General features: G+C 36.7%; 14 protein-coding genes, 1 long non-coding RNA gene and 1 pseudogene across 21 annotated transcripts; 10 read left to right on the top strand and 6 right to left on the bottom strand.

Moving 5' to 3' along the window:
- Positions 1 to 2,471: 2,471 nt before the first annotated feature.
- On the top strand, positions 2,472 to 4,870 carry ccnb1ip1 (cyclin B1 interacting protein 1). Of its 2 annotated transcripts, XM_079423195.1 has the most exons (5): positions 2,476 to 2,548; positions 2,779 to 3,082; positions 3,164 to 3,310; positions 3,924 to 4,080; positions 4,263 to 4,628. In XM_079423195.1, the coding sequence occupies exons 2-5, from the start codon at positions 2,786 to 2,788 to the stop codon at positions 4,415 to 4,417; spliced, it is 756 nt and encodes a 251-aa protein (XP_079279321.1). In that variant the 5' UTR covers positions 2,476 to 2,548; positions 2,779 to 2,785; the 3' UTR covers positions 4,418 to 4,628. The 2 variants fall into 2 exon arrangements, with proteins under 2 accessions (XP_079279320.1, XP_079279321.1); XM_079423194.1 differs by having other exon boundaries at positions 2,472 to 3,082; positions 4,263 to 4,870.
- On the bottom strand, positions 4,672 to 9,983 carry ttc5 (tetratricopeptide repeat domain 5). The gene is made up of 10 exons (XM_079423185.1): positions 9,861 to 9,983; positions 9,155 to 9,287; positions 8,757 to 8,968; positions 8,086 to 8,239; positions 7,429 to 7,520; positions 7,255 to 7,311; positions 6,861 to 7,007; positions 5,923 to 6,137; positions 5,637 to 5,781; positions 4,672 to 5,032 (listed from the first exon to the last, which is right to left on the bottom strand). Exons 1-10 carry the CDS (start codon positions 9,933 to 9,935, stop codon positions 4,913 to 4,915), a joined length of 1,350 nt encoding a protein of 449 aa, XP_079279311.1. The 5' UTR covers positions 9,936 to 9,983; the 3' UTR covers positions 4,672 to 4,912.
- A 405-nt stretch (positions 9,984 to 10,388) lies between these two features.
- man2b2 (mannosidase, alpha, class 2B, member 2) lies at positions 10,389 to 28,148 on the top strand. The gene is made up of 19 exons (XM_079404122.1): positions 10,389 to 10,613; positions 10,694 to 10,840; positions 15,635 to 15,740; positions 15,911 to 16,083; positions 16,172 to 16,287; positions 16,824 to 17,001; positions 17,106 to 17,304; positions 18,046 to 18,236; positions 18,495 to 18,684; positions 19,459 to 19,595; positions 19,707 to 19,984; positions 20,067 to 20,258; positions 25,367 to 25,610; positions 25,707 to 25,817; positions 25,940 to 26,132; positions 27,104 to 27,250; positions 27,406 to 27,518; positions 27,621 to 27,741; positions 27,894 to 28,148. The coding sequence occupies exons 1-19, from the start codon at positions 10,482 to 10,484 to the stop codon at positions 27,983 to 27,985; spliced, it is 3,060 nt and encodes a 1,019-aa protein (XP_079260248.1). The 5' UTR covers positions 10,389 to 10,481; the 3' UTR covers positions 27,986 to 28,148.
- A 76-nt stretch (positions 28,149 to 28,224) lies between these two features.
- Positions 28,225 to 34,989, bottom strand: LOC306862464 (uncharacterized protein). Of its 2 annotated transcripts, XM_079405274.1 has the most exons (7): positions 34,695 to 34,925; positions 34,439 to 34,599; positions 34,246 to 34,353; positions 33,876 to 33,929; positions 31,219 to 31,371; positions 29,186 to 29,308; positions 28,225 to 29,080 (listed from the first exon to the last, which is right to left on the bottom strand). In XM_079405274.1, exons 1-7 carry the CDS (start codon positions 34,699 to 34,701, stop codon positions 29,042 to 29,044), a joined length of 645 nt encoding a protein of 214 aa, XP_079261400.1. In that variant the 5' UTR covers positions 34,702 to 34,925; the 3' UTR covers positions 28,225 to 29,041. The 2 variants fall into 2 exon arrangements, with proteins under 2 accessions (XP_079261400.1, XP_079261399.1); XM_079405273.1 differs by having other exon boundaries at positions 28,430 to 29,308; positions 34,695 to 34,989.
- Positions 32,417 to 38,223, top strand: LOC306862642. The gene is made up of 3 exons (XR_013783591.1): positions 32,417 to 32,491; positions 32,592 to 32,650; positions 36,302 to 38,223. It is a non-coding gene; the product is annotated as an uncharacterized lncRNA (long non-coding RNA).
- LOC306862349 (lysosome-associated membrane glycoprotein 1-like) lies at positions 36,448 to 44,755 on the bottom strand. 2 transcript variants are annotated; one of them, XR_013783556.1, is made up of 7 exons: positions 44,391 to 44,755; positions 40,725 to 41,242; positions 40,453 to 40,572; positions 39,753 to 39,822; positions 38,705 to 38,875; positions 37,051 to 37,291; positions 36,448 to 37,013 (listed from the first exon to the last, which is right to left on the bottom strand). XR_013783556.1 is itself a non-coding variant. In XM_079405113.1 (6 exons), the coding sequence occupies exons 1-6, from the start codon at positions 44,434 to 44,436 to the stop codon at positions 37,152 to 37,154; spliced, it is 1,065 nt and encodes a 354-aa protein (XP_079261239.1). In that variant the 5' UTR covers positions 44,437 to 44,755; the 3' UTR covers positions 36,448 to 37,151. The 2 variants fall into 2 exon arrangements, 1 of the variants encoding a protein (XP_079261239.1); XM_079405113.1 differs by having other exon boundaries at positions 36,448 to 37,291.
- A 474-nt stretch (positions 44,756 to 45,229) lies between these two features.
- Positions 45,230 to 69,788, bottom strand: LOC306869762 (uncharacterized protein; the record flags this gene model as incomplete). Its single annotated transcript, XM_079416666.1, has 20 exons — positions 45,230 to 46,094; positions 46,598 to 46,722; positions 47,128 to 47,222; positions 47,406 to 47,612; positions 47,772 to 47,926; positions 48,052 to 48,179; positions 48,282 to 48,412; positions 49,926 to 50,127; positions 50,683 to 50,848; positions 51,601 to 51,848; positions 51,927 to 52,055; positions 53,742 to 53,875; positions 56,497 to 56,840; positions 62,416 to 62,544; positions 62,632 to 62,771; positions 66,970 to 67,841; positions 68,698 to 68,901; positions 69,041 to 69,164; positions 69,435 to 69,599; positions 69,682 to 69,788. The coding sequence occupies 20 exons, from the start codon at positions 69,786 to 69,788 to the stop codon at positions 45,853 to 45,855; spliced, it is 4,047 nt and encodes a 1,348-aa protein (XP_079272792.1). The 3' UTR covers positions 45,230 to 45,852.
- A 6,560-nt stretch (positions 69,789 to 76,348) lies between these two features.
- Positions 76,349 to 82,553, top strand: LOC306871827 (RPA-related protein RADX-like). The gene is made up of 15 exons (XM_079420009.1): positions 76,349 to 76,947; positions 77,841 to 77,992; positions 78,318 to 78,489; positions 78,889 to 78,997; positions 79,064 to 79,155; positions 79,233 to 79,358; positions 79,435 to 79,542; positions 80,074 to 80,247; positions 80,462 to 80,583; positions 80,704 to 80,777; positions 81,057 to 81,119; positions 81,197 to 81,246; positions 81,408 to 81,704; positions 81,807 to 81,959; positions 82,272 to 82,553. Exons 1-15 carry the CDS (start codon positions 76,365 to 76,367, stop codon positions 82,391 to 82,393), a joined length of 2,397 nt encoding a protein of 798 aa, XP_079276135.1. The 5' UTR covers positions 76,349 to 76,364; the 3' UTR covers positions 82,394 to 82,553.
- On the bottom strand, positions 82,435 to 86,264 carry amdhd1 (amidohydrolase domain containing 1). Its single transcript, XM_079420017.1, has 9 exons — positions 86,090 to 86,264; positions 84,869 to 84,975; positions 84,709 to 84,773; positions 84,263 to 84,540; positions 83,894 to 84,119; positions 83,671 to 83,795; positions 83,497 to 83,590; positions 83,243 to 83,403; positions 82,435 to 82,753 (listed from the first exon to the last, which is right to left on the bottom strand). The coding sequence occupies exons 1-9, from the start codon at positions 86,227 to 86,229 to the stop codon at positions 82,648 to 82,650; spliced, it is 1,302 nt and encodes a 433-aa protein (XP_079276143.1). The 5' UTR covers positions 86,230 to 86,264; the 3' UTR covers positions 82,435 to 82,647.
- A 782-nt stretch (positions 86,265 to 87,046) lies between these two features.
- On the bottom strand, positions 87,047 to 88,587 carry LOC306872126 (small nuclear ribonucleoprotein F). The gene is made up of 4 exons (XM_079420536.1): positions 88,447 to 88,587; positions 87,653 to 87,778; positions 87,401 to 87,465; positions 87,047 to 87,313 (listed from the first exon to the last, which is right to left on the bottom strand). Exons 1-4 carry the CDS (start codon positions 88,447 to 88,449, stop codon positions 87,247 to 87,249), a joined length of 261 nt encoding a protein of 86 aa, XP_079276662.1. The 5' UTR covers positions 88,450 to 88,587; the 3' UTR covers positions 87,047 to 87,246.
- A 2,185-nt stretch (positions 88,588 to 90,772) lies between these two features.
- Positions 90,773 to 104,820, top strand: LOC306869549 (netrin-4-like; annotated as a pseudogene). The gene is made up of 10 exons (XR_013785774.1): positions 90,773 to 90,983; positions 91,549 to 92,030; positions 92,802 to 93,071; positions 96,895 to 97,021; positions 97,834 to 98,019; positions 100,315 to 100,504; positions 101,356 to 101,435; positions 101,615 to 101,683; positions 101,779 to 101,952; positions 104,567 to 104,820. The product of XR_013785774.1 is annotated as a netrin-4-like (transcript).
- A 1,860-nt stretch (positions 104,821 to 106,680) lies between these two features.
- On the top strand, positions 106,681 to 193,989 carry LOC306844279 (dedicator of cytokinesis protein 11-like). Of its 2 annotated transcripts, XM_079376281.1 has the most exons (54): positions 106,681 to 106,887; positions 111,713 to 111,829; positions 112,039 to 112,128; positions 112,280 to 112,362; positions 112,448 to 112,508; positions 121,581 to 121,676; positions 122,574 to 122,708; positions 123,087 to 123,252; positions 125,090 to 125,169; positions 126,221 to 126,304; positions 126,400 to 126,540; positions 128,274 to 128,510; positions 130,438 to 130,560; positions 130,874 to 130,956; positions 131,167 to 131,289; positions 131,631 to 131,707; positions 133,247 to 133,431; positions 134,024 to 134,089; positions 134,202 to 134,294; positions 135,011 to 135,134; positions 135,311 to 135,432; positions 135,562 to 135,645; positions 135,760 to 135,849; positions 140,871 to 140,992; positions 141,148 to 141,217; positions 142,922 to 143,047; positions 144,239 to 144,310; positions 145,015 to 145,161; positions 146,611 to 146,694; positions 152,938 to 153,049; positions 155,726 to 155,764; positions 156,743 to 156,924; positions 161,684 to 161,797; positions 162,419 to 162,479; positions 162,570 to 162,658; positions 163,457 to 163,571; positions 167,297 to 167,363; positions 168,128 to 168,175; positions 168,400 to 168,542; positions 169,788 to 169,903; positions 170,044 to 170,181; positions 170,274 to 170,456; positions 174,407 to 174,520; positions 175,763 to 175,978; positions 177,862 to 177,919; positions 178,925 to 179,031; positions 179,242 to 179,364; positions 181,211 to 181,324; positions 181,973 to 182,119; positions 182,409 to 182,619; positions 185,997 to 186,187; positions 187,233 to 187,330; positions 188,056 to 188,194; positions 192,086 to 193,989. In XM_079376281.1, exons 1-54 carry the CDS (start codon positions 106,786 to 106,788, stop codon positions 192,173 to 192,175), a joined length of 6,198 nt encoding a protein of 2,065 aa, XP_079232407.1. In that variant the 5' UTR covers positions 106,681 to 106,785; the 3' UTR covers positions 192,176 to 193,989. The 2 variants fall into 2 exon arrangements, with proteins under 2 accessions (XP_079232407.1, XP_079232408.1); XM_079376282.1 differs by lacking the exon at positions 155,726 to 155,764.
- A 1,343-nt stretch (positions 193,990 to 195,332) lies between these two features.
- LOC306874889 (uncharacterized protein) lies at positions 195,333 to 204,369 on the top strand. The gene is made up of 10 exons (XM_079425203.1): positions 195,333 to 195,597; positions 195,877 to 196,007; positions 198,190 to 198,382; positions 199,439 to 199,538; positions 199,640 to 199,812; positions 200,068 to 200,201; positions 200,395 to 200,536; positions 201,796 to 201,895; positions 202,945 to 203,035; positions 203,155 to 204,369. Exons 1-10 carry the CDS (start codon positions 195,519 to 195,521, stop codon positions 203,278 to 203,280), a joined length of 1,269 nt encoding a protein of 422 aa, XP_079281329.1. The 5' UTR covers positions 195,333 to 195,518; the 3' UTR covers positions 203,281 to 204,369.
- A 5,581-nt stretch (positions 204,370 to 209,950) lies between these two features.
- LOC306871840 (kin of IRRE-like protein 1) lies at positions 209,951 to 247,878 on the top strand. Its single transcript, XM_079420028.1, has 15 exons — positions 209,951 to 210,204; positions 231,555 to 231,704; positions 235,875 to 236,024; positions 236,197 to 236,354; positions 236,501 to 236,651; positions 239,465 to 239,570; positions 239,814 to 239,962; positions 240,151 to 240,278; positions 240,632 to 240,758; positions 241,819 to 241,919; positions 243,415 to 243,631; positions 244,204 to 244,311; positions 245,106 to 245,233; positions 246,103 to 246,180; positions 247,132 to 247,878. The coding sequence occupies exons 1-15, from the start codon at positions 210,156 to 210,158 to the stop codon at positions 247,747 to 247,749; spliced, it is 2,418 nt and encodes an 805-aa protein (XP_079276154.1). The 5' UTR covers positions 209,951 to 210,155; the 3' UTR covers positions 247,750 to 247,878.
- A 4,396-nt stretch (positions 247,879 to 252,274) lies between these two features.
- On the top strand, positions 252,275 to 270,573 carry LOC306875802 (NADH dehydrogenase [ubiquinone] iron-sulfur protein 2, mitochondrial-like). The gene is made up of 14 exons (XM_079426548.1): positions 252,275 to 252,633; positions 253,290 to 253,393; positions 253,476 to 253,666; positions 254,538 to 254,658; positions 254,858 to 254,970; positions 255,143 to 255,217; positions 255,317 to 255,394; positions 264,109 to 264,194; positions 264,513 to 264,632; positions 266,226 to 266,355; positions 266,704 to 266,799; positions 267,339 to 267,422; positions 268,058 to 268,115; positions 270,325 to 270,573. Exons 1-14 carry the CDS (start codon positions 252,533 to 252,535, stop codon positions 270,360 to 270,362), a joined length of 1,395 nt encoding a protein of 464 aa, XP_079282674.1. The 5' UTR covers positions 252,275 to 252,532; the 3' UTR covers positions 270,363 to 270,573.
- Positions 270,574 to 270,833: 260 nt separating this feature from the next.
- Positions 270,834 to 276,249, top strand: fcer1g (Fc epsilon receptor IgFc epsilon receptor Ig). 2 transcript variants are annotated; one of them, XR_013784771.1, is made up of 6 exons: positions 270,887 to 271,043; positions 272,926 to 273,023; positions 273,429 to 273,461; positions 274,451 to 274,480; positions 274,811 to 275,332; positions 275,428 to 276,249. XR_013784771.1 is itself a non-coding variant. In XM_079426558.1 (5 exons), exons 1-5 carry the CDS (start codon positions 270,974 to 270,976, stop codon positions 274,871 to 274,873), a joined length of 294 nt encoding a protein of 97 aa, XP_079282684.1. In that variant the 5' UTR covers positions 270,834 to 270,973; the 3' UTR covers positions 274,874 to 276,249. The 2 variants fall into 2 exon arrangements, 1 of the variants encoding a protein (XP_079282684.1); XM_079426558.1 differs by having other exon boundaries at positions 270,834 to 271,043; positions 274,811 to 276,249.
- Positions 276,250 to 288,358: the final 12,109 nt, after the last annotated feature.

Here is a 288,358-nt window from a genome sequence, read left to right as displayed (position 1 = left end):
GTATCTAATGTACAAATCCAAAAGGCCTCACGTTGTAAAAGTAATTTATTAATATCACCATCGCGCCGTGGACACTTGACTACCTCTATTCCTATGTACTGAAGAGTGGAAACTGAGTGTCTCGAATTTGCAAAATGCTGAGCTACTGGACTTTTTGATATTCTATCTACAAATGTTTATTTGAACTTTCAAAGTAAAATTTGGTAATATAATGGTAATATGACTTTTGAAAATTCAGCTTTGCCATCACATTAAGAAAATTACATTATAAGTTTTAATAATTTCACAGTAGGCTATTGCTGTTCCTACAGCACTTTTCAAATAAATGCATTCTTAGTGACCCTTAGAGACTTATTTTAAAAACATTATTTTGAACAGTGTGTAACATATAGGCAATCAAGAGAACATGATTTATTTGAAGAGGAATGGAGACACCTGCTTACACTTTTTTCCCGCCTGCTCCTTTCTTTCTCGGAATATATGGGTCATTCTTCATTTGTGGTGGCAAGTGGTGTCCCTCTACTTTAGAACAGTTTAAATTAACTTTAAATACCAATAAATCATAAAATGTTTGCATGTTTGTATTCTGTAAGGTAAACACAATTTGTGCACTGTTAGTAGTTACATTTTTTATTTTAAAATACATATTTGAGTTTCAGAGATTGCATTTGTAAAAAAATATGGATGTTCCTGCCATACCTTAGAGAGGTATCATCGAATGTAATTGCAACAATATAACATTTTTAACACAAATAAAGTGGTTATATTGTGAATGAGGTTTTATTTAACGTATAATTTTATTAAATTGTTTAAAAAAATACATATTTTGTCATATTAAAGAAAAAAGTTGTGTCCTCCAAATTCATGTCTGTTGTGTTACAACAATGGATGTCGCTGCTTTAAGAAAAGGGAGAATTCTATTTGGACTACTTCCTGTGTGTAAAGGTCGCTGCAGGTGCTGGTTGATCTGAGGGGTGCATGGGGAGTACATTCTTTCTTATTTATTTTCTTAAAGTTAGCTAAATTTCGAGGAGTGTCTCGCTGCAGCCCACAAGATCCAGGGGGTGTGGTTGGATCCAGATCCAACTCCTCCCACATTACATATACCTAAACCTACCCATCTCCACCCCCTGATCCCTAAACCCAGCCCTAAACCTACCCATCTCCACCCCCTGATCCCTAAACCCACCCCTAAACCTACCCATCTCCACCCCCTGATCCCTAAACCCACCCCATCTCCACCCCTAAACCTACCCATCTCCAACCCCTGATCCCTAAACCCACCCCATCTCCACCCCTAAACCTACCCATCTCCACCCCCTGATCCCTAAACCCACCTCATCTCCATCCCTAAACCTACCAATCTCCACCCCCTGATACCTAAACCCACCCCATCTCCATCCCTAAACCTACCAATCTCCACCCCCTGATCCCTAAACCCACCCCATCTCCATCCCTAAACCTACCTATCTTCACCCCCTGATCCCTAAACCCACCCCATCCCTATAAACCTACCAATCTTAACCCCCTGATCCCTAAACCCACCCCATCTCCATCCCTAAACTTATCAATCTTCACCCCTAGATGTGGATCCAACCACGCCCCCTGGATCTTGTGGACTGCAGCTAGCCCTACTTGTAAATTTCTGACAATTTCATGTGTTGCACTTTATTAGTGTCTGCTCTGTTATGTTGATAACTTGCAGACCTGACATATTTTAATCAAAATTTTGATAAATACAAACTTGAAAATGATCTTGAAATCATCATGATGGCAGCCTCCATTTTAGAAAAGTCTGGCTTTAGGCTGATTTGTTTGTGGTCTTTTCTGGTAACACCACAGAGCCTATATTAACTTGTAATATAAAGTCTGTGGTGTTATAATTACGTATGTGGTGTTACTTCAAAATGACATAGACATAAGTGGCTGTGTCACCACTCACCAGTGTTTCATTGAAATTATTTAAAAATCAAAATGTTCTTAAGCTTTCATTTGAATGGATATAGCATATTAAACTAATTTTAAATGCATAGCAATATATGAGGAGAAACAAACAAACAAGCATTTTTACAAATTCTGCCTCTCATTTGCCACCCCGATTGAAGAACGACCCTTATGTAATTTTATTGGTACTTTGCATCAATCTTTGCATCTTTGGATATGTGTCTTCCATAATATTTGTTTATTTACATTTATCAGTGCCATTGTATAGGCATATATATATTCTGTTCAATAAATAAAATAAAAAAACACAGGCAGGCAACCTAACATTATGAAATGTATTTCCTATTTCCTTAGACCAAACCACCACATATTTTTGGTAAGTGCAACTTAGCCTACTTGACCAGTGAACGTCTATTTTTTCTTATTCGTCTTCCTCAGAGAACGTAAACATTATTTATGACTGTTTCACAGAATGTTTGTCTCGAGGAGGAAAAGTGTTATTGAAAGCGCGTCATGGCGCAGCAGCCAATCAGATGAGGCCAGTCAAACCCCGCGCGGCGCTCTACCTGTAACTGACTGACTGTAAATAACGTGCAAATTCTCGGTAAACTATCCTGGGTTTCTAAAGCTACATATTTGTGAAGAGCGATATATATATTTATTTTATAGCGCACTAGTTTGATTTAGGATTCGAATAGAACTAAGAAAGCTTGGGGATATTTTTCCCGCGCTGCTAACAAAGCGCACACATAGCCTAATCTTTTATCGTTGTTTATCAGACTCAGCTTAACCAGTAAAACAATATATATTTAAATTTCTGTTTCCTTCCATAAGAACCGCCATGTCTGCGTCTAAATTCACCTTGCTGTGTAATTCGCATAAATGCCGGGCAAAGCTGAGTGGGTTCGCGTGGGTCACGGCCTGCTCTCATGTCTTCTGTGATCAACACGGTTCAGAGGAGTTCAGCCGCACTCCTGCCATCTGCCCCGCCTGCTCCTCCATGCTCTCGGGCAAACTGGACGCCTTTAGAACCGAGCTGGCACCGTCAGAGCAATACAAGGCTATGGTTTTGGTCGGACTACAGCCTGAAACGGTTTTGGAAATCAGTCATAAAGCGCTGGACTTTTGGACCTACCAGGTTTGATGTCTGCAGAAACTGAGAGAGGTTGGGATTAATGCACCCTCACTCATTTTTTTTTTTTGTGTGTGGTTGTGTCAGGTTAATCAGGAGAGGATGCTGATGGACTACAATCTGTCCAGGGCTGGAGGACAAGTGCTTCAGATGGAGAAGTGTATGATCCAGCAGAACCAGAGCAAAGAGCTGGAGTTAAATGCATTAAGAGGAGACATTGCTTCACTGAAAAAGGTCCCAAATATGACCATGCCATCAAACCAATGCCCACTCTCACTATTTATATACAGCAACAGTCAAAATAACTTAAAAAATAAATAAGTAAAAATGCTCTCAAAACTTTGAAATGACAAGAAAAAAATGTTGACCAAAATTTTCTTTCAAAAAAACACCACTCATTAATTTCAACAAGTGGATGCATTAAATTGATCAAGTGACCGTAGAGGCTTTTATACTGTTATAAAAATGTATTTTATACTTTTTATCTCTCTATTCATAAAAAACAATGTATAATGGTTTAAAAATGAAGCAGCACAACTGTTTTAAACATTGATAATAATAAATGGTACCATTTGTTATTACATTAAAAACTTTGCCATCAAGGGAATAAATGTTTTTATATATATTTTAAAAAGAATGTTGATAATTTCATTGCATCAATAAAAAATGTTTTGTGGTTACACATGTTGGAGTGCCTTTAGCTCACAATGTACAAGTTTAAGATCACAAGTAACATTTAATCAAATGTGTCTAAGTACTTTATATATAAAAGCATGAGAAGGATGCTTTTTTTTGTATTTCTTTAACAACAGTCAATGTCCCCACTTTCAACTTTTACATTCTCCAGGTGCTGGAGGAATATAAGCGAAAGTACAATGAGGTTTTGGAGCGGCTGAATGAACGAAATAGGCAATATCAGAAGCTGCAGGGACTTCTGGACTCACTACGGATGCACACGCTGGGAACGGGAGAGAAAGATCACATTTCCCACCCTTTCACTACAGGTCAGGGGGGGTGGTCAATGGGTAGAAACAAGTATAACGGTTCCTTATTTAAACAAATTATTGTAATTTTCTATTTTACCCTGCATAAGTAAAATCAGGTCAAGATTTCTTAAACCCACTGAGATGTGATCAAGTGTTATAAAGCACAGAATATGAAAAATCTTTGCAATTATTGTCATCAGGTTTGGTCAAACAGCGCTCACCGCAAAGCAGTCCTTCATTCCTGGTACCAGATGGTGACAGGTTCTTCTCTCTGGGACCAGAAAACGCTAAAACTTTCTTCCAGTTCAGCACACCCACACGAGACAGAGCCCAATCTTTTATCAAGAAAAACTAAGTTTCATAGATGCTTGTTTCTTTCACTTAGGAATCCTGATATCAGTTCTAACTGCCAAATATGGTTGATTCTGTTTATGTTCGTTCAAGTTGGTAAAAGCTGTTACACCGTTTAAAGAAGGTGTTATGCTGTAAACACTCACAACACGTTTCCACTAATGTAAATGACCTTATTGTGGAAAATAACTTATAATTAAAATGTGAAAAACTCTACGCTAATTATCTTTATTACCTGTAGGAACTGTCAAACTGATCAGAGTAAGACTGGGATTTATTTATTTATTTATTTATTCACAACCCAAATATGAAACAGACTGCAGCACAATCTTAACAATGATACCCATCAACAAACAAGAGGAAAATTCAAAAAGGGAAATAATTTGAAAAAATATGTACAAAGTTTTCCTGTCCTCTCAAACAGGAACAAAACAAAATATACAAAAACACTACCCTCATTGATCTCAATGTTCTCACTGTACGTCCTCTCTTTGGGTTTTCATTCACTTTGTGGTTTGTAAGTAACAAAGGCTGCACTTTGGCTTTTCATCACCTGTCTTTTCCCATTGACTATAAGGAGCAAGGGAGAGTCCACACGTATACTTCGGAAGTCATATGACTGTATAGGGAGAAGAAAAGAAGAAACATAAAAACACCTGTTGTAATGCAAACATTAAGAACTTTACATTTACAATTGGGTTATTATACTGTGGCCACAGATAACAGCTGCAAACTTATACATATTTGCTTGATTGTGTACACTACTGTTCAAAAGTTTGGGGTCAGTAAGTAAATATATTTTTAAACAACTTCATTTTATTCAGCAAGTATGCATTAAATTGATCGAAATACCGTTCTTTTGAATTTTCTATTCACCAAAGAATCCTGAAAAAATAAAATAAAAAGTACCATGTTGTGACAAATAAGAAATGTGATTTCTGAAAGATTGTGAGACACTGAAGACATTAAAAAAAATTCAGCTTAGCATCACAGGAATAAATTACATTTTAAAACATAATAAAAAGAAAACAGTTTATTTTAAATTGTAATATTATTTCATAATATTACTGTTTTTTTGATCAAATAAATGCAGCCATGGTGAGCATAAGGGGATTTCCTTGGAAAACATTTTTAAAATCTTAATGATGACCCCAAAATTTGGAATGGTAGTGTAAGCGGAGGTATAAAACTTTAAAGTATAATGAAAAGTCTTGTTTACAAACCTTATCTTTATGTGTTACGCTGTGCCGTTTAACCTGTGGTTCAGGAATGACTACAGCATCCCCTATTAAAACACCCCAGCTGTCTGCTGTATTATACACCATGACTACACAACAGGTCTCATCACTGTCCACCATGCCAAATGTGCTGCAAGACAAAAACAAGAAAACCATTTAAAAAAAACAATACAATCAGCAACCAGTTAGCTATATCCAGTAACCTTCTAGTTTTGTTAGTACGGGAAATACTTGAAGAGGTTGTTAATGTGGCAGAAGCATTTAAACTCACAAAGCCATACGGCCCTCTGAGGCCAAGCTGAAGACCACTTTTCCTAGCGCTGCCACCCCACCGTTATGGCCGTGAGTGAGAGAGGATAAGCTGCGGGGTTCAAGGCTCCCCACGCGGCCGGAGGGAGACCGGAACTGAGCGGAGGAGCACGGGCCCAAAGCGGAGGTACTGAGTGAGGAGAGCATGTTACGAAGACGCCGCGCTTTTACTTTTCCCTGAAACACAGAGAGAGTGGAGTTAATGTGATTTCTTATGGACCTCCAGAATATTGTTTTGACTGTACTTTTGTCCTCATTTGTAAGGCGCTTTGGATAAAAGTGTCTGCTAAATGACTAAAAGTAAATGTACTCTACTGCCATCTCCTGGAAATAATCCAAAATAACAACCAAACAACCTTTTCAATGAGCTTTTACACAATCAACCGAACTATATAAAGCTCTGTGCTGCTAAACATGCTACAACACTTCACATTCGGGGCGTTTTGTATCAAATGTGTTTAGCCAATGCTTTTTTTTCTCAATATAATAATTATATACACTGTAACAGTTGGACAGGTGCAAGCTTTGTTTCCAAATGCCAAATAAAATCAAGATGTATTGTCAACTTAACACACCTTTGTAAAACCAGATAGTCAGTGCTCAGTGAAAGAGTCCAAATATGTAAATAATATGATTTACACACTAAATTCAACAGACACTCCAGTACAATACGCAGATTTTGAAATGCTCATGATAGACAACCTTATCCATACCTGACAGTGATTGGCTGCCACCTTCCATTTTCACTCAATGTTTGAATAAAGTTGAGCATGTCTGAACGTTTTAACATTCTCAGATGCTCTCGACACTTCTGCGGTCAATAGCTCAGCTCCCATAGAAATGACCTGAAAATGCCTGTTCTGCGCCAGTGTAAACAATGTTGATGTTTATTTCTCTCACCTTATTCTCTATTAACATTGTAACCTGGTCTAGGTAATTCAGCAGCTGTTTTTCTCTCTCCCGAGCATCTTCCCAGCCAGGATCCAGAGCTGCAGCACGGCTGTATCCATCCAGAGCTGAACTGTGCATCTCCTCATACTGGAACAACTGGTGACAGAAAGGAGATTCTTAGGTGCTTCACACAGTGGAAGTGTAACAGCAGGCCGTTTACCAGTTTAGAAATATATATATATATATATATATATATATATATATATATATATATATATATATATATATACACACACACATAAAACAAAGTGGATAAGATACTGGTTTTACTTTGACATATTTGCTGGTGCACACCCCACCAGTTTGAAAAAGTGTATGAGAAAGCAACTGAAAGAATTGTTACCGTAGCTCTGTTAAAGTGGAGGTCAGGATTCATTGAGGATGCTTTGTCGATTTTCTCCTGTAAATATGCACCGATAAAATTATAAGGTAAAAATATGACAACCAGCTTTGGCTAATTAATATTAAACATTAATGTTTCGATGATACATGAGTGAGACAAAGAGGAAATACTCACAGCCTGTGCATAGGCACTGAGGGCTTGTTGAGAAAGCTGTGGGTTTTGCCCACTGGTAAAAAACATGGAGATATACGCGTTTCCTAAAATATCTGTTGGGCCAAAGCAAAACAGTATTAAATTGTTTATTTAATTTTTTTCAATATACCAACATTATAAACTATCTCCATTTAGAAATGCTGTTAGGAAACATGCTGCGTTCTGATTGACAGCATGGATATCTATTGGGAGTTCACTTGACAAAAACATTTATTTGGATTGAATTTCACTTAAAAGCATAGTTCACCTGAAAAGGAAAATTCAGTTATCCTTTACTCACCCTCATGTCGTTCTTTCTAAGATAATACATTTTGAAGAATGCTATAAACAGTTTCAAATTCCCGTTGGCTTCCGTTGTATGGGGGGGGAAATAACGAGAAGCAAAACCGCTTGGTTACCAACAATCTTCAAAATATCTTCTTTTATGTTCCATGGAACAAAGCAAGTCAAATAGATTTGGAAAGACATGATGATGGCAATTCATTTTTATTTTTTGAAGAACTATTCCTTTTAAATAGCGGAATAAACTCCATTTTGGTCCAAATACATTTTACAGGGTATTCCTCTAGGAGCAGACCTAATGTGTTCTTTTCTGCAGTAGCCGTGTAATATACTCACACCACGAAGTCCCATCAGTGACATCGAGTTGCACGGCCTGCCTAGCCAGCTCCACACTCTCCAGAATGCGTTTGCTCTGCTCCTGTGCGTCTTCTTCCGGTGGCAGCTGTCGCAGCACCATAGACAGGCTTCTCAGAGACACTTTATTTTTACTCTGAATGAAGATAAGACACCAAGAGTTCATCTCTGAGCTTCATGAGCAGTACCATATCAAAAGAGACAGACATCCTAAAAGATATTGGGTCTCATTCACTATTGCTTCCATGGATTAATGCTTATATGCTATGTGTATTATGCGTTTGCCCAACTTCTGCCTAAATCATAATTTCATCACTCCTCAGCAAACATAATGCTCTTTAAAATCAAGCTCTCACATGAGCACTTGCAACAAGAGCCTGTGCCTTCCTTAAAACCAGTTCAAACACAATAAACATCTTTTGTACAGACAGAGAAAAAATTATACACAGAAACCTAGCAGCTTGAGCTATATTGTATATGATAAAATATATTTAAGATAAAATAAAATTTCATCTTAACATGGTTATAGGTGAAGATTATGATATAGGATAAGAATTATAGAAATACAGCATAAGAATTATGATATAGATTATACCTCATGTATGCACATTTAATGAATGAGACCCATTGTTCTTGGCCATAATAAAACGTACCTGCTGTTGTGCACCTGTGAAGCAGGTCTTGGCCGCTGTCAGGTCTCCTTTTTTCCAGTACTGCTCTCCCAGTGTGTTCCAGCCCTCAACCAAACCTGGTTCCAGTTTAACAGCTCGGGACAGACACTCCTCTGCAGTCTGACTGAACCCCGGAGCGACGTTCAGACACCGACCCCGTAGAAGCAGGAACTGGGCGCTGTGTTTGTACAAGTCTGTTGAAATTATATAGGAAGTATATAATAATAATACCAATAATTGGTGGCATTTTTAATGGTGCGGAGACAATAATTCTGGTGTATTTTCTATCAACATATTTTTTAATTAATTGCCAGAATATATTTAATTAAACATTAAAATTTCTTTGCCATAAAATTAATGGAACACAAAGAAATCCCCACCTTCTTTTTCTTCCAGTCTCTTAAGTGTCTTTGCCATCTCTTGAGCAACATCATCCTGTTTCCTACCAGCATCTTCAACACTGTGCGTCTCAAAGTAACGGTCCCTAAAGGAATAAAGATCATCTACCAGCTCCTGTGAGAGAAACATGCTATTATTAAACAACTGCACATTTAAAGTTCCTCAAAAAGGAACTTTAATGTGAGAAAGCCAAAAATAAATTCTATGATCATTTGAAACACAGAAGGAGATCTTAGACAGAATGACAGCCAGCACTCACTTGCATTGCATTCTTTTGTAATAAAATGAAAGTGACAGTAAAGTAACTGCAGTGAAGAAAAATTACTGTAGTAGTTGTGAGAATAAGGTTGTGTCATCTTCATCAGCTAGATAGTTTAAAGAAGAACTCAAATCAATTTATTATAGTTGTACAGTACAATAATAAGTGTCTCTTGCATTGAGAGGTAAACAAGCATTACACGACATAATGGGAAGCAGATTAGGATAAAACGATCAGGCTACACTGCATGGAGTTTAATCAAAGATATTTAGATGCTACTTGTCCTAAAACCTGCCTTTTCTCCTTTGTTACAATGCTGTGACAGGCGCTGTGTACATTATACACCATCGACATCAGCTGGGTGCTGTAATACCTATTTATTTCTACCTCACCAAAAGAAAGAAGGAAATGAAAGAGTGAGTTCAAACCTTTAACACGTGCAAGTCATCTTTGTCTGTTGTTTTCTGCTCCCCATCATTATCAACCTCGGCCATCTTTAACATGTGAAGCAGGACCAGAGCAAGCCTGATAAACACAGACGAGTGTGTTTGGGCGTCACCTACTGGTCAGGAGACGTTTTTATATTTATTTTTCTTTGACCAAATGTTTACTTTATAGTTTGTGACACAAAAATCTAGAAGGAAATTATTTTGGACATTGGCAGATCTATTATCCATTTAGTAGTATTATTCACACCCTAAAATATTTTTACACGTACTTCAGGCAATCACAGCAAAGCACCTCTTTGGAAAACGTCAATAAGAAAGTGATTTTTAAGATTTTTATTTTATTTTATATGCAACCATCTAAAAGCAACAAATAAATAAACATAAAATAGTCAAACGAGTAAAAATAAATATACAAAATTGCATTACAATAGATACTTTATGCGGAAATCAATCTTTATACGCTGATCAAAGTTTTTCAAAGAAGCTGCAAACACAGCGAATGAAATGGGAAGTAAAAGTGCGCATGCGCATGCGGTCACACGCAGTCACGAGACTCTCCTGAAACACCAGTGATGATGTTTCGATGATCTTGTAGTGGCAATGGTAGTGTTTTTATCTTTCTTTCTCGGTTTACTGCTCATGACAGTCTCTGAAAACGATGCAGCCGAGAGGATTCAAGCTTTCGTCGTGCCTCACAGTCATATGGATGTTGGCTGGGTGTACACCGTCCAGGTAAAACGCAGACATTAATGGCTTGTATGTTTTCTAAGTGGAGCTATCTTCATCAGTTTTGTCAAACTCCTCTGTTGTAGGAGAGCATGCATGCATACGCCAGCAATATGTACAGCAGTGTAGTTGAAGAGCTGTCACGAGTCAAAAGCCGTAAATTCATCGCAGTTGAACAGGAGTTTTTCCGACTCTGGTGGGTGAATGTGGCAACAGATTGGCACAAGAAACAGGTAAGGACTTACAGATAACTTATTAGCTGTTTTAGTAGTTTTAAGTATAACATAATGAAGGTAAATCATTTAAATTATTGTTTAAGACAGATTTTCAAACTGGAGCATGGAAAAAAAAAACGTGTAGAAATGTTCAAAACGTTTAATTAAGTTCAAGTTTATTTGTATAGCGCTTTTTACGATACAAATCGTTGCAAAGCAGCTCTACAGGAAATTAAGTTTCCACTATATATGTATATATTGCAGAACCTTAATATATTTAACTTATGGCAAAATTAGGTATTTCTGTATGTTGTCTGAGCTTTTGCATCCTCTGAGGTCCTCTGAGGGGTTGGCATTATCTTTTCTCAGGTGTTCGGTCATCTCAGATCATTTAAGGGTTGGATCCAGACTGAAGCTTCTATGTCCTAGTTACCACGGGATGTTAATCCTCTGGCAGAAACAGAGAAACAAATAGAGACATAAAAAGCGTAGCTGCTGTTCCATCTAAGCAAAAATGATTTGTTCAACCCAAGCTAAAGAATAATAATAATGTTCATTTGATCAGATATAACTGCAGTACAAGATTATAAGATGCATTATGTGAATGCTTGTCTAAAGAGATGTGTCTTTAATCTAGATTTAAACAGAGAAAGTGTATCTGAACACCGAACATTATCAGGAAGGCTATTCCAGAGTTTGGTAGCCAAATGTGAAAAAGCTCTACCTCCTTTAGTGGACTTTGCCATCCTAGGTACTACCAAATGTCCAGAGTTTTGCGACCTTAGGGAGCGGGCTGGATTGTAGTTTGGTAGAAGACAAGTTGGGTACGCAGGAGCTAAACCATTTAGGGCCTTATAGGCAAGTAATAATATTTTGTAAATGATATGGAACTTAATAGGTAGCCAGTGCAGAGACTGTAAAATTGGGGTAATATGATCATATTTTCTTGACCTGGTAAGAACTCTAGCCGCTGCATTTTGGACTATCTGTAGCTTGTTTATTGAAGATGCAGGACAACCACCTAGCAGTGCATTACAATAGTCCAGTCTAGAGGTCATGAATGCATGAACTAGCTTTTCTGCATCAGAAACAGGTTGCATGTTTCGAAGCTTGGCAATGTTTCTAAGATGGAAGAATGCTGTTTTTGTAACATGGGAAATATGATTTTCAAAGGACAAGATGCTGTCTAATATAACACCCAGATTTTTGGCTTTAGAGGACGTAACGGGGAAGTCATGGCCTAATGGTTAAAGAGTCTGACTTGTAATCCAAAGGTTGTGGGTTCGAGTCTCGGGCCGGCAGGGATTGTAGGTGGGGAGAGTGAATGTACAGTGCTCTCTCCACCCTCAATACCACGACTGAGGTGCCCTTGAGCAAGGCACCGAACCCCCAACTGCTCCCCGGGCGCCGCAGCATAAATGGGTGCCCACTGCTCCGGGTGTGTGTTCACGGTGTGTGTGTGTTCACTGCTGTGTGTGTGTTCACTGCTGTGTGTGTGCACGTTGGATGGGTTAAATGCAGAGCACAAATTCCGAGTATGGGTCACCATACTTGAAAGTATGTCACTTCACTTCACTTCACTTCAACAGTATTCTAGTTGCTTCACTTCAACTTCACTTCTAGTTGCAAATTGTAATCCAAGAGATTCTGTGTACTGTTTTTTTGGTCCAATAAGTAATATCTCTGTCTTATCTGAATTTAATAGGAGGAAATTATTGGTCATCCAATCTTTTACATTTTTTACACAATCTATTAGCTTAGTTTAGAAGTTTGATCTGGTCTTGTTGAGATATATAGTTGAGTATCATCAGCATAACAATGAAAACTAATCCTGTATTTTCTAATAATATTACCAAGGGGCAACATGTATATTGAAAATAGCAGAGGGCCTGGGACAGATCCTTGTGGTACTCCATACTTTACTGGTGATAATTGAGATGACTCCCCATTTAAATGAACAAAGTGGTAGCGATCAGACAGGTAGGATCTAAACCATCTTAAAGCCTGCCCTTGAATACCAGTATAGTTTTGTAATCGATCTATGAGTATGTCATGGTCTATAGTGTCAAACACAGCACTAAGATCAAGTAATACTAGCAATGAGATGCAGCCTTGGTCTGAAGCAAGAAGCAAGTCATTTGTAATTTTAGCAAGTGCAGTTTCTGTACTATGGTGAGGCCTGAAACCTGACTCAAATTCTTCATAGAGATCATTTTTTTGCAAGAAGGAGCACAATTGAGCAGACACAACTTTTTCTAAAATTTTAGACATAAACGGAAGATTTGAAATGGGTCTGTAATTTGCCAGTTCATTAGAATCTAGTTGTGGTTTCTTAATAAGAGGCTTAATAACCACCAGCTTGAATGGTTTTGGGACGTGACCTAAAGATAACAATGAGTTAATAATATTGAGAAGCGGTTCTTCTGCTACAGGTAACAACTCTTTCAGTAGTTTAGTGGGTATAGGATCTAATAAACATGTTGTTGGTTTAGATGCACTGATAAGTTACGTTTATTTAGCTCTTCCTGTCCAATAGTTGTAAAGCACTGCAGTTTAAATAAATAGATTAAAATAAAAAAATGATTCAAGTAAATAAAAATAAATCAATAATTAAATCTAACAGTACAAAACTGTAGTAAGTAGAAAAAATATTAATGTAACATATAATAGAAAATAATTTCCAAATGATATTTTACATATTTATGATTGTGCTGTCAAACGATTAATCGTGATTATTGCATCCAAAATAAAAGTTTTTGTTTGCATACTATATGTATGTATACTGTTTATGTATTATGTATATATAAATACACACACATACAGCATATATTTTGAAAATATTTACATGTATATGCATTTATATATTTATATTATTATACTTTATGATATATTATATTATATATTCAATATAGACATAATAAATACAAACACATGCATGTATATACAGTGGTGTGAAAAAGTGTTGGCCCCCTTCCTGATTTTTAATTTTTTTGCATGTTTGTCACACTTTAATGTTTCAGATCATCAAACAAATTTAAATATTAATCAAAGATAACACAAGTAAACACAACATGCAGTCCGAACAAAATCCAAACCCACATGGCCCTGTGTGAAAAAGTGTTTGCCCCCCCCCCAACCTGATTACTGCCACACCTGTTCGCAATCAAGAAATCACTTAAATAGGACCTGCCTGACAAAGTAAAGTAGACCTAAAGATCCTCAAAAGCTACACATCATGTTGAGATCCAAAGAAGTTCAGGAACAAATTAGAAAGAAAGTAATTTAGATCTATCAGTCTGGAAAAGGTTATAAAGCCATTTCTAAAGCTTCGGGACTTCAGCGAACCACAGTGAGAGCCATTATCCACAAAATTACCCCAAGAACGCAGCGACGACACAAAAGACCCCACAACAACATTTAAAGAACTGCAGGCCTCACTTGCCTCAGTTAAGGTCAGTGTTCATGACTCCACCATAAGAAAGAGACTGGCCAAAAATGGCCTGCATGGCTGAGTTCCAAGACGAAAACCGTTGCTGAGCAAAAAGAACATAAAGGATTGTCTCAGTTTTGCCAGAAAACATCTCGATGATTCCCAAGACTTTTGGGAAAATACTCTGTGGACTGACGAGACAAAAGTTGAACTTTTTGGAAGGTGTGTGTCCCATTACATCTGGCGTAAAAGTAACACAGCATTTCAGAAAAAGAACATCATACCAACAGTAAAATATGGTGGTGGTAGTGTGATGGTCTGGGGCTGTTTTGCTGCTTCAGGACCTGGAAGACTTGCTGTGATAAATGGAACCATGAATTCAGCTGTCTACCAAAAAATCCTGAAGGACAATGTCCGGCCATCTGTTGGTGACCTCAAGCTGAAGCTAACTTGGGTTCTGCAGCAGGACAATGATCCAAAACACACCAGCAAATCCACCTCTGAATGGCTGAAGAAAAACAAAATAAAGACTTTGGAGTGGCCTAGTCAAAGTCCTGACCTGAATCCTATTGAGATGCTGTGGCATGACCTTAAAAAGGCGGTTCATGCTCAAAAACCCTCCAATGTGGCTGAATTACAACAATTCTGCCAAGATAAGTGGGCCAAAATTCCTCCACAGCGCTGTAAGAGACTCATTGCAAGTTATCGCAAACGCTTGATTGCAGTTGTTGCTGCTAAGGGTGGCCCAACCAGTTATTAGGTTTAGGGGGCAAGCACTTTTTCACACAGGGCCATGTGGGTTTGGATTTTGTTTTCCCTTCATAATAAAAAACTTCATTCAAAAACTGCATGTTGTGTTTACTTGTGTTATCTTTGATTTAATATTTAAATTATTTTGATCTGAAACATTAAAGTGTGACAAACATGTAAAAAAAAAAAAAAAAAAAAAAATCAGGAAGGGGGCCAACACTTTTTCACACCACTGTATATCTAAGAAAAATATGCTATCTTTATATATTAAATATATTTATATATAAAAAGTAATATAAATATATAAATGCATATACATGTAAATAGTTTCAAAATATATACACGTGTGTTTATATATACATAATAAATATACATAGTACACACACATATATTATGTAACCCAACACTTATTTTGGATGCGATTATTCGCTATTAATCATTCGACAGCACTAAATGATATAGATACACTTTCACAGTATAAATTGGGTGTTTTTATGCATGAAAATATATAGCTGATTTTTCAATTTTGGGATGGGGTTCTTGCAAGTGTGATCAAGTTTGAGGGCTGTGGCATCTGAAAGATCAAAAACAAATAAATAAACAGGTTTAAGGTGACTTGTTTTATATGTCAGGTGAGACAGCTGCTAAACGAGGGTCGTCTGGAGTTCATAATCGGGGGTCAGGTGATGCATGATGAAGCAGTGACAGATGTAGATGATGCCATTCTTCAACTCACAGGTGCATGAGCATGAAACACTCTTTACAAATATCATAGTGCTGATACCATTTTTATGTAACATGTTATTTACACATTACTTTAAATAATGCTATGTTAAATGGTGTTAAAAATGTTGCATGTAGTTATAGATTTTCTCATCTGCCTCTCTTTCTCTTCTTCTGGCTTGTAGAGGGACACGGCTTCTTGTATGAGACTTTTGGTGTTCGGCCACGTTTCGGATGGCATGTTGATCCGTTTGGTGCGTCAGCCACCACCCCGGTCCTCTTTGCACTTGCGGGGTTTGACGCTCACCTCATCTCTCGCATCGACTATGACCTTAAAGATGACATGCAGGAAAACAAGGTTGTGCTATTGCGTAATTGGTTTGGTAAAACATTTATAATACAGCTGTGCATATGAAGTTTTTAATAATATTATATAGTATTTGTAGAAATTGCAGTTTGTGTGGAGAGGTTCACCATCCTTAAAGGAAAAACAAGAGATATTCACACACACTATGGACCAGTTCAGTTACTGCACACCATCGTATCTCCCCTTCTCTAACAGGTGACACCCAGTAAATGTATTTTTATTATTATTATTTTGTAACACTTCAATTGTGATTTTTGTTTAACATGAAGATCTAGAAAGTTCTATTAATTTATACACTATTATTCAACATTTTGGGGTCAGTTAGATTACTATTATTCTTAACAAGAATGCATTAATTGATCAAAAGTGACTGTAAAGACACTTATAATGTTCCCCAAGATTATATTTCAAAAAAGAAATATGCTTTTTTTTTAAACTTTCTATTCATCAAAGAATCCTGAAAAAAAGGAATGAATTACTATTTTAAATATATTAAAGCAAAAAAAAAGTTTTTAAGTTGTAATATTATGAGATATTACTGTAATTTTGAGTGAATAGCCTTGGTAAGCATAAGACTTCTTTCAAAATATTAAATATTCTTACCATCCCTTTGTTATAAACAACCTTTTATTAAAAAAAACTTTAAACTTTTCTGTGTAAAAACAAAAAGCATTAGAACAAAAACATTTTTTTTTTGAGCATGCTGTTATATTGATGGTAATTGTGCCTAGGTCTGGGTTTTACTGGAATGGTGTTGCTCTGTTTCCGGACCCTCCTAAAGATGGCATATACCCCAACATGAGTCTGCCAGTGACCAAAGAAACCGTAGAGCTTTACGCACAGACCATGGTGGACAACATCAAACAGAGGGCCCAGTGGTTCACAACCAGTCATGTTCTCTGGCCTTGGGTCAGTTCAGCACCATCATGCCACAGGCTAACACATACAGTACAGTATTTATTTTATATATTCACTAACTCATCCAGTTTTACAAGGGTATGTTGTATTTACAGGGTTGTGACAAGCAGTTCTTCAATGCTTCAGTGCAGTTTATGAACATGGATGTTTTAATAAACTACATTAACGCACACAGTGACAAGTATGGAGTCGCAGTTCAGTATGCCACGCTAAAGGACTATTTCCAGACAGTGCACCAAACAAATCTGTCCTGGGATGTGAGAGGAAACCAAGACTTCCTACCTTACTCAACAGGTTTACAATTTGGATATTATAGCTACTTCTGTAATTGTGATGAACCCTTTCACAGACTGTGATGATGTGCTTCCACCATTTACTGAACATTTTTAACACTACACTTTGTGTTTTATTACCATGCATTAAATTGCAAAAGAATAGTTATAGGCATAATTCACCCAAAAATGAAAATTCGTTCCAAACCTGTAAGACCTTCGGAACACAAATTATTATAATTTTGATGCATTCTGAGAGCTCTCTGACACTCCATAGACAGCAATGTAATTAACATGATCAACGTCCCTGATGTCAAATGGACTATTTTAATGATGTCCTTGCTACATTTATGGACCTTGATCGTGATAATTACATTGCTGTCTATGGGAGGGTCAGAGAGCTCTCAGAATGCATCAGAAATATCTTAAATTGTGTTCCGAAAATGAACGAAGGTCTTATGGGTTTGTAACGACATGAGGGTGAGTAATTAATGACAGAATTTTCATTTTTGGGTGAACTATCCATTTAACGCTGCTGTGTGAGTGTTTCTAATATAATGGTGACAGCAAAGATATAAAGACAGTGACAGCAAATTTGACATTTTTCTCTCTTCTGGCCAATGTAAGAATTTTTTTCCCCCTCTTTTTAGAAATGCTATTGTGGATTCTGTGAACCCTGGAAATGTCAAATGGGTCTATTAGTGATTCTCTGCATTTCTGAAAAACAAATGGTCCTGAAAGGTCTTTTATCCTCATTTTCTAGAACCGTTTCAGGCATGGACGGGGTTCTATGGGTCCAGAAATGTTCTGAAAGGAGTAGCTAGACGAGCAAGTTCCCTCCTGTATGCAGCAGAGTCTCTCTTCACTAGATGCCGTATCAGCTACCCAGAAGGTCCAGTTCAGAGAGAATGGGCTCTAGACAAACTCAAGGCCCTTCGATGGGCTGTCTCAGAGGTGCCTGGTTTTAAATATCTATTTATGCCACTACCATTTCCTTTTGAGCAACTTTGAGCAGCATGGCATTTGCAATTTAAATTTATTTAGTTGCAATGATGAAAATGTAAATTCATCAATGTCTATCTGGTACTAAATCTTTTTCTCATGAACGTTCTTTCATGATTCAGGCCCATAGGCCCAAATCAAACATGACCCATAAATAATTTATGTATGACTAGAAATTGACTGGTCATTATCTCATCTGATTTGCACCAGGTTCAGCACCATGATGGCATCACAGGGACAGAATCACCCAAAGTGGCTGATATGTACATGGAGCATCTCATGCAAGGCATGATGGGAGCTGAGGAGCTCTTGGCAGCCATATTCTTGCTTCCACAAACCCTTGAAATTTCCAATGACATCCATCACACACCCCAAACCAGATCCACTACAGTGAAGACCGGTACATTTCTTTATTTATATTCTCTGAATCTTTCTTCTCAGCATGTGGATCTATATTCTCTGTTCAGTTCTGATCTTTTCTTGTTAATTGACCAGTGAAATGCATTAGACTTCAATTTGATTTAAAATAAATGTAATTAATTTATTAATTAATGTAATTATAATTTATATTGAAATAAAAATACATTTTAAAATATACCTGGATTAAATATACCAGCAGCCAACAAGATATGAGTAAAGGCCTGTTCACACCAAGAACGATAACTATAATGATTACTATTATAATAACTATATTAGCATCCACACCAACGCACAATAACATTCTGTTCATTGTAAGCACATGCTGAGGTATCTGCCACTTGCTCAATGCTTGTGCTCTTTAAAGCAGAATGAATTCTGATTGGCTGTAAAAGTGATTCCATTGATATTTTTCCTTTGTCATTGTTATTACAGTTATATTAAAACTTAATAACTAAATAACTTAACTTAGTTAATATAACTAAGTTAAGTTTAAATGTAATATTTTTTTTGGTAGACAAAGTTAGCTTGTGGTTTTTAGACTCTTCTCTTGGTTCTTGATTTTTATTTTTAGATATCTTATTAAACTCAATTGATAATGTAGACATAATATATAGATAATATTGATAGTTTAAGTACATTTTAATTATATTTTCAGTCTAATTGCCAGCATTAGTAGTTATCAATCTTAAAATGTGAAGTAAAGTTTGGTTGAATAAAGGCTAATTGTCTAATAAAGGTTTTGTTGTTGTTTCAGACTCCGGAAATGTTCTGGAACAGCATATCATCGTGTACAACCCACTTGCCTGGAACATTTCAACATATATTAATATTTCTGTGGCATATGCAATGGCAGTTGTGCTTGACGATGATGGAAAGGCAGTACCTGCTCAGGTTGCAAAACATATTTTTTCTGTTGATCTCATTCATTGCTTCTGTCATGACATGTAGTCATCATAGTCATCAGATGTTTCTGTTAATAACAGACTCAATAATTAACTGCAGATCCAGCAATCGATGGAGTCTTCCACTGTCTACGATCTGTTCTTCGTTGCTGAGCTGGGTGGACTGCAGTACAGAAAGTACATTGTGCAGTTCCCACAATCCCACTGTGACACTAGATCTGCCTGTGGGGCGACTCATGTGGCCAGAGTAGTGAAATTTAAAAAGAAGAATGTGAGTCAGTGGAAGAGAACAGGTAGGAAGTTGCTACCAGTGCTGAATGAGTGCTACAAACTGATGTTTGACCAAGAGACAAACCTTCTGCACAGCATCACAGACCGGCAAGTTCTCCTTCAATATGCATCAGATTGCCACAGTTATGTCCAATAGAACATATCAGTTGATCTAGTCTATCCATTACAGGTGTGAAAAGATGAGAATTAGAGTACAGCAGGATTTCTGGGTGTATGAGGCCAATGGGGACATCCACTCTGGGCCAATCTCAGACAACTACATTTTTACTGCCAATGGCACAGCTATTCCTGCATACAAATCTGTGGCCATGGAGATTGTGCCAGGGAAGGTAGTCTCAGAGATACGCCAGTATTTCTACAGGTAAAAGAAAAGGTGTTTCTTGATATCCTGAATCTATTATGTCTGTCTGCTTCTAGGGTTGTTGTTCTCTGTAAAATGCAAGGCAGCAATTTAAAATACAACCTTCATTTAAAGTAGGGATGACAAAAATGTTCTAGTCCAAGGGTTCCCAAACACGTCCCCGGAGCCTCCCCAACACTGCACATTTTGCATGTCTCCTTTGTCTGACACACCCATTTCAGGTCTTGGAGTTGCTACTAATGAGCTGATGAGTTGAATCAGGTGTGATTGATAAAGGAGACATGCAAAATGTGCAGTGTTGGGGAGGCTCCAGGAACGAGTTTGAGAACCCCGGTTCTAGTCAATTTGATAAGCCCATAATTCATTTTATGTTAGGGCTGATAACCGAGAAATGGACAATATTTATAAATGTTTTATATATATATATATATATATATATATATATATATATATATATATATATATATATATATATATATATATATATATATAAAACATATAATATACAGTGGGTACGGAAAGTATTCAGTATTCAGAAGTATTCAGATGTTATATTGCAGCCATTTGCTAAAATCATTTGTTCATTTTTTTTTCCCTCATTAATGTACACACAGCACCCCATATTGACAGAAAAACAAAGAATTGTTGACATTTTTGCAGATTTATTAAAAAAGAAAAACTGAAATATCACATGGTCCTAAGTATTCAGACCCTTTGCTGTGACACTCATATATTTAACTCAGGTGCTGTCCATTTCTTCTGATCATCCTTGAGATGGCTCTACACCTTCATTTGAGTCCAGCTGTGTTTGATTATACTGACTGGACTTGATTAGGAAAGCCACACACCTGTCTATATAAGACCTTACAGCTCACAGTGCATGTCAGAGCAAATGAGAATCATGAGGTCAAAGGAACTGCCTGAAGAGCTCAGAGACAGAATTGTGGCAAGGCACAGATCTGGCCAAGGGTACAAAAAATATTCTGCTGCACTTAAGGTTCCTAAGAGCACAGTGGCCTCCATAATCCTTAAATGGATGACGTTTGGGACGACCAGAACCCTTCTTAGAGCTGGCCGTCCGGCCAGACTGAGCTGTCGGGGGAGAAGAGCCTTGGTGAGAGAGGTAAAGAAGAACCCAAAGATCACTGTGGCTGACCTCCAGAGATGCAGTCGGGAGATGGGAGAAAGTTGTAGAAAGTCAACCATCACTGCAGCCCTCCACCAGTCAGGGCTTTATGGCAGAGTGGCCCGACGGAAGCCTCTCCTCAGTGCAAGACACAAAAAAACACCTGAAGGACCACAAGATGGTGAGAAATCAGATTCTCTGGTCTGATGAGACAAGATAGAACTTTTTGGCCTTAATTCTAAGAGGTATGTGTGGAGAAAACCAGGCACTGCTCATCACCTGTCCAATACAGTCCCAACAGTGAAGCATGGTGGTGGCAGCATCATGCTGTGGGGGTGTTTTTCAGCTGCAGGGACAGGACGACTGGTTGCAATCGAGGGAAAGATGAATGCGGCCAAGTACAGGGATATCCTGGACGAAAACCTTCTCCAGAGTGCTCAGGACCTCAGACTGGGCCGAAGATTTACCTTCCAACAAGACAATGACCCTAAACACACAGCTAAAATAACGAAGGAGTGGCTTCACAACAACTCTGTGACTGTTCTTGAATGGCCCAGCCAGAGCCCTGACTTAAACCCAATTGAGCATCTCTGGAGAGACCTAAAAATGGCTGTCCACCAACGTTTACCATCCAACCTGACAGAACTGGAGAGGATCTGCAAGGAGGAATGGCAGAGGATCCCCAAATCCAGGTGTGAAAAACTTGTTACATCTTTCCCAAAAAGACTCATGGCTGTATTAGATCAAAAGGGTGCTTCTACTAAATACTGAGCAAAGGGTCTGAATACTTAGGACCATGTGATTATTTCAGTTTTTCTTTTTTAATAAATTTGCAAAAATGTCAACAATTCTGTGTTTTTCTGTCAATATGGGGTGCTGTGTGTACATTAATGAGGAAAAAAAAAAAGAACTTAAATGATTTTAGCAAATGGCTGCTATATATATATATATATATATATATAGCATGCACGCATACATACATACACGCATACATGCATACATACACACACACACACATGTTGGGACTCTTCATAGGCGTAATGGTTTTTATACTGAACAAACTGCGTGTGCTATTGCCCTACACCAACCCTACACCTAAACTTAGCCCTCACAGGAGACTTTGTGCATTTTTAGATTTAAAAAAAAAACACCATTTAGTATTTTTTTTTTTTTTTTAAGCCTTTTGAATTACGGGGACATAGGCAGTGTCCTCATAAACCACCTTCATATTGTAATACCTCTGTCATACCCATGTCATTATACAAATTTGTGTCCTCATAAACCACATAAACATGCACACACACACACACATACATATATATATATATATATATATATATATATATATATATATATATATATATATATATATATACATACATACATACAGTAGGGGTGGGACAAAAAAATCTATGCATTGTGATTCTCTCCAACGATTCTGGATCGATTCTGAGCTTAGTTTTTAACCAGATGTGCGATGATGCCAAGTTTGCTTTAGAAACACCGGTATTCTGCTTGCTTCCAATTCCTCACACACATACACCACTCGAACCTTCTGAGTTACAACGGGCTTCATTACACAGGATGCACTGTGAGAGACACGCACTTTGTTTGATGATACACTTGAAGTGTGCGGTCGCGCCCGTCGGTATTTTCCTTAGAAATGCTCTACGAAGTCATCATTTATGTGGTTTGTAATGCAGTGGAGTTATATATTTAAAATGAGAACCTCATCTGTGCGTGAATGCAGCTTAATAGATCTCCCACTGTCTATGATGTCATAATTCTTGAATGGAAAATGTTCAGATAATCTTAAATACTGAAAGCACTCTTTGTTTGTTATATGTTTCTATGCTCCTCTTTATTATTTGCTACTTGCTTGTATGTTTTGAAGTTATATTAGTTTAAAATTCTTAACATACACTGTTTTAATAAAAAAATTTTTTTAATTATTTTAAAAAGTACTTAATTACTTATGTAAGGATATGTATGTATAAAGGGGGAATAAAGTAAAGCAAGAATCGTTCTGGAATTCGTGCTGACAGAAAAAGATTCCCACCCCTAATATACAGTGCCCTCCATAAGTATTGGAACAGTAAAGACAAAATTGCTCTGTTGGCTGTGGAGTCAAGACATTTACAAATATGACTAAAAGATGAATATGAGACAAAACTACAGAATGTCACATTTTATTATTGGGCGATTCAACACATAGATGTTTTACCAGCTAAGAAGTTCAGCACTTTTCGAGTTTCATCCCTCGATCTGATGTGAGCATAAGTATTGGGACAGTTGCCTCACAGGTCTTTCTAAGTGATCAGCTGTGTCCTGTTGCATTAATTCTTCAGATATTAAAAGCAGGGAATGTGTCGTATCAGTTATATCCATTACTTCTTGCATTCGATGATGACACACACAAACCAGGATGAAGATGAGAGAGCTAACTTTGAGAGAAAAGCAAGCAATTTGGATGCTAAAAGATAAGTCAATTAGAGCGCTAGCAAAAACAAAGGGCATGGAGCAAACTCAAACGACCAGCGACACCAGCAACCAACAACGACCTGATCGGCTGAGAAAGCAACAGTAGTTGATGACAGACAAATCATAAAAGCTGTGAAAATGAATCCTAAAAGACGTGTCTATAAAATCACCAACAACTTCCAGAAAGCTGGGGTGATGCTCTGACAATCTACTGTCCTCAGGAGGCTTTGACACAGAATTACAGATGCTACACAGCAAGATGCAAACCTCTGACCAGCACCAAAAATAGAAAGGCAAGATTAGAGTTTACAAAAAAGCACAAAGGTGAGCCAGAAGAGTTTTGGAACGGTGTTTATGGACCGATGAGACAAAGATGAACCTTTATCTAAGTGATGGGAAAGCAAAAATGTGGAGAAAAAAGGGAACTGCTAATGATCCCAAGCATACATCCTCATCTGTAAAGTGCTACTGGGAGTAAAGGCAGAAACTCCCTAAAACAAGCAACAAGTGGAATTGGCTGCATTAAAGGCTGGGAAAAGTATTTCAAAGGATGAGACAAAGAGTCTAGTGATGTCTATGGGTCACAGACTCACTGCTGTGATTGTGCTCAAGGGATCTACATCTAAATAATAGCTTTTAATCTTTTATATCTGCCTTATGTTCAACTGTCCCAATACTTATGCTCACATCAATGAGTGGGATGAACTCTAAAAGTGCTGAACTTCTTAGCTGGCAAAACATCTATGTGTTGAAACGGCTAATAATAAAATGTGACATTCTGTAGTTTTGTCTCATATTCATGTTAATCATATTATATTTTGTCTTTACAGTTCCAATCCTTATGGAGGGCACTGCATATATATATATATATATATATATATATATATATATAAAATAAAATAAAATAAATTACAGCGAGTTATTTGAAGTGTTAAAACCCCGCCCCTAACACTATAATAACTGTTGAGAGGTCAAGTTCTTAGTTTGTCTTTTTGAATGTCTGTGATGTTGGATATACAGATTCTAGGCAGGGACGGTTCTAGGGTGAAGGGATACCCGGGTCTTAGCCCAGAGACATCAATATGTGGCAGAATACATACAATTTAAAAACATGGGAGCGTTCACAATTCGCATCTAGAAATGCGAGCTGTACCGCTTTCTCTTCTTTCAAAGCACACCGGAGCTCGTGCTCTCATGGTGTTTGCCTTTGCTAAGCAACTATGAGCCACGCTCGCCTTGACGATGAGAAGGTTTCAACTCACTGCAGCGCTGACGTGCAATGCTCACATCTCAAGCAGTTAACAACCGATGGATAATAGCAAGTTCTTGCCATACAATTTGTTTCTGTCAATAATCTGTTAATCTCTGATGTACACCACAATATAAAAGAAAAATATCTGGCTCTATGTCTGATTTAATGCAACTTTAAACACCACACACATTTTCTCCACAAATCTAGCAATAGTTCTCAGTCCTAAAAGTGTGAGTGTTCTTTCTGCAGAGAGGAAGAAGATAAGAATCACTTTTACTCCGTGGTCACCAGAGTGCCGGTAGGGTTTGAGGGTCGACTGGCATGTTTCAGACTGGAGCAGAGCTATAACGTGGGCCCCCTAGAGATGAACAGAGAGACCGTGTTCAGAACCCGCACGAGTCTGAAGAATAACAGAACACTGTTTACTGATAACAACGGCTATCAGATGATGAAAAGGACATATAAGACCTTTGTGAACAACACAATCGCCCGTGTAAGGTTGCTTTACACCTAAAATTCATAAATCATACCAGTTTGTCAGATATTAAGAGATATGCTTATTATACGTCTGTTGTGTTTACATGCACAGAATTACTACCCAATGGTACGAGCGGCCTATATAGAAGATGATTCCAGCAGAGTTGTGTTCCTCAGTGAAAGAGCTCATGGAGTGGCCAGTCTAAGTCAAGGTCAACTAGAAGTGAGGGCTTTCATTTGCCTTTCACACATACTTGGCACTGTTGTGACAATCTCTAAGGCCTTATTTAGCTGTTTTCTATTTTACAAATGATTTGTATACTGTGCATTGTGTGTGTGCATTAGGTGATGCTTCATAGACGGCTTTGGAACAACCAGGAGTGGAATCTGGGTTATAACCTGACTCTTAATGACTCGTCTGTGGTGCGGCCCGTTCTCTGGATGCTGCTGGGCTCCCCTTCTGCATTGTCATCTATCTACCAACAGGAGGCACTAGAGCTGCAACACAGACCTGTGGTTATGCCCATTGACCAACCCCGTGAGTTTGCAGACACAGGCATTGCTCAACTACTTGTCATTTCAGTTTCAGTTCCTCCAAAAAGTTTATTACATTCAGTGTTAACCATCTAATGAGTAACAATAGGCAACCAAATAATAGGCAACATACTGTAGCGTACCCTTCATTTATCTTTAATTTTTAACAGGTGCAGTTTAAATTTATGTAAAAAAAAGTTGTCAGTTAAAAAATTGAAATTCGCTCCATTGGCCCAGTACCAAGGTTTTTACAGTAAACTAAACTACAGTCATAAAATATGTATATTGCTTGAAATATAATAAGTTAGAAAAAAACGTAATTTTTCTGCTAGGTTCTAAGGCAACATGTCTCATTTTTAATTTTATTTTGACAATTTAATATGATGTACTAAAATTACTAAAACTGAAATAAAAACTTTATAGTTATATTAAAAAATACTAATAAAATGACAAAAACAACAAAATTACTAAAACTTCTAACTGAAATGAAAATGAAAACAGAAAATATAAAAATTATCAAACTATTTCAGAATATTGAAAGAAATACTGAAATAACACTGCCCAGTACATCTTTCCTTAAAATGTGGAAGCCCTTTTTAAACATGCATATGCACTCTTGCATCATCATCCAGATGACAGATTTATAGTATTTTGTTAGTACTTAGTGCACCTACTAATTTATCTCTGTTTGTACATTTAAACGCTTTACCTTCTTGTATTATTTATTTTATTACATTTTCATTATTACCTCCCTTTTGTGTGAAATTTTATTTTTCTTTATTTTTTTTTCATCTTGTATGTATCATAAAGAATTATAAGAAAATCATTAACAAAAGTTGCCAATTGAGCAAAATTTGAAGTAACAGTGCTTTACCTAAAGTGTGCTGAACAACAATAACATTTCCATATTTGTGTGTTTTGTACATTTTGGCAAGCAAACAGAGACAAAGAAAAGTAAACTTTTCCCTTACACAGAAAAGCCGTGGAATCAGAGAGAGAAATTTAGTGGGCCGTTTGTACAGCCGGTTGTGCTGCCCCAGAATCTCCACATGCAGACCCTCAGCATCCCTGGCTGGAGCTACAGTCCTGATCACACCCAGCATCTCCACAGTCTCAACTCAGGTAGGCCACAATATACTGTACACAAAAAAACTTGCAAAACAATCATGTTTCATAACCGTTATGTGAATCGGGATTTGATGGAGAGACTCAGGGTGAAGTATAAATTCTGCTTATAACCAGAAGCTATATTCAAAATGTACATATTATTTTTTAAGGTGGAGAGAGAAAGTCTGAGATAGACTTTGACCGTATTCTTTTGAGAATCACACACCTGTATGAAGAGGGAGAAGACCCAGTCCTATCACAACCCACCGTTATTAACCTGAAGGTACATTTAAGCTGTTCATTTTTTTTTGGGTTGGTAGAACAATTGGTAGATTTATTAAGCATCACCACTTAGCGGTAAATTCATACATTAATTCATTTACAGGAAGTTATGAGAGGCATAGGTGAAGTAACCAAAGTTCAGGAGCGTTCCCTCACTGGAACGTGGAATATATCAGACCTCCAGAGGTGGAGCTGGAAAACCAATGAAAGTGTACGGAAAGAAGGTGAGATTTCACCCTTGATTGGTAACTACAATGTTTGATCTGACAAGTAATTAAATCCTATTGAATAGATGTAATAAGAAATGTCATCGAATGTCATGAAATGTTAAATCTCAAGAAATGTCACAAATGTTTTTTTTTTTCTCTGCTTACAGAACAAACTGATTTTTTCAGCAGCACAAACCAGGACTTCAATGTGACCATTTATCCGAAGGAAATCAGAACCTTTTTCATTTACTTTAAATAGACAGATTTGCATTATCCGATTTTTATCTTCTGTGAAGATTCTTTATTCCGATTATTTCTAAATTGTCTGTAATGATTTTAAGATGTGTACAAGCTGAATCACCTTTTGAAAATTTGCTTTATTTTTTCTTATGATATTATTAAAGATCGTGTTAAGCATCACACATTTTGTGAAGTGTTTAGACTCATTTGTGTTCTTTGCTTATTTAGAAAGTGCATATACAATTTGGACATCAGGTCAGTGGCTGAATGTGAACTTTATTTGTTGAAGTTCAATGCAAAAATATATTGCCACTGATACATTAATAGCATTGCTGTTATGTTTTCACATTGGCTTAAAGTAATATTCCACATCAAAATGAGAATTCTGTCGTAATGCGCACACCTGTATGAGGTTCAGTGTCATACAGTTTTGAAACATGTTGTTCCAAGCTATTTTTTTTTTGGTCTACATCGTACAATAGAAGTCAATGGGCTCCAAGTTAGTTGGGTTCCCAACATTCTTCATAATATCTTTTTAGTTCCACAGATGAAAGAATCAAGGTTTGGAATGACATGACGGCAAGTAAATGAAGCCTGACTTTTCATTTTTGGGTGGAATACCCCTTCAAAGAAGCTAAATAATATGCTGAAAAAATTGTCTTTATTTTATTTTTATTGCTTTATTACATTTGTTTACTCAATTTTAATAACTTTTAATTTGAGCATTGACAATGTCCATACACAATGGATTCAGTATATGAATTAGAACATACAGTATGTGCTCTGTAAAAGGCTATTTTTAAGTTTTATATGTTGTATTGTAAACTGATTTAGATATTAATTCATACTGGAAATTATACACATTTATGTTCATTCAGAAATAGGTCTGCACATTGTTAAAAGACCATTAAAAAACTTTTAAAAGACTAGATGTTTTAATGCTCTCAAAATATTTGTATAGAGAAATATTAGTGATATGTTTGACTATTGTATAATGTACTAGTATCTAATAATGTGTTGTAAGATTGAGTTTTATTAGTATTATTAGTCTTTTTAGATGCACACCCTCTCACTTTCATTGCGTATCTGTGGGTGGCGTCATAACGATGACTGGCTGAAAAAGACAGAAACGGTTTACAGTCGAGAACGGTGCATAATACTGTACATCATTCATACCGCTCACCAGCATCGACAGATATATGAAATGAGCATTGCTTACCACATGAGATCTGGGAGTGCAGCAAGGAATCACCTTGCAGCAGTATGCAGCTATTGTGACAGAGAGGACAATCTGAGTCACCTCCGTGAACTGATCTATTGCATACAGTAGATGAAGTTCATTCTGTAGGTAAAGAGGATAAACAATATATAAATATCCACTGATCAGCCACAACATTAAAACCACCTGTCTAATATCATATAATCCCTTGTGATTGACTTTGTCTTTGTGTTTCTCAAACCATTCCTAAACAAATTTTGCAGTGTGTCAGGATGCGTTATCCTGCTAAAAGAGGACAGGGGTCATCGTGGGTACTCTGACCGGAACTAAACTGCAACCAGCTTTTAGTTTAGCAGCATTTTTAGCTACAATAGCTCTCCTGTGATATTGGACCAGACAGGCTAGCTTTCTACAAAGGGGTCTTGGGCATTCATGATCCTGACATCAGTTTACCGGTTGTCCTTCCTGGCACCACTTTTGGTAGGTAACAACTACATACCAGGAAACACCCCACACCAGTTGCCGTTTTGGAGATGCTCTGACCCATTTGTCTAACAATCACTATTTGGCCCTTGTCTAAGTCACATCTTTTCATTTGCCCATTATTCCTGATTCCAATGCATGAAATTCAAGAACTGACTGTTCACTTGCTGCTGTGTATATACAGTATACATACACACACACACAAACAAATACAGTGCCCTCCACTAATATTGCCACTCTTGGTAAATATGAGCACAGGAGGCTGTGAAAATAAATCTGCATTGTTTATCCTTTTGATCTTTCATTAAAAAAATTCACAAAATTCTAACATATCGAGGAAAAACAATTGAAAGTGGGGTGAAAATCACATTGTGAAATAAATGTTTTCTCATTTTGTGCTAAGTGACCCATTTTTGTGTTGATTTTGATGTTTGTTTTGGATTATTGTCCTGATAGAAGATCCAAACATTATAAGATTTCTAACAGAGGCAGTCAGGTTTAGATTTTTTATCTGTTGGTATTTGATAGAATCCATGATGCCATGCATCTGAACAAGACGTCCAGGACCTCTGGCAGAAAAACAGGCCCACAACATTAAAGATCCAGCAGTATATTTAACCGTGAGTATGGGGTACTTTTTATCCCTGTTTGTACTAAACCCATCTGGTGGGTTTGCTGGCAAAAAGCTCTTTTTTAGTTTCATTTGACCATAGAAGCCATTGTCATTTGAAGTTCCAGTCGTGTCTGACAACTGAATATGCTGATGAGCCAGGAGAATTTTTCTTGAAAACCCTCCTGAGCAGTAGGGGGTGTTTAATTTTTTATTATTTTTTTTTAATGGGCTTTCTGACCCAAGATCTCTGCAATTCTCCATCTGTGATCCTTGGAGAGTCTTTGGCCACTCAAACTCTCCTCCTCACCGTGCATTAGGACGATATAGGCGCACATCCTCTTCCAGGCCGATTTGTAACATCTTTAGTTGATTGGAACCTCTTAATTATTACCCTGATGGTGGAAATGGGGATTTTCAATGCTTTAGCTCTTTTCTTACGGCCACTTTCTATTTTGTGAAGTTCAACAATCTTGTTCTGCACATCAGAACTTTATTCTTTGGTTTTACTCCTTGTGATGGATTATTATGGGGATTTGGCCTTTGTGTTCCTCATATTTATAATCATGTGGAACAGCAATATTCCTGTTCCTCCTAGTCAGATTGGTGTGCTAAAACATGTAAATATGAATGACAATATACTTCAGAAATATTTTACTCATAATAATTTCTAGGGGTGCCAATAATTGTGGCCAACATTCGTTGGAAAAACAACATTTCATCATGACATATTCTCCCCACTTTCAATTGCTAGAATTTTTGTGAATTTTTTTAATGAAAGATGCAAATTTATTTTCACAGCCACCTTTGCTTATATTTACTAAGGGTGCCAATATTAGTTGAGGGCACTGTATATACATACAGCAGAGCGATTTGCATGTGAACAGCGTACAGTGATACTAATAACATCAAAGTTGTCTATTTAAAATGGTTTGCTTACCTCTAATTGTATACATGTGTCATGTGTTGTCTCACTGCCATTATAGTAATGCCAGCAGCTAATGATGTTTGAATATGGATCAACAAATGTTCCCAGAAGACAGAAGGAATATGCCATACATGTGACCACCTGCATTCCCAAACAAGCCTTGAGCTGTTGAGAAATAAAACGACAAACACACACTCAGGAATGCTTATTTCTAAGTGCCTCTTCAGTGAAATTCACTGGATACATTCTGCATATAGTGCATAACTAGCATAAATGGTTCATATTTCTAATAATTTTTGCTGTGATCAGCACTCTTAGAAAAAAAGGTTCTTTTGGGTTCTATATAGAACTCTAGGGTTCTATACTCAACTCCAAAGAACCCTTTATGCCAAAAAGGTTCTATATAAGACAAAAGAACCCTTTTTGGCACAAAAGGGTTCTTTGGGCTAAACTATGCTTTAGGTATTTTTAAACATTAGGCTATTTAAAATTATTATACTACATTATATTTGTGCTTTTACTTAAATTTTACTTTGACACACCTTTATTCCAAAGAAAACTAAAACTTAAAATAAACTTAAAAATGTACATCTGCACTGAATCAACTTATTATTATACCAACAAACCTCTTGTCAACCCTATTGAGAAAGGGCATCTCAAGAACCACAATCCAGTGGTTTGAGTCTTACCTCTCTGATAGGTCCTTCAAAGTATCTTGGAGAGGTGAGGTATCCAAGTCGCAACATCTAGCTACTGGGGTGCCACAGGGCTCAGTTCTTGGACCACTTCTCTTTTCTGTCTACATGGCATCACTAGGTTCTGTCATTCTCAAACATGGCTTTTCATATCACTGCTATGCTGATGACACTCAACTCTACCTCTCATTCCATCCTGATGATCTGACGATAGCTGCTCGTTTTGATGGCTTCTTATGTCCTCATTTGTAAATCGCTTTGATTGAAAGTTCTAGTTATCATGTCATGTAAGATGCCGTGCAGCTCTTTTATTGACAAGCAACATGCTCATATGAGCTTCAGTGTTTCATTTAGATTCTAAAAGGCTTTTCTTCTAACTCATCCCTCCAAACAGATGCATAAAATGATCTTTGACATAAACGGCAAACAACTTGAACATGTATCTATGCGCTGATCAGTTTTGTCCCGTCTGCACAGCGGCGCATTTCAGTCGCGCGCCTCTCGCGAGAGTGACCACTTAAAAGCGCGCGAGCGCCGCTGTTTAAACTTCAACGGTGCGCTCAGCGCTCAGGAGAACGATGGTTGCATTGGTAAATGAGAAAATTAATTAATTTGAGCTTATTTTAATTACTTTTACCTAAACCCTTGTCATTTTTAGTTAGACTAACGCTACACGTTTATTTCAAGAAGCTAGAAGAAGAAAGGTGGTTTATCGCGTTGTCCAGGCCTGCGCAATTCTCCACCGGGAGGTTTGTCATTTTTAACATGAATCCCTAAAGTATCTTGATTAAAAACTGTTGTGAATTGATTAATAATGCTGGCGAGAGTTCATGATATAGTCTAACGTTTTTTATTTTGCCCTGTAGATTGTATTGGACCTATAACGTTACATAACGGCCACGGTTCATGGATCCATGTGCTTATTTCTGTGTGTGTGTTTGTGTCCGCTTGTCAGCATTGGCTAATTACTGCGCGCCTGACGAGGTAATCAGAGCGGTCACAGGTGTAGCTCGTCTGCACTGCCTTTATCTGGCTAGCGTTCTGGGTGTTTGTTGTCAGATCGTTGTTGTTCATGTCCTGTCGTGCTCGCTGCCTGATCTTCCAGCTCCCCGAGTCAGTTGTGCCTGCTTGCCGTTTCTCGATTCTCGAAAGTTGCAGCATACAAAAAAAAAAAGTCAGACTACTTGGTTTATAGGAGAATGTGGAGTAAATACTTGTCATTTATTTATGGTAAAGGGTAATGACCTGGTGGTGAGATGCAAAATAAGAGTGTCATTAATATACCGGTACTATTTGATGACAAACTTTTCACGTTCTAATTTTACTTGTGTATTTATTTAAAAAAAATAAATCTTGCAAGTTAACTCTATTTGTGCAAGTTAACATTCCATTCAGTTGTTTTTTGTGGTTTCTTAGCAATCAACATATTTGTGACTGACATGAGTGAGTAAGGTGGAGGGGGTTGAAAAAACATTTCTAAAACGGAGTGCTATTTAGACAGGTAAAAATTATTTTAAAAAGTATGAATAAATAAACATGGATTTATGTTAATCTCTGTAACTGTTGCACTATGAATTGCTGTGTTATATATTGCTTGTCACAGTAAATGCTAATAAAAATGTCTTAAATGATCACACAAAACCTTGATGTGTTATGCTTATGGATATTTCAGTTTTTTTTCTAGTGATAAATTAGTTATGAGCTGTTTAAGCCTTAAAATTGAATTAAAACAAAACTAAAATTAAATCCAAAGAATGATCCCATAATGGGAACCCCTAAAGGGTTCTACCTTTTTTCTGGTTACGAAGAACCTTAAATGGTTCTTTTGATTGAACCCTTAAAAAGGGATCTATATAGAACCTTTTAGAGGTTCCAAATATGTAGCGCCTGATAGAACCTTTTCTTCTAAGAGTGAGGGATGGAACGATTACCGATTTTCCCCATGGTTAGTAGTTTGGGCTCTTAAAAACTTACTGTTGGCAAGTGAAGTTTCTGTGCTGCTATGGCCACACTGCCAGAGATAATGCCCTATTTAAAGGAAGCATAGTAGTAAATCATATTGAAGGATATTTTTGTAGACCTCTACACCAATACCAAATCAAAAAGCTGGAATGCTGTAACATTTATACTATCAGAAATTATACCTATAAATATAAAATTAATAAATACTACATTACATATTATTATTGCATACAAATTACATTAAATATTTAAATTTTATATATATATAACATGCATGCATGTTAACCAGCTAACAAAATCACCCTTGTTTAAGATCAAGCAATATGAAAATATTTACATATACAGTTCAAACATATTACAGTAAAAACATATATAAACTTACAACACATGAAAACGCCAGCATGAAGCTATTTAAAATCAGTTCAGATAGTCCTATATAAAACGGTATTCTGCAAACAACGAAGAAGACAGTCAGCGCGATCTCTGTCACCTGCGGATGAGACAAAAAAAAGATCCCTCAGTAGATGTGTTTGAGACTACATTGCATTCTCATTCGATATCAACTTCACGTGTACCCCTAAAATCTTTGGTTCTGCCTCGAGGTACTTGTATTTTTGACGGGGGTTCCTCTGGAAAGTAACTTCCAGTAAGGTCCCCGCCTCGGCCGAGCCGCTCGCGCTCTGGGCTCCAGGAACAGACGAACCATCGCCAGAAACCTCGGGCTCCTCGGGTTCGCCTGTGCATATAAAACATCGTCAGAAGTTTTGCATCAGTTCTGGCTCGGTTGGTACAAATACCAATCTATAAAAGACACATTATAAGATATCTTACTGGTCATTTTCTTCTGCTGGTCTTCAGTGTACGCCTTCAAAACAATCGCTATTGTATTGCGGCCAAAATCCCTAAAAAATGCTCCGTTGTGGGGTTATCGGAATGTGCCCGCCCCTCTCCCATCTGGAGCATGAACAATTCCTGCAGTCTTTCGACATTACAGCTGGAAAGGCTGAACTTGAAACCACAGACGCCTTTGACAGTGCGTTTATCCTCAATACTTCTTCTTCTAAGAAAATAGAAGGTTTTTGAAAGAGAGAGACAACTTTACGGTCTGTATATAAAAAAAAAAGTCGTGACGTATTGTCAAGTATGGTGACCCATACTCGAAATTGGTGCTCTGCCTTTAACCCATCCAAGTGCACACACACAGCAGTGAGTAGTGAACAAATGCACACACACACACACACACCGTGAACACACACCCGGAGCAGTGGGCAGCCAGTGCTGCAGCGCCCGGGGAGCAGTTGGGGGTTCAGTGCCTTGCTCAAGGGCACCTCAGTCGTGGTATTGAGGGTGGAGAGAGCGCTGTACATTCACTCCCCCCACCTACAATCCCTGCCGGCCGGGGACTCGAACCCGCAACCTTTCGATTACGAGTCCGACTCTCTAACCATTAGGGTAGTCTAAATGAGATGAGACAAAGAAGGCGTAGTTCCTCTCTTTATTTTTTCACTACGTCCACTACTGTGTTTTTCCTGACCTACGCTGGTTTCAAATTTCCCAAAGTAACCACTCCTCTATTGCATGTAAATTTGATGCTCTCAATAGTATATCATTCAAAAATCAAAAACATATTTTAGGGTGATTTTTATCTATGTTGCTTTTTGTCTGTTTTTTATTTATTTAATTCAATTTAATTCATTATTATTAATTTATTTATTTTTTGTGAGTAACCATACTAAAATAAGAAAACCTTGCTAACTTTTATTCTACACTAAGTTTAATCAATAAGTAAATGTGCAATCAAATGGTATTGGATTAAAAAAAATCTAAATATCATGACATATGACAACTCCACTTAATTTTTAACATATAAGCAGGCCTGGTGATTTGTAACTTGCAAAATAAGGTTAATAGTGGCTGCATTTGAGACATCAATGTACAGATGACCTTTACTGTCACACAATGTGGCTTCTAGCAACAAGCTAAAGGGGTCCTATTATGCTTTTTAACTTTTTGAATTTTAGTCTGGTGTGTAGTGTATATATTTGGGCATAAAAAAGATCTACAAAGTTACAAATCTCAAAGTCTACTCCAAATGGAGATGTTTTGTTTTCAAAAAATCCCTTTTCAAGAACTACAACAAATGGCTCATTTGGACTACAGCCTTGTTTTCCGGGTGTTGTGACATCACAAAGCAGCCCATTAGAATATCATTAAAATAAATCCCGTCTACGGAAATTCAAATTTCGTGCAATTCTTCATAACAACAAATAATATGATTATAAATGGCTTAAAAGTTAGTTTATGTACTAATAAATTTCACTTATATTTATTGATAGGTGAAATCAATCATTTATCTTCTAAAATCCTGTTCTTCTGCTTTTGCATTGTTTCCATTTAACACACTGACAAAAATAGTGCTTGTGTTTTTCTCTTATCAGGAGCGCTCGTTCCAGGTCAACACCACAGAACTCATGTGAACTCGGTCATGCGAACAAAAAAACTTCCACTGACACACAAGGTAATCCACATGAATTTATTTAATGCAAGTGAACTGCTTTTCACATAACACACAACATACACTGTCCAAGGTGAGAAAGACAAACTATTTTTTTTTATTTGTAACCAAAATTACACATTACTACCAATAATCAGCGTATAAATGCAGCTTCAGATCATAAAACAGTATAGTAAAGCTCTTCAGGTTTAAAAAGAAAAAACAGAACAATGCACAACAGACGCAAGTGCTTTTAAAATCCTTTCTATTATTAACTACACAATGTAAGCAACTAAATTCCCTTTTATAGGTTTTAAGGCCTCTTAGGAAAGAATGAGGCACTGTACACATTTATCAGATTAACAATGGCTTATCAGCCTATATCACAGAAAATGCATTGTGACAGACAGTGAAGAGCACTTATAGAGAAGAGCACTTACTCTTAAGATGGATCAACAATAGATTGTTTGTAATGTCAGTATTAGGTTAGGCTCTTTAAAAAAGGTAATTAGTATACAAATGCAGGCTAAATAAGGCATGTACTAAGCCAATTGTTTATCTGGTTGTATAATGATCTTATAGTGATGGCAACTTCAACTTCTGTTAGGATGTGGCATACTGTCCCTGCATAGTAAACATTGTAAACAATGTTATAACTATACAATATAACATTGTATAGTTATAACACTGTACATATATAAGTAACTTACATTCACTTAAGAAATACATAACAGCATTAAGATTCCTATAAACTGGAATTTCTGGTATTCTCATAAATCACGAGTTGTAGGCCTCTATAGTGACTGGTACCCATTAGTCCTCCGTTTCCTGCTGATGAGGTAAGCAATGACTACAATGATGATGAGTATGATGAGGATTATGCCCACGGCGATGGGAACGCGGTAGTCAGGTTGATCAGCCTTGCATAGTTCAGCTGTTGTACAAACACAAACAGAGCACAATGAACTTGTAATCCATTGTAAGAAATTAAAATGAAGTCAATACTGTAGTTGTATACGCTACACGACTTTTCAAATCTGAACAGATTTTAAAACACTAGGCATCATAGGCTTACTGACTTTGTAAATGCTTAAATGTGCATCATTGCTTGGAGATGAAGCATGACAAATGAAAACAATATCCCTGTGTCTGAATATGCTCACTTCCATACAATATACTAGGTGAAAAACAGTATGTGAGCCGAGTAGTATTTTTAAATTCACAGTATTCATAAAACAGTATGCAAAAAGTACATTGATGAACCAGTACTTCTGGTGAGATTCTGAGAAGTGCATCTGATGGACACTTTACTGGCGAATTAGGCCACAGATGTGGATTTGTGAATGGCAGTGTAGCGATGCAAATGACAATGTAATAGGACACATGACAGCAACAACATGGCGGATGCAGTTTGTCTAAACGGTCGCGAAGCAAGTTTTAAAACAAATGCAGTATCTACTATACAGTGTATGTGTTCTAAAATAAGCTCAAAATACAGTATCAAACATGTTTGATATCCTCTGAATTGGATGGAATAGTAGCATTTGCCATCATACACCGCATGTATTTCTGTGCAGTCTGTCCATATCCTTCATAATGGCTGTGACTTTCGGCAGCTAGCATTGACTCGTCAAGATTGCAAAATGGGGCATAAGCTGTGCAGTGTATTCCAACCTTAAATTGCAATATTTGAATAGATACACAACAGATATAGACAATACACAGGTGGTCAGTAACAACTGCTCATTTTCAGATGTGTTGAAGATAATATTTTCATTTACACGAATTTTAGAACTAACAAATCGTGTCAAATATTAAAAAAAAAAAACTAATAAGAGTTTAATTAAAAAGTAGCAGACTTTCATTAAAAAAAAACATGCTGGGAATAAGATCTGCATTAGTTAATAGGTGGCCTTTGGACTTAATAACAGGCAGACAACTCCTTGGTACCATTTGTTTAGAGTCATCTGGCTGGTCTAACCAGCTCTTCAGCATTGCCATGGAACTTTTGCTACGATCTTTGTAAACAAGTATCTAGGGCATAAGATATACAGCATAAAAATAGTGCTGTCAAACGATTAATCGTGATTAAATAAAAAATAAAAGTATTTGTTTACATAATATATGAGTGTGTACTGTGTATATTTATTATGTATATATAAATACAAACACATGCATGTATGTATTTGAGTCAAATGCTATGTTTGACAGCACTACATTAAAATGCAAGGAGTCGAGTTCAATAGCAACATAACTTGTAAGCTTATAACATAAAGTAGAAGTTACTGTTATCCAATACAAGGATGGAGTGCTTTAAGATAATGAAGTGTCATCACTCTATACTTACGTGGTCCGAATACATTGTTTTTGATATCGAAGGCCTGAAACCTGTATTCGGTCAGATCCAGACTCACACCACCCCCCATGTTCACCTTCTCAGCCTTGCAGGAGTAAGAGTGACCCAGATCCACAGAAAACAGCTCAAGAGACGTGTTCTTCCCTGTGTAATTTCTTAACACTTTGTTGACAAAAGTAAAAATGATTTGATCAGTGTTGGCATGGATGTGCACAAAATGATAAAAACATTAACCAAGTCTCTCATTGTTCCTAATTCCACAAACTTAATTGTGATAATAATAGTCATAAAACTGCTCCCCGGGCGCTGCAGCATGGCTGCCCACTGCTCCGGGTGTGTGTTCACGGTGTGTGTGTGTGTGTGTGTGCATTTGTTCACTACTCACTGCTGTGTGTGTGCACTTGGATGGGTTAAACGCAGAGCACCAATTTCGAGTATGGGTCACCATACTTGACAATACGTCACGACTTTACTTTACTTTTTTACTTTTTTCATAATTATAGTCAAAACGCATCTATTAGCACTCATTTCATTCACACAGACATAAAAATTCAATATGAATGAGTTCTTATGCACAGTCTTAAAGTTATTGTTTTAAAATTCAAAATGAAATGCATGTACACGCATGAACTTTTTTTTTTTTTGTACAGTGATGTTTTTTTTACTGTAACCAAAAATAACACTAATACTTCCTTATTCTTTCTTGGCAGAATGTCACATTTATTGTTGCTAAACTGGTTGACCTGCATGGCCTAGTGTTTGTTTTACTGAGGCTTAGCTATTATTTATTTTAAAAAGTTTCTGAAGTAAGAAATCGGTCTTCAGTAGATTTTTGAATAAATAAGTAAAAGAATATATATATAACGTATTACAGTTAAAATAGACCAATACTAAAATGTAACCTCTTTATTTAGATACACTCTTTATTTAACTATACAGATAAAAGTCAAAAATCAGGAATAAACTGCAGAAAACTGAAAATGTGTGTTGTTGTGGGAGATTTACTAGGACAATTGCAATAGTCAAATATGATATTTACCTCCTCTTTGGAAAGCATAGGTCAAGTTGTATTCAACATACTCGACAAAGACCTTTTTCGTTGCCTCATTCTAGTCAGAAAAAAAAGATTATTTTAATGGTAACCCAAAATAAATGCAACAGAATAAAAACCATAATGTATCACAAATCCATCAAACTATATTGAAAACAAATAAATATTTGAAAGCCTGAACATGAATCAGTTAGTCAAGGTGCACAACAAAATAATGAACAAACCTGATCCTTAATGAGTAGCAAACATTATCTACGTAACTGCAGCATGCTGATATGATGTGTATCACAATCAGTCTGCTGAGAACACCTGGTGTCTCCCTGTGAGCCTGTCGGTTAATTTGTTGCTGGGAGGCGGCTCAGGTTTATACCAGACAGAAAATAAATCATGTAGTCTTTTATACTTCCTCTTAAAGTGCCTCAGAGTTCTGTTTTTCAGACCACACAAACTCAGGTTGTATTGAAAGATACATGCCTTTTACCAATAAAGACCACTAGCCTGATACAGACTAACTGCAATGCTAAAAGAAACTTCTAAATTTAAAAAAGTTTGATATGGAGTATTAAATCTTTTGTTGCCACTAACCACATTTGAAACACATCATTGATAAACATTTTGATTAAATTTCATCATACATGAGAAGATTGTTTAGAATAGACTATTTTTGAAAATCCATAAACAGACTTACTTTGTTAAATTTGAACGAAATTCCACCTTCGTTGAAACTGAGAATGATAGTAGCTACATTTGCCAAGCATTCTCCACTGACCTTAGTTTTGCTTGGCTGAACAATGAATGTGCCATTAACCTAGAGAGACAGAAATGCTTCAGAACAACAGATAATATCTATATGGAACATGGAAAAATAACAAGGTGACAATGTGAAACATATAAGTGATTTAGATATAAGCTGAATCACATTTGAATATAGATCAGTCACACCAACACAAAACATTGTACCTGGCTGGTGTTCACACGGATCCCGATTGCCATCTCAAGCATGATACATGTGCCTTTTTCATCACTAACATTATATTTCCCCCCCGTCATGTTGGTGGATGGTGTTGGCACTGGTATTGATGTAGTAGTGGGTGCAGAAGTTGTTGTGTTGGGGCTGTGAGTAGTCGTGTTTGGACTGTGAGTTGTTGTGTTCGGGCTGTGAGTAGTCGTGTTTGGACTGTGAGTTGTTGTGTTCGGGCTGTGAGTAGTCGTGTTGGGGCTGTGAGTTGTTGTGTTCGGGCTGTGAGTAGTCGTGTTCGGGCTGTGAGTAGTCGTGTTTGGACTGTGAGTAGTTGTGTTGGGGCTGTGAGTAGTCGTGTTCGGGCTGTGAGTAGTTGTGTTGGGGCTGTGAGTAGTCGTGTTCGGGCTGTGAGTAGTTGTGTTCGGGCTGTGAGTAGTCGTGTTCGGGCTGGGGGTTGGTTTGTTCAGATTGATGGTTGTTGGGGTTGCACCGTGGGCCACATAAGCTGAGGTGAGAGCTGAGGAGAAAGATGCAGACAGAGAATGTAAGAAGAAATTTGTTTCCAAATGGGAGCTAAATCTGACAAAACCTTCAGTGAAATCCTCAATTAGAAAATGATTCTGCTTTTAATAATAATACTAAAAAAGCTCAACAAAAATTACCTTTATAAAAAAATAAATTACTAGGTAAACGTATTTGTGAAGAAAAAAGAAAAATAGACTATGCACAGAGCGTCTATCTGTTCTGCACATTGAGTGCTATTTCACTTCCTCCCTAGCGCGCTGTCACAAGTGTACACGTCAAAATTTCCCAACAGGGAAATGTGATAATTCACTTAAGCCGATTTCACGTGATATCTGATCGTTAGATGAGCCGCATAAAAGAAATATAAGTGCTGACAATGTGACTGACACTCTCATTGGTTTAGGGAAAGTTTTGCAGGTTCACCAGACAAATAGTACGCTTGTGCACACTTGTGAACTGCACTTGTCCATTTTAAATATTAAGAGGAGCAAGAGAAAATATATACAATAAAAAATAAGTTATATACAATAGTACTGAAAGATTACTAAATTGCACTGAACTGTGAGGAACCTGAAAGATTAGCTACTTAAGTATGGTACTATGTCTCTATGGTACGATCCCTGCGTCCCAGTGTTCATACTGTCCATCCTAAACAGTATGTGAGATTACAATAAGTGTGTCCCAAAGCCTAGTATGTTGAAAAGAGTATGCCAAAAGTCCCCGGATGGTCTACTATTTCAGGACGATTTTTGAAGTGTGGATCCGTGCACACTCTAATGGCTAAAATTGCCCACAATCCATTGCGCTTTGGGAATGATTCGGTCCAGAATTACAAACACGTATAAAACGCGTTAGAAAAACTACAAACATGGTGGATGCGAGCAATCATGGTTAGGTAGAGAGCTAGGTTTGTAAAAAGGGGTTTGAGTTACTAATAATCAACATTTAACCTGGTAAAAAATATGTATTTATTGTTATCCGTGTTATATTTAATCTGCAGCAGCAATGTGAACTTTTATAAAGATCCATTTGGTAGTTAACTTTTAAATGCATCATTATGCAGAAAATATGAGCAGAGTTCTCCGCATGAAAGACCCGCGACTGGCAGATCATCCAGCTACTTATTTTCTCTCTAATACGGTAGGAAGCATAGGCGTAATTTACGGGTGGGACGGGTGGGACATGTCCCCACCACTTTTTACCAGGCTCGATATTGTCCCCACCACTTTTAAAAAGTAACTGAAAAATAGATTGCGTAAGGTATATATTAAAGGAAAAGCACCATCTACAAATCGACACTCTTCATAATCTAATTCATTCATTTAACACATTTTTCCGCCGATCAGAAGCTTTTCAACGTCCTCAAAGATGAATATTAAGTCTCGTTGTGAAACTATCGCGAGATACGCGATATGCGTCATGGGATATGTAGTTTCCTTTCCCTATAATTAGTCTGCAGATCCTGTACCTTTCTTTTTACGATGTTCGTATTGTTTGGATACTGTTTCAAGGTTTAAATATTTTATTTGAGAGTTTTGAGAAGATTCTATGTTATGACTGGGATTTTCACAATTAAAACAAAAAGTATACAAGTCTTTAGTTCATAGTCCTTTAATTCAGTTTTGTATTAAATCACAGCGCGCTCCAGTGGCCGCCAGAAAACATGATTAGCGACAGTATGTCTATATTCACGTAAGTTAAATATAATATGTTTTCGTGTTAAGCAAAGTAACTTACTGTGCGTGGCTGCTTCACTAAAAAGCTTCTTATATCACTTCCACACTTTCTTTTGGACATTTTGTTGATGTTTTAACATTTATGCTATAGGTAGCAACATTTACCGTTAACTAGCCTTTACATGTGGGGTGGGGGAGGAAAAAATAGAGCTTTTATAAAAACGTCATAAAAAAAGATTCGTTAAAACAATTTCATTTATATAATTATTTAATTAATAAAGGTAGTTTAACCATTTTAAACACAAATTAACTCTCATTCATGTTTTACACAATGTTTTGCGTAGTTCAGGATTGGTTAAATTATTTGATTGGATGAGGAAACATTTTGTGGGCTTGTCTTGACTCTTGACATAATGTTGATTAGAAAATATGCAAGTAATTCAAAGTAGAATGAATCGTAATACACACACACACACACACACACACACACACACACAATTGTGCAATTAATGAATATGCTGCAGCTGAGCTGACCATGAAATGGTAAGTTCACCATATTTATCTTGCGTATTTTGATTGATATTAGCTACCCTGGATGTGTTGTGATAAGCGAAACGTAACATTCACGTGAATGTTACGTTTTGCTTATTCGGACGTTTATAGACATATTTGTGAATGTGATGCATGTGTACAACAAAGTGAAAATTAAGTGCATTTCCAACTCTGAACTCAGTCCCCAAGTAAATTCGGTTATTAAATAAACAAATAGCTAAACGAGTTGTGCGGTGTCCCCACCACTTTTCAAAGCAAAATTACGCCGCTGGTAGGAAGTTAAATTAAATGTGTAGTATGTCCCAAAGCTACCCGGATATCCGGAGCTGTACGATAGACCAAAGATTACCTGTTAGATTTACCCAAAACAAATTATATTTTATGCGTCAAACGCCCGAAACGCTCAATTCGCGCCGCAGGATGTTTAATCGCGTCTTTGCATTGACTTAACATGTAAATCACTCGCGCTTAACGCTTCATTCGCGTCTGTGGACGCTAAAGTGTTGTTTTACCAGCGTTTTGTTATAACGACCTTCTATTCAAGTCGAGCATAGAATCGAAACTACGGTATTTCCCGAAAAGTAGCTAGCCCTATGCAGGCAAATTATAAATCTCTAATTTTATTTAAAAATCGTTTTCATGAGTAAAACCTGAGGTCACATTTTAAATAGGAATCAGAGGTTACAATTATATGTTGGAATAGGCTACAACCACTTCCTTATTGCTGAAATCAGTCAGTTTTATATTGCTTTGCACCTTTTTTTGCTTTAATAGGCTAATCTTACAAGTTTTTAAGAGTTCAATGCATTTTCAGATGGTGTCAAAGTAGGCTTCGTAACTACCACAGCATTTCATTAATGATGTACAAAGCATGTTTCAGATCGAGTATTGGTATAAAATAATCTACTTTACCTGTTGCAGCAATGAAAATTGCTATCAGTAATAATCCGTATTTCATTTTCGCCCTTATTCCGATGTACCTGACACAAAAACTGGCTGGATGTGAGCTGTAAAGCGGCGCAAGTATCTGGCGTTGAAAGCCTGTCACACACTGCACTTATTCTCCTGAAACGAAACCACTGTTGAAGTGAAGTAAACTTTTCCACACTCGCTTTGAGTGTGTGTCCAATCACAACTCTAGGGAGGCATTCAGCGTCCCAGAAATTCAATACAGTGACCGAGTTAGATTTGCAGAAAGCGAAAATGATCAGATGTTAGGATTTTGTTACTGTTATATCTATATTTCTGGCTGGAACAATACTATTATCGTGGTAATCATCTTTGAAACAGATGGCTATGAACTGATAATCTTGTTTACAAGATTTCATACTTAGATTAGTTGTTTCACTACTATTCCCCCACTCATTAAAACTTTTACATATCATGCACTTCAGAAAAATATGATTAATAAACATTTCCATGAAATAAAACTAATAAAAGTGGTTTTATTTCACATGGAACGGCCACTTAAACTATGCTGCCATGTTAAGATCAAATTTTACTGGATATTTTTGTTCTGCAGAATAAATACATCATGGCTGACTGCAAATTGTGCATCTTCTACAATGTTAAAAGATTGCATTATATGTTTAGGTGTCATATAAGTCTATGACAACAGCCCTATCAGCCAATGCAACCTTAACAAAACCTGGGTCATGTGCTGATTTCACACCTTCTCTTCATCATACTTTCCTATAAATAAAAACAGAAAGCCCTAAAATAAATAAATACAAAAGAAAACAGCAACAAATGGCATCAGTTCATTTTTATTTGACTTGATAATGCAAATACAAGTTGTTAAAAACTCCTTACAAATGAATCTAAGCAGGTTGTTATTTTACTTATATATCATGTGGCAAATGCAGGAAGTGAAAATTTGACTCACCATGCATGACGGTTACAGAAGGAGAGCCTGTTTAAGCATGTCTCAATACACACCCAAATGTCAAAGTTTTCACACAATTAGATCTTTTTCTCTTAATATAGGCATACAAATATACAAATATCTGAATTCTAGGAAAATACATTGAAATCATGTAACATGACAACACATGCTTGCTGAGATTTGTTTTATCATAACCTCTGGATCTCATGACTTCCAGGGTAAGGCGGGGAAGTTCTGGTAAAGTCATGGTATGTGGAAAAACAAGCACTGGAAATGCTGATCGTAATGCGTTGCATTTCTCATCTTAGACTTGAAGAGAGAAGTCACATACTTTTGCATTGTTGCAGTGTACAATGAAAAATTCTCTCTTGAATCCTTCAAGACAAAGTGAATATAAGAGATCTTAAAGCCCTTTATTTGAATTCAGCCCGAGTTTCTGTATTATAGAGTACACATTCAGTGCTCTTCCTATCAGTTCTTGTTTGTTTCTTAATCTTCCTCATCTTCACTACTGCTGGATTCCCCAAACAGGTCTTTTCCACCAGCAGTGCTGGATTTTGTGTGCGCATCTTGTTTGCTGACCGTCATGGAGATTAGAGTAGAGATGTCACTAAAGCCCAAAAGCAGTGTGCTGTTGTCGGGTCCATGCAGAGAAATGGTCTGGATCTTGGAGTCAGGTGTGAAGACAGACAACATCGTACCATTGTCCAGGTCCCACATGCTCACTGCTTCTGTTCAACAAATAATTCAAAGGATTGAACAATGCATCCTGTATAAATAAGGCATGCTCGCAAATGTTGGCAATTTTTATCTCATTTTAGTATCTCGAACACAAAAAATTATTAATCTACTGTGAAGATGCAAAAACTCTAAAGTTCATTGCACACTGAGTCCAAAATTTTTGCACGTTAAAACGACCTCACGTTGTGTCAATCACATTTACACACTGCCTCCGAAACTTTAGTCCGTCACAAAAAAATTTGGATCAAGTTCGATTTTCTGTGTTTTCGCATCCATAGCAAGCATTTTGATAGGAAAGGATGACGAATATGAAAAAAACTGAAAAAACACATACGAAAATTTCAGACTCAATGTACAAGGACCTTAAAACATCACCACCGCATCCCATTCTAAACTTTATAGATTACCAAAATCTGAATTTTATTTTTGACCTAGATTAAACTCATATCATTTAGAACAAGTCGATACAAGTATGAGCAAAGGTCTGATGTACCTGATAATAAAATAGCCTTGGATTGTCCTTCAGTGATAAAGAGCAAGCTGGACCAGTTAAGATTTAAACTTCCATAGCCAGAGATGGTTTTATGTTTCCTTCGGAATGGCTCCCATACTTTTAATCTGAGTTTTAGGGGAAAAAAAGTTTTTCAAAGAATGTTTTAAGATAAATGCAACAATAACCCATGTTCTTAAGAGCTACATGTATATAAAAATTTAAATATAAATACATAGTACGCTACTGGTCAAAAGTTTGGAATTGTTAAGATTTGACACTTTGTCATTTTAAAACATATTAAAATAGAAAACAGTTCTTTTAAATTGAAATAATATTTCACAATATTACAGTTTTACTGTATTTGTGATTTGAGCCTTAGTAAACATGACACTTTTTAAAAACATAAAAAAACAATAACTATTATATTATTTTTATGAATTATTCCAAACTTTTGACCAGTAGTGTATATTAAAAAAAGCTGTGATATATACGTGAACAGGTTTTGAACATTGCAACTGGGTGGCACATACTTGTTGAATCCTGCAATGCCGAAAACCACTCTGCAGGCATCATTGCTTATAGCAATGCAACAGATTCCAGGTTCATTTTTCAATCGCTTCCGCACCTTTAATAAGAAACATTCATCTTACTGAATACATAGAGAAGATTAATGACATCTTAAAGCAAATACTTATTAAATGTAAAGATTTAACTGTTGGGCCTGAAGTGAGCATTTGCCCACTTCGTTTTGATTAAAAATAACATGATTGAAAAAAAATGTTAGCCGTTTTTAAACAGATTTGCATACTCTTCCCTGCTGTGTGTCCCAAACGGTGAGATATGGAGCATGTTGGGCCTCACTGTAGTTGGAGACCACCAAGTACCCTCCAGTATGAGTGATCGCGGCAGTACGGAGGCTCAAATGGGACCAGCGGTCCTCCAGGGTGTGCAGATGCTCCTCAGAAACCACACTGAAGACGTTGAGATGATGGGCAAAATATGAGCATATGACCACCTAAGTGATACACAGAGAAAAGTGAGAGAGATCAAGAGATTCAAAGATGGAATCGATACACTTAAGTTCAGTTCACAACCATGTAGATCACATATGGTTTATTATTTCATAATTCAGGAAAGAATAGTGGTTCAGTTTATTGGTCAACTTTCTTTCTACCCGCTCATCACCGCTGAGAAGATACTGGTCTATAGAGTTGAACTTCTCTTTTTCGAGGCGCTGCTGTTCATCTTTTTCTCTCTTCACCTCACGGTCGTGTCGCCTCCTTTTTGCCGTCTGGGTTTCGGTGCGCCTGTCCCATGGCATTACTAGGCCTGGTGTAACAAGTTTAGACTTGGGATTGTTTTTTTTTATGTTGAATATGGTATGAAAATCTACGTGGGACTGAGACGTTGCATAAATGCAATGGTAAAGTCAAGTATCGTGTACATTTTAATACCTGTCTTTTCTTTTGAGGACATAATCTGGGAATCTCTGTCTATGCTGGAGAGAAGGGTTTCTTTGTAGGATGTCTTGATACGTCCTTTAATGTAGCCAGAGTCCAGATCCCACAATATTAAATGATCCCTACAACATGCCATATCCATGCAACCTCATGAATATTACTCAAACTAGACTAAGCAATATAGTAATTTTCTGTTTCTGCTGAATGAGGAAGTGAGCTCTTACCGTGTTTCTGAAAGGCCCAGCAGTATTTCACCATCTAAGAGCCGATAGTCTTGTCGAGGACAGGGTATGATGAACAGTCCAGTCTGTCTCTTAATGTAGCTCTTTTTAAGAAGGTCATACACCAGCAATGTCTACAGAAAAAAGTGCAACAGGAAACAGTTTGCAGGGCAGTAAAATTTAATCTATAACTCCAGGACACACTTTTTTTTGCAGGTCGTAAGTTTATTTAACTAAAAATATAAAAAATTGGTTGTTAAATGGAATTAAGTGTAATTATTAGATGATTCAAAACTTTTTTAGGTTTTTGTAATAAAAGTACTAAAACTGAAATAAAAATAAAGCCAAATTGAAATATTAAAAAAATAAGAACAATAAAAACAAAAACGTATAAATCTAAAAATAAAAGCTACTCCAAAATATCAACAAATACTATATTATATAAAAATTACTAAAATAACACTGCTTTCCTATTTTTTTTTTTTTTTTTTCCCCTTTATGTATTTATTTATTTACATTTTACTGATTTGATTGATTTACTGAAAAATTACGATGATCATTAATAGCTAATGAATGAATGTTAACTGTATTTGAACAACACAATGGTCCTTCATCCTTGTGAAGAGGCGTCTCACGAGTCATCAAAAAAGTGACCGGAAGCCTTGTGTTTTAATTAATTGGAGACATTGCTGAAGATGGACTGATGTAAGTGTGAGCATGGTTGATAAGCTTAAACAAATATAGTCAAATGTCAAACAACTACAATCAGCTTCAGTTTCAGGTGACAGATCTCAGACCAGCATAAATATGGGTCTCATATAAATTCTTCAGTCTGTGCGGAGCGTAGAAGCAGTGTTGGGGAAAGTTACTTTTAAAAGTAATGCATTACAATATTGCGTTACTCCCTAAAAATATAACTAATTACATTATTTAGTTACTTTTTATGGAAAGTAATGTGTTACGTTACTTTTGAGCTACTTTTGCGTTACTTTTTAAATATGAGCAGAGCTTGATTGTTTGTGATTAATGTAAGAAGTTCTATTTACAGCAAATGTAAAAGCACTTTCACACCAAAAAGTATAATGAATAAACCTTGAAGGAAAAGTAAATTCACGTCTGTACATTAGAACGCAGGAGAAGAAGGTTCAACACTTGCACAATTGTTAGTTTATCTTAAGTCATTTTTGCTTATTAGTATGGTTGAACTGGATCAAAGGTCAACAGCAAAGACATTAGTTAATAAAATGGGATTAGATACATTTGTGTTATTTAACATTTAATTATTGCAGGTTTGAGTCATATTCTGAGTTTGCATTTTACGGTTTTAATTCATTTTGATGAATACTGAATCTGTTTTTTTGCGAGTGAGATGAATTAATACATGTTGACATTTAGTCTAGAACTACAGTAACATCATGTTCACACAGCGCACGCAATGCCTCTGTACTTCTGATTTCTCCCAACATGGGAACAGGAGACTTGTCAGTCAATAAATGGGAAAACAAAGTAACTGTTTTTTGAAAAAGTAAATTTTTCTTGTAAATTAAAAAGTAATGTGTTACTTTACTAGTTACTTGAAAAAAAGTAATCTGATTACATTACTCGCGTTACTTGTAATGCGTTACACCCAACACTGCATAGAAGTACCTGGTAGACAAATGTAGGTGTCTCGGTGAAGTTGGCGGTACCGCGGTCAGACAGAATATAGAGTTTCAGGTCTCGTACAAGAGCGATGTCTGAACTGGAGAACAGGCCATGCTCCACCTGCACGGGACGACCCTTGGATCGCGTCCGCGCCATATTCCAGATCCTCACAGTCCCGGGACGGGTGCTTTGACACACTACATACCTGATTTAAAGGGAATTTTTACAACTTTCCACCAAACAATAGCTGTCTTTTTGTACATATAACAGTGACAGACATATTTTATGAAATTCATGGCTTTTGGGTATAAAATTAATTTTGCATCTATTTGATTTTATTTAAATAATCATTTTCATTTATTGAAATAGTTTAGAATAAGCATAAATCTGTTAATTGTGTGAAAATTTTTATTTTATTTTATTCATTCAGTAAAAAATATGAACATGGTTTAAAAAATTGCTAGCTGTGGAACAAGGACTATTAATTTAGTTAAAATGTATAAGATTAGAACAAATTTATCGATTAATAAACCTGAACACAATAGTACTGCTACAGAAATCTCACTGCCTTGGTAAAACTTTACTAGGTGGTGTCTGTAGAACAACAGCAGTAACTGAGGCGGTTGATTATAGTTACATTATGCACAGAACATGGCTATAAACATTCTGGTCCTCAAAAATATCTGATTTATTGTGTTTACAGTAATAAACTGCACATAGAGTGGCCATATGAATACCAGTTGGTCAGTGGACTTTGTACCTTGGATATCTCTGCATGGTTACAATCTCCGCTGTGCCGTCGCTGTGTACTTTGTGCACGTTATATGTGAGTGTTTGGTCATTTATTCTGGATCCCAGGTTCCACATGCGTAAGAATCGCTCCCCGGGACAGAACCCTACGCAGTACAGCAGATCAGAGCACACACCTGCAACATGGTGAAGAAGAACCATGTTGACACATACATACAAATACAGCTGTTGAGAAAATAAAATAGAAAAAAAATATATATACCATATATAAACCAAAAATATATATATAGACTTTATATTACATTATGACATTATTTACATGATAATGAATTTTCCTCATGGATGTTTACTTTCAAGTTTGTTTGTCTCTGAACTTTCTCAGAGATCAATGAAAAGCTTTTACTGCATGCCTGGATCAGGTTATTATAGACAACTAAAACTAAAACCATAAAAAATAAATAAAAATAAAAAATAGCAGTCAAACAACATTTCTTTTAATTTAACTAAGTACTAAAGTAAAATAAAAATAAATGAAAACAATATAGATGAATAAAAATGCACTAGAAAAAAACAATTCTAAATTTATAACGACACTATGGTAGTATATCAACAATATTAAAATAACACTGGTCTGGAAACAATTATTTTAGCTATTATTTTTTAATGTTTGTTGGATTCTTGGAAGAGACTCTTTACGTTGAGATGATATTATTTACAGCTCATGTAATTAACCATGAATCATTACGTTGTTTTCTAGTGTCCTAATGAGAGAAGAACATTTCAAAAGTCCCTGGGGTGTCCTGCTTTAAATAACACTTCTTCTTGCAGGCCATTGACTGGACATAATAATGTTTGTTTGTTTTGACAAAAGAGTCATAATGGTGTTCAGTGCTGGAGACAATAATACTTAACAAGTTTATTGACAAACCATGAGCCAGCAGGCCAGGAAACCGTGCCATGTGTTTATGATCTTCAGTCTCAAGGTTCCAGATAATAATCTCTGTGGTGGCGCTGTGAGGGGTGGGACAAAAGGCCACAATGTGGGACCCACTCCCTGCAATGGTGACCTGGGAAATGTAGTCCTGACTGCAACCCAAGATAGAGCGCAGGTACTGGAAAGATGCTGTGCTGAAGAGTTCAATGTGAATGATTTCACTCTGTCTTTTATAAGGGTATCTGTAAAAACCAAAGACACAGACATAATGGACAAAAAAAACTCAGGGTTGCATCGCGATAATTACTCTTTAACATTACCTGCAGAAGAGCAGTAAATACTGAGAGCTGATCTCTACAGCCTGTATAGATGCTGCAGGGTGCTGAGCTTTCAATGTGACCGACACAACTCCACCTTTAGCATTGAATATTGCGGCTTCTCCTCCATCCCTGAAAATAAGAATTAAAGCAAGAAAGAAACATGAAATTGCATCAAAGTCAGGCTTCACATGTAGGTTTGTTAAAATATTTGTTACAACTCGTAAAGTAGTTTTTGAAAAGCCATTTTCCAAACTCTTTTATTTTTTTAAAGATGCTCATCAAACTGATCAAAAATTACAGTAAAGACATTTATAATGTTAAAAGATTTTATTTAATACAAATGGTGTTCTTTAAAAATTTTGATTCATCAAATTATTATAAAAAATGATTAGTTTCCTCAAAATAAAAACTGGAGTAATGATGCTGAAATTAAGCTTTGCCATCACAAGAATAAATTACATTTTACAATACATCAAAACAGAAAACCATAAATTTAAATTGTAAACAATATTTACTATTTTTACTGTAATTTTCCATCAAATAACTGCAATATTGGTGCGCGAAAGAAAATTCTTAAAAAAAAATTAGAACTTTTGAACAGCAGTGTACTGTATATATTTTCATGATTTTTATGCATGTGACATGAGTAACAGTGCTGTGCTTCAATTACTCACAGGTTGCATGTTTGTTGTCAAGCCAAAAATAGTTTTTAACTGTCCCATCCTTTAATAACATCCTCTTAATCAAAGCCTCTGTGACTTTATGGCATATTCACTAAATAATTTGTGCTGAAATGTGCCACAAAAACAAGTTCAGATTGAAATGATCAGGGACATTGTTAGAAATACATTTCAGCCGCTCTTTCCTAACACTGGGATCCTTAGGAGGACATGCAAAGCAGCAGGAGCTACATGCAAATGTAAACAGCACAAACACACACTTTCCCATATCTTTCTCTTATCATACTTCTTCTGATGTTTAATAATAGCATATCTTGTGGGTAATGTTTTTGAACGCTCAACAGAAGTTGTTCATGTGTAAATGTGGGCATTCTGTTTAAATGTATTCCTCATCTATCTGTGGTCAGAAAGCTGCTGAAGTATAAAAAAAAACATTTGCTTCGTTTCAATAATAGGTCGTTTTGAATTGGGGAGGAAGTTTGGGGTTCTGACAGTATGTTTCCACAGTACGATGAACTCTTTTATCACAAAGTATTTGATTCCTCATGATATGACTCCTGCCATTTTGGGTTTTTTGACAGAGACTAGAGAGGACACAGGAAATCATTAGGGAGAGAGATAAAATAAAAGAAACTGGGCCATATTCTGACTGTTATTCCTCATATGAATGCCTCATGTATCCATAGCTCTGATAACTACTGTTATTTTAATAACAAACTCAGACTGTTTCATATGACTAGTCAACCCAGTTGCGTGTATGTGCATGCATGTGATGCTTCCAGCTTAATCACATAAAGAGCAATGGTTCATTACACCTTTCGATCATCTATCCTGATTAATCCATGCTTTTTCCTTTTTTATTGCTACAGCGTTACACGAAACCATCGACAAAACTAACCAGTAGCGCAAACACTCACACGTACACATTAGTGTTGGGTGAGAAGCAGACTCTTAAATAATACATTGTGTGACCAGACAATATAACTCAGTCCGAGAACATCGGCATTGTTTTCACACATGGGTGGAAACTGGATATGGGCTCTATTATTATGTGAGAATGCATTTATTATTTAAGAACAAAATACTGTGATTAATTAATCTAGATGTGCATGCGTTTATGTGTGTTGTAATGTACCTGTAGGCAAAGAGAACATAGTCTTTAACAGAGTGACGAGAGACTAAGATGGACTGATCTTTGTGGATGGGCTCAAACTCGAGGGTGAGGTTTACACAACGCAAAAGTGAACAGGACCCCACAAGATCAAACACCTAAGAGCAAAATAAAAGAAAAACAGAGGAAGTTAGAACCGAAACTGATAACTGGTCATATTCTTTTATAATGTCAATGGCTGTTAATTGGTTGAGTTACCATACAAAGTAAAAACTGTAAATGGTTGAACATAACATTATATGTAATTTTACAGAAAAATACTGTTGAACAGATGTTTATAGCAAGTTAAAAACTAAATTACTTTTTAAATTATTGTGAAAAACAGTAAAAGGATGTGACATCATGCCTCTAAATCATGTATATAAATAGTTTCTTCTAATTTTTGTTATTAGTAATGTACCTTAGAGTATTTATATTAAATTTTATGTTATTTAGTCAAAGTTTATTGCATAGTTTATGTATATTAGTTGTGTATTTAGTAGTGCTGTCAAATGATTAATTGCGATTAATCGCATCCAAAATAAAAGTTTTTATTTACATAATATATGTGTGTACTGTGTATATTTATTATGTATATATAAATACACACACATACAGTATATATTTTAAAAAATATTTACATGTATATACATTTATATTCTTATTTTTATATATTACATATAAATATATTTAATATATAAACATTTTTTTTAAAATATATACATGCATGTGTTTGTATTTATATATAATAAATATACACAGTATACACACATATATTGTGTAAAGAAAAACAGTTTTTTTTGGATGGGATTAATCGCGATTAATCGTTTGACAGCACTAGTACTATTTAGTTACGTACTCTGATTCGTCATGTGGCTTTCTATTATACCACTTGTATTATTTAGGAGGTTATCGGTAAATTTTAAGACAAAAAGCTGATTTTGGTAGTTCAAGTAGATAATATATCTACAGTGCCCCCCAAAAGTACTGGAACAGTGAAGACAAAATTGCTCTGTTGGCTGTGGAGTCAAGACATTTTCAAATATGATTAAAAGATGAATATGAGACAAAACTACAGAATGTCACATTTTATTATTGGGTGATTCAACATATAGATGTTTTACCAGCTAAGAAGTTCAGCACTTTTAGAGTTTCATCTCTCGATCTGATGTGAGCATAAGTATTGGAACAGTTGCCTCACAGGTCTTTCTAAGTGATCAGCTGTGTCCTGATGCATTAATTCTTCAGATATTAAAAGCAGGGAATGTGTCGTATCAGTTATATCCATTACTTCTGTATTCTGAATCTTGCATTCGATGATGACACACACAAACCAGGATGAAGACGGGGGAGGTGATTTTGAGAGAAAAGCAAGTGCTAAAAGATACTAAAAGAAAAGAGGAAGTCAGTTAGAGCTCTAGCAAAAACAAAGGGCAAGGAGAAATCAAGAGTTTTTGGGTTTCCAAAATCAAGAGTTTGGAAACCACCAGCGACACCAGCAACCAACAACGACCTGATCGGCTGAGAAAGCAACAGTAGCTGATGACAGACAAATCATAAAAGCTGTGAAAATGAATCCTAAAAGACGTGTCTGTAAAATCACCAACAACTTCCAGAAAGCTGGGGTGATGCTCTGACAATCTACTGTCCTCAGGAGACTTTGACACAGAATTACAGATGCTACACAGCAAGATGCAAACCTCTGACCAGCACCAAAAATAGAAAGGCAAGATTAGAGTTTGCAAAAAAGCACAAAGGTGAGCCAGAAGAGTTTTGGAACGGTGGTTATGGACCGATGAGACAAATATGAACCTTTATCTAAGTGATGGGAAAGCAAAAATGTGGAGAAAAAAAGGGAACTGCTATGATCCCAAGCATACATCCTCATCTGTAAAGCATGGTGGAGGTGGTGTCGTGGCATGGGCATGCATGGCTGCCTCTGGAACAGGCCCTCTCAACTTTACTGATGACTTAATGTATGATGACAGTAGCAGAATGAATTTGGAAGGGTACAAAACCATCTTGCCTACCAATATTCAAGAAAATGCCACCAGATTCATTGGGAAGGGCTTCATATTGCATCAGGACAATGACCCAAAACACCCTGTCAGTTCAGTCAAGGAATTTATAAGGGCAAAGAAATGGAAAGTCTTAGATTGCCCAAGTCAATCTCCAGATTTAAATCAGATTGAACATGAATTTCACCAGCTGGAGAGGAGAGTAAAGGCAGAAACTCCCCAAAACAAGCAACAATTGGAATTGGCCGCATTAAAGGCTGGGAAAAGCATTTCAAAGGATGAGACCAAGAGTCTGGTGATGTCTATGGGTCACAGACTCACTGCTATGATTGTGTGCAAGGGATCTCCATCTAAATAATAGCTTTTAATCTTTTATATCTGCCTTATGTTCAACTGTCCCAATACTTATGCTCACATCAATGAGTGGGATGCTGATAAAAGTGCTGTTCTTTTTATTTGGTAAAACATCTATGTGTTGAAACGGCTAATAATAAAATGTAACATTCTGTAGTTTTGTCTCATATTCATCTTTTAATCATATTTGCAAATGTCTTGACTCCACAGCCAACAGAGCAATTTTGTCTTTACTGTTCCAATACTAATGGAGGGCACTGTATATATACACAATTTATTCAAAAATATAAATTTTTACTGTAAATTTAACAGGATTTTTTTTACAGTGTACAGTACATATAAGAACAATGGTCTGCCTGAGGTTTCACCTTAACCAGGTGACTTCCGTCATAAAAAACCACCAGCAGACGTCCATCGCAGGCAGTTGTGACCACAGGAACATCCAGAGAATCCTTCTCCATGTACAGCACCTTCCCAGAATCCACCTCTCTCACCTGGAGGCAGTGGCCCATCTGTAGCACAAGCACACTGTCATCCAGACAGAGGGTGAGCAAGTCAGCAGCCCAGTCTACTGTAGATCCACGAGCCCTCGGTAAGGACCTCACGGGTCTTGTTTGCTCATCCAGACGCCACAGATTTAGCATTCCATCACAAGAGCAGGAAATGATGCAATGCCGACCATGAGCCAGAGCTGTCACAGCACTCATATGACCTAGTTAAATAGTCAGGATGTTAAGGACAGATCATTCGGCCACTATGTGATAAAGAATCTTATTTTAGAGTTTTATGCTTTGGTCATAAACCACTGCAGGTTATAGAGCTGTTCACTTGTGAGGTCAGTCTGTAGGCCAAAACGAAAGGCTAATTCACCATAGGTTCCCTTTGGAGTTTTCTATGGCTTTTTTAGAAAGACTGCTTTCATTTTTTTGTAAAATAAGGTGTGGTTAAAAAAACACTTAGACTTCTTGTTCTGCAGCATACAGTAAATTCCACACAATCAATCATCAAACGTGACTTTTGAAACCACTGCTTTAAAAATGCTAACAAGACAGCTATGTGCATAATGACAGATCATTCGCCAAACCACATGAACTCACTTCCTTATTCTTCTTGCAGAAAGTTGGCAGTAATGTTGGCACTATGAAAAAAATCCATATTAGTAATCCATGCATTTTGAGAATTAGTTAAAATAAGTTAAAATTAGAATTAGTTAAGTTAGTTAAATAAGTAAAATAAGTTACCATTATTTATATATTATCATAGTAATTATTGGTTATATATAGCTTTTATTTTCATATTGTTAGTTTTTATTTTAATTTTAGTTTGTTTTAGTAATTTTGTTATGTGTTGCTTTCATTTCTATTTAGCTTTATTTTATTTTTATTTAAGTTTTAGATGTAATACTTTTAGTACTTAAACATATTTTATTCGATTAGTTGCCAAGGCTACATTTTAATTTTTTTACGTTTAAAATTATCTTCTAAAATATATATTACATTTTATTTCAGCTGTATTTCAAGTCTTGAATTGAACTATTTTAATAGTTTTGCTAACAATAACAACACTGATGTAGAGTTTATTTTGTTATCTAAAAGCTGAACTATTACCCACTTCTTGTGAAAAGTACCAGGATGTGAGTTTATGTGATTGTCAACTTATGTATGTAACAACCTGTAACCCTCGTTCCCTGTAGGAGGTAACGGAGACGTCACGTCGGATGACCGACGAAATTGGGATGTCGCCAGAGAGACCAATCCACTTTGAGTGTAACTAAACGAGCCAATGGACATTGGTATGCGATCATTGCATCCAGCTGCCACTAATCACAGCGTGAGCATAAGAGGCAGCAGGTGCACCGCATTAATTCATGCTTTCGCTGAGGAGCCTAGCCGGTGACCTGGCAGCTCAGCGGTGGTACAGCGACTGTGGCGACGGGACGTGACGTCTCCGTTCCCTCATTCAGGGAACGAGGGTTACATACGTAACCGAGACGTTCCCATTCAGTCGGTCACTCCGAGTCACGTCGGATGACCGATGAAATTGGGATCCCTACTAAAGCGCCACAGGAGCTGCCCCTTCCAGTGCCCTGTGTAGGCCTCCTGATCCTTCCTATAAGGCAGACGATAGGACCGGGCTCTACACAGGGAAGGTCAACTACTGTTGTTCCTTGAGAAACCCAACAGTAGGGCTTGGATAACACTGGGAAGTGTGCCCTTCCGCTTGGAAGAGGCACACTGCAGAGTCACCTCCTCCCAGAGGGGGTTAAGTGACATTTAGACATGTGAAGTAACCCCTGTAGGGCCCTATAGCACATGGAAGTCTCTGAGATGGCTTAGGCTGCATCATTAGAGATGGCAGAACGTGGTCTGCCAGGGGAAACACGGCTCTAATAAGCATACCGTGGAATTCACATATGGGATCCCGACAGGGTCTCTCATATGGGCACTAGCCTCACCCCAGATTTTAAGAATTCATTGGCTAAAGGCCTGGCACCGGATGTTCTGCCACGTCTGGACACCGGAGTGCTGGAGGACTCTACAGGGTTTGCCTGGTTAAGCAACTCTTTGGAGAGTTAGTCGTAAGGATGCCGCAAGCCGACTCTGAGCTGGGCCTCTCAGTGCCATTACCCGTTTGAGGTGAGAACTCAGGAGGAAACCGGTTCGACACATTGGCTATAAAACCTAGCGAACGTGTTGGGAGTCGCCCAACCCGCAGCTCTACAGATGTCTGCTAGCAAGGCACCACGAGCCAGCACCCAGGACGATGCGACACCCCTAGTGGAGTGAGCACGCAACCTGAGTGGGCAGGGCACACCTTGTGCTTCATAGTGTTGCACTGGAGTCAGCCGGCCCAAACTCAAGGCACGATTCGTCGACCGAAAATGCCTGCAGGTCCCCCACCCTCTTGATCGAGGCCAACGCAGTCAGGAGTAGGGCTTTTATAGAGAGAAATGTCAACTCGACTGACTGCAAGGGCTCAAAGGGGGCAGTTTGTAGGGCTCTTAGCACCAATGCCAAATCCCAAGAGGGTAGGGAGGGAGGCCTAGGAGGATTTAATCTCCTGGCCCCCCCTAAGAAACCTGACAGCCAGATCGTGCTTCCCCACCGACCTCCCCTCTACGGGGTCGTGGTGAGCGGAAATAGCAGCAACATAAACCTTAAGGGTGGAGGGGGACAGCCTACGCTCCAACCCTTGCTGCAAAAAGGAAAGCACGGCTCTGATTGAACATCTCCGGGGGTCCTCATGGTGAGAGGAACACCATTCGACGAACAGGTTCCACTTCAGAGCATAGGCCCGTCTTGTGGACAGTGCACGTGTTGAAGCGATAGTGAGTGCTACCTCCTGGGGTATGTCACCTAGAACCTCCGCGTCCCATCCAGGAACCACACGTGGAAGTTCCACAGATCCGGACACGGGTGCCAGAGGGTGCCCCGTCTCTGAAAAAGCAGATCCTTCCTCAGAGGAATTGGCCAGGGAGGGACTGTCGCGAGGAGCATGAGTTCCTGGGAACGAGGTCCTGTTGGGCCAATATGGAGCCACTAATAAGACCTGCTCCTCGTCCTCCCTGATCTTGCACAGTGTCTGTGCTAGTAGGCTCACTGGGGGGAACGCATATTTGCGCAGGCCCTGGGGCCAGCTGTGTGCGAGTGCATCCGTGCTGAGCGTTACCTCGGTTAGGGAGTAGAACCACTGGCAGTGGGTGGTTTCCGGAGATGCAAACAGGTCTACCTGAGCAACTCCGAACCGACTCCAAATCAGCTGGACCACCTGGGGATGGAGTCTCCACTCCCCTGGAAGTGCTGCTCGAGACAGCTCGTCGGCTGCCCGATTGAACACTCCTGGGATGTGGATGGCACGAAGGGACCTCAGATGCTTCTGACTCCAGAGGAAGAGGTGGCGGGCGAGTTGCGACGTCTTGCCGGTTTATATACGCAACGGTCGCAGTGTTGTCCATACGGACCAGAACGTCCTTGCCCTAAATGCGCCCTCTGAGGCGGCTCAAGGCAAGGCGTACTGCCAGCAGCTCGAGGTAATTGATATGCCAACGCAGTTGGGGACCTGTCCATACCCCTGACAATGCGTGCCCGCTGTATGTGGCTCCTCAGCCGGTGGCTGATGCATCTGTGAATACCACAGCATGCCTGGATACCTGCTCCAGGGGCACTCCTGCCCGAAGGAACGAGGGATCTGACCACGGGCTGAAGGTTTTGCGACAGGCTGGTGTAATCTGAACCCGGTGAGTACCACATTTCCACGTGAAGAATATGGGACCTCTTGCACTTGCGCTTGCCACCAGGTTTGGCGGGGGCCTGGACGGGCTGAGCGTCCTACCTGCGACCGGCTCCACGACGCTGCCTGGTGGAAGGCTGCTGCGGCTGCGCGGGAGCGGGGACGGCCACAGCGACAGGATCTGAGGGGCTGCAGCCGGGGTGGAAGCAGCAGTTTCCTCCGGCGCATGATGTGTTTGATCGCTTCAGTCTGCTTCTGTGCTGCCGAGAACTGCTGGGCAAAGCTCTCGACAGCGTCGCCGAAGAGGCCGGCCTGTGACACGGGAGCATTCAGGAACTGTACCTTCTCCTTCATGTCAGCGAGATACAGCCAGAGATGGCGCTCCTGGACCACTAGTGTGGACATCGCACAACCCAGAGACTGACAGACCGCTCCACCGAGGGGATGCCCGCATACGCCAAAGCGGCCCCACCATCGAGGGTGGTGAGGGCGGAGGAGCCACAAGATTTATTTTGGGCAGTGAAAGGTGCCTTTCACGATCTTGTAAGCTCCTCATGCACTTCCGGAAAGAATGGCACCAGAGGGGGCGCTGAGAACCAGCGAACCCCCACCAAGAAACCATTAATCCAGCCTTGAAGGATCGGAACGCGGTGAAGGATTCCACACGAGCCCGACATTCTTAGCGGCCCAGGAAAGCATAGCCGTCATCTCTGGGTCTGGCTCGGACAATGCTACCACACCCGAAAGGGGGCAACGCAGCCGAGTTGTCATCCCCGGAGAGAGAGGGTTCGCCCTCCGATGCAGCAATCGACATCTGGTAGTCAGAGGGGGCACCAAAGGAAACGCGTGGTGCACCCCGTCCAGCAGAGGGCCCAGCACGCTCCTTCGGCAGCTCCACCGGCTGCGGAGTGCTTGAGGGGTGAGGGGGCTCCACTTGGGGAAGCCCTCACCGTGATCCTCAAATCACCTCTGGCTCCACCGGACGCAGCGTCACCCCGGCTGCCAGGACGAACGCTGGATCGCGGCAGAGGCAGAGGGACTCTGCCATGTTTGACATAACGGAGTCTATTACGCAACTCCGAGATGGTCATGTCCCCACAAGAAGAACATGAACCATCCACGAAAGCTTCCTCAGCGTGCTGAATGCCCAGACACGTGAGGCAGCAATCGTGACCATCCTGAGGCGCCAGGAAACGACCACACCCAGAAACGCACGGGTGATAAGATATCTTTAAAAAGACGCGATCACCCATGTTGCTCTTTTAGAGAAATTCGCTCTTTAAGTGCTGAAGCACACAGCACACTTCTAGTGTGACTGTCCTCACGGAAATCGTTTTTCCTTCCCGTGGGATTGCGACCACCGCTGCTGCGCTGTAACGCCAACACTCGCTCGCTCTTTCTCTCTCACTCGCAGGATAGGAGAGCAGCAGTGATGCACCGCCTCTCAGCTCCGAAGAGAAAGGATGAATTAATGCAGTGCACCTGCTGCCTCTTATGCTCACGCTGTGATCAGTGGCAGCTGGATGCAATGATCGCATGCCAATGTCCATTGGCTCGTTTAGTTACACTCGAAGTGGATTGGTCTCTCTGTCGAGATCCCAATTTCGTCGGTCATCCGATGTGACTCGGAGTGACCGACTGAATGGGAACTATAATTCACTGGACAACCGCTGTAGTATGTATCTGGTAACTTATCAACTTACATTTTTAAAGCATACAGTAAATAAAAAATTCACTCACGAGTTATGACTGTGTGTATTTTATGTCTTCACGTAATGTTGACCACAGACTTTAATTTACTATTTACTCATAAATCTGAAACCATCTTTCCAAAACTCCCTAGGAAATTCCAAAGAAACCTAAGGCTTCAAGGTTACAATCTGACCAGTACTACTGAGAATAAGGTGTCATGTATGACTTAACATGGCACTTAAAATACATTATTTACTAATCTAAAAATCAGAACTTGGACACACATTAAGCCAAAACCACTAACTGAATGGTGATGTCGGGAAACTGAGCCCTCTAGTAGATGTCCAGAAATTCAATACATGTACCTGACAGGAGTGTGTGTACGAGTCCACCTGGAGGAAGCAGGCAGGTGTAGGAGGGCACGAGAACTGGTAGAGAAGAGCTCTTGCACTGTCCCAACAGATCATGCAGAAAAGAGTATCGTCTTGGGTCACCTGAAGCAACACATACAAAGAGATATGACTTCATGTTTGACATTTTTATATGTATGTGTGTGTTGGTGCTCATGTTTGTGTGTGTACCTGAAGTAACAGGTTTATCTTGGGAAAGGATCCGCTCCAAACGGCCCAACAGTTGAGAGGCCAGTTGGCATGGATCATTTAATAGCACAGAATGAGAAAGACACAAAACCTGACCCAACACCTTCACATCCAGAAGCTCTCTATAACACACACACACACACAATCAAAGCACATACACACAGGATACTCGGTCTCAGCATTTTTTGACACTTCATAAAAATACATTCGGACACTTTTTGAACTAATGTTAAAGAGATAGTTCACCCAAAAATGAAAATTATGTCATCCTTTACTCACCCTCATGTCATAGTAAAAAATATTTTGAAGAAGCTGGTAACCAAACTAGTTATCATTGATTTCCATTGTGTGTGTGTGTGTGTGTGTGTGTATATACACATTTCTCAAATAATCTTCTTTAATGCTTCTCATTAGAAATAAAGTCATATACGTTTGAAACGACATGAGGGTGAGTAAATAATGACATAATTTTCATTTTTAGGTGAACTATCCCTATAATCCCCCTAATATAAAAAAAACTATTTTAAAATTTATTTTATGATAGAAATAAAAATATTTATTTTATACAATTGTGTGTGTGTGTGTGTCTGTCTATATACATATATACATATATACACACACACATTTCTCAAAGAATCTTATTTTATGCTTTTCATATATATATATATATATATATATACACACACACACACACATACATATATACATATATATTTATACATATACATATATATTTATACATATACATATACATATATATATATAGTAGTCAACATTTGAAGTGGATCAAAACCTTTCATCAAAGTTGTCCTAAAACCTAAAAGCATTTCTTGTCACTTTCATTAACTTTTTTTTTATCCACTTCAAATGTTGACTACTGTGTGTATATATATATATACAGTTGGGCAAAAAAGTATTTAGTCAGCCACCAATTGTGCAAGTTCTCCCACTTAAAAATATGAGAGAGGCCTGTAATTTTCATCATAGGTACACTTCAACTATGAGAGAGAATGGGGGGAAAGAATCCCGGAAAATCACATTGTCTGATTTTTAAAGAATTTATTTGCAAATTATGGTGGAAAATAAGTATTTGGTCAATAACAAAAGTTAATCTCAATACTTTGTTATATAGCCTTTGTTGGCAATGACAGAGGTCAAACGTTTCCTGTAAGTCTTTTCAAGGTTTTCACACACTATTGCTGGTATTTTGGCCCATTCCTCCATGCAGATCTCCTCTAGAGCAGTGATGTTTTGGGGCTGTCGCTGGGCAACACGGACTTTCAACTCCCTCCAATGATTTTCTATGGGGTTGAGATCTGGAGACTGGCTAGGCCACTCCAGGACCTTGAAATTCTTCTTACGATGCCACTCCTTCTTTGCCTGGGTGGTGTGTTTGGGATCATTGTCATGCTGAAAGACCCAGCCACGTTTCATCTTCAATGCCCTTGCTGATGGAAGGAGGTGTTCACTCAAAATCTCACGATACATGGCCCCATTCATTCTTTCCTTTACACGGATCAGTCGTCCTGGTCCCTTTGCAGAAAAACAGCCCCAAAGCATGATGCTTCCACCCCCATGCTTCACAGTAGGTATGGTGTTCTTTGGATGCAACTCAGCATTCTTTCTCCTCCAAACACGACGAGTTGAGTTTTTACCAAAAAGTTCTATTTTGGTTTCATCTGACCATATGACATTCTCCCAATCCTCTTCTGGATCATCCAAATGCTCTCTAGCAAACTTCAGACGGGCCCGGACATGTACTGGCTTAAGCAGGGGAACACGTCTGGCACTGCAGGATTTGAGTCCCTGGCGGCGTAGTGTGTTACTGATGGTAGCCTTTGTTACTTTGGTCCCAGCTCTCTGCAGGTCATTCACTAGGTCCCCCCGTGTGGTTCTGGGATTTTTGCTCACCGTTCTTGTGATAATTTTGACCCCACAGGGTGAGATCTTGCGTGGAGCCCCAGATCAAGGGAGATTATCAGTGGTCTTGTATATCTTCTATTTTCTAATAATTGCTCCCACAGTTGATTTCTTCACACCAATCTGCTTGCCTATTGCAGATTCAGTCTTCCCAGCCTGGTGCAGGTCTACAATTTTGTTTCTGGTGTCCTTCGACAGCTCTTTGGTCTTGGCTATAGTGGAGTTTGGAGTGTGACTGTTTGAGGTTGTGGACAGGTGTCTTTTATACTTATAACGAGTTCAAACAGGTGCCATTAATACAGGTAACGAGTGGAGGACAGAGGAGCCTCTTAAACAAGAAGTTACAGGTCTGTGAGAGCCAGAAATCTTGCTTGTTTGTAGGTGACCAAATACTTATTGTACCGAGGAATTTACCAATTAATTCATTAAAAATCCTACAATGTGATTTTCTGGATTCTTTCCCCCCATTCTGTCTCTCATAGTTGAAGTGTACCTATGATGAAAATTACAGGCCTCTCTCATCTTTTCAAGTGGGAGAACTTGCACAATTGGTGGCTGACTAAATACTTTTTTGCCCAACTGTATGTATATATATATATATATATATATATATATATATATATATATATATATATATATATATATACAGTATCTCACAGAAGTGCGTACACCCCTCACATTTTTGTAAGTATTTTATAATATCTTTTCATATGACAACACTGAAGAAATGATAGTTTGCTACAATGTGAAGTAGTGAGTGTAAAGCTTGTATAACAGTGTAAATTTGCTTTTCCCTCAAAATAACTCAACACACAGCCATTAATGTCTAAACCGCTGGCCACAAAAGTGAGTACACCCCTAAGTGAAAATGTTCAAATTGGGCCCAAAGTGTCAATATTTTGTGTGGCCACCATTATTTTCCAGCACTGCCTTAACCCTCTTGGGCATGGAGTTCACCAGAGCTTCACAGGTTGCCACTGGAGACCTCTTCCACTCCTCCATGATGACATCACGGAGCTGGTGGATGTTAGAGACCTTGCGCTCCTCCACCTTCCGTTTGAGGATGCCCCACAGATGCTCAATAGGGTTTAGGTCTGGAGACATGCTTGGCCAGTCCATCACCTTTACCCTCAGCTTCTTTAGCAAGGCAGTGGTTGTTTTGGAGGTGTGTTTGGGGTCGTTATCATGTTGGAATACTGCCTTGCGGCCCAGTCTCTGCTTCAGTATGTCACAGAACATGTTGGCATTCATGGTTCCCTCAATGAACTGTAGCTCCCCAGTGCCGGCGGCACTCATGCAGCCCCAGACCGTGACACTCCCACCACCATGCTTGACTGTAGGCAGGACACACTTGTCTTATCCTCACCTGGTTGCCACCACACACACTTGACACCATCTGAAACAAATAAGTTTATCTTGGTCTCATCAGACCACAGGACATGGTTCCAGTAATCCATGTCCTTAGTCTGCTTGTCTTCAGCAAACTGTTTGCAGGCTTTCTTGCGCATTATCTTTAGAAGAGGCTTCCTTCTGGGACGACAGCCATGCAGACCAATTTGATGCAGTGTGCGGCGTATGGTCTGATCACTGACAGGCTGACCCCCCACCCCTTCAACCTCTGCAGCAATGCTGGCAGCAGTCATACGTCTATTTCCCAAAAACAACCTCTGGATATGACTCTGAGCATGTGCACTCAACTTCTTTGGTCGACCATGGCGAGCCCTGTTCTGAGTGGAACCTGTCCTGTTAAACCGCTGTATGGTCTTGGCCACCGTGCTGCAGCTCAGTTTCAGGGTCTTGGCAATCTTCTTATAGCCTACGCCATCTTTATGTAGAGCAACAATTCTTTTTTTCAAATCCTCAGAGAGTTCTTTGCCATGAGGTGCCATGTTGAACTTCCAGTGAGTGAGAGCGATAACACCAAATTTAACACACCTGCTACCCATTCACACCTGAGATCTTGTATAACGAGTCACATGACACCGGGGAGAGAAAATGGCTAATTGGGCCCAATTTGGACATTTTCATTTAAGGGTGTACTCACTTTTGTGGCCAGCAGTTTAGACATTAATGGCTGTGTGTTGAGTTATTTTGAGGGGACAGCAAATTTACACTGTTATACAAGCTGTACACTCACTACTTTACATTGTAGCAAAGTGTCATTTCTTCAGTGTTGTCACATGAAAAGATATAATAAAATATTTACAAAAATGTGAGGGGTGTACTCGCTTCTGTGAGATACTGTGTATATGAAATTAAACAGTTTAAAATTTATATTATATATGTATGAATATATATATATATATATATATATATATATATATATATATATATATAAACCCATAATATCAAACAGCTATTCCTGCAAAACAAACTTGTTTGCTAAACTCATATTCATACTTCTCTGGTATGATGGCAGCTTTAAGGTCCTCCTCGACATGATAGATGGACAGACCCCACAGTTTGTGCAGCAGGAACTCATAGTTAAACAGACACTGCGTGAGTAAAGGAATAATCTGCTCGGAGTGGATGTAATGATAGGGCAAACAGTGGAGCTTGCGCAAATTAAATTCATAGCACCTCCTTCCCTTCTCCTTCCTGATCCAGGCTAGCGGCTGAAAAACTTGACTATTAGGGACATTCCCATTAAAGTAATCTGCAAAATCTGCATGTGCAGCTTTTATTGAGTCTTCTGTTGGTGCGTATCGCTGCAGGACGACATGGGCGAACTCTGTATGAGTCCAGTGCAGAACCCATGTGCCATCACTTTGCACTTCTGTGACGTAACCCTTCAGACCATGCAGCAGTCGTGCCACAAATGCATAAGGCACCGGAGAGTATTCAGAAACGGGAATCGTCTGATGATGCAAAACCACCATCTCACGTATGACATGATCATCACGCCCCAAAAGCACCAAAAGCTCCTCCTCAGTCACACCAGAACAGGACAGTGATATGAGCAAAGCTGTGCGTCGCACCAGACATGGCCCATGCTCTCGCTCCAAACTAACAAGGACGCTCACTAGGAGTTTATTCGTATCCGAAGGGATGTTGAGACTCTCTTTTGGTGTAAAGGAACTCCATTTCTTGGTCTCAGCATAGGCTAAATTGAGGTAGAGAGGGGATGGACAGGACAGACAGGACTGGAATAAAAGGCTCCACTGGATTTCAGTCAGCTGGCGAAAATCTGATGCTAGTCTTGACACCAGTCCTGATGTGATGTCCTCACAGTTAAGGGTCGGTAGGGACAGGACAGTGACCTTTACTTGGGACTGAAAAAAAAAGAAAGAGGCAAGAAACTGACTGCCCATTGCTCTGATCGTTATTTTCACTATATTTTAAATATTTTTAATTTAAAAATCAAATAAAATAACACATAAAATAAGTCAAAGTCAAGTTTATTTATAAAGAACTTTTAAAAACAAGTGTTTACCAAAGTGCTGTACAAACATACTTAATTTAAAACAATAGACACATAAAAACACAAGACCAAAACAAACTTAAAATCCTGCTCTCATACGGTGTTAAATGCCAAAGAGTGCAGCTGCGTTTTAAAATGTAAAAACATTTAAATTTAATGAAATAAAATCAAATATAAAATAAAATATATTCTATAAAATATTTAACATTTAAAGTGCACCAGACTGGCCCTTATTCAGAACTATACTACCTATCAAAAGTTTGGACCCATTAAATTCATACGAAGTGACAGCAAAGACATTAATTATGTTACCAAAGTTTTATGTTAGTGTATATAGACAAAACACTGCTTCAAATAAATGCTGTTCCTTTTCACTTTCTATTCATCAAAGAATCATAAAAAAACATGTATCACAGCTTTCACAAAAATATTATGCAGCAAAACTGTTTTTAACATTGAACAACAAATGTTTCTGAGCACCAAATCAGCCAATCAGAATGATTTCTGAAGGATCATGTGTCACTGAAGACTAAATGCAAAAGTTCAGCTTTGCCATCTCAGGAATAAATTAATTAAATTGTTACATTTTAAAATATAATGAAAGAGAAAATTATTTTAAACTGAAAATATTTAGCAATTTTAAGAGACTTCAAAAAATTCTAACGGCCCCAAACTTTGACAAATTCCTCTATGACACATCTGCCTACCTGTAGACTATGAGCACATTTAGACTGTGTGCCAGCAGACAGGACAGTGAAGACGTTTGGCAGTAAAGCATTACTAAGCCAGGAAAGGTCAGCCTCATGTTCCTCACTCAGATTATCCAGACCATCCAGCACCAGGGTCAAGGGCCCGTCTTCTGTCGCCAGGCCCAACAATGAGCACAGCTCACTAGACAACTCTGACAGTGACTGTGAGGGAAAAACATGGACTGTATTTCATAGTGCAACACTATCTGTGAGACAGTCAAGCAATCTCACAATATCGTGTATCCAATACGGTGTAAAAGACCTTATGAATATTTGATTGATCTTTAAAGCGTTTATGTACCTCAGATATCTCTGTTTTGAGGTTATAGATGTTGGCTAACTGCAGACACAGGGTCTGGAGGAGCAGACGTACATTTCTGCTATCGGATGTCAGACCTACAAAGCAGATCAGCACTTTGGCATCCCTGAGAATTAAACACAAAATTACAGAGAAAGCACCAAATCAGCATATTAGAATGATTTCTGATCATGTGACACTGAAGACTGAAGTAATGATGCTGAAAATCCAGCTTTGTCATCACAGGAATAAATTACAATTTAAAAAATCTGTTATTTTAAATTGTAATAATATCTTTTAAAAACTGTAAAAATATTACCATATTTTGTATTTTTGATCAAAGACTTCTTAAAACTACTTTAAAATGTTTAAATTCATGTTTCTTTTGTTAGCCTACCCAGGTATCCAGCTAGGTATGAGTTGTGCCAGTTTAGCAAGTGTCGTGCTCTTTCCAGACCCCAGTTCCCCCAGTAACAGCACAGCATTCTGGGAAGACGCCGATGCTTCAAGTGCACGCTTCATTTCCATCAGAAAGTCCTGCCTGAATGCATAGCCCTGTGCTCTAACAAGGAAAAAGAAAGAACATTTATGTCCAATTCAAACTAGTCAAACAAAACTGAACCATGTTAGAATCTGTGACTCACAGTGTTTTCCCAAATCTGACATGACGGCGAATCTCTTCTTCAACTCGGAGTCTGGAAACCTCCTTCCTCTGCATGTCGAAGGAGCCTTTAGCCTGACGGACCTGCATAAGTCTGAAGCAACACTTTGAGAAGAACTTGACAGACAGTGATAAAGTGAGATGAAGAACAGAAGGATGAATGTGTCATCTTACTTGTTGAGGGATGCGGTGACAGTGCGCTGGAAGTGTGAGCAGAGCCGTTCCACATAAAACTGATGAGATCTGTTGTGTTTGGCACTCAGACCCTTCCTTCCCCAGCTGACATTTGTCTCATGGATATTAGTGTGTCTCAGCTTGAAAAGAATTCAAATGCAAGATTTAATGAATCATTTTAACAATGCTTTATAAACTCAGAGTGATTATGCAGTACAGTTTTTCAAATATATCTCTGAGAGGATAATGTAATTTATTCCTGTGAAGCAAAGCTGAATTTTCATTCTAAGATGCTGATTTGGTGCTCAAGAAACATTTATTATTATCTATGTTAAAAACAGGTTTCTGCTTTATTTGAAATAGAAATCTTTCTAATATTATAAATGCATTTACTGTCATTTTAATCAATTTAATTCATCTTTGATTAACAGACGTATTAATTTATTAAAAAAAATCTTATTGAACAGTACCGTGGATAGCTAGAGATATCTAGATAGAGAGATACTGACCTTGAGGTGAATGTTGCGTATAAAGCACTGCTGAGCTTGATGCAAGGTTTGATTGATTTCAGATCTTTCTTTGTGCAGGTCTATAAACTGTGGTGCATATTCATTTTTCAGATTGTACAGAAGGTCAGTGATGATCCTCTTATAACAGTGACTGTACTCCTCTGGCGGCTGCTTTCCTCCAAGACCCTGTTCCAATTCCCAGTCCAACACTGAAACATACACAACATTTGGCTTTGTGATTCAACTAGGCTTCTTTACATCCAAGTAAGTCAAGTGCACATATATTCTACATCTGTCATTGACACAAAACTTCCTTATGACTGCAAAACCTGTTTTAAGCAGATGATAGGTGGCTTCTTCTCCAATGGCCTCAGGTCCAGATCGCCACAGCACGTTCCACAGCTTCACACAGGAAGAGCGCCACGCCTTCCTTCCCAGCTTCCTGCGATGCCCATCCCGACTGAGGTAGTCAGGGTGATGTGTGCTAATATTAATTAAACAAAAAAGCATCTGAATTAAATTAAATGAGCTCTAGGGAGATATTCAGAGAGGACCACCGTTTCTTTAAATCAGCCAATTGGACACAGTTGTCAAACCAATGCAAAAAGGTCCAAATCCTGGTTGACTATCACTTTCTTTCTTTGAGTTTTCCCGACTGAGCCTGGTTTCTCCCAATGATTTCTTCTCCATTTCTGTCACCGATGGAGTTTTGCTTCCTTTCCATTGTCGACTTATTTAACACTGTAAACCTGCTTTGACAAAATCTGTATTGAATGAAGCTCTATATAAATAAAGGTGACTTGACTTTATGGATGAAAAAATACATTTTCCTAAATATCTTCTCTAATGTTTTACAGAAGAAAGTAGGTCATACAGAAACGGCATGAGAGTGATTAAATGATGACAGGATTTTAATATCTGGGGGAACTATTCCTTTAAGAAGCCAGAGGAATGTGTTCCAGCTACAAGAACTAGCTGGAAAACTATGCTGGCTTAAGACCTCTAATTCTAACAACTCTAAAACATAACAACTGCAACCATTCAAGTTGTATTGAGTCCATGGAAATCACTACAACAACTCTGCCGTTGGAACCAAACAAAGAGAGTTGAATATGAAAAGCTCAGTAACAATAGCAGCAATTACTATTATTTTCAACTCGTCTAACAAGTAGTTCATAGATATTGATATATGCTCAGTAACTTGTGCTGTTCATATTCAATTCATGTAAATGATGAAAACATATGTGTTTTACTATTTTGCTTACAAGTAATAGACACAGTACTTATATCCCTCGCAACCTCGTTTTCCTTCGTGTCAAAAATTAAATATGGCACTTCCCAGACTAAGGCCTATTCTGAGAGGGAAACATACAGTTGTCAGAGTAAAAATGTTGCTTATTACGTGATATGCAGATTTACGTCACTAAAGTATGTACTTACCTGACCGGAAGTAAGCGGTACCCAGCAGGAATTGAGTTTTTATCCAGCTTATACCATGTCTGCAAGAGAGTCAAATCCTGGTCGTAGTCCATCCAGCTCCTGGCCAGCTTTATCTCGTCTCCATCTAACGTGGAACTGCTGGAGATGGAGTTCTCGCTCAAGACGGCAGAACTTTGCGAAGGCTCCTTCTCCTCTGACAAACGGGGTTCCTTCTCCAGGGTAAAACTCCCACTGTCACCGGTGTCAATACTGAGCTGTGACTCGTCTGCCATGTCTGACTGCCTCCTAGACAGCTTCTTCTTGCTTCTCTCCACAAATTTTAAAATAGCTTCAAAATCTGCTTGGGGAATCGTATTCGGCAGTGACCGTATCTCATGCTTCTGTCCAGTGAACACCTACAAGAAAGGGAAAAAGTCTATGGCTTAAATACTGATAAAAATGCAACATTTTTCCCCCATGAGAGTCTCTTGGAATGTAAATGAACAGTGTACAATTAAACCTACAATAAAAGTTGGCCCCTCAGTCTCCTGACAACGTCTAAGTGTCTCCATGTGCATCTCTGTCAAATCATGACTGTCCGAAACAGGACCTCCGACTCCTGAACGCAGGTCTATCATCCTGAAATCATATCCTCTCTGCTTACAGTGTAGATACAGCCGCGGATACACACTCTCCATCAGTGCACTGCGCTCTGGGACGGTATCTACACACACAACATATGTCATGTATAGCTAACTTTGAATTTTATTTCAATTATAATTTTTAAGAGGTCAGTAAGATTTTTTTAAAAGAAATTAAAGTGTTACTAAACTAGGGAAAATGTAATTAATCATAAATGACAGAAATGAATTATCTGTAGATGATGTAACACTAAAGATTGAAAATTCAGGTTTGTCATCGCAGGAATAAATTACATTTTAAAATATATTCAAAATGCAAACAGTTATTTTATATAGAAATAATATTTTACAATATTAGAAACAATGAAATCTTGGTCGAGCATAAGAGCCTTCAAAAACATTTAAAAATATTAAACTTTTGAACTATGTGTGTGTGTGTGTGTGTGTGTGTGTTTCAGTAACCTAGCAATCTAGTATATGTGTTGAGAGAATCTAAATCCACCATACCTTTATATCCACCACAAAGATAGATCATGAATCTCCTGTGTTTAAAATGTAATGATGAAATCTTGTCATCATGTAGGGTGTTTGGAGAAGAATGACGTTGCAGTCTTGGATCTCTTGCATCTGATCTTTGTTTGTAGTCAACATCCGCAGCTCTAAATGGTCCCTCAGACAGAGAGCCCTGGCCCTCTGGGGCCTCGTCCGTACATGAAGATGCATTTTGAACATTTACTGTTCTCTCTTTCTTTTCTTTTTCCTTGTTGTGTTCTTTTTCTTCCCTCTCTTTCTCGTCTAGTGGCACACGGCTCTGCAGAAGATCAGGAGGACCGTTTGATGAAACCTGGTCCTTTAACACCAAAGAAGAGTTCATTAATGTATGTTAGACCACATCATGGCTGTGTAAATTATATAATTATAATAAATGCTTAAAACATTAACATGTCATACTAACCTTGAACACAATAGTTTTTGTTTGCTGAAACACAGCAGCTTCTTTCTCCTCAAGAGACGAATTCTGAGTGGTTCCCTTCACGTGACGCTGATGCAAATGGTACTGGAACAGAGAAAAAGTAATTACTTAACTATTTTAATTTGCTGCTTCCTTTGTTGGAATTTCTCAAATTTAGATGATCCTTTCAGAAAATACTTAATTAGCTTTTTGACCATTGTGGTATTTTTTATATTTGATTTTATAAATATATATATTAAGTATTTTAATACTTAATATTTATATTTTATCTGTCTTTATTCATTTTTTTTCTTTATACATTTTGTTTCTTGGTTTTTCAAAAATATTTGTACATTTTTCTCCTTATTCTTCATACATGTATTTTATTTTCTATTATATTTATTTCAATATTTGTTATATTTACTCATTAAGTCTTAAGATTAAGATTTTAATTTTTCTTAATATTTATTTTATCAGTCTTTATTTCATTACATTTTACAAATGCAATAATTAAAGTGCTATAAACATGATTTAAGCCTGATAATCCAAAGCATTTTAAATAAAGAATAATCATAAATCATTACTTATTCCTTCATTTACTTTTTTTTATTATTTCCTAATTCAAAAATATTTTTATAGTTCATTCATACATAAATTTTCATCCCCTTTTTCTATAAAATTAATTTTAATATTAGTTTTATTTATATATTAATAATTGTTGAATTTCATTATTATTTCATTTCCATTATTCATTTTTTGTATTTTATCAGTCTTTATTTCATTACTTTATCTGATATATATATATGCATTTTAAGACAATATTATGAGAATAAATAGAGAACAGTCATTACTTATCTATCAGAACCCAAAATCAGGCTAAAATAGATTCTGAAACATGAATTAATTTTCCAAACTTACTTTAAGGTGAGCAGTGATTTCCAGCTCTGTTTCCACACTTACTCTGGATAATGGAACACTCTGGTGGCCTAAAATGTTTTTCTGTCACATAATTCAGGAAATCATACAATGCATACATCTTACAACATACAAATATGGGATCTGTTTTCTGAATTGAATGAAATTTGTAATCTCTCATGTCATTGCGCACCTTCTTCCTGAAGGTTCTGTCCAGGGGCCCGTGATCCCTCAGGCCCTGAGAGAAGAAGAACAGCTCCTGCAGTCTTTGGGCTGTGGTTTGGCCCCTGGTATGGTGATCCTGAACAAGTCATGCATCTTAAATGAGGGAGCAACAAAGTGTGGTACACAAACAGCTCAAATGATTGGCTTCCCCAAGTAACTAGCAACACTAAATTAACAGATTATGTTACAGCTGATGCAAAGTCTTCCACTGCTAAAGTGGAGGCTTGTTAATTAAAAAAAGGACAAACATTAATCAATGAAAATACTTACCGGTAGGCCTATTGCTGACTTTGAGGGAATCCCATTGGAAATGGGAGGGAGATTGACAACTTCATTCTCCTGTTCAGTTGTAACACGTTCTTATTGAATTTGAATATATCATATATATATCTTGAATATTCAATGCTTTTTAATCAAAAGTTTAGCTATCATACACATAAATAATCAATTTTAAATTTACACGGAGGAAACGTCTTCTGGACTGACTTTAAAAGGATAAAATATATTAAATTGAAAATACAATCTTACCGATTTCTGCTTGTTTCTTTTCGGTACAACTCCATTTTTGTAATATTTCCACATGGCATAAGAGTCCGGACAGCAGGCTTCAAACACTGGAAAAAAGAACTGCTAATCTGTATCTATATTGTGGTCTTTAATGTGTTTTCTTTAAAGTCCACTTATAAGGGATACCAATCCTGAATCCAAGCTCGTCTGAGGAGTTGTGAGTTGATTGAGCTGCATTATTCATTGACGCTAGATGGTGTCCTGTGTGTGTTATCATCACACACTGCCATGGGAACCACATGCTCAAATTTGCTCTACTAAATTAATTACAGTAGCTCAAACTGCTGTCTTTCTTTCTTTCAGATTTTATTTTATTTACATTGACTTTCTGTCATTTTATCTGCATGTATTTTATTGTCCATATATTCTTAATTGTAATGATTTTTATATGATTTTCATATTTCTTAATATTATTTCACTGTTTTCGTTTATATATATTTCGTTATATTTCTAAAATAGACTATTTGTAGTTTTCTCTTTTATCTTTAAAAATATATTATTTATTTCAATGTGTTTTATTTATTTAGTCTTTCTTTAATTGTAATTCATTTTTAGTTGATTTTCTTTATAGATTTTTATTAAAAAAATAGAAAATAAAAATGTGTAGTTTTCTCCTTTATCTTCGTACATAAATTTTATTTTCCTGTTATAGGCTATTTATGTCAATATTTATTTCTTTATTATTTATATTTTAACTTATTTCTATTTTCTAAACATTTATTTCAATCAAAAAATTATTTGATTTATTTCATTTTTTTCTTTATATATTTAATTTTCTTTCTTCAAATATTTTAAAATTTGTCTTTCTATTTGTTCTGTTTATTCTTTCATTTTTGATTATTGCGTCTTTTTCTATTTTATTTTTGTCTATTTCTTATTTCATTTCATTCTTGATTTCAGTAATTGTTTTGAACATTATAGCCTGGTGTCACAGGTAGGGGTTAGATTAAGCCAGGGTTAGAGTTTAGATAAATTAGAATGTTTAAGTGGGCTATTTTTTAAAAACGTGCCTTAGGAAAAAACTAAACAAAAAAAAAAAAAAACACATTACTGTGCATCTTGATACAAATGCATTTTTTGCATTGCGCACTGGCATATTTTCAGACATGTCAGGTCAAGTTGCTTTTAGTTAGGACTGCTCAACCATGCATTTTAGTCGCATATATTTTATTTTTTATCTTATTATTATTCGAAATGTTATTTTCGTGGTCTTGCACTAAATCTCCCATAATGCTTTGCGGCATTGTTATTGTGTCGCGCAAACATGGCCGCGCTGTCAGGCAGGTCCTCTGAGTGCTGCACGCTCAAAAACACCCTAAACAGGTTAATATCCAACACATCTTCCTCCCCAAGAGCGCGAACCCGCTCGGAGCCGCTGTACCTGATCTCTCTGGAGCGCTACGGCAGAGACGCGGACTTCGCGCTCCGTTTCCCGGACAGCATTTCCATGTCAGAGAGTCTGTTTGACGCCACTATCACGGATGGAGACTGTAAGATCCGCGTGTCTCTGGATCCCGCTGTGAACAGACTAATCAGCGTCAATGCGCTCCACTGCGGCTCCGTCGTACGGCATGTGGAGCTCAGCCGCGGGGAAGACAGCGCGTCTTTTCATGTGTGCAGTCTGGAGGTGGACCGACTCTCCGGCGGCGATGCCGCTCTGAGGGCGCTCTCCTCCGTTAATGTGAGGGCCATTCCGTGGATGGGAGCAGAGCCGAGCGCAGGTCCTCTCAGAGCCCGCAGAAGCTCCTATCTGCCGCTGTGGAATAATCACGACTTCTGTGGAGAGATGTGGCGCGACACGGCTGCCTCTGAACCCGACGCGGAGGAATCTGACGAGGAGATAGATGGTGTGGAAGATGCCCAGGAGGCATTTGAGGGAATCACTCAATTATAAACATATAAACTGGGATCCATAGTTTTCAACTTTCCTCTAAAATACTTAACATTATTGTATCATTAACTGGATTTCAACAACCTTTAACATCAATACTTCTCACACATGAAAAAAATTGAGCAAATTATTAAAAAACTGAATATGTGACCCTGGACCACAAAACCAGTCATAAGGGCCTTTTTTTATTTATACATCATATGAACGTTGAATAAATAAGCTTTCCAGTGATGTTTGGTTTGTTAGGATTGGACAATATTTGGCTGAGATACAACTATTTGAAAATCTGATGGTGCAAAAAAAATCTAAATATTGAGAAAATTGCATTTAAAGGTGTCTTTAGCAATGCATATTACTAATCGAAAATTACGTTTTGATATGTTTATGGTAGGAAATTTACAAAATATCTTCATGGAATGTGATCTTCACTTAATATCCTAATGATTTTTGGCATAAAAGAAAAATCGATAATTTTGACTCATACAATGCATTATTGGCTATTGCTAAAAATATACACGTGCTAATTATGACTGGTTTTGTGGTCCAGGGTCACATATTTTAATATTTTAAACAAGTTTCAAACATTTTCTAAAAAAAACTTAAATAGAAGAAGTGTGGAAAACTTTAGACAGTAAAAATTGGCATAACAAAATGTTTATTGTGCAGGGGCTTTTAACCTTGAAATATATGGGTCAAATTCACCTTCAAATATAAGGGGATAATTCACTCCAAATAAATCAATAAAATAATAAATTCTGTGATGATTTACTCACCCTCAACCTACATGACTCTTTTTTTTCTGTGGAACACAAATTAAATTCATGCACATGCCTTTGTTTCTCATGACAGATATTGGGTCCACGGTTTCACTCGCAGAAGTACGCAGACATTTCTTGAGTGGATCTCGGCGGTACCGGGGCTCTCTGTGTGTGCGGATCCTTCACAAATCCAGACTGATTTATTATGGGAAAGCAGATCAGAAATGTGAATGTCCTTATAAGGTCAGAGGTCAAATACAAGACATCCTTTTCCATGAAAAATATCTGTTAACAGTAGGAACTTGGTCATATGTAATAAAATATTGTTTTAACATTTGTAGTTGCTTTGGTAAGAAACAATCTAATAAGCAGCAGAGATGCAGTATATCAAGATTCTGTGATTTTATTGTGTTGGTCGATATTTGATATTTATTGATTGCTGTTGTGGGCACTTTTCATCTCAACTATTCAACTTTTGAAATGGTCTAAAATACTTAATTTTAAGTTAAGCGTCACATTATTGTTTTGACATTGAATTTAACTTGTTCCATCAATCTGTTTTGCTCAGGCAGAGCTGCAGGTCGGTGACGGCTCATCCAGTGCTTGTGTTGTGCTGTGGAACACAGTCTGTCTGGAATGGTACCGAATCCTTCATCCGGGTCAAGTTGTAAGATTGTGTCGCTACAGAGTTAAGGAGAGTTACAGCAGCCGCACGGGGCAGGAATCAGAGCCACACATTGGTAGAGAGAACATTAAACTCATCTAACGTATGAAGTTATGACATACACACTACCGTTCAAAAGTTTTGTGTCAGCCAGATTATGTTTTTGAATTTTTAAGTCTTTTATGCTCACTGAGGTGGCATTTATTTGATAAAAAATAAAGTAAAATAGTAATATTGTGAAATATTTTTACAGTTTAAAATAACTTATTTTTATTTTTTTTATATATATATAATTTCAAATGTAATTTTATTATTCATTTTTCATTAATGTTTTAAAAATGTCTTTTGAACCCAAACTTTTGAACGGTAATGTATGTTGCATTATATGAATAAGATACAAATATTAGTTCTTATTTATAACATGGATGTTATTCATACATATTTAGTTTCTTTGTACCTTCTGTTCATCCTTCAGAGATCAGTCTTAATTCCAGGAACCCCGCTGCTCAAATAACTATCATCCCCAAGAACCAGATTTCTCCAGACTGGATTTTACCAGACCTGCCTCATTCATTCATCTGTGGGTATGTGTACAAAATCACAGTCCCAGTATCCTTTAAAGAAATGTACTAAGTGATTGTGGTTTACAGGCAGGAGCTTCCAAGTTCTCCACAAGGCCACATCTGTGATATCATTGGTGTTGTGATTTTTTTGGGTCGACCAGAACGTGTCAGGAGGAAAGGTGGGAAGTTCGGTACACACAGAAAGATGCTCAATATGCATCTTTACCCAAAAGACTGAAAACCTTTCCCCTTACAGATGGGCAAAGGTCAGAAATCGAGGAGTATCGTTGGCTTCAACTGGCAAACAGAACATCAGACAAGCCGATCATGATCAAGCTTTTCTCCACGTCACAGCCCAACATTCAAAGCCGTATCTATCCAAGTAAGTAGTTTTCTTCACTGTCGCTGTATCATTATTAGAGACAAATTATCAGTGTTGATTACTTTTTTCTATTCAGTGGCACTACTTGTCTGCACCAGACTAAAGCTGATCAGAAGTGCAGTTGACAGAGCTACAACTTTTGATTATCTTACCAACACATCGCTGACCCAGGTTTACTGCACAGGTAAATAACGCACTTAAACAATTTTATAAATCAGACATATATACACTACTGTTTAAAATGTTTGGGATCTGTAAGATTGTTTTTGTTATTCTCTTTTTGTTATTATTATTTATTCAGCAAGGATTAAATTGTTTAAAAGTGACAGTAAAGACATTTACAGAAGATTTCTATTGTAAATAAATGCAGTTTTGAACTTTCTGTTTGTTTTCCACAAAAATATTAAGCAGTTCAAGCAGTTTTCGGCATTGATGATGATAAGAAGTGTTTCTTAGGGACCAAATCAGCATAGTAAAATGATTTCTGAAGGATCATGTGACACTGAAGACTGGAGTAATGATGTTTTAAAATATTATAAAATAGAAAACAAGTATTTTAAGTTGTAATAGTATTTTACTATATTACTGATTTTAATGTACTTTTGATCAAACAAATTCAGCCTGAGCTTAAGAGACTTCTTTTAAAAACATTTTTAAAAATCTGTATTAAAGATTTAAAATAATCCAATGCTATTATTTTCAAACATAAAAACAGGCACAGGGTCTCACCCCATGATGCCATACAGAGGGATACGGCCCATTCGGCAGTTTCTCCACTGGCTGAAGCAGGTGGATGAGAGCAGTCTGCTGGAAAGAGCTGTGATTGGAGGATATTTCAGCTACCCACCACTTCCTGTTTCATTACATAACTTCATGGAAAACAGACAAGGTGAGATGCAGAATGTTTCTAGATTTTGCCAGTGTTTATGTAAATATGTATATGTTTTTGAATGGACTAAGCATGGAATAATGCCAGATAATGGCAGCCTGTACTATTTACTGTGATGAAATTAATTCAGTAGTCAAATGTGTTGCGGTACCATTTCAGGTTTTGATACTTTCACTTAGTGCTCTTCCTGTGACTAATTTTAGTGTGTTTGCAGGGGATGCTGGTCTCATCAGTGGAGGAGAGATGAAATTAGAATGTGAGAAGTTAAATTATAGAGAGAAACGGCAGTTTGCTGTTCAGTGTGTCATCACTGCAGCCTGCTACCATTATAGAGAGGTATATAGACAGCAACAAATAACCCACACTATTATACAACCAACAACAATAATTAATGACCCCAAACTGAACGGTAGTGTAACTCTTTTTGCTAAATCTCTATTTTCTTTCCTTTTATAGGACAGTGGGCGAACACAGTATTCAGATCTACCATCAGCTCCACTCAGTCCTAGAGTACGACGGCAAAGAGAGGGGTGTGTGTGTGTGTGTTATAAGTATGGATAAATTTGTCCAAAAATCATCCTAAAATGTCTTGTAACCTGCAACATAAGCAAAAGTGAAAATGGGATTCGATAACTACTGTGGAACTTGACAGCAGCTGTTTTCCTTCACTGTCACTGCATGGAACTGAGCAGCTAAAGCCCTCCTTTTCATTTTCTGAGAAGAAAGATCATAGGAGATCTTTATTTTATTACATTTTCATTTTTGGGTGAACTGACCTTCAAGTTAATTTATAACTGTTTCTACCACAGGTTGGAACCTCTCAGGACACCTGTGAAGCGGAAACTTTTCAGCAGTACTAGTCCTAGAAAGAGGTAAGAATGTTTGGTTTCTGTCTGATAAAGAAGAACTGCTGATATTGAGTGGAGAATAATAATACTCTCTTCTTCAGGGTGGCACCACCTCTGCAACCACTTGCAACGGAGGATGATGCGGAGAGAGGTAAGAGCCATAAAAATGACTGGATGCATCCTGCCCTTCATTTCACATTTAACCAGAAAGCTAATCAGGATTAACAATGAATATTGACAGGAATCCTTTTCCAAAAGCAAATTTTGCTATGAATGTCCAGAGAAAGATGGTTGTGTCCCTGTGCCCTGCAGATTTTTCCCTGTTTGATGGCGCTATGGAGTTTCTAGTCGGAGAACAGGAAGATGACAGTAATGATGAAGACGAAGAGTTCTCGACGCCGCCCACTAGTCCCATGACCTTCCGCCTGGGGCTAACACGTGTTGCCATTGAAACTTTGCCACGGGTTTTCTGTTATGAGCGGCGACACATCCAGGCTGTTGCAGTGGGGCTGCAGGTTAACAACTTTCACAAGCTCCTCCCACAGAGAGAGCTGGAGTCTTTTAGCCCCGCCTCCAGCTACACTGGCTACTTCACTCTGACAATGAGAGGTGCACATTTAAAACACACACGAACATGTTTTTGCATGAAGAGTGTTAGTCACAGTGTGTTTGTATTGTGATTAAATGTTTTTTTTTATTTCTCTACTATAGCTCTTTCAGATGGAGTGATGCTTGATGTTCTTTTTCTACCTGCTGCCCCGGGAAACTTGCACTGGATGCCCCTCCCCCTTTCGCACAATAACTCCTGGGAGTCTATCCTATCACACGGAGGCTTTTCACCACACGCCCCGCCCCCAAGCCCTGGTAAATATGAAGCAAATGGACTTTATTCAGAACGAATTTCAGTGCATTCACATAAATTGTTATATTTTAGTTTATTCGATAATGCTTTCAGCAACTAAAAAAAATCTCAGGAGTTTTATTCATACTCCATTCTGCTAAAAAATGCCAGTGTTTTTTGTTTTGTTTTGTTTTTTAAATTAAGCCTATGGTAAAGCTACTTATATGTGAGAATTATTTTTATTTCAATTAAATAAAAATAACAACTACCACTAAAACTTAACTTTATTTCCTGTGCTAAACATTTAAACCTGGTTTCTCTTTCTTCTCCAACAGCTGACTTGATCGCCACTGCAAACCAGTTGACTAATCAAAGACTGCTGTGTGTGTTAGATGCATGTGCATTAGGAGGGGAGAAGATGGAGCTGGTACTAAACCGTGCATTTGCTTTAAGATGACAGAAACATTTTGGAGAAGGAAGGGATGCACTGATACAAAACAAGTTTGTATGAGTTTATACAGCTTTACAGAATAGCCTTTCATTTTTGTGAATATTTATACTAATTATTTATTTATGCATAATTTATCAATAAAATGTGTTTTTTATTTTATCATTGAGTATGGCTCCATGTGGTTTACTAACCATTGTAATACAATTTTACCACACAATTTTGTGTTGATTCATCGAGGGATTGGTCATGGTCCAGGATCCTCAAAGGTTCAAGACTTTGTCATTTTCATAAACAATCTCGCCTTTGATTATCACATATCTGATGAGCTCCTGATGGCCTCCAAACTGGTAGACCAGATGTTCCCAGCTGCAACAGAGGGGAAGAGAACTCAAATTATAACAACCTCCCTATCAAGTCCCATCGAGCACCAGTTATAATCCAAACCTACATCTGAATCTCAATAACTGATTTTATATGGTATATGATTTTAAATAGTGTTATTTTATCATGTTAATATTTTTAATTAGATTTAATTTGTATATTTTCATTTTTCACTAATTTTAGTTTTGGTTTTAGTAATTTTGTTGTGTTTTGTCATTGTTCTTCATCTTTTTAACATAGTAGTACTTAAAGTTGAACTAAACAAAATGGAGAAATGTTGACTTAAAAATAAAAAGCTAAAAAAAAATATATATATTTTATTTTATTTCAGTTAATGTTTTATGTTTAACATTTTATGTAATGTTTTAGTTTTAATTAACTGTAATAACCCTGTTTATATATATATATATATATATATATATATATATATGAGGGCAATTGTCCTCAGATCTCTAGGTATTGTGTGGATCTAACCGTGGTGCATTGATGATCGCAAGGTCCCCCTGTTTCCCGATTTCCAGTGACCCATGTGTATGTGAACGGTTGAGAGCGTAGGCGGCATTTATAGTACTTGCAGCCAAAGCTTCAGGCATAGACATCTTCATCAGTACACAGGCCAAGTGCATCACCATAGGCTAATAAACAGACAACATAGAATGAAATGAAGTGGTCACGTTAAATTTCTACTGATAACTTTTGTTCAAAAAAGTTTTGAGTCTTATGGTCACCATTGAGCAGCAGTAGGCATTGGGGTTGAAGTCGCTGCCAAGGGCCACAATGACTCCAGCATCAAGCATATCTCTCGCACGTGGTGGAGACAGCCTTCAACAGACACAAGGAGAATCAAAACCCTGATTTATTTAAATTATTTTATGGAAAACATAAACTTTATAGTTATTTACCTTAATATATAGGCAGTGGTGGGCAGGAGGACCGCTGATGTTTTAGCTTTTGCCATTGCAGCAATTCCATCATCTGTCACTTCTTCTAAATGGCTGATGGCTAAAGCGCCAAGTTCTGCCCCAAGCTGTTAGAAAGGTCGACAAAGACAATGATGTGAGAAACAAGACAATTTCAACGTTCAAGCATGTGTGTGCAAGAAAGTATGTGAGTATGCATGCTTACATGTGCCGAGTTCATGGGATGGAGTTCATCGCCGTGAAAGTTGATGTTGAGGCCCATATCTTTGCCAGCCTCGAGTATGCAACGTGTTGAGTTCAGATCAAACACACCTTTCTCACAAAATACATCAATGTTGTTCACCTGCAGTTCACCTGAAGCAATTTGCGTTTTTATCTTGGGCAACTGCACTGCCACAATGTCCTGAGTGGCTTCCTCCATAGTTTTACCTCTGAGAAAATGGATGTTAAACAAATTAAGAGTTGTTTACTGTTTAAACATTTGGGGTTGGTCTCTTATGCTCACCAAGGCTGCATTTATTTAATCAAAAATACACCAAAAAAATGAATAGTGTTTGTTATAAAGACTATGTACTTGGGTACTGCATGGGCTCCGCAGTATGTTGCTGATATCCCGATTGGCAGTGAGTTTCTGGCTGAATTAATCACCCTCAGCATCTTGAGTTCAGTGTCCAGCTCAAGCCCATATCCGGACTTACACTCCACCAGCGTGGTTCCAGCTCTCATCATGCGCTCCAGACGGCTCTTTAACCCATCTAATAGTTGTCGTTCAGTTGCTGAGCGAGTATGTGTCACTGTGAAGTGGATTCCGCCTCCTGCTTCATGCACTTCCATATATGAGGCACCGGCCAGCTGTACACACACAACAGGGCACAATGATAATGCTTCATTACTTGTATTAAGATGCTCTGATGTTAAGATACTTGTTCAGATAACTTCTCTGACACAAAATTGTAAAGATATATTCATATAATATAAAATGCAAGAGTAGAAACAGATGGAATAAAATGAGAGCAAAACCTTCATGGCAAACTCATGTACTCTGTCTCCGGCCCATACTGGATGTGTGTGTGCATCAACCAGACCTGAAACATTATGTTAAGATTCTTTCAACCTATTTTTTAAAGGAATTGTCAACAGAAACGGTGGTAGATGTGGTGGTAACGGTGGTAACACTTACCAGGGATGACACACATGCCAGATGCATCCAGAACATTGTCAAACTTTGCTCCTTTGAACTGAGACTCAATGATGTCTGCTGGTCCAACAGCTTTAATTAGTCCGTCACTACACACACACACACACACATACATATTGTCTTTCCAAGTTTTATGGGGACATTCCATAGGTGTAATGGTTTATATACTATACAAACAATTTTCTTTCGCCTACACCTAAACATACACTTTCTGCATTTTTAGATTTTCAAATAACTTAATTCTGTATGATTTATAAGCTTTCCTCATAGGGACGTAAAAAAATGTCCCCACAAGGTCAACATTTACTGGTATTACTATCCTTGTTGTGGGGACATTTGATCCCCACAATGTGATAACTACCAGGTACACACACACGGCTAAAAGAGGATAGCCCATATACTTAATTTTTTATTTTATAAAGTTATTTATAATTACTGGAGACTAGCCAAAATAACCCAAAAGAAAACTTTTCTCCCAAAGGAGATTTTTCTCATTTCTGTGTACAATTTTGTCCCAATATATAATCAATTAATTAAAAGCAGACCGTTTATTTTAACAAATTTATGTAATACATCTAATCTCTCTTGAAAGCGAGCCATGAAAAATATTTTGTTTCAAAGCAGTCTTCAATGCTTAACTATTATTTTTTTAAAATATTCTACCCCAAAAATAAATTTACTATGAAAATAGCTCATTAAAATTGTTTACAAAGATACAATAAATTTGACATAGCCTATTAGATAACAGACCATGAACGAATTCATCACAAATGTGACCCTGGAGCACAAAACCAGTCTTAAGTCGCTAGGTTATAGCAATAGCCAACAATACATTCTATGGGTCAAAATTATAGATTTTTCTTTTATTTCAAAAATCATTAGGATATTAAGTAAAGATCATGTTCCATGAAGATATTTAGTAAATTTCTTTCCGTAAATATATCAAAACTTCATTTTTGATTAGTAATATGCATTGCTAAGAACTTCATTTGGACAACGTTAAAGGTGATTTTTTGCACCCTCAGATTCCAGATTTTCAAATAGTTGTATCTCAGCCAAATATTGTCCTATCCTAACAAACCATACATCAACGGAAAGCTTATTTATTCAGCTTTCAGATGATGTATAAATCTCAATTTCGAAAAATTGACACTTAAGACTGGTTTTGTGGTCCAGGGTCACAATTAATAAATGAAGACTTACTGTCCAATCAGCACACTGCCTTTCTCAACGACAGCCAGCGTCTGCATCCCATCTCTGGTGAGATACTTTTCACCATTTCTACAAACTAACACCACTTGTGTTGCATTCTTGACTAAAAGTCTGAAACTGTTTGCAGACATTGTCAGGTGAACTTTGGTGCAAGTGATTCAGAGCAGAGCTCAGGGATAAAAGAGTGGGTAAATATTTAGCGAAGCCAAAATTAGGTAACTGGACGAAGGTCAGAAGGGAAAAGGGTAACTGAATCACCAATGATTGAGGGAGGAGCTCATCTTCAGCTGATTTAGGTGTATGAGGTAAACAAAAGGTAAAATGTATTTCTACTGAATATGAAGGACAGGGACAAGCCTGTGTATTTTGTTTCATCATTAAATCTGTGAAAATGCCACTTTATCACAAAAATCTGCCGAAAATGTAACATTTGTTTTCAAACAACGATAAAGCAGGTTTGTACACGTCCTTAAACCTTCATAACTCATAAAAAAAAAGTGTTTTTCCTTTTCTTGCCTGTATAATTTTCCATAACAAATCTGTCTAAAGCCTGATGTATTAGTTTACTTAAATTGGCTGGAGTGACTACTGGGGAAAATAACATGATTTTAGATTAATACCAAATTATATAGGCTATTTAAATAAACTATTACTACATATACAGTATGACTTAATTAAAACTGCAATTGCCTTCAAATTGATTTAGAAAATATCGAATACATTAATAATACAACAGTGAACTTTATCATTCATGAACCACTTTACGAATGTGTCCTGTTACTCAGTTTCAACTAAAAAGACACAAGATGGGATTCTGTCCATCTGCAATTAACGGACAGTTGCCATTACCAGAGACTGTGCATTGTATTGTATTTCAGAATTAGTGCTGAAACTAAAAATACACAAAAAGTATTTTTCGTTGGAATATCATGCATGAACGGTTGCATTGAGTCAATTCTGATTTAATTTTCACTTCAAATATTACAGTCAAAAGAAATGACAACAAAAATATACAAACAGCACAATTTATTTGTCATTGTGCCACCAATAACTTTTACAGTGTAAAAAATAACTAACAATTTTACAAAGAAAAGAGACAGCTTCACATAAAACTGAGACAAACTGTAAAACAACCAATCCGATACTCTTCATTCTCTCATCTCGCCATCTTCTTCCTCTTCTTCTACTCCTCTTATGTATAAAACATTATTACACCTGCAGGAAACAAAATCATTACCATTTAATACTAATTATGCATTATGCATTACAGATTCATAAATTGAGTTCAGTTCAAAACCTGACCTGATGAGCACCTCACCAAGATGACCCGCTAAAGCTCCGTCCACATACTCTTCTGTGTTTGCCAGCTAGATATAGCAGAGAAACAAAGCTCAATTAACCTGTATAAACTCAGATGTGAGCACTGCTCTAAATAACACTGGATATTGTGCATGTTGTGACTTGCTAGTTTGCTATGGATATTGTATGTAGCAGATCAAAACACCAGCATCAGTGATTGATGGATTTATAAACATGAATTATAATCAGACATACTTGCATGTTCATGTAGCCGTCCACGGACACCAGGTAGCCCTTGTACTCCATACCCCACTTCAGCTTCACCATCACAGGCTTTCCAGTGAGACCGTTCAGAAAGGGCTTGGGGTTCAGCGGCAAACTCTGCAGAAGAGTTCAGAGTTAGAATTTTAGATCATAATTTGGAACCAATCCTAAAGTATTGCAATGGGAATTCTTTCATAGAATTCCAACATAAAACAACAATTTTTAAGAAAAATGTAAAGAAATTTGATATCATAGTCCCAAATAAGACTGGATAAGGTACGTTAACTTAACATGCTTCTGTGGAATATCCCAAGGAACTAAGTTAATATAAAAAAAAATGTAAAGGAAAAAGACAGTACTGCAAAAAAATGCAGGCTTCTGAAGATTTGACTAACGCTACAATATCATTTTGTTCACAAGCGAATACATAAATCTCATTGGAAACTTTAGTTAACAGTCTTATAGTATTCTTGTTGGATTCCACTGAATTAGTTACGAAATGAACAGAGAAATACAAAGACCTTTAAGATTGTCACAAGGAAAGCAAGCTACACAGCGAGCATTTATACACTATCTAGGGAGGCAGCTGACTAGGTTGCAACATAGCAAGTGGAAACACTGATCATACGAGCTCAGTGTTACTAACAAAACATTACTGAAAACAACGTCCGCTCTTCGTTCCAGATGCTAGCATACAGCCGCATTCTCAGCTCATTCATGAATAAAAACCACCTCGCTTTTACAAAACCGCAAATATTAAGCCAGAAGGATTATGTAGAACTTACCATGACTGTACAGCTAAAGTAGTAGTATTAAGGAAGAAAAAATAGTTTATTTAAATAGCATAGGCTGTTGTAGCACACTCGCACGCCTTGCCGCCGAATGAGGGAAGGACTACGAGCGCACTTCGACCGCTCGCCGGGAGAGAAGAGCGCGTCTGAGCACAGCGCCACACGCAGCACTGGCGGGTAATAGCACCATATGAGCACAATGGGTCTGGAATGAAATAGAATGCCTTTTACTATTTTGTATAATTAATTATATGCATTTCTCAATACCTACACGCAAGTAAATAAAATGCATGCAATTAGGTCTTGCACAGTTGATTCGTCTTCTATCTAAAGACTTTTCCAGGAGGTGTTTGCATTTTATTACCATTTATTCAAAAGAGGCCATATTTGAAATGTTTACATGGCTGACAGATATACCAAGAGATTATTTTCCAGGTCTATTGCTTGAAAGGAGATAGAAAGATATAGACAGAATCTATTAGTTTATTGTATCATGTGTACAGCACAAATTAAACTACACTCTTAAAAATAAAGGTGCTTAAAAAGTTCTTTACAGCAAAGAACCATTTTTTGTTTCAGTCAAAGGTTCTTTAAAGAACCATCTATTTCTTACCTTTTTAAAATCTGCCACAAATAATTATTCAGATGTTAAAGGAACCATTTAGACAAGAAGGTTCTTATGGCATCGTGAAGCACCTTTCTTTTTAAGAGTATAAATTAGTTTTTAAATAAAAATGAGTTATATGAATTGTTCCAGAGATGTGTTGGGTGCTTTGTGAATGAATAAAATCTTAGCAAAACTGCCTGAAAGCCCACACTAGAGGATTAGAACGGAAATCTTTTGCAGATCCGCATTCCAGACAAGTATTTTTTCAATATTTCAGAAAGTGACTGGTCTTTCATCCTTTACCTTCCTGTTGACCAATCTTAAAACGCCTTTCCAAATCAATATACACTCTTCTCTTTTCCTGTCAGCTGATCTCACATGATTTAAATCTGGAAATATGCTTTGATTTCAGTTACAGTAGGAATCATATTTTGGAACCAGTCCTAATGAGCGCCAATAAACAGATTTTGATAAACTGAGAAAAGAACAGTGTGAATGAAACAGTGTCATCAGAATATTAAATGAAACAGTATTTTTCTACAATTACAGAATGCAGAATTACATAGTTTCTTTATTAAATAGCTTTTGCTAATTAAAATACATAGGAATGACCATTTAAATTATAACCTCAAATGACAGCTTGCATATAAAACATGATATTAAATCTTAAATATGAAGAGTTCAGAGGCAAAAGCCTCAAGTGCCGTTTGAAATGTTCTTCTAAACTGAGTTTTATCAGGCTCCTGTGTGTAGATTCAGTAATTTCACTACATTGCCATTAAAGTGGAATAACTGAACATATGTAGGAGCCTGAGAAAAATACAAATTTTAGAAGAAAATTTCAGACAGCACTTCTGTGTCATTTTTCGTGGTAAAAAACTTTCGTGTCATTTTCAAGGTATTTTTAACCTATACTCTTAAAAATAAAGGTTCTTTATTGGCATTGATGGTGAAACCTTTCCATTCTAAGAAATGTTCTATATTTGGTTTAAAAATGGTCTTTAAATTATATTGCACTCTTCAGACTGTTCTTTACATTAAGACAAATATATTTTATAAGAACTGTTCACTGAAAGGTTATTTGCGGAACCAAACAATTATTAGTCTAAACAAAACTCCCCTTTTGGAACATTTATTTTTCTAAAGTATTACGCATAAATTAATTATATGGGGCATTAAGACCATGTAATATTAAATAGCTGAATATAAAATAAGTGAAAACAATGATGAAAGATAACTTAATTTAGTAACTTAAAAAAGTCTACAGTTAGCCTAATTAATAATTTAACTCAGTAGAAAGTGTCCATTTAGAAAGAGAGAGAGTGCATCCTGCCAGATCTGACATTGAATGACTCAGTTGACTCATGCCAGGAATGCTCCACTAAATCGAGAAAAATGCTGGGAGAAGGGGCGTGGCCAGTGTTCTTGAAAGCTCCTGTCACTCAGAGGGGCTCCAGATTCCAGCTCAGGTGTTACAGAGCAGCACGCGCAGCCCCACGAGCCGCGCGCTCAGAGCAAAACACACGCACAACTCACTTTTACACGAGCAGCGCGGCCGGGGACAGAAGTGACTCTGACAGACGCTTATTTGAGGTTACACACCAATGGTGTTGTCGCGCGAGAGATGTGTCCTATTTCATCTGAACAGTTTCTGTTTGTTATGGGAGCAGATCACCTCCGCTCAGCGTTTGCGCACCTGGCTAACCCACGCCAATGAAGTCGTGCTCCTACATGCAATCCGAAAGGCTCTGGAGCGGAATCAGGTTCCCGTGCGTATTGTGGATTAAAACCCCTCGCGGGGTTTGATACGTGTATTTTTTTTTTCTTTTTTTCTTCCCTGGATTGATGACTGATATGGAGCTGTCAGGGGGATGTGTGTTGTTCGCAGCGCTCCTGATGAGCGTTCCTCACCCTGTGCGTTCAGGTCAGTGTTTCACGCATGTAAACTACTACCCAGCAGGTGCGATCAAACAAGTTGTCTGGTTGTCAACCGAATAGAGACTCATGGTGTCTGACGAACTGATTGATTGGAGAGAAAGAGATGGGCATGATTTGAGTATGCAAAACAAAACCAAACTTTGCATATGCATACACACCCAACATCCAGATGTTGCTGAATCCAACCAATTTGCAGATTGATTCTGCATTTGTAGAATATTAAAGCACGTTAAAAGTGTGTTTAATTTTTCTTTGTAGCGTACTGTAATTGTATTTATAAAAATTTTTATACAGTGACTTTAAAACACTAATTTATTAAATATAAATGTGGGCAAAAAATGTAAAGGTCATTGTCAGGCACAGTCTTTGGTTTCGCAACACATATAGCCAAACATATCTAAAATATATCAATATCTAAAAGTTTTTAAAACAGAATTTTTTGTAACAACTGTGTCTTCTAGTCTGTCTGTTGGCATGTGCATTATTTTACATTCTGTCAATTTGTTTGTGTATGTGTTGTATTTTAATTTTTTTTTATTTATTTATACCAGGATGTGAGAATAGGGTGTGTAATCCACGCATGGGGAACCTGGCAGTCGGGCGTCCCGTACAGGCAATTTCCCAGTGTGGCTCGTCCTCTCCAGAACGCTACTGTAGGCCTGTCTACAAAATGAATAGATGTGTGTTGCATTGTGAGTTGTGTGACGCTTCAGTACTGCACCGAGCTCACCCACCTGCGTCCATGACAGACTCACCCTTCAAACACCCACCGACCTGGTGGCAGTCCGCTCAGGGTGTTTCCATCGAAACTCTACAGCTGGATTTGGAGGTGGAATTTTACTTCACCCACCTCATTATCATATTTCGGTCACCACGCCCTGCTTCCATGGCGATAGAGCGCTCGCAGGACTTTGGGCATACATGGAGTGCTCTGATGCTGTATGCACACAACTGCAGTGAAGTGTTCAACCTGGAGGATGGACAGGGCTGCACTCAGAAATACTCCACAGCAGAGCCTTGCAGCAATGGAGAGGTGAGAGTATGCTTGCAGTATCTCACATTTCAGAGGAGATGCATTTGTTAGATGCATTTTTGCGTGAATAATGAGGTTCTTCTTAAAGGATTGGTTCACCCAAAAATGAACATTTGCTGAATTTACTCTCAGGCCATCCAAGATGTAGACGAGTTTGTTTCCTCATGAGAACAGATTTTGAGAAATTTAGCATTACATCACTTGCTCACTAATGGATCCTCTGCAGTGAATGGGTGCCGTCAGAATGAGAGTCCAAACAGCTGATAAAAACACATTTCTCTCCCGTCTCAGATGAGACGACTTTTTTAGTGGAGAGAGCAGTTGAACAACCGGATGTTTCTTTTTTTCTTAAAAATGTTAACTGATTGACTGTAATTGTGTGGATTACGTTTTGATACTTGGTGGTTTTGTTCAGCTGTTTGGACTCTCATTCTGATGGCACCCATTCACTGCAGAGGAGCCTTTGTTGAGCAAGTGCTGTAATGCTAAATTTATCCTAATCTGTTCAGGTGAAGAAATATACTCGTCTACATGTTGGATGGCCTGAGGGTGAGTAATTTTTATTTTGGTGCAAATTAAAAAAACATTTCAATGAGATTAAAACATGAAAGTAATTTTTGACTATTCAAATACATTTTTATTAACTTGATGCTTCAATTCCCAGTACTAATAAATAGTACTTTGGAAATGTTTTAATGAAAACATTAAGCTCTTTACAAAGTAAATTAGTGTTTTTTTGTTTTTTTAAAATATGTATTTGTGCATGAGTAGGTCATTTATCGTGCTCTGTCACCCTGGGACAAACTGGATCCGTACAGGATTGATGCCCGAGCCCACCTTGGCATCACTAACATACGGATACGTCTGCTTCAGCCACAGTCCTGCTTCTGTCAACAAAAACTTCCTGATGCCAACGTGCTCACTGCCCACTATGCCATCTATGACCTCATTTTAAAGGGAGGCTGTTTGTGCCATGGACATGCAGACCAGTGTGTGGCTGCTGGTGATCATCAGATTACACACCCTCCTGTTAAACACATGGTAAGTGTATAGTTGTAATACAGAGTCATACTTACAGAGCATGGTATGAAACAGTCCTAAGATTTAGTATAAACTCTTGACATCATCTACATGGTGTTTCAAACCTGTATGACTTTCTTTTTTCCTAAACATAAAATAAAAAAAAATAATAATTTCCATACAGCAAAAGTCATTGGGATCCAGTGTTGTTTTGGACTAGTGTTAGTTTAGTATTTATATACTATTTTAGTATTTGTTAATATTTCGTATTAACTTTATTATTATATTTTAAGTTTTCATTTTAACTTTAGTTAATTTTAATAATTTTGTTCATATTATTTTTGTTTAGTGCTTTTTATTTATAATTAGCTTAATTTAGTTTAATAATTTTAGAACTGGTTACACTAGTGCGTTTTAGTTTTAAAACACACAAGTTTTGCAACGGTTACTCCTGTCCTTTACACTACTCTGGCATTGTTGACCCGCAAACGCAGTGAAAACGCTATTTTAAAGCAAAAATGTACTAGTGTAAACAGGGCCTTAGTTTCAACTTATTTTAAAGCTGTAGTCAATAACTTTTTTTTTTGGTAAAAAATTATCCGAAATCAATATTTGAGCAAGTACATAGCCAGCCAGTGTTCAAACCTATCGCCTTACTTTAGCCGATTCACAATGGTTATCTTATAATAATGTTTTCTAATTCCAGTGGTACGGGTAGGTTTTCATGGGAAATTCGAGCATGGCACTGCGTCATTACGTCACATCTGTACATAAAGAAGTTGTCCCGGCTAGTAGGCTATCACATGTGAGGATCCTGCAGGTAGCAGATCGTTTATAGCCTTTTCTCACAGCAGCTAGAATAATTAAATGTATAATTTTGATGGCGGATTGTAATCCAGAAAGGATTATGTGTTTATGAAATGCATGTGAATGAAATTAAATTATATTCCAGTTTTAAATGTGCTTCTGATTACAGATAGCCTGGGATTACACAAGATTATTTTAAAGAAGACCAGTTCACAGGGAGCATAGTTTGCTTTTTGGGTTAAAATAATTTATTAATATGAAATTCGAATGGTATGACAACTAGAGATTAGACTATACAGAAATCGAAATCTACACGCTAATACACACTATACTCATTGTCATGCAATGTTGATGTTGTTAACATCAATACTTTGAAAATAAAGTATAACAATAATAATAATTTGCACGGTTTGATGTGATTATGAGCTAACCGATCATTAGATTTAATTATGGTAATGCTTTTTTTCCGCAGTTGGTCAGGACAAGCATGGCAGACTTGCTACTTGTTCAGATGACAATATACAGGGAAAAAATTCTTATGTGGGTCATATATTCCAAGATGTAGGCTAGAGTCTGTGATTGCGAAGTACAGTAAAGATCCACACCGGTGCGGTGACTGACCACTACACATTCACCTCAAAACATTAGATTCATCCGTGCTGGAGCTGTGCCAGAGTACAACCCACACAATGAAGATAATTCCGCAAGCAACTGCAATTCCAGGTTTTCAAACAGATGGCGACAAAGAGGCAAAACTTATGGACTACAGCTTTAAGTTAGTTGCCAAGACAACATTCTCATTCTACTTCTCATTAAGGTTTAAATTTTTGTCTATTATTATTTTTATTTTATTTCTGTTTTCTACAAATTATCCAAAATAATTTTTAATAGTTTGAGTTTTAATGAAACATTACCAACACAGTTTTGGTCCCCATTGACTTTCATTATATGGGCAAAAACTGTTTCTGCTCTACTGAAGAAAGAAAATCATACAGGTTGGCACGAGGGTGAATAGCCGATGACAGAATTTTCAGAGATTTCATGCCTGTAAAGGAGAACAATGGCAATGTAAAACAAAAACAGGAAACAACTTTGCATTATTTGCAATTATCAACATTCCCAGAAAACATGTTTCCCGCATGATTATATAAACAGTTCCCCCTTTCCATTTACTGTCTTTCACTCTTTCTTTCTCTTTCTCCTCTCACTCTCACGGTCTTTGTTTCAGATTATATAAGCCGTGTGTTTGCTGTTCATTTGGCTCTATCTCTGCGGAGAGATAAAACTGATAGCAACTGAAGGATAAAAAGACAAAGTCAGGTAGAAAAACAACGGAGGGAGGAATACTGATAAGCAGAGAGTTGAAACGAGGGGCTGCATTGCTCGCCCCTTTTGCTAATTGAGTTGTTGTTTGCATGCTGTGATCAGACAATAACAGCAATTAGTCTCACTCTCTCAAATACACACATATCAGCTCATTGCTCTCTTATCATAGGTTAAACCGTTTGATCTAGAAGCCCAGACAAAACACACACCCCGTGCCAAACGACAAGCATGCACACAGACATGCATGCTACCCACCCAAACATGCTGACAAACACTGGCATGCTTTGTCCATCCACACTCATAGGAGGAACACGTGCTCACACGCAACCCTTGTGTGCCCCTGTAGGAATGTTTTGGTTAGCAAGGAGAGTATGTGCGTCTGAGTGCGTTTCCTCTCATATTATGATGATAAAGATGTGAAAGTGTTTCAATTGGCAAGTGAATGGAGCGCTGCCTGTTTGCCCCCCTCCCTCTGAAGCGCTACTTTGTCCTTCTCTTTCTCTCCTGAAGTACTTAAAAAATTCTTCTTTCGCTTGTTTGTTTTCATTCCATATTGGAGAGTTACCAATAATAATTATCTGTGCTTCTTGTTGGATGGCTGAGTCTGGGATATTAGCATTAGGTAATCATGGACATTGAGGGTGAGGAGGATGTTTTTATACAGGACTGTTGAGCGAGAGTCTGAGCACATAACTCAGAGATGTAGGAGAGAGAATGATTGACTGTAGCAAATGAAAAGAATTAGGGCTCTTTTCAAATCTCTAATCAGTGATAGAGTGATAGTAAGATGGATGGCCTTAGCAAGAATGACTAGAGCTCATAGAAATCCACTATAATTACACTACCGTTCCAAAGTGTGGGGAAAATTTTTGAAACTGAAGGTAATTGTGATGTTTTATCTTACTGCATCTTGCAATTGAATTCTCAGAATTTTTCTCAAAGTCACTTCTGTATAGAGGTCTGTTATGTTCATCAAGGATTAATTTATTTAATCAAAAATACAGTAATATTGTGAAATATACTCTTTGAAACGACTCTTTTCTATTTGAATATAAAGTGTAATTTATTCCTGTGATGGCAAAGCTGATTTTTCAGCATCATTACCCCAGTCTTCAGTGTCAGATGATCCTTCAGAAATCATTCTTATTTAGTGCTCAAGAAACTTTTTTTTAAATGTTGAAAACCGCACTGCTTAATATTTTTTGTGGAAACCGTGAGACTTTAAGTAATAGAAAGTTCAAAAGAACAGCATTTATTAGAAACAGATCTTTTTAAAAACAATATAGAAGTCCTTACTGTCATTTTTAATCGGTTTAACCCAAAATTATTAATAAAAACGGCTGACCCTGGACCTTTGAATGATAAAGTTAATGGTAACCCAATGAATCTAATAATCAATTGAAGCAATGTGAGATCCATTGAGGGAAAAAAAAAAAAAAAAAAAAAACTAGCCAAGTGTAGGTTCTTGTAAGAAGAAAAAAAAGGTATTGGGAGTTGGCCTATCCTATTTGTTTTATAGTTTAGCAAAGTATGCGGTATGATAATATTTGGCACTAGGATGAACACAGTTGATGCTGGAGCATGTTGAAGATTGGCTTAGTAAATCTCGGATTGAAGATTTTTAACAAGCCTTAGAACTGAGGTCTGCTAAGGTGAAGGTGTAACAATGTGTCATTGTATTGTCAATTGTGTTTTCTGGCCTCTGCCACAGGTGCACGGTAAGTGTGTGTGTCGGCATCACACGGCTGGGGATCATTGTGAACGGTGTGATCGCCTCTACAAGGACCGACCATGGCAACCAGCTAACGGTTTAACTGGAGAAGCTCATCAGTGTGTTAGTAAGTTTCAGTTCATATGTAAAACCAAGTTCTGACGTGGATATAACAACACTGAAGGTGCAATGTGTGACTGTTTGATGCTGTGAAATTGGTACTGGAAAAGTTAAAAGAGCTGACCAGTCTCTGTGATATTCTGGTCCTTACACTACGGTTTAAAAGTCTGGCTCTGCAAGATTTTTCAATGATTTTGAAAGAAATATTTTATGCTTGCCAGGGCTGCAATTATTTGATCAAAAATACAGTAAAACAGTAATAATGTGAAATGTTATTGCAATTAAAAAAAAAACATTTCTCTTTTTAATATTTTTTAACATGTAGTTCATTCCTGTGATGTCAGCTGAATTTTCAGCAGCCATTAATCCAGTCTTCATTGTTATATGCTGATAATGTTGATTTGCTACTCAAGCAGCCTTTCTTTTTTTTATCAATGCTGAAAATAATTGTGCTGCTTAATATTTTTGTGTAAACGGTGCCAATTTTTTTCAGGTTTATTTGATGAATAGAGAGTTCATATGGCTCTGGTCCCTTCTTCAGTGTAATTCTATGGCAGGGTTGCCAGATCTGTTAAAGAGAGTTCTGTGACAAATCATAACTTGACCAAAACCAGCCCATTACGTACATTTAAAATGTGGATTTTAGAGTCCAATAGCTATTGGAAGCATTCGGAATTTGACCAGCAGTTGGAATTTTGTTGGTTGGCAGTTGAAAGTTGCCCAGTTTTGCAGGATAACCACAGACCTGGCAACCAATTTGATGATCTGTAAGTTGATTATTGTTTGTAATAACCCAATATTTGTATAATCGTTGTGTAGAGTGTAAGTGTAACGGCCACGCAGAGAGCTGCCACTTTGACAGAACCGCATGGCTTCGCTCGGGTCAGCGGAGTGGAGGTGTGTGTGACTGCCTTCACAACACCAGTGGCCGTCACTGCCAACACTGCCAGAGCGGCTTCTACAGAGACCCAGAGAGACCCTCGACTGCCCCAGATTCCTGCAGATGTAAGACATAGTCATGCATCGCTCTCAACTGTTGTGTAAACAAGCATTCAAATGCCTGAACAACATGGGCTCATTTTTGCAATATTCATTTAAACTACAACAAAACAGCTGTCAAAGTGTGGAAAAATTGGATGAAAAAGTTGATTTCAGTAATACCATTCAAAAAGTGAAACTTGTATATTAATTAATTCATTACACACAGACTGATATATTTCAAAAGTTTATTTCCTTTAATTTTGATGATTATAACTGACAACAAATGAAAGTCCCAAATTCAGCATCTCAGAAAATTAGAATATCAATTAAAACCAATGCAAAAAAAAAAATTTTTAGAAATGTTGGCCAACTGAAAAGTATGAACATGAAAAGTATGAGCATGTACAGCACTCAATATTTAGTTGGGGCTGCTTTGGCCTGGATTACTGCAGCAATGCGGCGTGGCATGGAGTCGATCAGTCTGTGGCACTGCTCAGGTGTTATGAGAGCCCATGTTGCTCTGATAGTGGCCTTCAGCTCTTCTGAATTGTTGGGTCTGGCGTATTGCATCTTCCTCTTCGCAATACCCCATAGATTTTCTATGGGGTTAAGGTCAGGCGAGTTTGCTGGCCAATCAAGAACAGGGATACCATGGTCCTTAAACCAGGTACTGGTAGCTTTGGCAGTGTGTGCAGGTGCCAAGTCCTGTTGGAAAATGAAATCTGCATCTCCATAAAGTTGGTCAGCAGCAGGACGCATGAAGTGCTCTAAAACTTCCTGGTAGACGGCTGCGTTGACCTTGGACCTCAGAAAACACAATGGACCAACACCAGCAGATGACATGGCACCCCAAACCATCAATGACTGTGGAAACTTTACACTGGACCTCAAGCAACGTGGATTATGTGCCTTTCCTCTCTTCCTCCAGACTCTGGAACCTTGATTTCCAAAGGAAATGCAAAATTTACTTTCATCAGAGAACATAACTTTGGACCACTCAGCAGCAGTCCAGTCAAGACGCTTCTGACGCTGTCTCTTGTTCAAGAGTGGCTTGACACAAGGAATGCGACAGCTGAAACCCATGTCTTGCATACGTCTGTGCGTGGTGGTTCTTGAAGCACTGACTCCAGCTGCAGTCCACTCTTTGTGAATCTCCCCCACATTTTTGAATGGGTTTTGTTTCACAATCCTCTCCAGGGTGCGGTTATCCCTATTGCTTGTACACTTTTTTTCTACCACATCTTGTCCTTCCCTTCGCCTCTCTATTAACGTGCTTGGACACAGAGCTCTGTGAACAGCCAGCCTCTTTAGCAATGACCTTTTGTGTCTTGCCCTCCTTGTGCAAGGTGTCAATGGTCGTCTTTTGGACAACTGTCAAGTCAGCAGTCTTCCCCATGATTGTGTAGCCTACAGAACTAGACTGAGAGACCATTTAAAGGCTTTTGCAGGTGTTTTGAGTTAATTAGCTGATTAGAGTGTGGCACCAGGTGTCTTCAATATTGAACATTTTCACAATATTCAAATTTTCTGAGATACTGAATTTGGGACTTTCATTAGTTGTCAGTTATAATCATCAAAATTAAAGGAAATAAACATTTGAAATATATCAGTCTGTGTGTAATGAATGAATCTAATATACAAGTTAGACTTTTTGAATGGTATTACTGAAATCAACTTTTTCATGATATTCAAATTCTATGACCAGCACCTGTATATTTGTGCATGTGTGTGTGTTTATGTCTTGGACTAAGATGAAAGCCATTAATCTCAGATTTTGAAAAGCTGCTTAAAATGGCATGTGGGGTATCTGTGATTTTCCCTGCTGTACACTCCCGCTCCTGATCTCCATCTTTCTTCAGCGTGTGCATGAAAAAGTGTGAGTTTTTGAGTATATGTTTACGTGTACAGCTTGGCCTAGATGATGTCAAAATTCAGGAACTCACCAGATCAGCGAACATGTCCGATTTTGTAGCACACACACGTGTGCACACATTGAGGGGATGTTTGGTATTGAATGTTGTTCCTGCTCGGAATGCTAATGGCTCTTACGGCGAGTTGGGACATGCAGAGTAACAAGAACAGTGATGGGATCTCAGCATGAGTGTAAATGCGCTTATTGTGTATCTGGAGGCAGACAGATTAATCATCGGATGACACAGGCTCATAATAATTGACTGTGTATGCAAAACATCAGTCTGGTCTGGATGGCTTTGTGTCTTTCTAGTCATTGAGAAACTCATTACATAGCATAAAACATAAAATTTGTTCAGAGTCTGTAATATATTTTGCAGTCTGACATTCTTCCTTTCTGAATTGCAGCTTGCGTGTGTAATCGTGCTGGTTCCATATACTGTAACCCTGATAATGGAGACTGCGTCTGTAAGCCGGGAGTGGCTGGACCACACTGTGACCAGTGCATGCTGGGATACTGGGGTTTCGATGAATATGGTTGCAAGCCCTGCCAGTGTGCTGGTGATTGTGACCCTTACACAGGAGACTGTATGATTAGGTGATTATGAACCTTTTTGCTGGTTGTTTAATATTTTTAAAGGGCATGTCATTACTGTCATTTTCATCTTATGCATGAAGTTTCAAGGAATTTCAGAATCAACAGTTGTTATTAACAACTTAAACTACAAAAAAAACAACATTTTTGACAATCTTCGATAATTGAAATTAAGCTGAATTAAAACAAATTTTAGATGAAAATATATATATATTTGCTGGCGTCCAAAAGTTGGAGTATATATTTTTTTGTAAATACTTTTGAAAGAAGTCTCTTATGTTCACTAAGGCTACATTTGTTTGATCAGAATAACAGTAAAACAGTAATATTGTGAAATGCTATTATAATATAAAATGACTTTTTTTACATTTTTATATATATTTTTAAAATGTATTTTATTCCTGTGATGACAAAGCTGAATTTTCTGCACTTACTCCAAGCTTGAATGATCCAGTGTCACATGATCCTTTAGAAATCAGTTTTATGAAGTTTTTTTTAGTTAAGTTGGGCCAAAATTAGTGTTTTTATTTAAAGATACATTATTTTTTAACTAAAATAAAGTTGAAATAAAAAATACAAAAATGAATATTAGATGCAAAATGTAAGCGTGAAAAAAATTAAAATGAAAATTAGAAATGTTTCCTTAGCAACTAACTGAAATAAGTTGAAGTTGAAGTACATAAAATGACTAAAACTGAAAAATAAATATCTAAAAAATTAATTAAAATGAACAAAATTACTGAAACTGAAATTAAAATGAAAACTGAAAATGTAAAGATTTAAATTAATTAAAAATATTAATAAATACCAACACGTACATAACCATGCATGCTCTATTTGTGTTTCTTGTCTAGGTCTGAATCTGATCACAACAGCACGGCAGAAAATCATCTGTTTCGAACAGAAGAGCTTTTCTCCGCCCTTAGTCATCCAGGTATTAAATTAAAATCTTGGAGCTGATAACAGCGCTGTCTTGTTCCCATAAAAAGTTTATTGTCTCATCTGGGAGAAAGGCATGAGCTGTTGAAATGTCATTTGTGTTTTAGGTTGTCGTAACAACGAAAGAAACTGACAGCCAATACTTTAATTGGTGGGTATTTCTTTTCTTGACAGACAAATGTGTATGCAAACAGCAAGCACTTGGAAACAGCAAAATATTCTGCAGTGTAAAATATGTTTATGGTAAGTAGCATATAAAACAGTCGCTGTGCACTCACTTCACCTCGATGTTCTTTTGAATTGATATAATGTTTTTTTTTTTTTTTGTGGGATTGCAGCAGTGAAGGTGAGAGTGTTGGGTGCTCATGATAAGGGCTCTCACGCAGAGGTGGATGTTAAGGTTCTTAAGGTGTTGTGGGATAACTCGCATCTCAGGCTCTCTCGTGGAAATCGGACTCTTTATCCCGAGTCTTGGACCTCACGAGGCTGCACATGCCCTGTACTTTTCCCAGGTTAGCAGACATGCACACATTCATGATTTGTTATGATATGAAATATGCAAGCCCATATGGATACACATTTTCTTCCCCCACATTTTCTGTGTAAAGTGGATTTAAATACGATCAGATGTGTTAAATGGACCTCAGAGAACCTTGTTTAGATTAAGGTATTATCAAATTAATTGCAATGCAAATGAAGGGTGAATATCTGCTGTTTTCTGCTGAATTCTTCATGGAAACATGGTTACTTGTTATAATGATATATCAGAAACATTGATAACTTTTTTTGTTTTTTTTTGGCATTTTGCCAATATTGACAGACAGGAAGCAAAGTTTACAGTTATTTCACTCTTATGCTCATTTATTAAAATAAAAAATGTACTTTGCAAAGATCTTGGAGATAATCTTATATATATATATATATATATATATATATATATATATATATATATATATATATATATATATATACACACACACACACACACACACACAGTCATGGCCAAAAATATTGTCACCCTCGGTAAATATTATCAAAGAAGGCTGTGAAAATGTATCTGCATTGTTAATCCTTTTGATCTTTTATTAAAATTCACAAAAAGAATTTAAAATGGGGGGGAAATATCATTATGAAATAAGTTTTTCTCAAATACACGTTGGACACAATTATTAGCACCCCTAGAAATTCTTATGAGTAAAATGTCTCTGAAGTATATTGCCATTCATATTCACAATTTTGATCACTCCAGGGTCATTATGAACATGAAAGTTCTCTAACCTCATCAGGCATTATAGGAGAAAATTTAGAGCTGTTAAACTGGCAAATGGAGGTTACCAAATATCGGTACCAAGGGTATATATATATATATATATATATATATATATATATATATATATATATATATATATATATATATATATATATATATATATATATATATATATCCCCCACATATATATATTTTCCCCCCACATCAATCTACACTCCATGCACAATATTGACAAAGCAAAAACAGAGTTGTCACAACTTAGTAAATTTAATAATAATAAAAAACTCAAATAAGTACATTGCATAAGTATTCATACACTCAACTAAATATTTAGCTGAAGTACCTTTACAGCCTCAAGTCTTTTTTGTTTGATGCGACAAGCTTTCCTAATCAATGTTTGGCAATTATCTGCCATTTCACCTCTTCACCTATCAAGCTCTTTCAGGTTGGATGGGGGCAGATGCACATTTTCAGTTTTCTCCAGAAATATTTGATTGGGTTCAAGTCCAGGCTGTGGCTGGGCCACTCAAAGACATTCACAGCATTGTGTTTAAGCCACTCTTGCTGTGTGCTTAGGGTCATTGCCCTGTTGGAAGGTAAACCTTTTGCCCAGTCTGAGGTTCTGAATGCTCTGGACTGGGTTCTCATTAAGGCTATCTCAATATTTTGGTGCATTGAGCTTTTCTTCTATTCTGATGAGTCCCTCAGTACCTGCTGCTGAAAAACAACCCCACAGCATGAGGCTGCTACCAGCGCACTTTACTTCTGGGATGCTGCTTTGCAGGTGATGAGAAGTGCCTGCTTTCCTTCAAACATGATGCTTGGAATTGAGGTTCATCAGACCAGAGAATCTTGTTTCTCAGAGTCTGAGGGTCCTTTAGGTGGTTTTTTTTTGTAAATTCCAAGTGTTTTCTTTTGTCTTGACTTCACTGAGGAGAGGATTGAGTTTGGCCACACCGCCATAAAGCCCAGTTCGGTGGAGTGTTGCAGTGATGTTTGTCCTTCTGTAGATTTCTCCTATCTGCATATAAGATCATGGAGCTCAACTAGAGTGACCATCAGATTCTTGGTCACCACACTAACCAAAACCCTTTTCCATCAATTGCTCAGTTTGGCCAGGAGGCCAGCTCTAAGAAGAATCCTGGTTGTTTCAAACTTCTTCCATTAAGGGTAACAGAGACTATATGCTTCTGTGACCCTTCAATGAAGCAGAATTTTCTGTACTCTTCCCCAAATCTGTGGCTTGACGCAAACCTGTTTCTGAGCTCTACAGACTGTTCTTTTGACCCCAGGGCTTGGTTTTAGCTCTGATATGCATTATCAGTGCCTTTCCAAATCATACCCATTCAATTGAATATGCCACAGGTTGCCTTCACTCAAAGTCTAGCAACAACTACAAGCAATATGAATGCTCCTGAGCTAAATTTTAACTGTCCCAGATAAGGGTATGAGTACTTATGCAATGGAATCATTTAAGTTTTTTATTTTTTATTAATTTGCAAAGATGTTAAAATCTGTTTTTCTTTGCTTTACCATTATAGTGTATGGAGTGTAGATTGTTATGGAATAAAAGTAATTTTAAAGCAGTTTAACATAAGGCAGCAACATAAAACGTGAAAAAATTAAGGGGTATGAATACTTTCACAAGTGTGTGTGTGTGTATATATATATATATATATATATATATATATATATATATACACACACACACAAAAATATAAACTAATTCTTAAATACTGCAAGAGTCCATAAATAATCCTAAACACTGTGGCCTATCTTTGTTGATAATTTTTTAGCGAAATTAGGCTAATTTGATAATTTTGTTGACTGATGAGACTGTTTTTCTCTTGCTGTAGGGTTGGAATATCTTGTAGTTGGACATGAGGATGTGAAAAAAGGGCGTCCTATGGTTAACATGAAGAGTATAGTGAAGCCATGGAGACCCAGCTTGAGCCCAAAAGTTCATCAGCTTCTGAAAACCAAATGTAGCTGAGAGACCTAGAGACACGGAGAGACTCTGAATATGTATCTTCTGTGGCACACGTCAACTTTGCCTTTATTTTATTATGATCATTCTTCATGCTCTGAATCATACTAACGATTTAAAACGGTGGTTCTCAACCTTTTTGGCTCTAAGACATTCCTATCAAGTTGATATACACTATACTGCCAAAAGTATTGGGTCGCCCCCTTCTAATGAACAGGTTTGACTACTTTAGTAATTTCCATGAATACAAATCTTAATGTTTAAGCATATAATGATATTCTAGGGAATTGTGTGCTTCTAATTTTATTGCAACAGTTTGGACAGGGCCCTTTTCTATTCTAACATGACAGTGTCTCTGTGTATAAGGCAAGGTTCAAAAAGAAATGATTCAGTCAGTGTGGAAGAACTTGACTGGTCTGCATAAAGCAAAGTCCTTATCTCAGCTGAACACCTCTGGTGTGACTTTAAATTCAGACCTTGAGCCGAAAACTTATCACCAAACACCAATGACTTGTACATGCACTATATGGACAAAAGTATTGGGACACCCCCTTCTTTAGAACAGAAGAAGGCACTTCCAAAACTGTGGCAACAAAGATGAAAGCGTAATTCACGTATTTAAAAACTGTATTTCCATCTCTGTTGCAACAGTTTTGAAAGTGTCTAAAATGACTGTACCCATATACAAGTCATTGGTGTTTGGTGATAAGTTTTCGGCTCAAGGTCTGCATTTAAAGTCACACCAGAGGTATGGCACTGTCATGTTAGAATAGAAAAGGGCCCTGTCCAAACTGTTGCAATAAAATTAGAAGCACACAATTCCCTAGAATATCATTATATGCTTAAACATTAAGATTTGTACTCATGGAAATGACTAAAGCAGTTAAACCGGTTCATTAGAAGGGGGTGACCCAATATTTTTGGCAATATAGTGTATGTACCTCTGGTACTTCTGTTAATAATAAATGAACTTGAATGAACTTAATATGACAGTTTAGTTTTGTAAATGGTATTGTGTCTGTGTTTTTAAGTGTTTTGTTTAGGATTATATGAATATAAGTACATTGATATAATTTTAAGTTGATATCAATGTAATTGTAATTGATATCTTTTTTTAGTTGAGAGCCACCGCTTTAAAACCGGCTGTGTGGATGTATTTGCTAGCTGTCAGATGAATACTAGGACTGTACAGAATGTATAATATACATGTATGTATATGTATATATAAAATAATATATGTAGTTTTTTATATCATAACTAACCATGTAAATAGCATGCATTTTGTACACATGAAAAGACAATGCTCATTGGGGTGTGAGAACCAGGAGGGCGTAAGTGACATTTCACCAACTTTACAGGAGAGCCAAAACAAAAATTTTACCATAGTTTGATCTGACTTTGTGTACTGATTTCAATTGTTTATAATAAAAAGTTGTATACTCATGGATGACAGTACTTTTGCCAGTAGAAAAAGCTCATTAAGAGCTTTCATTTTATGTATATATCTCCATTTCACCAAAAATGTAACTTACGCCCTTCTGGTTCAGTATAACTTTCCTATGCTTATGTCACTGTTTTAAGTGTGTGGCATTAATATGTACATTTTTAATACCAACCAAGACCACAAGGTGTCAGCCTATGATCATATAAATGATTATGCACAAACATATTCACAAGAACACGTATTCAGGTGTGAAACGTGCTGATTCGACAGCACAAAATGTCAAAAATCTAGACTTTTTCACATTGTTGCTCGAAAACCACAATGAAAATTCACTATTTATGTACCACATTATTTTCATTACATCTTAAAACATTACATATTAAAACAAGAATGAAATCAAACAAAGATAACCTATAAGCTATCTTAATATAAAATACAAAACTATAAAACTTTTACATTACTAATTCAAAATCAGGGATTACTCAATATCAGGCAACCGCTGGTGATGGGCGGAGATAATGCTGGTCCATGAGGCCCCGCCCCGCCTGCATCCGCACTTCAGTCAGACGCGCAGATTGGCGTGTCGGTCGAGGTGTCGCAATGAGGACGTTGATGGAATTACAGTCAAACTAAAGAGGGAAAACATGTCCGAAGTAAGAAAATTCACAAAAAGGTTGAGCAAACCTGGAACAGCTGCGGAGCTCAGACAAAGTGTGTCGGAGGCGGTGAGGACGTCCATTGCTGTGGTTAGTAACTCTTTGGCCAGTGCATTCATAGGCTGTGTCTCAACACGTAGTGAGCTACCTACCTGGGCGGCGTTTTTTGACATCACAGGCGCGTGCATTCTGTCTAAGCAGTCAGCTCATTAGATTTTCAGACAGTCTTAGTTCATCATCAGACCTCGTATATGCATATAAGCTGTTTGGTCTTGCTTGTAGTCATTTTTATTTCTTGCAAATGACGTTGTAATTATTATTGAAACACATGCCAGACTGCCGAGGCATAACGTCTCGTGCCTTCCAGGCAATTACACCAGCACTGCTTCAGCAAATGTCTTACACATCACATAGACAGCAGTTGAAACCTTCTGCATATAAACACTGACATATGCATTGATTTAAATACAAAATTAGGGATCTGCTCAACAAAAAAGCCGGTAGTTAGGCGATCCTGACTGTTTCCTAATAGGAAAGACATTGTTCTGTGGCTCATACTAGAAGCACATAGAGCATCCTTATGCCTTTGTGTAAGGAGTCATGTGCATGTGCTCATGCACCAGTCCAAGAGCAGAGCCTATTCTTTCTTTCTGCCTTTATTGAACCATTGAGAAATTATCTGAGGAGGAGAACAGAAATGTGTTGTTAATTTCTCATTATGGCTCTAATGAATGCTTAGTGCTGAGAAATTATATTTTTTAACCAGACATTTGTCATGAGCCTTAGATTTTCTATAAGTGTTATGAATATGGGTCTATAATGGCTATGATTGTCAGTTTGATTGTGGTTTCCAGGGAGGCAGATAACAAATGGCACACTATGGAGATTGCAGATCGTTGTGTTTCCCTTGAGAATACCCTGGGCTGCTCAGCTATGCTTCCTGTGTCTTCTGCATGTGCTGAATAAAGTATTTGTCTCATCTTTCCTCTTTTCCTCTTTTGCACATTGTGCAGTTGCAGAAATTTATTATCCAAAATGAAGATATGAGTGACCTTTTTTGTTATTATTGGTGCTCATTGTCTTACTTAAAGACCCAGTGGAATTGATTTACGAGAGTTGAGCGCTTACTTTTTTCTTACTGGAAGTTTTGGTGGCATATATTGAAGGCTTCATCCCTTATTTTTGTAAATAGCCTGGTTGGTTTCAAGTGGTACTGGGGGAGGGGCATTCTCATCGAAGAGAGCATTTGATTGGACAAAAATGTGTGTAGTGCAGGATGAGTCATCAAGATTTCGCCGAAAGAATATGACTGTTTATTTTAAATGTTTATTATCTAAAAATGTACAGTTGCATATTGTACTAGTGACATTTTTTTCTAGGCAATTTGTAAGTTTGTTTTCTCCTGGTTGCCTTGATTTCAAGCCAAAATGGTTTGTCTTTTGACTTTTGGGTAAGTGCAGAAAATAAGCCAAAGTTTATAATTCTGACACATTTTGTTCATCATGATAAACCTCACAAATGAACACAATTGCTATGAATATTAATGCCTAAATACAAAAGTAGAAAGCTAGGCCTACCTCTTACAGAAGTTTTTGGTGGCATATTTCGAAGGCCTCATCCCTTTTTTTAAATAGCCAATAAGTCATGAGTCAGCTATGAATATAAATTGTTACTTGGTTTCTGGTGGTAAAAGTGGGAGGGACATTCTCATTCAAGAGAGCATTTTATTGGACAGAAGTCTGTGTAGTGCAGGATGAGTCATCAAGTTTTTTTTTGCTCTGCTTGCCAAAAGAATATGTACATTTTAAATGTGTATATTATCTAAAAGGGGTTTTATTAATGTTTTTGAGTACGTAGCATATAGTGTGCCGCAAGGATTCTGTCTTTTGTAGGCAAACACAGAAGTTTGCATTACCCTGGTTCCCGTGACAAAAACCCAGTAATTCCATTGACTGTTGAATAATTGCGGAAAAAGAGCTCTGTGACAAACAAAAGTTTATGATTCTTGCACGTTTTGTTCATCATGATAATATTCACAGATGAACACATCTATTGTGAATTTTGAAGCCTAAAACAATTGCCAGAAGTAAAAAGCTAAATGTAGGCTATTAACTGACTACACCATGTGTGCATAACTTCTTCACCATCACCAGTAAGCTTCAGACAATTCTTTTATATTTATTTAAAATCTATAAAATCTAAAAATACATTTAAAATGTTAGAAAGTGAGTTAGAAAAGTTTGCAAGAGCACAATTATAAACACAATGAGGCTGCAAAAGTGGACCAGTAAGTACATTAATTTTCCCACGCTGTGTGATGATGTTTAAAGGGATAGTTCACCCAAAAATGAAAATTCTGTCATTAATTACTCACCAAATGTCTGTTATCTAAACATTGTCTTAACTTGTTCTTCCTTTTCCATTTTGACATCGTGCTAATGTTGATAATGCTAACTAAAAATAGCTGCTTAGGCACCATTTTAGCAAATATCAATTCATATTGGCTTTAAATATGGGACAGTTGTTGTCAAGCTGCCGAAAGTTGTATTTTACAGTGTGTATTACTGAGTCACAAAAATTTACGCTGTGTTTTCTACACAGGACTCACTGGATATAAATATTTCAAGATGCTTTCAAAAGGTGGGCCTCAAATGCTCACAGATCTACAGGGCATGTGGTCCTCCACGAGATTTACAAGACAAGATAAGCTGTTCAAAAACCTTGTAATGACACAAAATAAGATCATATGTGTGTTCGTATAGTAACGCAGAGGTTCAGACGGAGGCCGTGGTTGTTCAGTTCAGATGTTGGCGTATGTGTTTACACACAGTGGCCTAATACACATCAGCTGTGGAGCTCTTTCTGTCTGCTTCGCCAAAGACTCACATCTGGGAAGTACATTAACCACCTTAGAGACGTGCTGTAGTCGCAGTTTCTGTACAGCTTTAAGTCTCCCACTTTGTCGTCCTTCACATTTTCATCTTGCCTTCTTGCATAGGGAAATAACATGACTGAAACGTGTGTGTGTGTGTGTGGCACCAACGCCCATCGGCTTGTGAACGGGCATGTTTCCCTTTACCTCAGCCTGTGGTTTGTTGGCCTGTGAATCTTCTTCTACAGTTCCTCTCTATCCCCAACAGGGTTGCCCTTTTTTAAATGATCTGAGGCCTTGTGGTGGTTTTTGCAGGGGTTGGGTTAGTTTTGGCTATAGGAAACTGGTCCTACCATGGTATGGTTTAATCTTGGCCCTGAGATTTTAACACCTGACTTGCCGCAGTTAATGACAGGACTTGGATTAGGGAAGTTGGTACGGTTTGATTTGAAAGGGCAGTTGAGAGAGTGTATAGCCACAAGCCTGCAGAACTGAGCTGAAACACATGCTCTGTTGCAGTGGGAGCTGGGGTGGTTGTGGTTTTTTGCCTCTATGTGGTATGTCACATGACAGGAAGTTGCTGCTGAAACCCTTGCATTGGTTGTCAGCTCATGCGTGTGTGCTTGAAAAACACAGGAAGCATTTATGTGTATTATTAGAGATGGTATTGATGTATGTTTTTGTGTAGATATATTTAGGCCATTATTTGCCCCTCTTAAGTAAGATATACTGTATAATAAAAGCAAAATATATACTGCAAATTGAATTGGGATCAGTAACATTTTTTAAAAGAAATCATTACTTCTATTCAGCAAGGATGCATTGACTTAAAGTCACAGTCAAGACTTTTACATTGTTACATTTCTATTTCAAATAAAACTGTTTTCAACATATAATAATAATAATAAGAAATGTTTCTTGAGAACCAAATCAGCATATTAGAATGCTTTCTGAAGGATCATGTGACACTGAAGACTGAACTCATGGCTTTATTTAATTTTATTGCAAATTAAATAAATTGGACTCCAATTAAGCATTTTCTGCAGCTAGAAAGCTAGGAAGCAAGGAAACATTTTCACAGGATGATTTCTAAAAAGGATTAGTTTGAAATTGTTTTAATTGGGACTGAATTCATTCTCTTTGATTTCTTCTGAAATATTCTCAAAAGACTTGTGTGATTATGGGTCCAAGCCCCACTGATCCTGTCAAAGCTGAACCGCTTTAAACATTAGCAAAAATGAACTGCTTTACCCAGCCTCGAACTTTGGACAGAAGACCCCAGCTGCCCAATTTTTCATCTAAACCTTATGTAGTTATGAAACTATAACTTCCTCTCTTCATATCTCTGACTGCTCATAGTTTATTTTCAGCCAAAAAAAACACCTTTATCAAAAGGTTAAAGTCATAAATTGAAGGTTTCCTAGCATGAGTTGCTGGCAAGTCAGCTGTAATGTCATCTGTTTAGCAATTCTCGTACTGTGAAACATGGGTCAAAAGAGTGCAAAAGATTAATCTAGTCCAATGCCTGTCCATTCCCCATGGTTTGTTTTGGTGAAAACACTTTCTCTTCCATGGGCTAAACTCTTTGAATGAGTAACAGAGCATGACACAGGCATGTGTTTTTAGCTTTAACACATGATTTCTCTTTTGAAAAGAGAAAGCACTTGGGAGAAAGCTTTGAACTGAACTCAAAACTGTATGAATAAGAAATCAGAAGTCCTGTGGTAGATTTTTGCTTTGTAGAGAGGTTTTAGAGGGGCAGTGAACTGATAAATTCACAGGCAGAACTGTCAAATCTGTGTAGCCTACACAACAGAGAGAGCAAATCTGAATAATTACAGTGTGCATTGCTTTAGTATGTTCAGATTCAAGATGAATCTCTTTTTGTATTCCCCAATTGTAAGTCGCTTTGGATAAAAGCGTCTGCCAAATGTCTAAATGTAAATGTCAGTAGCAGTAATAAAGACAGACACATTGTAGACATCAGAGGCCTTTTAAGGGAAACTATGTATAAATTCATGGATCCATCCTGTGTGTTTGCAGGAGCAGCCCAAGATCATCGAGCCGCTAGACTATGAGAATGTGGTATTCCAGAGGAAAGCTCAGATCCACAGTGATCCACAGAGAGACCTGCTGCTGTGGCCAGCTGATGATGTATCAGTGAGTCATTTCACAAGCACATTTCCTGCCGTTTATTTGTTTAACTCATTTTCAAAGTCTTCATGCAGCCTTCTGCAGCCACCATATGAATCTAATTATCATCTTTCTGTCTGTCTGTCTGTCTGTCTGTCTCTCTGTTGTTCGTTTGCTCTCTTTATTCCATCTATCCATCTATCTGTCTGTCTCTCTGTCTGTCTTTGTCTATCTAGGAAGCACAGATTGAACGTCAAAGGAGGACCATTGTTCCTCCAGTTCCTCAAAATGCTGAGAACGAAGCAAAAAGCCTGTTTGCCAAAGAGGTAAAGAACCTCTCAATGCCAAAATTTGAGTGAAGACTACAGCTATCCAGAATAATAAAATATGAGATCACATTTTCCTGTTTTTCATTTTTTTTGATGCGCTTTTGCTCATATGATTGAGTAACTGAGCAATGCTTCCGCTCTTTGGCAGTGCATTAAGATGTACAACACCAACTGGCACGTCATCAACTATAATTACGAGGCCTACTGTGGAGATTTCCGGACGCTGCCCTGGTATGTCAAAGTTTGCATTTTTTGCCAAAGGTTTTGCTGGGCTATTTTCCGAAGTTTGGCATAAGCTACTTTTTCTGTCTTGCAGTAAAGGGATGAAGACGGAAAAGCTTCCCAACCAAGTGTTTGAGGTGGATGAGGGGGAGGAGGTAAGAGACATTAATGTTTGCCGATGTAAAACAGAGAATATCACACTGTCTCAATAGCTTCTCTCATCTCTCTCTTGTTTAAACTTTTCTGTGTAATTGTATATTAACCTATTTGCAGTCTCAAAACAAACTGAACAAAAAGCATTTTTTCCATTTTAAAAGGGAAAATATGGTAACCATTTTATCACAGATAAAACACTGGAGTCTTTATATAAATGGTTAGAAATTTGGTTCGCAAAGAGCAGTTTTAAAATTCACATTCAGCATACACACTGTGTGTAATTTATGTTGTAGCACAAAAACAGAATGTTAACCACAGACTAAATCAAAAGCCACTGTTCTAAAAACTTCCGAGGGAACCTGTGATGAAGCCTTTTCGGTTGGCCTGCAAATTCCCGCCATGACTGAACAGTACTATGGGTGTCTGATGACTTTTGGAGTTAAAAAGTCACACATTTATTGTGTTTTCATTATCATTTATTGCTTTCACTTTCAAATACTCAAGTATTCAGGTACTCAAGAGTGTTAATCCCAACTTTCGCATTCACATCCACCAGTAGTCTTAAGTGTCAACACATCTTGTTGAATTGTGCTTCACCTTTTATTGACATTGTAGATATTGCTCTTCTTCCCAGACAGCACTGTAAATGTTGTGAGGCTTTTGTGAGGTCATAATCAGATGTAGAAATGAAGGCCATACGGTCAGCAGAGAGGCCCATTACATGGAACCTGACTCTCATGGTCTATTAATAGATACACACTGGAGTGTCCAGCAGATCTTGATAAAATTAGAAGAAAGGAGTGGTGATTACAGGGCAAAGAGATTGCTTCTCCACCCTGTGTGTGTGTGTGTGTGCATGTCTAAATCTATGTGTTTGCACGTTTAGACATGGATAGTCTAGCCTTTTTCTTTACAGTTCAATTAGTGGAATTAAATTAAACGGGTACTAATTCTGAAGACCTAAAAGAACATTTCTGGCCTAAAGAATGAGGCCAGTGAAGCCAAAACGTACACAATAATAAGGAAATTATATGAGAATGAATTCAGTATCTTGTTCAGTCATAAAATTCAGATATACTCACCTGTATGTCTTTTCAAACCTCTGCGTTATTTTCTTCTATGGAACACAAAAGATATTTTATATATCACCCAATTTTTACATCCCATACCTTTGCTGTATATTTACATGACTTCCTCCTTTGATCAATAATGAAATATCACTGTCATAGTACTTCATACTATACATAACTGAGAAGAGATTGGGGTCATGTCCATTTAATTTAATCAATTAGCTGAGTGACTCAAAAGGGAGAAGAGGGTGCAGGCCATTGATCAGTCTCATAGGGGCTGTTAGGAACTGAAAGAGAGGGAGGGAATGAGAAATGACAAATGAAAGAGGGGAGAAGGGCATTTGGACAATTATATTACAGTGGAGAGCTAGAGAAAAGCACATTCATGAAGGACGCCAGGCCACTTCAATTAAATTAGACACACACACATTTATTGTCACTGTAAGTAAAAAATCCCACCCCATTCTGCCTTTTATGAATACATTAATATTACTGCTATAAGTAGTATATTTGTTTTCAAACATTAAGCTGTTTGTAAGTACTTGATTGTTGTATTGTGTTAATGTGTGTGATGTTAAGTTACTGTACCGAGGGCTTAGTTGCGTGAATGTTGCGTGAAACACAGTGATCATGTTTGTGTCAGAGCATTTGATCTTGTGACAGTGCAGTAAACCTATAGGACCATGTGTACTTTCACTTTCACTTTTAACGGAAAGGGTGGAGTGAGTAATTAATGGCGGAAAAGGAAATGGAGGTGAGGCCTATTTAGTCAGGTGGAAGGAGGACACGTCACTCGGGGTATGTTACGATTCGTGAGAAGAAGAGTAAAGTAAAGTAAATGGTTACCATGTGGAGGGGAAGACGGCGTTTGTGTGAACTGAGGCTTCCCGCGCACGCTGTTTGATGCGACGTGGAGTCTGGTGATTCCATAGCGATGCACCTTAAAGTTCGGCTGTTGTTGGTGAGCGGTTCACTCTCAAACGAGTCCAAGGCCGTTAAAACTTCCTTCCTGGAGGCAGGCGAAGTCCAACTACACTCTCCCGTTTGAGATTCCGACCGCCAAAATTGTTTGGCGTGATTATGGACACACGAATTTGCCAGTGTGGACGCCCAGCTAGAGTGTGACCAGTATGACCTGGGATTTCGTTTATAGCGTTTATGTGATGATGTGAACACGGATTTGAACTGTAAACTTTAACTGTTACATTGAGAACTATATCTATCTATTTCTTCATTTACTGTTTGTTTGGATGTTTTTTGTTTCTTGGAAATAAGTAATTTGTTTTATATAATGCTTATGGACATTATGTAATAAATTCCAGTTAAATTGAAACTTGTTTTGAAATATTTGGTTTTTGTGTGTAATCAGTGGTTTTCTTTGCTATCCTGGGTTGGTTGATTTTTGTCAGTTTTAAAAAACTGTCTGACGCCCGAATTTTTCGTTAAAAAATAATAATAATAATAATAATTTAAGTTAAGGGCAGTCGCCACCACTGTTACAGAGTGGCACCCGAACAGGGACTTGAACACAATTGAGTGTGAATACGTGACTACTTGTGAATGTGACTTTGCATTGACTTATTGAATTTCAATTTTTTTTCTTTACTTGAATTGTTATTTTCTTTTTGTATTTACATAATTGGGAAGTTTTGAATTTTGGAACTAAAGTGTGGAAATCCTTTTTTACTGCACCTGTTAATTTTTTTTTTTTTTCTCTTCAAACCTGGGAATTTTGAATCTCCTGTTAACTGCTTAATGTTGTGAACTGTGTGAAATGTGAACTACATTTGTACAATTAAAAGGCAATGTAAATTATATGAAGTAACTGACATACACAATACTGATTTGCAACATTTTTTTTTTGCATCATTTATTGATATCATACTTCCTTTACATAATCATGGCAGAGCACCCTTCCCCACACTCAACCTTTGTCGAAATGGAGGCTCCGGATGTGGCCACCCCTAATTGGCCACCTGTGTACCGTCCAGCTCCTCAGGAATCCGATGCTCCAACTTTCTGCCACACGCCCACCCAGTTCAGTCGCATGGTGCAGCCAGGACCACATGTGCAGTTTGTGTCCACACCTTTAGGTGGCAGCACTCTAAATCAACCTGTCCCACGGGGACCAAGACCTCCAGAACCCATGCAATTATGCACTCCATCACCTGGGACATCATCTCCAGCCGCTGCTTCACCACCACCTTCTTCATCTTCAGGGGTACAGTATGACCTGCCTAGAACTCTCCCAACACCTGGAAGAGAGATTGGTCAACTCACTGCACGTGCACAAGGTAACTGGGACCAGTTGCATGATTTCATGACCAAACAAGAGAAAGCTGTAACTGAACTCACTAATGAACTCAAGTCCAACTCGTCCAGCCATGAGAGCCAGATCACTAAAATCGCTGGAAAGATGGACGAAATCAAGCAACAACTCTCCACTACATTATCTGCAAACAAGCAGCAAACTGAAACTGAGTCTGATCAGACAATTAAAGCTATGAAAATGATGTTGGCTCAGGAACTCCAAAAGGTAGAGAATACCTTAGTGACGGAAATGCGCTTCATAGTGCAACAGTTGCAGTCTGAGATTCAACAGGACATTCAATCAGTTCAACAGCACTTTCAGAAGGATACTGATCAACTGCTGGGGAAAAGTAGTCAATTGACATTACTCACTGACAAATTGTCCACAAACATTAAAGAACTGCAAACTAAAATGGAAGCAAAGCTTGAGAGTCAAGGAAAAATAATCACTGACCTGAGTGAGAAAAGTATTTCTCTCCATAACCCCTTATCTCAATCACTATCACAAGTGACTCATCCAGCCGCCCCTTCTACTGTTGTTAAAACTGACCACATCAAGTTAACATTTCCCGCATTTGGAAGGCCAGCTGATGACCCAGATCCTTTGTTGTACATAACACGATGTCAAGACTTTCTTGCTGTACATCCTCTGATGGACGCTGACATCTTGGCCACCTTCAGGACAGTTTTATATGGCACTGCGCGTGACTGGTGGGAAGTTGCAAGATCATCCGTTACAACATGGAGTGAGTTTCAGTCTGTTTTTCTTGCTGCTTTTCTAGCTGAGGACTATGAAGATGAGTTGGCTGAACGTGTCCGCCGTCGGATTCAAGGCGAAAAGGAGTCCATTAGGGATTTTGCTTTCACCTACAGAGCTCTCTGTAGAAGATGGAAACCAAGTTTAACTGAAGCAGACATAGTCAAGATGATCCTTAAAAACATAAAACCTTACCTCGCTAGTCATCTTCGTAGCCATGTAACCACTGTGGAAGAGTTGGTTCGACTGGGTCACCAACTGGAGAAAGACCATGAACAACAGAAACAGTGTGACAGCAAAGCTGGTTCCAAAACTGTAGCATCACCCAGAGGGATGACTCCTATCCAACCTGCTGTACAATGTTGGCGATGTAGAGGATTTCACGCACCAGGTACATGCCCTCACTTTACTTCTTCAGTTCGATCAACCCCGCCTTCAGGTTATCAGCCACCTAGTAACAAACGGGATTTCCAGTCACCCAAGCCACCTGGCCCACCTTCCAACAATTCAGTGTCTTCAACAACTATGAAGAATTCTCAAACACCCCCAGGGAAACCCATTTCCACCATTACAGCTAGAAGTACATCATCTACTTCTATCAATCCTGTCAGCGTGCCTCAACAGTTAATTGTGCCTGTTAGTGTTGGTTCATGGAAGGGAAAAGCCATTGTGCACACAGGTGCTAGCTATACCCTTATCCATGAGTTTCTCTAGAAGAACATTGCTCAATCACCCCATGATCTCCAACCCTGGACACTTGGACCTTTGTATCTTGCTAATGGTGAAGCAGAGGTTCCTCTTGGATGGCTGAATGTCTCAATTAATATTCATGACCAAGTATTCACCATACCAGCTGCAATTCTAGCACCCAAAGCTCTGGCATATTCAGTAGTCCTGGGCCTGGATTTCATTTTCTTTAGTGGGTTACAAATAAGTGTAATCGACAAAAAGTATACCTTCAAATCTACTCCTGACGTGGAACACCCATTCCAACCAGGCTGTGCAAGTGTACCGGAGAGCAGACCCAGAAAAGGAAAGCAACAAGGTAATACCAACCAGAGTATCTCTCTCTTGAGTTCAATTCCTCCTCCTCAACCCAAATTTACATTCAGCACAGATGACCTGGACATAAAAAACTTTATTGACAGTGCGGTGAATGGAGCCCACTTACCGGCTGATGGAAAATGCCAGCTACGTCAAGTCCTGGAGGCCAATCCAGAGGTATGTGCGCTCAGACCAGGTCGCACTGATGTTCTCCAACATCGTATTTACCTCACCCAACAAGTACCAATAAAACAACGACCCTATCGCATGTCCCCTGTCAAACAAGCTGTTGTGGAGAAACAACTGGAAGAAATGTTGAGTGCAGGCATTGTGAAACCTTCTCATTCAGGTTGGGCCTCACCTGTCGTCCTTGTCCCAAAAAAAGATGGGAGTCTCCGGTTTTGTGTAGATTACCGTAAGGTAAATGCTGTTACGGAAAGTGACGCATACCCACTGCCAAACATTGCAGAGATATTGGAATCTCTTTCTGGAGCTGCTATTTTTTCAACCATTGATCTGAATAGTGGTTACTGGCAGGTGACCATGGACCCTGAAAGTACAGCGAAGACAGCATTTATTACACCATTTGGCTTATTTCAGTTTAATGTTATGCCATTTGGATTGAAAAATGCCCCAGCTACCTTCCAAAGATTAATGGAAACTGTTTTGGGTGAACTACGTGGTCACAATTGCTTTGTGTACATAGATGACATTATCATCTATTCCCCAACCATTGAACAGCACTTCCTTGACATCCAGAGTGTCTTATACAAGCTGAAAAAAGCAGGCCTGACTATCAACCTTAAAAAAAACAAATTCTGTCTGCGGGAACTAGCGTTCCTAGGCCATGTCGTGAGTATTCAAGGCATCTCCGCTGATTCCAGCAAAGTGGAGGTTATTCGTTCTTACCCAATTCCAAGAAACCTCAAGGAGGTCCAGCGTTTCCTTGGTTTAGCCGGATGGTACCACCGGTTTGTCCCATTCTTTTCCCAGATCGCTGAACCCCTCAATGCCCTGAAGAAGAAGGACAGAGTTTTCCAGTGGACGCCGCAATGTCAGCAGGCTTTTGAACAGTTGAAGATAAGCTTGATGACACCTCCCATTTTGGGACACCCAAATTTACAGCACCCCTTCATTGTATACACAGATGCTAGTGAGACCGGTCTGGGCGCTGTGTTGACACAGAGGGACCATGGGAAAGAGGAAGTCATAGCTTATGCTAGCAGAGCTTTGAACAAAGCTGAAGTGAATTATTCTGCGATGGAAAAAGAATGCTTGGCAGTAGTTTGGGCTCTGGAGAAGTGGCAGCATTATCTGGAACACAAGTTGTTTACTGTTGTTACGGACCACTCTGCACTGCAATGGGTGATGGGGTCCACCAAGACCTCAAGTCGTTTAATCAGATGGGCCCTACGACTGCAAAGATTCGATTTCATTGTTGAATACCGGAAGGGAAAGCTAAATGTGGCACCTGACACTCTCTCTAGAATCCCCATCAGTGTGAGTTGCAACTTGTATGCCAGCCACAAGGAGTCAGAGGACCTCCCAATCTCTCTGGATAAGATCTGGGAAGAACAACATAAAGACACCATAATCATGAAAATATTGCAGACCATGGCAGAAGGTGATGACAATCTGAAAGAACAATATGAAGTACTGGAAGACAAGCTTTACCGTAAAGCTTACCTGGCTGACAACCAGCTGCCTTATCGTGTTTGTGTTCCTAGTAGCCTCATTCAACAGGTACTTCAGCATTATCATGCTAGCCCTTTGAGTGGCCATGGAGGAATATTCAAGACCTATAAGAGAATTCAAGAAGTGGCTTTCTGGCCAGGAATGTAGAATGATGTCAAGAAATGGGTAAAGAGATGTGTAAAATGTCAACAACTTAAGAGTGACAATCAAAAACCTGCTGGCAAAATGCAACACACCACTGTCACTCACCCCAATGAAATGTTGGGTGTGGACATAATGGGGCCTTTGCCGTGTAGTTCCAGCCGAAATGTATATCTCTTAGTCTTCATCGACTACTTCACTCGATGGGTTGAGATGTTCCCCATGCGAAAAGCCGATGCACAAACCGTTGCTGCCATTTTCAGGAAGGAGATTTTGACCAGATGGGGTGTGCCTGATTTCCTGCTGTCGGATAGGGGTACACAATTTGTGTCGTCTGTGTTTAAGGATGTCTGCGAAAAATGGAAGGTAACTCCTAAACTGACAACTGCATACCATCCTCAGACCAACATGACTGAGAGAGTCAATCGCACACTTAAATACATGATAGCGGCATACCTAGATGAAAATCACAACAAGTGGGATCAATATTTATCAGAGTTCAGATTTGCTATCAATTCTGCTGTCCAAGAGACCATAGGGATGACTCCAGCGGAACTGCAACTGGGAAGAAAGCTACAGAGTCCAATGGACAAATTTCTCCGAGGTAAAAATCTCAATCCTGATGTGCCAGCATACGATGTTGTTCATTGTTTAACCCAGCTTCAATCCAAAGCTATGGAGAACAGCAAAAAAGCTCATGTTAGACAAACAAGAAATTACAACAAACACAGACGAGAACTAACATTTAAAGAAGAAGATCGTGTGTGGATAAGGAACTTTCCACAATCTAGTGCAAAAGCCAAATTCACTGCTAAACTAGCAAGTAAATGGAAAGGTCCTTACCGTGTAATAAAACAGCTGGGTCCACTGAATTACCCTGTTGCACTGGAGACTACTGGAGAAGATGTCCGAACAACCCATGTGTGCAATATGAAAATGTGCTACCCGACAGCCGAAGAATTAGAGTCCCAGAGTAAGGAAAAACTCCTAAAACTATTCGAAGACAACTCTGATGAAGAAGAGGAGTTTCTGGGATTTTAACACTCCCAAATAAACAACCATGGGTTGTTTTCTTTCAGGGGGGGGGGGGAGAGTGTGACAGTGCAGTAAACCTATAGGACCATGTGTACTTTCACTTTCAACGGAAAAGGTGGAGTGAGTAATTAATGGCGGAAAAGGAAATGGAGGTGAGGCCTATTTAGTCAGGTGGAAGGAGGACACGTCACTCGGGGTATGTTACGATTCGTGAGAAGAAGAGTAAAGTAAAGTAAATGGTTACCATGTGGAGGGGAAGACGGCGTTTGTGTGAACTGAGGCTTCCCGCGCACGCTGTTTGATGCGACGTGGAGTCTGGCGATTCCATAGCGATGTACCTTAAAGTTCGGCTGTTGTTGGTGAGCGGTTCACTCTCAAACGAGTCCAAGGCCGTTAAAACTTCCTTCCTGGAGGCAGGCGAAGTCCAACTACACTCTCCCGTTTGAGATTCCGACCGCCAAAATTGTTTGGCGTGATTATGGACACACGAATTTGCCAGTGTGGACGCCCAGCTAGAGTGTGACCAGTATGACCTGGGATTTCGTTTATAGCGTTTATGTGATGATGTGAACACGGATTTGAACTGTAAACTTTAACTGTTACATTGAGAACTATATCTATCTATTTCTTCATTTACTGTTTGTTTGGATGTTTTTTTGTTTCTTGGAAATAAGTAATTTGTTTTATATAATGCTTATGGACATTATGTAATAAATTCCAGTTAAATTGAAACTTGTTTTGAAATATTTGGTTTTTGTGTGTAATCAGTGGTTTTCTTTGCTATCCTGGGTTGGTTGATTTTTGTCAGTTTTAAAAAACTGTCTGGCGCCCGAATTTTTCGTTAAATAATAATAATAATAATAATAATTTAAGTTAAGGGCAGTCGCCACCACTGTTACAATCTTTAAGGCAGAGAGGTTTTATGCAAAGAAATGCATTGATCTGAGTCTTTGTATTCAGATCAGTCTGTCTGCTTCATTAGTTCTTACTTTGTGTGTGTGTGTATGTGTGTGTTTCAGGATTCATCATCTCTTTGCTCTCAGAGAGGAGGCATAATGAAGCAGGGATGGCTGCAGAAGGCCAACATCAACAGCAGTCTGTCAGTCTCCATGAAGGTTAGTGGAATCATCGGTGCCCTTTTATTAACAGTCATCAGCAGATCTACAGCAGTCGTTGTTACTTAATATACTGTACACCTGCAGTCAATCAATGCAGTTTGAACAACCATTGTTGGAGAGGCCTGTAAGGTCTTTTGTTTTTTGGTAAATCAAAATGTCAGTTACATGCACTAATGTTCGTACACAAACATAAAGTGCGGCACTCTGCACTAAATGATGTCTCGCAAGTACTTACTTTATATAGTAAGTTATATACAACTTATTCAGTCCCATTACTCATTAGTCAGGAGGTCAAGAAAATCATTTCATATACTATTAATAATAGATAATATGTGGATATTGCTTGTGTGAAGCTAATGCATTATATTAGTGATTGAGCCACATTTTGTATTTGTAGTACATAAAAAAAACTATCAAAACACTTTAAGGAAAGGCCAGAAGCACACGTTTGGCATAGCATTTCACAAAAAGGTGTTTGTTAGGTTTTAAATGATAAACAATATGTATACAGTTCAGATTAATAAGAAATCAGGATTAAAAGGAAATGTTTTTGAGCACCAATTCAGCATATTAGAATGATTTCTGAAGGATCATGTGACACTGAAGACTGGAGTAATGATGCTGAACATTCAGTTTTGCCTTCAAAGGACATTTTAAAATGCATAAAATACATTTTAAAATGTAGTAAAACTTTTAAAATTCTTTTAAATTGTACTTATTTCACATTAGTACTGTTTTTACTGTGTTCTTGATCAGATAAATGCAGCATTTGTGAGCATAAAAAAAATCCTCGTTTTGTTTACGATATTTTCAGAATAAATATGAGGCATGAAAATGGCTGTATATCACAGTATTTCTGGCTCTATTTTTCACACATTTTTTTTCTCTCCACAGGTATTCAAGAGGAGGTATTTCTACCTGTCTCAACTCCCTGATGGTTCTTACATACTGAATTCATACAAAGATGAGAAAAACTACAAAGAATCAAAAGGCTCCATCTATCTGGACTCCTGTATAAATGTAGTTCCGGTACATAATGTACATTTTTTCATTTTTGCAGTCAAAAGTTGTCATGTGATCAAAGGGTACAAAGGTTTACGGGGCTTGATGAACAATGTTTAATTTTAATAGTCAGAAAGTGTGTAAAATGCTTTTGTTTGTTGCTAGAAATGAGCATTGTAAATTACGAAGAGATGTTTTATTTTACATCTTGGAAATATCTGAAGTTGGTTAGTCTAAGATACGTTTTTCAGGAAGTTTTACAACAGCACGTAGCAGCCCTCAGGCTCTGTAACGCAACCAGAGGAATCTTCTTTGCTGAACACCCATTATTAATATAACCACAAACAGCTCTTAAAGACACACCATTAAATTCCTCCACCGACTGACGCAGCACGTTTCTTGCAGTGTTCTAAGATGAAGCGCAATGGCTTTGAGCTGAAGATGCAGGACGGTTACAGTCACTATCTGGCGGCAGACAGCGAGGCCGAGATGGAGGAGTGGGTGAACACGCTGAAACAGACCTTACTGAGCGCGATGGACGACAGGAGGAATGGATCAGAAGATTCTCTGTGTAAATAACACACACACACACCCATTAACACATGTTAAGATGCTTCGGACTTTCTCCATAAAATAAACTTTACTGGTTTGGAACATCATGAGTTTTGAACTATCCTTTTAAGCATTTCTGTTGTGTCCACCATCATCACTTTAATTATGTGACTTATTGCATCATCATCAAAGAAGATGTCACTCCCAAAATACCAACAATGAGCAGTTTTTAATTGGCTGTTCTGCCTGATTCCCATTTGTCTGGGAACAAATACCACCCTCTTGCTAATGAAAATATCCAAACGATCCCCCCACGTAACCAAATGACGAGCATTTTGGCAACGTAGGGAACTCCGGTATGTGCTGCTTCCTGAAATGATGCATAGTTCCCATTCTGCCTCTTCCAAATATAATAAGTTCATTTGTTTTTTTCTGGGGGCCTTTTTAAAACCTATTGAACTTGATGTTTTCTCTGTATTCAAATAAGGCCAGCTGAATAATAATACTAATAGTAGTACAGTTTCTGCTGTTTTATTATAGGAGGCAGTCTTTTGGACTTTGAGTAAATATTCTAATGTTGACAGATTACTGAAATGTTAGGGAGGTTGTATTCATATAGAGGAGCTGTGAAGGGAATGCTATTTCTGGCCTGACACTGATAAACAACCTGTGCTTCTGTGGTTTAAACTTTGGCCAATAGTGGCATTTGTTTTTAAGACCTTCCAATGACACCGTTATTCTATGATAAAAAAAATTCCCCTTTGGTGTGTGGGCTGTAGAATTACAGTTAAACATAAAAAAAAAAAAAAAAAACTTAGAATACGCTAGCAGATATAACCATATCTGCTAGCGTAAGAATTAAACATAACCATAACTACAGAAAACAACAGCACACAACAGTCTCTGGACATCTTCATGCAGACATCAGTCTCAGTTGCTGCTTTCCAGTTCATCTGGTTTTCATTGCTCTAAGTTTAATAGACTGTCCTAACATGTATGATACCCCTCTTTGCATGTCCCTATATGGGAAGCCATTTGTTTTGTTTATTGTAAGTCTATATAGTATACCAAGCACTTTCCATAAATGATGGATAAAATAGAGTCTGTGATATATTACATTTTTTTTCCTTTTTCAGCAACGAAAGGTGCTTCAGAAAATGCATTTAAAAGTATTGCATATTTATCCTAAATCAAATGTGGGCTAACATATTTTTGTCATTAAAATAAGATAATAATTGAAAACATTAATGCAGTGAATCGAATATCGATTAAACAGATTATACTAACATTATTACGTTGTTGATTTGATCTGAATTGCAGGATTTAGGCCAAAATCACCATTTTAACAAGAGGAGAGAGGCAGATATTTTGTGTCCTGTGTTAGATAATAATTTTTCAAATCTGTATAATGGGATAAAACCAGACCAGTGTGTAACCTATTTATGGAAACTGACAGTATAAGAACCTCACAGTGTGGAGATAAATCTACTAGCAACCCACCTTCTCTAGTCTCTCTACATGAATAAATGAGGGCAGCTGATTTCCCAGAAAGCTCCACCTAGTGTCCCAGATTTGACACCATTTAACACATACAGAAATCTGCTTTCTCTTCCAGTGGAGCAGTTTAGAAACTCATTTGACTTTCAAATATATCAAACATCTTGATCAGCAAATCAGCAAATATAAGATTTTGTCTGTTACTTTTTAAAAGTACCAGTCAGCCGTCACTAAAGGGGTCTGAGATAAGCCCATATTCACACACTACATAATTATAAAACGCTTTGTCTGTTATGCATGCATCTTCAGTTAGAATTAATCAGTTTGCCTTTTGATTAACAAGTGTCTCATCCAAACAGATGACGACAGCAGTAGTCAGGGGAAACCAGAGAACATTGCAGAGAGCTTTGGCCGGAGTCTTCATCCAGAGTTAATGAAGGTACTTGATGCAAAATCATTACAATGCTATCTGTAGTAGTTTGAACACTTCTTTGTGCATTTTAAGTGGCTGAGTTCAGAATAATTAAATAGTGTCTACTGCATACTGTGCTGTATATACTGCTGACTGTTTACTACTCAAAAATATGTAATAGTATGCAATAATACACACAACAGAAGCATGCTTCATTGTTGTCACGTGATCTCATCATGTTGCATTGTTTAATTCAGTGACGTTATAGAAAATAAATATTATTTTGCGTTCAAAGTCCATTTTTTTTTGCTTAAGTGTCTTAAATGATGACAGGTCAGTTAAAAAAAAGTCAAGAAAGAGATATTAAAAATTACAGTTGATTTAGCGTCTGGTTTATTCATTGTACTACAAATGGAAGGTCGAATTGATTTCAGTGAATTGTGGGACAATGTATATTGACACATAAATTAGAATTTGCTAAAAATGTAATCCAAGATGTAGATTAGTTGAATTTATCATTGCATCACTTATTCGTCAATGGATCGTCTGCAGAGAATGGGTGCCGTCAGAATGAAAGTCCAAACAGCTGATTAAAACATCACAATAATCCACAAGTAATCCACATGACTGCAGTCTTGGACATTTTGGACCATTTTCACTTGTAAACGGTGCTTGATCTGAACATATTTCTCCCATGATTCAGATGAGATGACATTTTTTCTGGAGAAGGCAGTATTATGGATACAGTACTCGTATTTTTAGCTGGAAGCAATGGTTTGAAGTTAAAAACAGACATGCAGCTTTTCGCTTCACAGGATATTAATTGATGGACCGGAGTCATGTGGATTATTTGTGGATTATGTTTTTATCAGCAGTTTGAACTCTCATTCAAGTGATGTAATGCTAAATTTCTCCAAATCTCTTCCGATGAAGAAACAAAATGCATTTATATCTTGGGTAGCTTGTGTAGCTTTCATTTTTGAGTGAACTATTATTTAAGCACTGTGCTCTTTTCTTGTTATTTGTTTATTTATATACTTTTACAAATGCAAACAGTATTTTGTCCTGTTATCTCCAGTATGCCAGAGAAAATGACCAGCTGAATAAAATGAGCAGGAATGAAGGTCGACAGAAGATCTTCACCCTGGATCCTGAGATGCAGGTTAGTCCATTATGTCTAGTGTACAGCTATTAGAGAGACAGTCTTTTTTGCCTGTGTGAAAAATGAATGCATTATATCCCTCTATTCCTCTTCAGAGATTAGATTTTTCAGGCATCGAGCCTGACGTGAAGCCATTTGAAGAGCGATTTGGACGAAGAATCATGGTTAGCTGTCATGATTTGACCTTTAGCCTTCAAGGATGTGTCAATGAGAAGAATGATGGCATCTTAACCAATGTGAGTAAGCCCTAATCTATGAGTTTCATTGTCTTTGCCAGTGTCACATTTTTGTTTTGTTGATTTTTTGTTTCGTTGGTGCTGTTTTGTGATGCTACCAATGCTGCCAATGCAACTGTAATGTTGATTTTAGACACATTAGAATGCTTAGTCTATGAAAAATGATGATCGATATTAGCCAATGGAGAATATCCCTATAATTTTCTAAGCACAATTGTAATTATACAATTGGGCTCTGTTACCCTGGTGGGACTACTCCATTCATATTTGTCCTCTGTAGATGTAAGTTGTTTTTGTGAATTTCTTCATATATAGAGAGTCCTGGTATATATTAAAAAGGATATCCTGTGCTTGAGTTTGTGTCTTTGGCCATGACAACTTCCTCCTCTTGATTTTTAAATATGCCTGACATCACAATTATAGAAAGAAGAATAGTAGGCATTTTATTTTAAATGATCAATTGCATGTATCTGATTAAAAAAAAAAAAAAAAGGATCTCTAACAACATCTTAGAGTAAGTCTCTTTATATTAAAAAATTAATAAAGAATTAACAATAAGAATAATAATAATTATAATTTTCTTTGTGTATCTTTGTCAAATATGCAAAGTTGAAAATACATTTTTCTATAGTCAATTAAATAATAATAATAGTAGTAGTAATAATAATAAAAAGTGCTGAACTGCTGATTTAATTGCATATTATATTTATATGTATACTGGAATTATAACCTTTTTAAAATCTAAATTTGAAATATAACCTTTTTAACATTTTAAAATATCAGTGTTAAAGACAAACACACTGTAGTTCAAAGCCTAAAAATTGATTTGTAAATTAAAAATATTATTTGACTAGTATAGTCCTGCCTTTTCCTTGTCCTAATGCCCTGTACAGAGGTACAGGGCATTAGGGATAAAAAAAAGAAAAGAAATTGACACTAACACTAGCGTTCTCTTTTTTATTCTATCTACTTGTTTTCTTTTTATTTATTATAAAAAAGAAAGAAAGAAAGAAAAACTTTGCTACTTGTACTGCATTAGACTAAATGGGAATCGTCATAGCACTAACATATTATTGCTCTTTTGTTAGTTCGATTGCTAATATTGTCCTCGTTTGTAAGTCAATAAAAGTGTCTGCTAAATATAAAAATAAAATATGAATGTGTTTTTAAAACCATATGGTTTTTTAAGCTACAAACACTAATCACACGAAAACCCAGAATTCCCTTTTTTAGGCCCCGGGTTAAATAATAAATGTCAATTATTTGAGCTATTCTCTATCTTAGACTGTCAGAGAACAGCAGTTATAGGTCATTATAGTTGAATATCATGGAGCTCTTTTAATGAGAGATGAATTAGAAAACAAAGGACTCATCCGGAGCACAGTGATGCATATGGTTACGCTCAGTGAAGCACTTTCAATGGCTCCAGGGAAGGAATGCTGGCGCTCATCAGCAGGGTTTGGAAAGCTGCTGCTCCCTCAGAACATTCCCACACTTTGTTAAATGATCTAAATAGACATGACTGATGCGAATGGAGTAAAATTATATACAGAGGTTTGGTTACATAAATACATCTTTTGCTTGAATTTAATTTGCTGTCATTAAATTATGATCCTCACAGCATGCTCAGGCAGATTGCTTGCTTGAATCGAAAATTACCACAGTAAAGATGTCAAATACTGTGTAATAACTCATCAGCTTCATTCATTCCACTCTTTTTGTTTTCTCCTTAGGTAGAGCCGTTCTTCATCAGCCTAGCATTGTTTGATCTGTCCAAAGGATGTAAGATCTCTGCAGACTTTCATGTTGACCTCAATCCACCCTGCGTGAGGGAAATGCTTCAAGAAGGTTCTCCGGGGATGCCAACAGAACCAGAAGGAGGAGATAGATATGAAACAGTCAGGGTAAACGGACACGGTCTGCCAGTTCTCCAGAGGGTCGCGGAGTCTCTTATACGTTTCCCCACTCAGGTAAAAGCTCATCAATTTCTACTTTCTAGAGGTATCAATTAATAAACGCCTTTGCTGAAAGAAATGTTGTACTTCCAATAGATTAAATTCTTATAGCGACTTTTTCTATGTAATGTAATAATCAGAAGAATCCATTTCCGAGCAAATTGTTTTTTTTTTCAAATTTTTTGTTATAAGCACCACTAAAAATCAAAAGAGCTTTCTGCTCTTTAGTTTGTGACAGATTTATCCTGGCCACCTTTTAAAATCTGCACATTGCTGAATATTTCTGTAAATGACTGGCAACCCTCCCCAGTAAGCATTGTCCAGCACTGCTGAATAAGAAGGATGCTTCTGCTGTGCTTCTGATGGGGAAGTCAATGTGGTTTCAGAATTTTGCACATCCATGCATTTTGCAGGGTTGCAGGTGGCTGAATATAGTTATTGTTTGGCTGACTTTCATTTCCCCTTGTCATTGTATTTCTGCCTTCCGTTGAAAGCCTGTGTCCATTTTGCAATAACGGCTACATGTACAATCATGTGCAAGTGAACTATTATGCCACATTAGCACTAAGTTTAATGCAACTGAAGACACGTTTTTGCTTTATTATTTATCTCTCACCTTTTGCAGGCCTGATGCCTTTTAATGCAAGATGATACGGAGAGCTCTGCTAAATAATTGCATCTTTTTATCTCTGGTATTGAAGTTTTCCAATTTTAAATCATGGATTGTTGTATTTAACTAATCCTCTCAAGGCTTACTTATCTGTGTGTTTGAACTTGCTGTTCTGTACAAGGCATGTGGCCAGGGCAGAAACGGCTTTAGGTTTAACGCAGCTCTGTTTCATAGCACTAACTCTATGCACTAAATCAAAGCCAGTGCCATGACGGTCTCAAGCCTCTGCTGGCAGCCTGGGAAACATGACGTGGCTTTACTGGAACTGACATAACGCAGGGCAGCTGACATGAAGTAGTGATGGCTGAGTGTGTTAGAGAGACAAAGAGACACTACAACTAGTACAGTGGCTTGAACAATGTTTTTCAGTTTAGTTTTAGATTTTGATTTCTTTTTATGATGAAATGGTAATGCTAAAGTACATAGAACAAGTCTTCGGGGCTCTGAGAGGTTACAAAGAGGCATCTCAGCAGCCTATGATTTAAAATTTGGATATGTGGCCCAATGAGACTCTTAAAAACAGTCAGTACACTTTCTGTGTAGCTTTCACAGTCGTATTTATGTAAGATTTTGAGAATAATGACCAGAAATAATAATAATAAAAGTATCTGTCTATTTATGTATTTTAGTGCTGTCAAATTATTTATCACGATGTTTACATAATATATGTGTGTAATCTGTGTATTTAGTATGTATATATAAATACACACACGTACAGTATATATTTTATATATAAATATATAAATTTTATATTCATATAATTTATATTATAAATATATTTAATATATAAACATACCATATTTTTCTTAAATATATACATGCATATGTCTTTATATATACATAATAAATGCACACAGTACACACGCATATATTATGTAAACAAAAACTTTTATTTTGGATGTGATTAATCGTTTGACAGCACTAATTAATTAATTTGTTTATTAATGTAAAAACCTGGAATAGAATGACCGTAATAATAATAACGATGATGGTTATGATGATAATAATTATTATTATTATTATTGTTATTATGGTAATTATTTTCCATGCTGTTGTCGTTGTTGTTTTTGCTCAAACCAACAACAAATGAATGAAATAGCTATTTAAACCAACCACTGTATTCCCACTTTTTTCTTTAACTGACTTGAGTTAATTTCACTGAACTTCCATAATCAACAAAACACTTACCCATGAAAATCTGTCAGTCTATTTAATTTTCCTTTTCACTTCTAATCATTCGTATAACCACAGTATGTCCTTTGTGTCATTCAGGGTATTTTCTCAGTTACCAACCCCCACTCAGACATCTTCCTGCTGGCCCAGGTGGAAAAAGTTTTACAGAATGGCATCACCCATTGCGCTGAGCCCTACATTAAGACCTCCGACATCAGCAAGGTCTGGTGCTCAATAACAAGCATATGCTTCAAGAGAACTGTAAAAACTGTCCTTAGTCATGACGTCTTTCTACTAGAATAGAGCATTGCATAACATCAGCAAGCTGTATGCAGTTTCAAGATTGCATTTTAACATTGGACATGTCAGCCTGATGTAGAAATAAAAGTATTGTATAAAAATGTGTTGTATTTATACAATTGTTGGCTTTTAAGTAATGTTTTGGGTCTGAATTGTCTTTTGTTAATTCAAATTTAAACATTTCAAGAATGCTCTGTAGAATATTTCCATGCCTTTTTCTCTGTCTGGTTCTCAGACGGTACAGAAAGTCCTAAAGACTGCCAAGCAGACGTGCCAGCGGCTGGGCCAGTACCGGATGCCCTTCGCTTGGGCTGCCAAGTAAGACACAGAAAGTCAATCCTTATTCACTTAATGGGCTAGCAAGGCTTAAATGATCTATGTTCTACGTCAAGTAGAATTACGTGCCCTTGAAACTGGAATGTCACAGTCCGTACTCTTTGGAAATTGCTTTAGTAAATATTTAGGTAATGTGTAAGTGTTTTAAAGTTAATTTCTGGTGCCAAGGATATGTGTGTTGCGTGTCTTCAGACAGGTGTTTAAAGATTTCCAAGGCAGTTTAGACACTGAGGGGAAGTTCTCTCCGCTCTACCGCCAAGACAGTAGCAAGATATCGACTGAAGACCTCATCAAACTGCTGACAGATCTCAAGAAGTGAGTGATAATGTTTACTAGTCTTTTGATGCCTAGTGTCCCTAAATGATCAATGTGATTTTGGCCAATAAGAAATTTTCCTGGCACAGCCTGCCTGTAACAACAATCCTACAAACAGTCATAGTCCTAATTTGATCCCTAATTTATACACTAGCCTTAAATCAGAGTAGTGATAAGAATGGTGTAAAAGCCTTACTTATTTGCCTATCACTAAGTTGTTGATGTGAACGACGTGTTCCACTTGGCAAAATCTCCATCATCCACCATGAATGTACTTCCTTGTTAGTCACTTCATTGCATTATGCATGATGAATGTTTTGAAGAGACATTTTTGTTCGTAGACCAGAGAAGAGCAAACTGCAGATAATCCCTGGACAAATTAACATCACTGTTGAGTGTGTACCTCCAGACTTGTCAAGTAAGTTTGTTTGTCTGTTATTTTAATTCCTTTAGCTTTTAATATTTGATAACACCTCTTTCTAAATCTAGAAGTTGTAGATTTTTTTTTTATTCTCAGTTACAATTTATTTAAAGGCACATTTTTAGCATATGATGCAAATTGAAACTCGTAGAAACAAAGCCATTTATAAATGAACATTTTTTGATCATTGTTTGGTTGCACCAAATGATGTCACTTCCTGGGTGTCAGTTTTATGGAATGTGAAATGTTCCATTTTTTGTAATAGGGAAAATCAAGCAGTATCAACTAAACATTTTGCTTTGGCAAAATATTAACTAATTAAATAATAATTTAATTATTTAAAAAAATAAAATATATTTTTGTTGTTGTTTGAATATCTGTTTAACATATTGCATCACTGGAATGTAATTTAAATTGTTTCATACAATCTGCATTAGGAATAGTCTTTTTGTTGATAACTAGCTAGGTTAATTTGATCTCAATCATTTTTAATAATTCTCTTTAAATAAATCTGGTAGTTATACCTTTATTACTTCAAACAAAAAAAAGGAATGGGATGCCAGTTTGTACACTGTGGAAACATTTTGTTTTCATAATTTAACCCTTGTGCTGTGCTGAATGAAAATCCTAGTTTTGTATTCTTGGTCTGATGATCGTCCTGTTAAAAATTGCTTGTCATTATGCTAACAAGGTGGGGGGAGGGGAATCACAAAAAGTCCATAAATTATCAAAACTTTTGCAGTGTGAGCAAAGTCAGTAGGTTTTAGTCCAATGCAATAACATCAATTAGCATTTTCAGGAAAAAGTAAATCTTCTCTAGCCGGGTTTCCTTTTAAAGTTGCTAATTTAACTTATGCACAAAATTGGAATCTCGCATAAAACATTTGCGACTAAGCACTGTTGGCTTTCAACATCGAGTCAAAGAGAACAAAACCATCACTTCCTGATAAACTGGCACTAAATATCACTAAGAAAAGTAGGAGAAGCCACTGAAAATAATAATTTTTATATGTAAAATTAGTGTGAGTAGACGAAACACAATAAATGCGGCCATTGCTTTCGAAGGTGGATGCTTGCTGTTAGGGAACGCATTCGTGCAAGACAGTTCTGAGAGGCAATTATACAGAAATACTTTTCTGAAAGGAATTTCAGAATGACCATGATGACATTTCAGATGCTGTGCAACAAGATCCGTCTGATCGGTACCATAGTGCAGTCACATGACTTTTTTATGCACATGGAGGAATTTATTTGCAAAATGCGTTTCCATCGCCCATTATTCGCGTTAACCCTTTTTTGCACAAGTCAAAAACCACCTCAAGCGAATGTAAAAACGTATTTAATAATAATATTTGCAAATTAAGGGATTTTTTTCTGAAATTTGGCTTTCCATCACTCATTACTGATGCGATCCTTCAAAATACGTTTATGTAAAAGGATGATGAAAACATAGCTTCTGTTTCAAAAAGAACAGAACACAACATGAGAGTTAACATATAACGTATGGTATTTAATATATAACCTTTATCTTCTCAGACTCTGTCACATCATCTTATATTCCTGTGAAACCATTTGAAGAGCAGTGTGAGAAGGTGTCCGTGGAAGTGGAGGAGTTTGTCCCACAAGAGGCCAGATACAACCACCCATTCACCATCTACAAGAACCATCTCTACGTCTATCCTCAGCAGCTCAAATACGACAATCAGAAGACATTTGCCAAGGTGAGATTCCTCACACTTCCCAAAGCACATTCTGTAATTAGCAGAACTGCAAAGCTGTGGGTGGTGGTGCAACAACAAGCTCCTTCGAGCTGTAACAATGTCTGCCTACATGTTTTCAAACACGAGGCTCTATGAAAAGCCCCAGGGATTCTGTTCATAATCAATTCACCAAAGATCCTATCTGTAATTAAACAGACTTCAGGGTTAATTGTATCCTCCTCCACTGCTGGAAAGCTCATTCTACTGGCTGTTTGCCCTGTTACTCTCCAACTACTTTTCTTCTTGATTAGAGATGCTACCAAACATGTTTACAGATCTGTTTCTCAATGATACTAATGACATCTTTTTTGGCTTTCATTCAGTTTTATTCATTTGCAAAAGAGCAATTTGTTTTTATTTATCACTACATAATTGGTATCCCATTACATTATTTCTCATTACGATGTACATGCTGCTGGCCAAAGGTTTAGAATAATTACTATCTATCTGTCAATACATCTATGTATCTTTTATATCTATATCAATATCTCTTAATATAAAATTCCCTAATATATGTGATGCTGTCTGATACAGTGTCTGTTTTTTCTTTCAGGCTCGAAACATTGCAGTTTGTGTTCATTTCAAGGATTCTGATGATGAAGGAGCCGCCCCGTTGAAGGTGACTATATAATTATTCTGTGTGTGGTACCAGTTTTATTCCACCATTTCTTTAATACTTAATAAATACATGACGTATAATGTGTAATTGATTAACCACTGTTTGCTTTTAGTGCATCTATGGCAAGCCAGGGGATCCACTTTTCACCACCAGTGCTTTTGCTGCAGTTTTGCATCACAATCAGTGTCCAGAGTTTCATGATGAGGTGAGATCCATATATTATCAAGAACAACTGCATAGCAATACAATATCTCACCTTTAATAATAATGATAGTATAAATCTATCAAGCGGTGACAACATATCATACTATAATTTTTACTTAGGAAAACACATTAATATTATTGTTAAACCATGATTAATCTTAAAAAACATGTAATTTGTATGTCTGAAGACATAAACAGTTCACAAAATATGAACACAGCCCTACATTATTATTTAGATATAAAACTATTGCATTTACTTTTAACATTTACATTTGATCAGACTGAGGCATAAACAGCACAAAGCACGTCAAGAATATGAATAGCTGAATCATTCCAGAGACACATCCTGTTAGGCTTCACCGGATTCTCAGGGCCAACATATTACAGACAAATCGTTTGTTCAATAGATGAATGAATCACAAGACATCTACGTAGACAGTACACACAGACATAGCTTGCATCTATTTGATAACCTGCATAATTTGCTGGACGGAGTCTAATGATCAGCTGGTGACCCTTAAAGGAGTAGTTCAGCAAAAATGAAAAGATCTGTCATCTACTCAGTCCGTTTGGCTGACACTAATCACAATGGCATGTTTACATTGTCATGTACTGTATTTATGAGACATAATTAGGCTTATAAAAACCACAAAGCTTTCTATATGACAAAATGGTAAAGATTTCACTAATGTTCAAATATTTTAATTTCTGTCACAGATTAAAATCGAGCTTCCTGTTCATGTCCATGAGAAGCATCATGTTCTCTTTACTTTCTACCACATAAGTTGTGAGCTTGGCAACAAAACCACCACCAAGAAACGGGATGGAGTGGAAACACTGGGTGAGCTTGTGTATTGTATACACTACACTTTTAAGTTTTAATAATATTTCACAATATTCTTAATAAATGCCTGTGTGCATAAGAAACCTCTTTCAAAAATCTTACTGACTGCATACGATCGAATGGTAGTATGTGTGTATGTTTAAGGAATATACTTTGACTCTCTCTTTTTACAGTGGGTTACTCCTGGGCTCCTTTATTGAAGGATGGCAGGATACAGTCCTCAGAGCTACAACTTCCTGTGTCTGCTAATCTACCAGCTGGTTACATGTATGACAAAAGCCAAGACTCAAAGAAGGTGAAATCTTACTTTCAGCTGTGCTAACGCTAAGAATTCATGGTTTGTTGGTTGGGTTGTTGACTGGTGGGATTGAATGATTGATTTGATTGATTCATTCAGTCAGTAATTTTTTGTGTTTTTTTACAGTCCTCTCCAGACATCAAATGGGTGGAGAATGCCAAACCCTTATTTAAAGTGCGAGCGGATGTAGCATCAACGATTTACACTCAGGTATGTTTATCTGATCTAAGGATTGTGCAGCCAAATTCCATTGTACTGAACAGAGAGTAATGACATGTTTTTTTAAAACAAAAGCATTCAATTTTGTAACCCTCGTCCATCCAGGATTTGCACCTCCACAATTTCTTCCAGTATTGCCAGCTGATGAAGTCGACATCACAGGGCAATCCTGCTGAACTCGTCAAGTACCTAAAGGTGAGAATTACATGTGAACAAAGGAAAATGTGGATATCCTCATTTTATTTAAGTTAAATAATATTACACCATTTTATGTTTTCAAAAATACATAGTGTGATGTGCCTTTTAACATTTTTTTCATAACAGAGGACATTATTAATGTTTAATCTTTTCTAAGCTTTTCTTTGGAGCACATATTGGGAATGCATGTACTTTACTATGGAAGCCCGTTCCCGCCACCTTAAGAAAAAATATAATTCTGTAAGTCATAATAATGAGAAACTTTCTCATAATAATGACTTATTTTCTCGAAATAATGAGAAACTTTCTCATAATAATGACTTATTTTCTCTAAATAATGAGAAACTTTCTCATAATAATGACTTACTCCTAAAAAAAAAAAAAGACTTACTCCGCTCATGCGCAATGTATGAGTGGCGGCACGCTAGCAACATCTGCTGGTCAAAGCCATGCAGGAACACCGCAAACATTGCTTGTTCTGTAATCTAAAGCTGTATAATCTATCATTAAATAACGATTTCAGATAAATTATCTGCATGTAGTCTTGTTAATTTGTAGCACGTACCAGCAAGTGACTCTGCCAGATAGTTACGGCTTCAAACATTCCAGACTAATATTTCAGTTAAGAAATATAGGAGGCATTTTATGAAGAAATGAAAGCCATTACGCATATAAACTTAATTTATAGATGTCTATTTAATTTATCTATTAGTTTTATTAGCTGTCCCTTTCATGCATCACATGCTTCATACAGTAAGCCATCTCATTTCAAAAGCACAAAGCATCATTGTTCGTTACCACGGCAACCGCTTTGTCTTCAGCATCCCACATCGCTTCTTGCAGGACAAACGCTTAACCTGAAAAATGCTTAACGTGGCTTGAAGTACAAAGACAGATTGAACCAAATTCAGTACATAACTTAATGATCATGCATACTGTATATACAGGCATTCAGGTGGACCCAAATTATGAATGCAACGCAAAACAGCAACTCTTATGCAGCATTTTCTATAACGGTTTTCTATAGGAAAACGCTTAACATGCAACTTTGGGTGTTGTGTTCAAATTCTGGGTTCTTATGCTTGCCTGTATGCATGATCAATAATACTGTGTCCTGAATTAGTCATTGTACTTTAAGCCACATTAAGCATTTTTCACGTTCACATGTCCTGCAAGAAGCAGTGTGGGATGCTGAAGACCAAGTGGTTGCCATGGTAACGGACAATGATGCTTTGTGCTAGCGAGAGGAGATTGGGCTACAGTGGGCTTATGCATGTGATGCATGGAAGTGACAGCTAATAAAAAAACAAATCATCGAATCATCTATTCGTTAAGTTTATATGTGTAATGGCTTTCATTTCTTCATAAAATGCGTGTGATTTTTGTTGGAATATATTCCTCTATATCTGAAGCCATGAACTTCATTGTCTGGCAGAGTAACAAAAGACTACATGCAGGTAATTTATCTGAAATCGTTATTTAATGATAGATTATACAGTTTTAGATTACAGAACAAGCAATGTTTGCGGTGTTCCTGCATGGCTTTGATCAGCAGATGTCGCTAGCGTGCCTTTTTTTTTTTAAGGAGCAAGTCATTATTGCGAGAAAGTTTCTCGTTATTTCGAGAAACTAAGTCATTATCAGAGCTGGGTAGTAACTGATTACATGTAATCTGGATTACGTAATCAAATTCCAAAAATGAAGTACTTGTAATCAGAGTAAATTACATTTTAAAATACTCGTAATCAGACTACAGTTACTTTTTTATGGATTACATGATTACATATTATTCACACAATAGTAATAAATTATTCATAAATCATTGATTCCCCCTAATTTCTCTTTTTCATCTTTTAAATTTTCCTTTCTAAAATAGCCTACTGATTATATACTTATTATATATATGTATAAATAGTCCAGTCTTGCGGACATTCAGACAAAGATCAGTCATTAGTCGGGTGGCGACAGCATTTGACCACTGGATTTACAAAAATCATTTCAGGTTTAAGAAGGGTTTCAACATTGCATCAACTACTGATGAACACATTCATTTTTATTTTAATTATTACTCTGTAGGTTTTTTAACCATGTATTATTAATTATAACTAATTAAAATGCACATATTCACGTTATTTCTTAGATACATGTAATGCAGGCATTCCAAAACTTTTTGTCATCTAAACCTTATTCACCAAATATATTTGCTTTAAGTACCCCTGAGATTTTAAAATAAATATTTCAATAATTAAGTATCACATTTGCATGTTCACGGTTTCTTTGATTAATGATCACATGGCATGCAGGTAAATAAAAATATTGAATCTTTTTTAGTAAGTGTTTTATTTAAAACAAAGACTATAGAAACACAAAGACTGTTCACTCCTATACTTATGAATGGGAGAAACTGCAACACGCAATATGGAGGAATAGTCCCACCTTCGAAATGAAAGAGCCAAATTTCCCATAGAAACCTGACTAGACTAACCAATGCATATGCACAGTAGAAGCAGGTTATGATTCAGCATGCGCATTGCCTGGTCTAGCCTGAAAAATAAGCTTTTTAAACGCTATTTGAGCATAAGAAACAACATTCATGGGGCAATTAATTTCAGATTTGTGTTGCTGGTTTGACATAATGTGAGTTCAGCGAGCAGTTTTTGAGATTTCAGGATTCCCCTGTTCATTAAGATTGTATTGTATGAGCTGACTGGAGGCGTTGCAAATATGGCCGCCAAGTGACGAGACTTTCCTCAAAAGGGAGTTCAAATAATAACAAAAAAAAATTTAAATAAAAAAAGGGAGTTTGTTTTAAAATGATTTATTTTAATTTAATTTTTTATGATTTAATTAATTGTTAACTTTTCATTAAACTCACAACCCCCCTGCAGTTCCATTACGAACCCTAGTTTGGGAAACTGTAATATAATGTTTAATGCTGTAATGTTGTAAATTACAATGAAGGGAACAAGTTTTCTTACTCTTTGCATTTTTTACATCATTATGGTACAAGATAATGCTATTTAAATCAATGTGATAAACGAGTTAAATCAAAAGTAATCTAAAAGTAATCTGATTATATTACCTAAAATGTCTAATGTAACAGATTACGTTACTGACTACAATTTTTGTCATGTAATCTGGAATCAGTAACGGATTACAATTTGTAAGTAATCTACCCAGCTCTGGTCATTATTATGAGAAAGTATCTCATTATTACGAGAAACTAAGTCATTATTATGAGAAAGTATCTCATTATTTCGAGAAACTTAGTAATTTACGAGAAACTAAGTCATTATTATGAGAAAGTATCTCATTATTACGAGAAACTAAGTCATTATTATGAGAAAGTATCTCATTATTACGAGAAACTAAGTCATTATTATGAGAAAGTATCTCATTATTACGAGAAACTAAGTCATTATTATGAGAAAGTATCTCATTATTACGAGAAACTAAGTCATTATTATGAGAAAGTATCTCATTATTACGAGAAACTAAGTCATTATTATGAGAAAGTATCTCATTATTTCGAGAAACTAAGTCATTATTATGAGAAAGTATCTCATTATTACGAGAAACTAAGTCATTTTTATGAGAAACTAAGTAATTTACTAAAAACTAAGTCATTATTATGAGAAAGTTTCTCAATATAACGAGAAACTAAGTATTTTACGAGAAACTAAGTCATTATTATGAGAAAGTATCTCATTATTACGAGAAACTAAGTCATTTACGAGAAACTAAGTCATTATTATGATAAAGTATCTCATTATTACGAGAAACTAAGTCATTATTATGAGAAACTAAGTCATTATTATGAGAAAGTATCTCATTATTACGAGAAACTAAGTCATTTACGAGAAACTAAGTCATTATTATGAGAAAGTATCTCATTATTACGAGAAACTAAGTCATTTACGAGAAACTAAGTCATTATTATGAGAAAGTTTCTCAATATAACGAGATACTAAGTCATTATTATGAGAAAGTATCTCATTATTACGAGAAACTAAGTCATTATTATGAGAAACTAAGTCATTATTATGAGAAAGTATCTCATTATTACGAGAAACTAAGTCATTATTATGAGAAACTAAGTCATTATTATGAGAAACTAAGTCATTATTATGAGAAACTAAGTCATTATTATGAGAAACTAAGTCATTATTATGAGAAAGTATCTCATTATTACGAGAAACTAAGTCATTTACGAGAAACTAAGTCATTATTATGAGAAAGTTTCTCAATATAACGAGATACTAAGTCATTATTATGAGAAAGTATCTCATTATTACGAGAAACTAAGTCATTATTATGATAAAGTATCTCATTATTACGAGAAACTAAGTCATTATTATGAGAAACTAAGTCATTATTATGAGAAAGTATCTCATTATTACGAGAAACTAAGTCATTATTATGAGAAACTAAGTCATTATTATGAGAAACTAAGTCATTATTATGAGAAACTAAGTCATTATTATGAGAAACTAAGTCATTATTATGAGAAACTAAGTCATTATTATGAGAAAGTATCTCATTATTACGAGAAACTAAGTCATTTACGAGAAACTAAGTCATTATTATGAGAAAGTATCTCATTATTACGAGAAACTAAGTCATTTACGAGAAACTAAGTCATTATTATGATAAAGTATCTCATTATTACGAGAAACTAAGTCATTTACGAGATACTAAGTCATTATTATGAGAAACTAAGTCATTATTATGAGAAAGTATCTCATTATTATGACTTACAGAATGGGCTTCCATACTTTACTGTTAATTTTTTTTTTAAATATTGTTGAAAGAAGCATCTTATTCTCATACAGGTTGAATATGTTTGATGAAAAATACAGTAAAAACAGTAATATTGTGAAACATTCTTACTTTTTAAAATGACTGTTTTCTATTTGAATAAATGTTCTTTATTCCTTTGCAAATCTGAATTTTCAGCAGCCATTACTCCAGACTACAGCGTCACATAACCTCTTTCATATTCCTGTCTCATTTCCAAGTGCCTACATGCTGTAGAGACTCAGGTCATCATCAAGTTCCTGTCTACGGTGCTCGTTCAGCTCTTTGAAGTCCTCACTATGGCAAGCAAAGAGAGCCGAGATATTGCTGTCAACTCCACACGGTGATTTACCACTGTATTTGTCTTCTCGGAAAGACAGAACTTCTGTATTACTGTTTTGTGTGCAGACTGGCCTATGAATATTATATGATCTTTTTTATGTGATTTTTAAAGCATATAGTATTGCTACATTACTGATGCGCCTCTGTTTGTCTCAGGGTAATCATTCACATAGTGTCTCAGTGTCATGAGGAGGGTCTGGAACATTACCTACGCATGTTTCTGAAGGTACAACATTAAGGCTTTCTGTTAAACTTGGCATTGCCATGTATTTGTTGATTGGATCTCATTCGACCATATTAAAAGCCAGGTGCAAAAGCAATTTTAGTTAAAAAGAATAATAATATAAGAAATAATAAGAATAATAAAAGTTATTTGGTAACTAATGAAGTACTAGTAAATTATTTGCAAAATATTATAGCTTAGGGTGTATTCACACCTGTCTTGTTTGGTTCGATTGAAATGAACTCAAGTTCGTTTCCCCTCTTGGTGCGGCTCTTTTGGGCAGGTGTGAATACAGCAATCACACTCTGGTGCGGACCAAACAACCGCACTGAGACCCAGCTGAAGAGGTGGTCTCGGTCCGCTTCCAAACAAACTCTGGTACGGTTCGTTTAAGGTGTGAATATGAACCGGCCTCAATCCGACCCAATTGCAGAAAGCACGCTCAGAAACACACAGCTCACGCATATAGTGCTGTTGTTTACATTTCAATAGCTTAAATCACTTGTTTTTAAACCGCAATGCTTAAAAACTCGTGCAAATGATGAGTTTTCGTGACCATAGCGCACAGCAATGTGACATAAGCGCACTAAATAGGCAAAAAGCTTGCCGCAAAGCCCCAGCAAAAGTTACAATGAATGTGTCTGTGGGAAATAGTAAGAATTATTTATTAATAAACTAGTGTTTTCTGAGTCAGTGTCACAAAGATGAAGTTAAAAAATCCTGACGCGCCTTTAGAAGGAAATGCATCTTTACGGAATATAATGAAAGAGTTTTTGTTTTGGATATGAGTTATTTAGTTTTTTAATAATTTCAAAGCTTTCTATAGATATATTCATCACGTCTGAAAGGAAAAAAAGTTTTGGTTCATTTTTGTGATGCGCTCCTGTTCAAGACCGGTGCGCAAAATAAAAATAGACCTTTTACATTTCCAAACGATGTATTATTCTTACCTTTATGAGCAACAATGGCGGCGTATTTAATTTGTTTCCACTGATGTCCACTCTCCGCACAAACGATTGGATATGCGCCTAATAGCACACATTTATTAAGGTTAACTTTTTAAACTAACATTTTGATATGCTTTAAGTATTTCACATCTATAGCTTTTATTTTTGGCAAGTTTTAATTACAACATCGTATGACATTGTCTCATATGATGCTCATAAGTTTCTTCACATTGCGTTTTTATCTCATAACAGCAAATCAGTAAAAGAATAAAAATTTCACTACAAAAGATCTCCATGATTAGCCTGTTTTTCCCTGCTTGAGAATTTCTGTCCAATGAACGAATGACCTTAGCACATGTGTGGTTTTGTTTACAATTTCTGGTTCACTTGCAAAAAGGGTAACATTTTCCTTTATATGAGCTAATTAAACAATAATAAGATTTGTGTTAATTACAGTGAAAATGAATGAAGAACTCACTATTTATTTATAGCCTATTAATATATAAAAAATGTAGAGACTACTACAATATATAAGCTACAAATAAACGATGAACGAATAATTTGTTAATGATTTATAAGTACTTTTTAGTGTATACTTATAAAATGGTCACAAAAATATTGATTTGTTGCAAATTTAAATTTGCACCTTTTTTGTATTTTTAATGTGACAGTGATATCACAAGAACTTTGGTTGGCAAGAAGAGCTTTGCTGGCTTTTCTTTTTAACAACTGTAAATAAAACCAATATTTAATTTTGCAGTACGTGTTTCGGATCAACAACGCAACTTCAGAAAACTCTGTGACGACGCATGAAGTTTTGGCTACAGCAGTGACTGTCATCCTCAAACAAACTGCAGACTTCAACACCTGCAACAAACTCCTCAAGGTGACAAAACTTTTCGGTTACGGTGAATATGATCTACTCTTTTTGCACAGCAGATGGCACTGTTGTGTTAATTTTCGAGCTTTTTGATTTACTTCAGAATTGGGGTTTATTGTTCAAGTCAGTTATGAGGAATTGGGTTGTTCCAAAAAAATATTTCGCTACATGACCTTTCACACCCAAATAATATGAAGCACTTTCTTTTAACCAATACCACTGGAACATCCTCAGTGTATTCAATTCAATGTAACCACCTTATTTCATAGTCACTTTGCATCTCCTTAAAGTCTTTACATAACCATATCCAAAAAAACATATTTTCTTGGAATTCAAAGCTTTCTTAGAACTAGGTTTGAAGAAACTTGCTTTTACATAATTAGATGACAGAATACTGGTTTGACTTTGGCTGGTGTCAGAGATCGTATCGTAGCGTGGTAGAGTAATAAGTCCATTGTTTCAGCAAGGCGGTTCACTTTCACTTTTACGTTTTACTTTTGTGATTATGTTGTGGTATAGTGTACATTTAGGTGTATATTTAAAATTCATATATAGTGGCACACATTAACATTCTTGTGATATGAAATGCTATACATATTAATATTTTTATAGTATTACTAATTTTAAACACTATATTAATTAGATTTCATGTTACACTACTGTTCAAAATGTTGGGGTCAGTAAGTTTATTTGTTGTTTTGATGCTTTTATTTAGCAAGCAAAGATGCCTTAAATGAATCACAAGTGACAGTAAAGACATTTATAATGTTACAAAATAATTCTATTTCAAATAAATGCCGTTCTTTTGAATTTTCTATTCATCAAAGAATGCAAAAAAAAAAAATCTATGATTGATAATAATGATAGTTTTTTCTTGAGCACAAAATAAGCATATTAGAAATAAGGATCATGTGACACTGAAGACTGGCTGATAAAAATTCAGCTTTGGCATCACAGGGAAATGTATTAAAATAGAATATTTGATTTTAAATAAAATAAAAAAGGTTCATTTAAATATTTTAGACATTATACATTTTAATAACATTTCACAATATTACTGTTTTTACTGACCTCAGTCTTTTGAATAGTATGTGTATGTGTAATTTGACTTTAGTATCTGTATACTGGCATACATTTAAGACGTTCATCTGTGTTTTTATTGTTATTAAATCCTGTTTTTTCTATCTTGTATTACAGTACTCATGGTTCTTCTTTGAGACCATGGCCAAGTCAATGGCACAATACCTCCAGGATGGCAACAGGATGAAAGTTAGTATAATCTGTTCCCATGATTTACACTTTAAAGTAATATCAAAGAAACTTCAAAATCAATTAACAGCCATTTGTTATCTAAGAGAAATGTATAGGGCTTTCCTTTCCAATTCCTTTTCTTAGTTGTCATCTTCAGTAAAGCATAAAAAATAGCTGTATGTAAATAATCCTGGGCTGTCGAGCAGGATGTTGCTTTCCATTTTTGGCCTTTGTACATAGAATGCGGTTAACTTCCTCATTCTTCAAAAGTGTGCATGATCAGGGCATCTGGGAAGAAACACACCCTTTAAACTTGTAAACAAAGCTGCGCTGTACTGTACTATTGACACAGAGTTGCCTTTTGCATGTACAAGTTTCTGTCAGTCTGTTCCAAACATGTTCAGACCTATTTTACATGTCATTGAATCCTCTTTGCATAACTGAAACTGTGACTCATGTATGGAATGTAAAAGCTGGTATGTAAAGTATATTGTTCAAACATGACTTCAGCACAATATATTGCATGACACACACACACACACATGGAAACTGTTTTCTCAGTTGTTAAAATTGGACTTCTGTGTGATTAGAATATCTGGGGTATAAAATCTTACTTTACTTACAAATGACCATTTCCTATAACCACTGAAACAATGTAGTACTCATAGCATTGCTATGTGACAGTTAATAATGTGAAACCACCTACTGTACATTTCCTACAGATGCCGCGAGCGCAGAGGTTTCCAGAATCGTTCCACCAAGCGTTGCAGTCCCTGCTGTTGTCAATCATGCCTCACATCACTATGCGCTACGATGAGATCCTAGAGGAGGCCCGCTGCATCAACTTTAGCCTGGCCTGCTTCATCAAGGTCAGTCCTAGAGCTGTGGTATTTGAATAAGATCAGGCCTAACTCTTTACAGCACAACTGCTTTCAACATTGATAACAATAAGAAATGTCTTGAGCACTAAATCAGTATATTAGAATGATTTCTGAAGGATCATGTGATCTAACTTTGTGCATCTAAGCCTAACTCTTTATAACTTCCTTAAAGTGTTAATGAAAGAAGTTTGGGGTCATTAAGTATTTAAAAAATAAAAAAAACTTTTATTATTTTATTAATAAGAAATTAATGTTTTTGTTTAGCAAGGATGTATTAAACTGATTAAAAGTGAGAGTAAATACATTTATAATGTTACAAAAGATTTGTATTTTTTAAATAATTGTAGTTAATTTTGTACTTTGTTGATCAAAGAATCCTGTGAAAAATATATCGCAGTTTCTACAAAAATAGTAAGCAGCAGAAGTGTTTTTAACATTGATAATAATAAAAAAATGTTTCTAGAGCAGTAAATAGGCATATTAGAATGATTTCTGAAGGATCATGTGACTCTGAAGACTGGAGTAAAGATGCTGAAAAAATTGTTATGGTAAACAAAAACTATTAAAACATTTTTTTTTTTTCCAGTATTTTGAATAAAGCTGCAACAAAAAAAACAATAACATTTTACATGAAACTTTTAAACTTAAAATCTTTAATAAAAATTAGAAATGTTGCCTTGGCAACTATGTAAAATCAACATATTTAAGTTGAAATAGTAACATTTCTTAAACATTTTAATAAAAATAAAGCTAAACTAAATGAAATATTAAAAAAATGTAATTCTAAATAATAGCCGTGATGAATATTTGTTTCATATATTATTTTAATCTTTTTTCATTTCAATTTTATTTTTCAGTTTAATTGTTCGAAATTTCATTGTCTACATGGTCTTTAAAAATGCACACCAGTTGCACAAGCGCGTTTGATATTCTGCAGTTGTACTTTAATCCTTAACCTTTCAAATGCCATTTACTATAATATTTAACCTGAAGAGATCAAGTTTTGTAGGGTAGAGAAAATTTATAAGGTTTATTTTTTATAAGGTAATACTGATATTAACTTACATTTATCCTGGAGCGATAACCCACAATCAGTGATTTTTCTATTTTATCTAATAATAGCTATTATTTGAAGTGTATTTCAACATTTGGGCTTGGTCACCAGAAGAATGTGTTGTGATGTAAATGTTTTTCTGGGACCAGCAGTCACTACTGGATCTGTCATTAAGCCAAGCTTGATTCAACTAAATGTCTGGCCATCATTGAAGACTTTGAAACAAAGTTAAACCTGCTCCTTTTTCTCCTCACTGTCAAACAAGTTTGATTATTCATATATAGTATGTCTAAAGTTTAATTGCACTTCACTCTTGATTATTTTTTTTATTTTTTTTTAACATGACATTACATTGTTCTAATTGAAACTCTCTTCCTGCACAGCGCTGCCTTACTTTCATGAACCGAGGATTTGCTTTCAGCTTGATAAATGATTACATGTGTGGCTTCGGCCTGAAAGATCCAAAGGTAGGCAACAGAGTTCAATTGCAGTACATGGACAGTATAACAATGCTTTCAGTGTTTTCAATTTCTCTTTTGATATACATATCAAGAAATTTCATTTCTTTAGGTTTTGATTCTTCAGAGATTGTCTTCTCTGTGAGGTCTTTCATAACAGACATCCAGATAATGGGTGTGACTTGTAGGTTTTTGCGAAATAGCTTCTCTGCTCTCATCTTCTGTGCTATTGATATCACAGTTTTATTGTGGAATATCATATCATAAACTCACTTTTTCATAAAAGCATGAAATTTGGTACACTTTTATAGTTTGTGGCCCAAAACATTTTCAGAAATGGAGCCATTGCAAAAACAGCTTGTGGTTGCCATGGCGACCATTTTACTTTCCGCCATAACCAAATGATGTATTATTCTTTCATATCTCCTGAACCAAACATGATAACACAGAAAAGGTGATGTCTACCCCTATGTTTTGATGGTCAAGGATTACAATATCATATACAAAAACATAAACTGTTCAAGTGAAGAGTTAATGGTGAAATCAGCAATGAGCATCACAGTATCACAGCATTTACAAAAGTCCATATTATGACTATTGATTTTTTCTTTCTTAGATAATTAACTAATATTTTATTCAATAATACATTAAAAGATTTATTTTTCAAGAATACTGTCATATATTTCAGAGATATATAAAAAAAAATAATCTCAGGTAAGTGCGTTTCCAATACATTCTTGTTCTCTCTCAACAACGCTCTAACATCACACGCAGACAGCAATGCAATTAGGTGAACATTTAATGGTTAATTTAATGACTTTATGAGAAGGATTACAATTAAATCTCAGAAGATGCAGAATGAAATTTCAAACATATTTCATGTAAACTTAATTTACAATCACTCTCTGCAGCCAGAGTTGTCTATAATGTTGTCCACAAGGGGGAAGCCAGAGTCCTGCATGTGGGCGAGTACACACAGGTGAATCGCTAATATTTGATGTAACGGGTGGAATAATATTTATGTGTAGGGTGCGGGCCAGACGGTAACAAGCACAGGCAGGTTGCGGGTCCAGTAACCAAGATTATTTCGACTCAGTCCAGTACACGCTGAGCAATGGAGCCAATCGTGCTGCCACTGATTGACAGCTGTAGAGATTATATTAAAGGGGGCGCTCTTTGCTTGCTTTCTGTATTTAATCTATTCACAATTTGAATAAAAGTTTTAATAAATGAGTTTTTTCTACCTCATGTAGGAGATTTAAAGCAGGTGCGGTTCGGGTCCCAGTTTTTATGTCAAATGGGTCAGGTATAGGATTAAATTAGTGTTGCTGTCAGATAACGTGTCGGGTGTTCTGTTAATTACTGCAGGTGTTGGATGATCATTTCACCAGCCAGGAAAGGTGAATGAAAATGCCTCTCTGTGATGTTATCACAAGGCATCACTTACTTACAGATCTCAGGCTTCTGGAGGGGATGTAGATTCATAAGAGTGAGGAAAAAGTAGGAGGGTGCTGAGCCTGTGGCTGTTCTGTACGCAAACATCAATGACTTGAACTTGATGTGAGCCACAACCGGTAGCCAGTGCGGGGAGATAAAGAGAGGTGTGAAGTGGGCCCTTTTGAGTTCATTGTAGACCAGTCGTGCCACTGCATTCTGAAACATTTGTCGAAGTTTGTTTGCGCATGACGGAAGTCCAGCTTGAAGAGCACTGCAATAGTCCAACCTAGAAATGACAAGGGCCTGGGCAAGAAGTTGTTCAGCATGCTCTGTTTGGAAGGGCCTGATCCTCCTGATGCTGTGCAATGCAAACCTGCATGATCCAGCTGTCTTCACAGTATGGTCCTTGAAGGTCAACTGGTCACCAAAGAATAATTTTTGATGAACCTAGCAGGATGATGAAATCGTGCTGTAGAGTCGGATTGGCAGGGAAAACGAGAGGCTCAATCTTTGCCAGGTTAAGCTGCAGGTGATGTTCTTTCATCCATGCCGAGAAGTTTGTCAGGCAGCCTGAGATCCATGCAGCTACTATTAGATTGTCTGGTTGAAATGAATGATAGAGCTGTGTGTTATCAATGGTAGAATTTGGTAAGAGAAACCATGTGCTTGTATAATGGGTCCCAGTGATGTAGTGTATATGGTGAAGAACTGATCCCTGAGGAAACCCTCTGGCCAGTTGATGTTTTTTGGATACCTCTCCTCCCCAGGAAACCCTGAAAGACCTACCTGTGAGATAGGATTCAAACCAGTGGAGTGCAGATCCAGTGATGTTAGACAGGATAATCTGATGATTCACAGTGTCAAAAGTGGCAGATAGATCCAGCAGAATAAGAACTGATGATTTGGAATCAGCTTTCTCTAACTGCAGGGCTACAGCAAAGCAGTCTCAGTTGAATGGAATATAAGAAATAATATAACTGTGTCTATAAAGGCGTGAACCAAATGGTCCATTCCATTAGAATAACAGGAACAGCATTCCTCAGGAACGTCTTGTAGATTGCAGGATCTCCAGCGGGAAGGTCCTAATAGTATCTGTTGTTTCTATCCCTTTTGTCTTCAGGTATACAATTATATCCCACAGTCAGAACTTTGGGAGAAGCTAGGATTTATACAAGGGTTAAGATTGTTTGAAGGAAGACATGCTAACATCGCTATTGAAAAACTGCTACACTACCATCTTCAATAAATTCTTCTCCCAAAAAAAATTTTGGTCAAGCATACTTTTTTATATTAGAGAAATAGATATTGTCTTGACATGAAGTGGACTATTTGAAAGAGAATAACTGCACATTCACTTAAGCATAATAAATAGCCTATGCTTAAGTGAGTGTGCAGTTTTTCTCTTTAAATTAGATCATATTTTTTCCTTCAACTTGCACCTCTATAGGTGTAACTTGACCATATTGCATAACAGTCCACTTCTTTCCCTTCAAAAACTCTTTGGTTGCTTTTGCAGTATGCTTTGGGTCATTGTCCATCTGCACTGTGAAGCACCGTCCAGTGAGTTCTGAAGCATTTGGCTGAATATGAGCAGATAATATTGCTCGAAACACTTCAGAATTCATCCTGCTGCTTTTGTCAGCAGTCCCATCATCAATAAATACAAGAGAACCAGTTCCACTGGCAGCCATACATGCCCACGTGCTTCACTGATGAGCTGGTATGCTTAGGATCATGAGCAGTTCCTTTCCTTCTCCATACTCTTCTCTTCCCATCACTCTGGTACAAGTTGATCTTGGTCTCATCTGTCCATAGGATGTTGTTCCAGAACTGTGAAGGCTTTTTTAGATGTCGTTTGGCAAACTCTAATCTGGCCTTCCTGTTTTTGAGGCTCACCAATGGTTTACATCTTGTGGTGAACCCTCTGTATTGACTCTGGTGAAGTCTTCTCTTGATTGTTGACTTTGACACACATACACCTACCTCCTGGAGAGTGTTCTTGATCTGGCTCCTTCAATGTTTTCTTCACCAGGGAAATAATTCTTCAGTCATCCACCACAGTGTTTTCCGTGGTCTTCCGGGTCTTTTGGTGTTGCTGAGCTCACCGGTGCGTTCCTTCTTTTTAAGAATGTTCCAAACAGTTGTTTTGGCCACGCCTAATGTTTTTGCTATCTCTCTGATGGGTTTGTTTTGTTTTTTCAGCCTAATGATGGCTTGCTTCACTGATAGTGACAGCTCTTTGGATCTCATCTTGACAGTTGACCGCAACAGATTCCAAATGCAAATATCACACTTGAAATGAACTCTGGACCTTTTATCTGCTCATTGTAATTGGGATAATGAGGGAATAACACACACCTGGCCATGGAACAGCTGAGAAGCCAATTGTCCCATTACTTTTGGTCCCTTAACAAGTGGGAGGCACATATGCAAACTGTTGTAATTCCTACACCGTTCACCTGATTTGGATGTAAATACCCTCAAATTAAAGCTGACAGTCTGCAGTTAAAGCACATCTTGTTCGTTTCATTTGAAATCCATTGTGGTGGTGTATAGAGCCAAAAATGTTAGAATTGTGTCGATGTCCCAATATTTATGGACCTGACTGTAGGTGGGTGAGGGAAGAGAGGATGACATTACAGAGGAAAGATGGAAGGGTGAAAGGGAGCGTAGGTTTTGCCTAAAAATAATTGGTGGCACACAGGTAGTAATATATAGGTTAAACATAATAAAGAAATGATCAGAGATGTCTAGAGGTTTTACCAAATGTTGTCTGTGATACAGTTGCATGTGCAAATTAAGTCAAGCTGGTTGCCTGATTTGTTAGTGCTTGTGGTAAGCCATTTGAGATCGAATGAAGCTAGTCGTTGAAGTGGAAGTATGCAGTGTAAGGCTTCTCCAGATGGATTTCGAAGTTACCCAAAGACTACAAGTGGACTGCCATCCACAAAGAATGAGGACAGCAGCCCACACAGCTCCTCTATAAAGGATTATATATGACCAGGAAGGTGATAAATCATTACAATATGGAGTTTAACTACTCAGTAGTTGAAACTCAAAATAATTTTTAATGCATAGGGAAGAGTGGGTTGAGTATTTGCAATTATTAGAAATGAGAAGACCAGTACCCTTCCAACCTGCCGGAGAAAGGGAAGTTGTTAGAGAGAACAGCGGGGGGTTGCAGAGTCTTCTGGACGAATCCACGTCTCAGTCAAGATCAAGATATTAAGAGTAGACTGAGAACCAATGGCCAAAATTAAGTTTGTTGACAGCGGACTGACAATTCCAGAGACCCACAGAAAATGACAGAGGTGCAGCAGAAGAGGTGCAGATAGGACACAGCTTAGCAAGATTTCGTTGCTGATGTTAGAGCATTGTTGAGCGAGAACAAGAATGTACTGGAAACATACTACCACCTACCTGACTACCTGAGAGGTAATTAAAATACACTTACTTGAGATGATATTTTTTTTTATATCTCCTGAAATAAATTATTGTATTCTTGAAAACAATCTTTTATTGTACTATTGAATAAAATATTATTTAGCTGGTGTGTGGAGGGCGTTCTGGCGCAATATGGCTGCTGTCACATCATCCAGGTGGATGCTGCACAGTTGAGACTGAGATTCCCCCTTCCATGTGAAGCGCTTTGAGTACCCAGAAAAGCGCTAAATGTAACAAATTTAATAATTAATTAATTAAAACATCCTTTTATTGTACTATTGAATACAATATTAGTAAATTATCAAAGAAAGAAAAAAATAATAATAGCCAAAATATGGACTATTGTAAATACTGTGACGCTCAGATACTGTTATTTCCTTCTTACATTGCTGATTTTACCATTAACTCTTCACTTGAACAGTTTGTTGTTGTATATGGTATCATAGTAATCCTTGACCATCAAAACATAGGAGTAGACATCACCTTTTCTGTGTTATCATGTTTGGTTCAGGAGATATGAAAGAATAATACATCATTTGGTTATGGCGGAAAGTAAAATGGTCGCCATGGCAACCACAAGGTGTTTTTGTGATGGCTCCATTTCTGAAAATGTTTAGGGCCGCAAACTATACAAGTGAACCAAATTTCATGCTTTTATTAAAAAGTGAACATTTCACCTCAAATTTTGCACATATCACCTGGACTATTGCAAATTCTATGTGCCGCAGCCTGTCTGGACTGTCCTTGGAAAACACAAGCTTTGAAAAGTCGCAAATTATGCATTTTTATTATGCACTGTAAAAATGATGGTTGGTAATCACAAAAAATATCAGGCATGCATGATATAAATAGATAGATATAATTAGTTTTTTTTATTTTTTATTTATCAGTATAACTTTATAGTGGATATTTAATTGTGCATGCTTATTTCCACCTGTGATTACCTTAGCTGACCTTTAGATAAATTACATTTTTAAAAACTGTTGAATGTAATTCATGCTGTACTTTGCAATGTTGTAATGCCTAAATTCACTTGTAGAATTTGAAATAAATAAATAATACATTATAATTAAACAAAATATTATATTTGGATGTTTGATATTGGCCATTTATTTGTTGTTGGCAATTACAGTTTTGATATTATACTTCCTAATTTGTAATTACTGTAACTGTTTTTTAATAACAAGAGTTGTCGGCTCTGTTGCTGAACTCGGATGTGAATTAAAACATCAATGCAGCTTGTAAGAACTTGTACAGATACGCTTTTGCAGTAAATCTGTTTTATCTTGTCTGTTGCTATGACCTGTATCTAGATCTCCAAATCAGTTTCTCCAACATCTCACTCATCACTTTTGTATGCAATGTTTACAGGCGCTTACAGAGATGAAGTTTGATTTTCTCATGACGGTTTGCAACCACGAGCACTACATTCCTCTAAACCTGCCCATGGCATTTGGCCGAACTAGGTTGCAGCGAGTCCAGGGTAGGTCTCTCCACCCCCCTCCTATCTTGCCATGCCTTTTCTTTCCCTCATCCTCCCCTCCATCCCAGTCTAACAACTTCACCACTTTAAGATCTTCTAGCAGCACCATTCCTCACGCCATTCCTCACGCCATCTGAACCTGAGAACCCAGCTATACAAGGATTTAACTGTCACGAAATGGGGCGTGATGACAGTCAAGCTTAACATAGTATTTAGGCATGAATCAGAAAAGTTTCCTTAAAAGTTTTCCCTAAAGACTGATTTGATGCCTGTTATGAGTTTTGTAGTTTCACCATGTCTAATTAGAAAATAATAAAACAGTCTCTCTGCACTGAAATGTTCAGTGAGTAAGTGTCTCGTCATAAACACAGTTCAAATGAAGTTCAGATACAGTAATATGACCTCTCATTCTTTTCATTTGTGACCCTGGACCACAAAACCAGTCATAAGGGTCAATTTTTCTAAATAAATAAGCTTTCCATTGATATATATTGATATATATTGAACAATATTTGGCCAAGATACAACTATTTGAAAATCTGGAATCTGAGGGTGCAAAAAAATCTAAATACTGAGAAAATCACCTTTAAAGTTGTCCAAATGAAGTTCTTATCAGTGCATATTACTAATCAAAATTTAAGTTTTGATATATTTACAGTAGGAAATTTACAAAATATCTTCATGGAACATGATCTTTACTTAATATCCTGATGATTTTTGGCATAAAAGAAAAATCTATAATTTTGACCCATACAATGTATTTTTGGCTATTGCTACAAATATACCCCAGCGACTTAAGACTGGTTTTGTGGTCCACGGTCACATTTAGACCCAGGATAAGCATAATACCGTACTACACACATTTGCACTATAAATTATGTATACTGTGCACAGTATGTACCCTACCTTTCCAAAATTTGGAATCAGTATGGTTTTTTTATGGTTTTGAAAGAAGCCTTTTATGCTCACTGGGCTGCATTTATTTGATCAAAATACTATAAAAATGGTAATGTTGTAAAATATTATTACATTTTTAAATAACTGGTTTCTATGTTAATATATTTTACAATGTAATTTATTCCTGTGATGGCTAAGATGAATTTTTAGTGGTTCATTTTCAATGGAAGAAATGCTGCAGGTAGCTGATGAGTTCTGCCGCTTCATCATGCCTAGTTTCTAGTGGCCCAAACCGCAAAAGATTACATTTTCACAGCTGATGTGTGTCATTGATCAATCAGAGATAAATCATTGCATTTAGCTTTTATGTAGTCAAAAAACATGGTGGAAAAATATAATATTCACTATGATTTTCCTGTAGTTTGTGAAACTAATTTATATATTCACACAAAGATGCAAACATATATTTATATTATACACTGTTGTCACAATGGTTGGTGAGTTAAAAAAAAAATGGCCACTTGTTTGATCAAAGTGCAGTAAAAGCAGTGATATTGTGAAATATTGTTAGAAAACAGTTACTTTCAATTGTGTTTTAATGTTTTAAAGTGCCCCTATTATGTCTTATGAAAGGTTCATATTTTGGTTTTGGGAGTCCCAACAGGTTGACATGCATGCAAGGTCAAAAAACACTTTCATTGTCTTATAATATGCATTTATTTTTACCTTACTTGCTGAACGACTCTCAAATGATTCGTTCAACGATAATTTTTTCCAAACCCCTCCTTTGCGTGACGCTAATCTGCGGTGATTGGTCCGATTGTTGTCATTTTCATTTCATCATGCCTGTAATGCCTGATGTTTGTGAGCTCAGTGCTGCTTTGTGTACAGCGTTACCGGGCAAACAGCTATTTTTACCGCTCCAAAAGCGGCACCTAGTGGCAAAGAATGAATTTGCATTTTCATTCAGACCAACCCGAAAAGACCAACAAGTGGAATGGGCAATATGCTAATGCTTCATGTTGACATCAACATAAAACGGCTTGGGATTCGTTTTTAAAAACGACTCGTTTCAATGATTCAGAGTCGACTCGTTCTTTTGAGAGACAATCACTTTACACACAGTGCACTTTCAGATTTAAAACTTTGCCGGATGTTTTTATTCACTTAGAGCTGTGTTACATACTGCATGAAAAGTAATTTTCAAAAATCCATAATAGGGGCACTTTAAAATGTAATTTATTGCTGTGATGAATTTTCAGCATCATTACTCCAGTCTTCAGTGTCACATGATCCTTCAGAAATCATTCTGATATGCTGATTTTCTGCTCAAGAAACATTTCTTTATCAATGTTGAAAATAGTTTTGTGTAATATTTTTGTGGAAATCATTATACAATTTTATCAGAATTCTTTGACAGAAAATTCAAATACTGCAGTTATTTAACATCGAAATCTTTTGCAACAATATAAATGTCTTTACTGTCACATTTGATCAATTCAGTGCATCCTTACTGAATAAAAGTATTAATTTCTTTAAAAACAATTCATAATTTAAATCACTGAACATGGACAACACTGTAGTATACATGATGCATAATTCAACGTTCAGAATCCATTTAAAAAATGAATAAAATAAAGAATGTAGTGTATATACTGTGAGCAGTATGCATTAGTGAGCAATATTTAATTTCAAACACAGCCACACACCCTCACAGATTCACTCCCACCACTGATAATGGCAATCCTGCATGATTGCTTCCTTTATTCATTATTTCAGATTTTATTTCGTATGCGGCGGAGTGTTTCGGTGTTGTAGGTAGGTGATGTCGATCAATGCCGACGCAAACGCACTTCCAGTCGCCAGATAATCGTCCTGATAACCCCACTAATTGCCTTGCTGTGCTCCTGCATCACTCATCAAACACTGTCTAATTGCATTTGACACTTCAGATTTAGGCCTTTGCTTTTTCTGTCACCAAGCATAACATATTTGCTTTGCTCTGATGAAATTCAATGACTAAATGTGTATTGTCAGAGGATTTTTGAGATGATTTTACAAAACAGAAATGAAAAGGGCAGTGTTTTCACACTACCGCAGATGTTTGTTGCTGTAATGAAGCGTATCCTGTATTTGTTTGTCTTGTCCTGCCCTCAGTTGCCCTTTTTAGCCACGCATTCAGAATGAGTGCAGAAACATCTTGTGTGCATTTCTTGTAATCTGATTTTTATTACTGTCGTTGTACAGGAAAATGAGGCTCTTCTGTTTCAATTCAGAGGAAAAATTCATTCATTAGGTTTCAATTCATTAGGGGAAAAAACAGGATTTTCAAAACAGGATTTCTGTATTATTGTCAAAGAAGGCTATTTATAATTGCATGATCTGTTTTCAAAAAAAAAAAAAAAGCTTTCACTTTAAGCACAAGGTTTTTCTGTCACTCTTTAGTTTCTGTTTCTATTGTTGTTTGATGTGTGGAATGCAGTGAAATCTGCTGTCAGAAATCATTTGAAAGTAGTCAGCCATCTAGGCACTGTCTTTTCATTTGGATGCCTTTCAATATCACAAATGTCAGTGACTTAACACAGGCGCATTACCTGTTACACCCGTATGTTAAGCACCATTTGCATATATGCATCTTTAAAAGTACTGCGTCTTTAGGATGCATGAAATAAAAGTGTTGCTTGTTACTTTTAATAAAAGGCCACATAGATTGCAAAAACATTCATAATACTGTAAATGTAAAAATTCAATATTACTAGTACAGAACAGCGCTGACCCTGAAATAATGTGTTTCAGATCAGAGTTTGGAGTACAGCCTGACCGAGGATTACTGCAAAAACCATTTCCTGGTGGGTTTGCTTCTGCGAGAGGTTGCTGATGGACTCCAGGGCTGCCCTGAGATCAGACAGCTGGCTGTAGCTGCACTCAAGAATCTCATGATCAAACACGCCATGGATGACAGATACAATGCTTTTAAGGTAAACTACATAGTTGTACAAACACATGCATTGTTTCAGAAAGGACAGGACAATTCCTGTCCCTGCTGCTGCTGAATAGAAAGTTGTCATTAACCTTTGTCCACAGAAGACAGATTGCTGTTTTGCATGTGCAACTTTATATAACCGTTATCTTAATAACATTAATGTTAGTGTCTATGAGTCTTTTGTATCGCAATATTAGTCAAATTAGTAGTGTTTGCTAAAGCAAGCATCACTATTAGTATTGCTTATAGATGTGGTTAGTAATTAAAAACAAACCCTTAAAGGTGCCATAGAATGCATTGATACAGTATTTTAAATTGTTCTCTGATATCTACACAGAAGGTATGTGGCTTAGGTAAGGGCAAAAAATCTCCAGAAACGATTTTACATGTCCATTTACAACCCTAGGATTTCTCCCTATGGTTATTAATTTTGAGTTTCCTGTTATGCTTCTTTTTTTATTTTTTTTTACTTTTAAGTGCTGGTAGGTGCTGACTTGCATTTTATTATTCACTAAGGACCCAAAAATTTAAGTCTGTGAAAGATCAGTGCTGAAAGAGGCAAAAAATGACTTCAAGTCCTCAATTAGTCTTCTTTAACTTTTTCTAGAACAGAATTTTTAAAAAACAAAAACAAAAAAGCAACACTGCCTAAGATATTATAAGTTATTGACTATATCTGGAATATGATGAAATTCCTTTTTTTTCTCACTTGCTTTTAACTGATACTTAACACCTGGCAATGAATTACAGATTTATTAGTCTTCAAGATGAATTACAGTCTTAATATCTTATGCAGTGTCACATTCAAGTAAATTTATATTGTTTAAAAAGAGATTTATATTGTTTAAAATTTTAACAAGTTACGCAAAAATTCTCATTAGGAACAGGATTTTTTGCATTATGCTAACATTTCACAACAAGAAAGTGACCACATACTTTACATCCTGATTTATAACAGCAAATCTATTGTTTTGCTACTTAACATCAAACTTGTATAATGCAATGATATTCAATTTTAGTGTGACGTAAGTGTCTATATACTTTTTTGGCCATTTTTTATCTTAATTAACATGACCAGAGTCACTTCAGAGCTTTGTTTGACACGAGGCAACATGTGGCTGGTGGTTTTTTCAAATTTTCATAAACTGACGCAGTTTTACTGTCTCAACCTTGCAGTTCACCATCTTGTTTGATGTCGCTCTGCTTTTACGTAAAAGGAAATACGCATGACCACACGACAGTCTTTATTAAATGACACATGTGCCACATGGAAAATAGAGAATCACAGTTTATTAAAGGCCAGACCTTGGATGACACAGCGTGTTCTGCAGACGGAGCATAAGTGTCTTTACATAAATATAGTTAAAACAATAATATTGTGAAATATTATTATTATTTGAGTATATTTTAATATGTCATTTATTCATGTGATGTAAAGCTGAATTTTCAGCATCATTACTCCAGCCTTCAGTGTCACATGATCCTTCAGAAATCATTCTAATATGCTGATTTACTGCTCAAGAAACATTTTCACGAGTTCACACTTACATCTATTTAGCACGAGTTACGTAATGCGTATTTGGCGAGTATGGTAATACGTAGTTGGCGTGCTGTCCTGGGGAAGGGCTCTGAGCTCGGGAATGGCCCGAACCCAGAGTATCCCCTCAATACTCAAATCTGTTATTGGCTTATTTGGCAGGGTCATGAATAATAATGAGCTCTGCTCTGATTGGCTGTTTCACAGTACGGCTCATCAGCAAGAAGGAAGCACAGGGAGGAAAATATATATTTAAATACTTTCTCTCGCAGTTATATCGTCGGGTAATTATACTGTATATAAAACGCGGGCATCAGGGAGCCGTTATTAATATGCGAGGCATTGAAACTGCTTTTGAACGATCCATCGATCGCGTTATAGTTTCACTTTCAAGAGACGCGATCACACAAACTATGTTTACATTATGGAGCAACAGTACTTACCACACATTTCACAAGATCAGATGCTTGTCAGTGGTGCTCAGGATCTGTAAGTCATTCGCCATCATCCTCATCTCTCCTTACTGAGAGTGAAATCTTATGTACTGTAACAGGCTACCGCTAGCAAGGAGCTAACCATGTCCCTTTAGTGGCTCGTGTTATTTGCTTTCTGTGCCTTTCTGAATACAGACACCAACCCATCCCTGCACTTCACACCCCCTGCACGGCCTGGAACATAACATTTATTTTGTTATTTTCGCTGTTGTCCGCGCTTGTTTATTTACAATACCTGCAGAGCTTCTGATGGTTCGGCCGGCTTAGAACAAGGACGGGTTTATGCAAATGTTGGGGGCGTAGTGATCCCGACTGTTGCGTCACAGTCGGTGTTATGTTCTGATTCGCCTGTTTTTCAGTGGTCTTTTTTAATCACGAGATTTACATATGAAGGAGGAAACTATGGTGTTTGAGGCTCACTGTATGTCATTTCCATGTACAGAACTGTTATTATTTAAATATGCCAGGGTAAAGACAGTTTTTCATTCTATGGCACCTTTAAAGGGATACTCCACCCAGAAATGAAAAATCTCTATCACTTACTCACCCTCTTGCCATCGCAGATGTACTGTATATGACTTCCTTTCTTCTTCGAATGCAGAGATTTTTTAGAAGAATAATTAATGTCTCTGAATCCATGTAATGCAAGTGCGTGGGAGCCTCAAAAATAACGCAAAATGAACGCATAATCCATACGACTCCAGTTGATGAAACTGAAGCGAAACCATAGGTATTTGTGAGAAAAATGCTATTATTTGACGCATTCTAAAACATTTCATCTGTCAGAATATTGTGAAGCGTGGTATAAACAAACTGTGAAACTCGTGAGAAGGGATGCTGAAACACTTTTTGTGACAGTTTCACGTGGGACGTTTATGTCAAGTGTGAACTTGTGACACCTGGCCAAAAGCAATGCTTTAGGGTTTTAAAAGTTCTACATTTTATAATTTTTTTTTCACAAACACCTACTGTTTCACTTCAGAAGACATCAACTGGGGTTGCATGGGGGTCGTGTTGTGTGGTTTTTGAAGCCTACTTTGAGGGTTACATTCACTTGCGTTATATGTGCTCACAGAGATGGAATATGTAAAAAACAACAAAAAAAGCAGTTTGTGTTCAACAGAAGAAAGAAAATCATATACATCTGAGATGGCATGAGGGTGAATACATGATGACATATTGTCGGGTGTAGTGTACCTTTAACCCGCACGTAAACTGACAGACATAAACGATGCCTCAAATCATGCAGCTTGATGAGGAGAATCATTAATGAGGTAGAAATGCCACGTTAATAAATTAAATGAAACACTCCTACCTCCTGAAATACCAGATTTAATTCAAGTAAATGTAGGAATATATTAATTAAAACTAAGCACCACAAATAATTGTAGTTGAACTTTTCTGTATATCATACATTGCACAGGGATCCAGGAGATTGAGATGACCCCAATGCATAAGCAGGTCGATGGTTTTGCATTTTATCTTTTAAAAATAGTGTGGCTGACAACAATGCAAAGAAATCCTTCAGTTATGGCCATATCGTTGTCACCTTAATAAATAACTGCTGCACATTGTGTTTGCATTCATCCCAGACAGACATCTGTCTGTTATGCAAATGCAAGACTCAATGAGTCCAGATCTAAGTTCCAGATTGTTGGCACAGACATGGCTTTCGAGCTCCTGCTGCAATCGCATTTCTTGAGAAGCCACTGTGATCTGTTTGCTCTAAACAGCATTGTGGGTCAGCTATTATTGGTGCCTGAACCTCTGGGATGATCATGTCCAGAAGAAAGTGAACAGCAGAAACTAATGTAGTTTAGTTTTTAGCAGATTCTATATTCTGATTCTGTTTCTATATGAAACATGCTTAACTGTATGAACAACATCACAAAAATGACAAAAATGCTGTTCATTTTCTAAAAACATATGGGACAAGTCATTCCAAGTATATTTCCTAGAAGTCTTCGAAGTTTAGTCTTTAGTCTAGTTCTGTTTAAGTGGTGCTTGCGAAGGCTAAGGTGAGAGATTTTATTATAGTTCTACAACCATTTTGTCACATTGTTCCAAATGCTATTCCTTTAATTGAACATCATAGAGAAAAGTGTTATTTTTGGTATTATTTGTATACCATTATTTTGAATTAGCTTTTATTTTTTAATATTAATTTTATTTTCTTTAGAAATTATTATTATTATTATTAATATATTTTTATTTAGATTTTTTTCCTTTTTCATTTTTGTATATTTTGCAATTTAACTTAAATTCAGTTAAGTTCCCAAGTTAGTTTCCAAGCAATATTTTATTTAAGAATTTTAAGGTAAATTTTTTATTCTAATATTCATATTTTGCTTTATTCCAGCTTTGAGTTGACAAAAATATTTTTAATATTTTAATATTTTTAATATAACAACATTGATAGAGACTTATTTTGACTTGGACCAGTATGCAACCACCCATAACACCCTGTCAACCTTTTAGTGATGACCACATTAATTTTTTAATATTTTTGTGTAATATAACAATATTATTGCTTGAATTGTGTATTGTAACATTTTTCCTGCATGTTTATATATGCATTATTAAAATCATGGAAGCATAAATGAAATATGCACAGTAAAACAAACACTTATGTGAATACTTTTTTGGCTGCAGTCAATGGCTAGTGACCGTTCTTTCTGCTACGGTGTTTCATAAACATTAATTTTTCTTTCATGTCATGACAGAATCAGCAGGCCCGCATCTGTCTGCTGTACCTGCCACTCTTTGAGCTGCTCTACCAGAACCTGAGTCATATGAACAGCCCTGGGCAACTCTGCAGAAATGGCCTCGGCCTCATGGTAAACATGCATTTCTCTCTTATGTACGATCTACAATAACTCAGTCTTCATCTGCTTTGTGTAATCAATATTTAATGAAATGCATATTGCTTAATCGAAATTGAAACTCCATTGAAACTTCTCAAATGTGAAAAAAGAACAAAAAGATAAGACAAGTCAGAGGCATACAAAATATTAACAGGCTTTAGTTGATATTTCATTGTTATCTTAACAGAAACAGACTGTGGAGTGGAAAACAACTCTCATTCGACTCTCAAATGTTCATCTGATACCTTTTGAAATGGAGATTTTCCATAATGTTATTTTTAGTTGTACAGAATTAGAAGTATAATCTGAATCAGTCCAAAAAAACTAAAAAATACACATACTTTCTTTGAGTTTACAGATGGACCAGTTGTTTTCCTTGTTTTAGCTGTATTCTTTTGACAGCATTGCGTGTTGATTGTGGGTGTGTGTGTGTACGTTGTTTCAGTATTTACTGATTCGGTCTACTTTTGCACTGTTGTAACTCGAAACATGAAAGTGCTACATTTAAATGCCATGTCCTATTGCAAATGTTAACCTTGCAAGATCTTAATCAGCAGTCGGATAAGCACTTCCTGATTTCCCATGCTCCTTTAGTACCGGGATGATTTGTCAGTGGACAGCCGCAGAAGCAGCTCAATCGTTGAAAAGGAACCTAGTGAGTATCAAAGGTTTTTGCCAATGGATGCTATAAGTAACACACACAGTACAGTATGTGTACATTTCTCTGTGTTTGTGTGTTTCACAGCTGGTGTCATCAGCCAGAATGGACACTTTAGGAAAGGAGAGTCCAGAGGCTCTATGTATGGAGATCCTGGCACTCCAGACATCAATGAGGTGAAACAGAGACAGAAAATAATGTTATATATAATGTATTAAAAGTGAAGTGAAGTGACATACGGCCAAGTATGGTGACCCATACTTGTAATTCGTGCTCTGCTGTGTGTGTGCACGTTGGATGGGTTAAATGCAGTGAACACACACACACCGTGAACACACACCTAGAGCAGTGTGTTTCAAATCAGCCAATTAAAATGATTTCTGAAGGACCTTGTGACCCTGAAGACTGGAGTTATGATGCTGAGAGTTCAGCTTTGCCGTTACAGGATTAAAGTAGATTTAAAAAATATATTAATGAAAACATTATTTATTTATTTATTCATTGTTTATTAGTTATTTTAAATTTTTATTAATTTCAAAATATTACTGTTTTTACTGTATTTTTGATTAAATAAATGCTTACTAGAATTTATATAGTATAATACATTTTGTTGTTTTTCTCATGTACCCTTTTTTTTTATCCACCACAAATAATATTTTGGGAAATTTTAAAATATAATTTACATTTTTTTCTAACTCCTACAGTGTTTATGTGGCTTTATATACCCATTTTTCCATGTGGAAGGGACAAGATTGCAATTGTTTGTCAGTTAATCAGTTAAATATGCAGTAACATGCATTAACTAAAACAACTTGTGTTTTTATCCTATAAATTTAACAAGTAATGCATTACTCATTAAATGTAAAAAAAAAAAAAAAAAATCCATTACGTTTCCCCAACATTGCAGGTTACCTTATCAAACATCACACAAATTATGCATAATTTAAAAATGTTTTCCCCCCATTTCTGCTCAGTTACACAGGCGTGGTTCCACTATGAGCAATGTACCCAGTGCTGGCTGTTTGGGGAAGTATGAGATCAGAGGGCTGCTCCTCTGTTTCCTGCATATTGTAAGAACTTTGTCAGATGGTAAGCACACTTTGTTTTCATCATAAAACACCATCAGAATTATAGTCACCATTGTAGCCTTACTTTCAGATCAGATTTAATCTTATAGCCACAGGCTCTCTTCTCCAACATTATTATTATTCATTCTTTGGGTTAGAGGTTTTTCAAAGCTACTAGCAACCACCAAGAATTTTATTTTCAACCAGCTAGGCAACCAATTAATGCCCTAGAAACCACCCAGAATGATTGAGCAACCAGCAAGTGACCCAAACAACTCCAAAGCGATGCCATAGACACCACTTATGGGTCGTTTCCACCGAGCGGTACGGTTCAGTACAGTATGTTACGGTACGCAATTATGTCCGTTTCCATTGTCAGAAGTTGTGAAAGGTACCAAAATAGCGAACTGTACCGTACCACTTTTTTGGTAGCCTTCGGTTGGGGTACCTAACACAGCAAAGGGTACCAAAAGGGTGGAGCTAAACTCACTGCAAAATGTTGGTTGGTTGACTAGAATCGTCACTTTTGGATAAAGGTTTACCTTCACTCGTTCCGCTCTGCTGGCCCTTATTTACATCAGACTGCGCAAACACAAAAAAAATAACAGTGTGTTTGATCATTTTATATTTTCACACAGACAATAGCCGTTTCTCGTGGACTTGTAAAACGCCATGGCCCAAAAACCTGCGTAATTTTCAAAATATTACCGTTATTGTGTCAAGAAATGTAGTTTTAACAGTTTTCAGGCGAGAATGTAGTTGTTTAAAACTCAAATCTGCCGTTTATTTATAAAGATAGCGCCTATTTGGAAATTTGCTATGCCGATTTCGGACCTCGAGGAGATCACCGGGCGCTCAGTGCTCATGTATCTGCCTCGAGCAGCCTTAGCTCGGCTAGTCCTTCCCACATTTGTGTAGTGATTAAATTAAATGATTAAATTAAATATTTAACAGGCATTTGTGGTCTCATGAATCTATTATTTGTTCCTGGTCATATTGTTTTGGCTGAGCTGAGTTATGTTTAACTTTATATATTTATTTTGAACTTTACCGTAGTACAGCTCTGACTTTGTAGCATACGTTCGACTAAATTGTTTGCTTTTGTTTTTATTTCTTCTTATATAAGCCTCTTATACATTGTACTTATACTTTTATAATGGCTATTTTGTTCATTAAAACTGACATTTAACAAAGAGGCAGAGTTAGGGATGGGTATCGTTAAGGTTTTAACGGTATTACTACTCTTATCGATCCGGTACTTTAACGGTATTCTTATCGGTACTTTTTGTTTTACTTTGTTTCTTTGTTCATGTTGTTACTGTATCTTATCTTATGTATATAAAACACTAAAAATACCTGCACTTCATCAATTTGTAAATGCACCAGTGTGCAGGTATTTTTAGTGTTTTATATACATAAGATAAGATACAGTAACAACATGAACAAAGAAACAAAGTAAAACAAACTGACAAATACAATAAAACAAACACACAAACGAAATGAAATAAACAGTGCTTTAATTTTTCCATGAAGGTCTACTAATATTAATGTTCAGGTAAGTAATAGTTACAAAAGTAATCAGATGTAAATGAGCACTGCATAGTTTTCACTGTATGTACTGATAGATTTATGTTTATTAAAGCTATAACGTTGTTCAGATTAAGAGCTGTGGGTGATTTTCTCTTTGCATTTTGTTCTTTGATTAACATTGATGGCTCAAGCTCCAGTCTGACACTTTAAGACAATATACTGACACGCATCGGATTTTCTCCCAACTGTTCTCGTCCACTTAAAACAAAAGTGAAGACTCTCATAACCGGCCATTTTGACACATTGTGTGTGTATTTTTTGGCATATTTTTGTGTGTTATTTCGACGCGCCCGAAGCTCAAAGTGTACTTTGCTTGTCCGTTTTGGAGCACGCCGCCGCGCAGGCACACGCGCGCGCACACACATTTCAGCCTGGGGAACAGCAGATTGTACTTTCAACGTTTTACTATCAAATATGTCCTGCAATGTAGCAACAGTAAAGACGGCATTTTATAACAATCACTGATTGAGCTGATTCAGATGTTAAGTTTCGGTTCGGAGGAACGAATCTGCGCCGCTATGAAGGGAAGGGAGTTGAGAAGAAATGCGGCTATAATCCTTGGAAGCCAAAATCGAAAAAAAAAAAAAATACTTAGCTTAATATAACAGCCACAGGCCTAAAGTGTGAGCAGATGTTTGAATAGTTGGTTCTCTCTTCTATCATAATTAAACAGGACTTTCATGTTGCGTGTGCTGAAGCTCATCCGCGTGAGCGCGATCTGGCTTCTGAATTGCGCATAGCAAAAATGCATCATAGACAAATGTTTGAATATTATTGCACATAAAAACAGCTGGCGACATTATATATATATATATATATATATAGAGAGAGAGAGAGAGAGAGAGAGAGAGAGAAAGAGAGAGCAACAATAAATGTATGTGTGTTTTCTTAACTTCTCCAATACCGACAGAAGTACCGATAACGTCAGAGCTTATCGATACGCCGGTCTTTCATAATTTAGCCCCGAGACCGATTTAATACCGAGTTTCGGTACCCATCCCTAGGCAGAGTTGTGCTTATTGACGCGCTTTATCGTCGTTCTCTACTTTCCACGCCTATCAAATAAGGGTACTGTTGTCGGTGGAAACGCAAGCTACATCAGGGTGTTCGGTCCCGACCCATACCGCTCGGTGGAAATGAGCCATTAGACACCAAAGACAAGAAGCACACTATCAACCACCCACACTATTGGGACATACAAACACAAATCACGTTTTCACATTCACACTGTCACCTTTATTTATACAGGGCTTTATACAATACAGATCATCTCAAATTCACATATAAAGTATATTTTAAATAATACTTTGCTGTGACGAAGTTCACCAGCTCTGCTTGAATGAAAAAGAAATCTGCATACTGAATATGCAGCACAGGGCAGATTGTGAGTTGGGGTGACAGCTGTTGTTGAATCTGTTGAACGTTCTTTGGGAGTTCTGTGGGCACAGATTTCACACACACCGATCTTCTTATGACAGTTATCACTTTAAACGAGGGTTAATCGACTCGGCTCTTGGTTTTCCCAGCACTACACACTTTAGATGACTCCCACATAGCTTGCCGGCTCATTTGTTGAGTGATCTTGAGTGGGTGTTTCAGATAAAATATGAAGCAGGAATGAGAAACTCTAATTTTAAGACTCATAGAAAACCTGAAATTGTGGAACGCCACTCTCTTGTGCATACAGCAGTTAGCGGAAGCTAGAGATTATGGTTTATAAAGTTTTTAATATGCATGCCATGTTTTTCTTATAAAAACGCATCAAATCACTTCAGAAGACCTTTATTAACCCCTGGAGCATTGTGGTGCACTTTTTATGATGGATGGATACACTTTTATTGGACTTCAAAATCTTAAACCCCATTCACTGCCATTATTAAGCTTGAAAGAGCCAGGATATTTTATTGATATAACACCGATTTGTCTGAAAGAAGAAAGTCCTATGATGGCTTGAAGGTGAGTAAATCATGGCATAATTTTCATTTTTGGGTGAACTATCCCTTTAGATAATTTCTGAAAAGTATTCTTTTTGGCCATTTGTCAAGAACCATGGGAACCCTGTGAATTGGTTGTCTGTCTTGAAATTCTTGAGAATGTCACTGTGAACAGGAAGAGTTGATCTATATTGCATTAATGTTACTCAATGTCTTCCTATAGATACTCTGACTGCCTACTGGTCTAAAGTCAATCCACAAGACATCATGAACTTCCTCAGTCTGCTCGAGTGAGTGACGAAATAAGTTGTTGTAGTTGTCTGACCAGTGTTGATCTAATTATTCATGCGTATTTAAATGTTGTGTAACTACACAGAGATGTAAAACACTGAAAAGTCTTGTATGCTCACCAAGGCTGCATTTATTTGATCAAAAATAATGTGAAACAGTAAATATTAGTACAATTTAAAATAACTATTTTCTATTTTAATATGTTTTAAAATGTAATTTATTCCTGTGATGCAAAGTTTAATTTTCTCCAGTCTTCGGTGTCACATGATCCTTCAGAAATCAGTCTAATATGCTGATTTTCTGCTCAAGAAACATTTCTTCTCATTATCAATGCTGAAAACAGTTGTGCTGCTTAATATTTTTGTGTAAACTGTTGACACATTTTTCATGATTCCTTAATAAATAGAAAGTTTAAAAGAACAGCATTTATTTGAAAGATATATTTTCGTAACAATGCAAAAGTCTTTGCGGTCTCTTGATTAAATGAATGCACATTTGAATAAAAGTCAAATGTTTCATCGCTGAGAAGAATGCAGCACACAATGTTGCTTTAAGAATTATGTTCTGACAAAATGTGAAATCCAGCTTGTGTTGCTGGAAGAAACTGCACACTTGTAGAACGTTTCAGGTCTTAATCTGGCCCTGAAGATTGGAGGAAAATATAGAAGTTTGTTGCCAGAAAGTAAATCGTGACCCTCTCTTTAATCTTTTATCTGCCTTTCTATCACATAATACACTAATTTTCAGTCTTCCCTGTCTGTAGGATCTGCATAGTCCAGTTCCGCTATGTGGGCAAGCGAAACATCAGCCGGTATGCTTGATAGAGACTCTACAAAGACAACATGTTTCCCATTTGAGAATGAACCACATTCAAATCACTCATATTTACATGAACCACAACTGACACGCTGCCTGCTATCATGTCATCAAAAGCCATATCTTTGCATTACATTACCCCTGTGCTTTCAAAGAAGCAGTGGTATCAAGCTTAACATTGTTGTGGACAATACGGGTTTATTTGTGTGCGTTTTTTAGAAGCCAGGAACCCTGGGTGTCGAAACTCTTCTCATCTGAGAGGAAGTCTCAGACCATGCCAGTGCTGCGAGGTCGAGGAAGCCTAATGCAAGCAAAGCTTCAGCAGTTCAGCACTATGGACACCTCATTAACCCTGAACATGGGTAATTGTTGTACTCCTGTTATTTTATTCCCTTTTGTGCTGTGAAACATTTGTGCTATACTACAAAACAAAACGAAATGTAACATATTGTAATGCAATGAACAAAATTAAACTAAAAAACTTTACCTAATTTAATATCATAACAAAATGTTATGTAATGTAACAATTTACCTTTAAACTTTAAATTCCATTGTCACAAGTCAGCTGACAATCTTGCATTTTTTTTAAATGGCAGTTTGTAATATGTTTATAACAAGTGTGTTATGTTCACCAGAGCTGCATTTATTTGATAAAATAAATAAATATTATATTGTGAAATATTATTATTTTTTTAAATGTATATTTTAAAATGTAATTTATTCCTGTGATCAAAGCTGAATTTTCAGCATCATTACTTCAGTCTTCAGTGTAACATGATCCCTCAGAAATCATTCTAATGTGCTGATTTGGTGCTCAAGAAACAATTGTTTTTATTAATATTATCTAATTGATCATTGATAATATCAATGTTGAAAGCAGTTCTGGGGCTTAATATTTTATTGAAATCATGCTTAATATTTTTTTAAGGATTCTTTGAGGAGAGATAAAAAAAGTTTATTTGAAATGGAAATCTTTTGTAACATTATAAATGTTACTTTTGATTAATTTAATGCATCCTTGTTGAACAAAAGTACAAATTAAGAAAAATAAAATTATTGGCCCCAAACATTTCAACGGTAGTGTATACAACAGCTTGAAGTTTCCTTTACCATATAGTCCTTAATTTCTTGACCATAGCTGTAATTAATTTGTATTCTTAAAGGGATAGTTCACCCAAAAATGAAAATTCTGTCATCATTTACTCAGCCTCAAGTAGTTCCAAACCTGTATGAATGTCTCTGTTCTGCTGAACACAAAGGAAGATATTCTGAAGAATGTGGGAAACAGAGCAGTTCTGGGGCACCATTGACTTCCATAATATTTTTTTTTTCCTACTATGGAAGTCAATGGTGCCCCAAAACAGCCTGGTCACAATCTTTCTTCAGAATATCTTCCTTTGAGTTCAGCAGAACAAAGACATTCATACAGGTTTGGAAGTACTTGAGGGTGAGTAAATGATGACAGAATTTTTATTTTTGGGTGAACTATCCCTTTAAATCTAGACTTATGACTATGATATTAGTTTTTAGAAACTTTTTGAGTAAAGTCAATTGTTTTTACGTTGCATTGTAATATTAACATGCATTTGTGTAATTTTGTATTTCAGCTGGAGGTTGCACAGAAGCAGAGATCAACCATCAGTCTCTGCTTGAGGGGAACATGTCGACAGAGGCCTGCCTTACCGTGCTGGACGTCCTCTCACTCTTCTCTCAGAGCTTCAAGGTAATCACCAACACTTAAAGAAGAGGGAGTAACCTGTAGTTATTCTTATCATAGTGTTCATAATGAAGCGAAAGGTTTACTTGTAGTTGGATAGGTTGATTCTTCCACAAACTGATAATGTAATTAATGGATCTTGACAGAATCAGCTGCTGGACAGTGATGGTCACAATGCTCTGATGACGAAGGTCTTTGACACGTACCTCACTTTACTGAAAGTTGGACAATCAGAAACCGCAATCAAACACATCTTTGCCTCTCTGCGAGCCTTTATCATCAAGGTGAGATCAATATATTTGTATATAAGTTTCAAGATGTTTCGGAATGTCCTACTTGAACATTAATTTGTTTGTCTCGATCTATATTTTTTTAGTTCCAGGCTCCTCTTTTCAAGGGCCGTGTAACTCTGTGTGGTTCGTTGTGCTATGAAGTCTTGAAGTGCTTCATGTCTAAATTAAGTGTCCTACGTGGGGAAGCATCTGCCCTTCTATACTTACTCATGAGGAACAATTTTGAGTACACCAAGAGGAAAAGCTTCCTGCGCATGCACTTACAGGTATATAATAACAATTTCATGCAAACATCTCCGTTTGATTAGCTACCAAATTAATCTAAGACGACTATTATTTCACCTTACTAAACTTGTCCTTGTTTTTGTTAGTTTTTTTGTAACATGTACACGTCATGAGCTCCAACTGTATTTTACTTGGAAAACAGTTGTGTGCCTGCCAAATCTAATGACAAATCTAACCTCTCTGTTCTTTGTTAATGTTAGACATTACGAATCCTATCTAACTGTATATGAGCACATGTCTTGGCCCATCATTTTCTTGTTTTCTTGTCAAAAGTCAACTGTTGCGCAGTACTTTCTGGTAAAAGATTATTTGAATGTGGGGGAGGTGTTTTGTGTAAGACGGAGGATTAATGTAACCTAATGCTTAAAAATATATGTGGTTACTGAAAGGCTGCTTGTTTGAAGCCCAAAAAGGGGTGATTATTTATTATTATTTATTTAGTCATTAGTCATAGACAACAGAAGCAATCAATTGTAGTATTAAAACAACTAAAAACAGATCCAAAACCTTATATATTTATGAAATTTCATTTCCATTTAGTTTGTTGAAGTATTAAAAGAACTCCCAATTAAATAAAACTAAAACTTAATAAAAGACCTATACAGACATAATAAATGACATAAGACTAAAATTAAAATAGATAACAAATACAAATCACGACAGTACCTATAGTTTATAAGTAATTATAAGAAATAACACTGCCAAACACACGTTAAAAACAACAACTTAGTTACACATAAGAAATGGTTATACAAACTGAAATAGAAGTGAAACCAGTAGTAGAAAAGAGGAGAAATCAAAAGCGATACTTATATCCTGTGGAGTCGCACGAGTCGATGGTCTTTACACTCTTCGGTCATCACACGAGGAGGACTTCACACAACTGCCGCGACCGATGCCGCGGTAAACTAAGCTTTTTTATACCCATCTAACAAAATACTAATTTAATTTAGCTGAACACACTTCCCTTATTTTTCCACAACAAATGGCCAAGCAGGCACAGACACTGACAAGATACGCGAGACAGAACGAGACACGTCTCCACACAGATTAATGATCTTGCACCACTGAGTCCATGAGTAAGACGCTTTAATGGGCGTTTACAAGATCATAACACATTACTGTTTTTGCTGCAAAAACTTTACCAACATTGTAAGTACACATTATTATTTGCATCTTAACGCAAATTAATTTTAACGGCACTCATTTTATTAGCGCGTGATTAATGCAGCGCGCATTTTCTGTTTGACCCGTGGCCTAGCCTGTAGTTGGAGAAATGGAGATGCACAGTGTTGCCAACTTAGCAGACCCCTTTGGTGACTTATTTTTCCCCAAACCTTATTTAAACTTAGTTTCTGAGACTGGCTGGTATTGCCGTCTTTCTGTCCCAGCGCGTGCACACACCACTTTTTTTCTCTTTCTGTGCGTCTGCTCTGTTCAGCGAGGGACGGAGAGGAGCAGCGCTTTCAGTTAAACACAGATATTATGTTGCTTCTCTAATTTTACATGCATAGCTAAAATAACAGCACAGCTGTTGTCATTATCTTATGTATTTGATTTCATCAGGCGACGGCTCAGGATTATCAGGATTTTTATGCGGAAACATTTATCATCAAATGATGAAAGCAGTTGTGCGGCTTAATATATATTTTTTGTGGAAACCATGATGAATCTTGGAAGGGAGAGCCGTTTATGTAGCCTAGTCTTAACGGGTCGCTTTTCAATGACCATTTCATATTCATTCCAGAAACCGTAAAATATACCAATGAAAACAGTTTTATTGAGAATTTAGCTTTGAAACATGTCTAGTCTTCATTCTCTGTTGACTATGGTTTCAATAATAATAAGCATACTTTGCATAAAGCATTCATATTTGTCCATGCCCATGTTGATTAGAGTATTAAAAACTTGAAAAGTATCAATTTTAGGTACATTTAGAACAAATAAAAATGTGCGATTAAGTTGCGATTAATCACGAGTTAACTCATGACAATCATGCGATTAATTTTTATTCATTAATTTTTAATCGATTGACAGCCCTATAAGTAACATAAATAAAATGTTATATAAAAATAAAAATATTTAAAAAAAAAAATTAAAAACAAAAATAAACGACATGTATCAAAGTCATTTTGTAATTAGGCACTGAATGGAGCACAAATTAAAAGGCCTACCAATGTGGAACCCACTGGTTCATGACAAAGGCAAAACTGCAGCTGTCAGTGGTCATAATGTTGTGTGGTTCCTAAATTTTTCACTATGGACCTTAGTCTGCCTGTTGTTGGAATACTTCTGATGCAGTGTGTTTGTTGTAATGTTTATCCCGGTGTAATGTTTTGCCCATTAGACTTCTTGCACTGTGCATTACTATAAACAAGTTTAGTGTGTTTTTGCAAGCTTGAGAGGGTATCTTGTGTCAAAATAATTTCTAGTGTTAATTGACGGCAGGCAAAAGCAAAAGTGAAATGACTGGATCTGGAAAGATACACTATACCACTCACAAATGCTGCATTTATTTGATCAAAATACAGTAAAAAACTATTTAAAAATATTATTGCTGTTTAAAATAACTGTTTTGTATTTAAATATATTTTAAAATGAATTGTATGCCTGTAATGGAAAGGCAGAATTTTCAGCATCATTACTCCAGTCTTCAGTGTCACATGATCCTTCAGAAATCATTTTAATAAAAAAACATAAACATGTTAAAATCATAAAAAAAAGCATAAACATGACCCCAAACACGTGAATGGTAGTTTACACAATTTAACAGTAAGAAATTGAAATTCATGATGACGTTGGTGTTCGAGGGGATCCGGTGTGTCACAAGCTTAGATCGTTAACATTTCTGTGTATCTGGTATTACGTAGACAGTCTAGGTGTCTTAATGTCTATGAATGTGGTCTTATCATATGCATAAAAGGTTTGCTCAAGGTGTGTAAGCATGTGATTACAGTCTGCATGGTGTAATAAAACCTCATAGTCCCAGTGAGACAGGTCAAGCCACATTCACTTGTTTGAACTTTAGCTAATTACCACTCTCTCACATGTCTTAAGGCATCTGCATAATTTCTACTCAATGCAAAGCAACAACTTTACTTTTTTGATTTATAATATACATTTCAGTTGCACCCTCATAAATGAAAACAAAATGTTAGTATTTTGTGCATTCACACTGAATTCACAATGCTTTTAGACCTATCTTCTATACCTACTAAACTGTATTTTTTTTGGTTGCACTTTCACTCCGTGAAACCTAATGAGCTGTATGAGGGCGTTCCTTAAGCTATTATTATAGCGTTTAGGCCTCGAGGGCTTTTAGTAAATGAACTCACTTTTCACACTTTCGCTTTAATTTGTCTTATTACAATGTCCAACATTAAATATAAGGATACATTTATACAGCAATGACGTACATTGTCTTGTAAATGGATGACCAAAATGTACAAAGTCTTCCATTTTTAGTTAAAATGGTGTCATGCAAACACACCCTAAAGCATCACGAGAAAACCTTGACCAACATACAGTGTCATTTCCACCACATCTCACATCATGTGTTGTGTTTAATAGCATCCTGTGATGGAAACTACATTTTAGACATCTGTGAAATAAAATGGCTTACTCCTTTGTCTTGCCAAAGCAGATTTCATAGCTGGCAGTTTGTCTCTACACACAATTCAATTATATTTTCATACTGGCTGTATTATTTTGCATAATACATTTGTATACATTTCAGCTTAATGGACAATACAAATATTATGTTCACATAATTCGATTTACCTTGATTTATCTTCACTCTTCTTTTCTCAAATCTCAAGCATGATTTTCACTGACAATTTTGTCCCGTTGGTAAACAAGTACTCTAACTTGTGCCTTTTCTTGTGTGACTCAAGAATGTCAATTTTGTGTGTTTTTCCTCTCTGATCATTAGATCATCATCGCTGTGAGCCAGCTTATCGCTGATGTGGCGCTAACCGGCAGCTCACGTTTCCAGGAGTCACTTTCCATCATCAACAACTTTGCCAACAGTGATAAGGCCATGAAGGTGCAGTAAAAATGCAAGCTGGAATCTGCAGTCATTTTTTTTTCAAACTACCTCATAAATTATTTTTTTTAAGGGGTTGTTTATGGGTGGTAAATATCCCTAAAACTCTTTGAAAGCTATTATAAAACAGCATCTTTTTCATAATTTATTTATACATGTAACAACACATTTGCGCCATCCAGAAGATCAGGGGCCTGCTGTATTAACCTTGTCATGGATTTATATTTTTATAAAAAATAAATGGCCTATTAGTATTAATACCAAAATCCTTGGGTTTCATTTTATAGTAAATAGAGTCAAGGTTTATTTATACAGCACAAATTTCGGCAACCTATGACAAAGGGATACTCACTGGCACATGACCGACAGGGATTATGTACATGTTGAAGTGATCATTCCTTATAGTCACACAGCCTGTTTGGAGCTATAAATACTATTAAAGTGTGGGAATTAGCCTGCGCCAGTCTACAGATGTGATCCGGGAAACTAGCTGTGCAACCGCTGTGGGCTGTGCTTTCGCTTAGGTTGAGTCCCTTTAGCTTGAGTCACGAACACGACAGCAGCAACTCTTAGCAATAAATCAATTATGGCTATAAATGCTGGTTACTGTTGGTCAGTATACAAAGTTCTTAACATTCCACACACAAATCGTAATTATGGTGTTGTGTGAACAACCGCATTCTAGTGTTGTCACGGTACCAAAATTTCAGTATTCGCTACCGATACCAGTGAAAATCCACGGTCCAAAATGCTGCAGCAAGATTGATTACAGGCAGACGAAGGTTCGACCACATCTCGCTCATTCTTATTTCACTAAACTGGTTACCAGTCAAATCTATAATTAATTTTAAAATTTTAACTTTTGTTTTTAAATCTCTGCAAAATCAAGCCCCATCATATCTCTCCGAGGCAATCTCTACTTATAAACTGAAGAAGAAAATACATGAACATCTTGGAAGACAAATTATTAGGAAACTTTGGAAGTGAACTCATCATTTAAAAGAATATGATAGTCTTCGTAACTGTCCATGTAAGTCATTCTTGTGAGATGCAGAAAAAGCTGCTAGACATGGTGTAAATAATTTTTGCATAGACCAGGAATTTAAAAATAGCACAGAGGAACGTGACTTGCGTGAACATCTACAGTAATAATAAGTGTGCCAAATTGCCTTGCACAATATTTTTGCTTCTCTTGGTAAATATTTAACATTTGAAATCGATATAATCTAAATGTCTCCCCAGACCACCACGTTTCCATCTGAAGTGAAGGGTCTGACGATGAGAATTCGTACTGTTTTGATGGCCACTGCTCAGATGCGTGAGCACGAAAAAGACCCAGAAATGCTGATCGACCTTCAGTACAGTCTCGCCCGATCGTACGCCAGCACACCAGAGCTCAGGCGGACCTGGCTGGACAGCATGGCACGAGCACACAGCAAGAATGGAGACTTCTCTGAGGTATGTTATATTGAGCATGTGATATAGTGTTGTTTTGTTGGTACAGGTGCATTGGAAAGGCTCCATGTCAACTTGTTTTGGCCTCAACCCATTCTGCATGGATGAAATTAGATGCTTGCTCATTCGCGATGCCTGTAGGCCATTTTTAAGCCCCACCTCACCCTGAAGTTGTAAGTAAACACTGAATGTCATTCTGCACACGGACTGCAGATCATATCATGTGCTTTACGGTGGAAATTTCAGAGGAAACACAACATGATGATTTTACATATGTTTATTATATGTCATTGTTATACAGTTATTGTTCCAATAAATTTGCATCGGTTAATATAAATACCAAATGCCGGTTCTTTTTAAACCATCAGCTTCCAGACGATGTTAACATCTTTTCTGGTACAAATTTAAAAAATATATTTTATTTAATATTTTACTTTTATAAAAGGCATTAAAAAGGCTGCTGTAGGGCAAAGTTTAGTTTAAGTTAAGTTAAAAGTTTTTCTAACACTCGTTCAGCTAAATTTACATCTATGGACAGGCAGAAACTTATAGGGGCACAATATATTTCAGATTTCAATAATTTATTAGGCATTATGCACATACATCGTCTTTTGATGCATTTGATAATTTTTTTGAAGTAAAGTAAAGAAGTATTTTCACCTTTCCTCATTTTTGTTTTGAACCTCCTGTTTGCGTATTTCAGTTGCATCACATAAATCGGTTATATTTTATGGCCGTAATTAATGGCAAGCAACCTTCTGGAAACCAACTCCTGGTAGTAACGTTTAAGTTATCCTTTAAACAATCTTTGTAATTGTACTTGTCATGGCTTTTGCCTGACTGAACACGGGTCAAGTCTTGATCATTTAACAACAGTTCACAAGAGACGTTCAATGCTGTATAACTTTTTCTGTTTACACGATTTATAAATTATTTAATAGTTGGGCTTAATCTGTTCCGTACTCTTCTGATATGTTTAGGTTAGCAGCAGTGTTTGATTCTTCCTGTAAATATATCCCCCACAGAATGAAAAACAGGAACTGAATTGGAGTAAAGGTCACTTCCTTGCCAGCATTCTCAAATTTTTATTTTAGTCACATACAGGGAATACATCCAACAGTGGAAAGGATTATATAAGAGGAGTTCCTTGTGCAGTGGATGCCCTAAAACATATAAATGGGGATAGTTAAAGGAATAGATTGCCCAAAAATGTAAATTTACTCCCCCTCAGGCCATCCAAAATGTAGATGAGTTTGTTTCTTGATCAGAACAGATTTGGGGAAATTTAGCATTACATCACTTGCTCACCGATGGATCCTCTGCAGTGAATGGGTGCCGTCAGAATGAGAGCTGGTAAAGACATCGCAATAATCCACAAGTAATACACACGACTCCAGTCCATCAGTTATTGTCTTGTGAATGTGAAGCTGCGTGTTTGTAAGAAACAAATCCATCATCAAGGCACTTTACCTTTTTTGCTTTCATTTTTGACAAAAATATTATTCAAATATAAGTTTAAAATGTGTTGGCTTTGTTTCTTACCAACGTGCAGCTTTTTGTTTCACAAGACGTTAACTGATGGACTGGAGTCATGTGGATTATTGTGATGTTTTTAACAGCTGTTTGCACTATCATTCTGACGGCACCCATTCACTGCAGAGGATCCATTGGTGAACAAGTAATGTAATGCTAAATTTCTCCAAATCTGTTCCTGTGAAAAAAAAACTCATCTACATCTTGGATGGCCTAAGGGCAAGAACATTTTCAGCAAGTTTTCATTTTTCCTCCAAATCAGTTGACATAGATGAGCTTAAGTTCAGTTCATTGTGTGAGAGATTTTTCTTAGTGATGTGAACCTTATTTTCTCTGCTCTTGTGTTTTTACAGGCTGCTATGTGTAATGTTCATGTTGCTGCATTGGTGGCAGAGTATTTGCACAGGAAAAGTAAGTTTGCAAAGGTTTCTTTACATTCAACAAAGGTTTCATGCTCATTTATTTGGCTAAAATCATTATTAGTTAGATTGTGTCCTAAAAATCAGATGTAACTATTTTACATTGACTGACAAATTCAAAACAGAATGCATGTCTGACCTCATATTACAATGATACATTTTTTCTTGCTACATTTTTATTTATTTATAAATGAACAAAACAAAAACAATAAATACCTGTGGCTCATGTAATTTCCCTCATTTTCTCCATGCAAATACTGGTCCTGCTCAGGACAAACACTTTATTATCCTAGTCCTAATTTGTGGTGCACAATGCAAATGGCAATGCAAAGTCTCAAACAATGTGTCTGAAGTATTGTGGATAGCATTTTAAACCTGTTTCTTTTTATTTTAAATAAAGCATGCATTAACACAAAATGTCTATTTTACAAAAATGTTTTTGCCAATTAAATAGCAAACATATTTCTTATCTGCTAGCAGTTTAGAGGTTTGTGCCACCCTAAACTTCTACAATATAAAACTAAAAGGATGTCACAGGTCCCTCAAATTTGCATAACTAGAAACCAGAGATAAAAATGGCATTGTTTAAAGGACTGCTGTATGTTTCTCAGAAGTCATGTGTTGGTAACAGTGATGCGGTTATATTAATCATCAGCCTTTCAGGAGTAATCTTTTAAGAATGCAATAGCTTATATACTGTGGCCCCCAAACTGTATTTGAACACAAGAAAAAAGTGTGTTAAGATAAAAATTATTACAATATCATTACACATCTCTATTGTAGTGAAGCATGGAACAAGCACACTTTTCAGGCACAAAAAAAACCACACAAAAAAAAAACAAATCGCAATTTTATTAGGTTTACATGATAAACCAATAGATGCACTGTCTGTAGTTGTACTGTCTTATACATTTGATTCATGTGTGTTGATTACAGTATTAAATGTTTTTGCTAGTCTTAATATAGTGGTATATATTCTGTTATCTTATTGTTTCAGAGCTGTTCCCGAGTGGACTGGCAGCTTTTAAGAAAATCACCCAGAACATCGATGAAGAAGGAGCTATGAAAGAAGATGCAGGGATGCAAGATGTGTACTACACTGAGGTAAACAACGCAGACACATCGAACCCATAAAAGACCGTGCCAGGAATATGTTTTTTTTTATTTTTATTTTTTTTTTTTTTTACCATATACTGTTTGTGTTGTGAAGAAATGATCTTAACCATTGAGTTTTTTTTTTTTTTTCAAACCAGGAATATGTTTGACGAATAAGTCAAAAGATGCATTTGTGAAACAGTTGTACTTGTGTGACAGGATGTCCTGGTTGAGCAGTTGGAGGTGTGTGTGGAGGGTCTATGGAAAGCTGAGAGGTTTGAGCTCATAACACACATTGCGAGACTCATCATTCCAGTTTACGAGAAGCGCCACGAGTTTGAGGTGAGAAACGATGCTATGCAGATTCAAGAAATGTGTTCATTTCCCTTTGGCAAGTGCTAGTTGCCCAATTCTTTTCTTTCACAACGCTGTGACTATAACCTGTGTTTTCTTTTTTACCAGACTGAAGCTCCTTACTCAATAACCAATATCTTAGAAAGCATAAGCACACATTGACTAGGCGTGAAAGGAATAAAGTAGCTCAGTCAGGCAGCGAGGGCATGTTTCACATTCACTTCTCAGTTACTCACTCAATTCTCAGTTAATGTGGAAAAATTACGAGTGTGATTTTTTTGAATGAAGTATGAAAAAATCCCCTACCTAATATCTAGGGACCAGAATATCATAGATACTTAAAATGATTATTTTAGTACTATTTATAAAATTTACACAGTATTTATTAACATTTTAAAATAGTTTAAAATTTGTTTTGTAATTATGTACTTTTGTATATTTATATTTTGCTTTAATTGATTTTTTATTTCAGTTGTAGTCATTTTAGTACTGCAACTTAAACATATTTAAGTTATCTGCCAAGGCAACATTTGTCATTTTCATTTATTTTAATTGCTGAGAATTTTTATAACTCTTGCGTTTAATACTTTTTAGCTTTATTTAATGATAACAGCACTGCATGCTTGTAAGCACAACACAGCAACCTCATAGCAATGACTTGGCAAACCCTTGTTAGCATAAACCACACATTTTGTAAATGTAAGAATCCTTCTGTGAAGTGATTAAGAGACCTCATCCTCTGCCTTCTATAGACACTGTTTGGAAAGCCATTCATAAACAAACTCTTCTACATGGAAACTTTACCACAGTGCCAGCGCTATCGTGAGAATTCTGATCCTTCCAGAAGTCCTTTGTTTAAAACCGTTTCCACCAATAGACACGCATGCAAATCATAAACTCGGATGCACCATCTTGAGATGTTTTACTACATTAAATAACAACAAAAGTGTGTGATTAGTTATTGCATGGCTTTATGGAATTTCTTTAAATTAAAAGGAATCATGTTCTGTAAATGGCGTTAGTAAATGTAAAAAAAAAAGTAATGTTAAAAAACTGGTCTATTTTGTAGAGTACTATATTATGCTAACAAAGGTGAACAAATAAGAAAACCTGTTTCTACAGTGCCTTTGCTTTGAGCAAAAAAATTAGCAACTTCCTAGTCATTATTTAAACTGGTTTTAGTTGAAATGTTTTGAATTAGATTATATTTAATTTGATTTTCCACATCAATTTTTTAAATGACCTAACCCATAAATTATGTACGGTTATAGTGTTATTAAAACATTGGCAGTTTGTTGACATTTTTTCCCAAGAAATTTCCATACCTTTGTCTTTGGCTGCTTGAGTAAATGGCACCACAGAGTCGGACAGGACGATTTATTTAAAAATGTGTCAAAAGAACACCATGTTTTTTTTGTTTTTTTTAGCCAACGCAAGTTTACTCTACACTAATAAAGAGTCAGTTCTGAGGAAAAGTATTTGCAAGAGACTTTAGGATATGTACCTCTGCTAACAGTGACACCCTTATTAAAATTAGGCATACTTATTGAAGTTTACACACTTTAAAGTTGACATACAGTTAGTGGTTAGTTCACTCATCATATCTGACTTGTCATTTCCTGCTCTTGTTCCTAGTCCTTTCTTATTCATCTCTTTTTATGTTGTTAAAAAATTTGTTAAATGTGTTAAATTTGACACTTTTCACAATTCATATTAAGCAAGTCAAAGATGATAGATGGATTCAAGCCAAAAGGCTAAAAGAAATGAACTTTTACAGCACAGATGTAAACATCTCACACACTCCCTCAGATAACTGTCTCTCTTTCTCCTGTAGAAACTGAAGCGATTGTATGAGACACTGCAGCGAGCTTATGCGAAGATATTAGAGGTGATGCAGTCTGGCCGACGTCTGCTGGGGACTTACTTTAGAGTTGCCTTTTATGGGCAGGTGGGTTCAAACGATAACATACCACACAATGCTACATGCTCAGTTTGACTTGCTTTTAGCTACCACTTCCCAAAAAGACTTCTCTGTGTAAGATATTGATATTATGTATCTGTTGCATGACTGATATTATACACATGAGACATCAGTGTCTAGACATAGTCAGGCTTTGAGATTAATCTATTTGGGTTCATAAAGTGATTGCAAAAATATGTTTTGAGAAGAAAGCGAGTCTCACATCAAGCATATATTTACACTGCTGTTCAAAAAATTGTGGTAGATGACCGTTTTAATGTTTTTTGAAAGATGTCTGCATTTATTTGATCAAAAATACAGTATAAACAGTATTAAATATTATTAAAATTTAAAAGAACTGTTTTCTATTGTAATATAAATTAAGATGTAATTATGTTCTGTGATGGCAAAGCTGAATTTTCAGCAGCTATTACTTCAGTCTTCAGTGTCACATGATCCTTCAGAAATCATTCTAATATGATGATTTGCTGCTCGAAACATTCCTTATCAGTCTTGAAAACAGTTTTGCTGCTTAATATTTTTGTGGAAACTGAGATACATTTTTCTGGATTCTTTGATGTATAGAAATTAAATATGTTCATTTTGTAGTTTTATTTCTTTATTTTTGGATCTCAGGGCTTCTTTGAAGAAGAGGATGGAAAAGAATACATCTACAAAGAGCCAAAACTCACAGGTCTGCCTGAAATTTCCCATCGTCTCATAAGTCTCTACGGAGAAAAGTTTGGAGCAGAGAATGTCAAAATCATCCAAGACTCCAACAAAGTAAGAAATCATAACATTTCTGTTTAACTGTCCAGCTTCCTGTATTGTGCTGAAATGAAAGTGAAGCTCATCTGAGTCATCGTCCAGGAAAGACTTATGTTAACAACAAGCAAACATCTAGCTTGCAGTCTTTGCATGGTTTTGAGTAATTAAATTCAAAACTACTAAGCATTATCATTATATGAAATATTTTTTTATTTTCCAAGTTTCATAGTGAACTCTACCATCTCACTTTCTTTAAATAAAAGAAACCACACACAACACACAAACTTGCTTATCTTACCCACAGGTTAACCAGAAAGATCTAGACCCAAAGTTTGCCTACATTCAGGTCACATTTGTCAAGCCCTACTTTGATGAGAAAGAACTGGCAGAGAGAAAGACAGACTTTGAGAAGTGCCACAACATCCAGCGTTTTGTCTTCGAGACGCCATTCACACTAACAGGAAAGAAACAAGGAGGGATTGAGGAACAGTGCAAGCGCCGAACAATACTTACCAGTAAGTATGCAGACAGCAGGAGATCTGGCATTGCTCCCAGTACGTCATCTGAGACCTGAATCATTTTTGCAACTCGTACATCAACTCTGTTTTGTTTACACGTACACTTCACCTTTTAGTGCTTAAAGGAATAGTTTACCAAAAATTTAACTTTACTTAAAATGTACTTATCTTCAGGCCATCCAAGATATAGATGAGTTTCTTCATCGGAACAGATTTGGAGAAATTTAGCATTACATCGCTTGCTCACCAATGGATCCTCTGTAGTGAATGGGTGCCGTCAGAATGAGCGTTCAAACAGCTGATAAAAACATCACAACAATCCACATGACTCCAGTCCATCAATTAATGCATTGTGAACTGAAAAGATTAGGGATGTAACGATTCATTCAACTCACGATTCATTTCACGATTATTATTTTTTTAACAAAATGAGATTTAAAGACAAATTATAAATTAAATGTGGCCTTTTATTATTGCTTGGACAAAACGCTGTTTTTCATTTCACTATAATAATATATTAATATAGCACTTACATATTGCTCTTTTGTTGGTTTTGATTGCTTCTATTCTCATTTGTAAGGCACTTTGGATAAAAGCGTCTGCTAAATAAAATGTAAATAACAAAACTAAATTGAAATTTTAAAACAAACCACAAATCAAATAAATAAGTAACAAATAAAATAAATCTCTTCATATAAACAAAATAAGGCTTTCTGTGCTCTTTCCATTTAAAATTAGAGGCAACCACTGCATTTTAGATGCTGCATACATGCAACATGAGCAGTTTTTAATCTAAATTAGATTGTATCATTTCGAAATGTGAAGCAAAAACAGAATGGTCTGACTTCAGTTTTGTGAAACCTATACATAAAAAATATCTGCAGAAACAGCAACAGTGTTGCCAACTTAGCAATTTTGTTGCTAAATTTAGCAACTTTTCACACTACCCTAGCAACGTTTTAGCAACTTTTGATAAGTGATTTAAACGTTAAAAAGGCAAAAAATTTCCATCTAAATTACACAAAATCAGTAAACCAAAGATGCCTAGCAGTACACGCATCACATGAATTAAGTTAGCTGCTATTTGCAATTGTTCAATTTAATAATAATAATAATAATAATTGAAAAATTGTTCATTTATGATACACCTTTAGCTTGTACCTGCGATTTTTGATCAGTTAGTATACTGTAAAAAACAAAAAAAAATCTAGAAAAATGGAAAACGTACTAGAAATTTTACAGGACATTATGTGTTATCCATTATCCGTTGTAACCCTGTAACATGAAAACACAAAATACAATGTATAATTTAAAATGTAGGTAAAAAAAAAACAAAAACAAAATCAATCCAGAAAATTCCTTCACATTAACATAGTAGATTGTGTCCTGCTTTTACAGACTTTTCTTAGAGTGTAGCACACTAACTACTAATACACTGCTTAAAACTAACTGTTCAGAATGTGTAGTTTTACTGGTTTACTAGCTAATAAAAAAAAATAAAAAAACACAACAACTTAAATTGTAATTGTTCAAAAATGTGTAAGTGTCCAATAAGCCAATGTTGCATTTAAAAATGCATTAAAATTTTAATATTTTATTATGTTATATTATTTCACAAACAAATCTAAATGAACATATATAAAATATATTTTTGCTGAGATTTGATGCAGTTTTGCATCATAATTACGCAATGATGTCATCGCACAATGACCTCGCAATGTCATTTAGCAACAAATCAACCTTCCTTTAGCAACTTCCCCTGAAAACGAGTTGGCAGTAAGACAGTAAGTTCCCCTCAGACATAGGTTCATATAAACTCCTAACCCTAATTGAATCGCGATTTGTTTAGCATCTCAACCGATTTGAATCGTCACATATTTGAATCGATTTTCAACCGGTTCGCGATTAATCGTTACATCCCTAGAAAAGATGTATGTTTGTGGAAAACAAATCCATCGTTTGTTTTTAACTTCAAACCAAAATCCATAATCCATTATAATACTTCCTTCAGTGAAAGAGTTCAAAAAGTAAAAAGTAACGTGACGTGGCCAAGTATGGTTACCCATACTCAGAAGCTGTGCTCTGCATTTAACTCATCCAAGTGCACGCACAGTAGTGAACACATACACAAACGCACCGTGAACACACACCCAGATGCTGTGGCGCCTGGGGAGCAGTTGGGGGTTCGGTGCCTTGCTCAATGGTCTCACCTCAGTCGTGGTATTGAGGGTGGAGAGAGCGCTGGACATTCACTCCCCCCACCTACAATCCCTGCCGGACCTGAGACTCGAACCCACAACCTTTGGATTACGAGTCCTACTCTCTAACTATTAGGCCACGGCTTCCCCATTCTCTGTTGTCTTCTCATATCAAAATCCAACATGTTTGTTTAGAACAGTTATAGTTTGCTTGTAAACAGTGCTTGACCTGTGCCTATTTCTCTCCTGATTTAAATGAGATTACCTTTCCAGTGGAGAAAGCAATATTATGGGTACAGGACTATTTTAGCTGGAAGCAACAGTTTAAACTAACAAAAAGATCTCAGTGATGGATTTGTTTCTTACAAACAAGCAGCTTTTTGCTTCACAAGACATTAATTGATGGACTGAAGTTGTATGGATTACTTTTTGTAATGTTTTTATCAGCCGTTTAAACTCTCGTTCTGATTCTGAACTAGTCGTTAATGACATATTTAAACACACATCAACCTTCGAAGCAGAAACAAAAACAGTGCATCTGTGAGTGGTGGTTTAGTCCAAACTGCAAAACTCAGAAGCATTGCCATTGTGTCAATCATCACAATTTCAGAAGTGATTTATGTTTCATACACGCATGGAATGAGCATTTATGGTACTCACTCTCACATTTAAATGTGGTTGTCACTCCTGAAAACTTGTGGGGTGTATGTGGCCCTTATCGTGTGAACAGGCGAATGCTTGTAAACATTTACATGCTAGTTGCAGCATCCATCTTCATAATCCCCAAAAAATATAATGTGTTTAATACTGTATAACATTGGTTTAATAATTGATAAAACTAAGAAAAAAAGTGTTTTCCATCTACAATGGCAATGACAGGTTCCCCATGGGCCAAAACGTGCCTATTCTGCAAACTGGCATGTACATGTGACAACTTTTGTGAGCGATCTCAAAATATCACTTAGATAATGACTCTTTTCAGGTGGACTCTTTTCTTCAAACAGTTAATATTGACAATAGCAGGTGTGTGGCTTGCTGTGAACTCGCTGACTCTAACTGACAGTCAGTCATAGATGAAAAATTGGATATGCCATTATCAGATCAGTCTTTTGTTTTGGTGAAGTTGTTTGTGTTAAGGATCAAATGAATGTGTTTGCATGTTGTTTGTGTCTACAGCGGCTAACACATTTCCCTATGTAAAGAAGCGCATCGAGGTAGTGGGAGAAAAGCACTTGGAGCTGAAGCCGATTGATGTAGCAATAGATGAGATGAAAGAGAGGAGTGCTGAACTTACTAAGCTCTGCTCTAATCAGGAGGTTAACATGATCACACTTCAACTCAAACTCCAAGGCTGTGTTAGTGTGCAGGTACTAGTATGCATTACACACTCGGGACCTTTTAGCACACTGCTGTTCAAAATTGTGGGGTTTTAATACTTTTTAATATAGGGACAGTAAAGAGATTTATATATTACAACAGATTTCCATTTCAAATAAATGTTCTTTTGAGCTTTTTACTCAAAGAATCCTGAAAAGATCATTGTTTCCACAAAATATTAAACAACTGTTTACAACTTTGATAATAATAAGAGCTGTGTTTTGAGCAGCAGATCAGCATATTAGACTGATTTCTGAAGGATCATGTGGCACTGAAGACTGGAGTAATTTTTGATCAAATAACACAAATGCATCAATATCATGATCTACAGAACAATGTTTAGTGAAAAATTAACAAATCAAAGCATAATTTTAGGAATAAAGATTTTTGTGTGTGACGTTATTTCATAACCACATTTCTCCTTACTGTAATGCAAGAAAATCTCATTCTCATAAATGTACTTTAAAAAAACTATTAATAATAATGAATTATCATCTACAATAGGTTTCTAAATAAGGGTAGTATGTGTTATACTGCCTCCAGTTTAAACTGGTTTAAATTAAAATATAAATGTAAATAAACATTTCATTAGTTTTTTAAACTGTAATACGGTCACTTGAGTTTTTCTTTAATTAACTTTTTTACAATATGATTGTCAAATGATTGTAACACCATGGGGCTTTTTTTATTTTATTAAATCAGCTTTTCCCCCAACTTAATGGTGAACAAAATGAGTTGTTTTTACGTTATGCCTCTACAATGAACAGGTTTTTTTTTTTTTTTTTTTCAGTCTTGGCTCCAGTGATTTAAAAGACACGTGTCAATTACATGCAAGCCAAATTTTTCCTCTTGCAAAACAAAATTCCTGTTAACCTGAAAGTTTTTTTTTTTTTTTTTTTTTTTTTAATATGACCACATTTTGAGTCTATCAAAATATTCTTGTGCGTTGTAAACACGGTCGCTAAGCAGTCTTTTCATTAATAGTGATTTGCAGGCAATCATTTAATGCATCTTATACTGTTTTTGGGCTTCTAGGTGAACGCGGGACCTATGGCCTATGCCCGAGCTTTTCTGGATGAATCCAAATCTGGTCAATCCAGTAAAAAGGTTAAGGAGCTCAAGGAAATATTCAGGTATGCAGGTATTACTTCCGCAGTTTGTTGAACTTAGAAATGGAACAGATACCTATGTGGCTACATAACCAGGAAAGGCATGGTTTGGTAAAACAACAGTTACAAGGAACCTCGCCAACACACCTACATACATGGTTTCTGAATATATGTGAACGATGTATACAAATAATATCTGTAATTCGCTTATCAGTGAGCTTAATATTATTTTGTTTTGTTTTCTGTGAGATTTTCTACTTTTGTCTGGTTATAAAACATAGTTGGCTCATCTGGTAAAGTCAGCTTTCTTCTTGAATTTTAATTTCAAGAGATTAGTAATTCTACTAAAAATAGCTGAAGTGAGCCATGTTCAGGAAGCAACCGACTGCAGTCCCTGTTTATTCAACAGCATGCATCAACATGCCCTGCTGCAGGAATTATAATGGTTATCTTGGTTATCATACCAAGGAATCTTATTCTTGTAAATGGTATTTGCATTTATAGCATTGGCAATGACATCTAAATGACGGTTTTATTCTTAGTTTTTTTTTTTATAAATGTGCATTTTCCACCATATAAAATTGTCAACCTAAATCAAATAAATATTTTGCATTTAACTACTAGTAGCTACACATAACATGTTAGCATGCTAAAACTAATTATATGAACACTATAACAATATATATTTTTTATTGTTTATTATTATATTGTTTCTGTTGTGCTCAATTGTTTGGTTATATGTGTTGCAGGCAATTTGTCAATGCATGCAGCATGGCTCTGGACATTAACGAGAGACTCATTAAGGAGGATCAGTATGAGTATCATGAGGGACTAAAGGCCAACTTCAAAAGCATGGTGAAAGAACTTTCTGATATCATCCACGAGCAGGTATGTTTGATTGCTCATTTATAGTTCTTAGTTCTTGTTCTTCTTTCTACTTCTATCAAATTTCTGCAATTAATTCAGCCCCAGGGTAATTATAGTGAACCTGAACTAAAAGCATAACATAATATTTGTTAATTGAAATCAGCAACATTTGGTTAGTATTAGTTTTCATTATTCTTGATGTTCTAAATTAACTAGCTAAAATAAGAATGAATGAAGATTATGTAGTAAAACAAAGAAGCCAAAAACACAACAAAAATATAAAAATGTTAACTAAATGAAATGAAAACAAAATCTAGAAATAAACTGATTCAAAATAGCAATAAAAAAGTACCTAAAATACTACTACAATAACCCTGAAATAACTAACTAAAGCAAAACTAACTAAAAATAATCCTGTTCAGCCCAAACTGCTCAACATACAAACTAATTTGGTGTTTTCTGTTTTTCGTGTTTATTGAAACTTTAGATCGACTTTGATTTAAAAGCCTACATTGATCGGTGCCATCTAACTGGCAGCGGTGACATCTATGTATTAACCGCTTTTCATTTGATTTTCAGACTGAAGTGCACGTCAATGTGCCACTTCTCATGAAAATGTTGACCCATCATGATTTTGTTCCTCATTTTTTGTTTCGTTGCCTTCGGTAAACCCCAGAAATGTATTGCCACACTAAGTTAAGAGGTTATTTCACAGACTAAAAACACTTTTGCTTCCTGGTGATGTGTGAAAATCTGAAAGATTGTAATTTTTCTTTGATTGGTTTCACTCTTTTCATTTATGTCCAATTTCATCTGCACTGTGATGCACTTCCTTAAGTTAAAAGGTCATCTTTCACATATTAATGGCAGTTCTTGCTAGCATTTGTTTGCTTGCCGAGTTTTAACTTTGGACCCTGTGTAGTGGTTTTGATGATTTTTGTAGCAATTACAGAGTGAATTATGATCAAATCAGTCTATTCTCTTGTCCACGCAGACTCGAGGAAATGGGCTAACTGGACAGTTCCCTCAGTAAACAAAAAACTAATTTTCTGTGTGTCCACTGGTTTAGAAAATATTATTTAAAGCCTTCATGGTTTTGAGCTTGAGGGCATGATTGGCAAACAGGTTTGTTAGGCTGGCACTCTCGGTTGTGCCAGAGAGATTGTGTTCTGAGATGACACTTGACTGAAGAATTTGAGAGTGAAACATTCAAAATACTTTTCACTTTCGTGTTGTTTTTGTGTATTTTACCCTTGCGATTTGACACTTGTCTTAAATACTGGTAAAAATGGAAATGCAGATTTCCATGGTTTGAAAATCAATGTTAATTTGGTGTGAATAATTGACATCTTCAGCAAAGACCTTTGTTATTATGACTATTTAACCATTTATTCATCTGCCACAGTGATAGCTTAAAACTATTTAAATGATTTTAGTTTGACAGTTGTACAGTAAAAACAGTTTAAATGCACAGTATTAATTATATTCACATCATACAATATAATATATGTGACCCTGGAGCACAAAACCAGTCTTAAGTCGCTGGGGTATATTTATAGCAATAGCCAAAAATACATTGTATGGGTCAAAATTATCGATTTTTCTTTTATGCCAAAAATCATCAGGATATTAAGTGAAGATCATGTTCCATGCAGATATTTTGTAAATTTCCTACCATGAATATATCAAAACTCAATTTTTGATTAGTAATATGCATTGCTAAGGACTTCATTTGGACAAAATTAACGGCGATTTTCTCAATATTTAGGTTTTTTGGCACCCTCAGATTCCAGATTTTCAAATAGTTGTATCTCAGCCAAATATTGTCCTATCCTAACAAACCATACATCAGCGGGAAGCGTATTTATCCAGCTTTCATTTGATGTATAAATTAAAACCAATTATGCACAGGCCGTCTCCTGTGGTGAATGTATTTCTCTCACACATAGCATCATCAAATGATTTTAAATACATGTCAGAGCTCCTGGAAACAGCTGTACTTTCAGCACAGCAGTCATCTTTTGTCAGGACAGGATATATTTCTATTAAGACATTTGATAATACAGTAGATTAGTTCCTTTATACAACAGAATTACAGCAAGCGCGTGTTTGCCTGTGTAACTACAGCTTAATGTGTCATCGTGATTATTAAAAACTGAGCTACTTCTGGAAGTGAGAATGTGGTAATTTGTTTCAAAATGTCTAGGTCACTGGTTAAAACAAGTACTTAGGTGTTTAAACTAAATTAATCAGTTGAAAAGTGCTATTTTTCTTGTCTTTGTTTGAGGTGTTATTGTGAATATAATGCTGTCCTACTTCTTCTGTTTCTAATGTGTCTCTGTTTTTCTTCATTATGCTGCCATGTCCTATAGATTGAGTTCTAGGTAACAGTTTTGTTGCAAAAAAGTATTTGTCTCCTTTTAAATATGTGTGCATGCAGTTGCTTTATCCTGTGAATGTATGTGTGTGAGTGAGGTAGAGGTGTGCGATATGATGATTTTTGATCGTGGACGATAAAAATGTCTCCATGATTGGCGCCTCCGTCTCTATATAGTGTACAACACCACATACAGCAGTAGAGTTACTCAGACAGGACACTGCACTTATTCGCGATCGCGGAAGTACATTATTTGCATACAAACCTTGCTGGTTAAATGTTTAATTCGCACGCTGGTCTGAGCGCATACACCTGAAGCACGCGCACTAAACAGCCTGTCTAACAGCGCCTGATTACTCATCTAACTTATCTTTTGCGCCAATACTGTCAAAACACACAAGGTTTATATACAGACTCAGTTGGTTATCTCTAAAATTAAAGTAAATAGTTGAGAGAGAAACGGATGCGTGCAGGTCTTAAAGGGACAGGACACTAAACATGCTGTCGTCTGTCATTAAAGGGATAGTTCACCCTAAAATTTAATTTGTCATTATTTACTCACTCACATGTTTCCCAAACCTCTATTAATTTCTTGTGCTGAACCCAAAATAAGATATTTTGAAGAATGAGGGTATAGCCAAACAGTTGCTGGTCCACATTAGGAAAGAAAAATCCTATGGAAGTCACTGAGGACCAGCAACTGATTGGTTTTCCACCTTCTTCAAAATAGTATTTATGTTCAGCAGAAGAAAGAAACTCATTCAGGTTTAAAACAACTTTTGAGTAAATGATGGTATAAAAATAAAACATTATGACAATTGACAGACAGATGACAGAATATTTATTTTTGAGGGAACTATTCATTTAACGTTAACAAAACAACAAAACGCAAAGAGAAAAAAAATCAATCACTATTCTTCACTGAAAAACTTTAACACAGTTGCTTTAGGAATCAGTCTATGTAGTGTTTTATTTTTATATTTGTTCATTTAATTTCATTGAATGCTCCTGCTAAATACACCTATTGTACCTGAAAATAAAGCACTGTTTGTTTTATTTGTAATGTGTATCTTTGTTCTTATTTTTTAATAAGAAAGATAAAATGACACAGATTTTTATCTTCGCCCACTTTAGCCTAAATATCTGCCATGTCTTTTTTTTGTTACCTTGAAAGGCTTAGTATTACAGCCAAACTAGAAAGACACAGACAACTTGTAAAACCAACATGACAAAGAATCGTGATAAAATCGTGAATCATGATATTTCTAAAACAAACTGTGATATATTTTTTCCATATCGCCCACCCCTAGAGTGAGATCATGTAAAGGTCATGTGAGGTCTGTTTTACAGGTAGCTGTAAAACAAAAACAAAAAAAACAAGTTGAGCCAACTTAAAATTAAGGCAACCAGCTTCAGCAGATTTTTAAATTAGCTCAACTTTTTTTTTTTTTCACAGTATAATAACATGACTCCAAATCTCCCTCTTCATTTCAAAATCCTCATCCTGTTTTCATCTGCCACCCCCCCCCCCCCAGATCTTCCAGGAGGATATGATGCGTTCCCTGCTGCAGAACTCTCTCCATGTGTTCCGTGCTATCAGTGGAACCTCCACTGACCGGAGCTAGAACCTGATGGACAATCAGCTCTCCTCGTACCTGAATGTACAATTCAAGATTCTAGGCCTTCAGCAAGCATCTCTTCACGCTATAAGGATGTCAGAATTTTCCGTACCATGTTTTTACTTGTTGTGTACAGCGAGTTTGTGTAAATTTATTGCTTTTTACAATTCATTTTAACAGCAACTTGAAGTCAAAATCGACCCTGTTTACTTTCTTAATGCACATTCCTGGTCTTATGTTTGCATCCATGTTCCTTTTAGGCTCACATCACCAAGACGCCTTGTTTTTCAACTCTTACTCTCTTTTTTTACATTTTCTCTGTTATATAATCCATTTTGCATCTCAGCCACACTGTCTCACACTGCAGGAATGCCACTGGAAACAAAACACGCAGTGTACGTAGATCACCCAATACACCAAAGATCAAATGGACAGTTTATACTATATGCCTATATTTCCATATTAAATGACTTTTGTTGACAATTTTAAATTTTATGTTATTTTCTGAAAATGGCAGGTGATGATCATAAAGCCTAATACTGAATCATTGTACGGAATGAAAATTCTCAGTTGTAAAAATAGCATTACCATGACCACAACATTGAACAGGCACATTTTCAGAGGCGTTGGTTCTGAAAGTATTTTTGCTATTCATTTTCTCTATAGAGTATCTTCTGAAAATGACTTGGTTAGAAGATATAAGCTAAGCCAACTAGCTTTCAAGATGAATCACAACATTACAAACTTACATTTGATTCCAAAAAAGTACATGGAAGGTACATTGTTTATTTATATTATTTTTCAACTCAAAAAACAATGATACAATAAAAGTTTGACTTTTTAAATTATTTATACAATTATACTTTTTTTGTTTTTACATTTTTTACTGAGCAAAATCATGATTATAATATGCTTTTGTTGACTTTTCCCTTAATTCTGTTTGATGCTTGGTGCAAACTGCATGCAGTGTAGTTTGGGAAAAACATGGTTTTGAGTTTAAGACGTCTGTTTTCCTACTGCCAGCTGCTGAAAAGAAGAATTTCAACTAGCTACTACTGTATGTGGTCAAACAGTAGTACACATCAGTGCGGTGGTTACTGACTGGCTGCAAGTTTGTTAGACTGAACTAAGATCAGTGCATAATTTCTGTCATGAAATTGAACTAAACTGTCTGGAGATGCATTGATGTTATATAAATATGTATATGTAAAGCTTTTTAAAATTAATGCATACCCCAGATGGTACAGAACAGCTGACTATCGACAGGAATGATGTAATGCAGAATGTAACAGCATATTGATATCCAATTTAAGCAGATATTTGTGATTCCCATTGTAAACATTTGTTTTTCGTTGGGCTGGTCCTTAGTAACTGCCCATGGATACAGCCTGTACAACCTATCAAGGGCTGATTTATGTTATAAATTATTATAAAATGCTGTTTATAATTATCAGACTTGCTGCACTGAATATGCAAATTGCAAAACAGAGGATATGTAGATTTATATAGGAAATTGTCCATTTGTAAATGTATGTGTGTGTGTGTGTGACGGAGTGCGTGTGTGCACGCACATTGAAACATACAGTATTGACAAAGCAGTATTTGCAAGCAGTTGTCATTGTTAAAATGTAATTGTCTGGTCTATTAATAAAGTCATCAGCAATGGACACTGAATTTGCTATTAAGAGGATAGTGTGAGACAAGCTACTGTTTCCGAAGATTAGTTTCATCATTTCCTTCACGTTTTGTCAGCACATATGTGTGAATGTTTTTTTCCCCTCTGTGGTCTGTAGTTCATAAAATAAAGTGAATATTTCTTAAAAAAAATCTTTGGGGATGTTTATTTTGAGCTCTTCTGAAAAGCACGGTTTTCCCATGACACGTCTGCTCTATTCTCCAAACACACACACACACACACACACACACACACACAACTTGTGGGAAAATACTTTCAAAAAATTTTAGATAAAATCTGTCATTTGATACTTTTCTCCTATGAGAATGTAGAACCTCTTCATTATAAACATTAAAGATGCAATTTTTAAATCCATATCCATATAATTTGTCCCAAGGTGGCATTTTACACAATCCGTTTTGTTGCCTGTGACACTGGAGATGATTAATATAATATTCATACACTTGTGATATGCATGCAAGGCTTTACTGGGAGTATCTGATCTGACCTTAAAACTGATGTTGGGACCTTATGACTGTTAACATGACTAATCTATCATGATACATGCTTCATATGTCAAAAACACAATCATGCGATCTGATGTCATGCTGTTGGAGTCTTTGCAGTTGTTATAATATCTATACTGATTTGTACAAGAAAGTTTTTAGGCCAACAAATGTTGTTTATGTCTATAATAAAACAACAGATGTTGATGACAATAATGAATTATTGTCATGCTGGGAATTATGGTTGTCAATGACTTGCTAATAATTGTTATTAAAGTTAAAGTGTTGATGAATTACTTTTATGTTGTGGTTTAAACCTCACAGATGCAAAGTTTCCAGTTTTAGAAATATAAAATAAATAAAAATATTGGCAAACTTCGTATATCGTATTAACTGAATGAAAGCCTTTTTCAGTATTTTAATTCTAACAGGAATGTGTTAAAAAGTGCCAATAAATGCAAGTAAATCTTTATTCCCGTTATTGTTTTTCTAGCATATGCCAAAATGAAAAGAAAAAAAATATGACTTTAAGGTATTAGGCTTATTTCATCATGTTTATACATGTTTCACAGAATTATTTACTATATAGGCCTATTTTTCTATTGGTTTTTTTAGTGTAGCCTATTGTATGTCGCCTATTAGCCTATAAATTGTTTGTATATCTTTATTAATTTATCTTTTAATATGGAATTTGTCGTATTTATTTATTTTACAGGTGTTTTACCTATTTATTAGTTTTACACTGTATTGTGTTTAAGAGTTAAGGGGTGTGTTTGTAAAATGAATGGATTAATTAATGTCCCGGTAAACTTCCAGTATTTTTTCTGTTAGGCTATTTTTATTTCTTACAGTGATTCTTTCCTCTATCGTTTTCTATTAACGAGGTAATGCCATTAACAAGTTCCCTTTAATCCATAGAGCGCATGTGAATGAGTTCACTCGCTCCACCCTCTGAGGTCTGACAGCGCGTCCAACAAACTCCAGTCACACTGCTGCTTCGAGCGCGAGGCTGACAGACGCGTCGATTGTCCATTTAACTGTTGATTTATTATGTCGCTTACTTAAAAAGTAAAGGGAAAAGGAAAAAATATATCGCGTTTTGAGTATATCAACACAGGATTAAGGGACTTTTCCACGGAATAGGCTATCCGATAAACCCTTCAAGAGGATGTTTCAAGTTTGGGATATCTCCCTAATGATATGCTTCTCTGTCTCACTCACGTTCGTCGGAGTTGAAGGCATATCAGGTGGGTTTACTGTTTTTATGTTGCGTGTTTGTCAGGAACGTGCTTCCCTGAAGTTTTCCTATGACTGCGCGTGCGGCATATCCTGTATAATTCCCGAAAGCTGTGACGTCAAATATTTTTCCTAAACCTGCTTCTCGTCTCAGCTTGCTTGCTCTCTGTAGCAGTTTGTTACTACTACAAACAAACAACAGAATGTTACTACCGCTACTACTGTTACTGAACTTTGTTGTTGTTTTATAGTTCCTCTTAACATTGTTCCACTCCTCTTGACCCCCACAGAGCTCCCTCCACCAAGGAACCTGGCTTTCAAATGGGAAACACCTTTCACTCTTAATTTGACATGGGACAAGCCGAAGGATCTAGACCCTGGTTGCAAAGTGAATTACACGGTAGAAGTGCGCCATTCTCAGGTGAGTCACTTCTCTATTTGAATAAACTGCATTTCCTCTTAGAAACTAGAAAGTCTGTGATGTATGTTTTTATTGATGCTGTGATCTTTGAGATTTGTTATTTTTAAAATAACATTTTTTAATGGAATAAATAGGCTGTGTGAACCTTTGGGATCAGTTTTATGATCAAATTTAAGTTTGAGTGAGTTCCTGCACTATTGACAGAACATAAACCTGGGTCTTCTCGATGAAAGTCTGATCCTCGCCACATTTTGTGGGTTTAAGATCCAACAGTGTAGTACTGTACAGCCGGATTGTCCAAAAAACAATTCCTCAAAGTTTAATATGTTTGACTGGAGGATATGCTGTAGGCCTATAGCAAGTCTGCTGTTAAATAGTTAAGTCAGAAATGAATTTGAATTTCCAAAGTCAAATTCCCAAACTTCAATCCAATAAAAATGTCCTGAGGAGAGCAATCCCAGCAAAACAAGACCAAGCTGTTGCTGAGTTTAAGAAGGATTGGGCCGGAATTCCTCCAAGCTGATGCACTGAAAAAAAATAAAAATCAACACTTACTGGAAATGTTTGGTTGTTGTTATTACTGCTCAACTGTGGCGGTCACTCCGGATACTGAAGGCAAAAGTTCACGAATGGGTCTCAATCTGAGAGCAAATATTTTGGTGTGCTGTCTCGGGAGAGGGCTCCGAGCCCGGAATATAGTCCTAACCCAGAGAACTCCCCCCATCCCTAATATGGGGAAAAAATAGATTAGGACTGAGGAGTTGGGGTGGAGGAGGGATGCCGGAAAACTGTCATTGGACAGAGGTAGGTAGGCTGCATATATATCCGTATTGTGCTAGTTAGGATGGTTAGCTAAACGAGTTAAACCTGTGCCAGATTGGTTGATTATCTGATCGTGCTCTTCCTAAACCTTGTTAATAAAACATCATTTCACTATTTGTTATTTATTGATTAATTGAAAAAGCAAACTGAGGTTACAAATTGAGCCCTTGCAATCAAATAATGTGTTTTAGGTTCTTACGACACACATTTGAAACTAATCGTGTTCAAATACTTGTGTACATGTTACACATTAATTACAAACAGATATTCTGATTTGGGTGATCTTTGGTTGATTTGATAGGTACCTGTGGTATTTTAGGGAATTTCAGAGTTAAACATAGTACTTCTGAAAAGTCACTTCCGTCTATAGGAGAACCAGTCGGGTTAGCAAACAGCACGGCCAGTTGTACTGATATCATGAAGTTTGACACAGGCTGTATTTAATATGCCATTGATTTAAATCGTATCATTAGATTAGACCAGCACTTAAGTCTAAGACCCCCACCATACATTAGGCACAATATCAAGGTTTGGTAAAGTGAGAGGAAGAGGGGAAAAAAGCAAGTTCTGGAACTCTATTGTTTGGATTCTTAGCAACTTTATTTATGATTGTGTGTTCAAAATTGTAAAATAATATGGAACAAAATATTAGTGTTGCAATATTTACATTTGAAACAGTACTCATATATATATTCCCTAAATTATAAGGAAAGTACATTTTGACATTGTGGGGACTTTTTTTTTTTGGTCCCCATAAGGAAACAAAGTTATAAATCATTCAGAATCTAAAAATGCAGAAAGGTTTAGGGGTAGGATTTGGGTAAGCGAATAGAAAGTGCAGTTTGTACAGTATGAAAACCAATATCCCTATGGAGAGTCCCCATAAAACATGGAAACCAGTGTGTGTTTGTGTAGTAATGTCTTTATATAGTAAAAAAGAGATTAAAAATGCAAATTCATTTGTGTGGTTTGTCTAACAACGTGATACTTTACTTATGCTCTTGTGTATTTTCCTTTTGGAGCCGGTCTGTTGACCTGCAGGCACTGCTTGTTCAACAACCGCTTGCTTTGCATTGTAATTCAATTTATGCACAAATAATCCCTAAAATATATTAAAATATTGTATGCCTTTGTGCCTAGTAAAGATAATGTTTTTTACATTATTTTTGATTGCTTTATCATCTTGAAAAAGCTGTAACTGGGAAAAATATTCCGGAAAGGAATAATGGGAGGTTTTCATTAGAAACAAGTGACTCATTTTTACTCCGTATAGAGTGATTCGCACACACATACACACACACACAAAATAAACAAGTACAATCAGACTGTATTTTACATGAAAATCCTCTGTCACCAACAGGACTGTTCTGTAAAATCCAAACAAGAGATGCAAAGAAAAGAAAATAGCCACACCAGGAGAGTCCAAAACACGACCTGCAAATTTGATATCTCCAATGAGAATGGACTGTGCATCAGTGTTACAGTGAACCCTGAAAACTGTGTAAACAAAAACCATAGTTCATCTTTGGACATTAGCATCCCTCCACCTACAGGTACCCTGCATGATAACCAACTATCTCATGTTAAATGCTTTTTGGTAAATTTTTAATAATTTCATATTGATCTTAAGTAAGGTATGTTTATTTTATTACGTGTTATGGTATTATTGGATAAAGAACAAACAATCCTTTGATGCGTTTTACTTAAGAAGAAAGTCACAAGATGAACAGTTTATTTTAACAATTAATTTAAGAGCTGTAGGTTTGCTATTGAGTAGTTTTTAGCTGATCCATCCTGCAATAATAGCCTTTTTAAAAAGTCTGCATTACAGGATCACAAAATATTAGGCCCTGAAATGTGCCAAACAAACGGTTTTGCACATTCACACTGAATCTCCGTTTTCTACCATTCCCTCTGCATTAGTATCTGGTTTAATATTAATTTTAAATTTAATGAATTTAATACTAATATTCACTGTGAAAGATATGTCAAATTTGTGTTATATACACTCCTACAATAAAAATTACAGAACAGAATCAAGAGGTTGCTATCCAAAGTATGTTTTCCAAAACTAAGTTAAATTTTTTCTTTCAATTTAAAATGCATACATTTAAAATATTTCAGATTATTTAAGTAAATGTCAAATAAATTTTATTGTAGCAGTATTGTACATGTTATTTACTATCTTTAAATTAAATTGTGCAATATCGTATGTTTCAGCGATCCTGCTTTGCAAAAAAACAACAAAAAACATTGTTTAGCCACTAATATGCAGAATAGCAGCTTGTTTTTTTCTTTATTGTTAGTTTTTCCTGTTACTAACAATACATTTTCTGTGGGAATAATAGCATCTTCCCTGCTTTCCTCTTGTTGCCTCACTGTAACTGCATTCATGTTCATTCAGAGTCTCTTTGAGTTCTGAATGTTCCAGTGAGTTTTCATAGACCATCAAGGCTTACAGAATAATCCACTGATTTTCATAGCCAAGGAACTCAAGCATTAAGATTCACTTCTTACATAATCCACAGATTCATTTAATATTCATGAATTCATATCATTTTAGAATTCCAGTCTTGGGGACTGATTTGAAATCTCCACATTTATTTCAGTGACACTGGTGAAAAACAGGGGCTATGAGTATTCCCATAAAAGGTTGAAGTGCACTTGGAGTCCTGTTGTCGTCGTCCAAGACCTTGGTTTTTATTACTGGTGCGTAACTCTTTTTCTTACCATTGTTTTGTTTATTTCCCTTTTATTTGTCGTTTATATTCCCATCATCCATGCATTGGTTGTTAATCTGTGTGTTTCAGGTCACATCAGAAAAATACAGTAATAAAGTGCAATGATATGAAGATTGGAGAATGCGTTATACACGATGCATTTCTCAAGAACATAACTGCAAACATGTTCTATCTGTTCAATGGCACTTATAAGGGTGAACCTGTAAGCAACACTTTCATGGATGAACGGCCAACACAATACGGTAAACGCACTTGTTTTAACATGCACAGAAAGGCAGTTAAACAGCCAGTTTTCTCAAATACAGCATGTTGAGTTGTCATTTTCACAACAGCAAATTATTTAAGAAAAAAATAGTTGATTACATTAAGGAAACATCAAACTATATCTGCAAGAGCTGAGAAATTAGCTACATTTTACACATTTTCTAATGTCAATTGCCTCACTGTTTGTTTGTTTCACTAGTTAATAGTCTTCTTTTGTGGGGCTTTCTTTGCAGTGAAACTAAACAAACCTCAACTTATGATCCAGAGAGATGGGCAGAATCTGCGTTTTCAAACAAACAACTCCGATTTAGATGAGTTTTTTCATGAGTGCTACAAATACAACTACACATACAGCAAGTGTGATGAGGTAAATCATGTTCTGCCCTCTTTTGATGAAAGAGGAAATTTAAACAATGCAATATGTATCAACACACATTTAAAGCACTGCCTTGGCAGAGCTATTATTGCGCTATGGAGTGTAGCACATAATGTCATATTAAACAAGACTTGGCTTCTTATATTCTATGATTTTCTGATCCTTTCTGTTGTTGCGTTTACAGATTGTAGCAGAAAAGGTCATACTACATAGCGAATATGAAGTGGGCTATGACTCAAACTGCAAGTACAGAGCCAGAGTACAGATCATCTTCTCAGGCAAATGTGGTGCAGGGAAGAGTGACCTGAGTGACGAGGTGGAATACGGTACGTCTGGGCCTAGCAATCAGCATCATATTCAACTATGATAATGACTCTGTGTTTAGATTGTTAAAGTATTAGGAATGTAATTCAAATGTTATAGAAAATACTCATAGTAATAGGAAGCCTGCAACAAGGGTAAAACAGTAAAAATAAAAAAGGCATGCAGGACAATTTTAGTTTCCTGGACCATTTTAATGTAAATTGTACTGTATATAACAAAGAAAAATGTCAGTTTTAATAAATAAAACTGCTCATGAACTGCCACAACCTGAGGAAACATCCTAAAATAATAAACTTCACCTTTAGACTTTACTTAGATTTTTATAATGATAATCCCCTTCATTTACATTAAGTTTGGGGTCAGGAAGATTTTATGTTCACAAAGTATACATTTATTTGATAATAAAATAACAGTAAAACAGTTACATGGGGGAAAAAAATGCAAATTAAAATTTAAAGTAACTGTTTTATATTTTAATTTGTAATTTTCAGCATCATTACTCATTACAGTCTTCAGTGTCACATGATCCTTCAGAAATCATTCTAATATGTGACCCTGGACCACAAAACCAGTCATAAGGGTCATTTTTTTAAAATTAAGATTTATACATCAATGGAGCGAAAAAGCGAATTTATTCAGTTTTCAGATGATGTATGGTTTGTTAGGATAGGACAATATTTGGCTGAGATGCAACTTTTGAAAATCCGGTGTCTCAAAATATTAAGAAAATTGCTTTTTAAAGTTGTCCAAATGAAGTCCTTAGCAATGCATATTACTAATCAAAAATTAAGTTTTGATATATTTATGGTAGGAAATTTATAAAAATATCTTCATGGAGCAAGATCTTTACTTAATATCCTAATGATTTTTGGCATAAAAGAAAAATCAATAATTTTGACTCAAACAATGCATTGTTGCCCATTGCTACAAATATATAAATGTGCTACTTATGACTGGTTTTGTGGTCCAGGGTCACATATTTTTGCTGCTCAAGCTAAATTTCTTATCAATGTTGATGTCTTTTTGTGGAAACTGTGATTTATTTATTTATTTATTAAAGATTTTTGAATGAATTGGAAGTTCAAAAGAGCATTTATTGGAAATATTAATTATTTCCAAAAAAACTAAAAAAACTTGCTGAGCCTAAACTTTTGAATGGTAGTTTATGTACAGTTACTTGCTTCACATCCTGCAAATGAAATGTGCTTTCCTCTGGTCTTTGACAGCTGAACTTGAATGTTTTCCTTGTGCTGTTTCGTAGGTCAGAACGGAGATCCGAATTTGCTCGCATTGCTGGCTGTCATTATTATCCCGTTCATAGTTTCCTGTTGCCTGATAGTGGCTCTTGTGCTGCTCAGAAGGTGATGAATGATTTAGATTCTCATTGTTCTGCTCTTCTTTTTAAGAAGAACAAATTTGAAACAATACTGTTCCATCATGTTTTATATTTTTAAGATTTCTTTATATCCTATTTGTATGTCCTGTGAAACACAGATACTATTGAACCTGATCAGTATTTAGTTAGAAGTTAAAAATGGGCAAATACTTTTAAGTACTTTAAATATTTAACTGAATATTGATTAAGTGGTGGCGTCAGCCATATTTTATGGAGTGGTCTGTTGGAGTAGTAGGATCTCTATTGCAGACAGGAAGAGATTGAACAAACTGATTAAGGCGGCCAGCTCAGTTCTGGGGATTTCTCTGGATACTGTACAGGAGGTGGGAGAAAGGAGGATGGTAGCTAAGTTATCATCATTGCTGGAGAATGAGTCTCACGTCCTGTATGAAACAGTTACATCTCTGAGCAGCTCCTTCAGCGATAGACTGTTACATCCAAAGTGTCTGAAGGAGCGATATCGAAGGTCTTTTCTTCCTGCTGCTATTAGATTGTACAATCAGAGCTGCTCTCGGTGAACCAGTCTCCATATAGTTGTATACTGCAATATAATGTTGTAATATCTGAATTTGTACAATAACTTACATTTCATATTACAATATTATTTATTATTATTTATCTTGTCTTAGATTTGGGTGTAATATCAACTGTGCAATAACACCATTTGAGACTATAGCATTATCTTTATTATATCATTGTTTCGTTGCAATAGAACTGTGCAATAGTGGTATTTTAAACTGTGTAATGTTAGTAATAATTACTTTTTTAATCTGTGCAATATTACCCCTGTGCAATCTGTTGAAATTAGTGCAATTTGTTTGGAAGTGCAATTATTGTTTTTGTCTTTACTTTTCTTTTGTATTTATGTACTGTATTTTTTATTTTTATTTGCACAATTTCTTCTTTGCTGCTGTAAAGAAATTTCCCCACTGTGGGACGAATAAAGGGATATCTTATCTTATCTTTATTAGGCCTGGAATGAACTGAAATCTGAATTTGCTTGTCTTCCTTCAGACATAAAGACATCATATTCCCAAAAATCCCAGAGCCAACACTCTTCATTAAGGACATGTTCAACAACAGCAGAATAACAGAGGATCGATGGGTAAATTGTGCAGCCAATTATTATTTATTGGTTTCACAATCAGAAACCGTTCAGATTCACACATTCCCCCATTAAAAAATAAAATCTGTAATTAATATTCTTGATTCAATCTCTTTCAGCATCAGAGTCCCACAGGTGACAGACTATATGTCCCTACTGAAGAAATCGTAGAAAGCACGATAAGTCTCGAACTTGAGACACCACTTGTACCAACCACAACAAATGCAACGCACAAGCAGGTATAAAAACTTCTGATGACTGAAAATCTCCAGGACATCAGGAAGGTCTCACGGTGAATGTAAAACCTACACTGACGGGAAAATGTCTGTGCAAGGAGGAGGATTAAACTCCTATTGTCTGTTTCATCTGTTGATGGATTATGAACTCAGGCTCCACCTACATTTTTTGAATGGACTTCGACCTGACTTATTACAGTTGCCAGTAAATTGCTCTTCTTGGCACGACAGTGGCTTGTGAAGATAAGAAATGTAATCAACAGACTTTCCAGGGGCTCTGATTATCTAGTATGTGACGCTCGCATTGTACCCACTGTGTCCAGAGGCCGGCGGACGTCATAAGCAGCTTCATGCAGCTTGATAGAGGAACACTGCAAAAAGGTTCATGAAATGTGGAAATTGTGACCTTTGATCTCTTGCACCATTACAGAACTTTTCTATGCTTGTTTATACAGCTGCATTTATGGTCTTGTGGGTGTTCTTGCACAGTTTACAAACTAAATGTACTGCTAAAAAATAAAAGAAAAAAACTTTAAAGAAATTAGGTTTTCTATATACTGTGAATTGTTACATGTATTAAAGTGTGGTTTACTGCATTCCAAAAAGAAAAATGTTCTTGACTCTAAATATGTATATCATTGGTCTCGAACTCAATTCCTGGAGGGCCATAGCTCAAACACACCTGATCCAGCTGATCAAGCTCTTCAGGATTACTAGAAGCTTCCAAGCAGGTGAGTTGGAGCTAAACTCTGCAAAGCTGTGGCCCTCCAGGAACTGAGTTTGAGACCACTGATGTATAATGTTCACATTTTTGACTAACAAATGGATATAGAATGTCACATGACATATTCAAAAAGATATAAATATATTTGTATAAATTGTACATAAAATGAAATACCTTAAAAGTTAAAATTGTATTTATTTTCATACTTTGTTTTATGTCAAGTTTAAGTAAACATAGTATTTTCCTGTAATTAAATTGTTTGCATAACTGGGTGTAACGGTCTTGCCTGGGTGGTCTGCTTTCTGCGCAATGGAGACATCGTGTGTAAATAGGGTTTCTCTGATTCAGTACGAGAATAAACCATTTCCACAGCAATGCTTCGTTAGCTGTACTCTTTTAATTTAAAATGCATGATTTTCACATCATATGTTAGATATCCTCATAATGCACAACTTTGCCTCTAGAACTATTGCTATCAAATTGTTCATTAATTATTCACAAATATGTAAAAAAAAAAAAAACCTACTTTTGCAAACTAGTCCCTGGTTTTTAGCTCAATATCGATCAAACCACTGCAGTAATATTCTCTGGACTCTCTAGATCAATAATTATGAAAAACATTTTGAATTCTGTCCTTTGGTTACTTATAATGGGGTCATTTAGAAAAGGGGTGCGGCCAAATATACCCAAAAGCCTATAAAACCTATTCGAAAGCTCCAAACTTTACGAAACATGTGGAAGATGATTCTTAATAGCCATGCAAAGTTGGATCATAGGTGGCGCAATAACAGTTAAATAGGCCTCACTAAAACAATATTTGTATAGAAAATGACCTCAAATTTTAGAACATGTTCATATATTCACACATACACTAGATCTTCATATCATATGATAGATCTCATTCTGAACAACTTTGCCTCTGGGACTAATGCCGTCAAGTCGTTCATTAAATATTCTCAATCATGTTTAAAACCTACTTTTGCGAACTAGTCCTAGGTTTTTCGCTCAATCTCGATAAAACCACAACAGAACAATTCTCTGGACTCCCTAGATCAATAATTATCAAAAACAATGTTGAATTTTTTCCTTTGGTTAGCTATAACGGGATTATTTAGAAAAGGGACATGGCTATATATATACACACCCAAAAGCCTATAAAAACCTATTCGAAAGCTCCAAACTTTACGAAACGTGGTGAAAACGTGTCAGATGACAAATGCAAGTTTTCATGGAGATTGGCCTCAAAAACACAGTATTTCTATAGTAAATGAACTCAAATTGCAATAAAATGTTCATAATATTCACTTATACACTATCTCTTCATATCATACGATAGATCTTCTCATTCTGATCAACTTTGCCTCTAGGATCACTGCTGTCAATCATACTGTTCTTTAGGTATTTAAGATTATTAAAAAATAAACTATTTTTTGTCAACTAGCCCTCAGTATTTAACTCAAAATCAATCAAATCAGTGCAGTACTATTCTCTAGACTATCTAGGTCAATAATTATCAAAAAAACAGCTGAGCATTTGGACAATTGTAAACCGGTAATTTTATAATATGTTCTTTACATAGTGTACCCAAAGGCCTATTATACCTAAAATAAAGCAAACAACTTCTCTCAAAACTGTGTATAATAATGCATAATTTCATTCTAAACAAGCATGCAAAATTTAATTTTTGAATGTGAAGCTGTGACTGACAGCTACACATTCACCTCAAAACTTTAGATTCATCCATGCTGGAGCCCTGCCAACTCACAACGTGTCTAAACCGCTGGCCACAAAAGTGAGTACACCCCTAAGTGAAAATGTCCAAGTTGGCCCAATTAGCCATTTTCTCTCCCCGGTGTCATGTGACTTGTTAGTGTTACAAGGTCTCAGGTGTGAATGGGGAGCAGGTGTGTTAAATTTGGTGTTATCGCTCTCAGTCTCTCATACTGGTCACTGGAAGTTCAACATGGCACCTCATGGCAAAGAACTCGCTGAAGATCTGAAAAAAAGAATTGTTGCTCTACATAAAGATGGCGTAGGCTATAAGAAGATTGCCAAGACCCTGAAACTGAGCTGCAGCACAGTGGCCAAGACCATACAGCGGTTTAACAGGACAGGTTCCACTCAGAACAGGGCTCGCCATGGTCGACCAAAGAAGTTGAGTGCATGTGCTCAGAGTCATATCCAGAGGTTGCGAAATAGACGTATGAGTGCTGCCAGCATTGCTGCAGAGGTTGAAGGGGTGGGGATCAGCCTGTCAGTGCTCAGACCATACGCCACACACTGAATCAAATTGGTCTACATGGCTGTCATCCCAGAATGAAGCCTCTTCTAAAGATGATGCACAAGAAAGCCCGCAAACAGTTTGCTGAAGACAAGCAGACTAAGGACATGGATTACTGGAACCATGTGCTGTGGTCTGATGAGACCAAGATAAACTTATTGGTTTCAGATGGTGTCAAGTGTGTGTGGCGGCAACCAGGTGAGGAGTGCAAAGACAAGTGTGTCTTGCCTACAGTCAAGCATGGTGGTGGGAGTGTCCCGGTCTGGGGCTGCATGAGTGCTGCCGGCACTGGGGAGCTACAGTTCATTGAGGGAACCATGAATGCCAACATGTACTGTGACATACTGAAGCAGAGACTGGGCCGCAGGGCCGTATTCCAACATGATAACGACCCCAAACACACCTCCAAAACAACCACTGCCTTGCTAAAGAAGCTGAGGGTAAAGGTGATGGACTGGCCAAGCATGTCTCCAGACCTAAACCCTATTGAGCATCTGTGGGGCATCCTCAAATGGAAGGTGGTCTAACATTAGATGAAGGTGGTCTCTAACATCCACCAGCTCTGTGATGTCATCATGGAGGAGTGGAAGAGGTCTCCAGTGGCATCCTGTGAAGCTCTGGTGAACTCCATGCCCAAGAGGGTTAAGGCAGTGCTGGAAAATAATGGTGGCCACACAAAATATTGACACTTTGGGCCCAATTTGAACATTTTCACTTAGGTGTGTACTCACTTTTGTGGCCAGCGGTTTAGACATTAATGGCTGTGTGTTGAGTTATTTTGAGGGGACAGCAAATTTACACTGTTATACAAGCTTTACACTCACTACTTCACATTGTAGCAAAGTATCATTTCTTCAGTGTTGTCATATGAAAAGGCTACTAATAAACAGCCAATATGTTAATAATAGGCATGCTAATAAGCAACTAGTAATAGGGAGAATTGGTCCCTAGAAAGTGTTACCAAAAATGTTTGTTGTCAGCAAAGGAAAGACTAAAACAGAAAGAAAATACATTTTACAATTAGGCTATATTATGGTTTTACAGTAAAAAACAGTTTTATGGTATATCCTATAGTAACCACTGTTTTTTGTGGACAGTAATTGTGACAGTAACAAACTGCACTGGAGTCTGCACTGCGGCTGTTTAGTTGAGCGTAGAGCTCCTTCTACTGGCAGTCCTCGGAGAACCAAATTGGCGGCGGTGTGGTCCTGATGCTGCTGGATGCTGATGAAGCCATACGCTGTGCAGTGTCTCTAAAGCGGGTCTGATCGATTTTTATTGGCTCGGTCTCTGTGGCGCAATGGAATAGCATGCTGGACTTCTAATCCAGAGGCTCCGGGTTCGAGTCCCGGCAGAGATGCAGTGCAGCTCTTGGATGGGGCATGTTAATTGCTTTTGTGCATTTAATAGGCTACACATGAAAGATATGAGTGTAATAGTTTAAGGCTGCTTCTTATGTGTGCGTTGACTAAAAGCATACAGAAAAAAAATTTAAGAAATGTAAACCCTGAAAAATAAAGAGCATTTTATTTGGACTGATTAAAAAAAAAATCTGTATCCAATCACTGTAAATTTACATCTATCGACAAATAAAAAAAATGTGAAGATTTGTTTAATTTATGTTATTAAAAACTCTCTTCTCTCTTTCACACAAACACACACACACACACACACAGGTGACAATGATTTAAAATGATTTATGAAATTTTATAAACCTATTAATGTTATATCTTACACTAACATCTAGTTTTTCTTAACCCGCTCACATATGCACATATAAATTTTATTTTAATCCCATAAAACATATTTTGGCAAAACACCGTGATGCTGAGACAGAGGTAAAACTGACATTTAAATTATTCAAATAGTAAACATTTAAATAGCATGATTTAATTTGCATAAAGTACTTCAAGCCACCATATATTATACATTTATCCATGAATAACAGGGACAATGCACTACAAATCAGGAATATTTTTATGCGCCAAAATTGTATTTTGCATTACCAGTTTATATAGGGTAGCAAACTGACTCAACCAGAAGCTTATAATGATAACATTATCATTCAATCAAAACTAATATCCCCTGTAATTTTGTCGCTAGTCCGAATTCTGTTCTGTGGTTCAAATTCTGTCCAGCAGGTGGCAGAGCACAAACATTAATATGCGTTCAGTAAACGTAAGTCTGAAAGATCATGACAGTAACCCCAGGGTTTCAAATTTGTCAGTCGAGTGACCTAAATACCCTTGTATTGCCAAACTACAATTGCATTCCTAGACAGGTTTCAATTCATAACCGCGTTTCTCTATTTTCTATCTTCACTGGCCAATTACAGTACATCTGACCATCAACAAATATGCTGTCAACATTTTGCCCCTCAAAGTCCTTGTTGTAAGGAGAAAAATGCGAGTCCAATCTGTACGATGCGCATGAATGAGATGGTTTATTTTCCTCGCTCCCGCGGGGTCTATTCTTTTTGTCGCCGAGGAGTTCTAGAGAGGGAGGGCAATTGAACAGGACTGGTTAAAAGGAAATAGAGATGGACAGTTCGACTCAGTTCTGCGAATCGGTTCTTTCGAGCGTTCGTTTCAAAGAACCGGTTCAAAAACAGCGAATATTTTAAGCACTTCAAAGTATAGAGGAAAAAGTACCTTCTGTAAAACAGAACAGGGGATTTAATCTCATTTTGTTTGTCAAAACATTTTTTCTTATTTAAAAAAAAAAAAAAAAAAAAAAAACCTGAATGTCCAAAGAACTATTTTTCTTTTTAACAACACAAACGCATTGGTTTATTACTCTTGGTTAGTCGTTTATACATGAATGCAAATTTTAGGAAAGAATCCGCTACTGTCAATAACTCGCCTACACATGACTAAATTTAGGCACAAAAAAAAAACAAAAAAAAAACAAGAAGTCAAACACTATATCCTCATATAATGTATTATGTCTCTGTCTGTTTATATTTCATGCATGTATGATTGTATGTACATACATACAATGTATTTATGTATGCTGTTGCTGTTTAATACTTGTTCGTTTAATTACTAGTGTTGGGAAACAACCAAATTATGTAGGCTAATTCAATTTAATTTTATTTAAAATCTGTATTCAACCTCAAAATGATCCCAAAGTAAGTCTGATTTTGTGGTGGCTGTGCTTTAAATTAAATTAGGGTATTAGCCTATAATCTTAATTCAAGAGATGAAGAATTTCGAAAGTGACAGTAATCAGTGTTGAATACTACTGTAGGATACATGTTTGAAAATGAACATCAGACATTTAGAAAAGTAATCAAATGTAATCAGTTATATTACTTTTATAAAGTAATGGGGGGAGGGGGGTAATATTCCAATAAGGATATTCAGATTACACACCTGAATGACCAAAAGTACTCTGGTCCTCATAATGGTCCAAGACTTCGGCGAAAAAATTAATTAACGCGCATTTTGCATGCAACTCTCCGAAAAATAATGTTTTGATTCACGAATCAGTTTTGACTCGAGAACCTCTCGGACAGATTCAGTCCGATTAGTAACCACCGTTCAGCAAGTTTGTGAACCGATTCATTGAAAAGATTCAATTCAAGAGAAAGATTCGTTCATGAATTGGACATCGCTGAAAAGAAACAGAAAGGGAGGGAGCAGCTGCTGACACGAAAGAGAGAGAGAGAGAGAGAGGAATGTGCCACTAATAAGAAACCGGAGCGTTAGGGCAAGAAAGGAGGGCAAAAGAGGGAACGGCTGAAGAAAAACGACTAGAAATGCGCTAAAAAGTAGCGAAGGGGGGCGACAAGGGCCAATACACAGCGGACACGTGAATGGAAGGATTATAATCCACCGTTGGAGGGATTTTGACGCTCCCCATGCGGAGATTTGAACCATGCAGGGACTGCTGCTGCTTCTGAGTTTGGCGTTGAGTTTTCACAGAGGTAAGAGACTCCGTTTGATGAACGCTCATGTGTGAGCGCAAATGAGAGAGAAAAGGGGGTAGATGTGCAGAGGATTTTACAGCGTTCACGTCTGTCCGGTCATAAAGGTGCAACGTGACCTTTGCGTTCCACGCGCAGAGTTTACGGTGCTGTCGTTCGATTCCGTTTATAACGGGATGACTAAACTCTGCCAGCGGCGTTCCCTCCCGTCATGCTCCCGTCATGAGAATACAAATTAGACGAGAGGTTTGATGGGGGAAAGGACACGCGCCCATGCACACGTTCATGCATACGCACGCAGGGGGTCTTTGACAGACTCCCGCATCAAGAAACGCAACACTTCGTTTGCTTTTCACGCAGGTAATTTCAGCACCTGCCCCCGTCTGACACTCACAGTCAAGTGCGTTGGATCACAAATAACCCACTATTTTCACTGCACACAGAACGGCTAATTAATGTCTTGCATTGTTGCAAATCCAGGTGCGCCTGTATTAATGTATCCAGCGAGTTGCTAGGCGACAGCACCGAGCTCTACCTGTTAGATTACAGCATCTTTTCCCGTGATTGCGCCTATGCGGACACCCTCCCCATTGTCTACTGTCACACACTGTGCGTGTGTGTGTGTGTGTGTGTGTGAGTCAGAGAAAGAGGGAGAGCAGGTACAGACCACTCCATCATAGGTGAGGGGCGTGTTTTTGTCCCGGCAAGGTAGAATGGATGATGTAAGCCATTCTCATAAGGTCCACAATCAAAGCAGAAACATGCATATTCATCGAGAAATACCTTTTGAAAACAGGTCCAGGTGACTCTTGATGGCAGCTTTTGAACGACAGCATGCGACAAGATCTGGGGAGATTGGTCTTCCATGGATTCAGACACGGCTTTGTTCAGCATCACACAGTGTATAAAAATGAAGTAGAATGACGTACTAGAATGAATGAAAGTTCAGTGCAAAATGCACAATGTGCATTACAGGTAGTGTAGCAAAGGGAAAATTAATTTCTGGTCATCAGTTACTCAACCTTGGTTTTCTTCTGAATTTGTATGACTTCATTTTGTCTGTGGAAAACAGGCAGAATGTGACAGACTGACAATTTTACAGATTTTAAGGGAATTCATTGGTGTTTTGCATACATAGGTTTTGTTGGAACAACTGTACAGTAATGCACATGCACTGATGTCATTTGTAATGATTTATATGTCTTAAGGTGGAACGTATTAAGGTATCGGTGCAGTAGGAACGCTAATATACTCAGGCCAGTCACCTCGGCTCATAGAGCAACATGACTTGGCATGTAAGTTGGCCAATCAGATCCCTTTTTAAAGAGGTGCATAACTGTAATGACTTTCATAAGGTTAGCAGAGGCAATTGTGATGACCTCACTACAATGCAGCCATTGTCTTTCTAATAACTGTTTGATGGTGTTGTACGCAGTGTAGTAATATAGGTCAACATTAAACACACATTGTGAAGCATAGTAACCTGCCCAAGAAATGACTACGTGCACATATACTGTAAGGGATGTTCTTCGTTGCCTGAGTGCACTTCATTTCCACATGCAGTCGAAACTGGACCAGGTTGCAGAGCAGATACACTAACGTTTCCATTTTTGTTACCCTAGCAGTATGTTTTGCAGTATAATTGTTCATTATGGGTTTATCAGGCATTCCTAAACATGTCAGGTGTTATTTTATTTGTGCATTATGTACTTGTTTGTAATGAAGAGGTCTGTAATTTTACAGTGACAGACTGTCGTAATGTGAGCTTAAGCATCAGACCCACTCCACCTTGGCAGCCAGGAGTCATTCAGAAGCAATACTTCTAATAAAACCTGCAGCCGTCCCATGAATCACACTGGTACACAGGCATGTCCTGTAATTGTTAACTCTTTACAATCTAAGAACTCTGTTGAATCTAAAATCATATGCAGTTGTTAATAATGTTAATAAATCACTTTTCAGCACAATCTAAAGAGTAAAGAAGGAAGAAATAAAGCTACTTACAAATTACTGTGGAATGAATGTGCAGCAGTGGATATTCAGCTTCTGTTCATGGATATCTGTGTTCCTGCTGAGTTGAGTTCATTTATCTCTAATCAAACTCACCTGAACCAGCTTATTATGGTCTTCAGGTTCACATAGAAATTACAGGCAGGTGTGTATGAGCAGGGTTAGAACTGAAGGTATTGAGCCCACCTGCTCTATTTGTAATGATAGCTCACTAAGCGTCTCATTTACTGTTACATGTTATTCCAAACACATTGAAAACTATTTTTCATGGAACACTTTTTTAATCATTTTCATTCAATGCAACAAAGACACCATAAACTGTTTGACATTTGGCCATTTTCAAACCACATGATAGCTTTGTAAAAGAACTGAAATTGGTAAGGAGTCAAATTTTGGTCTCATTGTCCATTGCGCATCTTCAAACACTGTCTTGTGTCATTTATTTGACACATTGATTCACCATTTTGATCTGAGCACAATTGAGAATGAGATTTCAGACCTTCTGCAGAGGGTTTCAGCATAAAACTTTCAGCCTGTTTCTCATGAGAGAGTAAATATTACTAGAAATAAAACTTTTGGGTGAATCCTTCCAAATCTGTATGACTTTCTTTTTTCTGTGGAGCATAAAGATATTTTAAGAAATGTCTTTTTTTTGTTTTGTCCGTACAATAGAAGTCACTGTAAACTGAAACGGTTTGATTACCAACATTCTTCAAACTATCTTCTTGTGTGTTCCACAGAAAGAAAGCCATACAGATTTATAACAACATGAGGGTGATGACAGAATTTTTATTTTGGAATGAGATGAGATCTTATTAAGCCATTGCTTTGTATCTTTAGTTTAATATGTAGTAATGGAAAGCATTATCTTTCAAGGTTTTTAAAATAAAAGGTTTCAGTTCATGTTTTGTTTGTATGTTTCGTTTTGACCTTATATTTCTTAATCAGACTGTCATGACAAAATTTTTCAGGGAAAATTACAGACTACTCTGGTGATGCATTTTGGACTTCTCCAGTCATTTAGTCTGCTTAAACCCTGCCTCTTTCTTACAATCAGTTGCAAGTTCGTATTCAGCTCTGCCTCCATCCAATCAACAACCGATGACAAAACCAAGTTCCCACCCTACATTTTTTCTTTTTCTGTAATCCGTTTTACTCAAATGTGTCACAATATGGAAGAAAATAAATTTTGCTACTTATTGAAGTGAAGTGAAGTGACATACGGCCAAGTATGGTGACCCATACTCGGAATTCGTGCTCTGCATTTAACCCATCCAAAGTGCACACACACAGCAGTGAACACACACACACACACAGCAGTGAACACACACACACCGTGAACACACACCCGGAGCAGTGGGCAGCCATTTATGCTGCGGCGCCCGGGGAGCAGTTGGGGGTTCGGTGCCTTGCTCAAGTCGTGGTATTGAGGGTGGAGAGAGCGCTGGACATTCACTCCCCCCACCTACAATCCCTGCCGGCCCGAGACTCGAACCCACAACCTTTGGATTACGAGTCCGGCTCTCTAACCATCTCTCACCAATTCATTGTTCAGGCAACCCACTGACTAGTCGATTATGAAAATATGTAGATTTTCTTTTTTTCAAATGGAAGCAACTTCAAGCAAGTATGTTTGTGGGTGTCGTTGTGTCTGGAGGTGAGCCTGTAAAAAAAGACAGCACTGGGGACAGGTGGGTGAAGTTGAGGGACTGAATTGACAAAGATTGGAGTTTTCTTTTTGTTGTTGTTTTAGGGGGTGGCTCGCACCCTCTCTTCTCCGATCTCTTTCTTTCTCTTGTTTCCAATGAGTATGAGGGGGGAAAAGTTCAAAGGCTGGCTTAGGCGAGGATCTTTGAACCCCCCTCGCCTCTTTTAGGGGCTCCCACATCCCTTCTCATTGAAACGATTTTGAACATGTCATGTTTCCCTTCACATGAACAGCCTTTCATTCATTCACATTGTGTTTTGTCAGAATTAGCTGTTATTTTGTGCTGTTTAAAGAAATAGTTAAACTAAAATGAAAATTCTTTCACATCATTCTGAACTTTTTTCCAGAATTTTTTTTTTCTGTAGAACATAAAAGGAGAATTTGAGGAATGAACTGGAATTTTTTTCTATACAACAAGAGTGACTAGAGCTTTCAAAAGGGTGCAAAAACATCATAAAATACCATAAAAATGATGTTTGAATTGCGAATAGTATTCTTTATCTAGTCAGTTTAGTTCTTTTCAATGATTCAGTTGATCTGGTTCACTGAACTCAGCTGAATGATTCGTTCTCATCTGATTCGGATAGTTGTATTTCAATCAGAAATGAATAATTTGTATTTTTAAAATGTCATGTAAATGCTGCAGTTTAGATTTTTTTTTTTTTTTTTTTTTTGCAAAGTCTGACGTAGATAACCCAGTAGTACTTAACACTTGGAGACTGTATTAGCTCCATTATAACAGCACTTCTACATGTTGAGTCATATAGACTACTTTTGACACTTTTAAATTGTGTTTGTGAAGTTGAAAGCTCAAGTTCCCATTCTTTGCAAGAGACAAAAACCAACCCTAACTTTTTTCATAATTTCACCTTTTGAGTTCTGCAGTAGAAAGAAAGGTTTGCAGCGACATGATGGCAAGTAAATAATGCCACAATTTAAATTTACAATTGGTCCTCGCTCCTGCATTGCACATCTCTTTCTTTCCAGAAATGGTTTTGTCGAGTGGCCCCTTGTTCTGGCCCTCACTCTGCTTTTCATTCTTTTGTTGTTCCTCACTCCCTCAGTCTTCTCATTTTTCCCTTCTCCCTCTTTCCATCCCCCAGTTCGTTTTCCCCCTTCCCTCTTTCTAATAAGTTCCAGATGTGTTTCTTACATTCCTGTAGTCTGAGGAGAGGGGGAGGGGTCACGGAATGGGAGAGGGAAACAGGGACAGAGGAAAAAAAAAAAAAGAGAGAGAGAGAGAGAGGAGAAGCACATGAATTAAAAGAGAGTGCATGAAGAAGAGGCCACTCTACTGTAGACACTGATGAGATTCTCCTCTGTTGTGTGTGTGTGTGTGTGTGTGGAGTTTTTCAGACACCCCTTCCACCACTTCCCCTCCCCCACTGCAATGGAATGTGGCTGATGATGATGGTGATGTCATTTCTCATTCTCTGAAGTTTTCAAATCAGGGAGGGCTGATCGACAAATTTGCCAGCCGAATAAAAGCCATTCACAGTTGGGGAGACAGCGAGGCATTCTGCATCAAAAGCATTATTAGCGGTCACCCGGTGAGGTTGTGGACCAAAATGTAAACGCTAGCTGTTCTGGTGCTGACTCAATACATAGATGCATTGTAAATGTTTTTTTTTTTCTACACTAAAGTCAATGTGAAATCAAAATGGCCCCTTTGACTTTCCTAACACATGTTCTTGGGCTTATCGACGATCAGTCATTACTGCAAGTTAATCCAAAAAAGGGATAGTTCACCCAAAATGGAAATTCTGTCATTTATTCACCCTCCAAACCTCTACGAGTTTGATGAGCCCAAAATGTGATATTTTGAAGAATCTTGGTAACCAAACAGACCAAACCAAATACTATAAATATCAGTGGGTACCTGTCAACTGTTTGGTTACCAACATTCTTTAACATTAATCTAGATTACTAAATGTTAAGTGTTGTTCACTGTTACTTTGATACCTAATGCATTAATATGCATTATACTACGGGGCCGTTGAATGCTTGAATCTGATTGGCTGACGAACGTTCTGAGGTGTGCAATTATTTTCAGGGAAACGCACGGCGAACGTAGTTCCAGGCAGCTTTCTTGACCGCATTACAGTTCCATATCACTTCGCATCGTTGTCAGCGCTGCCCTGACGATTTTATCAGTTAGCCTAGTGTAGCAACTTAAAGGCTACACATGACATTTCTCACTAGCGAGGTAATAACAGCGCTGCATCTTAAAGCAGACTTACAGTTTAGAGACGGTGCTTCAGAACACTGTTGAGGGACACACAGAGGTAGCCTAATTCATACAAGCTCTCTCTCTCTCTCTCTCTCTCTCTCTCTCTCTCTGTTTCTCTTTCTCTGTGTCTCTGTCTCTCTCGCTCTCTTTCTAATAACTTCATTATTAACTGCATTAGTCTGCTATCAACGGCTCAAGCCTCCATTGCCAGCTTTAAAATGACGTTTTGGAACTAGCAAAAGAGTCGTTGGATGAGATGCGGAAGAAATAATCCTACTCACAATAGCGATTTAAGTAGAAAAACCGGACGAATCCCTTGAAATATATAATCTGATCGATGTCTTGAGGTGTGGCAACCGTAGTATAAGCGGAATAATTGACTCCGGACCGTTGAATTATTAGAAAAATAATGCACACCCGAGGTGTAACGGCCACTCCGCTTCGCGTCGTGGCCGCATCACCACCTCGGGTGTGCATTATTTTTCTTATAATTCAACGGCCCGTCGTCAATTATTCCTTACTTAATGCATTAGTAACTTGCTTCACTTCTGAAACAACTACTACTCCTCCAGCCACTTCTGGTATGTGACACCCACTATTCAGTCAATGGAGTGCAGTTGGGTTCCGGAAGTAAAAATTCCATTCATTTTTGTCGATAAAAAAGCCTATTGCAAATCAACGCCGTTTCCATTAACCGATATGTGACTAAAACACTAAAGTGTTTTACTAAAGACTGGTCGTGACTTTTACGTATGCTAGGTGACTTGTAAATGCGAAAAAAAAAACCAGTTTCTTTTGCAGTTTTGTGTTATATTTCTTTTTCGAGTTGGCCGAAAAACTGACAAGCTACGCAATATTGCGTTCATTATCACAGATGAATCGCATTCGATAATGAACGCGATATTGTGTAGCTTGTCAGTAAACTACGGCTCTGTGTATTAAATGCCACTCCATTTGAAAGCAGGTGATGGAGATTTACCGCTAATGCTGGAACCGGCTTTACTGACGAGATGCGCATGACAATCGCATGCGATATATCGCCCAGCCCTATATAGGAGTTTTTGCAAAATTGACGTGTTTCCATATTTCAATTTACCAAAAAAAATAAAGAATTGCCCCAAAAAATTAAAAATTGCGCCACAACACTTTCATGACACACTGCATGAAATAAAAGTCTGTCATAAATACTTTTGTGTGTGCATATTTTGCGGAAATGTTTGCTTGGAAAAAAAGTCTGTAATGTTGCAATTCACCTCGTAAGCCAGTTGATTTGGTTTGTTTCATTTACAACTCTTTGCAACTCTCAAATTATTTTTAAATCCCTGTGGGAAAAATACTTTAGAAACCAAGCTGTGCTTTATTACCAAATGATAAAATGAAGTCCTGCCCTAATTTCTTAGTTAAATAGGAAAAATCACTCATAAATGGGTTACATTTTCTGTCTGAAGTAAAATATGTTGTGAACGTTGCATTTTAAGTTGACTTGGATCTAGTGATGAATACATTAGGAGTGTGTAAAAATCAGTCAGACATAAATGACCCCTGGCTAGTTACTCATCAGCGTTACTCATCTTTAGATGGGCATTGAAGGAGATTCCCACAGTTGAGTAGAACGCTTGCTTTTTATATGACTAGTGATTTCCATTCGTTTGCATCAAAGTACATCAAAGTCATAAAATAAAAGGCATATGATGAAACATCAATACATTCTCTCTATCTTCTGAGAGCAAGTTTAATGTCAGATTGTGCGTGTTCCCTCATATGCGTGCACACATACGCACACACAAAACACATCTGGCATTCCCAGCCTCTTGATATTTGTTTGGAAAGCCAAATATTTAGTGCATTAAAAGGATGTCTGTGAGGTATTAGGTAATAATTCAAGCCTTGGCACACTGGAAGTGGACAGTCCATCCAAGCATTAGCATAGCGCTCTGCTGATGATCTTTGAGGTTGCCATGGTCACTGTATGTAATATTATGTCAATGTTCCCACAGTAGTCATGGCAACAATAGCTCCAGCAGCTATTCGCGCAAATAAATAATGTTAAAATCAACTGTATAAATGCTGCAGGAGATGAGACCCGGTGGCCGAGAATGGAGCGAAATGGGGGAAGAAGCGAGAAAATAATTTTCCTTCCCTCCTATTTCAAATAGATCGGTTTCTATAGCAACGCTGGGCTGCACGGATAGAGGGACAAAGAGCGAGAAGGAGAGGAAAGAGGGATGGAGGGGAGAAAAGGACAAGGGGAGAGAGAGAGAGAGAGGTGTGAAGAGGGAGATGCGAATGAGAGAGCGACACGGGGAAAGAGGTGTTTCTCCTCGCTGTCAGGAATGGCAAGGGCGAATCGAGAGGAGCAAAGCGGGAAGATGATGGAGGGAAAGCGTCGGATGAGGCTGCAGACAAATAAGAGATGACATGAGGAAATGTTGATGAAGGAAAGGGACACACAAACCTGTACATAACAAAGCAAAGTGCTTGTACACGGTTAGCTAGTAATGCTAAAAACAGGCTGTCTGGGTGGTTTAGGTTTTGCTTGACCATTTTCTCATTGCAGTTGTTCCCACTTTTGACTGTTTAAATGTTAAAAAGCACATTTATTCAACTGTGGGCCTCCTCCACATGCAATGCATACACATCCATTCTTTATTGTAATCTTCAAAAACATTGCGAAGTTGTCTAACTGGACATATATTTAACTGTTTAAATGTTAAATAAGCATAAGGAGGTCTGCTGCACATTCAAACTCATGCAATGCATGCACACACACACACACACACACACATATGCATTCTCAATTGTAATCTTCAAAAACATTGGGCATGATTTAATTGGACATTTATTTAACTGTTTAGATGTTAAAAACATTAATCTGACTATTTACATTTTTAAAGAACATTTATGTAAATGCTGACATGTTAAAGAGGCCTCCTGCACTCACAAACACATGCACTGTCATGCATACACATAAACATGTAAACACACACACACACACACACACACACACATGCATTCTCAACAGTAATCTTCAAAAACACTGGGTAATTGTCTACCTGGACATCTATTTAACTGTTTGATGTTAAAAGTACATTTATTTGACTGTTAAAATGTTACAAATCTAATTTATTTAACGTTTTACAAATGTTAAAAAGGCATAAGGAGGCCTTCTGCACATGCAAAAACACACATAAATGCATACATACACATGCATTCTTAATCGTAATTTTCAAAAACATTGGGTATGGTTTAGCTGGACATTTATTTAACTGTTGAAATGTTAAAAATCTATTTTTTTTGATTGTTTAAATGTTAAAAGGCACATTTACTAAACCGTTTAAATGTTAAGTGAGCAAATACACACATAAACATGCACATACAAACATATTTACACACATGCATTAAGTGCAATCTTCGAAAAACATTGGGTAGGTTTAACTGGACAATTAACTGTTACTAAATGCACATTTATCGGTCCGGTTAAATGTTTTAAAGTACATTTAAGTGCTTAAATGTTAAAGAAGCACAAGGAGGCCTCATGCACAGACAAACACGTGCATTCTCATGCATACACACACAAACATGCATATACGCACATGTATTCAAGTGGCCATTTATTTAACTGTTTAAAGCACAAAGACACAAGCAAACCACACACGTGTACACACACATGCCTGCAAACAAGCAAAAAAAACTTTTGGGGTACTTTTTTGCATACGTCAGCTGTTGCTATGGGGACGCAACACTACGAGCCAGTGAAAGTGCCTGATTGGTTGGAGAGCAGGGGATGAAAAAAGGCATGGAGAGAGTTACTGTTTAGGATGCATTAAAAACAGGACGGATGTAATGATTATGACAGCTTTATGTGCACTAATAAATTATATGGTGCTAATTTATGAATGACAGCAATGCAAAGAGCGGTCGAACGAGCCAGCGACATCTGAAATCAGAAATGGCCAATAAAATCTTTTGAGCATCCAAAGCATTGAAAGTGGCTGTCTGTTCTTTGTCGAGGTGTCAGATGTTCGTTTTCCTGTCGCTCCGGCACAGGCACCTTGACCGCAGCAGGTGACGTATTCCTTGCCCAGACACACTCCTTTGTTGTCTGAGAGCGGCTAGCGCATGAAGTCACACAAGTGTCTGGTCCGTCATGCTGCATGCGCACTGAGGAGTTTGAACAGCTCGGCTCTTTTTGTCTGACGTTGTGACAGTGCTGCTTTTACTTGTATCTAGGATTTTTACCTCGAAGGGTCTGTTTTGATTAAAGTATGCCAGGGAAGGTAATGGGGACAGTCTTTTTTTTGTCTTCCATTCTCATTTGCCATCTTGAAAAACATTGGGTAATTGTTTAACTGGTAGTAAAAGAATGGAAGAAATGAACCAGTAAGATGTGATGGGACACCATCAATGCTATTTCCAGATACCTTAATTTTTGTGTATATTAAAACAAATTACAGTGAATTAATATTTTTTTAGCCTTAGAGCGTGTAGTTCTTACTTATGTAATGTTCAAAACAGTACAATATCATAATTTATTTAACAACACTGCAAAAAAATATATTTTTGTCTTTTTTCCAATACAAATATCTAAACATTCTTAAATCGAGATATAAGCAAAATGTCACTGGGTAATTTTACAAAAATAAATAAATAAATACTTTTAAAACTAATTACAGTGCCGTAATATCTTGTACAAAATACATAACTAAAATGAATACAATATATAAATAAAAACATTAATTATTAAAGTTTTTAGAGTTTATTTTCCCAACACTGGGAAAAAAAAAAAAATCTTTACTATTTTTGTCTTGTTTTCAGTCCAAATATCTAAACACTCTTCAATTAAGATACAAGCAAAATGACATAAGGTATTATGTCTTGTTTTTTGAAAAATTATCAAAATTAAATAAGAAAAAATTAATTTATTCAAAGAGAAAACAAGCTTATTTTTCTTATCTCATTAGTTGATATTTGTTCTTGTTTAATGCATAAACTCAATTAATTTTGATCATTTTAATTTTATTTATTTATTTAATTAATGTAATTATGCTTCCAAAATAGGTTAATGTATTTCATGAAAGAATATACATTTATAATGGAAAACATTTTTTTAAAATGCATTAAAGATCTCCCTTTTCAATATATATTCCACAGAGTTCTCTCTAGTTAATGGGAAAGGGGTCGAGCTTATCCATTTTTATCTCTATTCATGAAGGGGTTTATATTTAAAATGACATCATCTCAGTCTTTGCAGCGCATTTGAATATTTTCGTACTGTAACGCACACATCCAAAGGCGTTCCATTGGATCCAGTTAGTCCTGGAGTGCAAACTGATAATCTTCAGGATTTATGTTTGTTGACAGAATTGAATTTGCTGGTGTGCTGGGTTTGCGATCCGGTGATCCCTCGATGAGAGGCTGTTCTCTCAGGTCGGTCAAGTGGTGCGTTCCTGACACGAGTGTGGTGTGTAAGTGTGGTCGGTGTGTGTGTGTGTGACACCACGTCTTTGTGCGGTCAGGACGTTGGCAGTGTGGCACGGACTACTGCTGGTACCCAGGGATCAGTGACTCAAGAAAATCAGGACACTCTAAATTTGTCACTGCAGCATAACCCACATAATGAAAACTATATAAGCCCTCTATCGCTCTCTCAGGACCTCTCTCATTAGTTGCCTTTTACTCCCTCTCCAGCCATGTCTCTCTCCATCACTGTATTTGTGTTTCTGTCCTCATCTCCCCTGTGTCTTTCTCTCTTCCCCCTTTCCTCTTTCTCTTCTATCATCCTTTTTTTGTTTCCTTTTGGTTGATTCATAAATAAAAAGCTCATGCAGTGAACACTTATAGGGGAGACCGGGGCTAGTTGTCAAATAGGAAGCTGTCAGAAGCGTTATATCTCAGTAAATATTAGGGTTTGAGCCAAAATGTATAATGTAGTGAAATCTCTCATCCAATTTAAAATTACAATGATTTTTTGCTCTAGCCATTGGGTAAGCAAGTGAACAGAATAAAACAACACTGACATGCATTTAAGCAAAAGTTAGCAATATATAATGAAGACTTGAAAGCTTGAACTATGTGAACTACTAGGATTGGTTCGCACAAAATGAAGATTTACTGAAAATGTATACACCCTTAGGCCAAAAGATGTAGATGAGTTTGTTTCTTCATTGGAACAGATTTGGAGAAATTTAGCAGTACATCACTTGCTCACTGATGGATCCTCTGCAGTGAATGGGTGCCGTCAGAATTAGAGTCCAAACAGCTGATAAAAACACCACAATAATCCAAAAGTGATCCACACAACAGTACATCAATTAATGTCTTGTGCAGTGAAAAACTGCACGTTTATAATAAACAAATCCATCCAAAGTTGTCACGTCGGAATCAGGAGAGAAATATGCACAGGTCAAGCACCGTTTACAAGTGAAAACGGATGGTTGACAGTTAAATAATGGCATGTTTTTGACAACTTACCACATATAGTGTGACAAGCTGTTAAATATATAGTTCGCTCAAGAATAAAAAATCATCATCATTTAATTTTTCCTTCTCACCCTCATGTCGTTTCAAACATGTATGATTTTTTTCAGCAGATCAGCAAAATATGTTTTGAAAAATTTCTCTCTGTGTTTTTTTTAATCTATACAATGAAAGTCAATGTGGTCCAATGTTGGCGAAAAAGTCTTCTTGAAGAAAAAAAATCTTCTTTTGTGTTCTGCAGAAGAAGAAAAAAAACAATTTTTTTTGGGTGAAGTATCTTATCCTGCTCTATACTGATCACCTTTACACTGCTAAATGCAGAGCAATACTGTAAGTACACTATAATTAATTATAGTGTTGCCAATTAAATTTACTGTACAAACAGTACAAATATACTGATATAATTCATTCCAGTGTGTGAGGTTACCAATTTAGTTATTTAATTAATAATTTTGCTGAATAAAAAACAGTTAAACATTAAAGAGTAAACAAGTACAATTAAACCATGAGGAATATCTTTGTTGGTACCTATTGCAATTAAAAAAGCAGCTCGAATCTGTTCTACTTTTTTTTTTTTTACTTTTTGAATCTGAAAGCTCCTGGGCTCCAGTGGCCTAATGGGATAGCAAAGTGTCCTTTGGCTGCACATCTAAGAGTCTCAGTGGATATTGGATCCGCATATTGTTCACCTACTGTTTCATGAATACTACTCATTTGACATACTGCTTTACACACTTTTTTTATTCTTATTGTTAGTCATTTTATTATGTTAATTTTATTAGTCATATTTTATTTAAAAAATAAAAATATATATATTTTTTTTTTTATAAATTTAGCTGTTTATATAATGTTTATATTTTTGGTTCAGCTTCATTTCAATTACCTAAAGTGATTTTGTAAAATAGCAAGATTGTTTCTACAGAAGAAAGTTAGTCGTACAGGTTTGCTTTGACATAAAGTTGAGTAAATAAACTGAAATGTTCAGTTTTTGGTGAATGAATTATTTTTTGAAATTCAAAGAGGATGACACAAAGGAGTTTGAGATGCCACAGTAGCACATTAACTGTATTATCCTACAGAATATATTATGTTTTTCATGGTCATTAGACCATTGTTTCCTCTTGTTTGCCTTCATTAAATTGATCACGGATGTTGCACGAGAAGGAGAGGAAACAGGCATGGAGAGAGAGCGAGAGAGAGCGAGAGAGAGGGATCATGGGGGGTAGGGGTGTGCGATATGACGATTTTTGATCGTGGACGATAAAAATGTCTCCACCAGCAGCGGCTCGCCCATAGAGGGCGCTGGGGCGCCGACCTCCCTGCCAGTTTTTTATTTTTATTTATTTTTTTATTTAATAATACATTTTTAATAATCTCTAATTTTGAAAAATAATCTGTGTTAATGACATGCTATTAATGGTGTTACTTTAGAATGTGTTTAGAACTCTCCAGAATGATATTTGCATTCACTTCATGTTGGTGTAGTAGTAGCCAATAGGCTGTCTTCCCTGGGCGCCAGTTCGCTCAGCCCTACAGTGCTGGAATTTAAGCCAATGGTTCCCCTGTTGCTACGCAAAAAAGTTTATATTTTGCCAATCATCGTCGTCGAATTTTATGGTTTGGGGGCTCTGAAAATATCGCCCCTAGTACCAAGATTAGAGCAGTGCACCTGCTGCGCGGGACATTTACCTCAGAGGAGTGCGAGTGCAGTATGGCAGCGCCGGCGACGTCGAGTAGCATTAATGTAAATAAAAAAGAGAAAGAATTCTTAATTCAGATATTTTTGTTTAAAAACATTTTTTGTAAATTTGACTCATTTTAAATGGTTAACTTTTAAGGAATTAATTAGATTAATTATTACTCAATTCTAATTTGTTAAATGTATTTAATAATATTGCTTGTAATCTGTTGCCACAATTTTGAGTGAATATAGCGTATTCATTTTTATGCTGTCATTCTCTTACTCAGTCTCTCTCTCTCACTCACAGTCACACACCACGTTTCACACACATTTGCCATTAAAATAGTGATCTCAATAGGAATGTAACTGTATGTTTGCTTTGCTTTTTTTGTTTCGAAGTTCTGAGCTGGATTACTGCGTTTCATACTAGTTAAAATGTTAAAATAATTTTTCTTCTCATACTTGGTGTTCTTCAAGAATGTTGTCCCACCCTTTCTTTGAGAGCCTTCTCTCTTTCTCTAGTATCAACACAGACTGTTATCCATTATCCAATTTGTCTACAGTGAACTTTAAAGATATGTAGTCTACAGCTGGGGATTGATTAAAGAACTAGATTGTTGTATTTCCTATAATAATTTATCGTTATGCGTTTGCACTTTTTCTATCTGGACACAGAGCATAATAAACATGCAACTTGTTCATTATCATTGCCTGTGAAACTGTTGATTTCTACATGGCAGTTCAAATAATATTGTCTTTTTAGACCATTGGTATTGACTGGTTTGAGTTATTTTATTGGTATAAGCAAGGGACATGGGTGGCCTAAAATGCACCAGAATGCAGGAAATCACATCTATGAAATTAAATTTTTTATGGGGGAGGAGCCCCCAGACCCCCGCACAAACACCTAAAATATTTTTCACCAGCCGCCACTGGTCTCCACGATCTGCTTTTGAAGAAATATCGTAGTATCGTGCTACAGCGCACATTGTCAAATACAGTTCTGGCGCCTCCGTCTCTATGGCTGTGTCCAAATTCAGGGTCTGCATTCTCCTTAGGATCCTTCCTACCCGGTTGAAGGAGGAGGGATCCTCCGACGTCCGCAAAACCCGGAAGTCGGTGTTTGTGAATTTGGACAGCCTAGCTACCCTTCTTTCAGTTCCCTCCCTTACCCGTTGCTCATATCCTGTCGCCTAGCAACCGTGACAGCGCCAAGCAAGAAGCGGGAAAATGGACAAACAAAGAGTTATTCTCCTCATTTTAATTCTTTTGGAAGAAATAAAGCAATTAAATAAATTAAATACTTTCTTTGCTCGTTGTCGGAGAGTTTTTTATATCAGACTACAAGACAGTCACATCCAGGTAAGCCATTATAGCCTATTTTTATTTGTTTTTAAGTATTCTACTAATTTCTCCTACAAATTCATTAAGCCGAAGCATAAACTTTAGCTTGTTTTGTCAGAGAAACTCCTCTCCCACTCCGCTACCGCTCGCTTCGTCCGCCATTACGCTCTGCCGAAAAGAATTATGGGATAGGTAGGACGGGAAAGGATCCACCACACCCATCCTTCCAATTCGGGGAAAAGGAGGACGTATTTGTGGACCGCATTTGAAGGATCCTACGAATTTGGACAGCCTTCGTTGCGGCGCTGTGACGTAACATCCTTCAAATGAGTACTCCGAAGGATGCAGACCCTGAATTTGGACACAGCCAATACTGTACAACACGACATACAGCAGTAGAGTTACTCTGACAGGACACTGCACTTATTCGCGATCGCAAAAGTACATTATTTGCACACGAGCCTTGCTGGTTAAATGTTTCATTCGCGCGCTGGTCTGACGTGCGCTTTTTCTGAGCGCATACACCTGAAGCACGCGCACTACAAAGCCTGTCTAACAGCGCCAGATTACTCATCTAACTTATCTTTTGCGCTAATACTGTCAAAACACACAAGGTTTATATACAGACTCAGTTGGTTATCTCTAAAATAAAAGTAAATAGAAGAGAGAAACAGATGTGTGCCTGTATATTAGATGCATGCAGGTCTTAAAGGGACAGGACACTAAACATGCTGTCGTCTGTAATTAAAGGGATAGTTCACCCTAAAATTTAATTTCTGTCATTATTTACTCACTCACATGTTTCCCAAACCTCTATTAATTTCTTGTGCTGAACCCAAAATAAGATATTTTGAAGAATGAGGGTAACCAAACAGTTGCTGGTCTACGTTGACTTTGATAATAGGAAAGAAAAATCCTATGGAAGTCACTGTGGACCAGCAACTGTTTGGTTTTCCACCTTCTTCAAAATAGCATTTATGTTCAGCAGAAGAAAGAAACTCAATTAGGTTTAAAACAACTTTTGAGTAAATGATGGTATAAAAATAAAACATTATGACAGAATTGACAGACAGATGACTTTAGTTTTGGGGGGAACTATTCATTTAACGTTAACAAAACAACAAAACGCAAAGAGAAAAATCACTCACTATTCTTGACTGAAAAACTTTAACACAGTTGCTTTAGGAATCAGTCTATGTAGTGTTTTATTTTTATATTTGTTCATTCAATTTCATTGAATGCTCCTGCTAAATACACCTATTGTACCTGAAAATAAAGCAATGTTTGTTTTATTTGTATATTATGTGTATTTGTAATGTGTATCTTTGTTCTTATTTTTTAATCAGAAAGATAAAATGATGACAAAGATTTTTATCTTCGCCCACTTTGGCCTAAATATCTGCCATGTCTTTTTTTTTGTTTTTGTTACCTTAAAAGGCTTTGTCTTTCTAGTTTGGCTGTAATGCTCAGAAAACTTGTAAAACCAAAATAGTAAAACCAACATGACAAAGAATCGTGATAAAATCGTGAATCGTGATATTTCTAAAAAAAATCATGATATGATATTTTTCCCATATCGCCCACCCCTAATGGGGGATGAGTGGGCATATGCCAGTTGTTAAGAAACTGAGAGAGATGGGGACCTACAGAGGAATGCTGGAGGGATGAGAGACGAGAGAGAGGGAGCGAGAGAACAAGAGAGGGCTAGAGGGCTAGAGGGCTGATATTTAATGTGATAAATGGATTGTGACAGCATGTCTCCAAACCCCCTCCAACCAGAGAGGAAGACCACAGAAATAGAAGGCAGAGCTGGGGAGAGAAAAATGTATTTAAACAAGAAGGATAGAAAACTGCGCGATAGGATAGGAATTGCGCAAAAATGACAAAACGGATCAAAAGTAATGGCTGTTCTTGTTAATATCGCCCCAAACTAGATGATGGCGTTACCAGGGACTCCCATAGGAATGTGAAGTTAAAGGGAAAGTTAATTATGTCATCATTTCCTCACCCTCGTGGCTTTGGTGGAACACAAAAGGAGAAATACTGCTGGGTGATCTTTTCCATACAATATTACTAAACAGGGCTCCAAACTGCGACTAAAATGGTCGCATTTGCGACCAAAAATATTAATTTGCGAGTGAAGTTTTTGCTGAGGTCGCCACTGGCGACTATATATAATTTGCATGAAAGGACTTTTTTCCCGATTGTTTTGCGCTCACATCTTTTGTTACGTTCACGTATTAAACTTACATAAGACGATGCGCATCAAAGTTTTACTGGAAAAGAGTTTCAAACAGTCCTCGTCTCTGCCGCACACAGTCTGCTGAACGCAGTGAGAGAGACCTGAAAGGGCCTGTTTACACCTGCTCACTTCATGCATTTTCTCTGATCGGATATCTATATGATTTGTTAAAACGTTTCCCCATTTACACTTGGCCACATAAATGTGTCTTCGCAAAACGGATATAAATCCGTTCTTCAATTCCCGCTTCATATGCAAATATAACGGAGTTCACGTCAATGAAAGCAATGGATAATTTTATTAATTATCAGCTAATTTCAATATCAAGAGAGCGCGCGGCATCAACACTGGAAAGATAGGCTAGTCTCGCTACTTTTAATGAAGAATGTGTGTTGAGCGTCTGCGGCTTACTTTCAGGTTCATTCAGTTTGCGCGTCGCTTGCTGAAGAAATACTCCGCTACTCATCCGCGGTGATGCTTGTTGCATTGCGCTGTCATATCTGACTATAACATGCCATATAGCCTATAAAACGCTCTCACACGTCTATTACTTTAATATTATGGGAGGAGTAAAATTACCATATGTGGTTTCAACAACCAGATGCATTTACACTTGTCTGGTCGATCTTCTTATCGAGATCTTAGTCTATATGCTGTGTTCTGTTAATGCATGGACTTCCTGTTATTTGAAGCGCACTTGCCATCCAGTAATCGCAAAAAGCTTTGTGCTGTCTTACTTTTTAATAAACAAAGTATCAGCTTTAAAATGCTACAAAATTCAAATTATGCGGTTTGGATGCTCTTTAATGCGGACCACAAGCGCACACTTTCGGTAATATAAACACCAGTACCCGCGTCCACACGGTCCGTGTATGCGTCCGGATCGCGCGAGCGGAGAGTATCGCACTTAATGCTCAGGCGCGATCTCTTTAGCACCTCAGTTAAAGCAGCAAGTGAACCCATTATATATTTCGATTTACTACTATAGTATGAAATGAACATGATCAAAAGGTAGGCAATAAGAAAGCCTATAGTACAACTTACTGAAATGTTTTATGTAAAAGCTGTGTTTCAGTGTTTCAAACTGAGGAAATGTATAAAGCTTGTAAACATTGCATTGTAATACATTTACCTCAGAATAACCACTCAGTGTCCATAAACTCATCAGTCAGCTAGAAAAATAACTATAAAGAGGAGCGTTTTGCTATATTCATGCGCTGTTGCATATTAATATTTTTACTTATTCTGTTGTACATGATTCAACTCCTCCTATAAAATTGCATTTTACTAATGAAGAAAAACAGGCTGAATGTGTGAAAGACGTGACAACATTTATAGGATGCACTGCACTCAGTTAACAAGTGATGCTTATGGTCCATGATATTGGTACAGATTCTGTGTAACAAACAATTCTTTGTGATTGTACATTTCAAGTTGTAAAAGACATTTAATTCACACTTTAAGTGAACCTTAGTCCCCCGGTCGACCTGATCATCTACAAGATGGATTAAAATGCTGATAAAGCCTAGAAAAGATAAGACATAAACACATGACAAAATGATTGAAATGTTAAAATAGGGGGGAAAAATAAAATGATAATAATAAAATAAACCACTTTTATTCTGTGGCACCTAAAAAAATAATTTGGCGCCTAAGTTTTTCTTTTATAGGAGCCAATGGCTCCTTACTCGATTTTTTTGTCTGGAGCCCTGCTAAATGAGGCTTCATAATGGATGCTAAAGAACTATAAATTATTACAAAAGTGCTCCATGTGACATGATGTTTGAAACTGTGTTGTTTTAGCATTACCATTACAGCATTTAATCATATTTTGAATAGTCTTTTGTTGTTATATTTTAACTTTTCCCTTTTAATTTTTGTATTTGTGTTATGTGCTTTTGTCTTTTTTAGTTTGTTTGCATAAAAAAAGTGTTATTTTGCTTTTATTTATTTAAATAGTTGCCAAGTCAGTTATTTTAATATTATATATAATATTATTTTTTAACTATATTTCAATTAATGAAAACATTATTTTTCAATTTTTTTCTTGTTTTTATTTTTACAAACAAAAAGACATTTAGTGTTATTTTTGTATTAATTATATCTATTATAGTACCTTAAACTCTATTTTTTTTTTCTAATTTAAAAAAAGTTTAAGGTTTTTCATATAATATTTATATTTTATTTCATCTTTATTTTAATTAATGAAAACTATTTTTAATAGTTTTAGTTTTAATTAACAATAACAACACTGGTTTGAAGTCAGTTACAATAGAAACAAACTACAATTTAAGTTGCTCTAATATTCACTGAAAATCGTGACATCCACCCTAGTGATTCATTTATAACTGAGTCCTGAATCAGTTGATCCGGTTTACAAAAACTGAACGATTTGTTCATTAATCAGACTCATCTGGTTCTGAAGTTCAACTCACATGATGATATGGTGGTTAGAGACATTCTCAACTCACTGGAGAGGATGACTGATCAGTAACGGCACTGAACTTTGGGCAGTTTCTCATGCATATAACTGAAGTTTTTTGAGTATAGAACACAAGTTGTATGGACTACTTTTATGGTACTTTTCTGATTATGTGTCATTTTCAACCTTTTAAACTTAAAGGGATAGTTCAGTTCAAAAATGGAAATTCTAACATTATTTACATGCACACACACACATTTTTGGGTGAACTATCCCATCAAGTGTTCCCATTCCTTATACTGTAGTGCATGGAAAAGAGAAAATGGCACACTTCACTAGCTCTCTTTTTGTGTTTTACAGAAGAAGGAAAGTCATTCGACAATGTGAAGATGGATAAAAATGATAACAAGAATTTCATTTTTTAAAGGAAGAAAGAAAAGAGAACAAGGAAGGTTGCAAACTGCTTCCTGATGGACTTGGAAAAAGGGAGGAAAGAAAGAGAGAGAGAAGCATTGAGCAAAGAAAAGAAGAGTGCAGGGAAAATATGAGTTGTCCTTACTTAATTTAAAACATTCTTGATTTCAGTCCAATTAAAGATCCACAACTCAGGCTCTGAATGAAAGCTTTCATTGTAAGTCAGTTCTTCAAGCTGGAGACTCGGGCTTGTCTGGAGTATCAAATATCCTCCTGTGTGTCAGAGAAAGAGAGCGACTCTGGTGGATACCATGTTTTGCGGGTGAAGAAATGTGTCTGGAATTCGGTATCAAGGGACACGTTTCTTCTTCCAAGGAACCACATTGACTTACTCAGAAGAGTGATTGTAAGAGTGAAGCTGCTCAGTGGATGTAGGCGTAATGTTGCGGTTTCAGTCACCGACTCTTACGATTCTTGCTTATGTTTAGTCTGTCACATACTGTATTAACTTTTATTACTCTGTTTTAGTTTGAAATTCTGTAAATCAATTTTCATCATTGACTCACCCTCATGTCAAGTCCCATAGACTGACTGACTTCCATGGAACACAAAAGGAGAAGTTTAGCAGAATGTTAATGCAGCTAAATACTCATTAAACCAGGTTCAAGTTTTGTGTATGATATTGTTGCATTTTAACCTTCACTGCATCAAACACAATGTAAACTGAATTAGAGGCTCAGATCTTTCAGTAATTGTACTGTTATTGTTATGCTTGTACATGACATTATTGATAGTAATTGAAGACTGTGTGTTGTGTTTCAGTGCGGACGGCACGGTTCTCTCAGGAGCCTGCAGACCAGTCAGTGGTTTTGGGCCAGAGGGTGGTCCTGTCCTGCGTGGTCTTCAACTATTCGGGCATTGTGCAGTGGACCAAGGATGGACTGGCCTTAGGCATCGGAGAAGACCTCCGGGGTCAGTGATACACAGCGCTCTGTCTTTCTTTCTTTATTTATTTATGTGCTTTTCCCTTTTTTACTCTTCATATTTGGTCTTTCATGTTTTCCATGTTTGCTTGTTTCTCTCTAACTTTTATCCCAGGATGCTTTAGCAACTGCTTAACCTCTTTCTTTCTGTACTTTTCAGTTTTTCTTTGTACACTCTTTCAGTTTCATCTGTCATCTCTCACTATTTTCCATGTTTCCTGGTTTGTTTTTTGTTTGTTTTTTCAAATTTTTGTATTCTCTTAACTTTTAAATTTTTCTAATCTTTGTATTCTTCCACATATGAACACACTAAAAACCGCTCAGAATACCTAAGCAATCACATAGCAACACAAAAACAGCTTAGCAACTGCATAGCAACACACTAAAGGTTGACCAATAGTGGATTTTACCAATAACGATAACTAGGTTGGACCAGATAACCGGTAAATCAACCTATAGTTTTTAAAATTGATACTGAATATACTCATACTGAAAACTAAAATAGTGCTGAACTTTATTATACAAAAACAAAACAAAAAAAACACTACTGACCCATGAAAAATGTATTGTAATTTTTAAATAAAATAAATATATTAATATTAAATATTAATATGTTATATTGTACCCTGATCATTCATGTTAGTTAAAAAATTGTATTAGTAAATGTTAACATAATCTATTGATTAACAATTCTTCTCTAGCATTTATTATCCATACCATTGAAATTAGAGACACACACATACATAGATAAATAGATTTCTTTAAATAAATTCAATTACAATTAAAATGTTATTAGGGATAAACATCTACCTTAGCTTCTGCTCTAAACTATAGGGAGCCCTTTTACATTACTATAAGGTTACAATTAGGCCTAACAACAGAGACCAAACTTAAATTCAATTACTAGCCTATTTATTTTTAACTATAATGATCAGCATCAAATTAAAAAATTGTATGCAAACATTTCAATTGTTTTTAAATTAACTTCTAAATAATACAATTTCTATTTGTTGTTGAAATATAATAATTTACAGAGTCATAACTTGTTTCATAAAATATTTATTTAAACATATACATGAAATAATTAAGACATCACTAACAGGTAAAGTAAATATAATTAAGTATAGTCAAATTTTTCGCAAAATAGTTTAATATTTCGGCTTCATTTCTCTAGCAAATAACGAGCTGTAGACACTGATGACTTGCCTGAGGTAAATTAAATGCTGCTGTTTTAATGACGTCTTTCGTGGTTGAAACATTAATTGAGAGATTACGTGAGATATATATATATATATATATATGAAATGTTCATTCATGTATATTGCACATTAAAACTAGTAGGAAAGAGGATGATCACTCGAGCGCCACGCTGCTGTTTAAACTGAGGCGTTCTGTCTATACGGCTATCTGTGGCGCCACATCAAAGAGCGCCAAAACGGCATTTATTGTCTAAATTTCCTAAAAAAATGGAACGATTTGTTCGTTACACATGTGTATCGAACCGAAAGGGGAGTATAGCTCCAGGCAGCAGGTCGATGGCACAATCCCATGGCCGGTGCGGTGTTAACTTCATGGCTGCCTATTTGCTGAACACATCCTGGAACGCCAGGTAGTCAGATGGGATTGTCGGAACCTCACGAGGTTCGGGGCTCTCCACTAGGGTGGAATGAACTTGGAGCTTCAGGTTACTAACCAGGGGCACAGGGACGTTGGAGAGACATTTTTGGATGCAGGTTTTACTCCATCAGAGGATCTCGCTGGTATCCCATCTGACTTCGGTGGAATGTTGAGATAGCCCGGGGCGTCCCAGGATGATATCGACGGTGGGTCCCTCCAGTACCAGAAAGGAAATCCTCTCCTGATGAAGACAGCCTACTTGCAGAGTGATCGGCAGAGACTGGAACTTGATGTGCCCACGCCTGAGCGGTTTTCCCTGTATAGTCTCGATCTTCAGCTCGGCCTGTCTCTGGCGGGGTAAATCAAGCTGTTTTAGGAGGGCTTGTGAGATGAAATTGCCTGAGGATCACACTCAGTGCGTGAGAGGCGATTAGTATACCTTTGCATAGGTTCTGGTACTGGAGGACATGCAGCTGGTGAAGATGGAGAATGAGCGGTTATGTCCATCTGACAAGCCGAGAGATGTTGGGAGATCTTCACGGCATTCTGCATAAAGCTCTCCAGACTGACAGTTCCATTCACACGATGCCGCCAAAGTCCAGAACTGCAGAGTATAGTCACTGGCCGAAGAATCTCCCTGACGGAGACGGATGAGTTGGTCGGCAATGGAGAGCGAGGTGGTGGATAGGCCAAAGACCTCCTTGAAGTGGGAAGAGAAAGCATCGAAAGAGTTAATTATAGTGGTCTGTGAGTTCCAGATGGCTCATGCCCAGAGCAATGCCCATCCGGTTAGCAGGGAGATCAGGAAGGCAACTTTAGCCCATTCGCTGGAAAATTTATGGGATTGCATCTCTATGTAGAGTGAAACTTGGAGTAAAAAAACGCTCCATTCAACTGCCTTACCCGAATAGTTTGCAGGCATGGCCATGGGACTGGCAGAGGCAGACTGAGGGTGTGTGACCGGAGAGAGAGCAGTTCGAAGAGCGCTGACCAGCTCATCGAGGGGATCCGCAGTGACAGATAGTTTCGGGAACTCCGTCGTCTGGTCGTCTGCTCATCCATTCCAGCAACAGATGCAAACCGTAAAGACTATCGGTATGGGCTTATGCCGATAACCGATATTTCCAGTGAAAAACTTATAATTTGGTCAAACTCTAACCCCCCCTCCCCCAAGACAAGGTTGTGTTAGCAACCACATAACAACACACTACAATGTAACCAGATCACCTTAGCAATCGCTCAAGAACACTTTTTCTTCACAAAATCTAGGAATGTGTGTATTTCTTTCCTTCTTTTCTTTTTTCCTATATACGATCCTTCAATTTCAACTGTCATCTTTCTCGTTGCTGTTTTCCGTGTTTCCCTGTTTGCTTGTTTTCTGTCTCACTTTTGTCCTCTCTTCCCCTTTGCTCTTTTGCTTTCTGCTCCATTAGCTCATCTTTTCTCACTCCTTGTGGACTTTCATGAGAACAGTGAGGGCAGGATGTGGTATTTTTAACCTCTGCCATTATAAATAGATAAATGTGGACCTGATAAACTACATTTGCTGCATTTGCCAGATTCATTAAAAGCCACGAGGAACATTGCTCTCTCTCGCTCTCTCAGTTTGACTCAGTGTAGTTGTATTTACACTGTAATGCTTCACTGGTTTGTCCCAGTGGCTTTCATATAAAAACATGTGAACAAATCCTGCAATCACACACACACGTACACAAATGTGCACACGCAGAAATACATGAGCGCAGCACACACTGATAACTCAATCCCACAGTAGAGAGGGCTGTGTGGGTTGGGGAATGCGTGATGTAATTCACAGCAGAATTTTTGTCATTTCTCTTGCAACAGAAGCTGGAAATGTCCATGTCATAGCGTTAGCATATATCAGGCAAACTCTACTACCACTCAGTGGTGGAAAACCTCACTGCACTGCACGCTCATTTTTTCCTTGATAGTACGCGAATGTCACTGTTACTATTGCTTAGAGCAAGTTTTTTTTTTCTTCAACTTTCAGATCTCTTAGTAAAGAGTTTATTTCTTTTCAAATCTCATAACTGTAAGTAAATCAAGCGTGCGTTTTGTCTCACACCATTTTTGAAGCTGATATGATTGATACCACAAATCAAGAGGTTTGTTGTTGAGAAGTGTGCTATTTCTTGTCCGAGCAAAGTGGATGAAAAAAAAATCTGTAGATTTCTAGAGACAAAAATATGCGATTTAAGGTTAGGCTTTTTTCACAAACACCCCCCAAAAACATAGCATCACACTAGAAACCACATAGCAGCACTTTAAGGGGCAATCCACACAGACCTTTTTTTATTTCACTGTGCTCTTTTCCATAGTTTTTCTGTGTAATCATGTGCTAGATGAACATCTTTCACCATTGGGTCACATCACTTCTTGCACGTGCAGTGTCTTTCATGTGATATGACATTCTAAAACCGTCATGCTCAAGTTAAAATTAAAACTACTTTGGAAGACTGTCTATCTCCAAATTATCACTAAAAGTGGCGAGTTGTGGTCTGTATGTGCATGTCTCTTGCAGCCTGGCCGCGGTATCGAGTGTTGCGGCTGGTGGATGTTGGGCAGTATAATTTGGAGATCTCAGCTGCTGAACTCTCAGACGACTCTCTCTATGAGTGCCAGGCCACGGAGGCAGCGCTGCGCTCACGACGGGCCAAACTCACCGTCCTCAGTGAGTGCTGTGTGTTTGCTTAGAAGAGAATCTGAATGGTCAGTGCAAGCTAAAGGCTTGCTGGTTTAGATGTTTACTGTGATGGAATGAAGGGGTTAATGTGTTATGAAATGAATGGATTTATGAGATGTTGCTATTAATAATTTAACTCCATATGTGTTTGTGTGTGTAGTTCCTCCCGATGAGCCGGTGATTGAGGGGGCCCCGGAGATCCTCCTCACAGCAGGGGTCCCATACAACATGAGCTGCTTGTCCCGCGGAGCCAAACCCACCTCTGTCATAGAGTGGCAGAAAGACGGCCTGCCGATAGAGGGGGCCGTCAGCACCACGGTGAGACACACACTCATGAGAGTAAATGTAAATGTAAATTATTTAAATGTAAATAAAGCAAAACATATATGAGTTTGTAGGTATGTAATAGCTTACGTACTTAAGCACAGAGGTATTGATATGCTCTGTGTCTTTTTGCTATGCAGGAGTTGCTTCCAGACAGGAAACGTGTGACCACACGCAGTTACCTACAAATTTCACCAGTAGATACAGACACGGGGAAGAACTTCACCTGTGTCACTACTAACCTGGCCGTGCCGATGGGCAAACGGGCCACTGTCACCCTCGACGTGCACCGTAAGTCTAAAAACCCTTTCCAGCTTCAGTAACATTTATGAGGAAAGGGAAAAGAGCCATTGAGGAAGCCAGTGGTGCCAATATATTTATTTTATATAATGAATATCAATATATATATAGTGTGGCGGGGTGGAAGAATCACACGACAAGGAGGGCTCAAATAAATACCCCGGAGGGTGGATTTATTCACAATTGAAGCAGTGAGAGGTGAAGGTAAGTGCTGAGGTGCTCTGGGTGCTCTCCGTGTGATTCTGAGGTGTGGTGGACCGGCGCGGTGCAGGGTGCAGGCTGGGTCGCTCAAACGCTCGTGTCTGGAAAAAAAGAGAACGGAGAGGTAGCCAGTTAGTTTCTTAGCTGAAGCGGAGAGGTTTCTCCCTGTCTCCTGGCCTCACGCGGCTTATCTGGTCGCGGGCAAATGGGGAGCAGGTGCGGCCGCTTCAGCCTTGATGAGTGGGTGCAGGTGTTCCGAGTGCGTTTCCAGGGCAACGCTGATGAGAACTTGGGATGCTCGTCACAATATATATATATATATATATATATATATATATATATATATATATATATATATATACACACACACAGTGGGTACGAAAAGTATTCAGACCCCCTTAAATTTTTCACTCTGTTATATTGCAGCCATTTGCTAAAATCATTTAAGTTTATTTTTTTTTCCTCATTAATGTACGCACAGCACCCCATATTGACAGAAAAACACAGAATTGTTGACATTTTTGCAGATTTATTAAAAAAGAAAAACTGAAATATCACATGGTCCTAAGTATTCAGTCCCTTTGCTGTGACACTCATATATTTAACTCAGGTGCTGTCCATTTCTTCGGATCATCCTTGAGATGGCTCTACACCTTCATTTGAGTCCAGCTGTGTTTGATTATACTGACTGGACTTGATTAGGAAAGCCACACACCTGTCTATATAAGACCTTACAGCTCACAGTGCATGTCAGAGCAAATGAGAATCATGAGGTCAAAGGAAGAGCTCAGAGACAGAATTGTGGCAAGGCACAGATCTGGCCAAGGTTACAAAAAAAGTTCTGCTGCACTTAAGGTTCCTAAGAGCACAGTGGCCTCCATAATCCTTAAATGGATGACGTTTGGGACGACCAGAACCCTTCTTAGAGCTGGCCGTCCGGCCAAACTGAGCTATCGGGGGAGAAGAGCCTTGGTGAGAGAGGTAAAGAAGAACCCAAAGATCACTGTGGCTGACCTCCAGAGATGCAGTCGGGAGATGGGAGAAAGTTGTAGAAAGTCAACCATCACTGCAGCCCTCCACCAGTCAGGGCTTTATGGCAGAGTGGCCCGACGGAAGCCTCTCCTCAGTGCAAGACACAAAAAAACACCTGAAGGACCACAAAATGGTGAGAAATCAGATTATCTGGTCTGATGAGACCAAGATAGAACTTTTTGGCCTTAATTCTAAGCGGTATGTGTGGAGAAAACCAGGCACTGCTCATCACCTGTCCAATACAGTCCCAACAGTGAAGCATGGTGGTGGCAGCATCATTCTGTGGGGGTGTTTTTCAGCTGCAGGGACAGGATGACTGGTTGCAATCGAGGGAAAGATGAATGCGGCCAAGTACAGGGATATCCTGGACGAAAACCTTCTCCAGAGTGCTCAGGACTGGGCCGAAGGTTTACCTTCCAACAAGACAATGACCCTAAACACACAGCTAAAATAACGAAGGAGTGGCTTCACAACAACTCTGTGACTGTTCTTGAATGGCCCAGCCAGAGCCCTGACTTAAACCCAATTGAGCATCTCTGGAGAGACCTAAAAATGGCTGTCCACCAACGTTTACCATCCAACCTGACAGAACTGGAGAGGATCTGCAAGGAGGAATGGCAGAGGATCCCCAAATCCAGGTGTGAAAAACTTGTTGCATCTTTCCCAAAAAGACTCATGGCTGTATTAGATCAAAAGGGTGCTTCTACTAAATACTGAGCAAAGGCTCTGAATACTTCGGACCATGTGATATTTCAGTTTTTCTTTTTTAATAAATCTGCAAAAATGTCAACAATTCTGTGTTTTTCTGTCAATATGGGGTGCTGTGTGTACATTAATGAGAAAAAAAAATGAAATGATTTTAGCAAATGGCTGCAATATAACAAAGAGTGAAAAATTTAAGGGGGTCTGAATACTTACCGTACCCACTGTATGTATATATATATTGTAGCGGGAGGAGCAAACGACAGACACAGTGGGCGTGGCGTCAGGCCTCGGAGAGGTTTTTATTAAACAATAATCAACAAAAATAGTGTCCAAGGGGAAAAAGTGTCCAAAATAAACAGGGGATCTGGTGTCCTCGTCGTGCTACGGGGTTAGTGAAGGAGGGCAGTGTTCGCAAAGGAAGGGTCCAGGGAAGGGGCGGAGTCCGGTGGCCGCACACGCTTCCCTCTCGGGTCCGGGAGCGAGTGGCGGCGGCTTCTTCCAGCGGCTTCATCCTACTCCTGGGCCCCCGGAGCTGGCCCGTCAGCCGTCTAACGGGTGCGGCAGTCCTCCTACACACAGCAGTGAACACACACACACCGTGAGCACACAATATGGTACAAACTGTACTAAAGCATCTTTACAAAGTATAGCACATGAAAACCTTCTAAAAGGTTAAAACCCCTTTAAAATGATGGCATGAACCATTAGGAGGAACCGTGACATTCATCTACGTTCTGGTGTATATTAGTAGTTTCCCTTGCGTTGACTTCCACGTCCACTCCAGCTCCTTACCGTCAGTCCTTCAACTTGCCTTTGGTCTAATGAATGTCTATGGCTTTATTATGTATTCTGAATGCTCTTTGCAGACCCACCGGTGGTGACGTTATCCATTGAGCCTCGGTCCGTATTGGAAGGAGAGAGAGTGACCTTCACCTGTCAAGCTACTGCCAACCCACTTATTATGGGTTATAAGTATGTCTCTTACTAAATGTGATGCCTAAAGTGGTTCCTTTTATATTCAGTGAGATGAAAAATTAATGACTTGTTTTATCAGGTAGATAAAGTCATCCTTTAAGTAGTATTAAGCCCCATATATCTTCAATTATTTTCTGTTACGACAGTTGTACCCTTGAATTCCTTTCTGTGCATGCTTCATGGGTTTCTCTTCATATATCTGCTTATGCGTTACTGATTGGTTCTTTTTGGCTTTGCTAGGTGGGCAAAGGGAGGTGTGGTCATACAGGGGGCGAGAGAGAGTGTTTTTGTCACCAAGGCTGATCATTCTTTCTTCACTGAGCCTGTGTCCTGCCAAGTGTTCAATGCTGTGGGCAGCACAAACGTCAGCATACTCGTCGATGTCCACTGTGAGTATCTATCTATCTATCTATCTATCTATCTATCTATCTATCTATCTATCTATCTATCTATCTATCTACTGCATCTACATCGCTTGTTGAATTTGTCGGTATAGGGAGGTACTAATCATAGCTGTCATATAAATAATCATATTAAATGCAAAAACCTGATCTTTTTTAATCTCTGTTTCATGCAGTTGGCCCTATCCTGGTTGTGGAGCCTAAACCAGTAACGGTGGATGTAGACTCAGACGTCACTTTGAATTGCAAGTGGGCGGGAAATCCTCCCCTCACACTAACCTGGACAAAAAAGGGTTCAAGCATGGTGATTATCTGCCTGTGGATCTGTTTAGTGAAAGCTCCTTCCTATTACATGTTCAGTTCTTTCTTTCCTTTCTCTTACTAAGATATAGGCTATCCATTTGTCTCTACAGTTTACTTTTTTTTGGTCTATGACATTTTCCCTCTGACTTTATCTCTCTTCAGTGAGTGTTCTCCATATGTGTCCTTCTTTTCTTGGCTCTGCTTCTCTTCCATATTTATCTTCCAACTGTGTTTTGATGTTGAAGCTTCAATCCTTTGTTCCATTTGTATCTTTTTAGAGTCTACAGTGAACAGGTTTTATAGCATTTTTGACTTTTTTTCCTCCCTCTGTCTCTCTCCCTCTCTTATGCACAGGTTTTGAGTAATAATAACCAGCTCTATCTGAAGTCCGTTAGTCAGGCAGATGCTGGTCAGTATGTGTGTAAGGCCATCGTGCCTAGGATCGGAGTCGGCGAGACAGAGGTCACACTCACTGTCAACGGTCAGTACAGCTCTTTTATCTTATTGTGCTAAGAAATAATAAAACACTTTTTAAAACCATGCAGCTTTCAAGGTATTTAACTATATTTAGCTCAATGTGAGTTTTGCATTTAGTGATTAATCAAGCTTTGATTAAGTTACTAATTAACCCTTATGCATGGATGTTTCGCCAATCATTATTACATATTCAGGTCTTTAATATTAGGTCACTTGGACCTATTTTGAAACTTAGAAGGGTTTGATTTGAGCAGATGATTTTACCATCACTGTAATCGACCCAACTGTTGGGTCACAATCCAAAAGAATAGGTAATTGACTCTAGGGGGAAAAGCATGTTAAATGCAAATAGTAAAATGCAACTAATAGTATAATTGTATTTAGTTAAAATAACATAATAAATAAGCTTACCAAGATTTAAAGGGGAAGAGACAACACATTTCTTGGTGATGTCAAAGTTCATGCATCCTCAAACAGTATTTTGGTGGAAATTAATCTGTAATTTGGTAGAAGCTAGCCAAATAAGACAGATGGCAGCTTAGAGAGGCTGTATGACATCCCTTTATGAGAACAGAAAGTATGATATCAATACATTTCAGTTTTTAGTTGTTGTTGTTTGTACATTCAAATTCAGTTCTGGGTCAAAAAAGCTAGGTAAAAAAAATAAAAAAATCCAACTACAGATCAACTAAAACTGTAGCCAACTAAAACTATAAAAGCTTTTGTTATTTGAAATATAAACTTGAACTGAAATAAAATAAAATATTAAAAAACTCTCAAGGCAACATTTAGCTTAACAATGTAGTAAAATAATTCAATCTAAAAAATCTAAACTATATAGACATTAAAAAACAAAACAAAAACAGCTTATAAATAAAGCAAACTAATAAAAAAAAGTAAACAGAAACTCAAAAAGCATCTCAGTGATATTAAAATAACACTGCTTAAAGCAAAACCAGTTAAGAGCCACCAATATCAGCTGCGTAATAGTATATGTTTTTTAAGCAGTTTTTCTGATAATATACAGTAGTTTCTGTTGTTTATGCTTTTTGTTTTTTGAGCAGGTCCACCCATCATCTCAAGCGAACCGGTCCAGTATGCAGTTCGAGGGGAGAGAGGGGAAGTCAAGTGTTACATTGCCAGCACCCCTCCTCCTGACAAGATCGTAAGTTACATTACAATTGCTTGCATTTACATTTATCCTATTTTCCACAGAAATGTACAGAATGTAAAGATTCCTAAAAAAATTGAATAACTGATATTTGACTGTTTTCTTATTATTCACCATCTGGATACCCACGGAAAAGCTGGTTTCAAAATATCTGAGAAACCAGATGAGCTCATCTTAAACCAGTTTCTTGAGTTTTTAGTTTAAGACTAACTCAAACTAGGCCTGAACCCAAAGTAACACACTGCTGCTGTAGATGCTTCTGCTGTGCTGCATATATGCAGCTACTTTCAGACGCATCTCTCCTCTGAAACTACAAGTGATTCTAATTTAAAATGACGCGCAGCTCATTCCTGATGCATCTCCAGGATGAGATTTATGAAATATGAAATATGGGAACAGAGAAGTTGTTCTTTTAATGCTGTAGCCTTTTCAAATGTCTTGGTCTGTGAGGTAAATGGAAGCTTGCCATGAACATGTGGAGGTATGCATTTTTAAATATTCTCACAGCTCTGCATGAATAATGCAACAGTTTTAGTGGTTTTGAAAGAAGAACTGGTGCTTTCTCACCATTATCCAGCCCCATGTTTCAGCACAGAAAGGCCATTTATCCCATTGACGGTGTGAAATATGTGTTCATGCGGGCAATGTGAAGCAGATACAGTTCAGGAGCATTTTATGCACTCGGATATGCTTTTTAAATCCTAAATATTTATAAAGGATTTCTTTTTTCACTCCTGTATGAAATGTACATATTATGTTGTACTGTACGGTATTATTTTCGGTCCATTTGCTTCTTGCAGGACCTGCCACTGCAGATATTTTTAGTTTAATTTTATGCTATTCATTTCTCAGCCATTACTTGATAGAATTTAAATTCTTTTCCTTTGTACAAAATTCTTTTACACAGTCAAAAATTATTTTTTATTTTTTTATTTTAAATGTTTTTAAAAGAAGTCTGCATTTATTTGATAAAAAATACAGTAGAAGCTGTAAAGTTATTGAAATAATTGGTTTCTATTTTAAAATGTAATTTAAATAATTGTGAAATAATTATGAAATGTAATTTCATAATTGAAATATTAAAAAATAAAAAAACAACACAGTATGTTTTTATTATTATTATATTATAAATTGTTTTATATTTTTATGTATTTTTATATTTTCATGTGGAGCCCAGGAAGATAAGTGACTGAAGCATTTTGTGGATCCAAATGAAGATCGTTGTATATTTTCCATGTGTATATCTCGTTTTTACTTTCTGCAAATAAACAGATCCTTTGGGATGTTGAGGATTTAAGTATATATACAATTATTTATTTATTTATATAAAGAGAGAGAATAATTATCTGTGTCATCCTGAACCTGCACATTTCTTCCTGCAGATTCCCCAAAATGCATCCTATCGCTGACAAATACTGGAGATTTAAATGTGAAGTGCATGCGAGTGATCTCTCACACCATGTGTTTGTTTGTTGTGTGTTTGTCCCAGGTATGGGCATGGAAGGAAAATGTGTGGGAAAAAGAGAAGGGGACCGTATCAGAACGATACACAGTGGAACAGAGCAAACTGACCACACAGGGTGGTGCGGTGATGGCCACCCTCACCATCAACAACGTCATGGAGTCAGACTTCCAGTCCACATACAACTGCACTGCATGGAATTCATTCGGACCTGGGACCATGATCATCACACTGGAAGAGACCGGTGAGGATATGTGCCTGCATATGCACATATATGATACTTCTAAATAAGGAGAATCTCATGTGATTTTCAGTTGTGTTGAATTTGTGATCTTGAAATAATTTGTGTGGTCAGTCTGGCATCAAACAAAGAAAGTGTTTATATATAAAGTACAGTTTAGTCCATTAGTCATGAAACTTTGTACAGTTCATGTCTTCAAAAATTCACTGTATACTGCGTCATCTTTAGAGTACAGTTAGAGTAGAGTGCTCTACTGAAGTAAAAGAGCACAGTCTTCAATAATAAATAGCTTGAATGGAATCTCCTAAATCTGCTTCAGGTCACGTCAACTCAGGTTAGGAGTACTCTCCCTGTTTAATATACAGTATGTGAGTACAGTTATACTGGTACATTAAAGCCACAGTGCAATGGTTAATTGCACATGTTCATAGCACACATTGAGTCTGGTCTGCTTGAAAACATTCCCTCTTTCCTTTCCTCTTCCTGTCTATCATTTTCTGTCCTAATTATTAAAGGCAAAAATGAAAAATGCATTGTGGTGCTAATCCTTCTCTTTGTCTTTTTCATTGGCATAGAAATAGTGCCAGTGGGGATCATTGCAGGAGGCACCGTCGGCTGTTCGATTCTGCTTATCCTGTGTTTGCTAGCATTAGTGCTGTTTTTGTATCGGCAACGCAAAGGAAGTAAGTTATCAAAGACCACTGATACAAATCTTCAAATGATATTGAGTTTTTTTCTTAATTTTTTCACAATTATTAGCTATTTAAAAAAATATTAATTATAGTGCATCTTTTAAAAGTTTGAGGTCAGTAAAATAGTTCAAGTTTTTGAAAGAATTCGCTTACGCTCATCAAAAATACAGTAATATTGTGAAATATTATTACAATTTAAAATATTTTAATTTATTTTAAAATGTTGTTTACTTCAATTTTCAGAAGTCATTACTCCAGTCTTCAGTGGCACATGACTGTTCAGAAATAATTCTAACATGATTTAGAGCTCAAAAAATATTAATTTCTTAATATCAATGATGATGAACACATAAATATATTTTGTAGGACCTATGATAATTTTTTTTCAGGTCTCAGTCATTGTTGACTGTTACTTTTGATCAATGTAATGCCTCCTTCCTGAATAAAACTTAAAAAAAAAAGAAAACATTTCCTGACCCCAAACCTTTGAAACTGTAATGTAAATTATTTCGTTATATTATTATAAATATTGTTTTATGCATTTCATATCATTATAATAATTTCTCTGTCTGTCTAAACATCACCTAATTTTAATCCAACAATAATCTGAAGTAGTGAGTCGACATGCAAAGTTTGTCTTTGAGAGTGTAGAAGTAAAAGTGTCTCTAAATGCTCACAAAACCCAAGGGCATATTTAACCATATTTACGAACATCAATAATAGCCACAAACACTTCAAAAAGCAAGGTGATGAATCAGATGTTTTCTGGGATGTTTACTCTCCAGGTCGTCGAGGGGTCACACTTGGCAAGCCAGATATCAAGGTAGAGACCATAAACAAAGAGACCCACAGTCTGGAGGAAGACTCTGGGAGCCTCTCCACTGCAACACGCATGGTGAAGGCCATGTACTCTGTGAGTAACTTTGACAACACACACAACAGTAACTGAAGGATGTAGAGGAACTTTGAGACTTGAAGCTTTTAACAGCATAGTTGAATTATTTCAGAAATTACTGATCCTGAAAACAAACTTTGTTTTTGTTTTTTTTATTATTCAGTGTAGCATAAAAAAAAATTTAAACTTGTGAACAGTTTGGTAGCTAAGTTTTATCAACAGTATTATAATTTATAATGTATTCTGGACTATTTTGTACAACGTGTGTGTGTGTGTGTGTGGAGGGGGGTTACATAATTTACATTATTAATAAAATTTATATTTTTAATTATTAATATTACTGTGCTAAGATGAAGTAAAAATGTGTCTTGATGTAATGTTGTGTCTTTTGCCAGTGGTGATTGTGCCTTGTCTTGTGAATCTTCTGAAGATGATACAACAGCACTGAAATGCTCTGAAATGCACTTTTTTATTATTAACATTGACACTAATTAATTGATAACACTGAAATGCACAATTATCGACCCCAAGATTTGATCTGTGAACAAATTGTCCCTAAAAACACTTGTGTTACACAATGCTTTCTGTATATAATAACAGATACTAAATTTCCTAAACTTGCCTAACACATCTTTTACAAAAAATTAATTACTAATCACCTTCCTCCAATGTATTTCCTCTTAAATAACATTTCCAAAGCTGTAAAATTAATCCTTTTTCTCTCTCAACCTCCCTCTCTTCCTTTATATCCTTCTTCTCTTCTCCTCCTCTTATCTCCTGTTGGTTTTTCTCCCCTCTTACGTTGCAACTCTCTCCCCCTCTTGGTTGCTCTCTTGTCATTTATGGTTTAGTTTTTACCTTCTGTGACCCTCTCTCCCTCCTCCCAGCCTTTTAAAGATGACATTGACCTCAAACAGGAGTTACGCAGTGACACGCTGGACACGCGTCAGGACTATGAGCTCAAGGTGAACAGACACACCGATACTTCTACACATACTACTATAAGTGATATATGACTTTGTTTTACTAAAGCATGCAGCTTCTATAGACCTCAACAGTCGGGTCCCATGTGTAAAAATCCTATTAATTTCTCTGTAGAAAATTAGCCACATCCTATTAACCTTTATTAAAAGACCAGGCATTAGGTCCAAGATGGTTTTTGGTTGGGATATGCTGGTGTAGAATCCATAAGTGTGATTTTTCACTACATTTTTTAACAAAACATGATAATTTGTCGACCAATCAGAGTATAATAGATAATAATCGGTCTTGCTAATATTTCTGGATGAATATTTTGCTATAAAATTTCAATATTTGGTATGTTATATTTATAATAAAAAGTATATAATGTAGTTTACAGTTAGTTCAGTTAATTAATAATGTACATTAAAATCAGGTATGTCTGAATATTATTTGCAATGCTTCGTAGTTCATTCCACAAAATAAAGGGAAATTATTTAATGACAGTTAAGAAAGTCTTATATCTTTGCTGTGTTTTTTGGTTTGTTTTAAAAAGCTGAATTTTCAGTAGCCATTACTAGTCTACATTATTACACTACTGTCGTCAGTGTCACATGATGCTGATTTGGTGCTCAAGTAACATTTATTATTATTATACATTTTTAAACCAGATGTGCTGCTTTTTTGTGTGAAAACCTCGACACATTTTTTAGGATTCTTTGATGAGTAGAAAATTCAAAAGGACAGCATTTATTTGAAGCATTTTATAACAATGTCTTTACAGTTACTTTTGATTAATTTAATGCATCTTTACTTCTAGATTGTAGCATTTATCATAAAACACCAGCAGTACTACAATGCATGTTTTTACCTAGAATTTAAAATATACAAAATGTACTTAAAATCGAGTGTTCACACATAAGAGCTACGCTGAACATGCCTGTTGTCTTTTGCAGGACCCAACAAACGGCTACTACAACGTGCGAGCTTCCACCCATGATGAGGGACGTCCCGCTTCCCGATCCATGCACTATTCAGACTATCGCACCTCAGGACAGCCAGGGGGCGCCGCGGCCGTTGTGAGCAGTAGCTCAGGAGCTCCCGGAGCTACGGCAGGTCCGGGAACACCGAGCAGCTTGGCTCCGGGGTCACGAGCGGGCTGCTACGACCCTCGCCCTCCCTCCAGACTCTCGCACAACAGCTATGCCCAATTCAACACTTTCACCCGTGCCGGACAGTCCCAGCAGCCTCCGCCCAGTTCCGGCCCACAGACTAGCGACTTCACCGCTGAATGCAGCCTCTTGGACTCTACCGCTCAGCTCGGATACGAAAATTACGGCTACCCGCACTATCCGACATTTCGGATGGGTTTTGGTCCGCCTAGCCTTGCCCCGTTAGAAGGCGGGCCGGCGTATGAGATGTACGGAGTCGGGCCGAGTGTCGGCGCTGGAGGCGGAACCGGAACCCCAGAGACTGGACTTGGGAAATACGGCAGTTCCACACGGTTCTCCTACACCTCCCAGCATTCCGATTATTCCCACCGACACACACAGAGGATGCAGACACATGTGTAAAAGAGAAGCGTCACATGTATGTAACATAAGTTACGCCGATATCGGCCATATAAGTACACACACTCACACAAATACACAGGACGGAAATAATGAATGAAACAGAGATAAAGACAGAGGGTGAACAAACAAAGAGAAGCTCAGAGTAAACGGAGGCCGAGAAATGAGAAGGGGAGACAGGGCAGGAGCGTCTTGGCATTTATTTCTCAGCTCCAGGAGCTGAAAGCGAAAGTCACAATCAAGAAAGACTGGTGTCTAGAAAAGATCTAAGATCTTTATACCGTTCACTAAATCCTGAATGCTTTTAATAAGCATGATCACAAAGGTAATTCCTGAGAAATGAAGGGTGCCTCTTATAGGCTTCTAGTCTGTTTAACAGTGGACTCTGACAGAGATGGTCATGTGAGATACAGTACATGTAGGAATTCTCTTCAATGGCTTCTTCAGCTTCTCTCCTTAAGCTTAGATTAGTTTAAAGGGCATTTAATGACAAATTGCACAATGTACAGTGGGGACCAAAAGTCTGGGACCACCCAAATAATATATATATTTTTTTTATTATTTAAATTTTGACATAAACTGAAAATTTCAGGATTAAAAAAAAGTAAAAAGCTAAATGATTAGGTCATTTAGGAAAAGCTAAATGATTAGGTCACTAATCAAAAGTAAATTTTGATTATGAGAAGAACTTTTTACCAAAGATTTTCTTGCTTTCATTAAACCCCAAGATGCTCTTTGAAACGTCCTTAAATCATGCTGGATAACATGGACCATCTGTTGAAAAATCTGGAGATGTTTTGGACAAACTGTTGAATTCTGTATGTTGCATTTAAATATAGTAATAATGTGTTTACCAAAATTAAATCCATTAAAGCAACGGTTCTCAACCAGGGGACTTCCAAGGGGTCTCAAGATGACTTAAATGAATTTTTAAAAGAAGACAAAGCATGTATTAAAGTATGATAAACCTACTAAAAATTGGAAAACCAGGGTTCCTGCTGCCTTAAAAACATGGATAATGTATAAGGTAGCCCAATTTTAAAAGTGTGATTTCTAGACCTGGAAAAGTCACATAAATGAATAAAATCTTATAACTCCTTTCCCATTTTTATAAAGAATTAAATTTTTTAAAAGATTTTTTTATCTGGTAATTCACAAACAACTGAAAAAATTAGCCAATTTATTAGAAAATTATTAGAAAAGAAGGCTTTTAGACCCCACTGTGCACAGTTACCTATGTCACAAAATATCCAAATATCTTTATTTTTCCATTCATTTTCAAATGAAGGTCTGCATTCGGCAAAGGAAATGAAGAACACACAATACTCGTACAATACTCTTGATGACCAAAGCAACGTACTTTAAGACTAGATGATTCTTTATTATTTTGTGTGTAAATCAGCATCTACCTGGCTATCCAGCTTTCTGAGCTACCTCGTTAAACAGGTTACTAGCCTTCCAGTACAGCGACCAACTGGCGTTACGCTAATCCATTAGCAGAGCAGCTGTATTTGTGCAGATTTAAAAAAACACTTTTTTTGCCATTTGCAATAAAACACATTACCCTTTAAATTTCAACATTATGACGGAGACAAGTTGAGGAAGCCATTTAACTGTTTTCAGACATGGTCAGCGACAGCCATTTAGTTCACTATATCCTACAAATAGTTCAGAACCATGGAATATATATATAAATCTCTATACATATTCATATACAGGAATGCCCCACTCTTTTCCATGGTGCTTTTGTAGTGGGGTCATTGTTTGCACTGCATTCCAGTATTCTAGTTTAGATTACCCTCATAATCGATATGTAATCTCTCATTTGCACACTAGGCTAGAGCGTTCTCTCTGTATGTTTCGAATATTACCGAAAATCTTCTTTTTTTGTCATAATTCTGTAAGTGATTCTGGACCAAAGGTTCAACGTTAGAGTATCAGTCTTTATTTGGGTGATATTCACCTCAACGAACAAGAAAATATGCAGATTTGTTTGTTATCGTTGTTTGCGAATTTATTCGGTCGCGAGTGACCTTGAGTTTTTCTTCTTCTTTTTTTGAGGGTTGGGAACAGCAGTGAAGGTCTTAAACTGATCCAGCCTTAGGTATCCAAACTCAACCATACTGATCTAAGATCAGGCTGCTATCACATTCGTCTTAAAGATCAAATTGGAACTAATTTACGGTCAAAGGTCTAGAGTGGTTTTTAACGTCTCGCGCCCCTGAGGAGCGAAACGCTTGTAGGAATTTCATGTGAAGTTTGAGATCGGAAAGTCTTTCACTCACTTATTCACACAGACACACACCTGATATTTGTGCCAAACGACTTGAAGTATTTTCCGCCAATTACGAAAAACTACCTTACGCTGACCAGAGATGGTCTTTGGCTATGACGGGTTTTGAAGGATGCCATTATCAAAGCAATGATGACAAAGGAGAAACACGAGGATGAAGACAATCCCTCTGAACAGTGAGGTACTCGCTCTCTGCGACTAGTTTTCGTCTTCGTCCACATTTCGAACGAGCCTTGTAAATACTTTCCCATGTGTAATTCCGATTTCAAGTATTATTTTACATCATCCAATGTGATGCACTCTTTAAATGCAGTATTGTTATGTTTTCAATTGCGTGAAGAAGGTTGACAAACACCACAGCGATGGTACTTTCTGACTCGGTACAGTACAAAGAGGATGATGAGTAGCTTGGTTGGAGCCAGTACGATACCAAGGAGGAGGATCCAGAAATATCTTGATGAACCTGCTTGAGCTGCCAATCTCTCATCCTTTATATTGATGGCCTGGGGAATATCTTGTGGGACATGTGACCCACTGGACAGTATTTGCATTCCCCATCCCATCTAAAGAACTTGAAGCTCCATGAAGACGAGAAGAAGGAATTTATGAAGTAGTGAACAAAATAAAGAGTGGCCTTAGGAAAACATGACTTTTATATTCCCTCACTTTATAAACCGGCTTAAGGCCAGAGGAGTGCGTGCAAATGATGGTATGTGTGTTTTTGTGTGTGCGATTGAGCGCGAGTGCGAATATATGAAAATCTGTATGTAATCCGTTCATTTACTTCTCTCACGTTCCTGCTCCAATACTTTTCTTCTGCTGGTAGGAGTGTATCCTGTATAATTGTGTCTTAGAAAATAAACGTTGACCTTACTGTACTGTTCTTGGTAGCTGACAAAATGTTTGACAGATGTACAACAAAGTTATTGATTTTTTTTTTAAATTTCCCTTTGATTTTTTCCCAATATTTTTAAAAAATGTTACGTAATTATTTTTTCACAGTATATCAGAAATAAAAGCACTGTTTTTCTAAGAATCAACGAAGTACTGAATGCGTGGTTTATATACAGTATCTGTACAGTTTATTGTTCATCCTTGGGTTAGGGAAAATGTCTCATAGCTCCAGTTTAATTAGAAATTGGTGACAGCAGCAGTAAAATATGACAAAAAACATTATTGTTTATAGGAACTAGTGCTGTCAAATGATTAATTGCATCCAAAATAAGTTTTTGCTTGTGTAATATATGTGTGTGTACTGTTTATATTTATTATGTGTGTATATATATATATATATATATATATATATATATATATATAAATGCACACACATGCATGTATGCATTTAAGAAAAATTTTACGTTTATGTATTAAATATAATTACATATGATAGAATTTGTATGAATATAAATATGTACATGTAAATATTTTCAAAATATATGCTGTCTTTATATATGCATAATAAATATGCACAGTACACACGCATATTATGCAAACAAAATGTGATATTTTGGATGTGATTAATCACAATTCATTGTTTGACAGTACTAATAGGAACGCATACAGTTTTTATGAATGTAGTAATATAGACCCAATATTAATACTGCTTTTCGAGAAAGTTCCTTAAGGACCTGTCCACTACACAGGAAATATAGTAAAATAATATTATGAAGTATTATTACAATTTAAAATAAATGTTTTCTTTTGAAATACATTTAAAATGTAAGCTATTGTTGTAATGTTAAAGCAGAATATTTAGAAATCTTCAATGCCATATGATCCTTCAAAAAACATTAGAAACATTTACTACTATAGGCTTATTATTATCAAATTAAAACAGCTATGTTTTGGTGGAAACTGATACATTTTCCAGGATTCATTGATAAATGAAACAGCTTTTATTTGAAATAATAAAAATATTTTGTAACATGATAAATGTCTTTACTGTCATATTTGATCAACCTCAACCCTTTGCATGGTTTGTATAGAACTGTCTGCAATAAATATATCAGGAAATACAACATTATACAGTAGCCTGCAATATACAAAATTAACTACAAGTATCATTAACATAAAGGTATGAATGTATCATGCTAATACCATGTTTACCACAGTATTGTATTGCACCTGCACAGCACGCTGTGACCGGATCATTGAGCTCAAGAGTCGATTCGCAAATGAATCAGTCATTACGATTCGTTTGATACATTGAAAGGAACCGACTCAAAAGAACGATTCGCTCCTGATGGTCAATCGAGTCTTCGGAGAGACTGTTAGTGGATCATGAATTAATATTTCACTTTAAAACAACTACTTACTTCACATTGGCAGCTGAATCCATACATAAAGCTATAACTAGAGTCGACTGACACCTAGTGGTCTTTTGTACGTGATTATAACACGCACTTCAGCTCAAACCTCCTACAGGCTGGTGGCGCCAGAGCTGCAGTAAAACCGTAAAGAATCCTCCGCAGAAGCAGCGGGTGACAGGGAAAGATGGCGGCGACGATGCTGAGGTCGCTCTCCAGACTCGGACGTCCTTCAGTGCTGTTAAATAGTAATGTCAGCACTCCAGCCTGTGTTCTGCTTCAGAAGAGGTACACACATTATAGCTGTCTATACAGTGCTGTTAAAAAATGGATTTAGTAAGTTAGCGGCTTGCTAATTGCAGTGTTATTGGGATTAGATAACCACTGTTTTTTCCCCCTGCGATTTCATAACAAGCATTGAAATGTATTACTAAACTGCCCTTTTCTACTTACTGCACGACAATATTTGTTAATTCTTTTCCCCCCTCCACTGATCAACTGTTAAAAAAAAAAAACATGAGATTAAACATGAGTAGTAAAGAAACAACAGTTTCACTTGTATATCATGGATTTAAGATCTACTCGGACATCTGCTTTGCTTTGCATTATTTGTTTTCAAATGTCCACCAACATCTCCAGATAAAGTGGGTCAGAAATGACTGAAGCCACACATAAAAAATAAGTGTCAATTTGCTAACCAATTTGTATTTATTTTAAAGTAATAAAGCACAAACATCATTTTCCAGTAAACGTTTCACGACATGCTTTAAAAAATGAATTTTATTGCATTAGATAATTCATACATTTTAAGTGTTAATTGCAGATGCCACTGTGTACAGTAAATGCTGACATTTTAACTTGCAAATTCACACGTCGTGTTCTTGATCTTGAGCAGAAATCTGTGTGAATTATGTGTGCAAATCAATGACACAGCTGTATTTCAGGCTGAAGCAATGGCAGCCAGATGTGGAGTGGGCAGAGCAGTACTCTGGAGCTGTGATGTATCCCAGTGTCATCACTGAGAAATGGGCACCTCCACCTTGGAACGGTTGGTTTAGTTTTGGCCTAGTGACTAACATGTTTACAGTTTGACCAACAATATCAAAAATAAATATCTTCATCTTTTTCAGATAAGGACGCACCAGCAGAGAAGGAGGTTTCCAACCTCACCATCAACTTCGGGCCTCAGCACCCGGCGGCTCATGGAGTGCTGCGTCTGGTGATGGAGCTCAGCGGAGAGTCAGTGAAGAAATGTGACCCTCACATCGGACTCCTGCACCGCGGCACTGAGAAACTGATTGAGTACAAGACTTATTTACAGGTAATTAAAGACTACAACTGTTAATGACTGACACTATATTATCAGATGCTTACTGGTTAACACATAGCAACAATTCACATGATATTACATAGCAAATCTCGACTGCCTGAAATTTTTTTATTTTTCTATGTAGTTGCAAAATGGAACTGTTATTGCTCGGTTCTTTAGAGAAAATTATAACTTTATGCACATGCATACGTAGGGCAATATTTACTATATTGCATATTTTAAATGTTTGGTTCCTCTAATATACTAAATGTGACTATAAGGCATTTAGACATTGTAAAAATTAACATTATGATTTTTTTGTAAAGCTTTGACTTGAATTCAATACATTGTAGCCTTTATACATACTGTAAAAATTAACTACTCATATATTTAACATAGCACATAGGGTTAATAGTTGGTCTGTATGGCTGCTAAACAGATATATATATATATATATATATATATATATATATATATACATGGACTGGTTAACAATTGTTTTGTGTCATTGCTGTTAGTATTCTGTGAATTTATTTATGGCTGAGAAGTTGAAATATAATTTAGTTATTTAGCTGTTTAGAATTGTTGCCTAGTGGTGCAAATATATCTTCTGATTTAATTTCAGTTCTGTAGCTCAGATAGTAAAGTATTTAAAAATGTATACCTTTAATGTGTTATATGTCACTGTGGATAAAGTCTATGCCAAATACATTAGGTTAAACTTAAATTTCAGAAATGTTATGCTTTGCATCACAAACTCATGGCTGTCTTATACAAGGCTTATTAAGCTGTCATAACTGTGCTGTTATATGAATCAATATGCTTTGTGCTGTTGTCTGTGGTGAAGTGTTGTTTGCTGTAATGTTGTCTTGTGTTGCTGCAGGCACTTCCATACTTCGACAGGCTTGACTATGTGTCCATGATGTGTAATGAGCAGGCATATTCTCTAGCCGTTGAAAAGCTTCTTAACATTCAGGCTCCGCCACGTGCACAGTGGATAAGAGGTGAGGAACAAAACTAAAATGTTTTTGATCTGGTTACACTCATCAATCTTAAATTAGGTTAAATTTGTTTTTAAAAATACCCCAAAAATTGCACTAAAAGATGTTGTAGTCACACAATTGAGAATGCATTGAGCATTTACTTTGTGCCTAACTAGCTGTATCAGCTGCATAAATGTGTTATTGTATATGGCCTCTGCAGTGCTGTATGGAGAGATGACCCGTATCCTGAACCACATCATGGGCATCACCACCCACGCCCTTGACATCGGAGCCATGACCCCCTTCTTTTGGATGTTTGAGGAGAGAGAGAAGGTAACAAACTTCCTTTGCACTACTGTACATAGAACAGAAAAACAAATAGAAGTTAAATATATGCATTTTGTTGGACATTAAATGTGTGTTGAAAATGTAACACATAACAGTGTATGTGCTTTTGTTTGTTATTTTGTGGAAGCTAGTTACCATTGAATTAGTTATCTTGCAGATGTTTGAGTTCTATGAGAGAGTGTCTGGAGCCAGGATGCACGCCGCATACGTTAGACCCGGCGGAGTTCATCAGGTACGCTTTGATTATTACGCTTTTGATTCTTTCTAAATGAAAAGTCCTTTTCTGGTTATGCTGATAACTTCATTAAACTGCGGATCATTTTTGTTGTAGGACTTGCCTCTTGGTCTCATGGATGACATCTATGAATGGTGCAAGAACTTCTCTATTCGTATTGATGAAGTTGAGGAGGTATGTAGATCGAAATGCAACCAGATTCAGTCAAGAATAGTGCTAGTTAGTATTAAGTATATCTCTAAAATGTGATATATGTCTTAGGCTGCATTTAGACTTGCACAAAAAATCTTATTTTCTGCTCACATTTGACACAGATTGAAACTTATTGCACACGTGCAAACACAAAAATCTGTGCAAGATCCAAATTTTTCGCATCCGATCTGAGCCACTTCCACATGTGGTTTTAAATCGGATACATATCTATATCTTATATATTTTTCTAAAGGTGCTGTTGACATGGGTTGTTACCGACATCTGGTGAAAATTTCAAGTAATCCATACATACAAAGAAAACAATACAAATAAGTTCAGAAATTAAGTTCTGTGTAATAAAATGGAATGACCCAAGGAAAAAGTATTGAACATGCTTACTGAAATTGATTTAATACTTTGTACAAAAGCCTTTGTTGGTAACGACAGCTTCAAGACGCTTCCTGTATGGAGAAACTAGTCGCATGCATTGCTCAGGTGTGATTTTGGCCCATTCTTCCACTAGCGGTGTGCCATATCATACCGTCCACGATAATACTGGTATAAATTTTTACATGATAATAAAGTGTCATATCGCGATATCAATGATATAGCGACGCGATGATGTATTTACTAGGGATGCACCTGTTGTTCGGCAGCCAAAATTATTCGGCCGAAAATAGCAAAAAATTATAAAAAAAATTATTATAATTTTTTTCTAAACCTCTTTCGGTGTTTGGCCGATTAAGTAAAAAGACTGAATAAATTGTACTGAACAATGACGTGATGCGATCAAACAGAGGCGCGCACTAATGGAGCAAACATGACAGCAGTGTGGAAGCATTTAAAACAACTGTCTCAGAGAAAGACGCAAAAATCATTACAAGCACCGACAGCTAGAGACCGTTTAGTACTGCATCTCATGTCTCCGATGAGAAGAGGTTGTTGCTGGTTACTGTATGATGATTAAAATCGCAAAATGGCCTTAAACAATTAAATACACTGCAGGACGTTGTGTTTTCTAATAAACGCATGAATTGCATTCAAACAGCGCTGCATGAGCTTGCGGCGCTGTCTTGTTAGCCAGGGTTCGAAGTCCAAGCCGCGAGGGAAATCTGCACTGAAACTGTGTTACTCGTCAGTTGCTCAGTAACGCTTTTATGAATTTTTACAAGGCATGTGACAATGTGATACGTGCATCTTCCCAAATTAGTAATGAGAATAATTTATAAATCTGCTGCGGTCGCCGGTCAACAAAAAGAAGCACTGAGGACTTCCAGAGGGTTTCTGTCAAAATAAAAGCTCCATCAACATTCAAAAATGTTAGTATTGTAATTTTACTGTAGTGTCCATTTCATTCATTTAACATTTAATATTGGAGGCTTCCAAGTTTTTTGACACATTTTTGTTAAAGTAACGCAATAGTCACTTTGCATGGTAATTGGTTACTTTTATTTATGATGTAACTCATTTACTAACTCAGTTACTATTTGTGAGAAGTAACTAGTAACTATAATTACTTTTTTATAGTAACTTGCCCAACACTGGCCACTACTATTGCACTATAATGCTGCTTCTGCCACCTTATGACAACAGATTTACATGTGGAATTAGGTAGTCTGTCATCAATGACAGTAGCTCATTGGAAAAGGACGGAAAATGCCCTTCATTGTGTTTGCACTAATAAATGCTGCTGCCTGTCAGCTGCAATCACCAATAAAACGTTGTTCCATATTTTTTTTTGAATATCGTCATAAATATCATTATCGCAAATATTATTGAAATATCGTGATATAATTTTGAGGCTATATCGCCCACCCCTGTCTTCAACACAAACAGTCTTCAAATCTTGAAGATTCCATGGGCCTCTTCTGTGAGCTCTGATCTTTAGTTCTTTCCAAAAATGTTCTATTGCATTCAGGTCAGGTGATTGGCTGGTGGCCATTCTAGCAGTTTTACTTTCTTTCTCTGAAACCAATTCAGAGTATCCTTGGATGTGTGTTTGGGATCATTCTCGCTGAAATGTCCACCCTCATTTCATCTTCATCATCCTGGTAGATGGCAGCAGATTTTTATCAAGAATGTCAGTACATTTTTCCATTCATCCTTCCTTCAACTATATGAATTTTGTCAGTGCTGCACCATGATGTTTTGGGGTGATGTGCAGTGCCATTTGACCTCCAAACTGTGTGTATTATGGCATCCAAAGAGTAAATTTTGTGTCTCATCTGACCAGACTATATTCTGCCAGTATTTCACAAGCTTGTCTAAATGTTGTGCAGCAAACTTTAAATGAGCTTCAACATGCTTTTTCTTTAGCAATAGAGCCTTGCGTGGTGAGCTTGCATACAGGCCACGGCAGTTGAGTGCATTACTACTTGTTTTCTTTTAAACAATTATACATGCTAATTCCAGGTCTTTCTGGAGATCTCCACAAGTGATCCTTGGCTCTTGGACAACTCTTCTGATAATTCTTTTTACTCGGAAATCTTGCGAGGAGCACCTGGTCTTGGCCGGTTTATGGTGAAATTATGTTCTTTCCACTTCTGGATTATGGCCTCAACAGTGCTCACTGGAAGATTCAGAAGTATAGAAATCCTTCTATAAACAATGCCATCATTATGTTTTGCAACAATAACATAGCGAAGTTCTTGGGAAAGCTCTTTGCTTTTACCCATCGTTAAATGTTTCTTGTGTGGCACGTTGGTAATGAGACACCTTTTAATGCTCCCTGTGTCATTCCACTTTATTAAACAGAACTTAATTTCTGAATTTATTTGTTTTCTTTTCTTTGTATGTATTGATTACTTGGGTTGTTACCGACATCTGGTGAAAATTTAATGTCAACAGCTCCTTTAGAAATATATTTATTGAGAAAAATGGGGACGTGTTCAATACTTATTTTACCTGCTGTAGGTAAGAAATTGCACAACATTCAGGAGCTGCTTTTCAACCCCTGCCCCATGAATTTTATAAATACAACAGCTTTACTATTAAAAGTGAAATTCTTTATTTAACCCTCTATCTCTAGCACTCTCTATTCTAATTCTATTTTATCTATTTGTTTTCTTTTTTTATTATTAAAAAACACTTTACATGTTAAAAAAAGCCTCTAACACTAGCTTTCTCTATTCTTTTTCTATTCTATTGGTTTTCTTTTTCTTTTTCTTTATTATATAATTAGCTAAAAAGTACTATTTGTTTTCTAACTGCTTGTTTTCTTTAAAAAATGCCTGTAACACTAGCTTTCTCTATTATTTTAGTTTTATTATATTTATAAAAAAAATCCTTGCTACTTGTTCTGCGTTAAGGCCTTTCCACACTGAGCGCGATGCGAAAAAGCGAGGCGTATCGGCCGCGAATGTTGCTTTCACACCGAGCGCGAAACGAATGTTCGCCTTCTGCTAATTCACGCCTGCACGCTAGGGGGCGCCGAACAATAATGCATTTTTTTCTTCATGTAGTGTATGTATCTCGTGTGGTTCACATCGTCTGCTGCTCAATATTAAGCATTAAATTAAGATAAATAGCCTAAATTGTGTTTCTTCATCAGAAACACAAAACATCCATAATGCTTACAAGAATACATCTGAAATAGCTAGAGGTACAATTAATATCAAGCTACATTGAAAATGTATGTAATTATTAACGGTTTTGCTCAAAACCCATTTTAAATCATCATCGAGTGCTTGTAATAACCGATTGTGATCTAAAATGGATTTTGATTTATAATAGGCAGACATGAACTTTTTGTGTTTTATAATGAACTCATCGATACCTGCTTATGTGTCATAAACATCTGTTATTGTTAAAAAAATAATAATAACATGAACTGCATAAAATATACAGAAAACCTATCTTTATAATTATACGTCTATTTGCTTTCATATTTCATGTGTAGAAAAATGTTTCCCTTATTTACATACGGAAGGGCAAGAGATATGATTACATGATTGACAGGTTTACAGTGAACGAGCGCTGACTCATATACACTTGCGCTCGTGGAAGAAAATGGACGGTGCTCTTCAGGTCACATAATTCAGTGGAGCATTAATAGAAATGTAATTCTGTATAATAAACATGTGAGAATAGTCTGTTATTAATTACCAACAAGAACTCAGCATTCACTCTCTTCTCTCCTGCAGAAAAAGTCCTCTACTTTGATATTTTTACGCTCGTACTCAATACAGTCTTGTGAGCTTTTACCGCCACCATGTCGACCAGTGTTGCCAGATTGGAAATGCCCAAGTATCGTACCAGAAGCGCAAAATTATCGTATTTGGAAGAGTTATCGTACACGAGTCAAACGTACAGAATAGCCTATTTATCTATAGCAGCAACTTTTTGACCTGCAAATTACCTCAATTGATAAATAACTAGGAGTACCTTACAACATGTCTACACTGCACGCGCGAGTGGCGTGACAAAATACTAGTATAGAACCATATAATCAGTGATGCTGTCTACACTGGATGCAGCGCAGCGCGACGTGACTCGACAAATCCTAACAGTAAACTGATGCCTCGTTCTATTTATGACGTACTTACACAAAATTAAAATAATTTTTAACAGTCCGTTTGACGCATCCAGTGTAGACAGACTTTAGCTGATGTGGTGCAGTGCGGCGGTGTTAACGCCACCGGGATAACCGCTGTCATCGGAAGCCTTCATGTTGCCAGATGTTGAGGGGGTTAATGGTGCTCGTTGGCTTAAAAGCAGCTGGGGCACCCTCCTGCATTCTGAGGTGTGCACAGTGTGTCTGTAATGAGCCGATTTCGTGGATGAGTATAGAAGCCCCATGATTACAACTACCATCATTTGAAGTGTCTCAAAATTCTGAAATTATCGTACATCATGGGATTTTTTTCATTATTGATCGTACATTGTACAGAGGTCAAAATTATCGTACAAATACGATAATTATCGTACATCTGGCAACACTGGCGTCGACCTTTTGGGTAACAGCAGTTGCTCTGGCCACGTGATGTAATGCTCAAATCTTATTGGATGACCCGTGTTTTCACTTTGCGAAACTGAAAAGATTAGTTGGACTGGACGAAAAAAAAACATTTGCATTTTCGGTGCGCGAATGTTCGCGGCGGCCTATGTGGAAGCATCCATAGAAAGTTTTTGTTTTATTCCAGCGTGTCATCGCATCTGAAATTCGTTTCGCTTTTTCGCGCTCAGTGTGGAAAGGCCTATAGGCTACCTGGGACTTGTCATAGCGCTTACATTTTATTGCTCTTTTGTTGATTTTGATTGCTTCTATTGTCCTCATTTGTAAGTCGCTTTGGATAAAAGCGTCTGCTAAATAACTAAATGTAATGTAATGTAAAAGCTGCATTATATTTCTCAGCAATGAGGTTTTTGTAATTAAACCAACAAGCTTCACTATTGGGCTACTCGCTCGCACATTCTCTCTCCTAGCTCAATTTATTAAAATTCATTCAAATAAAAATAATCTTGCAGCGCTACATTTTCACTTCACACTTCTACATCTAACAAGCTGTAGATAAAATAGCAAATGAAAATGATCATTATTCAGATTTCATGCTGTAAAAATTCATGACAACTGTTATCCATGCTGGGGAATAATAATGGCCACGAGATGTGAATTACATAAATAATTCTAATAGCACAGTCATTGAAAGCCATAGGCTCTACCATGTGCATAGTAAAGTGATTACTGACTATCATTTTGGGTGGGAAATAATTAGAGGTCGACCAATATGGGCTTTTCTGTGGTCGATGCCGATATTTAGAAATGAGGGCAGCTGATGGCCGATATATGATGCCGATTATGATATGTTTGGCCGATTTTCTTTCTTTCTTTTTTTTTTTTTCCTTCATTTCATAAAATCTAAGTCAAGTAATAAGAAGTAAAGTGATACATAAAATTGCTTAAATTAAACATTTATTAAACAAAACAATCCTCTTTAATCAGTGCACTTGTATAATTTAAATAAAATGTATGTATACATTAAATAATAAATACACAACAGGTAATCACAAATCTAGGAAAAAAAAATTGTTTTTTTTGTAAACAAAAATTTACATAAAATAAATAATATAATAAAATAAACGAGTATTGTTACAAAGTAGCACCTAGCAGCATTTCTTAATTTTTGGTCTGAAGTGAACAAAACTATATACAACACCTGAACTTCACTTGAACACTTGTTCGGAGTCTGAACTCTAATTATCATTTTAAAGTAAAACACAGTGTTCAAGTGATCAACAACCGTCAACAAAAACAAAAACGTGTAAACTCACATAAACAACAGTAATGCCTAGACACAGTAACTAAGTCTATTTAACACCTGAACACAGTCTATTTAACACATGAACTTCTCTTGAACCCTTGTTCTAACTACCTATGCACTCTACAACAACAATGGCTTGGTTGCATTCATTATTTTTCGTTAGATGCTTTAGGAACATTTTCTTTTCTTTCTTGTTTTGCGTGTTTCCTTTGTCATGTTTTGTTTTGTTATCTAAATAAATGTTTTTGTATGACATTTTGGTTTCACGTGTCCACCTTTATGTTGCGTTCCCCTTCTCGTCTAACTTAAACAGGGGTTCGTAACACTGACAGACACTGCTATAATAAAAAAGTTCTCAAGCACACTCTCCAGAATGTAGAAGAAATGACACAATTTTTTTGACATTTCAACTCAGTAGTTAATATTTATCTTTAGATAATAGACCGTTATACTGTAATTGCAGTTAGATAATGTGAGAAACACCTTAATAGCGACCATAACCAGATGCTACTTGTCATATTTTTAAGTTTTTAGTCTTTCTGCAATCTTTCTCTCCCTGTAGGAGTTTCAATGAGTTTCAATGAAGACTGCCCATACAAGGAATGCAATAAAGTTTTGCTGAATGCAATTGGTTGCCTTCTGTTTTTTACACATTATTTAAACTTTTTTTTTTTTTGATTAGATTCCATATTTGCTTGTTTTTTGTAATATTCACTAATGTTGTATGCTTATGTGAATTACAAATGCTCTCTACTTATACCCATTCAAACATATTGACAGCGCGGAGTTGAGAGCTCCATAATCCACGTGACAGCGTGTCGCAGTTCTTTGGAAACTCACCACTGCTTTCACAGGGATGTTCATATTAACCGGTTAACCGTTAACCAACCGTAAGAATTTTGACAGATTAATATATTCAGTTAAACTGTTTTAAAAGTCTTTTTTTTCAGTCATTTATCAAAATATTTCAAAAGGTTTGCTGCATGGTTAAAATATGCTATGCGTATAAAATTTGTTGTTTTTTAGAGAGAGAGAGAGAGAGCGTATAAGTCGCATTTTATTATTTCATTCAGAAATAGGCCTAATGCCTACGCGAAATGTTTACAAACATTATAATAAACACTGTAAACATAGCTTGGCTACTTTAGTTCCCCTCACTCCACAACAAATTCTTTCAATTAACAGTATTTAGAAAAGAACAAGAATTAAAAATATAAGAAGCTAGCTATAAACGTCAAGCCAAAACAAATTAATTTAGGCTAAAATGAAACTGAAACCAACGTTGGGTCTCTCATTCGACACAAAATCAAATGTTTCTGTATTCGCGATGTATTTGAGTGCCAATATATTATTTATGTACTTCACTCTCATTCCAATATCCACGTAAAATGTTTTGCATAACATCACGGGTATGGTGATAACGCTTAACGGCACAGATTTTACTACATATTTAAATTGTGCAGTGTGTTTTTTCCAATATGTTTGACTGACTATTTTATTATGATAATGAACAGGCTGCATTATTGTCAAGGTAGCAAAGCTTAACTGTGTGCGTGCATGTGCCATCGTTAGCTGAAGTTGTGTGTGAACACCGCATGGCTGCAGAGTATGAGTGGCTCTGTCTCACACGCAGCCTCAGAGGGAGAGAAATTCTCCAGTACAGAAACAGAATTGATAACGTCGGAGCTTATCTATACAATGCAGGCTACAATAATAATTTTGCCGCTCGACTCATTACGAGGTTTTGATACCCGTGCTTAAATGCAACGTTAGCCTAAACTAGAGCTCGTTGAAGGCTCGTTAACTATACAGTTCCAGTTCCAAAAAGTTACTCCCATTCTTTTTTCAAATGTTATTCTCATTCTCTCTCCAAAAGTAGCGTCATATTTAACCAATGAAATACAAGGCTAGATTAAGAACGAAGGATAAGAACTTAAGTCTTACCGTTTTCTTGGTGAGTTACCAGGTAGTTCTCTCTTCAAAAAGTTAGCAGGCAGAGGGGAACATCACAGGGTTATCCTTTGTGCCAGTGGAATGCAATCTGCTTGCCGCACGAGGCAGCGTCACGTGTTTCTTGCAGACGCGCCTGTATATTAATCGGCCTAATTTGCAGCACAATCGGCCAATGCCGATTAATTAAAAAATGGCAAAAATCGGCCGATTAATCGGCCGGCCGATCAATCAGTCGACCTGTAGAATTAATGTAAAAATAATGTCAGATACCAATCGTGTCTAAAGTGAAACACTAAACAGGGACCAAAGAATCAGATATGGTCAAAAGATCTGATTTGATCTTATCTGTGCATCAAGACTTTGTAAACACAGCCTTACTAATCATGTAGATAGATGTTTATTTTTCAAAATGCATCTATTTTCAATTTGATTGGAAATAATAAATGGAGTTTCTCAATGAATATGCCTGCAATATTGTTTCAGATGCTGACCAACAATCGTATTTGGAGGAACAGAACTGTTGGTATTGGTGTAATTGGGGCAGAGGATGCACTCAATTATGGATTCAGGTAAAGCATTGTATAATTTGAATCTGATTTGTCAGAGCTGCTGCTCAAGTGTCTCTCTCTCCCCCGCATAAACACAGAAGTTGCTATAGTAGATGATCTATCTGACAGTTAGTGACTATAAATCAAACACTAATAGGACTTCTAATAGCAGTCTTTGTGTGGTGAGATGTAATCATCATCATCATCATCGTAGCTTAACCAGTGAAATCACCCACAAATTCAGCACTGTAATTCAAAGAGATTTTAATAAGGTGACCAGAGAGTACTGTATCCTGATGTGTCAGATTGTTAATAGTGTGTGTGTTATTCCTCCTTCAGCGGAGTGATGCTCAGAGGTTCTGGTATTAAATGGGATCTGAGGAAGAGTCAACCCTACGACAAATATGACGAGGTGGACTTCGACGTGGCCATTGGAAGTAATGGCGACTGCTATGACAGGTGACTGCACATGTTAATGTTCTACACTGAGTTAAGAGCTTCAGGAAGTTCAGAATGACAGGAAATCGAAATGCAACCACAGGCTAAAAATTGGCCTTAGACTCTACTAAGCTTTCTCACCACATATGCTGATAGTATCACATGTGAAATGTAGCATGATGTGTGCCGCTTAAAAAAGATCAAATTTGTTTTGAGAACTTGACACTAACTTGATAACATGACATAATAACATGATTTTTTGCTTGAAGAACATTTATACAACAATTATACCGTAATGAACATGGTCACTGATTGATTTTGTTACCGAAAATTGCATTGGATTCAAATACAGGAAGAGATACAAGTAATGGTAACACTTTATAATAAAGTTCTATTTGTTAACATTAGGAAAATTCACTACTTAACGAAAACTAAGAATGAATTAGAAACCATTTATTAATCTAAGAAAATATTAATAATGATATTAATTAACCTTTGCTAATACATTATTACAATCAAAAGTGTGTTTGTATTATTTAACTGGACCTAACCTTAAATAACAAAAAAACAGTTGTTAATTTTATTAATTAACCTTAATGAAGATTAATAACGAGCAGTACATCTGTTACAGTATTTATTAGTTTATGCATTAAAGCGGTGCTTGCACTTTTGCAAAACATGCACTTTTACAAGTTGTTTGAACTGAAATGTGTGTTGGCAGTGTGTGTACACAACCACCCTATGATGATAAAAATCCACCCATTGTTTTTTTTTTTAATCTGGTAAAATCATTTCCCCTTTCTCAAATAGAGCCGATCTCAGATGCCTGTCTCTGTGACATCACACAAACAGGCCCCTCCCACGATAGTTTGATTAACAGTAGCGTTTCAGCACAGCCTGGACTGGTGTCTTACCTTAGACCCGCCCTGAGTAAGCTGTCATCAGTCCACCATTGCTTCACAGCTGGAGCAGATTTAGACAAGAATGGCTCCTAAGTGATTGAGGTGTTTTGTTGTTGGATGTAATAATGAGCATAGCAGTCGTCATTTACTCCCGACATCTGAGCCGCTGAAGACTCAGTGGATTACATTTGTTTGTGAAGGGAATACCCCCCCCCCCCCCCCCCCCCCCCCCGATCTGCCTAAATGCGTTTATGTTCGTGCAAATCATTCGTGATCCAACTTCACCTCCAGAAGTCAGTATAAGGTTTTTTAATGAATCTTTGCAAATCGCCTTTCCTTATAATCTGCTAATTAGCAAGTTTCACGATGAATAAAGTAAACAGTCTCTCAGAGAGCGGCTCGGAAGAGGGGGCGGAGTCAGCAGAGCTCATTAACATTTAAAGTAAAATGCTACAAAATGGCTTGCTCTGAAAAGAGCTGTTTTTCACAGGGTGAAAAAGGTGATTTTTACACTACCATTGAGAAATTTTAACCAAACTATGGTACAGACTTTTCATTAAGACCCTAAAAAATCATATCAACTTGTGAAAAATGGGCATTATATGACCCCTTTAACTAATGTTAACTAACGGGACCTTATTGTATCGTGTTACCACAAATATTGCCATGCTTCTTTAATATTGGATGTTATCAGTGACAAAAATGTTTTTAGATATCTGTGCCGAATGGAGGAAATGAGACAGTCGCTGCGCATCATGCTTCAGTGTCTCAACAAAATGCCTGCTGGAGAGATCAAGGTAGATGATGCTAAAATAGCCCCACCAAAGAGATCTGAGATGAAGGTAAGATATGCTTGCGTATGTATCTTATTTAAAGAGTGTCATTTCTGGTTTTTAAAACACTCCTCTCATATTCTTTTAGTGAGTCAAATACGTAGTGTTGCCCCAAACTCAAGCCATTGTGTAATCCAGTGTTGCATAGTTCAGATGATCACACATTTTGAAGTACCACAATGTTAAACATAGTTTTCAAATGACATAATCATAATTGTATGAGAAAAGTTATAAGTGAAAATTTCTATGTAGAAAATACACACTTCAACTTTAAGAAAAAAGGTACAGATGTATTCATGTTTGTGTGCTTTAATGTTAACTAGCATCCCTCTCGTCCCATGACTTGTTTTCATGCAGACATCAATGGAATCTCTCATTCATCACTTTAAGCTGTACACTGAGGGCTACCAGGTTCCTCCGGGAGCCACATATACCGCTGTAGAGGCACCAAAGGTGGGTGTAACGTACATTAGCATGTGTTGACCAACAATTACATGCACACCATTGCTGTTCTCAAGAGAAATTTTTGCTTTGGCCTCATTGGCAGTTTTCAGTGGTTTTTGGTCATCATCTCATCCAGCATGGTGAGGTTGTTGGTGAATTTGTAACTCGCCATGCACATGTGGGGAATGTGGCTTTCTAAAGTTGTTGTCTTTGTGGTGCTGTTTTTATTCAGCGATCCTATAGATTCAGTTGTTGCAGCACGACCAATGTGTCTCTGATTTCCGAATGAATGTCTTTTATGATCTGGATATTTTCAGTGAAGCAAAACCATAAAGTACAACCAGTGTATTTGACTGCTGATTTGTTTTGTTTAACTTCTACTGAAATCTGAACTGAAATTATCATTTGAGCTGATAATTTGTTTTTCCCCAAAAAAGCTTAATGTAAGTACTAATAGACCCATTAAGGAAGCAGACTTAAGAGGAATCAGAACAAGCGTTGTTATATTATTTTCCCATTCCTTCACACTCGGCTGTGTTGTGCTGCAGGGTGAGTTTGGTGTGTACCTGGTGTCTGACGGTTCCAGCAGACCTTACCGCTGCAAGATCAAGGCACCTGGCTTTGCTCACTTGGTAATTAAATCATTTGACTATTATGATTGAGTTATGATAATATACTCACCAATTATAAAATAAGCTTTTTAAATAATAAAAAGAACATACACTACTATTCAAAAGTTTTCTTACGCTCAAAAAAGCTGCATTTATTTGATCAAAATTCAGTAAAAACAGTAATATTGTAAAATATTAAAAAATAAAATAAAATAAAAAATAAAAAAATATTATTTCAGTGTATTTTAAAATGTAATTTATACCTGTGCTGGCAAAGCAGTCTTCAGTGTCAGATGATCCTTCTTGTTGATTTGATGCTCAAGAAATATTTCTTATTATTATAAATGTGGAAAACATTTGTGCTGCTTAATATGTCAGTGGAAACTGATATATTCTTTCAGGATTCTTTGAAAACAAATTGTAAAAAAACTAAATTAAATTTTTTTTTAAACATTTCTAAATAGCATTAGTGTCATTTAAAAAAAATCTATTTAATGCTAAATAAAAGTATAAATTTTATGAAAAAATCATAGCGAGTTCAAACCTTTGACCGGTAGTGTATGTAAAAATGCTGCAAATGCTGCAGGCCTTATGTTTGACCTTTTCCTTCTTGTGTTATGATGTTGCTCAGTGATGTGGTCTGTTTTGTCCCTTAGGCTGGTTTAGATCAAATGTCTAAAGGACACATGCTTGCTGACGTGGTGGCGATCATCGGTAAGTACTATTTTTATTTATTTTTTTCTCTCTCTCGAATTAATACTACACATTTCAGTTCTGTCAGTTTTGTAGATTTGCATGTCACAGCAATGAACTGCACATTTACTTGCAGCATTACATTTAAATAAGAGGCCAGTAGCACTATGTAGAAAAATCTTGTTTTCACTAATTCTTAAATCCCTCCTTTCTACTCTGTACTTTTCTAAACGATGCATGAAACTTTGTATTGTTAGCACTTCTCATATTATTGCCTTCTTAAGATGAATCGCTGCTTGTATTTCTCTTTTGTTAGTTACCTTGGATAAGAGTCTGCTAAATAAACAAATGTAAATGTTATGAATTTGATTTCATAGTATTACAGCTGCTTTGGCGAAACTCTCTCGCTGTCTCAGACCCACCCCAGTATTGCTATATCAGGCTGCTCAAATAAACAGTGAATTTGAATACTCCAGAGTTCACATTCTGCTTACAAATATTTGATTTGCTTACATTTTCTCCAACATTCTCCAAACACTTCAATGATCCATTCAGCTGCCACTCTTATATTCCTACAAACAAACAACTGACAGTCAGAATTCTGCATATATAATTACACAGAAAATTATTGGTGTAGAAACAAAATTCCTAGTAAATGTCACAAATAATTACAAAGAAATGGCAAGAAATACATGGAATTAAATGTGATAATGTTGAAATAGAAAGACTTAAATTTATATTTTCTAGTAAAACATACTTTAATAAATCTGCTTTATATATATATATATATATATATATATATATATATATATATATATATATATATATATATATATATATATATGATTTTCTCTGAGGCATATTGTAGTCATTTTTCATTTTGCTGGTTCCTGCAGCAAATGATTAAAGATTACGGTTAATGTCTTTCTGGTTGTTTACAGAGTCCTTAAGCCTATAAAGCCTGCTCCATCATATTTGAATACACAAATTTCTAACGCCTCTAAATTATCAAAATGACTTTGCCAAAAAAATAAAATAATTATATATACACACTGTACATATACATACAGTGTATATATATATATATATATATATATATTTTTTTTTATTAAGTAAATGTAAGAACTTGTGTATTGTTTAATATTTTAAGATGAACACTTACTGAACAAAAACAACTTACATTTATTTATGTATACATCAATTGTTAGAAAAGTCCTATTCAAATATGAGCATCAAATATAATACATCAGGCTTTTTGATCTCTACGTCATTATATGTTATCTTGGACCACAAAACCAGTCATTTAAGGGTAAATTTTTCAAAATTAATATTTATACATCATCTGTAAGCTGAATAAATAAACTTACCATTGGTAAGTGGTATGGTTTGTTAGTATAGGACAATATTACGACAATATTTTTCAAAAACTGATCATTTTGACCCATGCAATGTATTTTTGACTATTGCTATAAATATATCCCAGCGACTTAAGTCAAGTCGAGTCAGCTTTATTGTCAATTCTTCCACATGTACAGCACATACATACAGAGAATTGAAATTGCGTTACTCTCAGACCCTTGGTGCATACAGTTAATATTAAACACGTTCAGATACAGATAAATACAGTTTAAACATATGTACATACAACTATACAAATGAGGATATTGTAGAAAAAAATAAGAATTAGATTGATAAAGTGGCATAAGGCGCCTGGCAGATAGAGTGCAAAACCAGTTAAATAAAAACAACACTGTGTGGATATATTTGTAGTGCAAAAGAGCTTATCAGTCTGAGGACATTGTAGAAGATAAAAAAAAGAGAGATAGATAAAGTGCATAAGGCACATGGCAGAATAGATGGAGTGCAAACCAGTTGAATGTACAAAAACAAAACTGTGTAGATTTGTTTTGTTTTGTTTTGTTATGAGTGTAGTGCAAGAAGAGACTGGTTTTGTGGTCCAGGGTCACATATTACATTGAATTTTGTCCCCCCACAATAGAGCTTTGATCATAAACCGAAGCATTTACTCTAAGCACATACATATATATATTTATATATATAAAGAAACACTAAGCAGTTGATACTTTTAATGCAGTGTGAAAATCTCTGAAAAGTAAAATGACATTGGAAAAAAAATATCTTATAAAATTAAACAGTTTTAGTGTATTTTTAGTGTTTTATTAGCAATTTGATGTTGCCCTGAGCCTCAACCTGTTGTCTTTTTCCACAGGCACTCAGGACATCGTGTTTGGGGAAGTGGACCGTTGAGGACACCAGTGTCTGATCATGATTCTGTCTTTGTGATCCATTCTAGTGATATTATGACAGAAGTTACTCTAATTTCTCTATGTAAATGCTTATGAAACCGAATAAATATTTTAAAACGTGGAAAAAACACAAATTCTCTTTATTTACACTTAGCAGGTGTTTTTATCTAATGTGATATATATATATATATGAACAATAAAAATGATCCCGCATACTGTCAGTCCATGCTAAATATAGATATTTATTACAAAAAACAGCGACGTTCTGGTCCACTAACCTTCATCAAGCTTGTATATACTATTAGAGAACATTATATATATATATATATATATATATATATATATATATATATATATATATATATAACTGCAATTAACTACGCTGAATCAGCATTTCCAAGGATCAGCAGTCTAAAGCAGATCACATGGTTTTTGGCCCTTTTTCTTCTTCGTCACTTGAGGGTGGGGGTGGTTTATCTTGAAAACTGACATATTTTCACCACAACTTCCCTCTTGTTGGCCTCTGATGTGCTTTTCACATCTGTTCACTGAAAGTCTTCTTCGGAGGTGTGCGTCCCGTGAGTTTGTACGCAGAAGCAAAGCCAAGTTTTTATGATGATGATGATGAAGGTGGGGTTGCCCTTCTCTCTTCTTTCTATTTGGCTCAGCTTCGGCAGTGCTGGTAAGTGTTAAATGTTGGCGCTCTTTATCTCTAGCGAACGTTGCGTTTTGCGAATCTTGTGCTGTTACGTCGATACATGTGTTACAGGTTGACACAATTTTATTCTAAGCTGCTTTTTATCTTTTCATCCTGGAAATATACTGAATAATTGTAGTAATTTAGAAAATGGCAATTAAGAATTGTACAGGTAATATATTAACCAGTTCCCCTTTTAAGGGAAGGCCTGATGGCTCTTCCAAATTCATGGTGTATAACAAAATAAAACTGTGAGAACAGTGAAAATGTGTCTTTTCAATTAGCTTTTTTTTACACTTTATTTTTAGTTTTCAAGTAGTCATTTTGTCTGCTAAACTTGTGAAGGTTTTTCACAATTATGCTTCCTCAGGACTTGTTCATAAATGATCATGTCACCAAGCATGTGAGCTTTGGTCACATCTTAAATATGGAAGTATGCAGTGATTTTATAAAGGCTTTTTATTCGGTATTTTGTAAAAGCTTATAAAATAAAGCAAGGGATGTTTAAAAATCCAGTGCACATCTATGTAAATGGTCCAATCCAGCATTCATAAAAAAGAGAAGTTAAGGCTTTAAGCGCCTTGGTTAGTCACGTCTATATAAAGTTCACTTTTCACATCTCTTGTTTTCACAGTCCTTACTATATCTAAACTTTGATGTTGGAAACTTTGTTGCCAGGAAGTAGCCTCTTCTCATTCTGTCAACAAAGCTTGAACCACACAATATGACTCTATATACAATGCCAACTGCTTAGCCCAAGCCTGCAGGAACAACAGAATAAATACACAAGTAACACTTTTCAGTACAGTCACATTGGCTAGTGCATGTGAAACTATTGCTACTTCTTAAATGTAGGTTGTGGTGATATGAGTTTTGCTGGTCCACTTCCCTTCTGCATCTCTGTAAATGAGGATGCTATATACATTGACAGGGTTTAAGGGTTTTTGAGCTTTGAAGTATTTTCTATTCTTGTTGTCATGTATGCACTTTGATTCTCATAGTATGTGGTTGAATCCATGCTAAATCTAAGTTCACTGATGTAACACATTTTTGGCATCAAGATGAGAGACTAACTTCCAAACAACTAACAGTATGTTTGTCGATATGTTGCACTAGAATGAATCCATTAAACCTCAAGCTAATAAGACAGTACCGTGCATGTGTAGTTTAATACAGAAAGTTAACCGGTTTCCCCGGAAGCATGTGGTCTGTGGAATTTTGACTCTGAATTTACGCGAAAAGAGAACTAACACTATTCTTTAGGATACGATACTTGGTGAGAAACATCACACACGTTCTTGCTATTTCTTTAATGTCTCAGCACATTTAAGCATTAGTTGTTTTTAATGTAATTTATTTTATTATTAGTTTTTAATACCGATGGCTTTTTGCAACATTTTCTGCATATACGTAATTAAAATTATTAATTGTAAAATAATTATTAAAAAATATTATTAAAATATGATTAAATGTACGAGTCATGGTACAATATTCCCAAAAATCATAGTTTATGTATTGATGTCTGATAATTAGATCTTTATAGTTTAAACACAAATGATTTCTTATCTTTCATGCTGTATAAACATAAGAGCATAACCAATTTGATACAATTCTAAAGATTTCATGCATACATTTTTGCAATTTACTAATAACCACAAATTTGCAGAGAATTTATCAGCAGATAGAGAGTGCATACACGCATCTTATGTACAGTAGGAGAGACCAATAAAACTGACTCATGGACCGTTTTGTGCAATTATTTTAAAAAAAAGCATATTTTCAGTGTTAATAATTGTTATAAAAGAATTGAACTGTAGCACAATATGTTGAGTTTTTTCGTTTCCTAATTAACTTCATTTTTTTGAAGATGCGATGAGTTTGAAAGAGCCGCAGATATGCTATATCTTGGACGCAGTTCTGTTCATCTATGGGATTGTTCTCACTGTCCTGTACTGCAGAATGAAGGTACTGTATATTTGAGCAAACAATTAAATAAATTCAATTTGTTTAAAACTAGTCTAAATCTCATATAACAGGCCTAATTTGAGTATATGCCATCCTAAAATTATTTGTTAAAAGCAGTGATATTTAAGTTATTAATTTAATACAAACAATTAATATATTTGTCTTCTATATATACTGGGGAAACAGTTCACATATAGCAGACAAAGAAAAGATAATCACAATATTTGTCTATCATTGTACCCTACAAACGATACTAACCCCTATATTAATGGGTTTTCACATTAGTACATACACACACACACACTCTCTCTCTCACTCTGTAATATGAAATGTATACAGTATTGCATGAAATTTTTTGCAGAAGATTAAATTATTATTATTATTAATTTGTTCATTCTTTGGCAGATGCGAAGTAAACAAGCAGAAAGATATTCAGGGGTAAGACTGGCTGTTGGTGGACTATCTATCTATCTATCTATCTATCTATCTATCTATCTATCTATCTATCTATCTATCTATCTATCTATCTATCTATCTATCTATCTATCTATCTATCTATCTATCTATCTATCTATCATCTAATCTATCAATATGTTTGCATATTATTTCTGTTTCAGAAAAACATTATAAAATGGAATAAATAAAATGCTAGAATAAAACAATGTGCTGGAATGTGAACTGAACACAACCAGCTGAGAACAGCAAATGACGTTTATGTAAAGCACCCCAAATGTGAGCAGCATACATTTCTTAAACTTCACTAGTTTCATGAGACTCAATCTTATGTTTCATTTGCCAAAATTCTCTTCTTTTGCTTACTGTCCTTCTCCACCCCTTTCACACTTTTACATCCTGTCTTGAACTGTGAAGTCCTATCTAAAAATTATTATACGTATGTCTGCTTTTCAGCATGAAACCTTTCACACAATATATGTACTCTGCCTGTATGCGGCCTTTAACATTTTTTATTTTTTTTTTATAATCGACACCTTACAGTATATGTACACTCTTAAAAATATAGCTTCCAAAAGAGGGGTTTTGCAGGAATCTATAGAAGAACCATTCTCACTTCCCCAAAAAACACTTAAGTCAGCAGTTTCTTAAAAGGACAATTTTTTTTTTGTTAGTTTGAAGAAATTTCCTTAAATCTCATGAACTTTTTTTTTTTTTTTTACTGTCAAGAACTTATTGTCTAGTGGAAAGGTTCCATGGATGCTGAAGGTTCTTCATGGAACCACAGATGCCAAAAAAAAAACCCTTTATTTTTCAGCGGGCAATGCAACAAAAGAATACTGTTTGACCATATGTGACAAATATCACTGTTCTTTCAAAAACCTTTGAAGCTCTGCATGTACGCATTTCTTTTTTGCGTGTGTCTGTATTGTTGCAGGCTTTCTAATGTTTTTATTTTTTGTGATTGTTTACAGAAGAAAGAAGCCGGCGAAGGCGTTTATGAGGTATTTTTGTTGTGTTGTGGTTGTTCAATACTCTGTGTAGCCATAGTTTATTTAGACCTTTCCTGTGTGTATGTGTATATTCCTTGTTTGTACTTTATTACATTCCACTGTAAGATCAGTGAAAGTCACAGAAAAGCAGGTTAAACATCATTTAATCATATATATTATGATATACTGTTATAATGAAATGATAACATGCAGCAATTTCATAGCATTTAACTGATGTACATGAAATTTCTGAAGCGTTGTGGTTGATCTGGTGAGCTTCTATTGAAATGGCACTTACTTTCTGCCACATCCGTGTTTCCTTCTCTCTCCTCCACACCACAGGGTCTCAAGCCTCACGATCAGGACACATATGAGACCATCAAAATGAAAAAAGGAAAACAATGAGACTCGAAGCAAAAGGAGGGAAGCAAGTTTCTGGACTTAATGGCACTGTCCCAACTGTAAATAAGCTCTCAAAAGAATATTTTATGTTTATACTGTAATAACTTTTGGTAATCACTTACGTCAGGCTTTTTGTTTGCTGTTTGTTTGGCAGGCAGTCCAGTATTGTAACGTATTTTTGTGTGATTATTCTACTTTTTAAATAATTTAAATGGTTTAGTTTAGAATTTTTGATGAATGTATTTTTGTTTGCCTACATTTTAAGCTTCTAACATGTATACCACAGCTGCGTGTCACTATTTTTCAAGGCTAACTTCCTGCTCTAGCTTCAACATGCCACCAACACCACAGAGTCCGAGTCATTTCCTGTTTTAAAGAGTACATGAGTGGTCTGACAAAAAGTGCATCTGACTTTGATCACAGGTGTGAGAGATGGAAACAGAGCTGCGTTTGTTTGTATAAGTATGTAGGCCTTTTCTTTCCATTGGTTTAAGAATAAGCACTCATATTGTTTTGCTGTGTGGCAAAACATTTTTTTGTTTGTTTGTTTTTTTCAGCTACAAGTGGGATTTGAGAAAACCAACTATATATGAAAAAATATACCATTGATGGTCAGAATTGAAGTTTATTATGAGTATTTAATTAAATATGTCCAAAATGTAATGATTTTTTCCAGTTATGCTTACGTTTGCTTTTTTGGGGGCCAATATCTATTACTGTCATCATGAAATGGTTTAATTTCCTTTTCACAAAACAGTCTGTTTTCAGTTCTTACATCAATAGATACTGATGATTATAAACATTTAATTTTGCCAAAATTAAGAATTCTTTATTATTTGATCAATTTGTAATGTAAACACACTTACAGTATGTAAGATGAATAATAATAAAAATAATGAGAGTACTGTATTTAGACAGTGAAATGACATGGTCTTATTTATTTCAAAATGATCTGTTTTTGGCCTTGCATTAATAGATTTGCAGACAGTGGTGATGATTCACAATCCTTATATTCTTTTAGAATTCAACTTCCAGGTTTTATTTTATTTTGTCAAACTGAAAAATGATTTTAAGAATACTACAATAACACTTTTTGACCTTTTGAAAATTAAAACGAATGTTTATTTTTATGAATTATTTCCTGTTACTCTATTATTTGATCATCTTGTAATGTGATCAGATTTACAGTAATTAAGATGACAGCTCAAGAATAAAAATTACTGCACAGTGAAATATAGTCTTCTTTTTTGAGAGAAAAATACTTGTAATTCTTGCTGAAAAGTTACAGTGTTGTAGGTCTGAATGTGTGTACATGTATATCTCAACAAAACATATCTGGAATCAAATAATAATTAAAATTGATACTTCTTACCACAAGATTTCACTTTATTTTTCACAAGATTGTCACAACAGCAGCAAATACATGATGTTTTTCCTACTGAGTACATAGTTGACATCTACATCTAGCTACTAGTCCAGTCACCTTTATACAATACAGATTGTTTCAAAGCCACTTTAAAGTAATAAACAGGAAAATAATAGCTTTATTAAGTTCATCAGTTATGAAACAAGTTCAATTCAGCTAAGCAACTCTACAAAGACAACGTTATTCAGCTCAAGTCAGTTCAGTTGATTCAATTCAATATCATCCAGCTTGGTTTTGTTCTCATCCGATAGTGCCGTCAAATCAATATTAGTAACAGTAACAGCAAATAAAATGTTCATTTTGTTGATTTAGTTTTCTTTAGTGATTTAGGGTTCTTTAGTAATCCATGATTATTTAGTAGGCATGACATTATCATTGCACATGCCAAACGTATTCAATTACTGCTTCCTTCAGATGTCACTTTATATTTCTTGAGACAGAGAAAGTTGAGCCTTCGCTCACAGTTGTCAGGTTTCCAAACAATCTTTTTTTTATTAAACACTCCACAGTGCTGATCCACAGGAGGTCTCTTTGGCTCCACCTCAGATGCCCTGGTTTTCAACATTATTTCCATCGACCCAAAACCAATTACCAGCTATGAACTGTAGACCAATCCACACATCGTTCACATCGGCTGACACACTTATTCTTTGCCTCTATCATCATCAGATCTGAAGTTAGGCCGGCCATATCAACGTGGTTTTTTCTGCAGTATCCCAGGGCCTCAATCCATGTGTTTTCCTTCTGCAGCAGGATCAGCTCAAAGACCTCCATACAATAGAGAATTGTGAATGAAAAAATGAGAATTGTGAGATAAAAAGTCATAATTACCTTTTTCATTTTTTAAATTCATGGCGTTAATAAGCTTCCATATACTGTAACCAAATGAAACATCTACTAAAATAAAAAAATGAAGGGAGGGATTGGATTGGATTGTCAATTTTAGTGACTTTAAAATGTTACATATGTTGCATCTGAGCCTGATTTGACCCATTTATTATGTTACAAAGAACATTGTGGTTTCCTGTCTGTATGAATGGCAGCGTCAGTGGAAATGAGGATCCATCACATTATGTATGTAGAGAGGGCAGCCCAGTATGTCTATTCATATAAAAATGTGGATATATGGGATTTTAAATTGCTGTATTTCACTAATGTTCTAATCCATTATCAATATTTATCCTTAAAGTCTTGCTTGCTCTTACTTTGTATTTACTTTGTCACTATTAAAATCTATCCTTCTTAATCTTAAAATACATCTAGCATTTGAGGATTGCATAATATTAGAAAAGACATTTACTTTGTTAACTTAAGCAGGGTTAGTAATAGCCTGCTTTAGGGGATACTGTAGGCTAAATAAAGGTGACATTAAAGCACTGGGCATTTTAAACATGGCCTGAGAGGCAAATCAGAAGATGCAAAGAATTATCATTTAACCTTTAAATTGCAGGACAACACAATTTCCCTCAGAAACAAGTGTAATGGTAAAATGCTTCCACATATGTGATCCTGCACCACAAAACCAGTCTTAAGTGTCAATTTGTTTTTTTTTTTGATTTTTTTGTTTGTTTTATACATCATCTGAAAGCTGAATAAATAAGCTTTCCATTGATGTATGGTTTGTTAGGATAGGACGATCTTTAAAAGCAGTTATTAACTAGTATATCTACAATGTCAGAATGCTTTAAATACAATGATTTCACATAAATTATTTCTAATCTATTACTTGAAGTGCCATCAACATTCAGGCACCATCTTTGGACACTGCAGAATGATAACGCAGTCCTGCATTAAAAAAAAAATCACATCAACAATATCTTTGTTTGTCTTTTTTTGGTTAAAATTAATTGGCTATATATATATATATATATTTCCCCTATGTCTCAGTATCATCCATCCAATCTTTTACGATTTCTCTTTAACCCTCTGGGGTCTGAGGTGATTTTGGGGCCCTTGAGATGTGTTGACATGCCCTGATATTTGTGCTTTTTTCAGCTAATTATAACATACTATTGACCAACATGTATTTTTTTTTTGTATTCAGCACAAACTGTGCTACAGTAATAAGTGACCAAGATGGATGTACATGTTTGCATTTGTTAGAGAAAAAACTATTATGCGTGGTTAGTAAGTTTTGGGAAAAGAAATGTAGCTGAAATAAGGCCATAAAACCCACACTAAATAGTCCTGAATAAGACTTTTGAGCAATCAGTCTTGTAGGCTAGAATATTTACTTCACAATTATGTGAAAATCATTTTGATTACTCATTCACAGAAAACAATATGTTGATTTAAATTTTTAAAGACGTTTATAAAAAAATTTTGTGATCGAAAGCCAATATGCGAGGGAGTGGTAATGGCCTTGAATATTAAGTGATTCTCACCTGAGAGACAAAGGGCCCTCCCTTAAAGGCCCCATAATGGCCCATCAGTGTGACTGTGACTGAGGCAGGTAAGAGAGTGTGAGGAAACTGAAATTTTTTTTTTTTTTTTTTTATTATTTGTATTTTATTTACAACACAGTATAATCAAAACGTACATAATGAAGGTCAAAGACACATTATTGTGCACACTGATCTAACCACAGAGATGTGAACAGACTTTGACTCATTCCTGCAACAGATTCTGTTCAACAAGTGAAACAAGTACCTGACATTTACTTATTTCCATGGATTCAAGAAGAAAAAAACATAGTTAGTAGTCAAGGATCTTGTTTTACCATAGAATATCAGAGTAGTTGACCATCTTATGTTGGTACAGCGCTCTCAGAGGAAAACATCTTGAAGAAAGTCATCAGATTCATTTGTGGTTCAGGTACCTGATTCAATAAAATACAAACAACCCAAAAAAAAAAAACATTTGTGAGCATGTTAATATCAGGAGCATCTGTATATATATATATATATATATATATAGGTTTTATAGACTCACACATGCTTTGTACCATTGTAAACTAAAAAAGACATTTTATATCTGAGAAACTACTTATTATTGTTTAGCAAGTTATTAAAATCTATTTTTGAACAGAGTAGGCTATTAATCATAAACATGTTCTAAACATATGTACTCTCATATTACTTTTTTTGTTTTATATAGAGCATGAAAACATCGTGCCGAAAGAAATTTAAATACAATGAATTGTCCATCATATTCAAACATTGTAGTTGTTGTTGTTTTAATTCTGCTTGGTCTTATATCTCATAGCCTCTATTAGGATTAGGAATTAACTATAAAGCAAGCTGTGTCAATTAGGTACATTTATTTTTTTATTGGCATGGGAAACTCTACAGTAACTGAATACATTAATAAATGAAAACTGACACTGAACATGAATAAAGACAAAATACATTTGAAAAACACAAAATAGATGCAATAGAAGCAAAAAGAAAAGTCACTTGAAAAGGACATGATTGGTAGGAAACCAGTTACAATTCAATAATGAAGGAGCGAAGAAGTGTAAACTCCAACACAAATAACTATTTTCCACATAAAAGGGTTCTTCAGGATGAAATATTCTTAAATAGAACCGTGTATAAAACATTTAAAGAACCATTTTAGAGTAGCTTTATTTAATAATTTAAGAAAGCAAAATTAAGTACAAACTAAAATAAATAAATATTCCGACAACCTGTAGTACATATATTAACTAATTATATAGGCTTTAAAATAGTTTCTATTTTAAAGTGATTTTATTGTTTGGCTCTTTGGGCTAGTTTAGGCTTGTTGTCATCATTACTCAAATAAATCAGGTATTTAATTTAATTCATTGAGACAGAGAAAGTTTAATCTCTGCTCACAGTCCACAGGTTTCCAACCCATACTATTACGACTCAGAACTGCACAGCGCTGATTCATGGGAGGACACTGGAGCTCTCCACCCGAAGACCAGTTCTTATATTCGAAAGCTTCTCCATTTGCCCAAAACCAGTGACCAGCAATAAAGCGAAGACCAATCCACACATCATCTGTCAGGGCTGCTGTACTCTTATATTTTGCCTTTGCCATGATCCTATCTGAGTTCACTACGGTCAGATCTTTGTAGTTTTGTCTGCAGTATAGCAGGGCCTCTTCCCATGTACTTTCCTTCTGCACCAGGATCAGCTCCATGTACTCCATACAATAAAATGGTTTAGTCTCATCACAATTAGCATTATGTACTTTAGAAGAGGACCTTTTGACAGCACAACAATATTCATTAGAATAATTTGGTTGGTCTTCGTCCCAGTTGATATCAGTTGCAACCTCACCTCCGGTCCATCTCCATGTCCGTGTCCTCGTCCACAATGAAATTGTCCTAAGTCCAATCCAATAAAAATCCTCAGTGATCTGCGAATTATCAGAGAGCAATTTCATTTCTTCAGTGCTTACAGTGGACAGGTCATCATAGTAATTCTTGCAGTAGGACTGTGCATCTGACCATTTCATTGTGTTGTTCACATAATAGTGTTTTCTGTGGAGGCTGGTGTTCAGTCCAAAGAGACTCAAAAACAGAAAAACAGTGATTGTAGCTTTCGGTGCCATATTGCCAAAATATCCAGTTTTAACATCAGCAGGAATGCCCAAAGTGAGGACCACAAGTCCAGATTTCTTACTTGTAGACAGCAAGACAGTCTTGACCAATCGCTATAGAAAAAAAAAAAGAAAAAAAAAAATTTACTTGTAACCTCCTATTGACTTCTTATTCCCTTGAAGTGTCCTTTTAAAAAAAAAAAAAAGACCCGTGATGCAAATCAGAGGATGCAAATATTGCTTACCATCCAACCTACATTAGGACAATGTAAACAAATTCAAATTGGCCAAGGGTAAAGTGATTCTGAATATGTTATGCTGTTTTCATTGTTATACTGATGATACTCAACTATATATCTCAACAAGACCAGATCAAACTTCTAAACTAAGCTAATAGATTGTGTAAAAAATGTAAAAGATTGGATGACCAATAATGTCCTCCTATTAAATTCAGATAATACAGAGATATTACTTATTGGACCAAAAAACAGTACACAGAATCTCTTGGATTACAATTTGCAACTAGACGGATGCACTGTCACGTCCTGTAAAGTCAAAAATCTGTGTTATATTAGACAGCATCTTGTCCTTTGAAAATCATATTTCCCATGTTACAAAAACAGCATTCTTCCATCTCAGGAACATTGCTAAGCTTCAAAACATGCTACCTGTTTCTGATGCAGAAAAGCTAGTTCATGCATTCATGACCTCTAGACTGGACTATTGTAATGCACTGCTAGCTGGTTGTCCTGCATCTTCAATAAACAAGCTACAGATAGTCCAAAATTCAGCGGCTAGAGTTCTTACCAGGTCAAGAAAATATGATCAGGCCTGTTCTTGAACCTCTCAAAGTGTGAACTGATGTCCATCAAAGAATGTAATTTGTCAGAAATTTGTAATATTCAAATCAAAGATCAAGTATCTTATTTAGGTGTTATTATAATAAAAAAATAATTAGAAAGATGCTCCTTAAATTTTAATCCATTAATTGAGAGTACTTAGAAAAAACTGAATATGTGGCTCCAGCGTGATGATCTCTCACTATCAATAAGCCCTCATCTATATGGAATCTGATCCCTAAGGTTGTTTTTTCCAAACTAGGTGGTTTAAGTTTCTTATTAATCTGTAACTACAACACCATGCAAATCCCTGTCAAATGATCTCTTTTTCATAGGCAAATGTTGTTGGCTTGGTCCGTCATTTCTAAACACAATTTTTACACCTCACTCATATCTAATCTGGAATAACAAGAATCTACTGTATAAACACAAATCATTTTTTTAAATTGGTTTAAAAATGGTATTATTTTTGTGTCTCAACTTCTCAATCAAAATGGTTCAATCTGTAATTACTCGGAGTGTTTAGCTAAGCATGGGATTCCTGTTAGTCCGAAAGAGTTTGCAGTTGTTGCTGATGCAGTGCCTTTCGTCATCCAAGTCAAAAAACAATCAGAAAATTTGAGTTTTGTTTCAGATGGAGTCTATTTCTGTGCCTTATGTAATCTCTTATTGGAATGGTTTAGTAAGTGATATTCCCTGGAAGAAAGTTTGGTCATTACCTCACAAATATTTAATTACTAACAAAATGAGAGAAATTGCATTTAAATTGATTCATAGAATTTACCCGGATAAGTGCTCTCTTAAAACACTTAAGAATGATATTAACACCAACTGTTCTTTCTGTTTAGAAAACAATGAAACATCTTTACATTTATTCTGGAATTGCTCTTACACAACATCCTTTTGGTGTGACATTCTTGACTTTATCAAATGTTATGTGAATCCTAATTTTGAGTTTACTTATAGAAATGTCATTTTTGGCTGATGCTTATTTTATAAACCTTATTTTGCTTTTAGCTAAATATCATATTCATAAATGTAAATTTTCTAAATGTAAACTTTTTTTTTACGATTCAAACTTGAAATGAAAAATTATTTAGAATCTATTGAGTTCTCCACGAACGTGAAAGCCATAAGAACAATGATTTTGTGGAAGGACTTGGCACTGCCTTTGGACTGAAGGACTGGGTGTCCCCCGAGCGGTTGTTGTGTTTTCATGATGACAATTGTTTTTTTTTTTCAGGCATTCAATAATAATAATAAAAAAAAAAAAAAAAAAAAAGAGCTTAGTTTGGAGCCAGAGTCTGCGCAGTAGAGTCATGAGGTGGAGCCGCAGAATCAAACTCCTGCAGACCCAATCAACCATAACGACACGCCCCGTTTTTATAGCATCAAATTACTAGCTAAAATCAAATTTACCACAAAATCTAACAATTGAACATATATCAGCGTGATAACAACTACCTTAAATGACCAAAATCATATTTTAGAAAATTGTATTGGAAGTGTAATTATTTTTTTGTTATGACTCAAGTCCCATTCGTTTACATGGAGAGGGCGGGGTTTCTGACCTGTACTGCAGCCCACAGCTTCAGTTTCCAGTACGAGTGAGACACACCTGGTTGCCACAGTTCTGGAAGTGCCTTCTTCAGAAGGGTGTGTCCCAATACTTTTGTCCATATAGTGCATGTGCAAATCATTGGTGTTTGGTGATGAGTTTTCGACTCAAGGTCTGAATTTAAAGTCACACCAGAGGTGTTCAGCTGAGATTAGGACTTTGCTTTATGCAGACCAGTCAAGTTCTTCCACACTGACTGAATCATTTCTTTTTGAACCTTGCCTTATACACAGAGGCACTGTCATGTTAGAATAGAAAAGGGCCCTGTCCAAACTGTTGCAATAAAATTAAAAGCACACAATTCCCTAGAATATATTATATGCTTAAACATTAAGATTTGTATTCATGGAAATGACTAAAGTAGTCAAACCTGTTCATTAGAAGGGGGTGACCCAATACTTTTGGCAGTATAGTGTATTTATAATGTGCATTAAATGTACTGTATGAAAAATGGCTATACATTTTGAGATTGGTAAAGGATTATAGTCAGCAGTGTTATTAAAAAGCAACGATGTGCTTCAAGATGGTGAGAGGGTGGTGGCAAGAACACACAGAGTGCTGAGATTAAATCTCAAACAAAACCAGTGATTTACACTACTGATTGTCATGTTATAGTGGGTTATGAATTTTGAAACTTTCTTATTATTAACATAAAAACCTTGAATCAGGACAATATTATCTTATGGACCCTTTTCACAAGACATGTTTCAACGGTCATCAGCATTATAAATTCTCCAAAGTTTAATATATATATATATATATATATATATTTAAACGTATGCACTAGGGATGGGGAATGGTCACGATTTTTGAATATTCGATTAGTTGATTTAATAATAGAATATCGAATAGATTGTGCAATTCTTTTTTTTTTTTTTGACAATAATTCTCCATGTTTTGATGGTGAGTGTTCATGTAACCAGAAGGTGGCGCTCATAGATATTTATGGTGGTGCTGCCAATAGACTAAGAACTTGCAATAGAGAATGTGAAGCTACATCACGCCGTGTTGCATGCTGGGCCACCGCTGCTATTATGGGAGGATCACCCTCTGCTACAAATACTGAAATTAAAGGGCTAGTTCACCCAAAAATGAAAATTATTCCATATTTTACTAACCCTCAAGGCATCCTAGGTGTATATGACTGTCTTCTTTCAGATGAATCCAATCGGAGTTATATTAAAAATTGTCCTGGCTCTTCCTAGCATTAGAATGGGAGTAGGCGGGTGTTTTTGATCAACAGTCCAAAAGTAGTCAATTAAAATGCATCCACCATATTAAAATGCGCCTCACACAGCTCCAGGGGGTGAATAAACACCTCCTGTAGCGAATCGATGAGTTTTTATATATATATTAAAAAAAATCCTTATTTAAAATGATATAAACAGTTTTGTGTAGCTTCCGCTGACTGTCGTACGCCGTTCACGAAAGACTGCCTTTCCAGCATATGACATTGGACGCTGGTGCAGCGCATACATGTGTGAGTCTCGCTAAAACCAACGTTTGTTTACAGGAACAAAGGAAGCAAAGTTTCCTTACTATACCAAAGGTCTCCTCTTGTCTAATATCGAAATCCTCTGACATTTTTCTTTACAAATCCTCATTTTGTACTTCTAATATGCGACTGGCGTTTTGTTTTGTTCTCTCTCAGTCACACTTCCGCGTTCGTCACTAATCATCGGCACATGCGCTACGTCTACACCCTACGTCAGGGGTTCTCAACATCTACATTCAAAGGTCCAAATCTGGAAAATTAATCGATGGCAAAGGTCCGGACCAGAACAATTGGTTGTTACAAAACTTGTTTTTAATAAACATGCAAAACAAATCAATAATTTATTGGAAAAATTAATTGCCTTTTGCATTCAAAATACATTAATAACAAGTGCAAAAGTGGCAACTGATTAGGGATGTCCCCAACTAAGATTTTTCATCGTCTAATCGGAATTTTCGAATCTTGCCGATATTCGACTAATAGTCGAATCATATGTTTGGGGGCAGGGCAAAATACATTACCAAGAGTCAAGTCAGACACAGTCATAATTACTGACGTTCACACACACAGGGAAAATGTGTAATGGACGACTCGCAGATACAAACGAGGTAAATAATGTTTTATGCTTTGATTAAAAGATAGTTAACATTAAATGTCAGCGAAACCCTAAGAATTCACAACATTTTTTTTTTACAATAGTGCTCTCATTATAACGTTATGTACTGTATATGTAGTGGTTATTAATGTTCTGCATTTCTGTTTTGAGCTGTGCGCGCTGAAGATGACCAGTAGAATGAAGCTTTTGATAGATTAAAAATCCCACTGATTTTTAATCAGTGGGATTTAGTTCATCATTTATCTCATATTGAATACGCTTCGTTATTTGTACAACATAACGTAAGACTTATAGCCTATCTGCACAAAATGCCCCGAATGCATACGTGAACGTGTCTGCATGACTCTGAATGAACTACTTTTGTGGAGCAAAAGCTTCTTTCTTTTCAGATTCTTATTTACAGCATTCTTTTAATAGACTGTATATTACCTTATTGGGAGAAAACTGGTAGTTTTATGTGAAATCAAAGATTTGAGCACCCACATTTAGCCAAAATGGCATGATCATAACACCCCGCAAATATTCGACTGTGAGATTGGGAGTCGAATCAGGCTCCTCCTATCGAAGCATCGAATTGTCGACTATTCGGGGTCACCCCTACAACTGATATGGGGTTTTCTCTGGCCGATGCCGATATTTAGAAATCAGGGCATGTATTCATTAAACATTTTATCTTACTACTAAGAGTTATCCTAAATTCCAGTAAAAGTTTTCAGCTAAGAATTTGCTCTTAAAACCTATTCACAAAACTGCTGAGACAAACTTTTACTAAGGAACAGAGAGAACTGATTATCACTGGATGTCATGACAACAATGTCACACAGGAACATTTTGAATATCTCGTCTTCTTCTCTTTCATTTCCGACAATCTCTAAAAAAAATAAAATGATTTACAAGCTTAACATGCGTTTTTCAAAGTAGGAAAACCACACTTTTAATCCCTTACATACAATAAGTGCTCTTGAAATATGAAAAGGAATTCCTCCAGGTGCGGATCCAGACCGGAGTCCGGACTTTGAGAAAAGCCGACCTACATCATCCGCCTGGCATGGCTTCCGCCTACGACAGTTAGCAGAAGTGAGAAAAAGCTGTTTATATTGTTTTAAATATGGATATTTTTCTTATAAAAACGCATTGATTCGCTACAGGAGGGCTTTATTCATCCCCCAGAGCCGTGTGTACATTTTAATATGGACGGATGCGCTTTATTTGACTACTTTTGGACTCTTGTACAAAAACACCTGCCCATGCTATTATAAAGCTTGAAAGAGACAGGACAATTTTTTAATATAACTTCAATTGGATTCATCTGAAAGAAGAAAGACATATACAACTAGGATGCCTTGAGGGTGAGTAAGACATGGACTAATTTTCATTTTTGGGTGAACTAACCCTTTAATACGGATACCTGCTTATAGTCCAAGTGATATGTGCAAAATTTAAGGTGATATGGTAACTTTTTCATAAAAGCATGAAACTTGTTACAGTTGTACAGGTTAGGGCCCTGAACATTTTCAGAAATGGATTTATCGCAAAAACACCTTGTGGTTGCCATGGCGAACATTTTACTTTCTGCCATTTTACCAAATTATGTTTTGTGTCATATCTCCTGAACCAAATATGATAACACAGAAAAGGGGATGTCTACCCCTATGTTTTCATGGTCAAGGATTACAATGATACATATACAAAAACATAAACTTTTCAGGTGAAGAGTCAATGGTGAAATCAGCAATGTGAGAAGAAAATAACAATATCTGAGCATCACACTATCATAGCATTTACAAAAGTCCATATTAGGGTGCTGTGTCACCAGCATAAATCAGAAAAGAGCATACTTTCATCTGTTTACTGAAGCACTGCATGACACACATGAACACTTCTCTCCTTCACTTACATGTATGCATGACAATCCCTTACAAACAGGGCCGGATTAAGACTGCACTGGGCCCCGCGGCTATGATTATTGCAGCCCCCCTATCACAATAATGATATATATACATATATATATAGATATGATATATATAGAGTTGTAACTTTTAGCTTTAGTTACTTTTTCTTATTTGTAAGTCGCTTTGGACAAAAGCGTCTGCTAAATGTAAGTAAAAGTAAAGTATATACAGTATCTCACAGAAGTTAGTACACCCTTCACATTTTTGTAAATATTTTATTATATCTTTTCATGTGACAACACTGAAGAAATTACACTTTTCTACAATGTAAAGTAGTGAGTGTACAGCTTGTATAACAGTGTAAATTTGCTGTCCCCTCAAAATAACTCAACACACAGCCATTACTGTCTAAACCTCTGGCCACAAAAGTGAGTACACCCCTAAGTGAAAATGTCCAAATTGGGCCCGATTAGCTATTTTCTTTCCCTGGTGTCATGTTAGGTTAGTGTTACAAGGTCTCAGGTGTGAATGGGGAGCTGGTGTGTTAAATTTGGTGTTATCGCTCTCACTCTCTCATACTGGTCACTGGAAGTTCAACATGGCACCTCATGGCAAAGAACTCGCTGAGGTTCTGAAAAAAAAATGTTGCTCTACATAAAGATGGCGTAGGCTATAAGAAGATTGCCAAGACCCTGAAACTGAGCTGCAGCACAGTGGCCAAGAAGACCATACAGCGGTTTAACAGAACAGGTTCCACTCAGAACAGGCCTCGCCATGGTCGACCAAAGAAGTTGAGTGCACGTGCTCAGCGTCATATCCAGAGGTTGTGTTTGGGAAATAGACGTATAAGTGCTGCCAGCATTACTGCAGAGGTTGAAGGGGTGGGGGGCCAGCCTGTCAGTGATCAGACTATACGCCACACACTGCATCATATTGGTCTGCATGGCTGTCGTCCCAGAAGGAAGCCTCTTCTAAAGATGATGCACAAGAAAGTCTGCAAACAGTTTGCTGAAGACAAGCAGACTAAGCACTTGGATTACTGGAACCATGTCCTATGGTCTGATGAGACCAAGATAACTTATTTGGTTCAGAT

This window comes from Barbus barbus, assembly GCF_936440315.1.
Source record: "Barbus barbus genome assembly, chromosome: 1".
Taxonomy (NCBI): Eukaryota; Metazoa; Chordata; class Actinopteri; order Cypriniformes; family Cyprinidae; genus Barbus; species Barbus barbus.
Note: the sequence above shows the minus strand (reverse complement) of the source record. Positions and strands in the feature narration are given on the sequence as shown.

Excerpts from the sequence above, each read along its gene's own strand:
- LOC306862464 (XM_079405273.1), bottom strand. Across the intron at positions 33,930-34,245 it reads TGCTGGCGTTTTCATGTGTT|GGCATTATCTCTGGCAGTGT; the intron begins GTAAGTTTATAT and ends TCCTTTAAATAG. Across the intron at positions 29,309-31,218 it reads ACACATGTATACAATTAGAG|AATGAACTTCATCTACTGTA; the intron begins GTAAGCAAACCA and ends CTTTACCTACAG.
- ccnb1ip1 (XM_079423194.1), top strand. The coding sequence starts at position 2,786 with ATGTCTGCGTCTAAATTCACCTTGCTGTGTAATTCGCATAAATGCCGG. Across the intron at positions 3,083-3,163 it reads TGGACTTTTGGACCTACCAG|GTTAATCAGGAGAGGATGCT; the intron begins GTTTGATGTCTG and ends TGGTTGTGTCAG. Across the intron at positions 4,081-4,262 it reads TTCCCACCCTTTCACTACAG|GTTTGGTCAAACAGCGCTCA; the intron begins GTCAGGGGGGGT and ends TATTGTCATCAG.
- LOC306872126 (XM_079420536.1), bottom strand. Across the intron at positions 87,466-87,652 it reads ACGGCTACATGAACATGCAA|CTGGCAAACACAGAAGAGTA; the intron begins GTATGTCTGATT and ends TGCTATATCTAG. Across the intron at positions 87,314-87,400 it reads CTTGGTGAGGTGCTCATCAG|GTGTAATAATGTTTTATACA; the intron begins GTCAGGTTTTGA and ends TGTTTCCTGCAG.
- LOC306875802 (XM_079426548.1), top strand. The coding sequence starts at position 252,533 with ATGGCGGCGACGATGCTGAGGTCGCTCTCCAGACTCGGACGTCCTTCA. Across the intron at positions 255,218-255,316 it reads GACCCGGCGGAGTTCATCAG|GACTTGCCTCTTGGTCTCAT; the intron begins GTACGCTTTGAT and ends TTTTTGTTGTAG. Across the intron at positions 264,633-266,225 it reads AATGGCGACTGCTATGACAG|ATATCTGTGCCGAATGGAGG; the intron begins GTGACTGCACAT and ends AAATGTTTTTAG.
- man2b2 (XM_079404122.1), top strand. The coding sequence starts at position 10,482 with ATGGTAGTGTTTTTATCTTTCTTTCTCGGTTTACTGCTCATGACAGTC. Across the intron at positions 17,002-17,105 it reads GTCATGTTCTCTGGCCTTGG|GGTTGTGACAAGCAGTTCTT; the intron begins GTCAGTTCAGCA and ends TTGTATTTACAG. Across the intron at positions 20,259-25,366 it reads ATACGCCAGTATTTCTACAG|AGAGGAAGAAGATAAGAATC; the intron begins GTAAAAGAAAAG and ends TTCTTTCTGCAG.
- ttc5 (XM_079423185.1), bottom strand. The coding sequence starts at position 9,935 with ATGTTAAAGATGGCCGAGGTTGATAATGATGGGGAGCAGAAAACAACA. Across the intron at positions 7,312-7,428 it reads TCAGTGCCTATGCACAGGCT|GAGAAAATCGACAAAGCATC; the intron begins GTGAGTATTTCC and ends GCATATTTACAG. Across the intron at positions 7,008-7,254 it reads TCCACTTTAACAGAGCTACG|TTGTTCCAGTATGAGGAGAT; the intron begins GTAACAATTCTT and ends TTCTGTCACCAG.
- LOC306862349 (XM_079405113.1), bottom strand. The coding sequence starts at position 44,436 with ATGAAATACGGATTATTACTGATAGCAATTTTCATTGCTGCAACAG. Across the intron at positions 38,876-39,752 it reads CTATGCTTTCCAAAGAGGAG|TGTTAAGAAATTACACAGGG; the intron begins GTAAATATCATA and ends TTGTCAACAAAG. Across the intron at positions 37,292-38,704 it reads AAACAATGTATTCGGACCAC|CTGAACTATGCAAGGCTGAT; the intron begins GTAAGTATAGAG and ends TTTGTACAACAG.
- LOC306874889 (XM_079425203.1), top strand. The coding sequence starts at position 195,519 with ATGTTTCAAGTTTGGGATATCTCCCTAATGATATGCTTCTCTGTCTCA. Across the intron at positions 195,598-195,876 it reads CGGAGTTGAAGGCATATCAG|AGCTCCCTCCACCAAGGAAC; the intron begins GTGGGTTTACTG and ends TGACCCCCACAG. Across the intron at positions 200,537-201,795 it reads GAGTGACGAGGTGGAATACG|GTCAGAACGGAGATCCGAAT; the intron begins GTACGTCTGGGC and ends GCTGTTTCGTAG.
- LOC306871840 (XM_079420028.1), top strand. The coding sequence starts at position 210,156 with ATGCAGGGACTGCTGCTGCTTCTGAGTTTGGCGTTGAGTTTTCACAGA. Across the intron at positions 236,355-236,500 it reads AGGGGGCCGTCAGCACCACG|GAGTTGCTTCCAGACAGGAA; the intron begins GTGAGACACACA and ends TTTGCTATGCAG. Across the intron at positions 240,759-241,818 it reads GGTCACACTCACTGTCAACG|GTCCACCCATCATCTCAAGC; the intron begins GTCAGTACAGCT and ends TTTTTTGAGCAG.
- LOC306871827 (XM_079420009.1), top strand. The coding sequence starts at position 76,365 with ATGGCCGCGCTGTCAGGCAGGTCCTCTGAGTGCTGCACGCTCAAAAAC. Across the intron at positions 81,120-81,196 it reads AGTACTAGTCCTAGAAAGAG|GGTGGCACCACCTCTGCAAC; the intron begins GTAAGAATGTTT and ends TCTCTTCTTCAG. Across the intron at positions 81,705-81,806 it reads CTTCACTCTGACAATGAGAG|CTCTTTCAGATGGAGTGATG; the intron begins GTGCACATTTAA and ends TCTCTACTATAG.
- fcer1g (XM_079426558.1), top strand. The coding sequence starts at position 270,974 with ATGATGATGATGATGAAGGTGGGGTTGCCCTTCTCTCTTCTTTCTATT. Across the intron at positions 273,462-274,450 it reads AAGCAGAAAGATATTCAGGG|AAGAAAGAAGCCGGCGAAGG; the intron begins GTAAGACTGGCT and ends GATTGTTTACAG. Across the intron at positions 274,481-274,810 it reads CCGGCGAAGGCGTTTATGAG|GGTCTCAAGCCTCACGATCA; the intron begins GTATTTTTGTTG and ends TCCACACCACAG.
- LOC306844279 (XM_079376281.1), top strand. The coding sequence starts at position 106,786 with ATGTCCGAAGTAAGAAAATTCACAAAAAGGTTGAGCAAACCTGGAACA. Across the intron at positions 134,295-135,010 it reads GTCCAGAGTTTCATGATGAG|ATTAAAATCGAGCTTCCTGT; the intron begins GTGAGATCCATA and ends TTTCTGTCACAG. Across the intron at positions 143,048-144,238 it reads CCTGCAACAAACTCCTCAAG|TACTCATGGTTCTTCTTTGA; the intron begins GTGACAAAACTT and ends CTTGTATTACAG.
- amdhd1 (XM_079420017.1), bottom strand. The coding sequence starts at position 86,229 with ATGTCTGCAAACAGTTTCAGACTTTTAGTCAAGAATGCAACACAAGTG. Across the intron at positions 84,774-84,868 it reads TGGCATGTGTGTCATCCCTG|GTCTGGTTGATGCACACACA; the intron begins GTAAGTGTTACC and ends ATAATGTTTCAG. Across the intron at positions 83,404-83,496 it reads ATGCCTACTGCTGCTCAATG|CCTATGGTGATGCACTTGGC; the intron begins GTGACCATAAGA and ends TCTGTTTATTAG.